The following is a 243,793-nucleotide window of genomic DNA, read 5'->3' as shown; positions in this document are numbered from 1 at the left end:
TGGACATTCTGAACATCAGCCAGTGGCTAGAGAGTGGGGATTCTGAGCTTTGCTCAGTAATGTCATAGATTCCCTGGGTAACATGTGAGGAGTCACTGCTTACTCAATTTCAGATTTTCTAGGACTTACACAGAATGCCATATTCCCTATTCTTTTCAGATCCAAGGAGAAGAATATAGAACTGTTAGAAAATTTATTTCAATATAGTGACTATTTATTAGAGGCATTTATCAGTTATATGAATAAACTCTTATGACATATACATAGAACATTTCAGAGATTCAGCATTTAGGTATAAAGCTAGAATACATACGTATAACTGAATTTAAGACACATTATAATTCATACAAAAAAGGATTATTTCGAAGGCAGAGAATAGGAGATCCCAGAAACAAGAAAGAAGAATAATTAGGGTGGCGCCTGTGGCTCGGTCGGTAAGGCGCCGGCCCCATATACCGAGGGTGGCGGGTTCAAACCCGGCCCCGGCTGAACTGCAACCAAAAAATAGCTACTTGGGAGTCTGAGGCAAGAGAATCGCTTAAGCCAAGGAGTTAGAGGTTGCTGTGAGCTATGTGAGGCCACGGCACTCTAACGAGGGCCATAAAGTGAGACTCTGTCTCTACAAAAAAAAAAAAAGAAGAAGAAGAAGAATTAGTTCCTTAGGAAGGGGATAGAAAGTCTATGCGGACAATATAAAATTTGACTAGAGTACTGAAGTAAACTTTGAAGAAATAGAAAGAAGAATCTTTAGCAAGGAAGAATGGAACAGCAGGGGAATCAATCAATAGGTGAAAGTGGCCAAAATGTGACATGCAAGAGGGAAAAGTGATGAGGGAGACCGCAAAGGTGGGCTGTGGCCCAGCTGCAAGCTTCATCTCCAGGTGCTTGAAATTCGTCCTGAAGACGTCCAAAGATTTTCAGCAGATCCAGCCCACATTTTAGGAAGATAACTATGACAGCATTGGCAAAGGATGGAATGGAACAGAAGAGAAGTGCAAACAGATTGTTTGGGAGACTTGACATCATGGTGAAAGATGGAAAAGGCTTGAACTAAAGAGAGCAACAGTGGAACAGAAAATAGATGTGACAGATAACCATGGTATGGGGAACAAACAGAACAGGTGAGGTGGGGTGGCAGAGTGGCCTGGCGGTGGCTCCGGGGAAGAAAACAGAGGTTTCTGGTTTGGGTGATTGTACATATGCAAATGAGGCAAGCAAAGGGCAGGAAAACAGAAGAAATCAGAAGGAAACACTGGGAAAAATTAATTTGAGCCCCCTATTCCAAAAAAAGTCTGCCTTGAGCTAAGTGAAGAAAAAGAGGAAAAGGCCTCGCTCCATCCCTGAGCTTTTCTCAGAGTGTGGTCTTTGGGTGTCTCAGGACTCTTTCAAGGGGTCAATTTGGTTAATATTTTCTTTCTTTCAAGGGGTGAATTCAGTCAATATTTTCCTAACAATCCTGAGACACTATTTGCTTTTTTGACTGTGTGGTGGAATTCTTGCCTTGATGGTGTGAGAACAGTAAGGGAAATCCTTGCATTCTTCACCACTGGGCAATAACAGAAAGAGAGAAAGGAACAGGGACAGGCAGAGGCTGGTAGGTCAGTGAATTTTACTCTGCAGAGTAGGAAAATCATTGATATGGTTTCAGATTTTACACTGCAACTTGTCTTTAAGAAACTACCACTTGTTGAGTTTTGGAGTAGCATCAGAGGATTGCCCAGTGTCTCCTGTTTTTTCCAAGTCATTATCTGTGTAGTACCTGATTAATCCCCATAATTTAACCAAAACCATATTGAATGCAGAAGCTCATATGAGAATTCAAGTGTCAATTTTTAAGCCAGATATTAAAGTTTGGCAAAAGTGTAAAACAATGTCGCTCTTCCCAGGTATTCTTTTATTTTAGGAAATACACTTATCTTTAATGAATATATATGTTTATGTTAACATGTAACAGATCAATTGAAGGACTGATTGTGTAAAGGGCTCCTGAGTCCAAAACGTTGGAGAAGCCCTGGCTTAACCTTCCTTTTCCCTACTGAGAATGTGGTGTCCAGCACAACTACACCTAGGCAGGGTAACTCCTCAGAGGACTAAGGCAGGAGTTCTCAAACTGTTTTGTCTCACAAACCCTTTTTCCTCTTAAAATTCATATGAGGCGGGGCTTTGGTTTCTGTTTCTGAAAAGTTTTGCCTGGCTCTGGAAAATTATAGCTCCTGATTTATTCTGTACTGGTTAGTTCTGAGAACAAAAGCTGAGAAGGATGCATTTTCCTCTCCAGCACTCAGAGACAAAGCTCAAATTCCTGTCTCACATTAAGGGAACTAGCCCGCCTCCCAAACAAGGGTCTGTTCCAAACACTTACTCACATTTCAGTGAGTCAGAAGGAAACAGACAGATATTCATCTCCCTGAAACCTGGCTGACTTCCTCCAAGACGTCTGTGAGGAGGGTCAAGGTTGTGTGTCAGGGCTGGTGAGTAGCCACCGAAGAGCTCTCAGGTGGTAGCTGGAGTCTTAGTAAGCAGGTGAGTACCAAACACAGGTCAGAAAAAATTCCCTTCAAGCATTTTCCAGGATTAGTAAGTAGAGTTAGTAAGTGACAGATAAGAAAACAGGAAAGTACCCGGGGTTCATTTTGAGTACAAAGGTGTTGAATTTTCAGTCATGACTATTAACAGTAATATCTGATGAACACCAATTCAATACGCTAAACATTTGAGACTTCAGCCCTACCTTGGTGAAGAAAAGCATTTGATTTTTACTGATTAATTAAGTCCTTCCTCCCCTGAGCCACTTTGCTTCCTAGAGGCAACACTCCAGGTATCCCATTCTTCTTACAGTAGGGCTCCTTGGAGATCTAGAATGGTGGTAATAATGATTAGACTAACAACTCCTTAAACTTAATTTATGAAAACATTTGCTTACCTCACAGAAGGATTCATTGGAAGAATTCTGGCTTCAGCAATGAGATGGAAGTTTGTGAGTAAATTTTAGAATGAAAAATCAGATTTAGAGAAGGTGAACATCTCATTTCTTAAGTCTGTAAGTAAAAATCTCAACAATAGTAAGTTCTCATTCCAGACCTGAGACAGAAATCATAGAAGGAAGTGGCCAGGATGTAATACACAGAGGGTGAGAGTCAAGAGTTTGTATGTGGGCTGCCGCCCTTCTCTCTGGTCTTGAAGTCAATCTAAATTCAGTAATTAAATGTGCTCTTTATTATCTTGGAGGAGAGATATGAATGATGATCTCTCTCACACACACTCACACATACACACACTCACATATACACACACTCACATTCACATATATACACACACACATACACATGCACTCACACACATACACACACTCATATACTCAGGCACACACACATACGCGCGCACTCACACATACACACGCGCTCGCACACACTCACATGTACACACACGCACTCACACACACACCCGTGCTCTTGCAGCAGGTAGTCCTTAACTATCCCCTCGGGTAATCATAACTTGAGAGCACATCTTCTCTCCCGATGAGTTACTGTCTAACCTGGTAATTGTGCGCTTATTTTTGTCCCTTTCTCCACCCACTCAGGAGAGCCAGAAAAAGCGCAGCCCCTGGGCCCTGCGGTCCAGCTCCCGACTCCCCTTGCCCGGAGCCCTGGGCTGCAGAGGCTGCGGGGGCGCCGGGGTTCTCCCCGCGACCCGGGGGTGCTCTTGGCGGCGGGCTACAGGCTGTCGGGGGCGAGCAGTGACCCGGCTGGCGCTTGCTCGTCGGAGGTGCCGGGCCGCACCGCCGAGGATCGGACAGGCAGCGGGCAGCGCGGCCCATCCCCACCCTCCGGGTGCGGGGCTGGGCGGTGGCGCGTCCAGGTGGGCCGGGTGTGGCCGCGGAGGTGCGGCCCGGCGGGCGGGGCGGGGCCGGGCGGACCCGGAGTTCGCCTCGGCGGGAGGGGGCGGGCCGGGGCGGGCCCTCGGCGCCCAGGAGCTGCCCGGCAACTTTTCTCCGCTCTCACCCGGACAGGGTAGAGAATCCCTCTGCACAGCTTCTGGAGAGTGTCCAGGTGCCTGTGTCCCTCGGTCAACGGTATCCTCTGCAGTCCTGGAGCAGCTGCGGTCCCCAGGCAGACCCGGAATGGGGCCGGCACAGCCGAGGGGCGCGCCTCTGCCGCTGTGGCTGCTGTTCACGCTCAGTCAAGGTAAGTTCGCCCGGCACCGGCTGCAGCGCGGGACCCGTGCGTGTCCGGGAACCAGGAGGGAGGGACGAGGCGAGACTGGGGCGCTGGCGGCGTGAGTCTCCGCTCGGAGTCCCTGTGGATCCGACCGCAGCCGTCCGGAGTTGGTAGGAGGGAGAGCCCTCCCCGGCTTCGAGTCCCCATCAGCCATGGGCGAGTCTCATCCCGTCGGTTAAACACCCGCCAAAGACCTCAACGAGCGCCTTGGTTTGGGGTTTACACACCCACATACATATAGGGAGGGAATGGGATTCAGGGGTGTCCTGGAGATGGCGAGTCCTGCAGCCCCGCTACAGACCCACGCCGCGCCTGCCAGGGACCCGGGCAACCCGGAATCCGGCGCTGTGCTGCAGCCTGCAGCTCCCCAGCGCGATGCCTGGTGGCTTTGTAGAATACTCCGAGCCCCACATGCTTATTTTTCTACCCAAGTGCGTGAATAATGTCCCCATTTCTTAGTTCAGGTCGAAGATCTAGTGTTTTTTCCCATAGGGTACGTGAACTAAGCCAAGCGTCTCTTAAACACTTGGCAGAGGGGAATTCTTCCTTCCCTTCTGCCTTCCTCTGATTGTTGGAACGTCATCTGCTCGACAAATGTAAACTTAGGCCAGGAAAAGTTCTTTCCACTTTCTGTATCAGAAATGCTTCATAAAGCAGTAAGTGTGGCAGCAGCTCCGACCGCGGGCATTGTGAGCAGGGCCCGCCCTCCGCCTGATTTCTTTGCACTAGTGCGAGTATTGGAGGACTCCCGACTCCCCCTTTATTCAGAGCCTGAACTGCGCTTAAGTTTAATAACTTCGGTTTACTTGCGGGTTAGGGGGAGAGTCACATTTGTATCTCCTAGTTTGATCAGCTATGGAAACAAACAAAAAAAAATCATCTCTGATTATTATTTTTTTAACACAAAGAAAATAAATACTTCCTAAGCCGTTGTTCTTATTCAGCCAGTTGCTATTTTTTTTTCTTTTGCAGTTTTTTGACTGGGGCCAGGCTTGAACCCACCACCTCCAGTATATGGGGTTTGTGCCCTACTCCTTTGAGCCACAGGCACCATCTAGCCAGTTGCTATTCTTTATCGTGGAAGAATCCTAGTCCTTGTCCAGCTTGTGGCATTTTGTCTGGGTCACAGAAAAGAGAGAATTAGTACCACCATCCTCGCCCCCAGCAAAGAATGGACATTTTAGGTTTTCTAACCTGTATGTGATGCTTCCTGGATATCCTCGTTGTTTCCAGGGGCCATCAACCCTAAACAAGGCATTTCAGATAAATCAGGATTGGACATTGAAAATCAGTCCCTGGAACACCACAACTTTCCTAAGAGCTAATAGAAATATAAATCCAAGCTTTTCATCTCTCTGTAATTACCCCGTATTGAAGGAAACTATGGAAACATAACATCATTTTCCTATCATTGAAGTGTTGAGGCTTGTTCTTTAAAGAGCAATGAGAAACACTTTAGTGGAATGTGTTGCTGTAAGGCATGAAGGCAGGTACAGAGATTTAACCAGGAGTTAATAAGGACAGCTCTGAGCAAGCAAAAGGAGATGATTCAATATGACATCTGTAAAAATATTTTGTGTATTTAGTCCCTCCTCCTTCTCCAGTCATTTGAATACTGGAGGAACAGGTTTTCTCTTAATTTAAGATGATCATAGCAAAGCTTTGTCATTGTGATATCAATTGAGATTCCCAAGGAAGCTGCGTCATTTTTTGATGCTATGAATGTCCAAGGTTAACATGAAAAATTGAAATTTCTAGCTCATTAATACGCAAATTTTTTCTGGCCTCACTCTTCCTGTATAAAATTTCTAAACATTCATCATCACTATACACACATACGTACTGTTTATAAATTGTATGCATATGCAATTGTGTAACATAAACGTGTACAAAAAAATAAAATTTAAAAGGTACATCTTGTGTCTTCTGTAGCATACATGCAAGCTACTTAGAAACATCTTACCCTCAAATCTCATTTTAACGCTTAAATACAAATTTGCTTCTCATAGATGCTTAAGGAAAGCACTCAGTTTAGTTCCATATTTATCACTTTTCATTGCTCATTCTTGATTTAAGTGCTTCAAATTGTTGAAATAGTAATTGTTGAATAGGCAGATCGAAGATGGAAAAAAGATCATACGAGGCCTACAATAATCTATAAACTGAATACAAGTCCTTAAGAGAAAGACAAATATAATTTTAAAATGAAGGCCATCACATATATTCTTTCGATGTCAGCAGACACAGGAAGCCCCTCTATCTGCTGGGGTCTGGATCATCTCCTCCCTCACTACCCCTGGGACCCTTCCCAACCCCTCATCCCTCTTTAACATACACCTTCAGATTCTCTCCCTAAACTAACTTCTCTCACTCTGTAAATAGTCTGATTTCTCTCATAATAAAAAGTCTTCCTTTTTACATGTAATTGCCTCCTGAAATATCCTGCCCTTCCGGCTTCTTTTCTCTCTGAGCTTTTTCTGTCTTAATCTCCTTTGCAGGCTCATTCTTGTGGGTGTGTACAGAGCTCCATCCTGGATCTTTCTCTCCATTCTAAAGATTCTCTCTGGGCCCATCCCCTGCCCAAGTTAGCATCTCCAGCCAGACACCTTTCCTGAATTCCAGATTAGTATTTCCACCAGCCACCAAATTTCTCCACCTAGATCCTCTATAAGCACAGATTCAACATTTCTGAAACTGAATTTACACCTGTCCTCCAAAATCTTCTCCTATAACTATTGTTTAATAGCAGCATTGTCATGCAAACGTAAAAGCCAGGAATTGGTTCCCACGTTTTCAACCTCACAGACAGTCTGCAGGTTCTAGAGGTCCTCTCCTAACCCATGCAAATCCTGCCACCTCCTTCAGGCCCTCGTGTGTGTTTGGACAGCTGGACCTTTTGAAGTGGTTTTGCTGTTCTGTTTCTTATCCCTCCAGTCTGTTCTCTTCATGGTCACCAATGTTATCTTTCTAGAACACTTATCTGTATCCAATTGCCTCTTTGTTTCAAATGTGCCTAGCTCCCCATCTCATGAGGGTAAAGTCCAAAATTTCTTGGTGTGTCAAGAAAAGTCCTTTGTTGGTTAGCCATAGCCCACCTATTCAAACTTTTCTCTACCACACCCTGTCTTGCACACAGAACACACTCACACATGCACTACATGTAAGCACACACACACACTCTGTAGCCGTAAGTATGTGTATGCCAATATGTGATATATACTATCCTTTGTTCTGACTACACCTGATCATATCATATTTAGCAATAAAGTATTTTCCAAATATTCTCTTTGGCTTTGCTGCATTGTTGCTTTTTCCCTTTTCCTCTTACATCTTTGCAATTGACCGTTGGAAGAGACAACCCCTAGGAAATTTACAAAGTAGGGCAATTTTTATTTTGCAACAAAAAGGAAAAACATGAGGTAATACTGGATCCTACCCTAAGCCTCCTCTCTCCCCTCATCCTCAGTCCCTCAGCAGGCTTAGGCTGCCCGCCCTTTGATAAGGGAACTCCCTTCCTCCCTGGCTTACCAGCTATAATTGCCCAACCTCACCTAAGCTTTGCTCTCTTATATATAGCTCATGAGCTACTGTTTGACTTAAATTTGTGGATTCGGGGCTCAGGATTCAGTATTTCAAAACAATTACTCATGTATTTCTAATGTAATGTCTGATTTGGAAGTGTTTTGTTTAAATATTATCACTTCAAACCCCCTCTCCTTTCCTAACTAATTAAAATTCCAGTACTGCATATAACACCTTGTTGTGGGATGACTGCCAACCAAGATAGGTAGATTTCAACACCAGAAGACAGTGACTGTGTCAGTTTAAATGAATTCCCTCCAAAGGGGACAGTGGCTGCTCTCTCTGTCTTCATGTGCTAACAGCCCTGGGCATATTAAAGGGAGAAGCCAGTTAATGTAAAGAGATGAGTGTCTAATGATGGAATTTTAGACATTCAGCGAAATAAAGACACATGTTCAGTCGGTGTGTAAAGAATAAAGAATTTCACAAAGAATGGAGAAAATATTTGGGGCATCATAAAAGTATTACTGCTAAAGCCACAAGCTTAACTCTTGACTACCAACACTGCTCAGCTTGGGATATTACTAAAAGATTCAGTATAGTGTAAAAGAGGAAGAATTGTGGAAAGTTGTCTTCCTAATTAGCAAGTCAAGGAAGTGGAGGGTTGTTGTCCCTCCTCCAGTCGTTATGGTGAGCAACGATTTACCAGGAGAACACACAGAAGAATGGCTCTCTAAAGAGAAGAATCCTGCTATCACAAATCATGAAACAATAGGTTCTGTGTATGACATGATTCCTAAATTCCCTTTAGATGATCCATAAGGACTTTGCTGATCCAGTTTTAGTGAATTCTGTAAAACTAATCTTTAATCCTATCTTTATGAGGTACCTACTTCATGTAAGGTGGCGTGCTAAGCCCAATGTTGAATCAGAGACAACTTGAAATATGGTCCAGAGAAGTTGCAGTCTATTTGGAAACAAGCTCAAACAGGGGAGAAGGAATTATCTCAGCTCTCACCAATTTTAGTCCCTGTCTTACGCTCTACCAAAAGTCCTTTTCAAATTACAGCCTTTCTCTGCACAGCCGGAAAATCCAGGGGAGGCTGAAGGGTGATTGGACTGAGCCAGTCTAGTAGAATTACACCCCTAGCCAATGTCTGACTTAGACGTGGGCATGTAACACAAGATTGGCCAATGAGACAGAGGAGGGGGCGGGATCTGCTGGAGGACATCTGGGAAAGTAATTCTCATTTCTAAGAGAAACATTGGTTAAGAAATAACACTGTCAGGTTTAGATATGAAGTTTGGAACAAGTATGGCTATCTTACAACCATGATGTCAGCTAGCTTAAGGATAAAGCCAGTATACTGATGTTTAGCCTCATGGAAAGAAACAGCTGTGAATGTTCTAAATTTGAGCTTCTGAATTATCGAAATTTAAGGCCATAATATCTCTTGGCGACTTAAAAATTTTTCATATAATTTAAAACTTGGTTATAACAGTTTCCATAAGTTTCTATAACATAATAAATGATACGTATTCATAAATAATAAATGGTACAGACTAAATGTTGAATTCAGAGGATAGAGTGATATCACTGTGACACATTGATGTGTCAACCCTCCAGAGAAGTCTTTTCTGAGGGACAAAAAACTGTTACAATTTAGATCTGCCATGAAGAAACTTGGAGATCATGGGAGTCCACTTCTCTCTTTTTAAAATGACTCTAAGTGATACTATGTTAAGATAGGCTAGAGAGCAATATAACAGGACCCAAGTCTCCTAGTTCCCAGGGCAAGTGTTTAGGTTCCAGAATAAAAACCGGCACAATGACAGCAGAAGGTCATTATGCCCAGAACATGGTCCTCAAGTGAGGACCATGAATGCATAGAGCGCAAGTTAAGAGGCAGCTCCAGACCTTCAAGGGTACTAAGCCTGAGGACAATGGGAAGGTTTCAAAAGGCCTCGAGCAGAAGAGTGACATGAAAGAACTTCCCATAAGACGGATCACTCTGCTGACAAAGAGGACCGTGGCTCTGCTGGCAGCCTGGTGGAAGGCACCAAGAGCATTTGGGAAAGAACTGGTTGAGTTTTGTTTTTAGTTGAGTAGCACAGTTGTGAGAGGATGGTGTTAAAAACCCAGACGGTGACTGTAGGGAAAGAGGCCAATGGGTTACTTTCAAAGACATTAAGGAAGAAGAATGGACAGGATTTGGTGACTGATTTCCTGGAGTGGCAGCATGAATGGGAACAGATAAGGCTGATGGTTAGATTTCTGATATGGAAACTCAATTCATGTTATGCCATTTACTGAGATGAGGAGTGCTGAAGGAGGAAGATTGGAGGAAAAAGACCATCAGTTCAGTTCCACAGGTTGAGTTTGAGCCATCCAGGAATACAAGTCTAGTTAGTAGATGGTTAGTTGTATACAGTAGTGTTAGGAACAAGTGGGAGAGCAAGAAGAGGCTAGAGATTTAGGATTCAATTCTCACCTAGAGAATAACTGAAGACATGGAGTTTATAAGGTGAGTCAGGCAAAAACACTTTGGCCACAGCTCAAGGACCAACTTTAGAGTGTCAGGTGATGAGGAGGAGATGTGAAGGGAGACAGTCGGAATAGCTGCAGAAGTAGAAATGACTGCAAAGAAGCACAGTATTGCAGAAATATTTGGGGAATGAAGACTTGGTGAAGAGGGTCAACTCCTTCACAGATGTCAAGCAAGTCTGACGACCTTGGCAGGGGCAGTCTCCACGGGGTGCCAAAAGTAGAAACCAGAACAGGCTGAGCTTAAGAGTAAATGGAAAGTGAGGAAATGTAGACAAGTGTCAGAGAGTTTGGTAGTAATAAGAGGGAGAAGAGTAGAAGGGGAGAGATGGGAGCACTTACCTTTCAACTAACACAGAAACATGGGAGAGGCTTGCATACAAATTATTATAATGGTATCTTTTATTTCTGCTGCTTATGGTACTGCATGGTGCACTTGTCATTTTTTAAAATTGTATTGAGGCCTCTCTATGTGGTGGAGGTTCACGAGAAACAGAGGGAAGGAGAAACAGACAGAAAGGAGAGGGACAAAGTTAGATGGCCAGCACCAGCAAGAGCTCTGCCAAAAGGAGCCCTTGATTAGCCGTGTGGCTGCTTCGATAGACGAGGGCACTTGCTGGTCTATACATCTTTGTTTGTTTCAGAACATACTTACCACACTAAAGTAGTTGTGATTAGAAGCTGTTTTTAGGGCATGTAATATATAACATTCCAATTCTAGCAGTAGAATTAATGTCAGTGCTTTAGTGAGATTTTCTGAAAAACAAATAAGCTCTTTTAGAAATATAAATTTATGTTCCTCCTATTTTAACTCTTTATTTCCATCTCAAATAATAAACAGACCTAAAATTATATTTTTAGAAATCACCAGTTTTGTGTATCACGGAGAATTAGTGTTGGCTTTGAAAGGTTTTATGAATGATTTTGAAGCCTATTGTTCTGTGTAATTCAGTGATGTTTTCAAAGCATTTTCATTTAATCATATAAATTAGAAAAAGAATGTGATATCTAGGCTTAATTTGGTTAAAGCTGTAATTAAAGTGCATATATTCAAGAGTTTCATCCAGCCTATTATGCCTGCCCACTCTTGTACACGTAAATTACATTTACTAACCAGTATAAACTTGACCTGCATATTTTGCTAATGTTTTCAGCTCCATAAAAAATTGGGACTGTTAATAGTTTTCAAATATTTTACTTCCTTTGAGAGACTTGTCTGTTCTGTTGCCCAAATAGTTAATGGAAACTGTGCGATTTTGTGGGTAAAGATTCCTGCCTTATTATTCTATGTTCTGAAAGGGTGACTGCAATTCTTCCTTTTATTAGTTTAAAGTGACTAGAGACAGCTTTTACTACAGAAGCCGCACATAACTCCTGATCATTGAAAGGCTTTCTGTGTAAAAATGAGGTTAATGTTTAAACAGAGCAATGGAAAGAAAAGACTGTTAGACCCTGTATTGTCAGTGTAAAAGATTACTTCATTGTGTTTTGAAAAGCCTGGGCAAAACTATTGCACCAATGGATGCCTTGAACACTGGCAGTTGTCATTCTTCCTGATTCATCTGAAGGTGGCCTTTGTTTGCCTTTGTGCAGGCCTGATCTCATTTCCATGGATACCATGTAGAAATGCAGAGTGAACACAGGCTGGCTTCTGGTCAGTTCATTCAGACAAATCTATTCCAAATTGTTTACCAGTTATCTTCAGGTCCTTTAACCAAAGAGCTTCTTAGATACTTGTTAGAATATGGACCCCAAACTACCTTGGATTTTATAACCTATTTCTAAACCGTGTTATGAATGCTCTTGCATAAAATAGATGTTTCAGAATAATTGACTAAGTTTTCTATGTATTTGTTAACATTACTCCTTGAGGATAAAGAAAAAAAAAAAAGGAAGAAAAATGAGCCTTGGAAATTGGAGTACTTATATGTGATCTTTATTTTTCTTCTGGTATAAAAATGTACTAAATAGCCCTAATGAAAAAAAATCTAGTGCAACATTGAGAGATGATTAAGTAAATAATTTAGGTAAATGTGACAATCAAGAAATCCCTTTATTATTACAGTATTTAATTTTACCCCCCAAGTAATCAGACTTTAATATATCAGCATCCTTTTATTACTATTTTTTGGCTATGGTTCCAGTGAGCTATGTATGACCTTAGATGCCACCTAAGATTGCTGGCCTGTGTTCTCCCTTTCCAAAATACTTGTTGGCCCCCAAAATACTTGTTGGCCCCCTCATTCTTTGCATCATTGAAATCTCAATTTCATTGAGGTTCACCCCCAGGAAGCCCACTGACCCCTAATCCAATTTAGGTGTCACTCCTCACGTGGACCCTTCCATATCAGTTGTCACATCCTATTTCAATAACCTATTTATTCAGCTATGACTCCTTTAGACGGAAAACTCTGAAAAGACAGGCCCGTGTCTTCTTTGCTTGTGCCAAGTATTCTTGGTACCATTTTGTTGAATGAATAATGAACACATGACATATGTTTGACAGCTACTCTCACAGGAGATTGAAGACACGCTTTCTAATTGAAATGCCAAGCTAAAAAATTCCTAGTTTTTCTCCAGTTAGTACATGCACAATCCACTCTAATTGCAATAGAATTTTATAAAATATTCCTTTAGTTAATCATTTCTTTCACTTTTTGACAAAGTTTGTTTGCTTTAAGATGTTTCTCCTTTGTCCTGAAATGTCTAATTAGGATAGTCCTATTGACAAGTAACGAGATTAATGAAAGTATTAGGACAGGGCAGACATCCTTTTTCCCTCAAAACACATTCCTATTCCCCTTTTCTGTTCCCATAAAGCAGCACCATAATTCATCTTCAGCTCGACTCTCTCTCATACTGAAAATAACCTTTATAATCACCCTCTGTCCTACTTACCATTATGTTCCCAGAACCTAGAATATTGTAAGCACTCAGAAAATGATGGGTTAAAATAGAAAGAGAAATAGAATTCGAGTAGAGTTAACTTTAAAATTTATTTTTCTGTGAAATATACAAAAGAGGAATGCATAAAAGGGAAATGTACAGCTTTTCACAGCTTGGATTTGATTTTATTCCATCGATACAGGTAGAAGACATGAGACTCCTTGATCAGAGACAAATTATTTATTATTACTCATGGCACAGCGAGCCACTTGAGCATTAGCATATGCATGTTGGTTCCCTTGGCCCACCAAGTCACAGAGGGGCAACACAGGGGGCCCAGATGAGCACCTGAACACACGGGTTGCATTACAGGAAGGAAACACTGAGGTTGGTGAACCTCATATCTTATAGCAAGCAGTCAGCAGGCCTGCTCTTTGACCCACAGGGGACATTATCTAATTCCTCAAGGTTGCTCATTGCAAACATAACCCTGAGAAATGGCATGGTATAGAACAGTTAGAGTTTTACATCTTTGACATGCATATATCTAAGTGTATAAGATTCCCATGAAGACATGTCCCCCAACACAGTGTAACACGTTATTAAAAAAAAAATGTAGCCACAACTCAGGTTAAAACAAGAAAAAATAATTGCCAGACCCCCGAAGCCTGCTCCACGTTCCTTCCCAATAACAAATCAATCTTTCTATACTTACCTTGTTGGCAATAATTTCCTTCTTTTATTTATACTTTGTTGCTGTCCACTGGGCTACTTGGTGGATGACACAGAGGAAGTACCACAGATGAAATGAATGATTTTAAAAGGGAAGGCTGGTGCTTGCTCAGGCACATCAGCAATTACCCATCTTTATTCACTTTCTTATATATCCAAACTCATCAGCTAAAAATAATCCAAGAATAAAGAAGACAAAAGGTAACAAAACTGTCACAAAGAGTCCTTATCAGTGTTAATGCAGCAAAGTACGTAAACACCTTTCCAAACTAAGAATGTCCTGCTTGGAGATAAACAACAATGGAGATAAACCACAAAGGTGCTGGGTTGTCTGTTCTGTTTGCCCACTTCCCTATATGACTAACTGAAAGTTATTGTGTAAATTGAGGTAGGGAACAAAGTATAACGGCACTCTACCCTGGGCAGATGATCTGTCCCCAGCTGCGACTTGGTGGGGCCCTCTGGCACATTCTTTCCTTTAAGGCATAATTGCCTGCATTTTTGGAACTGGAAATGTTCCTTCTCAGGACCTCGTACCTCAAGGAGCACAAATGAGACTGATTCACCTTACAAGGGTGCAGGGGACTGTGCTCCTTCAATACTTCTGTTAGTTAAGTACTGGTATATATCTGCTAAACTTCAGTCTTTAATTTTGCTAGGGTTTAAATACACACACATGCACACATGAATATACAATACACATCCTTATGTGTCTGACTTTTGTTAACATTGTGTTTATGAGACAAATCTATTTGTAGACGGAGTTCTTTTGTTCTTACTACTGTATAGTATAGTATTACTTGTACATATATTTCTACTGGAATATACCTGGGAGCAGAATTGCTGGGCCATAGGAAACGCAACTATTCATCTTTATTCACTACTGATAGTTTTTCAAATGCCTGTAAGAATTTAGTGCCACCAGCAGCAGAAGTCCTGTTGCTCCAGTTTTTCTCTACATTGGGTAATGCAGGCATTTTAAATTCACCCATCTGGTTCATGTAGGATGGTATCTCCTTATGCCTGTAATTAACATTTCTTTGAGTGCTAATGTACTTTAGCATGTTTTCATACGTTTATTAGCTGATTGGATTTCCTTTTCTATGAAATACCTATTCTGCCCAAACACAGATAAATATATGATTCACAGTGGGGTTTTCTGTTTTTATGTTGATTATTAGTAGTTCTTTATATGTTCTGAACGTGACCCAGTTACAAATGTTGTGTATATATCCTCTAATTTGGAATACTTTCTTCTCTCAGTGTATGCCGTTGAAGTTCTTAATGTTAAATGTAGTTAAATGTATCAAGTGTTTGTGGTTAGTTTTGTTTGATTTTGTTTTTTGTATTATGTTGAGAGAATAGTTTTCTAATTCAAAGTCATAAAGATATTCTCCAATATCATATGAAAACTTAATGGTTTTGTATTTTCAAATAAGCCTATATTTTCCTATAATTAATTGTTGACAATAATGTGAAGCAGGGATCAAACATCTGTTTTGTTTTTTTTTTTTAACTAGGTAGTCAGCTCAGTACCATTTATTGAAAAGATCATCCATTGTGCAATGCCATCTTTGAGATCAATCAAGTGTCATAAGTTTTGATCTAATTTTAGGTTCTCTTGTCTGTGCCGCTCACTGCCTTAATTACAGTAGATTTATAGTGAGTCCTGTTTTCCAATAGAGCTATTTCTCCACCATTTTTTCACATTCAGGAGCATTTTGGCTATTCTTGGTCTCTTGCATTTCCATATAAATTTTAGAATTAGATTATCAATATCTATGAATTTTAAAAATAACGTTAATAGCATTGACTCCATAAATTAATTTGGAGAGAATTGACATCTTTACAATATTATGTATTCCTATCCATGAATCTGGTATGTCTAATTTATTTAGGTCTTCTTTATTTCTCTCAATAATGATTTATAGTTTTTTATGATAACTCACACAACATTTTAGGATTTATTTTTAGGAATGTAATACTTTTGATGTTACTATAAACAATTACTTCTTAAAATCTTCAAAATAAAATTTTGTTGCTGGTGCATTTAAATGCAGTTTTTACATCATGACTTTATATACAGCAGTCTTACTAATCTTATTTATTAGTTCTAAACATTTTTTTCTAATCCTCTTGGATTTTCTATATATATATATTAGTCTATTATCTATGATTTAGCATAATATTGTTTCTTGTTTTCAAAACTTGTTACCTTTTATTACCTTTTCTCACCTTATCAAACCAGGTAGGACCTCCCACACAATAATGAATACTGTATAAAATATTGAATAGCAGGAATAACAGAAGGCATCCTTAGCATGTTCCTAAAACATTCAACATTTCACTATTAGGTTTGATGTTTGCTGTAGGGTATTGATAGGTAGTCTTTTTACCACATAGTTCTCTTTTATCATGTTTGCTTAAAATTGAGAGTTAACTTGTTTGTTTGTTTGTTTTTGAGACAGAGTCTCACTCTTGTCCTGGCTAGAGTGCCATGGTGTCAGCCTAGCTCACAACAAGCTCAAACTTCTGAATTCAAACAATCCTTCTGCCTCAGCTTCCTGAGTAGCTGGGACAAAGATGCCTGCCACTATGCCTGGCCAATTTTTTCTATTTTTAGTAAGGAGGAGGTTTCCCTCTTGTTCAGGCTGACCTTGAACTCCTGACCTCAAAGGATACTCCTGTCTCAGCCTCCAGAGTGGAAATATTACAGGTGTGAACCATGGTGCTGGGCCTGAGTGTTGACTTTTATAAATATTTTTCTGTATCTATTAATAAATGTATCTCCTTTAATCTATTTATGTGACAAATTACATTGATTGATTTCCAAACCTGATGACACCCTTGTATTATTGTTTTAATACCTATAAAATCTATTATGGTACCACATTTTTATTCCTATTTCTTATCATTCCTCCTGGGATTTTATAAAATGTATTTATAAAATGTACTCTGAAAGAAGCAATTTTTGGCTTTGTTTATTATTTATTTGTCATATTTTTATCTTCTATTTCAATAATTTCTGTTCTTATTTTTGTAGTTTTCTTGGAAAATTCTTGGCCAGCATGTCTTCAAATATTTCCTCTGCCTCATTTTTTCTTTTCTTCCTTTCTGGGACTTTAACCACACATACAGTTGATCTTAGTTATTTGCCAATTGGCCTACTAGCTCAGATTTACTTAAAACCCCAAAAGCAATCCTAGTGGAGCGTTTATAGTCCTTGGTGGACATGCACAGAGCACCAAAACATTTGGATCACCCAGTACACACTTTCTCAGCTGAGGTGAAACAAGGTGATGCTCTGCCTTTTTGTTTCAGCTCTACACAATAACCAAGTATCCTTGGCATGATCTATTTAGCCCTAGGTTTTTTGTATTGTTGGCTTTTTGTAGATGGTTTCACTGGTTAAAATGGCCTCCGAGTGTGGTGCTGAAATGTTATTTAGTAGGCATATCCAAAAAAAAAAAAAAAGATATGATTGATTTCCCTTACAGAGAAAATGTGTGTGTTGAACAAGCTTCTATCAGGCATAAGTTACAAAATGTTGGCTAAGTGTTCAGTGTTAATGAAACAATAACGTATATTAAATATGATGTCTTCGAACAGACACACACAAAGAACAGGATAATGTATTGATTGATTGATGAATATGTTATGACCAGAGACTCACAGGAACCTTATTTCCCCAAGGAGCAATGACTAAGCATTCACTAAACCAGTATTTCAAAAACTCAGTAGAACAGGACCATGAAGAGAATGGACTGTGTATTAGAACTTCTTACTGTGTCTTCTACGTTTCTCACTCTCTCTCCTGTATTCCCTCCGTTTGCCTGTCCACACGTCATTTTTTTGTTCTATATTACTATTCACTAATTCTTTTTCAACAATGTCTGTTTTGCTGTTGAAATATTCATTACATTAATTTTGGTGATTGTATTTTTCAGTTTTAAAGTTTTTGCTTGGTTCTTTGCTCAATTTCTTTGCTCTGTCCTTCACAACTTCTGTAAGGTGAGTTGTTTTCTAGTCTTTGTCTACTGATTTCATCATCTGGAGGCCCTGTAAGTGCTTCTGTTGTCTTTGTGCTGGCTTTCATTTGCGCTGTCTTCTCTTCTTTGGTGCCTGCTTATCTTTGCTGGAACTTTTAGTATTAGAAAGAACGTTTGAGAAAATAATTTGCGGCTTGGGATGATATCCTTCTGCAGAGAACATTCCATTTGCTTCTACTGAAGGAATACACTAGGCAATAGTAATTCCCTACCAGTTTCAAATAATTTCAGGGCTTGGTACTTGTAGGTTACCCAGACAATTCATTTGGGGGCTCATTTACTTACAGTTCACACATTGTCACAGGGGCCATTTAGGGGTTTTGAGTATAAACCCTACTCATGGGTGATTTCTCAGATACCCCACTTTTGACAGATCCCAGTTTTCAACTTTTCACTCTCCTTTTTAAGATGGATTAATTTCTCTCTTCCCACTTCACCTCCTACCACGGGGAAAAAAATGATCTGAGTTACTTTTCTAAATTTCATTCTTCTCTTCACCTCCTTAGCAACTTGATGCATTTAGGATGACTTCTTAAATATACTTTTATATTTCTTCCAATTATTTCAGTGATCTTCAGTTGGGAAGTTGACTCAAATAATCAAGTCCTTTATGACCAAAAGAGAAAATCTAGAGTAGCACCTTAAGAGTCTCCTCTTTAAAAAATTTTTTTTATTGTTTACTTTTGCAAAGTTCCCTCATACTGTTTATTGATGTGGTATTTTATCTGACAGAAAAGTAGACTTTTTTTCAAAATGGGTTAAAATGATGTTCCATAGAAATTAGTATTCTAAAACTTTCATTTTATAGTAGAAAGTATTTTTAATTAGTAAGCTAAAGTTACTTGACATATTGTGTAAAGCTGTATATTTGCTTATATTAATTACTCCCCTTTTCTTTACCTGTGAAGTTAATGTGTGCATTGAAATATTAAACATGATTAATAATTTCAATTTATAGGAGTTTTTCTTTATAAAATGCAGATCTTTGAATATCTTTATAGAAAAATTCTCATCTTAGTAAAAAATATTTAGATTCCTTTCTTATAATTTGTATGTGTGAATGTAATCTTTCCCATGATATGCACACTATATATGGAAATGAATGCTATTCTTTTGTCACTTAACATATTTTATATAAACTTTTTCCATATGTATTTCATAGTTGTAATTTTAATGCATCCTGCCATGTCCTGGTTAACTATTGTCCCATTGTTAGGTATTTAGGTTGTTTCCTGTGGGATATTTTACCCCATACTACAAATAATGTGACTGTAAACATCATTGTACAAGGAACCTTTTCTTTTCTTTTTCCTTTTGGGTGATTTCCAGAAGAGGCATTACGGTGTCAAAGATTATGTGAATTTTTTGTAGCTCTTCTTGCATTTTGAACTCTATAGCCATCTGTAATGTGGGAATTTACCAATTTCACCAACATTAGATTTTCTTTTTTTTTTTTTGCATTAATAGTTTGATAGATGTGAAGTAGTGCTTCACCTTTATTTTAATCTTTATTCTTTTTATTTATGAGGGTACATGTTTTCAAATTATAATTTTAAAAATGCCTATCTTTTAAAAAATATTCGTAAATTAGCGTATTCTAGAATTAGCCTATAAGAAACTTTAAGAGATCATCTAGTTCATCATCCTGCCTCTCTTTTATAATAACCAGTTTTGAAGTGACTAAAGCCCAGGACTCCACCCTGCAGTATAGCATCATTTCAGGAGGCCCCTCAGGTCTCCCTTTCAAAATCTCCTTGACAAACTGCCCTTTGTCTTTTGTTTTTCACAGGCTGATGACAATCTATTTTCACTTAAGGAGTGAGAAGCCTCTAGATAAGATTTCCACACTTTCATGGGTCAGAACCCTTTAGGGGGAAAGGGAAGATATACTATTGGCTAGAGCTGGTGACTGCAAGTAACTGCATCTGTAGATTGCTCTTTGGTTAGCTCTTGGGCCATGTAATCAATCGTCTCAAAATCTGGTGACATAAAACCATCCTGATTTATGATCTATCATACTGTCTTGGGTCAGGACTAGGCAGTCAGGCTCAAGGTCTCCTGTGTACTGTCAAAGGATTGGTGTCTCTTCCTGTAATATCCTCAAGCCTCTCCTTCTGGGGAGGCTGGCTTCTTGCTTGGCAACCAGGACTCCCAAGGCAAGTGTCCCAAAAGAGTCTGTGAGAAACTGCACAGCTTTTTCTAACCTTGACTCAGAAATTATGTAACCTCATCTGTCTATCAAGGCAATCACAAAATCTCATCTAGATTCAGGGAGAGAAGACTTAGACTCCTCTTTTTGATTGGGAAGTGTCAAAAAATTTCTAGACAAGGTTTTTAAACCACCATAGTAATTTAATCAGCTTACTGGTGCTCACAAGACAGTTAATTGTTTAAACCAGAGTTTAAACCAGAGTTAAGATATTGGAATAATTGACATTCGGGCCAGATAAGTTTTTATCAGAGTAGTGAGTGTGGGGCTGGGGTGTCTGGTCTGTGCATTGTAGCCTGTTGAGCAGCATTCTTGGCCTCCACCCAGTAGATGTCAGTAGCAACCACCCCACACACCTGTATTGCAACCAAAAATCTATCCTGACTTTATTAAATGCTCCCTGAAGAACACAATTTGTCCAAATTGAGAACCACTGCACTAAACAAACATATAAAGCATATTTACTATTCATGGCATCATGCAGAGAACTCTCACTCTGGAGAATAAGTTAAATGTTATCATTTTTCTAAATGCCTCTAGGTAAACTCACAGGTAAACAATTCCTGACCTTGTTAGGTCATTGGAAAGATCAAATGATATTATAAATGAAAAAACATTTCGCAGATTGTTAAAGCATATGTGGTATAATGTTATTTTTTAAAAATTCACATATTTGGTATTTGTCCATTTTTATCATTGTCCTTATAAGGTTCCTTCTTAAGGGACTTTTACGGGGTGCCTATTATATACCCACAGAGTGTCAGATACTGGAGGAATTGGGGAAGTCTAGGCAGCCCCCTTCCAAAGCTCTTCTTTTTTATTTCAAATATCACCTGTGCAAGAGAATGGTAGCACCTAGATTCTTAGTGAATGTACCGTTTGATACTTACAGACTTTTAAAAGGAAATAGCATGCTCTTTCTGAATGAAATCAAGGCAGAATTTTATTCCACTATGTTCCAAAGGAAGTTGTAAGTGTCATTTTGTGCTGTTGGCTTTTGCACTAACTTTTTTTTTTAGTGCTATATCTGTAAGCCAAACATTATGGAGCTTAAATCTTTACACAGGGTGTGGTCATTTCCAAAGGGCCTCTAACCTTCTAAGTTTAATTGCTTTATTTCTTGAGATGAGGAAGACTTCCTATCTACATTATTATCCTTTCAGCTTAAAGACAATAGTATTGAAAAATGAGATTTCCTGTGGCTATATATGTGTTCAAAAGATCTAATATGACCTATGACCAGCCATTTCCTGTAGCCATGCATATTCCGGGTAATGATTAGCTATATTCAGAGTTAGAAGTCTGTTTGCTTACTTGCAGAGTCAGGGTCTGAGTAACCCCACTTCCTGTGTGTGTGGCTTCATGGAGGGTCTGTAGACAGATAATGCATCTGGGCTTCTGTGGTGTACTTTCTCATGTGCCTCGGCAGAACACAGCAACTTGGCATCCTCCCACCCATTACCCAGCAATTTTCAGGAGCTTAAATAGTAAGTTATTCAAGATATGCTTTTCATGTTAGAGGTGAAAGTAGGATCATAAATTGACATGCCTTATTAAATCTCTTAAGAAGAATGCTATCCTCAGCAGTGCATAGTGATATTAATAGTAAAAACAAATAACGGTATTTGCTAGGTGCCTGTCCTTTGCTGGGTACTGGGTTGAGAGTTTATATGCATCATCTGACCATGCTAAGGTAAACACATACCTATGTTTTACAGATGAGAAAGCAGTGGCTTATATAGAATTAGGAATTTTCTCAAAGTCAAAGTCACAGAACTATTCAAACCTCAGAGGCCAAGCTCTTTGACTCAATAATGTACTGTTGGTTTTGCTCAGCAAGTGGATCTTTTGATTAAAATAAAACTATGCTTTTAGTGCTAGCACACTGCCACCCCATTATCCCAAAACATAGTCAGTCAGGCCTATTTTTTAGGGTTTTCCTATAGTTAGATGAAAAACAAAAGTTAAATGGTCTCTAAAATTATAAATGGAAAATAAACTGTATATTTGCATGTACGTGTCTATCCACCCACATGTGTATATGTTTATTGACCTATCCTTTAATCCTCCTATCTATATATCTCAGTGTTCAGAAGCCTCCATTGAAACATCTTTCTTTGAATTGGTTCAGGACTCTGAGCATTTATTAAAACTGGTCTTTACTGATACCGCATTACATGCATAACTTTTTGTTGGTGAAAGGTGAAACCGTCTATTTATTACATAATTATTATACTATTGAGCCACAACTTTATGGCAATTACTGGGGAAAAAACAGCAATTACAGTGAAAAAAAACAAGCATAGGCCCTGCCTTTAGGATCAAAAGCAGATTTACTATAAAACAAGTGAAACTGAAGTTGCAGAGACCCACATTGTTCAGGTCCCTTCCCATGTGCTCACAGGCTAATATTTTTATTAAATATGTGAAAGTTAAGATCACCCTCTCTTTTCTATCCTAACATAATGTATCTCAACAAGAACATCAGCAGCAAACAAATCAATTTCATCAATTCAGAGTTTCTGGATTAATTACTATACAAGAAAACTTGAAGTATCTTGGAATATTATAATTCCCACATTTACATAACATTACAAATAAGAAGGTGTGAACATGGAAGTAGCTTTTGCTTGCTATAAATAATAGCGACTTTTAAAATGTAATTTACCACTTAGAAAAAATTCAATTTTCTTATTCTCTTTGGAGAATATGATTTTATAAAATTATTGTCATGGAAAGGAGATCAAAAGATGCAAAGCCAAAAACTAGGAAAAAGGGTATTACAGAAGTGTGTCAGTCAGTCAGTAAAATTTCCAGCTGCTACATTACAATGAGAGATGTAAATGGTGAGCATCAAGGGAGTTCAAAGAAGGGTGAATGCAGGCTATGAAGAGAAGAACCCAAACAAAAGTTTGTAGAGAAGTGACTATGAGCAGACACAGAATGGAATAAATAGTGACTTTAGTCGTGTCTATTTTTTCCATACATTGCCTCAAGATATGTAAGGCAAACCTGGTTACTGAGCAAGTTAGGCAACAGGAACTGACTTGCTAACTGCACAAAAGATGCTATTGGAGGGGGGAGGGAGGGGGAAAGTTTCTCCTTTGACATAGAAGGGGTTAAGGAAGAAGTGGAAAAATAGAAAGTGAATTCATGAGGTGTGACTCTTGGGCCAATGTTCTGTCTCCTGTATTTCACGGCCTTCCTCTGAGTCACTGAGAGACAGCAAGTCTGCCAGTTGGGAGCCTACCCTGCAGCATCCTTATGAAGAAAAGAGAATCTAATGAGTTGTTAGGAAGCACTAACTCATAATAAATGGATATAAGAAACAATTGCAGTGCATGTTCGAAGATGTTCATGGGCAGAAAGATTGAATTTTTGAAATGCGAAAGTACCTGGGAATGACCTAACCACATGCCCCAGTGCTCTAGAACTTGATGCAGTTACTTTGCCACGCACGCACACACATACTTTTGGATTTTTTTTTCGCCCAAAATATGAACCTTAAATGATATATCTGGAATTTATATATGTGCGTGCGTGTGTGTGTGTGTGTGTCTATATATATATATATATATATATATATATAGAGAGAGAGAGAGAGAGAGAGAGAGAAACCTAGAATTGGAAATTGAAAACCTAGAATTGGAAACCTAGAATTGGAAATTGATATTTTGGAAACCTAGAATAATAAATTGAAAATGTCTGGTATAATCTGCTTTTGCCATGTTGCTTGGGCAACCATAACGAAATATCACAGACTGGATGGCTCAAACAGCAGAAATATATTGTCTCACAGTTCTAGAGGCTAGAAGTTCAAGATTGAGGTGCTTTCAGGTTTGATTTCTGCTGAGATTCTCCTCCTTGCTTGCAAATGTCCACCTTCTTCCACTGTCCTCACCTGGCCTTTCCTCTGTGTGTGCTCTGAATCTGGCAACATTACTTCTACTTGTAAAGACACCAGTCATAATGGATTAGAGCTCCAGTCTGATGACCTCATTTGACCTTAATTACTTCACTAAAAGTCCTTTCTCTAACTACACTCATTTGGGGGCTTAGGGCTTCAATAGAAGAATTTTTTTTAATTTTTTTTATTAATATTAAATTATAGCTGTGTACATTAATGTGATCATGGGGCACCATACATTGGTTTTATAAACAGTTTGACACATTTTCATCACACTGCTAACATAGCCCTCCTGACATTTTCTTAGTTATTGTGTTAAGACAATTATATTCTACATTTACTAAGTTTCACATGTACCCTTGTAAGATGCACCGCAGGTGTAATCCCACTTATCACCCTCCCTCAACCCATCCTCCACCCTTCCTCTCCCCATTCCCCGTATTCCTAGGTTATAACTGGGTTATAGCTTTCATATGAAAGCCAAAAATTAGTTTCATAGTAGGGCTGAGTACATTGGATACTTTTTCTTCCATTCTTGAGATACTTTACTAAGAAGAATATGTTCCAGCTCCATCCATGTAAACATGAATGAGGTAAAGTCTCCATTTTTCTTTAAGGCTGCATAATATTCCATGGTGTACATATACCACAGTTTATTAATCCATTCGTGGATGGATGGGCAGTTGGGCTTTTTCTGTGACTTAGCAATTGTAAATTGGGCTGCAATAAACATTCTAGTGCAAATATCTTTCTTATAGTGTGATTTTTGGTCTTCTGGGTATATGCCTAGTAGAGGAATTATAGGATTGAATGGCAGGTCTATTTTTAGAGAGAGAGATCTCCAAACATCTTTCCAAAAGGAATGTATTAATTTGCATTCCCACCAGCAGTGCAGAAGTGTTCCCTTTTCTCCACATCCATGCCAACATCTCTGGTCTTGGGATTTTGTGATATGGGCTAATCTTACTGGAGTTAGATGGTATCTCAAAGTAGTTTTGATTTGCATTTCTCTGATTATTAAAGATGATAAGCATTTTTTCATATGTCTGTAGGCCGTGCGCCTGTCTTCTTCAGAGAAGTTTCTCTTCAAGTCCCTTGCCCAGCCTGCGATGGGATCCCTTGTTCTTTTCTTGCTTATACATTTGCGTTCTCTGTGGATTCTGGTTATTAAACCTTTGTTGGAGACATAATCTGCAAATATCTTCTCCCATTCTGAGGGCTGTCTGCTTGCTTTACTTACTGTGTTCTTGGCTGTGCAGAAGCTTTTTAGTTTGATCAAGTCCCAGTAGTGTACTTTTGAGCTGCTTCAATTGCACGGAGGGTCCTTCTCATAAAATAATCGCCCAGACCGATTTCATCAAGGGTTATCCCCGCACTCTCTTCTAGTTTTTTATAGTTTCATGTGTTAAGTTTAAATCTTTAATCCAGTGAGAGTCTATCTTAGTTAATGGTGAAAGGTGTGGGTCCAGTTTCAGTCTTCTACAGGTTACTAGCCAATTCACCCAGCACCATTTGTTAAATAGGGAATCTTTTCCCCACTGAATGTTTTTAATTGGCTTGTCAAAAATCAGATAACGGTAAGTAGCTGGATTCATCTCTTGGTTTTCTATTCTGGTCCAGACATCTACTTCTCTGTTTTTGTGCCAGTACCGTGCTGTTTTGATCACTATCGATTTATAGTATAGTCTGAGGTCTGGTAGCCTGATTCCTCCTGCTTTGTTTTTATTTCTGAGTAATGTCTTGGCTATTCGAGGGGTTTTGATTCCATATAAAACTAAGTATTATTTTTTCAAGGTCTTTAAAGTATGACAGTGGGGCTTTAATAGGGATTGCATTAAAATTGTATATTGCTTTGGGTAGTATGGACATTTTAACAATGTTGATTCTTCCCAGCCATGAGCATGGTATGTTTTTCCATTTGTTAACATTTTCAGCTATTTCTTTTCTTAGAGTTTCATAGTTCTCTTTATAGAGATCTTTCACGTCCTTTGTTAGGTAAACTCCCAAATATTTCATCTTCTTTGGCACTACTGTGAATGGAATAGAGTCCTTGACTATTTTTTCAGCTTGACTATTGTTGGTATATGTAAAGGCTACCGATTTATGAATGTTGATTTTGTAACCTGAGATGCTGCTATATTCCTTGATCACTTCTAAGAGTTTTGTAGTAGAATCCCTGGTGTTTTCCAGATATATAATCATATCATCTGCGAAGAGCGAAAGGTTGATCTCTTCTGACCCTATATGGATACCCTTGATTGCCTTTTCTTCTCTGATTGCAATGGCTAAAACTTCCATCACAATGTTAAAGAGCAGTGGAGACAATGGGCAGCCTTATCTAGTTCCTGATCTGAGTGGAAATGATTTCAATTTAACTCCATTCAATACAATATTGGCTGTGGGTTTGCTGTAAATGGCCTCTATCAGTTTAAGAAATGTCCCTTCTGGGCAGTGCCTGTGGCTCAGTCGGTAGGGTGCCGGCCCCATATACCGAGGGTGGTGGGTTCAAACCCCGCCCCTGCCAAACTGCAACCAAAAAATAGCCGGGCATTGTGGCGGGCGCCTGTAGTCCCAGCTGCTCGGGAGGCTGAGGCAGGAGAATCGCTTAAGCACAGGAGTTGGAGGTTGCTGTGAGCTGTGTGAGGCCACGGCACTCTACCAAGGGCCACAAAGTGAGACTCTGTCTCTACAAAAAAAAAAAAAGAAATGTCCCTTCTATACCAGTTTTCTTAAGTGTTCTGATCATGAAGGGATGCTGGATATTATCAAAAGCTTTTTCTGCATCAATTGAGAGAATCATATGGTCTTTGTTTTTTAATTTGTTTATGTGCTGAATTATACTTATGGATTTATGTATATTGAACCAGCCTTGAGACCCTGGGATAAAACAGACTTGGTAGTGATGTATAATTTGTTTGATATGTTGCTGGATTCTGTTTGTTAGGATCTTGTTGAATATTTTTGCATCTATATTCATTAGTGATATTGGTCTATAATTTTATTTTCTTGTTGGGTCTTTTCCTGGTTTGGGGATCAGGGTGATGTTTGCTTCATAGAACGTGTTGGGTAGTCTTCCTTCTTTTTCTACATTTTGGAACAGGTTGAGTAATATAGGTACTAGGTCCTCTTTAAAGGTTTGGTAGAATTCTGACGTGAAACCATCTGGTCCTGGGCTTTTCTTTTTAGGGAGATCTCGTATGGTTGATGCTATTTCAGAACTTGATATTGGCATGTTCAACATTTCCACTTGATTCTGGCTAAGTCTTGGAAGGTGACGTGCTTCCAAGTATTGGTCAATTTCCTTCAGGTTGTCATATTTCTGAGAATAACATTTCTTGTAATATTCATTAAGGATTTTTTTTTTTTTTGTAGAGACAGAGTCTCACTTTATGGCCCTGGGTAGAGTGCCATGGCATCACACAGCTCACAGCAACCTCCAACTCCTGGGCTTAAGTGATTCTCTTGCCTCAGTCTCCCGAATAGCTGGGACTACAGGCGCCCGCCACAACGCCCGGCTATTTTTTTGGTTGCAATTCAGCCAGGGCCGGGTTTGAACCCGCCACCCTTGGTATATGGGGCCGGCGCCTTACTGACTGAGCCACAGGCGTGCCCTCATTAAGGATTTTTTGAATTTCTGAGGAGTCTGATGTTATTTCATCTTTGTCGTTTCCTACTGATGAAATTCGAGATTTTACTCCTTTTCTCCTGGTTAGGTTAGCCAAAGGTTTATCTATTTTATTGACCCTTCCAAAAAAAACCAACTTTTTGATTTATTGATCTGTTGTATAATTCTTTTGTTTTCAATTTCATTTAATTCTGCTCTAATTTTGGTTATTTCTTTTCTTCTACTCGGTTTGGGTTTGGAATGTTCTTCCTTCTCCAGTTGCTTGAGATGTCCCATTAAGTTGTTAACTTCTTCTCTTTTCATTCTCTTGAGGAAGGCTTGCAGTGCTATAAATTTCTCTCTTGGGACTGCCTTTGCAGTATCTCAGAGGTTCTGATAATTTGTGTCTTCATTGTCATTTTGTTTCAAAAATTTGGCGATTTCCTTCTTAATCTCATCTCTGATCCAGCTATCATTCAGCATAAGGTTATTTTAACTTCCATGTTTTTGTATGAGTATGCAGATTCCTGTTATTACTGAGTTCAACTTTTATTCCATGGTGGCCCGAGAGGATGCAAGGAATAATTTCTATTCCTTTAAATTTACTGAGGTTAGACTTGTGATCCAAGATGTGATTGATTTTGGAGTATGTTCCATGGGCTGATGAGAAGTATGTGTATTCAGTTTTGTTGGGATGAAATGTTCTGTAGATGTCTGCTAAATCCAGATGTTGGATGGTTAAGTTTAAATCTAAAATTTCTTTGCTCAGCTTCTTATTAGAGGATCTATCCAGCACTGCCAAAGGAGTGTTGAAATCTCCAACTATTATGGAGCTGGAGGAAATTAAGTTGCTCATGTCTGTTAGAGTTTCTCTTATAAATTCAGGCACATTCTGGTTGGGTGCATAAATATTCAAAATTGAAATCTCATCATATTGAGTAATACCCTTAACAAATATTTAGTGACCATTCCTATCTTTCTTTACTTTTGTTGGTTTAAAGCCTATTGTGTCGGCAAATAGAATTGCAACACCTGCTTTTTCCTGATTACCATTTGCCTGAAATATAAATCACCACCCTTTCACCCTGAGTCTATATTTATCTTTTAAGGTAAGATGAGACTCTTGTATGCAGCAAATATCTGGCCTGAGTTTTTGTATCCAGTCAGCTAACCTGTGCCTCTTTAGAGGTCTGATAAAATTTTGGGTATCGAGTTTTTCGAAAGTCCAGTGGACAATTTTAATCCTTTCATCATTGTGGAAGTTAGAGTTTGATCAAAAGTTTCTGAGTGAGTTTATTTTTGTGGTAGAGGATTGGGCTGGTCATTATGGAGGATAGGTCTGAGAATATCCTGGAGAACTGGTTTGGTGTTGGCAAATTTCTTCAACATATGAATGTCATGAAAGTATTTAATTTCTCCATCATAATTGAAACTTGGTTTAACTGGATACAGGATCCGGGGTTGAAAGTTATTTTGCTTTAGGAGATTAAATGTCGATGACCATCCTCGTCTGGCTTGAAAGGTTTCAGTAGAGAGATCTGCAGTTATTGTAATATTCTTGCCCTTGTAGGTGATGGTTTTCTTTTGTCTGGCTGCTTTCAGAATTTCCTTCTTCATATTGACACTAGTGAAGTTAATTATGATATGCCTGGGGCATGTCTTATTCGGATTGAGTTGTGCTGGTATTCTGAAACTGTCTGCTTTCTGAATTTCAGAATCTCTTGACATATCTGAAAATTTTTCTTTCATAATTTCATGGAGAAGGGCCTCTGTGCCTTTCAAGGCCACTTCATCACTTTCAGGGATTCCAATGAGGCGGGTATTAGCCTTCTTTGAATTATCCCAGAGCTCTTTGAGAGAATGATCCATTTTTGCTCTCCATTTCTCTTCTTCTTTGAGAGTTTGGGAGCATTCAAATGCCTTGTCTTCAATGTCAGAAATCCTTTCTTCTGCCTGCTCCACTCTGTTACTGAGGGATTATACTGTGTTTTTCAGATCTTTGAGGGCTGTAAATTCTTTCTTCAGTACATCAAAATCTTTGGTGGTTTTGCCTTGAAATTCATTAAATTCTTGAGATAATTTTTGAATTTCTCCTCAAATTTCTAATTCTCACTTTTGAATTGCTCTTCGGATTTCTAATTCCAAATTTTCCTCCATTCTGTTAATCTTGTTTGCAATCCAAATTCTGAATTAAATTTCTGACATCTGGGCCAGCTGTTATGAATGGGATCTTCAGTTACATCTGCCATATCTTTCCTTATGGGGGTTGATCTATTCTGGTTATTCATGTTACCAGATCTTTTCCGCTGATTGTGCCCCATGATTACTTTACATTGTTTGATTTTTCCCCTGGAGCCTTGTCAAGGACCCGTGCAGTGCTACAGCCTGAGATAGTTGGGGATCTATTTGATGTGGTGGGGCTAAGTGGTTCTGTCTTGTTTTCATCTTGTCTCTGTTCACCCCAAGTGAAACAGTTACGCTGGGTTGAAGTATCAGCTGTGGAGAAATACCAGCAATTAAGTCACCCCCCACAGGCAACAATTGGAAAAGGAAAATCAAACCTTCCTACAACCACACACCCACGGCACCACTTGAATAGTCCTCAGGTGATTGGCTCAGTTCAAAAGGTCCAAATCAATTGTCTCAGTTAGCACCTGTCTCAGGTGGGAGAGTTTAAAAGGTCTCTGGCAACTGGAACGCAGGGGTCTGCTGACAACTCGAATATGACTTGCTATGGTGCTCTGTGAAGTCTGGAGGAGCCACCCAGCAAATAGATTATTCTGGAAAGGTTGATGCCTCCTTCCCCACATGTAGCTCTGTCACACCCAGTCACTGCTAGCCCCGCAGGGCTGTGACCCAGTCAGTTGTCTCCAGTGAGCAGATTCTCCAGAGGTTTGTACCTGCCTAAATCACAAGGAAGTCTATATCTGTTCATGCAGGCTGCTGCTCTCTGCCTCTATCCAGCAAGGGGCAGTGAGGCCTGTCAACCTCAGGCGCCTGATGGAGGCTGGGGGGTGTTCACTCAGTTCCAGTCCCGCCCTTGATTGATGTTACTGGCAGAACAGAACAACCCTGTGGGAGTTTGTTTCTGTCCCTGCTAAATTCCTCTGCAGAAGAGGAGTTGATTTGAGTTCCCAGAACCTGTGCCTCAGGCCCTGTCTTTACTCCTGCATGTTTGTATTCACAGCACGGTTAGCTGTCAGCTCTAGCCTCCTGTCCTCCTTTGTCTATAGGCTGATGATCCCCTGAGGGCCGGGTGCATCTTAGGCTCAGTAAAGTGGTCCTCTGGGTCAGCCCCACACTGGGAGTTTCCCAGCTCTGCGCATGCGTTTTCTAGTCCTCACGTTCCACCCAGGCCAGTACCACCTCAGGCAAACGCTTTACTCACGGGACCTGTGTTTCAGTCCCAGATCTTTTCCACAGTGGTTGCCATCTGAGAAGATGCCCGGCCTCCTCTGATTGCTCAGGGAAACAGGGGGAGTGGCTTCGGGATATCCGGGGGTGGCCCTTGTTATTGCTAAAACAGCTGCTGCTCTGCACCTTGGGGCACTACCACTCCAGCATGATTCCCTCTCAGCCGACTGTCATCTCCTCACTCCCATGCTGCAGAATCAGCACTGTCCAGCTGAAGTCCAGGTCCTATCTACACCTCTAGAGAAATCACCCAATAATCTGGACTCCTGGGAGACATGCCTCCAGACCTCAGAGTGAGAGTGGAGGAGAGTGCTGGGAGCTCAGAATTGCAGGTCATAACACCAAGCTCATTGAGACAAAGTGAGCAAATAAACAGATATAAAGGCTACCAGGCACACGAGCCCATAGATGCACAGACGGAGACACATAGACATACAGACAACACCCACGACAACAACAAAAAACAACTACAATAAAAATAGTGATAATTGTAAAATAATTGAAAAAAATAAAAAAGTGGTGTTCATAAAAAAGTTAAGAAAGGAGAAATTAAAAATAGAAAAAAATAGAAATGAAAATTATATCTATAAAAAAATTTAAAAATTAACAATAGCTCCTCCAAGAAAATGGTGAGGAAAAAGCAGAACAAAAAAAAGAGAAAAGGAGAAAAAGGCACCAACCTCAAAAATATTATTCTTGTATATATGTAGAAATATACATCTATATGTATGATGTAGGGATCAACTTTAGAAGGAATATATTTATAATGCAATATACTTTCTGGACACCAGGAGGTGCTGTGAGTGGTTCCCAGGCTTATACCTGATTCACAGTTTATACTGTTACCACGGTAATCACCCTACCTGCCCGATCACCATTTTGGAGTTTCTGTAAAAGTTTGTCACCTAACTATTGTGCAACCTCAGCTGCTCTGTTCCAGACAGCACTCCTATCCAACCTCCCAACTCAGTGCAGGAGTCCACGCTTCACAAATCTTTCCACTCTGCTCCCACATTCTTCTGCAAACTGGTGACTGCAATCAGCTTAGGGGAGGGTGTTGGCTGCTGGTGGCTCGCGTGGCTGCTGAAGGGTCCCGTGGCTACAGCCGGTTCCCGTGGATGAAGCGCTCAGGGACCCTATTCTCAGTTTTATGGTTCAGAGTCTCCCTTTTGAATTGAGACTTTTGAGTCCATCCACCTGCCAGTTGGCTGCGCAGCCTGAACTGCCAGCCCCCTCCAACATTCCCCACTGGGAATGCTGCGGTCTATTTAATCACTCCTGTTGTTCTGGGGGAGGGCATCTGCCATTTTGGATAGTTCAAAATGTCTGTTTCCCGGGCGGGATCCCTTCCCTTCAATTTTCCATAGGGTTGCCCAGCTGCCCGTGGTTTTGAGTGGCTCTCCTTTTGGGTGCCATCCTCAGCTCAGGAATAAATTCTCGTCAATTGTGTTTTGCCAGTAATTGCAAGCTGCTGTCCCCTGTAAGGGAGGGGGCCTGCCAGCCAGCATAGCCAAACAGAAAAAAATCTCTACAACAGAGTCCGTGGTTTTAAATTACCCCTCATATACAGCAATCCGCCAATTCGCTGAGCATCTCCAGCTGTCCGTCCACACCAATAATCCACGTGGGGGAAAGGTCCAGACCCCTCTTCCTCTCACCCGATGACTTGGGAGAGGTGGGCTACACATCTGTCCCATCCGCCATCATGTGACTGATCTTCAATAGAAGAATTTTGATGAGGACACATTTCAGTCCATAAATCCCCCTTAGGATTATCAATATATTAAGGGGGTTATTTCTGGACATAAAGGTAATGTAAAAACAGAGCAATTATCAAATAAATGATTTATGCACACATAGTAAAAAACAAATAGCTGTAAATCATGAAGTAGGATATGATTACCAGATATCAGCTAGAGTCTCTGAGTGCCTCTTAAAATGGAGATAAGCTTCATTCAAATTTCCATTTCATCTTTGTAAGAAGAAGCAATGCCCTCCAAAGATTTCTCTGAACTCCCAGGAGGTACACCTTTTCATTGTCATTCAGCTCCCAAATTCCTGACTGCAGAGATTTTGTTCTCCACTCTGTCAGGTCAGTATTTGATTTTACCCCTTGTACTATCTCATGGATGCCAACAGATGGCATGAGATTTGTGAGTCAGAGACAAATGACTAAATTACTCAGAGCACAACAAGCAGCGTGAGTATGAGCAAGGTACATGGCTCCCCTGTCCTACTGTAGTCTCATGGTGGTTACATGAAAAGGCCCAGATGGAAAAAGAGCAATGCACTTGGTGGACCTGGGTTTTATAGCAGGCAGTCAGAACACCTGCTCTCTGTCCTGGCAGAGATACTATCTCATCCCTCAACATTACTCACTATAAACACAATCCTAAGAAATGGCCAAGATAAACAGTGGTCAGGATCCTCTATTCTTGTCATACCATAGCAGTGGATTGAATGGTGCCCCCCCAAAATATGTCCCTGTCCTACTCCCCAAAACCCATGACTATTACCTTATTTGGAAAGAGGGTCTTTGTAAATCATGTGGAGAAACTATTGGTAGAAACATGGATGTGGGAATTGCTTATGGTAAGGGCTCAGAAGGAAATAAAGAACATGATTGGAGACTAGAGGAAATGTGATCTTCCTTATATAGTGGCAGGGAAGTTGGCTTAATTGTGTCTTGTGCTTGTGTGGAAAGTACACAACTTTTAAATGATAAACTTGTGTATCTAGCTGAGCTGATTTTCAAGCAAAATATTGAAGATGCAGCCTGCATTTTGCTTGCTAAGTGCAGTAAAATATGAGAAGAAAGAACTTGAAGAAGGATCTGTGAAACAAAGGGGAACTAGCACATGATGATCTGGAAAATTCTCAACCTATCCAGATTAATAAACACTGGATATTATGGACTGAATGTATGTGACCCTCCAAAATTCATGTGTTGATATATAATCTCTAGTGTGATGGTATTTGGAGGTGAAGTCTTTGAGATATCATTAGGTCGTGTGCATAGAGCCCTCAGGAAAGGGTTTTGTGTCCTTAAAAGAAGAGGACAGACAGTGAGCTAGGATACAACAAACAGTCAGCAGTCTTGACCCAGAAAAGCATTCTCTCCAGAATCCAACCATGCTGGCACCCTGATCACACATTTCTGCCTCCAGAACTATAAGAAATAAATTTCTGTTGTTTGTAAGCCATCCAATCTATGGTACTTTTTTTTTTTATTATTGTTGGGGATTCATTGAGGGTACAATAAGCCAGGTTACACTGATTGCATTTGTTAGGTAAAGGCCCTCTTGCAATCATGTCTTGCCCCCAGAAGTTGTGGCACACACCAAGGCCCCAGCACAACTGAAACCTAATATTAGAAGATTTGTTGTTAGGAAAGCATGCTCTGAAGCAAAGAGTATGTCTGGACACCCTTTTGCTGAACATTAAGTATGTGATTCTTGGATCCTCTACAGAGGTCAGGAATAGAGATGAGGTTTTACAGGAAATATTTCCCAAGGAGAGATCTTTTGTCTAATGGTATGGACACATGACATACATAAGAGACCTACATCATTTTAAAGAATGTTCTCAGCAGAAATGCTGCCATCTAGGAATTACGGGGACAGAGAACCAGAGCCCAGTGGAGCTACTGCCCATAGGTCTATGATGTTGCCAGGGACCCAGAAAACAAAGGTCTGAACAAGAGAAGATTATCATCAGGCTTGGAATTTAGTGGAATTTTACCAGCTGGATTTCAAATTTGTTTGGGGCTGGAACCCCTTTATTCCTTCCAATTTCTGCCTTTTGAAATGGGAATATCTATCAGACACATGCTCTACCATCATATTTTGGAAGTAGATATCTTGTTTTCTGGGTCCACAGGCAGATGACCTAGAAAATGGAAGGAGAGGAATTTTACCCCAAGAAAGATCATGCCTGGCATGTCACTCATACATGATTGAAATGATGAGGTTTGAGATTTGTGAGCTGCTAATATTTAGATGAAATTTTGGGATCAGAGTTAATGCAATAATGGGTGAAGACTTTTGGAGATGTTGGGATACATTAATGAATGTATTTTGCATGTGACATGGATGTGAAATTTGGAGATCTCGCTGGTAGAGTTTGGTAGTCTTAATCACAGCTCCCCAAAAGATACGTCCATGTTCCAATCACCTGAACCAATGAGTATTACCTTTTTTGGAAAAATGGTCTTTGCAGATGCAATTAAGTTAAGGATCTTGAGATGAGAGAGAATATCGTGGATTACCTGATTAAGACCTAAATGCAAATGTTCATATAAGAGTGAAGCAGAAGGAGATTTGACACACACACGGGGGTGGGAGGGAGGTAATATAACCACAGGGGAAAGATCAGATGAAGGAAACACAGGGTGAGGAATGCCGGCAGTATCTACAAGCTAGATGCCGCAAGATGTGATTGTTCCCTGGAGCCTCCAAAGGGAACACTGCCCTGCCAATATCTTGATTTTGGATTTCTTATATCCAGAAACTGTGAAAAAAATAAATTTCTGTATGTTAAAGTCACCTAGTTTATGTTAAATTGTCAACAGCAGCCATAGGAAATTAACATATCCTTTAAGATGTGCAGAGGGGCAAGAGACCCAGGAAAGAATGTGTCTCCCAGCAGATTAAGTCTGCAGTTGTTCCTTTATTTTGAATAAAAAATTGAGTCCTCTTCTTTAACTTTCTCACAAAATCATTTATATAAAGTCTTTGCATGTGGGTAGTGGGTACAAACAAAACCAATTTGTTTGTATTGGTATAAATTGACTTGTTTCCTATTTCACCAGACTTTGAGTAAAGCTCACTGGTGAAATAGGGAACAAGTCAGTTTATACCAATACAAACAAATTAAGCTACAATATTGCATTAAGTTTTCTACCACACCACTACGTTGCTGGCCGTACTTTCGTACTTCCTCTCTCTCTCTCTCTCTCTCTCTCTCTCTGTTGTTTTTCTACTTCCGTCCAAGCCCTGTTTTCTCTTTAGTGGCCCTGCCTCTTTTTCACTGATGCCCTAGAAGTTTTATCTTCACCTCAGTATATCAAAAATTTTTCTAAGCAAAGATAGTTCTTTTCTAAATGATAAAATATTTTTCCCATTAAACAGTGGCCAATTCTATCAATGTAATATTGCTTAAAAGAAGTTTGAAAGATTCCAAACAGTAATGGTGAATATGTGAGGAAGGAAGGAGGGGAGGCAATGACAAGAGAGAGGAGGCAGGACTAGACCAAGAAAGACAGGAATCAGGAGTATTTTGGAATTAGAGCTAGATAGGGTCAGGGAGGCAGGGCCTCCAAGGCTGATAATATGCTCTGACCCGTCCAGACATCAACATGGAAGAATTTGCAATGTTTGTGGATGCACTCATAATTTCTTTGGGTAAAGACGGATGAGTTTGTTCCTAACGTGTATAAGATGGATTTGATTTTATTCATGATAAGAAATAACAACATGATATCCAAGTTATGTCTTACACTGACTGGGAAGTTTGAAATAACATTAAAGATTAAATTTCTATTTTAAGAAGGGAGAAGTGATCCTCTCAAATTTCAACATTTATTGCTTTCTATTAATCTAATATTTTTCTAATATTAATCTTACTGTTATTTTTAAACAGTATGACTTATATTGAACTGTGAGGTTGTGTCTTTACTTAAGTTAGTTACACATACCTTGTCAGATGATACAGCTCTTGAATAACACGAAGAACATTCTAGAAAACATACAAAATTTTTTTTTTAGAAATTACATTTATTCTTGAGGAAGTCATATCTAAATTTGATGAGGTACTCTTTAAAGCATTTTTAAGCAAATAAAGGGCATTGTTAAAAAAATTCAATTTTAAAATAAATCAAATCATTTTAAGAATGATTCGATAATTTATTGAGCTTCAAAGAATACAAGTAATTCATGTAAAATAAGCAACACCACTTAATTTTTATCTTAAGCAAAATATATAAATTAGTGAAACTTTTATACATAGAAGATGTAGTTAAGTCTCTGTTTTCGGAGATCTATGAAGTCCCAAGAGGGCAAGAAACTTGCTTACACAGTAGTAGAGATCACTTCTCCTTCTTAGAAGTAAAAATAGAAATTTATTCTTTAATGTTATTTCAAACTTCCCAGTCAGTGTAAAACGTAACTTGGATATCATGTTGTTATTTTTTGTCATGAATAAAATCAAATAGACATTGATATTAAATCTCAATCTCCTATTCCCACTACAGCCACTACAGCGTTCTTTTATTTACTCCTGTGCATTCACCATCTGTGAGCAACTTAGAGAAAAGATGGCATCTTATATAGTAGTCTGCCTTTATCTATGGTTTTGCTTTCCAGTTTCAGTTATGCACATCAAACTGTGGTCTGAAAATATTAAATGGAAAATTCCAGAAATAAATAAGTTTTAGATTGCACACAATGAACTCTCCCTTGGCCCCACCCTGGATCTGAATGTCCCTTTGTCCAACAGATCATGCTGTCTACAATCCTTGCCTTTCAGTCACTTAGCGTCTATCAAATGTCAGATCAACTGTGCATATTGTGATGCTTGAGTTCACGTCCCCCTTATTCTACTTAAGAATAGTCCCAAAGTTCACAAACTTTGTGATACTGGCATATTGTTATGATTGTTCTGTTTTATTATTAGTTATTGCTGTTTATCTCTTCCTGTGCTTAACTGATAAATTGAGCTTTATCATAACTATGTACATATAGAAAAAAACAGTATCTACTGTATAGGGTTTGGTAGTATTTGCGATTTCAGGCATCTATTGGGAGACGTAGAATGTATTTCCTGTTGATAAGAGGGGATTAATGTAATTCTTATTCCTGCACTAAGAAGAGCATCTACCACATTATAAGAATTTAATTAAAGTTTGTTGTGTGAATAAAAAAATGAATCAATGGGAAAATGAAATCCATTTAATAAGAGTATGTACATGCATAAATTTATCAATTTTCTATTATGGACAGTTGTGAAAGGAGAAAGGAAAACCTCAGAATCATGGAAGAAACCACAGATCATCATACAGATATGAACTGGTCCGCTTAAAAGACTTATGTTCAATATAGACTTCCATGAAATTGAAGTGGCCATTTGAAGTATTGAAACTGAAGACATTTGTAACCATTAGATTTTTTAGTTTATAGATATAAATGTAGAGAACTAATTATTAGTACACACCAAGCAAAGGAAAGCAGAGTCAGATCCAACTCAGTGGGCCGGAGGCCAGAGTTCTCCTTTATATATTATAAATAATATACACATGATATATTTATGGGTGTGATAAGATTAAACATTGAAAAAAAAGGTTAAAGTAAAATAGCTCATGTTTGTCATCCTACTAGTCTGATGTAAAAGAAATAATTTGCTTTCTTCCTTGTTTTTATTTTTACTTGTTACAACAATATTATAATACACTAAAGGAAAATTTAAAAGTGGCAAATTAATTACTATTTGTAATTAATACTATTGTAAATTTACTATTGTAAATTAATTACTATTTGTAATTAATATTCATATAACTGTATCTATTATATATATTTTAATATTCATATGTATTTTAAATTTTTTCTTCCATCTTGAATATCATTTTGGTATGTTGTTTTCATTAAAGCATTTTCATTCTACCCTATAGTCTTCACAGTTGCTGTTTTTTTAATACAAGGTTAATATTGCTGGGTGCAGTGGCTTACACCTGTAATCCCAGCGGTTGGGAGGTGAGGTGGGTGTATTGCCTGAGCTCACGGGTTCAAGACCAGCCTGAGCCAGAGCCAGACAATGTCTCTAAAAATAGTCAGGTGTTGTGGTGGGCACCTGTAGTCCCAGCTACTTGGGAGGCTGAGGCAAGAGACTTGCTTAAGCCCAGGAGTTTGAGATTGCTGTAAGCTATGATGCCACAGCACTCTACCAAGGGTGACAAAGTAAGACTCTGTCTCAAAAAAAAAAAAGTTAATATTGCATCTAGTTTGTGTGCTATAGTTTTCATACTTACTCCCCTGATACTAAAATTACCTTAATGACTAATTATTAAGAACTAGTTTCTTAAAGATTTCTAGAAATAATTAAAGCCATTTAACATATGTAAGGTATGTTTTCTTAGGCCGCCCAAGACAGAGAGATGACATAAAATACAAAATAATTTTTTTATTTTTTTGAGACAGAGTCTCAAGCTGTCACCCTGGGTAGAGTGCTGTGGCATCATAGCTCACAGCAACCTCCGGCTCTTGGGCTCAAGTGATCCTCCTGCCTCAGTTTTTCTATTTTTAGTAGAGATGGGGTCTCACTTTTGTTCAGGCTGGTCTCGAACTCATGAACTTAAGCTATCCACCCACCTTGGCCTCCCAGAGTGCTAGGATTACAGGTGTGAGCCACTGTGCCCAGCCAATGCAAAATAATTATTAAGAAAATAATATTTCTCTGGCCCAGTCATCTACTTTAAAAACAGGGGGAGGCTAAGTCCCTAAACACTGCCTCATTCCTCAGGAGTAGAGAACATTCCCCTAAATATGGTTCTCCTGGAAACCACTGCTGCCCCTAATAACGTCCCCTGTATCCTGGCCACTGCCTCATCTTCACAGTGGGCGTGAAGTCTCAATGCCCCACTGTTCACTACCTTCTGCTCCAGCCCCTGCCAATGCTTCATGAGAACCAGTCCCTCAGGTGCAGGAGAAAGGCACTCTGCTACCTTAAAGCAATGACACCTGTTCTCATCCTCTAGCAGGGGTCCTCAAACTGTGGCCCGCGGGCCACATGAGGCAGTGTGATTGTATTTGTTCCCGTTTTGTTTTTTACTTCAAAATAAGATGTGTGCAGTGTGCATAGGAATTTGTTCATAGTTTTTTTTTTTTAATTATAGTCCGGCCCTCCAGAAGTCTGAGGGACAGTGAACTGGCCCCCTGTTTAAAAAGTCTGAGGACCCCTGCAAGGAATCCAGGTCTTACAATTTGCATATTTTTGTTCACAATTAATTAATGGAGACATTGTTCCCCCTTGAATGCCAGACTGCATCTGCAGGAGTGGGTCAGCGTGCAGCCTGAGAGTCTCTGTTAAAACCATCTCTCTCTCTCCAAGTCTACCTCTCACTTTTAGCCTGTACTCTCTTCTCTTAGCATGAATTTCTTTCTATTTATCTCCCTGGACCCTTCTGCAAATGAGCCCCTTCTGGGCACAGCCTGTCCTCTGGCCCTTCGATGTACAGACAGATGCTCAAATTCACAGTGCCGGCCTAAATTAGACGCTCCTGTCACTTTTTCTTTTGGAGACAGAGTCTCATTCTGTCTCCCAGGTTGGAGCGCAGTGGCCCAAATGTAGCTCACTATAACTCAAATCCTGGGCTCAAGAGATCCTCCTGTCTCAGCTTCTCAAGTACCTGGGATACTGGAGCATGCAGACAGGCTCTCGCAATATTGCCAGGCTCACTTCAAACTCCTGGCCTCAAACTATCCACCCACTTTGACCTCCCAAAATGCTGAGGTTACAGCGTAAGCCACCACACCCAGCCTCCTGACACTCTTCCTACTACAGGAATTCATCTTTAAGGTCTGACAATAATATGAAAGGCAATAAACTCCCCCTGCCAAATTTTTGTGATTAAGTATGGAATAACCTATTTTGTTTTATACATTCATTTGTTTTTGTTTTCCAAAGATTTTTTGTCCTTTCTAAACTTCATTGCATTTTAAGAAAAAATTACATTAGCTGTATCCAATCTCCAGCCGTGTATTTCTCTGCTGAATTATCTTATAACTTAAAATTGGGCTCCAGAAGAAAGTGGATGAATAAATTCCATATTTGTTCAAATTAATTCTTAAATTATTGTATTAAAAAAAAATCCTATTTCAGAAATAGTCAGGAATTCTGCCAGAGAAGAAGGTCCTATAAAAAATTTTAAAGTGAGTGAAGGAAAAAGGAAATCTGCACTAATTAATTTGTGTTAGCTGTGTGTATGGATATGAAAATGGCAGCAAGCCAGGTTATCATCAAGGATAGAACACTATCCCCTTTTTATTGTGACAATAGAGGAAACTAGTTAACCCTCCAGGAAATAAAATGCTTACATTTGCAGTAAGTTTTGGTGAGATTTACTGGAATACTTCAGCCTGGTTACTGTCAACAAATGTCTCGCGAGGTCACCTTTGATAAAAATGTTGAGTTTGCTATACTGGTATTGTGTTCCCAGGGAAGATTTATGATCTGAGCAATAATGTGTTCCTGGCGGGGCAAAGCTCCAGGCAGGTTGAGGGGCAGTGCAGTCATATAGGACTGGAAGTGCACACCTACTGGTCTAAGACTTTCTGTGCCAGACTTTCACCATTGCCATATTTTTTTTTTAAATTTTTATTTTTGTTATTTTTCTCTAAACTTTTTTTGGGGGGTGTTGGTGGGGAGTCTTACTCTGTCGCCCTGGGTAGAATGCTGTGGTGTTATCATCGTAGCTCACAGCAACCTCAAACTCTTGAGCTCAAATGATCCCCATGCCTCTGCCTCCTAAGTAGCTGAGAACATAGGCACCCATGATGCCCAGCTAGATTTTCTATTTTCAGTAGAGACAGAGTCTCACTCTTACTCAGGCTTGTCTCCCACGCAAGCAATGCACCCGCCTCGGCCTCCAGAGTGCTAACATTGCCTTATTCTTTTCGGTCACACCTCCATGCCGGCTGAATGTGGTGTTCCGCCTGCCTGGAATGAGCTTTCCCTCCTCTTTACATAGCAAATTCCATCCTTTAAGATGTAGATTAATTGCCACCTCTTCGGGGAAGCCTTTGAACTTAGATTTACCCTCTTCTCAACTTTTGACTCAAGGCTTCTTGTACTTCTCTCTATTTTACTACTCAACACATTATGGTACAATTATTTGCTTTTAGTCAAAGTGCCAGAATGAAAGCTCAGAGACAACAAGGGTAGAGTCCATTTTGTTCATCTTCTGTATCCTCAGGATGTAGAATAATGCCTGGAACAAAGGAGCCAGATGAACATTTGTTGAATGATCCACTTCTTAGTATGTATAGACACGTGAGCATGGTTGGGAGGAAGGAAACAAGATAAACCAAACGTATGATCCAGTTATGAGTGCAGACATAGGAAGACATTATAAGCATTGGGATTGCAAGGAAGAAATAGACATTGCATTAGACAGAATACTTACGTTAGAGTCATATAAGCTATTTAGGTATTGTATGTAAGTATGAAATGGTGATAAATCAGTTGCATGTCCACATTTATCAAAAGAGGCAAGTCTTAAGGAAAGAATTTAAGCAGCAGGAAAGAAGAGATGTAGGATCAATGGAAGGAAGGTATGGTGATAAAGAATGACATCTTTTCTGAGGAAAACAAGCAGACCATTTATGGAAGGAAATTCTGGACCATAAAGTTGAGAAGATAAGCCAAAACAGAGGGCTTCGAGTGCAGCCACCAAGAGTGTGAGTTTGAGCAAGAAAGACACTTAACCTTCACAAGCCTTGGTTTCCCTATTTGCAAATTGACAGGAACAGCAAAGTTTTAATGTTTCACAGGTCGTTATGGGGACAAAAGCAAGTCAAGATGTTTCTGGCATTGGCAGGCAGACACAAGCATTAAGAAATAGTAGAGTATGAATTAAGATATGGTTTAAACTATAGAGGAAAAACACTGGAAGAAAATATATCCAAATTAACTGCACTTGCATTACAGTGACAGGACTATGACCTATCTCCCTCCCCCACACACACATGCGTAATTGTCTCTATATTCCAAATCATCCCTGAACAACATATGTTAATTAAAAATGCATTTTATTCAAAAAACGTTAACAGATGCTGATAAAATAAAAATGGACACAGGAAACACGGTCTGATTTCTCCAGAAGCTTACATTTTAACAGGCGGAGACAGACACGAAGCAGTATAAGTACATAAGATAATTTTGGATAATAGTGGCTACAGGAGTGATGCAGTGACAGGGAAGGTGTCCCGTTGGATAGAGGGTCTCCTCTGTATAAGGCAAGCAGAGACCTATTTGAGCAAAGACTTGACATGATGAACAGATGCCAAGACCTGCATGTGAGTTGCGGGAGAATGTCACAGGCAGTGGGACAGGCAGCTGCAAAGGCCGTAAGCAGAATGAGCTGTATGGGTGCAAGGGACAGAGGGAAAGAGACTGTGGCCGGAACAGAGTGAGCAAGGTCAGAAAGATGCACAAGGGCCAGATCATAGATCCCTGAAACCTTGGTAAGGAAATTGGATTTTCCTCTCAGTACAATGGCAAGACTTTGAAGTCTTTTCAACAGAGGGATGAACCAATCCATATTACATTGAATAATATATTCTACATGTGTGTATGTACATGTACAAACTATAGGTGTCTACCAAAGCTGTATAGCTCCATATATGTATATTATGCACACCCACAGGTATAATAAAACATAACTGCTAGGTGATAAAATGAGCTCCATCATGATTTCATGCTTTTACATGATCTGCTGGAAGTTTAATCCACGGGGGGGGAGGGGAGATGACGCCATTGTGTACATAGACACGTGTGTTCTTTCCAAGATTACATATTTTATAAATGCGGGAAGTTTGGTATCATCACCTCAAGTTATTGCTAGTGTGTGAACAGTTTATAACATTTAAATGGCACCGATGGAGTTCTGCATAAGAGGGTAAAGATAAACTATTGATTGGAAACACCAGTATTCTGAATGCTAATTCTGGTTCTCTGCTTAATTTGCTATGTTATTTTCTTTTTATGTTTTATACAAAAATACAAAGGAGCAGTGGTGCATATGAAAAATAGATATTAAAGAGAAAAACTGCAAATGCTGAGCTAGGTAGATTTTGCTACAGGGTATTTTAAAATTACTATTTGTCCTTCTCTTCCTGGCAGCACATATTTCTTAGAAATAATGAGCTGAGCTCTCTTGAGTGAACAAATGCCCAGTAGAGTGATTTTGGCCATTAGAGAGGCACATTAACTACTTCGAGTCTCAAAAGCTTCAGCGTTGCCTTCATTATTCCTCCGAAGCACCCTGATGAATCCCCTCCCAGAAATGTGGAAGCACAATGGGAAAGCCATTTCTTCCGGCCTGTTAGGGCCTGAAACACTAGACTTCTGAAATATTATGCACTTTCAAGGCTGCTCAGAAAGTGGGACATTCCTTGGTGAACGCACATATTAATGAGACTTTGATGTCCATTTTAAAGAGTCCATTCTGTCTTCAGTGTCTACAAAGATAAATACTTACCTTATGCAGCACAAAGCATATTCCCCATCTCCAGAGAGGGCATTAGTATCCACACGACCCTCTTTCCCTGGGACGAAGGCCTGGCAGCTTTAATGCTGTCTGCATCAGAGAAAGAAATATAATCGCCCTTACTCTTTTCCTTTATTCCTTTTCCATCAGAGTCAAGAATTTTCAAAAAAAAAAATCTACCAAGTTGTTATCTTCCTTGGTCTTTATTCTGTGTTTTTCAAATGATTATCATTTCTTGATCATTCAAAAGGAAGCATCAAAAAGTAAAACCACTTTTGACTGTTCCCACTGGAATAAAAAAAGAAAGAACAACTTTCTCTACATTTTCATCCTCAAAAATGATCCCTTCTCAAAGAAAATGGTACAATTTTCAAGGGGCAGTGATTTTCTGGCCTTCTTTGATGTAGTCATCCAAAGTCCCTTTCAACAGATGTTTCCTATGGAGTCCATGTTGAGATTTTCAAGGGGATTCAGAAGAAAGAGATGATACCCTTCAGCCCCTGCCCTTGGGTGGCTTACAGTCTTATTGTATTAGGAAGAACAAATAGAACGCACATTACTTAAGAATATTTAGAGGTAACATAGAGGTTTAAGAGTTCAGGCTTTTGACTAAGCCAGGCTTATGTTCAAATCCTGCCCTCATCCTTACCACTTTCCAGCTGTGAGATATACTGACCTTCTGGAACCTCAAAATTCTCTTCAAAAACCAAGATAATATTAGTAACCATCTTCTAGGCTTGCCATGAGGATGAAGGAGATAATGAATCATGTATATAAAGTATTTATTAACATCTTGGTGCCAGGACTCCAAATACGTATTTAAAAAGCGGTAGCTATATTTCATGGTAAACATAATGAGCATAATCATTAGGTCAAGGAAGTTGCTTGTTAAGCGGCCTTTGAGAATTATATTACATACTTATATTCGCAAATCGTAAATACATATTATGTTTTTTCAATAGGCCTTTTACATTGCTGCTTGGCGTACAATGTTGGTCTTCCAGAAGCAAAAATATTTTCTGGTCCTTCAAGTGAGCAGTTTGGTTACGCAGTGCAACAGTTTATAAATCCAGAAGGCAACTGGTAAGGATATTCTTTTCTTTATAAAAACAAAATAAAAATACAAAATAAATCTCATATTTCACTATAATTTCTTTTTCAAATTGGTATTACTACTAATGGATAGCCTTCAATCTTTCTTTGAGAGTTCACAACTTCAGATTGGTAATTAATGGATTAGTAATTAATGGGATGGTATACAATTTTTAAAACTTGGATGAAAAATATTCGCTAAATACTCCAAAGCAAATTCCTAATACCAGTTTTTACCACTGAGGTGTACGGGTAGGTAGGTAGACACGTAGATGGCAATGATAGATTTGTCTTCATTTTTTATGTAAACTGGTATTTGTTGAGCTTTGTAAATCATCACCTTGCTGATTTCTAGATGGTAGGATTACCATCTGGGCCATTTCTAGATGGTAGAATTGCTTCTTAAATTTTCTCCTTCATTGAGGCTTTGTGTTCTTGCTTCATTCTAAGTTATCCTTCCCTATTCTACAGGGTCAATAATTCACAAGCATCAACGTAAAATTTGCAGTGGTGACTTTTTCTAGTGTATTTAGCACCTTTCATTTTTCTGCCTAAAAATGCCCTCTCTTTTAATGCTGTGTAATCGTTACATTTATAAACCATGGCCATTCTACTCAAGTAAAAACAACCACCTTGATGGACATGGAAATATATATCCCCACAGTTCAGGTTTAAGTTTCCCATAGAGTAATGCAGATAAATTCAGGGAAATGAGATAATTCTGAAAGTTGTATGTAGGGAGAAGAACTGTGGCTCCTCTTCTGTTAGAGTTTATGCTCACCTGTGGACAGGGGTCCTGCTATTGAAAACGTATCTCCTTGTTGTAATAGGAGGTTCCAGACTGTCTCTACTCACCCCAAAAGCAGATCCTGATCTGTGCCCTCTAGATCTCTTTCCGCTGATTAAATGGTCTGTTCTTGGTTTGTAAAAAATGAACTACAATTTTTAACCCTTTTTATGTGCAAGCTTTTGTTTGATGATCTCAACAGTTGAATTCAAAGAAAAATGTAGAATTCTCCTAGACAGCCTAGTGTGTTCTTGGAAGAGGTGAATCATGAGGTGAGTTTTAGGTGGTGGAGGTGAAGGGGCGGGAGATGAGCATTGACCAATGTGCGGAGACTTGAAAGCAATGCATGTCAGAGCCAGCTTGTCCGTCATCTGGAAGAGCAGGGACGGTCTGGTTGAAAACCAAAAGATTATCAATTACTGTAAACATTTGGGACATGGGAGAGAGTTGCATCTTTAATAATTATCAAATTATGCTTTGGTAACCATAGAGCAGAGTTGGCTAGAAAGATGATGTGGTGAATATATTTTGACCTTGACATCTAATAGATGAAGTTGTTAATGACCCCAAATTTTACACATCCAGCCCCAAATTCTTCCCATGAATTTGACATATATATATTATTTATATATCAAATAATTCATTCAACATCTACAGTTTACTGCAACTTAGAGAACATAAGTATCTGATTTTCTGCACCAACAAATGAGACCCAAGATCCTGTGCTCCTCTCATTCTTCCTCCTTCCCAATATCCCATCATAGCCAGTCCTATTGATTCTACCCCGAAAATACCTACTATCCGGCCATTCCTCTCCGTCGCCTGCTGCCACTGTGACTGAAGCCAACACCAGCTCTTGCAGACGCTGTGGCAGGAGCTTTGCCGCCTGTCGCCTGCTTCCCTTCCTGCCCTGCTTTATTCTGCTCTCACACAGACAGTGTGAACTGAGAAAAACTTGGATCACTCCCTAGATTAAAACCTTCTGTGGCTTTCCACTGCAATGAGAATAATTTAAAATTCCTTAAAGGACTCTCCATGATCTGGCCTCAGTGTCAGCCTGCCTCTTCCATATCAATCTATCACACCTTTTCCCTTGTTTTCTATGCGCCAGGGTCTATGTCTTCTGTCTATTCCTTGAACACACAGAACTCATTTCTGCCTCAAAGCTTTTATAAATATCCTTTCCCCCTGCTTGGAAGAGTCTCAAGATTGTCACTTAGCTGGCCGTTTCTCACCTTTCAGTCTCAGCTCAACTGTCTCCCCCCGACAGACCTTTCAGAACCAGCCTACATATAAAGCCTAGTCTTTCCAGCCGTGTATGCAGATTTACTTTCTGTGTAGCACTTGTTACTGTCTGCAAAGACCTTATTTGTTTATATGTTCATTATCTGCCTCTGCCCTGTCTCTGAGTGCAGGGACATTGTTTTATTCCTGCTGTCTTCTCAGCGGTGGTATCTGGCCCCGAGCAGAGGATCAGTCATTATTTGTGTATGACTGAAAGTCCTCCTTCTAAATGATTCATCCCAGGTACTCTACAAGATGAACCGTAATGGACTGACCTAAGAAGTATGAGCTGAACCAGACCTTCCGATGAACTCCAGTGTTCTGCTTCACAAGTGTGACCTCACTGAGGATAACCTCACACTGAGTTCAAGATTATAGTTTTTAAGTAACAGCTTTCCTGGGGCAGAGTAAATCTAAGAGAAAGAGCCACCATCAGTAATAGATGTCATGAAAGATGATAAGACTATCAAGGATTTAAGGGAACTCAACCACTGGCACACTGCAGGTTGGAAGCTGAATTAGAGGAATAGACAGAGTTGACAGGAACTGTCAGGCAGAGGCCTGGGAAGGAGAGAGGCAGGCATACCCTCTTCCTCTCTCTGGAATTCCCTGTAAACATCCAAGAACCTGTTAAAAGACAAGTCTATTGGCAATTTATGGTGAAGTTCTGGTGCTTTTTGGGTGATATCAAGACTGGGGACATCAGACATTTCTTTTTGTTTTTTTTTTTTTTTTTTTTTTTTTTATTGTTGGGGATTCATTGAGGGTACAATAAGCCAGGTTACACTGATGACATCAGACATTTCCAAATCCTCTCTTGGCCTTCCCATGACATTCCTGAAAGATGTATAAACACAGGACAGTGGCTCTTGGGAAATAAGACGCCACTCCGTTATAGGCGGGCTAATGCTTTGAACCCCAGTAGAGAGCTTTCAGCATTAAGTTTCAGCTCAAGGCCTTCCTTCCCCCCAGCTTGTATCTCACTGCCTGCTGGTATGAGCACCCCCCGCACAGAGGAAGAGAAGGGAGAGCCCCTGTCTGACCTAAGGGGCTGAGCCATGTGGAGGGGAAAAGCAGGAAGGAAAGAGAACACAGCTCGCCAGGCAAGCCTGGCTGGTCCTTTCACTGACCTGTATTTCTGAAGTGAATAAGCAGAAGAGGCCAGGCCATGGGCATGCCCTTCCAGTCCACCACAGGCTGGACACTATGTGAAGTGCTGTGTGCAAAACATGGGCATCAACTTTAAGGAGTGTGGAGCAGAGTCAATGCGGAAGATTTATATGCAGAGTAGGCAACCAAGAATAACACGGGAGACCTAACTAAGTGCCAACTTCTCATAGTTAATGGTGTCTGCATTCTTTCCATGTCATAGCTGCAACTTAAAATTAAGAACTCATTTGCTCTTTCTAAGGCCTGGCACCCTAGAGGCACAAGCTGCCCTCATGTCCTCTGTCATTAGCCTAGTCCTTCCAAGGTGCCTTGCCACAGAGGGCAGGGTGCGGCCAGGATCTAGGTGAGTGGGTTATTCCATTGCACTGCCGGAGGGGGCCACAGTTAGGACAGCAGCCTTCACCAGTCTCAGGCTCAAGGAAATTCATATGAAACTTGGAATCCAAAACTGCCTATTTGTTTTGACAGTTGGCACTATGCCCTTCTCCACTTCTAATTTATGACAATCGCACAGACATTATGGAAGAAGCAGATGTGAGGAAGACTGTTTAAACTTTAACTTTCCTTCTGATACTAATCAAGTTAGCTTTGGGCACAGAAAGTGTTATGAATATGAATTCCTTAAACTGCGAGTCTTTCCTCCTTGGCTTCATACGTATAGTACACATGTGCCTGCACACTCACACACAGACACCCCTTATTTTCTTTATTCTCTTACTGATGGTTCTGAAACTGCTATTTTGGCTCCTTTTTCCTCTGCTTACCTTGACTGTTTTTACACTCCATTTGAACCCTAACTCTACCTCACAGCCCTTCCTTCTTTCCTAAGGCTCTAGTCTGAGTTTTCTTAAATCACACTTCATTATTTTTAACAGACAGTTTCGGCACTTCCCTGTGTGCCGTGTCCTTAAGACTGTGCAGGCATATTTTACATTGGGATCTATCAGTTTTAACAAAGTTATCTTAACTCTTTCACTGGTTTTACTTATTATACTTTTATTACACCAGGGACTTCTACTCTGGAAACAGTGGTGATAATGGCTTTGCTAATTCTTGGGACTTTTGTACAGGCTTAAACAAGCTGGATAATTTTAAAAGCAAGATGACCTCCCAAGCAGAGCACCGGGACAGCCCTCTGGCTGTCAGTAACGCTGTGGTCTGTTCTCCCCTCCGTGTAGGCGGAGGGCCATCCCTCCTCAGACTCCGCATTTCACACACAGGATGTTCGAATACAGATGATGCAATCCTTATCACAAACAATCTACAAAGAATTGAGATATGTTTAAAATCATTTCCTGGAGCTTGGGGCAATGTACTCTGTTTCTGTTTGTCTAGTTTGAAGGCCTGTCCCAAGAACAAGCTGAGCTCATTCTCTGACTCAAAAACCATAGAAAACTGCAATATCTGTGTGACAAGGAATGAGGGGGTTTCCGGTTACAGAAATGTATTTTCTTTTTCTAGGGAGGACTCGGGCATTCTTTCTCCTTAAGAAGAGAGGAAAAATAGAATGAACATGTGCCATAGCCAAAAAAAATAAATAAATAAATCTATTTATATATGATCTTATAGTTTTAACTTTTTAACTGAGGAGGATTTGAATAAAGTTCTAAGTGTAGCTGAGCACACTGTGGCTCGTGCCTGTCATCCTAGCACTCTGGGAGACTGAGGCAGGAGGATCACTTGAGTTCTGGAGTTCGAGATCATCCTGAACTAGAAGAAGACCCCATCTCTACTAAAAATAGAAAAATTAGGCAGGCGTTGTGGTGGGTGCCTATAGTCCCAGTTACTCAGGAGGCTGAGGCAGGTGGATCACTTGAGCCCAGGAGTTTGAGGTTGCTGTGATCTATAATGACACCATTGCATTCTACCCAGGGCAACAGAGGGAGACTGTATCTCAAAAAAGAAAAGATTTAAGTGTGTTATAAATATCAGATTGGCCTCCACAGATGTTTCTATAAAATAATTTTAAATAACAAAGTTCAATCCTAAAGCAGACATCAAAGAGTATGTCACATGGTAGTTGGTAATACCTGGTACTTACTGAGTTCTCTTTCTTTGCCAAACACATAATTATCATAATGACTCTAGGAGCTTTGTTAAATTATCACCCCATTTACAAATGAGGGAGCTGAGACTTAGGAAAGCTAAATAATTTACCTAAGATTTAAAGACTTAATAGGTAATAAAGATAGGGTAGTAAATGCAAAATGGAGATAAGATGTTCCCAACTGTACGTAGGTTTATAAATATCCATGGAGGGGAGTGGCAGGATGTAATTGGCATTTATAAATAATATCTACATTTTATTTTAATGTAAACTTTATAAAGTAAAATGAACTTGGAAAGTTTTGAATTAAAAGCACGGTTACAGAATTTATTTACGCTGTCATTCTCCTGTTGGCTTTACCGCCAAGTGTTGCCTGGGCAAGGACGGCAGTTCTCATCTGTCTTTTCATCCTCTCATGGACAGGGATTTCTCATACAAGTCAGGAACCAGGGCACAAGCATTTTCCACCCTTGTCTTCCCCATAAGCTGCTGGGTGACTTTGGGAAAGTCACACAACTTCTCTGGAGTGCAAACAGTGTCATCCCTACTAAAACAGAATGCTATGAGCACCCTCTATGAGAATCAAAGCAAAGCGCTTAAAAAACCAAACTGCTGAGGGCAGCGCCTGTGGCTCAAAGGAGTAGGGCACCGGCCCATATGCTGGAGGTGGCGGGTTCAAACCCAGCCCCAGCCAAAAAAATGCAAAGAAAAAACAACAACAAAAAACTAAACTGCTGTGCATGTGTGAGGTACTCATATTACCCCTTTGAAAAGAAAAGAAATAAGGGTTTTCTAGCTAGGCACTCGCCCCTCCCCCCACCTCTTGCCCTTCAGCCACGTCTCACTGTCACAGATGAGCTTCCAGGCATACTGGATCAGCCCCAGCCATTCCTCTTCTCCTGGGCCAAGAATGCTACACTGATCCCATTTCCCAAATAGCCAGGTCTTTGCCTTTCATTATGGCCTTTACATCTTCCCAAGTATAATCCTTTATGTCTCTTTTCAAAGATAAAAATTCTCTTATGATTAGATTGTCCTGGCATTTAACGTGCTTACTTGGTTTGTTCCTAGGCTTTGCTTGTATTTTAAATTCGTGACATATATATTGCTAATCTTCTTTTATCTGATTGTAGTTATTTTTACTAACTCAAACTTAGTCCAATGTTTGATTCTGTAAAGATGTTAGAACCCCAACTGTAATATATTCTTCCACTTTGAAGTTTAAAAAAATGCATTGTTAATCTTTTTATGCCCTTGCTGTGTAATTAATTACTCAAGGCTAGTAGGGAAGGTGTGCAAAGTGGCATGTCTCCTATCAACAGTGACTTCCCCTTAGCTTGCAGTGGGTGCAGGATAAACAGGAAACCAAGGACCTTCTAGAACACCCACCCCATAGACCACTCTATTGTCAGTTTACCTACATTTGTCAAATGATACTTGATAATTTCTTTTCATTCAGTTAAATAGTATGTATAGCTATTTTTTTCCATCATTTGTGCTATTTACCATACATAAAAATCTATGCTAGAAAGCACATTTTAAATATCCTCTGCTCTAACTTGCTCCTCCCCTCGCCCACTCTGGACACAAGTTAGAGTGTGACTTACAAACGCATGAACACACACACACAGCCATTGTTTGTGACATGCACATGGGATAAAGCTTCTGCCCCAGAATGCCTGGAGCACTTCACTGATCTGTGAAAATCCTCTGTGCCTCACTAGCTAGTTTTATAGTCTTCATCTTCCTTCTGTGATAACGTCTGCACTTCTGGTTCTGGTACAGAGTTCATTTACAAGAAGGGAACTTGCATGCACACATTCCTAGCATCTGGCTGACCGAGACATTGCCATCTATCTAACTCCGTCAAGAGGGACCTGGGGAGTGCTAAGTGGCACTGGTGGCACCTACTTTTTAATGTGTTTATGGCCCATATTGGTGGGAGAACAGAGTGTGTCTTCTCCAGAAGAGTTCTTAGTGAACTTAACATGGTAGATGGCAGAAAGAATGGAGGATTTTGAACGAAAGGTCACAGGTGAAGATTGAGGCTTTGTTGCTGACTCAGAGTCAGTTTCTTTATATGGAAACAGAAACAGTTATAACACGTCGCCTCATGGAGTATGTAAAGGATCAAATGAGATTATGCACACACAAAGTGCTTTATAAACGCAAAGCAGTTTACAATGTTGGTATTCCAAATGTTATCATTGACGGAAACAGCCATCTGGCGAAACAACTGTCGGGCAATGCACCTATTTGAAAGGGCCGAGCTCACAGGCTTTGATTTATGAAATGTGGTGCACTTCACATCATTTCCCACTGTGTTCTTGATGTAGGCCCAAGAATGGGAATTTATATCCTCACAAGGCCTTAATGTACATATTTCAGCTTTTGATTTTGCCTTCAAGAAAACTACACATTGGATAAGTTGAAGGCACAGAATCAGCTTTTACTGAGTCATTTGCTTCCAGTGCCAAAGCTAATTCCCAAGGATTTTATAAGGCAGAACAGGGGGATTCAGATGTTTTAGAAATAATGAGGTTGGTGGACTCTCCATCACAAAACTTGAGGGTTTAGCCACCCCACTGTTGGAAGAGACAAGGTAGCAGCTTAAGACATCTCAGGCAGCATAATGAGGCTTACATACTAAAATTGCCTTTACATATGCCAGAGAGCTCAACTATTAAATTTATAATAGCAATATTTCCCAACTAACATCTAAAAAATGTGAACTTTCTTTCCCTGTCCTCCTCCCTCCCAGGTCACAGCCTTCACGGGTCAATTCTTTCCTTCATAAACTCATTTTACGTTTACCAGCAGGAACCCGGTAACCACTTGGAACTCATCAACTTTGTGTTGTCAATGGCCTGGAACAAGCAACATAAGGAACAGTATTTTTGTTTATAGACTACAGGCTTTGAACATTTTCACATTCATGTATTATATATAGTAGGCTTCTAGTCCTAAGTAAAATATCACCTTGGATGTCCAATGGACACCTCAAACTTAAAATACCTTACACTGAACTCCTGAGCTCCCTTATCTCAAAATCTCTCTCTACTGATGTTACGACTCAACCAGGTTCTTTGCCCCACTGCTCAAGAGGAAGCCAATGCACTGAGATAGCAGGGTTTACAGGAGAAAAAGAGTTTACTATCACGGGCACCATGCAAGGAGATTGGAGGAGATTCTCAGAACTATCTCCCCAGGAATTTTTAAAGGTAGTTTGGCTGATACAGGGCTAGGCAATTGGTTCAGAAAATTGGCTGGGTTCAGAGCAGAACTATAGGGTTGTAGAAATTGTCCTTTTTGCTGAGTTGGTTTCTGAGTGGGAGTCACAATACCAGTTGACTCAGTTCCTTGGTGTAAGCTTCTGGTCTGGGTTCCATTCCACCAGAATGCAGGGCGTGGAAGATATCTCAAAAACTAAACTTAGGTTTCACAAGGGTGATGGTAACTAGAGGAGCAATGAAGGAAGCTAAGAATCTTTACAACCATCAATTATATGACTCCCAAGTAGTAACCAAATATAGGAAAGCAAGCTAGGGAACGGTGGCTGGTTATACACACCTAGGCACACACACACATACACACACACGGTGCCAAAAAATGTATCCACATTTTAAGAAAGGAAAATACTCCATTAAATTTGTAATATTCAAGTCACATTTAACTTCTGCAACTACAAGAGGTGCTCAACATGACTTATATTTATTTATCTTACAGTTCTTTCCTTTCTTAAAAGGTGGATACATTTTTTTGGTACCCTCTGTGTATATGTGTATATACACACGTTTTCATATATACACATAAATATTTATTTATTTACATATAGGTATATATGTCTTTTGCTACCACAGTTCCCACCTGTAGCCCTTTATACATTTTTGTAAAGGGTGGTTTCAATCACAGCATCCTCTTTATCTTATGATGGTGACTTGTTCCTTTTAGTTTCTTCACCTAAGACTTTGGAATCATTCTCGACTTTTATTTATTCACTTATTAATTCATTCAAAGACCAACCCTCAAGAAATTCTACTGGCCCAGCCTTCACAATATCTCTAAAATAAAAGCACTTCTCATCACCTTCATTTCCACCAGCCTTGTGTGAACACACCGTCATCTCTTGCCTGTATGGATTACAATCACCTTCCAAGTGTTTACCTGTCTCACCTTTGTTCTAATACAGTTATTCTCAATAAATTGGCCTTCAATGTTATTTTGAAATATGCCCAGTGACATCACTACTCTATTCAAAGCCCTCCAATGGCTTTCCCATTTCACGCAGAGGGAAAGCTGAGGCCTTCTAATAACATACAAGTCTGTACATGATGTGGCCTCATTACCAGTCTGACCTCATCTTCCACCACTCCCCCCCCCCACACACACACACATTCTGTTCCAGACACTGGGCTTTTGCACTTTCTGTTCCCCAGCCTGAACTACTGTTCCACCAGAATCTTACAGCTCATGCCTTCCTCTCATTCATTTCTGACCTTAAATGTCATCTTCTCAGTGAGACCTTCCCCGTGGAGCCCTTATTCAAACAAATTCAAATAAAAATTGTAACATTCTCCATCTCATCCTCCTGACTCCAGCTTGCTTATTCTTCTCCCGGAACACTGCTCACTACCACCATACATTTTACTTTACTTATTACTTTTATGTCTATATTCTCTTTCTAGAATGTAACTCCAGGAGGCCAGAAATTTTTGACTTGTTTATTTGCTATTCTATCCTCGGGGCCTAGAATCAAGTCTGGCACATAGTAGGTCTGGCCACCATGTACAGACTCACAGGTTGTCTACTGCACAATGCAAGACACACCATCAAGGTCATATGTCAGCCTCTTGAAGCGCAATGAGTGTGTTGAATGGAATAAAACAGAGTGTTTTGCTTACTATTTTACTTACTGTTTTAAGTAAGCCTCTGTCTGAAATCCCTAGTAAAATCCGTCACACTGAAGGAGTGTTTGGAGAGTTTATAGACTCACAGACCAAAGGAAGATATTTATAACAGCCCCTGGATTGTGGGTTTCAAACTACCTGACCTACACCACCATAAATACTGTTTACTAACTAAACAAAGTATTTTGAATTCCGCTGCAGGTGGGCAAATTGGCTATGTTTTGAAAGTCTACATAATCACTATTTTCCCATGAGATAATTGAACGGTAAGTGTTATTTAAAGTCATCTTGGAAGAATTCCCAGTTTCACTGTTGGGAAAGAGAAGTTTATATCTTGGGATTTTGTTCTGTTCTGAGAATCTATACACACGACTGTGCATGCAGCCTTTTTGTCTGGTTGAGATGAAATTAAATCCATTGCCTCCGAGTGGCTTTGCCCTACCTCAACAAGGTGTACCCACCAACATATCCTTTCCCCGCCTTGGTACCATTCTCTTCCCACTGTGTCACGTCCTGCTACAGCTGATTACATAAAATTTTACAGATAAACATGCCAGCCTCCCTCGTCTTCCTGTTTGATTAACTTAAGAATGTCACAACTCCCTTGTAGCGGTATGACTGGTAATGTCATAGGCTTTCCTTATGAGAGTGAGTTGTCAGGAACCAGGATTTCACCCAGACCTCAGGGGATAATTTTGCCAATAAAGGAGGTAGGCCAAGGTTTTTTGGAACCTTCACCCATCGGCTGCTTACTAATGTGGTTCACAATGTGTAAGAATGCGTCATAAATGATGAGGAAATCCTTGTTCTTCAACAGTCACCAAAATGGTCTGGTTTTCCACTGTTTCCTGTTATCTTGTATTGTGCATTCTAGATAGCATGAGGATGTGAGAGATTCACCCGTGCGTATTCCTTCAGAATTTCAAGTGTCTTCACGCCCTCCTTGTTAAGTTGAATGCTACTATGCGGATGCTTGCCTTTCTCTGCCTTCTGTCCGATTAACTTGGGGAGGCTACAGTTCTCACAGTCATAGTGATAAAGTTATCAAATCCTGAATTCTCAGATGAGGCAGAAGGAAGTGAGGGGAGAGTGTCCCAGGAATGCTTAGTCAGTAGGAAATAGCAAACGTCTTTTGCACTTCTCAAGGAGAAAACCTAAGCTACTGGTACAGTTCTACCGCTGGAGGTGCTAAAGAACAAAATGGTGACATTTTGGATCAGAAACACTTATCTTTTGCCTCTCTTTGTGTCTCTCTTGGGCTATGACGAGGATGGAAGGAGATATGCCTACTAGAAGACACCCCACTACCATCACATTTGGCATCATTTGGGCATGCCCAGGTCATATCTGCCATTGCAGACACTACCATCCAGACCCCACAGTGTGGATTTTCTCTCACAGGATGGCCATAGCTGATGTCCAGTCTGCACCCCTCAAAGGTCACACAGCCGCCTACCCCTTCATAGTAACTGTGGCCTGATCCTCAGTGTCTGGTTTCTACTCCATGCTAGTTCTAAAACCCAGTTCATCTGTTCAGATTGTTTTCCCAGCCTGGGCCCTATGGCAGGCCTTGAAGCAGCTAGGAAGGAGAAAAGCCTAGGAGTTAAGAATGTGGGCTTCAGAATCTGTTGCACTTGGCTTTCACTGGCCATGTGAGAATGAATAAGTTGCTCATCACTCTCTATTTTTGTGGTTCCATCTATAAAATGGAGGTAAAATAATCTCAGATTTTTGTAGATTAAATTAGGCCATGTTTAGAGAGTCTTACAGTACCAGATGTGGTAAGATTTGTGGCAATTAGTAGGAATTCCCAGCATGCCAAGGGGCAGAGCCCTACTTCCTGTGATGGTTTCTTGCTGCAAGGTGCTTCATAACTTGTTCTCTACACATACTCGGCAGTAAGCCCTTCTCTGAACCTCCCTCCCCATACACACACACACACACACACACACACACACACACACACTGAATCAGCAACAGATGACAGAACACTGACAATATAATACTTCCCTCTCAACTTGGTTGATGTTTTTCATCTTCTTTTTCTTTTTCTTTTTACTTAGACTCCCCCCCAAAATGTTCCTCCATAAGAACAGAATTTAGAATTTTCTGGTTTCCCTCAACCAAGAAAGTCCTTTTAAATAATAATAGAGAATCTTCCATTTGTTTGTTTGTTCATCTTGTTTTTCACTCATTTGTGCAACAAGTAAATATCCAGTGCTCTCTGGGCATGGAATTCCTAGCCCTAGTGTACCTTTCCTCTCTAGAGGAAGATTTACTCAGTATGCAGGCAGCTACAGGCCAATGTGATTAAACAAACACAAAAAAGTGGGTGAGGGAAAAGTCAGAGACTCTGGAAGTACTCAAGAAAGGCACCTCGCCCAGATTTGGAGGAGCTGTGGTTGGGGGTGGGGGAGCTTCCAGGAGGAAGTGGTATCACACAGGAGACCCAACTAATGAGTAATACTTGGCTTGGCACAGAACAGTTTATGTGAAGATTTGGAAGTAAGAACGACTCTGATTTGGAGGACGAGCACAGTTCAATGTGATTGAAATACAGAATTTTAGGAAAGCATATGAAAAGAGACAAGATTGGAGAAGAAAGCTAAAACTAGATTATTTCTCTTTTATACTTTAAGATGTGTCCAGAACACAAAAATCAGATGCAATCCTGCATAGTTCCATTATGAAAAGAAGAGTAAGGTATCATGGAGAAAATGAAGCCGTCTTTACAGTTTTTCAAGTACAGCGTCTTTATAAGGTTGCTAATTTCTTCTGAGCTATCATGAATTCGAAGAAGATCAGATATACTCAAGCATGCATTCTGAATTCTGGCCCTGATTCCCTCTCACCACAAAGGCAAATATTGGATGCTAACATCCAAAATTTGGATATCTTTTTTTTTGTTTTTTTTTTAATTTTTTTTCTAATTTTTATTTATTTATTTATTTTTTTATTAAATCATAGCTGTGTACATTAGTATGATCATGGGGCACCATACACTTGGTTCATAGACCGTTTGACACATTTTCATCACACTAGTTAACATAGCTTTCCTGGCATTTTCTTAGTTATTTTGCTAAGACCTTTACATTCCACATTTACTAAGATTCACATATACCCTTGTAAGATGCACCGCAGGTGTAATCCCATTAATCCCCCTCCCTCCACGTACCTCCCCCCTCCCTCCCCTCCCTTTCCCCCTTCTCCCTATTCTTAGGTTGTAACTGGGTTATAGCTTTCATGTGAAGGTCCTACATTAGTTTCATAATAAGGGTGAGTACATTGGGTACTTTTTCTTCCATTCTTGAGACACTTTACTAAGAAGAATATGTTCCAGCTCCATCCATGTAAACATGAAAGAGGTAAAGTCTCCATCTTTCTTTAAGGCTGCATAATATTCCATGGTGTACATATACCACAATTTATTAATCCATTCATGGATCGATGTCAAAAGCTTTAACCCATACGCCTGGTATTATTATAATCCTGACTATAGCTGATATTTTAACATGTAAATTATGCTACATTATTGCTCATAAGAAGATAAAAATCTTTAAACTCAAACTTTAATCAAAGTTAACTGAATTAAAGTGTTCTTTAATGATCTATATTAGTTTGAGAATAATTTCATAAAATCAACAAGAGGAAATCTTTTTTTAAATTCTTTTTGAGACAGAATTGTACTCTGTTGCCCAGGCTAAAGTGCCATGGCTTCATCCTAACTCACAGCAATCTCAAACTTCTGGGCTCAAAGGATCCTCTTGCCTCAGCCTCCTGAGTAGCTGGGAAGACAGGCTACAACAGCCGGCTAATTTTTGTTTTTAGTATAGTTGAGGTTCTCTCTCCTGCTTAGGCTGGTCTGAAACTCTTCAAGTCAAGGGATCCTCCTCACCTTGGCCTCCCAGAGTGCTAGGATTACAGGCGTGAGCTACCACATCTACCCATCAAGGGGGAATCTTATTACTGAACTGTAAATTGTCTTTCCAAATATTCCATGTTTTTGCCTTTTCATAATTGTTCATGCTCTCCCATCTGCTAACAATGCTGGCTAAAACCTTCGTCTTTCAATTCCCATTTTGCATCCTTTAACAATTTCCATGTTTGATTCTCTGCAAGTAAACTAAATCATATCTTCCAGTTCATTTGTATTTTTATTTTACTTGTCACGTATTTTGAAGAATTTTACTAGATTTAGTAAATAAGAGTCTGCCCTTAGTCTATACCTACTACAGCACTTAGTACGGGGCACGCACTGTTTAAATGATGATGATAAAATATCTATACAGAGGGCTCATAGAAGAATTTAAGTTTCACAAATAGATAATCTAATCCTTCCCAACTCTGACAAGAAAAAAATATTGAAGACAATTTGGTTCCTTATTAATTGAAGGCTACCCAGTAAGTAACCTGCTGCAGTTTCTAAAAATAAAACTGTTCCATGGGGTCCTGTGCAATCGTCTGTGATCAGAAACGTCAGATGAGGGCTTCTGCGGGAAGACCATGGTCGCTAGTTGGAGAAGTTCTGTAGGAAGTGAAACTAACCAAGGGAAGGATGTGAGCACCAGTCTCTTCCTGTATTCTAGATATGTAGACATTGTTACCCGTGAAGGCACCCCATATTTATTCAGTATTTTTGTTAAATATCCCCTTATAAAGACAACAGACGTAAAGCCACTTAGACAACACATCTGCTCTTTAAATGAGTTGAAATACGTAAATGGTTACGGCGCTCAACAAATGTTGGTTGTGGCTCTTAGTTTTAATATTGTTCCATTCTGTAGAGCTGTGCTGACCAATAAATACCCACTGGCCAGCTGTGCCTGTTCAGCACTTGAAATGTTACTTTTCATAGCGAGATGTGTGCTAAGTCTGTGGACCCCAAATCCCAGACCATTAGGAACTGGGTCACACAGCAGGAGGTGAGTGGTGAGAGGGAAGCTTTATTTGCATTTACAGCAGCTCCCCATGACTGGCATCACCCCTTCCATCTCCTGTCAATTATGGGCATTAAGTTCTCTTAGGAGTATGAACCCTACTGAAAACTGTCTGTGGGAGGCATCTAGATTGTGCACGTTCCTTATGAGAATCTCATGCCCGATGATCTTAGGTGGTTCAAAGGCAGTGAGGCTAGTGCTAGGGAGTGGTTGCCAATACTTATTATCATTAGCAGAGAGCTTTGACTGCACAGAGATGATAATAAATCAATTGCTTGCAGATTCACATCAAAACCACACTCCTCCACCCCACTCCCATTCCATGGAAAAATCGTCTTTCATGAACTTTAGGGACTCATGCTCTAAGTATAAAGTATACACAGGATTTCAAAGACTTAGTAGAGAAAAAAGCATGCCAACTAGCTCATTCATTATTTTATATTGATTGCATGGTAGTTTGCATATACTGAGTTAAATAAAATATATTATTAAAAGTATTCCTCCTCTTGATTTTCTATTTTATTAATGTGGGTGGCTCCTAGTAAACCCAGAATTACATATGTGGTTTACACTGGTGGCTTGTGTTATATTTCCATTGGACAGTGCTGCTTCAGAGGGACCTCCCAGGCAGGGCGGTGGGATTGCCGATGTTGGGCAAGGATCACGATCAGCTAAGAGGAGAGGAAGCAGGTCAAATCACAGCTGAGCAAATATGAACTGTTCACTGTAAAAATCGAAATTGACTGTGTTTCACTGTTTGCAGCCAGTTTTATCTTTAAGAAACTATACCCAACGGTTTATGTCTGATTTAAAAATATCTTATTTCTAGGCTATTGGTTGGCTCACCTTGGAGTGGCTTTCCCAGGAATCGAATGGGAGATGTGTATAAATGTCCTGTTGACCAGTCCACTGCTACGTGTGAAAAACTGAACTTGCAAAGTAAGTCTAAATTAGTAAGTGATTTTTTTTTAACAAATAGCCAAATCTCATTTGTTATATGAGGGGTGTGTGGAACAAATCTGGCCATAGTTAATACTATTTTTCATACTATAGGGATGGCAGCTCTTGTATAGCCAACTGGCAAAACCTAAAACAATCATTGTTCTTTTTTCTTTTTTTTTAAGAAATAGAGTGTATTTTTGTTTATACCTTTAGCTGTAGGAGCCCCAGTTATATCCAAATTTCCAAAACAATCTGGAGATCTGACTTAACAAGATGCATGAGAAACGTGCTGCCTCCTGACCCGCCTGCCCTCAGATCATGGACTGGTTTCCCTCCCGACTGAGGACTGTTTCCCTGATTACACGCAGAGATGGGAGGCAATCCTTATTTCTTTCTCTTCTCAAAGCCAGCTATGAATATGGAGATATCAGCAACCAGGGCTGAGTTTGGAGGTGCTGAGTTTGGAATTATTTGCTGTTTTCATTATCTACCTCCCAGATGACTTCTATTATAATACAAACAATTATGCGCGAGTGATACCTCCATGCAGTATTTCCTGAACCGAGTGAATGTCATTGAGTTTCGTCATCATCACACCAGCACCTGCACCAGCCAGAAGCAGGAGCACTGAGGACTCAGGGAGTCATGGGTTAGGAAAACACAACGTCATGAGAATCAAGAGAAAGAAGAGTTTCAAAAATAGTGTTGAAGACTTGGAAACAAGGGCTGGACTTTTTCTTACACGTCAGTGCATCACTAATGTCTAAAATAATTTCTGGCATAGACAGGGGTCAATAAACACATTCCCCATGAAATGGAAGGAACATCGGTGGAGAGGTTAAAGGGGATGAGGACGGAGTAAGTTTCTTTGGCTTATTTAAGGAAGTTGTGAGTGACTTAGATCAGCCATCTCCAAACAATTTGAACACTCACTGTATGTGTGTGCATGTGTGTATAAAAATATATATACATATGTTAACAAAAGTATACACTGTAACATACGTGCCAGAGTTTTATTACATAGTTCAAAAGTTTTATTTTATAACCCCCAATCCTGGGACACAATTATAAGAAAGACTTTACCTAACAAATGCAATCAGTGTAACCTAATTCTTGGTACCCTCCAAGAATCCCAAACAACAAAAAAATAAATAAAATATACTGGTTATCCAGTATACTAAAAAAATAAAATAAAATAAACCCTAATCATATCACCCTTAACTTTTGAACACTTGTCCCAAATGTATATACGTTTATTATTTTTTAAAGTTATATACAGCGTGTATGCTTGCATATCATCTTCCTATTAACACATTCACATAAAAATAAACTTAGAAGAATAACACCATACACACAGAAGTTCTATTATTTTCTTTCTGCATTCTAGCAGGTTATATTTTATGAAACTTGCTCATCTAGAGTATAAATCTAGTCGTATTAGAGACAGCACATAACAAAGAATGTAGAACCGTGCGAGTAGAGGGAAAGCACAAGGGGTCCATTTCTGGAAATTGAGCAGTGAATAAGAGCCAGGAAACCAGGCCTATGAGATGGAAAGATCAGGGGAAGATTTTCTGGTGAAAAGGAGATGATCCTATTTGCAGGCAGCATGGCAGGAGACAATGTTAATAAGGGAGTCACTATTAGTCACGGATACAGTTGACGGAATTAGTGTCATTGGAACCTGGGAAAATGACTCTTAGAAAGAATGCTTTCTTCTCTAACACATAAAGGAAAGAGAAAAAGTAGGAGTTCTAATAATGATCTTTGCTTATTGATGAAAGGCCAGGTGCCATGGCTTATATCTCTATAATCCCCGCACTTTGGGAGGCTGAGGCAGGAGGATCACTTGTGGCCAGGAGGTTGAGACCAGCCCAAGCAACATATTGAGACCTTGTCTCTACAAAAAGAGAGCGAGAAAGAGAGAAGGTTAAGATTAGCCTGAGTGTGGTTTGTGTTCTGTGCAGTAGATGAGTTGTTTACTGAGAGCCATGGAACCTAGGCTGAAGTGGGAGGCTTGAGAAGAAGAGTGGAATTTTACAACAGTCACATAGGAAATGAAGGAAGGAATCCTACAAAGAATCAATGAAAGTGGCAGTGATGGTTCAGCAGACACTAGAAAACATGAGTGAATAGTGATACGGAGGAGCATTGCCATGTTTAATAACTCCAGAATGGCTACAATAACTGACGTGCTAGTTCAATGGGGGAGAGGAGATGGAGAGATTTACTTATTTTACATGGCTATTCTCCTGGTTTCCTTTAAAATTCACCCACTATTGCTTTAGGTCAGATAATACCTTAAGCATTCTTTAATAACATTTTAAGGATATTTTTACTGATCTGGGAGACATGGAGCGAACATAACTTTGGGAAGAGCAGAGGATGCAGGAGAACAAATGGTGTCTTAGATATATTTTGTTTGGCCAGAACATTGTGAAAAAAATGTACATTTAAATATCTCTAGGTCATGGTCCCCCCAGACTCCCCTTCCCCCCGAGCCCACCCTGTAATGTCTCACGCTCCGTGACCTCTCACGTGAAGATGAGCTGCCAGATCACGGAGGGCGTCTCATCTCCCTGCTGTGCACCATCCACCCCGAGCACCTGTATATGTGAAACTAAATTCAATGCTACGTAAAAACAAGAGTGTACCTGTTTGTTCTTCTTTAACAACTTTTAGTAAATGCCGCAGATTTAATCACTTTTTAAAATCTTTTTTCCTTTTGAAAGCTTCCACAAGCATTCCGAATGTTACTGAGATGAAAACCAACATGAGCCTTGGCTTGACGCTCACAAGGAACGTGGGAACTGGAGGATTTCTCGTGAGTGTTGACTTTTCCAATCGTCATTCCTCTCATGGAAGTATGTAGCCAGTGTCTTCTCACCAGACCTCCCATCATTTTGGATCTTTTGAGGTTTAAATGCTCAGAGCTTGCATTTTGATAAATTATGCAATTTATATCCAATGGATATCCAATGAAGCAAAATAATCTGTTGGACATTTTAGGAGATTCTGCACAATCATTGCCACAGATTGTTTTGGAAAAAGGGGACTAAAGGAACACTGATTCTTTGCCCTTGGAGAGGATGCTGAGTATTTGTTGATAACGGCAGAATCTCAGATCTCATTTCTACTTCCTGTAGGAACATTCAAGATAGGTACTGCTAATTTAGAAAGTAAGTTCCAAAGCTAAAAAGAGTTTTGTTTTTAATCATTTCCTGTAACTGTTGAGTAATCTGGTATTATTTCAGGCAAGGCACAGTCTCTTATTTTATTTCATGCCACTGTTTACTCCCGTTTAGTTTCTAAAATAGTAAGGAAAGACATCACAAATCGGTGAAATAGAATGCCCCATTTAAAGAGTGGCCTGGGGGCAATTAATTGGTTAATAATTTACATTTCCAAGTACACTTTCAAGTGAATTAAAGAGTTGAGATAAAAAAACAGGAAAATGGAAATTTTATAAAATGAGGAAGAATTTCTAAGCTTAGAACTAACAGAAGTAACCACATAAGTAATTATTGAAAAGATCGGACTAAATAAAAATCGAAAGACATTGCATACCAAAAAAAATTTAAAGGCAAACAAAAATTCAATCTTATCAAAATTTCTACTGGCTCATATAGGTATATCCTGGTTGTAAGCCCTATTAAAATTGTCTTAGAAAGCCTACCTTAACTTCACATTAGTTATATCTAGCTCATTGATATGCTAACTTAAAATCCTATTTAATAACTGGATTATTCTAAAACGTAATCAATTCTGAACAATGTAATTTTAACTAATAGATATTAGTATTCAGTGACTTTGCTGCCACTAAGTAAATTAGATATTGCTTAGAATATGTGTTATATCAGTGCGTAAGTGAGTACTGCAAAGGGTGGCCATGGTTTATAATATTCTGAAGCCTTTGTGATAGGATGGCCTTCATCTTTTTCTGTTTGTTTGTTTCGTAAAGTTGAATAAATCAGAAAGAAGAACATACTAAGATTTGTGAATTATAAATTATGCCTCAAATTTTATCTCTCTATACAGATAAAGGAAAATAGAATTGTAGGAGAATTTCAGGGATTAATTTAATAGTCAATGGAGCAAGCAGAGAGAGAGGAGAGGAGGAAAGAAAAAAGTCAAAGTTTCCTTTATATATCTAAAAGGTCAAAATCAGAAGATATTCAAGAATTAGGTGGAAAAGACTGACAATCATCACATTTTTTTGAACCTTCTTAAATTCTGGGCTTTAAGCAGGAATGTAGTTCTGGCATTCACTGTTGGCATATCCTAATTTCAACTTCTGAATGCTCTTTTCCATTGCTTTTAAAACAAAAAAAAAATCTTTTTTTGAATATTTCAGGAGTCATTTTTCTTTTTTTATGAGTTCTTTTTCAAGGTGACAAAAAAAAACCTTAGGAATGGGGGTACAGGAATCAACGACTGATAATCTGCTATTTGGTAAACTAATCAAAAGCATTAATAATGATTTTTCTCCTAATTGGCAAAATGAACTAGTTTTATAAGTGGAAAACTATGCCTTGTTCATGAGGCATGAAATTTGACCCCAGTTGCCTCTCCTTTGAGCTATTAACAATTAAAGTGGGTCAAACAAAGTCCATTTTATTTTTCTAACTGCTTCTAGCAAGACCACACAGCTGTTCAATTATAATGGTTGATCCACAGATTTCCATAAGGTTAAATTTGTAGGTATTTTTTAGGATCTTGACTAAGTTTCTCATTTCCACTTGTTTCCTTTCTCATCTGGCAATTTTAGTATTATTTCCTCTAATTGTCCCCATGTGATTTAATAATAATTTGATCAGTAGCTCGTGGCACACTCAGGGACTCCTGAAAAGGGGGAAATGGGGATCACTTTAATGGAGATATTAAAAACTGCTGTAATCAGTACGTATGATGTGGGTAAGGACACAAGTGCCAGCCAGGAAGTGGAACTGGGAGGTTTTGACACCCTCAAAATAAAGAAATACATTATAGTACAATTAAACATCGACAGTCAATAAACCTCATTGATGTTTGCTTAGCATATAGAGGTATTTTTTGAACTATGAATTTTCACACAAAATTTGTCCCTTCCTGAGTTTCTTTAAAAATTGGGGAATCTGGCAAAACAGAGCCTGTTTCACACGTGAGGGTGGGCAGGAGCCGTGGGGACCTGTACACAGGCACTGCTTCTTCATTCACCAGGGGTCACACCTGACCCCAGACACTTCACGAGCTACCGCTCCACCCATGAGGCCACGGGGTTTACGATTTCTTCTCAGTAGTATGAATGGAAGGAACTGGAGGGACGTGATATTTAATAATAACCACAAAAATGATGCTGGCTAACAATTATACAGCACTTGCTATTTACTTGGCACTGCTGTAAGTGTTTTGTATCTACAGACCCAGTTAATCTTCACAGCAATCTTAAAAGATAGGAGGTACGATCCTTCACATTTGACAGATGGGGCCCAGATGACTGAGAGACAAAAGGGAACTTTGGATTCATTTCTCTTCCTGGGCATTCTCTGCAAAAAAAGCACCATTTACCCCTTTTCTGTAGCTTGGTGGGTGGGTCTTCACTGACACCTGCTGGTGACATGCCCGGGTTTCCTCACCTGGAGGCCTCGGTTAGGCAGCGAGCATCTGCCACCTTCTCCATCACTCCTGCCTGCCCCAGTGGACTCTGACTCAAAGGCATTTTTGACTTGTTAGTTTCAAGAGTTGACAATTACTACTCTCTTGGGAAAGAACAGAAATGATATCTGAGTTCCACGGTGGAGAGGTGGAGGGTTAGTTAGCATTTTTGAGTTCCACAGTGGAGAGGTAGAGGGTTTCCATTTATGGTTTTCTCATTTCTTTGAAGACGTGTGGTCCCCTGTGGGCACAGCAGTGTGGAAATCAGTATTACACAACGGGTGTGTGTTCAGACATCAGTCCTGACTTTCAGCTCTTGGCCAGCTTTTCACCTGCAGTTCAGAGTAAGTTGGGAATGAAGAGATGGGAGAGCATTGCCTTACAGTTAAGGGGAGGAGCAGAATTTATCAACAAGTGCCACCCAACCCCTCCCTAAGTCTCATTTTTATGTGGGTGTAAAGTTTGACTTACCAATGGATATCTGCTTATTTCATCTTTTCCTGTGTAGCCTGCCCCTCCCTCATAGATGTTGTGGTTGTATGTGATGAGTCAAACAGTATTTATCCCTGGGAAGCAGTAAAGAATTTTTTGGAAAAATTTGTACAAGGCCTGGACATAGGCCCCACAAAGACACAGGTATGGATGTCAAAAGTACATAAACTAACCCATAGCTTTTTTTCCTGAAAAAACATGGTTAGACTTACAGTCTTAATTTTTGCATTTGCTAAACTCTTGTTATAAGTGCATCTAATGGTAATTGTGAGTGTTGAATGAAATATGTACTACGTTGGGTTATTCTACCTCAGACTTTGCCCTACACTGGTATTTTGACCTTGGAATTCTGTTTCTGATATGGGAATTGAGGGTATGAGATATAGCATTTTAATTCTTTTTTAGTTACCCATTTCATGGGTTAGTGGGACAAAACTACAAATTCAATATGTATTTTTTTCTTCATGTTCATTTGAACTAACAATTAATTTCTTTTGTTTACTCTTTACTGGTATTAGACTTTGAAATCCTCAGACTTACTTTTCTTTCCTCTCAAGTCTTACATTCTACCCTAAAGAAGAGGGTTCAGGAATATTGTGTTTTTCACCATCTTCCCAGAGTTTAGCCCTCCTAGCAAAAAATAGCAGAGTGAACTCTGAAATCCAGTCTTATTCCTTCCACACTCCTTTCATACTGACCTCGTCTTCAGAGAGCCTCTTTTTTTTGTTAACTGTGGTATATGTACACTATAGAATACTATTTAGCCATAAAAAAGATGGAGATGTTACAACTTTTGTTTTAACCTGGATAGAGCTGGGAACATCTTCTTTACTGGAGCCTCTTAACTACTGATGTATTATTGGCAATTCCTGTTCTGGAAAGCCTGTCTCCTAGTCTTAGAGGATGATTTCAGTGGCTTGAGGACAAGGACATTAACAGAAGAATGTGACTTTCTTGATCTCTAGGATTAAGGAATGTCTCCAAGCATCTTGTTCAGAAATTCTTCTCTCAGGTATCTCAAATAAGATTCTCTCTAATTGCACTTCCTCTGACAGGCAGAAACTCCCTGCCCACCCCACCCCCCTCCACACACACACAGATAGCAACTTTCTGCCAGAGATGCCGAAGCCTGTGACCCGGAAAATCCAGCACATTACACCCACCCAAACATACTCCATTGATTAGGAGCACGTTGGTTTTTCTTACAGTCAACTCTGATTCTTTATTACACAGTTACCCTTAAATGATGAGATCCTCAACTAGAAGTGCTTACATTTGTTTATAAGCATCTATCTATTGGTATTTAGAATGTTTGAATGTTCTATTAAAATGTTAATTTTAATATTTTTATTAAAAACCTAGTTCTAATATTCATCCTTAGTAAAATATTATAGACATGTGCTTAAAAATCTACAATTATTACTCTTGAGAACCAAATCATAAGCTGTAGCACATCAGCTTGTTTGGCAGTTATTACTACTTTTCACCTCTAAAGGAGAATAAATGGTTCCCTAAATTGAATAATAACTATCAATAACAGAGTTGGAAGTGATTCCCTTCAGCTACCAGCCCATGCCTAAATGCACTTTTAATTTTTATCATATTGGTTAAGTAGAAATTATTTATAACTTTATGACAGTCCATTAATAGACTTTTGCTCTTTTAAAGGTGGGGTTAATTCAGTATGCCAATAATCCAAGAGTGGTATTTAACTTGAACACTTTTGCGACCAAAGCTGAAATGGTTATAGCAACATCCCAGACATCCCAATATGGTGGGGACCTCACAAACACATTCAAAGCAATTCAATTCGCAAGGTAAGTTTTGGTGCTAGTAGGCAAATATTTTGATAACACAAAAGTGCAAATAAGTATGGAAAAGGAAGGAAATGACAAAGAAAAACATATACCTGGTGCTCACACTTAAATCAGAAGTAATAAGGAAAAAAAGCCTAAGTCTTCTATGACTTGAGCACTTTGAGAAGGCAGTTGGAAAAGAAAGTCAAAAATCTCTGATTCTAATGTTTTTCTATACGACATGATTTTATACACTACATGATCATAGAGTACATGATTTTTATATGAATTTACATACTACCTGATTATATATCATTTTATATACTCTGTGATCATAGATTACATGATTTTTATATGATTTTACAAATCATGGAAAAAGCAGATTTGGTCAGGATGGGATATGTTTTTTTTAATTTCTTTTCTTTTTAAAATTTCTGATATTTTTGTTCTTTTTTAAAAAGAAGTTTTTATTAAATCTTTTATTATTTATAAGAGAACTGAAACTTTCACGTAGTTTTCACAGTCTTCTCTTGGTTTATATGTATAACTTGCAATTCTTGAAATTTCACACCAGACAATCAGAATTTAGAGAGCTTTTTCTCCTTGTTCTCAAAATGAGAGGGTTTATTCATATATATGCACATGGAGGGGGAGCAGTGTGGTCCTCTGTTTTGTGGTTTGTTTGTTTTTTTTTAATTTTTTATCTTGGGTTTTTGTGCATGCCCTGAAGCCCTTACATGCTCCCTAGAGCATATATTGCATTGCATGATTTTACATGATTTTTATATGATTATACAAAATGAGAAGACCGTAGGTTAAAACAATAGGAAATGGAGACATCAGTCATTATTTGTTAATACTTATCAGGGCTGCTGATAAATTAAGTTCAAGGAGCACTTCATGCAAATTAACAAAGGCCAATAGAATCTTAAACGTGAATGTGAACCGAGCTCGGTGATCTGTAAGAAGTGTGAATTTTACAAATACATAGCACTCTTCTCATTCTTATCTCAGTTTCTCTCTTTCTTTAGCTCCACTGACCTTCATCTTCACCTCTATCTTGACCAGATACCTTTACAAAAATGCTAAACACTCTCCTGTTGTTGAAAAATAAATGAGAACAATGTAGTGCCCGTAGCTCCGTGGTAGGAAGCCGGCCACATGCTCCAGGTGGGTGGGTTCAAACCCAGCCCGGGGCCTGCTAAAACAAACAAACAGAAAAATGAGAACGATAAGCTTGCTTTCCCTCAAACCTACTTTCTGCCTTTTTAATCTTGTGACTTCCTTCTTTCCACCACCATAATTCTTGGAAAGGGTCTCCACACCTTGAAAACTGTTGCTCCGTCACTCAGTGACCATGGCCCGTTTAGCCCCCGGCTCCAATGGTCCTGGTGCAAGCCACACTCTCCTCGGCTCCTCGGAATGTCGGGATGAGCACCCGCTGCTAGTCCCGACCCAGTTGCCATGACAACACAAACTTTTGGAATCCTTGCCAACTTCTTGTCAACAACTTTTGCCTCTTCACTGGCTCCTTTTTCTACCTTTCCTTCACTGAACAGAGCCCTTCCTTTTTTATTACCCTTCTCTTCTAGGAATTGTATCCGTTCTCACGGCGTCAGCAGCAGCTCCACATGTTACCCCATCGCTAGGTTATTAGCCCTGAACGCTCTTTCACAACTCTCACAGGCATCCGGCCAATGCTGCCTTTCCTTGTTGGGAGTGTTGGCTCACAGACCAAATTCACTATGCCCTCAACTGGCCTCACCCTGTGACCTGCCACTCTTCATGATTTGGCCGTTTTGATTCATCCTCCTGCCTGCTTCCCCAGTCGTTCAGACTAAACACTTAATGGTTTTCTTTATTCGTTCCCCTCGTTACATCACACATCTGGTCAGTCACCACATCCTGTCCTTTCTATTTCTGCCTTTCCCCTATATCTGTCCCTTCTTTTTTATTGCATGTGTATTTTAGTTGCTGTTTCTATGATCTAGTGACTACCTCCACATGTCTCAAAAGCATTTCTTCCCAAGAGAAAATATGAGTGGTTTGGTTAATCTTTCCTGTCCCTATTAAGATGTTCTTTTGGGCCAGGCCGCCTCATAAGCTGCTGGCCAGTCAGTAATGAAGTGTCCTCCCTGGTCCAGCAAACTGGACGACAGAGGAGAAATAGAGATAGAAAAAGGCCTTCCTGGAGTTAGAAGCTGCTGAGAGCCCCCACTTTCAGCAGGAAGTGCGGGTGTGGAGTTTTCCCTGGAAGGAGCCTGGGGCCTGACAAGCTTTCTTCTCCCAGCTAACGGCCAGGATCCATGGAGGTGGAACCTTCTAGCTTTCATCATCTTTTAGAACTCTGGTGTGTTCCCCTGTGCCATTGGCTGTCTCCCTCTCACCATGATTTTCCAAGCTAAAAGGATTTAGTCTTCCTGGTGCTAGGAGAACCATTCAACTTTTTACTCACACCTCCCAGAATGTAATTACCTCTATTTCTTTTCTCCCCTTTCATCTCTTTCTTTAAAATGTTGAGTAGACCAAGCAGGCACAGTGGCTCATACCCGTAATCCCAGTATTTTGTGAGAAAGTTGCTTGTGGCCAGGAGTTTAAGACCAGCTTGGGCAATATAGAGAGACACCTGTCTCTACAAAAAAAATTAAAAAAGTAAAAATTAGCAGGGTGTGGCAGCAAGCACCTGTAGTGTCAGCTACTTGGGAGGCTGAGGCAGGAGGATCCCTTCAACCTAAGAGTTGGAGGCTGCAGTGTGCTATTATGATGCCATTGAACTCTAGCCTGGATGACAAAGCAAGACCTTGTCTCTAAAAAAAAAAAACAAAAAACAAAATCATTGAATAGAATCTGACACTATTTCGGTAAATATTGCCATATTTCCATTCACCTTATTTCACCTGCCCTCAATAAATCACTGCAGGTAGTTAAAACTAAATAAGGCACAGTTCTATCCTCAAATGCCTTATAATTATAAGAATATAATTAAGAATAATATAAGAATATAACTAAGAATATATGTTACTCAAAACAGATTTGATGTGAATTCTGTAATTCAAATTTAACTGAATGAAAAATGGGGAACATTGTCTACCATTCTATAGTATAGAATACAAAAATGATTTCAGGAAATAAAATAATATGTTCAGTTTTAAATACATTGAATTTGACATTATCTATCAAAATAAAACACAAAACAGGGTAAATGCCCAATAATGACGAACTAGTTAAATAAACTACGGTGCCTCCAAAAGTGAAATATGATGCAGCCATTGAAAAAACAATAATGAGGACTTTATATGTGCAAATGGAGAGATCACCATCAAAATAAAAAACAACTGTTTAGAATATGACCCCATTTGAGTAAAAGTTTAAGGGGTAAACTATGCCTTTGCCCAGACTACCTCTAAAAACATTCTCTAGAAGGAAACATAAGGAGCTGATGATAGTGGTCACCTGTGTGTCAAATTTTTGTTTATACCTTTCCAAATACTTCAAACTTTTGTACCACATGTGTCTATTACATTTTTTAAAATAAATATTGAAAAAGTAAGTACAGGTCCAATAAGTAAAACTTGTGACAGAAGTATCTTTGCTCCGTTGACTAGTATTGATGAATTCAGCTTTCTTATAGGAAAATAATTCTAAGGAGTCCTGGGGTGACATGCATACACACGCAAGCCATGACGTGTGACTTAAATATGTCACGAGATTGATATGGAGAGGAATTTAAGTCACAACCTTTGTGCCCAAAAAGCCGGTTTTGTACTTCTATTAGATTTCAAACCAGAGGGCCACATGTTAACTTCACCTTATGATAGCGAGTCTTTAATTTTTACCTGCCACAGAGATTTCGCTTACTCGGCAGCTTCTGGTGGACGACCAAGCGCTACCAAAGTAATGGTAGTTGTAACTGATGGCGAATCACATGACGGTTCAATGTTGACAGATGTGATTGATCAATGCAACAAAGACAATATACTGAGGTTTGGCATAGCAGTAAGTGGCTTTTCTTTTTACTTGTTTTATAGCCGTTGGATAAATGTTTCTTTATTACATGTCTTCTCAAAGCTCCACTTTCCCATTGGCTGTAATATTTAACATAAAAGAACGTTTTTACTCTATCTCTACTTTTTGCTGATTTTCAGTTCTTTCAACTAAATGAAAGGTTGCGGAGACATTGCTGGATTTACCTCTCCAGAGGGGCTATAGTGTACCAAAATAGACTAGAATATAGTAAGAGGGAAATTGGAGTACAGTGGTAATGACCTTTTTCCCTTTTCCTTTATTTTCAAGGTTCTTGGCTACTTAAACAGAAATGCCCTTGATACTAAAAATTTAATAAAAGAAATCAAAGCGATTGCTAGCATTCCAACAGAAAGATACTTTTTCAATGTGTCTGATGAAGCAGCTCTACTAGAAAAGGCTGGGACATTAGGAGAACAAATTTTCAGCATTGAAGGTAAAAAAAATCAACTCAAGGATTTTTTCCCCAAAACTTTTTAGAAGAATTGTTTATTTTATTATCATGCGTATTCTATTAATGTTAACTTGTATGACTTGTATAAAAAGAACTCTTATAAAACAGAAAGAAAAATGGACAAATAGTGTGATTAAGTAGCTTATAAATTATAAAACACAAATTACCAATAAACAGAAGAAAGTATTCCCAACTTTAGTAAGTATTTAAAAGGACAAATTAGACCATTATATTTTGCCCTAAAGATGGCAAAGATTAATAATGTTTAAACTTGTGGAGGTTTATAGGGAAGCAAAGAAGCTCAAGGAAGCTGTTGATGAGACAATAATTTTTTTAACTTTTGGGGGGCAACTTAGTAATAGCTATTATACTTGTAAATAGTTTTACTATTTGTTTTCAAAGAGACAAAGCCTCATTCAGTCACCCGCAGTAGAGTGCCATGGCATCATAGCTCATAGCAACCTCAAACTCTTAGGCTCAAGTGTTCCTCTTGCCTCAGCCTCTGGAGTAGCTGGGACTACAGGTGCCACAACACCTGGCTATTTTTTTTTTTTTTTCCAGAAATGAGTTCTTGCTTTTGCTTAGGCTGGTCTCAGACTCCTGAGCTGAATCAAGCAATCCACCTGCCTCAGCCTCCCACAGTGATGGGATTACAGGCATGAGCCACCACACCTGGCCAGTTTTACCTTTTTACAGTATGTTACTTAAGATCTAAAATTCTTGAATTTGTTTACAATAAACATATATAATTTTAAAATTAGAAAAATATAGCCAGGTGGGGTGGTTTACACCTATAATCCTAGCACTCTGGGAGGCCAAGACAGGTAGATTGCCTGAGCTCATGGGTTCGAGACCAGCCTGAGCAAGAGCAAGATCCCATCTCTAAAGATAGCTGGGCGTTGTAGCGGATGCCTGTAGTCCCAGCTACTTGGGAGGCTGAGGCAAGAGAATCGCTTAAGCCCAAGAGTACGAGGTTGTGGTGAGCTGTGATGCTACGGCTACTCTACCGAGGGCAACACAATGAAACTGTCTCTAAAAACAAAAAAAGAAAGAAAGAAATACAGCAAAGACTTTTAGTTTTTTGGTTCAGTTTTTGAGGAAACATTTTATTATCAAACATAAAATAATTTGCTTAGGTGGCCTTGGAAGCTCTAGTTAGTGTAGCTAGAACTATAGGTGCTCAGGAGCTCACCGTATGGAGGACTAGAATGCACTTCATAGCTGGTTTAAACGCCTGTGGCTCAGTGAGTAAGGCGCCAGCCCCATATGCCGAGGGTGGCGGGTTCAAACCCAGCCCTGGACAAACTGCAACAAAAAAATAGCCGGACGTTGTGGCGGGCGCCTGTGGTCCCAGCTACTCGGGAGGCTGAGGCAAGAGAATCGCGTAAGCCCAAGAGTTAGAGGTTGCCGTGAGCTGTGTAACGCCACGGCACTCTACCCGAGGGCGGTATAGTGAGACTCTGTCTCTCCAAAAAAAAAAAAAAAAAAAGTTTCACGTGACCCAAATCCTGGTTCCAGACAGGAAACCCAAGTATCTCTCTGCAATACAGAACATATTTTGTTGAGCACCAGGTCTTGCATACAGCCTTAGAATTATCCAGAAGGTTTTATTTCTTCTTCAATATCCGATGTACTTCTAAGTTGTTTAAATCATCATCACAATGTAATGTGCCCTGATACAATGCAAAATTACTAGGCTGTCCACACTTATAATTCCGTGCATTTGTAGTAGCCTGAGGAAGAACAACTACAATCTCCAAGCTAACTAAACATGATTTGGAGCATTATCTGCTATTACAGGCTTTGGGGGAGCACTGTCCTATTTTATTAAAAATTATCTTGACTCATCTTGAGACAATTCTTACATCGTCTAAACGAGACTGCATCACACAGTACTCTTAGCCTTCAAGCCACACTGCCATTCAGAACAACCACCTAATAAAGTGTCAGTCCAGGAATTTAGCTTCCTTTTTGTGAAGATTAATAAAACATAACCATTTTGACCACTCTACATGGAAAATGAGTTTTAACTGAGTCTTCTGGTGTCAGTGACAGAGGCCAGCATGATGTGTGGAACTGGAACAAATTTCCAGTTAGTAAAATTCCTACTCATTCTTGAATCCTCTTCTTACTAACTAACCCAGTTATATCTCGGCAGAGTTTTCACTACAGAACTGTTGCCTCACTCCTCCAACTGCATCTGAGATATTTGTAAATTTATTAGTAACAATTTCTTTCTTTCTTTCTTTCTTTTTTTTTTTTGGAGACAGAGTCTCACTTTGTCACCGTTGGTAGAGTACTAGGGCATCACTGCTCACGGCAACCTCAAACTCTTGGGCTTGAGTGATTCTCTTGCCTCAGCCTCCCAAGTAGCTAGAACTACAGGTGCCCCCCACAACACCTAGCTGTTTTTAGAGACCGGGTCTCACTCTAGCTCAGGCTGGTCTTGAACTTGTGAGCTCAGGCAATCCACCCACCTCGGCTTCCCTGAGTGCTAGGATTACAGGCTAGTAACAATACTTTAAAAACTAAAAGTTCAGTTAGTTTCTTAGCTAGCAAAGGTAAAGTTCCAGAAAAAAATTATCACCTCAGTTTTCACCTTACCTCATACCCTTTGCGGAGTGTTCTTTGATATCAGGAACTTCATATGTATTCCATAAAATACAGTAATATTTAGTTAAGATTAATGCCGACTTTGAACCCTACCTTGAAAGTATTTAGGATTTTTATAAACTTCTAGACCTTTTCTTAGTAATTTCTCTTTCCGAGAGTCCACTAGCTCTGTATTTTTGGGTGAACATCAGAATATTATACGTACGTGAGTGTGTGTACGTGTGTGGGTGCGTGAGTTGAAAACTTGATTTTAAATTGCTTATAGTAACATCATTTTTGAAACTGATATTTCCCAGGTACTGTTCAAGGAGGGGACAACTTCCAAATGGAAATGTCACAAGTAGGATTCAGCGCAGATTATTCTCCTCAAAACGTATGTATATCAGACAACTTCGAGCCATACCGCCATTTGCATAACACTTCTGGACACATTAGCTTTGTACATGAAGTGGGAAAACACCTATCTAGTGATCTACAGTTCCAGATCCTAGCCACGTCATTTAGTTTCTTTGTGCTAATGATTTATCATCTAAAAATTGAAGATTAATACCTTCCCTTCTCTGTTGCACAGGAATTTTATATGTGGTGGGGGAGGAAATGATAATATACAAGAAAGCCTTTGCGTGCTCCGGGGCACAGGCACTATATTAATTTAAGGTGTTATCCCTGCAGGAATTTCTTTTGCATCATTGACTACTGATAACATTTGTTAAAAACATACACTCTTGTCATCCATGTCATTGCTGAATGCTGAGTGGCTACTATATTATTTTCTAAGAGCAGAGACAGAACATAGTTGAGAAGTAAAGTATTAGGGAAAATGGCACATGGGGCGGGGGTACCCCACTATCTTCTTAGCTCAGAGAAGTGCATTCTTGGTTCTCAGAAACATCCATCTTTCTGGCTTCTGATTCTAATTCAACTGAGGATATGAGGAGGGTATAGAAGGGGTTAAAAAGATATGAGGCCTGGGAAATATTTAGGAAATAACAGAACATCGGGGAGTGTGATCAGCAGGTCAGGGAACAAAGAACAACTTATTTTCTCTAGAATAAAAGGTGCTAACTTTTGGGGTCATCAATCCTTAGAGATGTTCATAAAAGTTACGGATCTTTCCCCCAGAAACAATGTAAATGATTACATATACAGAGTATTTTACACAATATTCCAAGGCGTTTTTATACATGCCCTTTCATAGTCCCCAGATTCAGAGTCTGTGATTTTATTATAATCATTCACATAACTTGAGACACATCATTTCCCTATTTGCTCTTTTTTAATGGCTTATAGTTTTTTGTTTTTTGTTTTTTTTTAGAGACCGAGTTTCACTTTATGGCCCTCGGTAGAGTGCCATGGCATCACACAGCCCACAGCAACCTCCAAATCCTGGGCTTATGCAATTCTCTTGCCTCAGCCTCCCGAGTAGCTGGGACTACAGGCGCCCACCACAACGCCCGGCTATTTTTTTGTTGCAGTTTGGCCGGGGCCGGGTTTGAACCCACCACCCTCGGTATATGGGGCCGGCGCCCTACTCACTGAGCCACAGGTGCCGCCCATGGCTTATAGTTTTTTAATCCAAGATAATAGCTTTGATGTTTTCTAGACTCTAAGATCAAAAAAAAATTTTTTAAAGAATGAAAATATCATAAATTTAAATATATATATTAAAACAAAATCCTCTGCCTTTTCCATGATTTATAGCTTGAAGATTCAGATTGGGTTTTGAGCCCATCCAGAGCAGCCTGCCCTGGCCCTCTCCAGTGCTTACTGTGGTTAGTTCTCTTCAGTCTATCAAAGAAGAGCTACAGGTGCCTCCTATGGCTGCACTGTTACCAAAGAGAGGGGGTATAGGGATAAAGAGGTGATAGAAGAATAGCTGAATAGCTGGGAATAGAGAGAAAGAAAGTTGCAAAGAAGTCAGAAGAGGGCGTCACAAGGCATACCTTGGAAGTCATTAGCACTTCCTGCTCTCAAGGTATCTCATATCCACCTATGAGCTTTCTTTATGAATATGTGGGGCTGGAGACTCACTTCTGACTCCTTCTGTAAGTTTTACCTATGTAACATGTCACACAAAGTCAATTCCAAGATAACAGGACCCAGAGGAAGTCTTGTTCTCCAGCACATCTCATATTAAAACAATTCTGTGATCTATCAACATATATTCATATATATATTGACTTCATCATGCTTTGATATTTTTCTTTTAAATCTAAACAGTTTATTTCAATATTTTGCCTACTCTACATTCATATGCTTTAAACGTGATTTGTTTTAATGGTCTTCATCTTTCAATCATTTTAGGATATTCTGATGCTGGGTGCAGTGGGAGCATTTGGCTGGAGTGGAACAGTTGTCCAGGAGACCTCTCACAGACATCTGATCTTTCCTAAACAAGCCTTTGACCAAATTCTGCAAGATAGAAATCACAGTTCCTATTTAGGTAAAGTAGGGCAGTATTTGGTTCAGCAAACTCAAGTCGCCTTCTCTTAAACCAATGTTTGTTGAATCTCGGAGGCAGTTCAGGAAAACCCTTGCACTGTTACCTAATTATCCTATTTATTATACACATAAATGTCCCTTTGCTGGTCAGGACTTCACCCATAGCTACTTAAGGAAACACTGTTTTATTAACTCATGAATCCCTTCTGATTGCTCAAGTGGTTGTAATGGCTGAAACACGATCATGTTTCTCCAAATGGAAATGGTTTTTAAAAGCCAGTATGATAAGTGGTAGTCTTATATGCTATTTTAGAACTCACAGGTTTCTTGTCCTCATAAGAAGCATACACCGATTTTGAGGGCCTATTATGGGACAGTTCCTGAGCTACCTGGTCTGTCTACATAAATATTCAGTTCCTTCCAGCAGCCCTTTCAGAGCTGTTTTACCTTTGAGAGCTAACAGGTTTAAAAACTTTCCTTAAGTTCTACAACCTGGTAAGTGGTAACACAGAATATGCACCTGGAACTAATTCTAAGGCCTGTTTCCATGGCCTTTTAAATTCATTCTTCATTCATTCAAGAAACTTTTGTTGAATACCAAGTTCATGGTGGCTGATGAGACCAACTCAGAATCTAGGGCTGGCTTTATAGGTAAAGGTCTCACCTGTGCAGGCCAAAGGGCAGGAACAATTCATTTTAGAAAAAGAAAGATGAGCCCTGAGTGCTGCCCTTGATAGCCCTAGGAACTGTGTCTCACGCCTGACATCAAAGGACTTCTGATCCCCTCTGCTAACTTTTTGACACTTTACCTGGCTGACATATTTAGTGGCACTCACATGGTGACTTGACTTCTTTTTTAGGTTACTCTGTGGCTGCAATTTCTACTGGACAAAGCACCCACTTTGTTGCCGGTGCTCCTCGGGCAAATTATACCGGTCAGATAGTGCTATACAGTGTTAACGAGAACGGCAACGTCACAGTTATTCAGGCTCACAGAGGTGACCAGGTAAATCTCATTGTTTGTCGGGTGAAATTCACTTTATGGACAATTGGGACAGGTGGGTAGTTGAATGGGTAGACATGGAAACTCACCTGCCCTGAGTGGTACTCTGGGGTTGGCTCTGTGATCTGAGTTTACTTGTTATATTTCTTAAGTCTTTGCAACAATGCCAAGACCTACCATCCCCCGTTGATAGCTTACCGCAGGTTTAACTAGCTTTTTTTTATTTCAAATTAATATGAGGAAATAAACTTTTAGGTTACATTGTTCCCACTTCCAAGGTAAAGTTCCAGTTGTAGGAGAGCCACTCACCCGGGGGTGGGGGGTGTGCTGAATACCCCCGCAGTATGCACATTAGGTGAGAACCCACCAAATGCCCTCCCCCTTCCCTCCCTCTCCCTCCTCACTCCTCCTCATTACTAGACTATATTTGTGTTTTATCATTCATATGAGTGTGTAAGTGTTTATATGTTGGTTTCATATTAGTATTGAGTACATTGAATACTTTTTTCTCTGTTCTTGAGATACTTTATTAAGAAGAACGTGTTTCAACCTAAATGCCCATCAATCCATGAATGGATTAACAAATTGTGGTATATGTATACGATGGAGTACTAAGAAAAGATGGATGGAGATGAAAGTTTAACTAGCTTTCTAAGGTCACACGGCTTTAATGGATTGAGCTGTCATTAAAACCCAATTCTGCCTGACCTCAAAGCTATGCTGATTATATTCTATGTCATTATTTTTGACTCCTCAGATTAATAACACTATGGGCATTTTTCAGTCATGATGGCAGACACCTAACCACTGCCTTACAGACAAGACCATGCTGGGAGCCAAGGGTCTGGAAAAGAAATAATGAGAAAAAGAGAGTATCGTGACATTATAAGGACTGATTTTCTACCTCTGGGCCTTTCAAAGTGTTCATTTGGCTTTGGCATTTCTAAAGCTAAACCACGATTTTTCTGTCATTTTCTACTGATACGTGACAGTTTGGTGGTCAGACCTTATGATGACTTTCAGTTATGGCCACTACAGCAAAGCCCTGTTGCTAAAGGGAACCCAGCGAAGTAGTATCTATCTCCTAACTAAACAATATTGACCCATGAGCTTGATGCATATTTGAAGTGAGCATCACTGATCCCTGACAACTAACAGAAAGTGATTTCCTTCTTTGAGTCAGAGAAACTAACCACAGATTTCTCTTCTTCGATTAAATCTGATCCTACTGTTATTATGAATTTTCTAGAAGTAAGAAGACCTGAGTCTTTTACTTCCTTGATGACAAATTAGGTACGGTCAAATATTTTCCCTCCTTTATAATATTTTTAAAACGTAAGTTTTTTATTATAAAAATAACAATGAAAGTGTTATGGAAGGAATCTTTTTTTTTTTTTGAGGCAGAGTCTCACTCTATTGGTCAGGCTAGACCAGTGCCATGGCCTCAACCCTGCTCACAGCAACCTCAAACATCTAGCATTAAGTGATCCTCCTGCCTCAGCCTAAGATTATAGGCATGAGCCACTGTGCCCAACTTGGGTTTTTGGGGTTTTTTTTTTTCATTTCTCATTCATTTCTGAGAGTTCACATCGGCCTGCATTGAACATTGTTGAATGGGGTGAATGCTCAAAGTCCCAGCTTCTCTTACTCGACTTTATCTCCGCATCCTCCTCCTGTCCAGATCCACTTATCTGTCCTACATCATGCCATGGAGGCTTAAACCATTCATGCCTTTGCCCTTCTCCTCTCTGAAATCTCCTTGTCTTCTTTAAGATGTGATTTGAATAATAGTTCAGTTTTCAGCCTTCCTGACGCGCCTGCTCTCTGCTGACTCAGCATTTGAGACTTGCTGCCCCTTTTACAACCCGTCTCACCACAGAAGCTCCATTTGCTGTCCTCCCCTCCTGTTTTTCTCCATAGCATCCCTCGCTTCCCTACTAAAGGTTTGTTGTCTTCTAAGTGTGGTCTCTGACACACTGGCATCAGTACCTGGAGTGCTTACTTAAAATGCTGTGTTCTGGATCACATCCTAGGCATTGATTGCATCAGAATTTCCAGAAATGGGTCTCAGGAATCTGTATTTTGAAGACACTTTTCTTGGCAATTCTTGTGCACACTCAGATTTAAGAACCAGATGCTAGATCTGTTGTCCCTTTATGTGCCTGGCACCTTGGAAGAAGTAAATACCTCATTTGTGTGATGAATAAGTGAATAAAAGTTCAGTGTAATATTAGAAGTATATAAATCTTAAGAATCCTATTTTTTTTTTTGAGACAGTCTCACTATGTTGCCCTCGGTAGAGTGCTGTGACATCATAGCTCACAGCAACTTCAAACTCTTGGGCTTAAGCGATTCTCTTGCCTCAGCTCCCATGTACCTGGGACTACAGGCACCCGCCACAACACCCAGCTATTTTTGTTGTTGTTGTTGTAGTTGTCATTGTTGTTTAGCAGGCCCGGGCCAGGTTCAAACCCACCAGCCCCAGGGTATGTGGCCAGCATCCTAACCACCGAGCTATGAGCGCCGAGCCAGAAATCCTATTAATGTGCTTTCTTACTCCAGATTGGCTCGTATTTTGGTAGCGTGCTGTGTTCAGTTGATGTGGATAATGACACCATTACAGATGTGCTCTTAGTGGGTGCGCCAATGTACATGAATGACCTAAAGAAAGAAGAAGGGAGAGTCTACCTGTTCACTGTCATAAAGGTAAAAATACATACATTAAACCAACAATTTAACTTGCTTTAGTATTGATAAAGTTAATCTGCATTTGGAAAGGAAATGTATCATTACTGAATGATAGTTGATTTGTATAAATAGTATAGTTTATATATTATCATTTTGGAGGATATGATCATTAAGTTATCATTATTAAAAATCACATTTAAAAGCGTAACTAAAGTTTAATGTATAGTGTACTGCCATTTTCCATGAGAAGTCCTTTGAATGTATATTTTCTTACATGAGTAAAAGCGTGAGAAATTTATATAATTTTTAAAATATACACATAAACATTTGTGTATTTTTGTAATACCACATGCAAATTTTGCTGTAAAGAGATAACAAGGGGCGGCACCTGTGGCTCAGTGAGTAGGGCGCCAGCCCCATATACCGAGGGTGGTGGGTTCAAACCCAGCCCCAGCCAAACTGCAACAAAAAAATAGCTGGGCATTGTGGCGGGCGCCTGTGGTCCCAGCTGCTTGGGAGGCTGAGGCAAGAGAATCACATAAGCCCAAGAGCTGGAGGTTGCTGTGAGCCATGTGACGCCACGGCACTCTACCGAGGGCAGTAAAGTTAGACTCTGTCTCTACAAAAAAAATAAATAAATAAATAAAAAGAGATAACAAGAACAGGGCAATACTACCTTGCTGTCAATTTACAGTGAAAAAGACAAATTGTACCACCCACTTTGGAAACCTCCATCTGGTCCCAGATGCTTTCTGCATTACTTCATCAAAAATGCATTGTTTATAAATGAGGTGAAGGCTACATTAACGAGTTTGATGTAAGCATTCCTAATTGTATATAAAATCAGCACATTGTACCCCACAAAGGCATCAATGTAGACATGATCTATGTGTTTATGACTTAATAAAAAATAAAAAAATAAATGTGCTGTGGACAGCCTCACTGATTAAAAAAAAAATGCATTGTTTAGTGTAACATTTAAGTATACATCCAACTCTTGAAATCTCCAGTCCTTGCAAATGAAGCTTAGCATATTTTAACATCGAAAAGCAGTTTTTCCAGCTTGCAAACCGAATGCTGTAAATCTATTCACATAAGCAGAGATGGTCAGTGACATCCAGAATGAAAACTGAGTTAAAGTCACAAGTTAACAGAGACAATTAGGTGACACTAGAGGGGAAAGGATGGGGACAGAGAAGCTGATGGCGTAATACAGCAAGTATTATGCTCGGTTGTTGTGATAGTTTGTCCCACCTTATTTATTTAAATTAATGTAAAATAACACAATTTAAAGCAATTATACGTACAAAGGTTTAATTGAGAGTACAATAAAGGAAGGCTATCTTGTTTAAAAACTTATAAAAAGTCCCAGCTTTTTAAATGTTTCTTGCTTGTCACACATGCTGGATTATCAATAACTGTTGAAGATGAAAAGATCTAATACTTTATCAAAAAGTAACAAATTAATTTCTACAAGATTAGGAGAAAAAAATCAACCCTGACCCAGTTTCATGGTTGAGGACTGTTACTTTCTTGTGAAGTCATGAAATAATTTCCAAACTTAATTGCAAAATCTGAAGGGCAAAAAATGTGGGTTTTACAAGAAAATGCCTTTTCTTTGGGGCATAACTATAGTGTTTCTATAATGGGATAGTAACAATTTCATTTTCCACTTACTGTACCATTATAATTATTCCCTATTCAGTAATTTTTAAATTAAGTCTAAATTAAGATATTGTGTCTTATTTTGTTTCGTGTCTACTTAATTTCATTTAAGATATTAGTTTATTTTTACCAGAAAATGTCTAAATCATAAAGTTTATAAACAGGTGAACGTACTAATATTGAGGGGAAATGAAGACAAAGGAAGGTTCAGTTACAGTAAAGAAAATTACCTCCTTTCACCTTGGTTTATGAGCAAGTATCCTATGGCCTTACTTATTGAAATTCTTATTTATAATTCTCATCAGAAATAGAGAATTTTTAATCCTCCATTCAAAACACTATCCACTTTTAATGTATTAAAAATTGAATTTTGAATTCTCAGTTCAAAACACTATCCACTTTTAATGTATTAAAAATTAGTTACCAATTGCTGTGTAACTTGCTTCAAACAAGTTATGGAGTTTGCTTTAACCATCCTTCTTCCCCCTTGCAAGGGCATCTTGAGTCAGCACCAATTTCTTGAAGGCCCAGAGGGCATTGAAAATGCCCGATTTGGTTCAGCGATTGCAGCTCTTTCAGACATCAACATGGATGGTTTGAATGATGTGATTGTTGGTTCACCATTAGAAAATCAGAACTCAGGAGCTGTGTATATTTACAATGGTCATCAGGGCACTGTTCGCACGAAGTATTCCCAGGTAACCCATGAGCCACATCGTCATGTATTTCCATGTGAGTAGCATCATATTAGAGGTAGAGTATCATGTAGAGCATCAAGTCATCTCTCTTATCTCACAACTTCATTCATTCACTCAACAAATGTCTAGTGAGCATCTACTATGTGGCCAATTATAATACTATTCTAGTCTCTGGGTGCTGTAAGAATAGGACAGACTGAATTCTGCTCCTATGGACCTTACATTTTAATATAGGACACAAATGAAAAAAAAGATAAAAATTAATAAGATAAGGTATTCCAGATAGTAATAAAGATAAATAAGGTAAAGTGTTCCAGATACTAATGAAGGCTAAGGAATTTTTTTCAAAGAGAAAGGAAACTAAAATAAGGGGTAAGATTTTAGGGATGGAAGTATCAGGTGGCTAAAAAGCTGACTTTATTTTTTTTAATTTATTTTTGTTGTTGTTGTTCAGTTGTCGTTATTGTTTTAGCTGGCCTGGGCCAGGTTAGAACCCCCCTCCAGCATTGGTGTATGTGTCTGGCAACCTACCCACTGAGCTATGGGTGCCTCCCTGAAAAGCTGACTATAGATGGCCTCCCTCAGTAGGCAAATTTGGAATAAGACTTGAAGGAAAAGAGCTAAAATAGGAATCTGGATCTGAACTTGCATCCACTCTTTCCCAGTTCACTGGTCTTTTCTGTTGTTTGTTATTTTATGTTTAGGAGTCATGCTGTTTCCTCCATGAAATTGTGTCTGCAAGAATGATCCAAGAGATCAGATTAGAGAAAGATTGAGAAAACAGTGGAATTCTGTGAGAATAAGGACAACTTGTAAAATGACCATATAGAGAATATAATAATCCAGTGTAGAGGCTGCCATTTTTCTGGATCAGCTTCAGTGCACTCTAATTTGTATATCAAATTTTTCTCTTTTAGAAAATCTTGGGATCTGATGGAGCCTTTAGGAGCCATCTCCAGTACTTTGGGAGATCCTTGGATGGCTATGGAGATTTAAATGGAGATTCCATCACTGATGTGTCCATTGGTGCATTTGGACAAGTGGTTCAACTCTGGTGAGTCAGTGAGAACCAGACACAAACTAGCTAATCATGGATGACCTACCAAGAAGTAGAATAGATGGCTTCGCTGATACTGTGGGAATGCTACACACAATATGTAAGACTATGGGGAATTTATGTATCATAGTTTCAGAAAGGAAGAAATATGTTTTTCCCGGTAGAGAAAAAAATATACATATTTTTCTCTTCTTGGAGTAAAATTTCTCTTCTTTATATGGTAAAAAGAAACAGTGCATCCAACACACAAAGCCCTTGCTATCTAGGGTATTTCTAAATGTTATCTTCTGTAAACAGGCTTACTTCAGCTTACAGAAAGAAAACCTCATGGGAGTGCACTCAAAATACTAAAAATTCAGTCTCAGCACCTATAGCTCAGCAGCTAGGGCACCAGCCACATGTATTGGAGCTGGTGGGTTCAAACCCAGCCTGGGCCTGCCAAACAACAATGATAACTACAACCAAAAAATAGCTGGGCATTGTGGTGGGCACCTGTAGTCCCAGCTCCTTGGGAGGCTGAGGCAAGAAAATCACTTAAGCCCAAGAGTTTGAGGTTGCTGTGAGCTCTGACACCATGGCACTCTAGCCAGGGTGACCCCTTGAGACTCTGTCTCAAAAAAAATAAATAATAAATACTGAAAATTCAGACTGCACAAGTAAAGTGTAACTTGCTATGTGACTAAAAGTTATATTTTAAAATTACTAGTCCTAAACAAGAAGCCATTATTTAGGCTCAGTTTACTTCTCAGTGACCTCCATAGGAGTTAGAGATCGGAGGGGACAATTACGTATTCAAAAGTCATGTGATTCAAAGTCAAAAATAAGTACGTTGGGGTGGTAAGAGAATAGAAACAGAAAGAAATTGATTACTTGATCAAGAGTCCCCATTCCTTCATTTTTATCTGTTAAAAAATGTGCTTTAAATGTTCAAATATGTCAAGGACAGAAAAACATTATTCACTGATGTTTTGTGATTTATGAGTGTAGTGATACTATTTACAAATGTCATTTGTGCTTTTAAAGAATGAAAAGCATTGATTTTATTGCAGAATGAATAAACCTTTATATGGAGAAAATAAAACTCAAGAATAATATTTAAGACTTTAGAAAAGAAGAAAATATATGCACCTAACCAAATCAGTTAAAATCACTTAAGGGTAGCATACTGATAGTAAGTACAGAGTGTGACATAATATAATAATACGGCTGATTTTTACACAATTGTATCACACCTCTCAGTGAGCGTTGCAGTAGGCTTCACACATCGTAGGCTGTTTGTTTACTAGATTACGACACTCCTTCATATGGTCAGTGACGGCCAAACTTTTCTCTTTGGAGGCAGATTTGATTCTTCAAAAAAGTCAAGATGCACAAAATCAAATCAATATACTAAGATGACCAGTCAAGCTAGGTTAATGACATTTTGTAGTCACCTTTCTGGGCAATCCCTTGAAAACAATTTTACACCATATTTAATTCAATGGCATCTCTACTGGAATAAGCACTCAGTCTCTCAAAGAAAGCATTCACGTAGACATTTTCAATCTTATAACTTTAAGGACATGTTGGATTTGTTGTTAAAAGTTTTATGAATGCTTATTAGGGGGCCTGATATATACACACATTTTTCAATTGACTACCATCCTCCAGATGGTACCTGAAATTTTTTATTTTTTTGAGACAGAGTCTCACTCTGATACCCCGGGTAGAGTGCTATGGCATCATAGCCCACAGCAACCTCAAACTCTTGGGCTTGAGCAAACCTCTGACCTCACCCTCCAGAGTAGCTGGGCCTACAGGTGTCCATCACAACACCTGGCTAATTTTTGTATTTTTTTTTTAGTAGAGATGGGGGTCTTACTCTTGCTCAGAATGATGGCCAATTCTCGACGTCAAGCATTCCATGTGCCTTGGTCTCCCAGAGTGTTTGGATTACGGGTGTGAGCCACAGTGCCCAGCCATGGTACCTGAAATTTTTAAAAAATGTTTTCTATCAGGCTGGGTATGGTGGCTCATGCCTATAATCCTAGCACTTTGGGAAGCCGAAGTGGGTGAATTGCTTGAGCTCAGGAGTTCAAGATAAGCCTGAGCAAGAGCAAGACCCCATCTCTAAAAATAGCGAGAGATTGTGGTAGACACCTAAAGTCCCAGCTACTCGGGAGAATGAGACAAGAGAATCACTTGAGCCCAAGAGTTTGAGGTTGCTGTGAGCTGTGAAGCCATGGTATTCTACTGAGGGTGACAAAGTGAGACTTTGTTTCAAAAAAAAAAAAAAGTTTTCTATGTCTTCTTGCAGTACTTTCCAAAACAGTAAAATTACTAATCACTACTTGCTATTTTGAAAATAGTCGAGGGCATACACAGGGAGGGAGTCGTTATGATGAAGAATACATCCCACTGGCACAAGAATTAGGAGACCATGACTTCTGATGTCTCACTGACTAGCACTCAGTAAAGTTCTAAGTCCCCAAATGTTTTTGTGCCTTGGACTTTTTTATTGATAAGACAGAGGCAATATTTGACTCTTCGGTAAGACAGAGGCAAAATTTGTTCTGTCTATTTCACAGGAGCATTGCAAGAAGCACATGAGGCCGTGTGTCAAATATCTATAGGGCTGAGCCAGGGCCAGAAATCTGGAGCACCCTGTAGCTGCCTCATCCTTTTTCTGGTGGCTGTCCAGTTGCCACCGTTACAGCTGTATGCCACTCCTCAAAGAATCCCACCCAGCCACTAAGGCAGCAGGAAAACAGCCGCAACCACACTCCTCAGCCCTGCCACCTCCACCCTCCCACTTTCTCTCTCCCCTAACTGAGAAGGGTGAAGAGCCCTGCTACCAGCTGGCAAAACAGGACAGAGACCGTGACTTTGCACTTCACTTGCAAAGAGGTTGCAGATGCCTCTCCCACACTCATGCATGTGTTTGTTTAGTAAAAAATATTCTGTGTGGATTGTGCTGGTGATACAGTCACAAACAAAAGACATTATCTCTGCCTGTCATCTTAGAGCTTACAAATACAAAATACTACTAACGTGTTTAGACAAAGAGTAGAGAGAGAAATTCCGCAACACCAGCACTGGGTCATCTATCTAACGGTCATAATATATAGGCACTCAGAAATCATGTCTATGCTTTCATTTCTTTCTTCCAGGTCACAGAGTATTGCTGATGTCGCTGTAGAAGCTTCATTCACACCAGAAAAAATCACTTTGTTCAACAAGAATGCTCAGATAGTCCTCAAACTCTGCTTCAGTGCCAAGTTTAGACCTCCTAAGGAAAACAGTCAAGTGGGTGAGTAGAGCTGACTTAATCTGTGCAGAGACGGTTTGCTTTATATGGCATAACCTATATCGTGGTTAGTAGATCAAGAAAAATAAGGGGCATTAGTTGCCTAAACTTAAATTGCCACACATTTGAGGTGCCCGAGAATAGTTCATCAGTTCTGGAAGGTTTGTTTAGATCTTCCTCCTCATCTCTAGTAGGTGACATTCTGCTGCAGAAAGATGTCATCGTGAAGACGTAATCAAGGGCCCTCTCAACCCTGTCCTTTAAGTTTCTCATACCCACAGTTCCCTTGTTTAAAATCTACAGATTACTCTGGACTTCTGCTAGTTATAAACTAGTAACCAATATTTCACTATGCTGTGATCTAGATAGGGTGTGGTTAGTAAAACATCAAGTACTGTCTTGCTGTTAAGGAATTAGTAAATATGAAGTAATAAAAGAAAAAATGGAAAGCACTACTACATAATGGGTGCCCAGTGTTTTAAACTTTCTAATAATACAGAGTAATAAGAATCTGAGTTGTGTCCCATCAGACAGGGGTGGGTGAGGAAAACAGTGCAGGCAAGGGTCAGCAGGAACTGTCCTCTCTCCCTTGGGCTCATCAAGTCGTCGTTCACGATCTGGCTGAGGTCCTGTGTCCTCTTTGAAGCGATTTCTAACCACTCTGTCTCACGTTCATTGTCCTGCCCCAGTTATCTCAACATTCTTAATATGTATCATGCAATTTAACATTCGATACAAAGACACCTTCTTTCCTTTGCTCCTTTTTCATAACTCCTAATCCCTCTTCCTTTTCCACTCCCACTGCTTCACTTAACTAGCCTAAAAAAAAAAAGAAGAAATAGGCTAATCCTTCCTCTTTCATATTTTGACTCCAAACTTCAGAAATTATAGTTCCTACGGGTATTTCGTGAAATGGCAAATAAATAAGCTAACTTAAAGGCTGAAAATAAAGAAGCAGGTTATTGGCTACAATCATACCATGATATAAATCAAGTAAGAACACACAGCAGAAGTTAGATTCACATCTCGGCACACTTTTCATATTTTCCTACTTTCCACATTCATTTGGAAGTGCTCCTTTCAAGTGTTCACAAATTAACCCAGCTTTGAGTAGCGTATCCAACCGAGTAGCCATGATAGTTAAATCAGAACAGGACCTGTTGCTGTGTAAACACAGGTGGCTAGTCTGCCTGAAAGATTGACTTGGAACGTATCTCAGCTGGCAGGAATGGCTGGCTGGGCAGCTCTCCTGGCCCTGAGCAGAGATGTGCCTCGTGGATCTTTCCGACTATACTTCACTCCCCGTGCCGCTGCACACTCAAAAGTTCTACTTTCAGAGAATTTCTTTCCTCGACCAGCTGCCGAGGGTCTCTGGCATTTTTACTGTCAGGCATCTACCCCCTTTGAATCTTTTTCCTGGATGTGTTCAGATCCCCACAAACAAGCCAAATGAAACGATTGTGAGATCAGCAGTCACTTCATCATGTGTTCCTAGGGTTTTCCTCACCATCCCCTGTCTGATGAGACACAATTCAAACTCGCATTATTCTGCATTATTAGAAAGTTTAAAACACTGGCACGTGTTATTGCGTTTACACATTACTGTGTCTGGCAAAATGTGTGAATAATGTGTAAATAATACGGAAAATCTTCACCACTATGAAAAGTGAATTTATAAAGCATATGGTTTCTATTATTTATTGTATCAGGTGCACATTCCAGTTTAAGATGAATAACAAAAAATTAATGTATTGCCTAGGAGGCGATAGGTCATTTTTACCAAGCTACTTGAAAAAAATGTAAAAGTATTACCATGTGTGGTAACTTTGTCCTGACAATAGTCACCTCCTGACCATTGTTTTTCCTTTGCATCATTTTCACCACTTACTGTTAGTTCATATTTTTTGTTCATTTTTTATGTCCTATTTCATCTATCTTTCTTGGCCTCTATACATGCTCCCTAGTAGATATTTTAAAGGTAAAATGCAGGATTTCTGTTTTAGAAGTATATTCAACCTGTGAAACATTGAATATTATAAAATAAGATAGAGTAACCCCAAAGAAGTTAGTTGAGACTATGAATAGCAGCAGATGTCCCCCCGTAATTTTGGACATGTGGCTAGTGGACTTCAGTTGAAGGTGATGATTCTAATAGTTTGGACATTTGCTACTGACATTCGTTTATACCACATAATTATTCTTCATGGCTTAGTGTTACTATCCCTGTTATATAGACAAGGAAAAAGAGGCTCAAAGAGGTTAAGTAAATTGCGTAAGTCACGGAGCTCATTAACTCCGTCTGGTTCAAATCTAAGTGATTCAGTGTTGCGTGCATTTTCTCATGTAAGCTGCTAGAAAATGCCTGAACATGTTGCCTTAGAGTGTATCGCTTAATTCTCACAATAACAGTTAATCCTTACAATGGCATAGAAAGAGAAAGAACATGGGCTCTTTTTTTTTTAATTCCCAAATTTTATTTCTGAGCATGACCTACCTGTGTGACATTTGCCTCTTTTATTCTAGTTCATAGTAAGATAACAATATCTACTTTCCAGGTTTATTACAAACCTTTCGTAGTATGTGAGAACGTGTTGGATTGCAGGCAGTCAATAACTGTTCTTTTCCTTTTTCTGTATCTCCATGCTATGGAAGATGAAACCGATGTTTGAGTGAGTAATTTGCCCAAGTTCATCCAGTAAGTTTCCTGATGGCAAGTTCCATGTTCTTTCCACTGCCCCAAGCCATGTTTCTCTGAATCATGTTTCTGTGTATTGACAGTCAACTAGACCATATCGGAGCTAGAATTACAAACGCCGTGGTTCACTATCCACCACTGTAAAGACTTCCCATATTTTCTTAAAGTCAGGTACTTAGGCCAAGAAGACACAGTAGAGCAGGGATGCTGTTTCCTCATAAGTTCAACTGTAATAACATTTCTTTATGGTTTTATCGCAGCCATTATGTGTAACATCTCACTTGATGCAGATGGATTTTCATCAAGAGTAACCTCCAGGGGGTTATTTAAAGAAAATAATGAAAGGTGCCTGCAGAAGACCATGGTAGTAAATCAGGCACAGAGCTGCTCTGAGCACATCCTTCAGATACAGGTGAGGCCTCTGGCCGTCATCTCTTTTCACCTCATTTCTTCTTAAAGTCTAATGAAAGGTGAAAGTCTAAAGCGTATGAATTAAAAAGTGCTTGCCCTTCTAAGGAATACCTTCGCTGTCTAATTCCATCAACAGGAGGCATATTTCCCTTCTGCTAATACTGATGATCACATTCTATTATTATGTACGTCAGTAGTGTTAAATTTTATTTGGAATTGCAACTGAAAGGGCTGGAAATTAGATTCTGAAAGAAATCAAAGAAAAAGTTTGACAGAGAGAACTTTCCATTGGCCCTAAATTTTATTTTGACATTTTCCTATCAGGGAAAAGTGTCATGCACTTTTAAGCTACTGAAAAAGATCATCTCAACTGTGGTTTCCACTATTAAAGTTGACATAGATGAAGTCTGGTGGATTATGAGGTAAAAATTATTCACTCTAATCTTATGTCATAATGACTGTCATTCACATGAAGTTTGAAAATCTCCCAAGTAGGAAAAATGCTTTTCAGGAGAAAACCTCCAGCAGGAAATTTATTTTATAAATTACATGGATATTTCCCCTTAGAAACCACATAACAGTATTTAAAATAGCAATTTACTCAGGAAACCACTTTTAAAAAGAGCTATTTAAGTACTTTCCTAAAATATGGTTCTCAGAGTTTAAGATGCAAAAGAATAGCCAAGAAAACTTTTATAGAGTCCATAGGCTGGGTCCCAACACCAGAAATTTAGGTTGGAGGGTTCAAGGAATATGCAGGTTTAAGGGGCACCCAGATATTTCTGATGTAGATGGACGGTACAGAGATGATACTTCAAGAAATGTTAAGAGTTGGAAAAACATAAAAGTTAATGGTTAGATGAATTAAAATCAATTTTTTAATTTTTTGTTCAATTTGAAGGTTGTTTGTAAAGACTTTTTTGTTGTTAAGGTGCCAATTATAGATTCTTTACAGGGCAAAAAAAGATGGTTTCCATTCTCTCCCATCCTGTGCTAAGTGGTGGATCAAATCATACTTATAATCCATATCGGGGGAGTGAAGACAGCCAGCTCTTGGATTGTTGTCACACCCTCTAATTCCTATTGCCAAGATTTAAGAGTCCTTACGTGTTCTGGCCAAATCTCTGGAAGAGAAAATTAACCTAGAAGGGAAGGTGCCCTGGGCTGGCTGTCAGGTAACGGACTTCCTTCCTTGGTTATAGCCTGATTCTGCTCCACACAATCTGATGAATGTGCTAAACTCTGATAAAAACAGCCAAGCCTGTTTTTTTTTTTTAAAACAACAACAACAAAACCCATTTTATTATTTGATATCAAGGCCAGTTAAAATCCATCCTATGTGCTAAGGCTGCAGCCAGTTCAAGAAGCAGCTCCTCTTGGTCAAAGAACTGCCCCGTGGATAGGTCCCCAAAGGGCTCAACACTTTGGACAAAGTCCTACCTGGGGATGGATTAAACAATACTGAAAATACCACTTCTCAGGAAAAGGCAAATTAGGATTTTAAGGTTTATCATGTGTAAAGACATGGTTCTTTCCTGACAAGAACTGAGAAATGGCTTGCAAGATGGCTGAACAACTTCCTCAACCCCGTATTGGCAGTCTTACATTTTCATTAGACAGAAAGCCTCAAAAAGTAGAAGGGCCCATGACTTCTGGAATGCTGCAAATCCCCAGCGCTCTGTCCTGGAGGCAAAGTGGAGGAGCAGTACTTGTAGGTGGAAAGGGCTGGATTTGATGACTTTCGAGTGATACATGCATCCTCTTTTTTTTTTTATTTTTTTATTAATATTAGATCATAGCTGTGTACATTAATGCAATCATGGGACACCATGCACTGGTTTTATAAACATTTCGACACATTTTCATCACACAGGTTAACATAGCCTTCCTGGCATTTTCTTAGTTATTGTGTTAAGGCAATCATATTCTGCATTCACTAAGTTTCACATGTACCCTTGTAAGATGCACCGCAGGTGTAATTATATGGGAAAGGAGTGATGCAGATCCTAACAGCTACGGCCAAAAGTCGGGGTGTTTAATTTAGGATGTGGGGGTCACATTTATCAGATTGTGTGGAGCAGAATCAGGTTATGACCAAGGAAGGAAGTCCATTACCTGACAGCCAGCCCAGGGCACCTTCCCTTCTAAATTAATTTTCTCTTCCAGAGATTTGGCCATAACACGTAAGGACTCTTAAATCTTGGCAATAGGAATTAGAGGGTGTGACAATCCAAGTGCTGGGTACTGACAGATGCGTCTTTTAAGCATTAAAACTGTAAATAATATCCAGCCATTACATTTACTTGCATAGGAATAATGAGATTACTGATGAGCTTAACTAAGAATCCCTGTTTCAGATTTTTTACTGGACTCAAGTTACCTGAAGTTTCTTGCAATAGAGAGGCTAAAAACAATTAGGACAGAAGAGAAGCAAGAATCTTGACATTCAAAACAAGGATATTCTACATAATTGAGGGCTCTGTTCTTAATTATAAACACATTTGTGGTCATTTTATTGTTTTAAAACTACCATGCCCTAATAAATTTGTGTGTGTATGTGTGTTTAGGAGCCCTCTGATGTTGTGAACCCTTTGGATCTGCGTGTGGACATCAGTCTGGAAAACCCTGGCACTAGCCCTGCCCTCGAAGCCTACTCTGAGACGGCCAAAGTCTTTAGTGTAAGCACAGCTTGCCTACCCTTCCTGGATTTAGACTGGCTATTCAAATTTCACAGTCACTGTAGCAGTGTTTGGAAGATACTTAGGACATAGCCTTCAAATTCTTAATTTTGTAAATGCAATACAATTGCATATGTGTTCACTTCACTGGTGTTTTAGTTCCATGAAGGCAGCGATTTTTGTCTTTCTGGTTCACTGCTCTATTTCCAGCCCCTAGAGCAGTGCCTGACCCACTGGAGGTGTTTAATAAATATTTGCTGAAGAAATAAATAAAAACAAAGCAAACATTCTGTGCTCACACCCACTTAAAAAATTAAAATATTATCAGTACCTATGAAGCTCGTGTGTACTCCCCCATCACATCTACTTTCGTCTGTTAATCATGATCTTGAACTTCGTGCTTATCAATGATTTTCTTTATGATGTTGCTCAACGTTGGCTGATTTTATGTTTTATGTAAATGGATTTATAGGATATGTATTCTTCTAAAATTGACTTTTTCGACCCAAGAGCAAATGGATCTCTTTTCCTTCTTTGTAGATTCCTTTCCATAAAGACTGTGGTGATGATGGACTTTGCATCTCTGATCTAATCCTGAATGTCCAACAATTGCCAGCTGCTCAGTAAGTTTTATTTTAAAGCCCAATGTAACATGTAGAAATAAAAGTCACAATAATAAAAGTCTCAATAATAGATTACTTTATTCAAAAAAACGTTTATGGAGTTTCTTCCTACAAAAGAAACATTCATAACTAGTAAAGACTTTTAAAAACTAAATTTCAATTTCCACCATCCACACAGGAATAAAACAATAAGAAATATAAAATTATCTTTATTTGAATGGTTTCTTTCTCTCGAATGCAATAGTAACAAAGAAGAAAACCCAGTGGCATTTACTTATTTATTGTCATTATCACTTGATCGATGGTTTATTATTAAGCAATTTTCTCAGTATTCCCAAGAAATCTGAAGAGTATATACTTTTTAAATGAGTAAAGGTTTTTGAATACTGGCATTTTTAAAAATCCTAATGACTTTCTTTTTTCTCCTTTTTATTTTTAACAGAGAACAACCCTTTATTGTCAGCAACCAAAACAAAAGGTTAACATTCTTAGTAACACTGAAAAACAAAAGGGAAAGTGCATACAACACTGGGATTGTTGTGGAGTTTTCAGAAAACTTATTTTTTGCTTCATCCTCCATGTCGGTATGTGATGACGGCCTGCACTCACACGACCGCTGTGTTTCAGACTAGTTATCTCTCTTCTCCACATCCTCTGTGTCAGGGGTCCTCAAACTACGGCCCGCGGGCCACATGCGGCGGTATGATTGTATTTGTTCCTGTTTGTGTTTTTACTTCAAAATAAGATATGTGCAGTGTGCATAGGAATTTGTTCATAGGTTTGTGTTTTTTTTTAAACTATAGTCTGGCCCTCCAAAGGTCTGAGGGACAGTGAACTGGACCCCTGTTTAAAAAGTTTGAGGACCCCTGCATGTTATCTGAAGGAACACCTTAACTCTCAGCATGATCCCTCCTAACTTTGTGGCTTCTGAATAGTTAAGCCACATGAGAACATCGTCTGGCTCTGTTTCTAGGCCAGCTCTGCTTCACAGTTTGGGTCAGTTTTTCCTTTACTCTGAAACTTGGCAGCAGCAGCCAGATACTCCTATAACTCCTCTCGAGCCTTCTGTGAGATGAGGCTGCCACGATCCACACAGATGCTGTGCACTTGCTCCAAGCCATTTGAGTTCCAAAGCTTCGTTGGAGCTCTGCAACCACAGCTCTGGCTACTGCCAGGATCATGCATTCCAGCACAGCCAGTTAATCATGTTGACTTGATCACTATTCCAGGAACACACTTGACCATGAGGGCTCCCTGGTCCTTCCTCTACTGCCAAGCAATGAAGAGGAAAAAGGAGAGAAGGAAAAGTTGAGATTTTCCAAACGAGTTAATTGATTAAATGATTAAACGGTGGTTTCATTTGGTTCAAAGTTAACATGTTAATACGAACTTAATCGATCTAGAGTCCTAAACCTAGGACTCTGGCATTTACACCTGTGCCGAATGGCAACTACTTTATTTTAAACTTGAAGAAAACTAAAAAAGATACTTTAAATTATTGAAAATATAAATACCAATATATGATTTTGTTTTCTTCGCTCAAAAATGTAAGTTTCAAATATATTGAGAGAGAGGTTTTCCTAAAAAAGCATTTCTGAATATTGGATTAAAGTTCTTCATGTTGCTGAAATATAAAATCTATGATTTCTTTCTGAGAAAAAAATTCTAGTATTTAATCTCTTTTTTTTTTTGACCTGAGTTCATATCCTGGTTATCTTTAGGGTTAGTAATGAAATCAGGATATTAGCCACCAGGACAGTAGACAAATTCAATTCCTAAGGGCTAATGAAAGTATTTCGATGTGAACCACCCTTAGTGCTGCAGTGTTCCTGTACCCCTTTCACCGACCACACACACACACACACACACACACACACACACACACACGTTGTATGCTGTTTGATCATTGTTGTTTCCGTGGTCTCGTTTAGGTGGATGGGACAGAAGTAACCTGCCAGGTTGCTTCCTCTCAGAAGTCTGTCACCTGCGGCGTAGGCTACCCTGCTTTAAAGAGAGGTCAGCAGGTACGACTTGCATGTCATCCTCAAATTCACTCGTGTGAATTTACCAACATAAATCCTCTGTGTTAGAGATCATCATTTGATAGGCATTACCAAATAACTGGCTGCATCCTTAAAGGAAGTTTTCATATCTGCAAGTTTTCTTTAAGTCATTAGTAAAAGTGAGATTTCCTCCATGCAAGGCATGCCAAATGGCACACCCAATATAAAAAGTTATTTTTGTCTGAATATGTTGGTCATCATTGGTCAAAATGCTGCACAGAGTCACAGGGACCTTTTGTTAGCCCCTGGTAACAAGTGTCACATCAGCACCAGTGTACGAGTCTGTGCCTGGATAGCTAATGTATGTCCATTGAAAGTTCAGCTTTCCTAATTCTAAAGCCAAGTATGCTAAAGCAAGGTGGACAAATAAATAATGACATTCTACCAGTTTGACCTTAAAGTGCACATAAAAGCAAGTTTACTTTCACGGGAAATGTTTTTTTCTTCATGTTGGCCCCTGCATATGAAGCATCTTAGATTGATAAATTTTAATTTTGCATATAGGTGACTTTTACTATTAACTTCGACTTCAATCTTCAAAACCTTCACAATCAGGCATCTCTCAGTTTCGAAGCTTTCAGGTAAAACATAATGAAGTCATGAATTGCTGATGGATGGCTCTTGTAATACTTCTTTGTAAGTAATTCCCTAATGTTTACTTCCACAGTGAAAGCCAAGAAGAAAACAAGGCAGATAATTTGGTCAACCTCAAAATTCCTCTTTTGTATGACGCTGAACTTCACTTGACAAGGTAGGTGAAGCGAGGGGAGCCTGTTACCATCGACACTACTCCCGTTTAGGGCCTGTCTGGCTTGTGACTTAAGAAGTTTACTGTGTGCACATTGGTAACTAAATGATTTGAATTAAAATGTTTCCCCCTTGTCAACTAAAACAAGAGTCCACAGACAGATTGGTCCCAAGGAAAACCTTGAGTGACTTCAGTTTTACTGACTGAGAGCAGCACCAGAGAGGCAGAGAAATAACCCTCTTGCTACACGTCATGGTGTTGCCACACGTCTCCCACTGCTCTGCAGGCCCTCAGAGGAGTTGTGAACTTCCCAAGTACCCGAAACAGAACTCTCAAGGGTCCGAACACTTGCTAGCATTTTTTTTTTCACTGCCGAATTCCTACTGTACATGAGATCTCAGGGAGTATCCACGTTCCTGGAAACTGATGCCTCTCACACTGTGCTTTGCACATAGCAGAGCCACAGAAAACACTGGATTTAATCCCAGATTCAATGTCTAGATTATGTCTGATTTCTGCATGGAGAATTTCCTGACAGAACAGATTAGGGTTTTCTTCCAATTGGGAGGAAATGAAGGGTGTTCCAAAGGAGGTCACCCATAAAGAAATGCTTTATTCCTTGACTTCGCCTGGCCAAAGTTACTGAACTAGAGAGCAGTGGTCAAAATGGTACTGGTTGAGACTAGCTATTGTGAACTGTTCAGAAAGACAGGTGTCTTGGGAAGTGGGTAACATATAAGTACCGCAAGTTCTAAGGGCTGATATTATCCTAATTCACACTTAAAAGGGAAGTGAGCTCACGGCACAGCTGTGCAGGTGCATGGGCCACCAGCGATGCTCACCTCCAAAGCTGGTAACCAGAGCTCTCTACCTGGGGAAGCACTAAGGCAACTTCCCTGCACAGATCAATGACCCCTAAAAAACACAACTGCAGTGTTTTCCCAAGGAGAACAGTGAGAGCAGGTTATTCCAACTTCTACCATTTCATCCAAGCCCCTAAAACTCTGGAATTTGTGGATCATCTAGTGTACATTGCTGAGCAAAAACAAAAAGGAAAATATGTCATCATGTCTAGAGCTTGAGACTCGTGAGCAGAGATGAAAAGAATGTTTCTGCATTAAGTGAGTAGAAGCAAAATCAATCCAAGTCATCCGTCTCTGAAAAATTCATCAGTAACTGCAGGCTTCAAAGGATCCTCACTTGCTAAAATAAGTAACTGAAAACAAATGCAACCAAAGAGATAGAAAATGCAACATTATCTGAATTTTTTTCATCCTACTCTCATTGATTCTTTATTCCACTAAACGTTTTTGTCAATACATCCTTTTGATCATTCTGCTTTCCTACCATGAGCAGCTTTAGGAGAGGGGTATGTGTGTGTGTTGAGAGACAGGGTCTGGCTCCATCACTGAGGCTGGAGTGCAGTGGCCCAACTGTAGCTCCCTCCAGCCTCCAACTCCTGGGCTCACACCATCCTCCTGCCTCAGCCTCCTCAGTAGCAGAGACTATAGGCATGCACCACCACACCTGGCTAATTTCGGATGAGGCCTCTCTACGTTGCTCAGGCTGGTCTCAAACTCCTGGCCTCAAAAGATCCTCCTGCTTTGGCCTCTCAAAGGACTGGGACTATAGGCATGAGCTCCCACACCCAGCCTTTTTCAGATATTTGAACATGAAATAAGTATAAGTTTAAAATGGGACTTCAGTTTTACTGATTAACATCTTTAGCTATGTATTTTTGTGATGGTAACTCGGATTCTAATATATGCTGATATTCTTTAAAATAGTCAAAAATTTAACATGGAGAAGTATAAAGAACAAGAGCTAAGATGGCTTCTAGTCCTGCCATCTGAAAAACCCAGACGTCACAGAAAGATGCACAATGAGCGGGAGGCCATCCCTCCCTGGCTTCCCTTGCTCCCTTCCGCGTAGGAGAACAGTGAGCCTGTTTCCAGAATACCTGCCCGACACAGGTTTGCTTTTCTACCAGGATGTAAGCATGTAACACTCCACATACACACATGTGCACAAACACATTTTATTGCCCCAAAGGAACATACAACACTCTTCTGTATCGCTTTTTACATTGTCTTAGAGAAGTTTTCATAACAAGACAGGCAGATCTAACTTACACTAGTCCTGGGTGGATCGTAATCGATACAGCCAAGGCGGTGTTAATGAGCTCTTTGGATACAGCCAAGGCGGTGTTAATGAGCTCTTTGGCTGCTGTGCATTTTTATGTTATGTGTCATAGTATAAGCAATGCTGGAAAAATATTTTTGTAGCAAACATCTTTGCAAACTTTTGAAAAAACGTCCTCTGCATTGATTGAGTGCATCCCTCAGCAACGACTTTGATACTATACAACTGTGGAGTTACAATGTACAAATACGATGGGTGGGAACAGACAGGATTACTTCTTCAGGATCTCTACCCCCACCCAGCATAGCTAACTGCTGTCACAAATATCTTGCTGACCGCTTAAGTAATTAGAAGAACACTTCAGTAACAAATACCAAATAGGTCTCTTTAGAGTTCAAAAGCAGAACATACAAATTTAGAAATTGGCCCTTCTTAGGAGCTCACACAAAGATCATCTGGAAAGCAAAGGAAATAATTCATGCGCAGACAGATAGCCAAGACTTATGTTTCAAAACTAGTCAGTTTTCCCATTTTCCACATAAGGCTGACAAATCACTGTTTCCCTTCATATATAACCTTGACAAACACCACGTCTACTCAGATCTCCTTGTGACTTATTTTCCTTTTGAGAATTTTGAAAAAAATATTTAAGACATAAGAGAGAAAGATAAGGTTTTAGTAAAGAAATTAACAAATTCTATCCCAGAAAATGTGGAGCCCAGTTTGTTTTTAAGAAATAAAATCAAGGGCGGCGCCTGTGGCTCAGTTGTTAAGGCGCCGGCCCCATATACCGAGGGTGGCGGGTTCAAACCCGGCCCCGGCTGAACTGCAACCAAAAAAAAAAAATAGCTGGGCGTTGTGGCGGGCGCCTGTAGTCCCAGCCACTCGGGAGGCTGAGGCAAGAGAATCGCTTAAGCCCAGGAGTTGGAGGCTGCTGTGAGCTGTGTGAGGCCATGGCACTCTACCGAGGGCCATAAAGTGAGACTCTGTCTCTACAAAAAAAAAAAAAAAAAAAAAAGAAATAAAATCAAGGTTAGGTGCCCATAGCACAGTGTCATGGCTCCAGCCACATACACCAAGGGTGGCGAGTTTGAACCCGGCCCAGACCAGCTAAACAATGACAACTCCAACAAAAAAATAGCCAGGCATTGTGGCGGGCGCCTGTAGTTCCAGCTACTCGGAGGCTGTGGCAAGAGAATCACCTAAGATGAAGATGTTGGAGGTTGCTGTGTGCTGTGATGCCACAGCATTCTACTGAGGGTGAGATAGCAAGACTCTGTCTCAAAAAAAAAAAAAAGAAAGAAAATCAACATCCTACAATTAATATAAATTGTCAGGGGGGAAGAAATGAAGAAAACACACCCAGAGCTTCTCAGACTATTCTCACCATTTGACCCTCAATCCTCACCTAAAGAATTCTGCCTCGGAGCCCCAGAAATGAGTGGAGAGGGAGGCCTCCAGTTGCATTGCAGCCTGAGTGATCCTGCAGGGACTCCTCTGACCCAGGAGTCAGCACATAGCTTACAGGCCTTAGTTGGCAATCCCAAGCAGAAGGATCAAGATTAGTCCAAGGCCTTTAGATCTAGTCTAATGAAACTTCTGGGCCTTTCTAGTGGTGGAAACAGATTTGACCACTCCAATTCAGACCTAACCCATTTGAGTTTGTTTGAAACTAGAGAAGGATAGAAGAAAAAATAATAAGCTATGTTGATTGGTTTGATGTAACCACGTCAGATTGTATAAAACAAAATCAACACATTGTACCCCACATATGCATAAATGTATTTATGTTCTATGTGTATTTGACTTAATAAAAAAAGATGAAAAAAAAATAATAATATGGAACATGCATGCCGTGTTTCACAGACATCCAGTAATGAATACTGCAGTAAGCTAATACCCAGAACTCTTCTCCCACTCCAAGTGGAAAACCTCGGCTCATAAATCCATTTATCTGACCAACACAGACCAAGGGTCAACTATATTAACATGGCAGTCAATAAAACAGCAATCTTGAGAAAAGTTCTATCAGTTCTTTTTTTAAACTTTTTTTTATTTTTTATTCTTTATTATTTCAGGTTAATTTGAGGGTATAAAGAATTTGGTTACAGTGTTTGCATTTAATAGGTAAAATCCCTCTTATAATTATGTCCTGCCCTCAAGAAGTGTGCCATACACCCCAACATTGTGCCCAGTTACTCTCAGCTCTCAAGTAATATTTTTGTACTTATTTTAGAAACTGGACAGCAGATAAACCTAAAATATACAGACTCTCAGCAAAAAGTCTATGAAAGAACCGTTTTAGAAGAAATTTAGGTTAATCTTTGAAACAATGTATTGGACAATGAACCCCTAACAGGCATTTGTCTTCATTTAGTGCTTTTGCAACTAAAATTAAACTTTTACTTATTATCTAAGCTATAAGGTACTTAAATAAAAGAGATATTAAGCTTTGAGAACAACAAAAGTACTAAAATATCTGGCTCCACTGACATCATTCTACAGATCCACCAACATAAATTTTTATGAAGTCTCCTCGGATGGGAAGGTTCCTTCCACTGTGCGCAATTTTGAAGATATTGGCCCAAAATTCATCTTCTCCCTTAAGGTTGGTAAACCTGTCATAAGAATGGGCAAATGCAGGAGAAGGGGGGAGGGGAATAAAAAATAAGTCTGGGGAGATAAGAACAAAGTAAAAGGAAATTGAAATACACCAGAGATTCTCCAAGGCTCACCACCTTGAGGAATTGTGAAAACACGGGTTGCTGGGCTTCCTTCTCGGAGTTCCTGATTTAATCCATCTGAGGTGGGTCTGAACATTTGCATTTCCATCAAGTTTCCAGATGCTTCTGCTGTGGGTTCAGGTGCCCTACTTTGAGAACCTCTAGGATAGATCACAGATACGTAAACAGCTGGATTTGTGCATAGTTATGTGTCTTGGATAAGGGATGATACATTTTAAAGCAAATGTTCAACATCAATCAACAGAAAAAAATCATTAATAACAATTTTGCAATATATACAGACATGTGTCTTTTTATATTTTTAATAATTAGAAGTTTTAGAAGTTTTCCATGTAGATCAGTGTAACCTGGCTTATTGTACCCTCAATGAATCCACAACAATAAAAAAAAAAAAAGAAGTTTTCCATGTAGAAATACTATATATTTCTGAAGAATTATTTCTGTGTATTTCATGTTTTGTGTTGTCATGTTAACTTTAATTCTCTAATTGTTAGTGGTATACAATGGATATTTGTATATTGAGCTTGAACCCAAAAAATTTTTTAGAAATTAAAAAAAAAAAAACAGAACCTTACTTTAATGATATGGCTGTGGAAAAGTCTTTGGAATAAGATGATTATGCCAATTTATCCTTGGATACCACTTCTGTTTGAGAAGTTTACTATTTGTATACAAATGTGGGTTTTGTACCAGTCATAATAGATAATATCCAAAAATATTTTTGAATCAAATTCTAAGCAATTATTAATCTAAATATTATCAGTTATAAAAGAGAAATTAATTTGTGAAAAAAATGAACATTTTATAATACATTAAAGTTACAGAACTTTGAAAAGGGAAAAATTCATCCACCACCCTAAGTCAATACCATTTTACTTTTGTATGTTCCTTACTAGTTCATTGCAAGGTCGCAAACCTGCAAATTTGCGGGAAAAAAAAAAAAATCTTTACGGTATGTTGATTTGTGATCCAGATACTGGAATTTATAAAATTTGAATAGTATTTGGCAACTGTGTTCTTTCAATCAATTGGTAGTAGTAATAAGATAACATTCATATAGAGTGTAGTATCAGCCATTGCATCAAGGACTTTACACATGTCACCCCCATTTAATTTCCAAATCAATTAAGAGGTTTGCTCTATTCTTATGCCTTAGCCAATGAACAGAAACCCCACTCGTGAGAAGAGATGCTGTACCGATGCCCTGTATCAGCACATATCTGCTGGATTGCTCATTATCCTTATTTTACAAATAAAAACACAGAAGCATCGAGTGGTCAAATTCCTTGCCCAAGCCACACGGCCAGTCGGTGGCAGAGTGGGACCCTACTCTCTGGCAGCCCAACTCCACAGATGGTGTTTTAACCATGTATGGCACATCTCTCAAGTCCAAATTATTTACCCATCAAAGTTGGAGATGTTGAGTTTTTTCCATTAAGAGATAAGATCGAGAAACCCGAATATGCCTACAAAGTGATGACTCACTTTCATATAGACGCAAACTTACCACTTTCTCGTTGCCCTTAATCAATACAGGGCTTATTGATCACTTTTCCTTGCATCTTATACATCCTATAGCAATACCACATGTTTCATTCCCTATGTAGGTGACCACAGGAAGTGTTCCAGTTAGCATGGCATCTATAATCATCCACATCCCTCAATACACCAAAGGAAAGAATCCACTGATGTACCTGACTGAGGTGCACACAGACCAGGTAAGGGTGCCCAAATTATCCATAAACACATGTACTTTTACAGTGTTTACCCCGTGAAGTTGGGATGATTGTGTCTGACATCTTACAGATGGAAACAGAAGATAATCCCTGTGCATCCAGGGTGACAATTAACCAGCAGTCACTGTTATATTAGAAGATTGTTACAATAAAATAAATATTTGAGTCTAAGGATTTACAGGTGGCAGAAATTATTCCATAAATGCCGTTTCAGCCAGGTGAAGATCTGACTTTGTCAGGCTCTGCTAAGAAAAGACTAGGAAGTGAAAGGTTGAACCTATGTTGGGAGCATAGTAGGTCTATGGTGCAATTTGTAGCTGGTCTTTAAGCAGTCAGCTGGACTTTCTTCTGGTAATTCTCCAGTAATATTCAATCTTGGGTGTTCATTTCAATGACTCAGGTTCACTTTTTCAATAAGAGTGAGAAATGCCCGGATTCAAGCGAGGCAATTAACTCAGAATCTCTAGATCAGTGGTTCTCAACCTTCCTAATGCCGCGGCCCTTTAATACAGTTCCTGTGGGTCGCAACCCACAGGTTGAGAACCTCTGCTCTAGAGCTAAGACTCTGACACAGATGTTTTTCTTTAAAAGCTCCCAAGGTGGCTCTGCCTTGCAGCCTGGGCAGAGAAGCACCACTCTAGTCAAGCTGTTTGGCATCGGCTGACCCTTAGTCCAGCACTTAGCTGGCTCTACGGTCATGTAATTCCTCTTGTGAGCATAGGACACTATGGAAAATCAAAATCTTAAAATGTTTCACAGAAAAGAACCCCAAATCAAATCACTCAGGCTATTGCTATTGCAAATTTGCCTTACATCATATGGACTAATTTTTTTTTCTTTTTTTTGAGATGGTCTCACTCTATCACTGAGGCTTGAGTACAATGGCTGTGCTCATAGCTCACTGCAACTTCCAATTCCTGAACTCAAGTGACCCTCCTGTCTCAGCCTTCCAAGTCGCTGGGAAGACAGGCATGCACTATACCACCTAGCTAATTTTTTTCTATTTTTAGTAGAAATGGGCTCTCAGGGCTCTCACTATTGTTCAGGCTGGTCTCAAACTCCTGAGCTTAAGGGATCCTCCTGCCTTGGCCTCCCAGAGTGCTAGGATTACAGGTGTGAGCCACTGTGCCTGGCCACATAGAGGCTATTCTTATATCAAGTCACATTGGGAGGATTTGACTACTTCACAGTCTACCTGAGTGACTATAAGGAGTGTGGCCAGGTCCGTGCAGTATAAAGAAATCTAACAACCCCTCCCTTGCTTCAACATGTGACAGCAGCGTTTCTTAACGTGTTAAAAGGAACATGGTAAACATTTTTCCTTCTTGAATCTGATTGGGTGTATTTCTTTATAGGCTGGTGACATCAGCTGCAATGCAGATATCAATCCACTGAAAATAGGACAAGCATCCTCTTCGGTCTCCTTCAAGAGTGAAAATTTCCGGCACATAAAAGAATTGGTAAGGACAGAGCAAGGTGTGACTGTTCTCTTCAGCGAATCACTGTTTGACCTGGAATTACAGCACTTCTTTTCTTCAACCAGCCGATATCACAGAGAGTTCTTATTTTGCCTTTGATGGCTTACATGAATCGAGATTTAGAAAATACATGCTCAATTATAAACTATTAGAATTATCAGTTATACAAATTCAAGTTCCAGACTTCATGACGTCAAAAGGATTCGTGTGAAACCACTGTGCATAAGCGCTGTGCACTCTGGAAGCATTGAGAAGAGCTGGGGAGGAACCGGGCAAGCGCTTCAAACGCAAAGCCCCTTAAATCCCCCTTCCACATAATCACGGATATGTTTTAGTTAGCTCATGTGTTACCCTACTCTGTTTTAAAATACTTTATTATCTCTTGCTCCTGAGCTCTGCCTTCTTCTTCGGGAAAGAGACTAGTCTAGAATCTAGCACAGTGCTGGGCACCTGTTAAGCGGTCAAATAAGTAAACATTTAGTAAATAAGCTCTGTCCCAGGGGTCCTCAAACTTTTTAAACAGGGGGCCAATTCACTGTCCCTCAGACAGTTGGAGGTCAGACTATAGTTTAAAAAAAAACTATGAACAAATTCCTATGTACACTGCACATATCTTATTTTGAAGTAAAAAAACAAAATGGGAACAAATACAATCACACCGCCGCGTGTGGCCCGTGGGCCGTAGTTTAAGGACCCCTGCTCTAAACAAACAACAGCTCTGCCCTGTGAACAATACTGAAATTCTCTTGGTTTTCTTTGATTGCAGTTGTGTTATCTTGTGAAGGACAGGGAAAACAGGAAAACAAAATAAAATCATGTTTCTTCAAACGTGCATTAATCCACAAATAGATACATGTAGGTTCTAACATAAATAAACATAAACCATGCTACTTTTTGGCTCTTGACATAGGCCAATATACCACAGCCTTTTAAAAATACATTATTTTTTAGAAGAGTTTTAAGTTCACAGTAGGATTGAGTGGAAGGTACAGAAGTTTCCCATAGACAACCTGGGCACACATACACCCCACCTTCCTTACTGTCAGAATCCTGCCCCAGAATGGTGCATTTGTTACACCTGATGAAACTGCATTGACAGACACATCATATCACCAAAGTCTATAGTTTACATTAGCGCTCACTCCTGGTGTTGTTAAAATCCACTGTTAGAGTATCACAGAGTATTCTTATTGCCCTGAAAATCCTCTGTGCTCTACCTATTCATCCTCCCTGTCCCCAACCCCTGAAACTGCTGATCCTTTAATGTCAACTTATCCATCTAACAAACCCATCTTTATCATTAGGTTTAATAACTAAATTGTAGTACATTTCATGTAGTTCAGTAATTTACTTAACTAGTACATTGTTGATAAGCATGAGTTATTTACTGTTTGGAGGTTTTTTAGGGTTTTTACTTCTGGAAATTGTCATGCAATAAACAGGCTTGGGTGTATTTTGTCCAAACATTTCTGATTATCTCCTGAGTTTCTTTCTACAGACAGGGAATGTCTGTGGCAAAGGGTGTGCACTTTTTACATTTTGAGAAATAGTCCCAAAATCCATCGCAGAAGGGTTTTAATTATAGCTCATGAGATTGCCTGTTTCCCTACATCCTTCCCAGCACTGGGTTTTATCTATCTTTGTAAAATGTTAGCATTTCTTTTTAATACTCATACTAATCCACTCTCTACATTGTCTCCCTCATAAGAATTGTAGAACTGCTTCTTGTAGCAATGTTACCTGCTGGCTGAAAGACCTTCGTATGAAAGGAGAATACTTCGTTAATGTATCTACCAGAATTTGGAACGGGACTTTTGCACTGGTAAGTTTTATTTATTGGATTTATCAATAACAAGGAAACAAAGGACTTCACTGTTAAGAAGTTCTTCCCTGGGCCAGGTGTGGTGGCTCACACCTGTAATCCCAGCACTCTGGGAGGCCGAGGTGGATAGATTGCCTGAGCTCACAGGTTTGAGACCAGCCTGAGCCACAGCAAGACCTCATCTCTAAAAATAGCAGGCGTTGTGGCAGGTGACTGTAGTCCCAGCTACTTGGAAGGCTGAGGTGAGAGAATCGCTGAGCCCAAGAGTTTGAGGTTGTTGGGAGCTATGATGCCATGGCAGTCTACCGAGGGTGACAAAGTGAGACTGTCTCAAAAAAAAAAAAAAAGTTCTTCCCCTTGGACAAAGTTAGTGTTCTGGCTAATGTCATTGATGCCCCAGTAACCCAGAGCAATTTTACCCTGGAGGGCAATACATTTCTATCCCTTTCCAGTGCTCACCAACATGGCTGTGCCTTGGAAACGGTCTGCTTCTGAGACTCCATGCTGACCTGCTCCATCTGTGGGACTGTCATCAATGCCACCTCCACTGTCCTGGGCAGTGAGGGCAGCCTGCCTTCTCTCTCTGCACATCTTCCCATCTCCTCCACACACCCACAGCCAAATGTCTGTCTCTGTCTCCTTCTTTGCACTCTCAGCTAATTGATCTCAAACCATGCTGTGGGCAAACTGAGCATAAGCCCCTGCCTCCCTATATTAGAGCCAGGGAACCACTCTGCTCTGCTGGTTTACCCTTTCTCAGATGAAAAGAGCCCAGTGAGCACACTACTTTGGAAATCACGTCAATTCCCGTGAAACATTTGAAATGCCAAAACAATGTCAGTGTTGTTTTTCCATGTGGCAATTGTGAGTCTGCCATAGGGATATTTGATTTCAGCAGGAATTTTGGTGGCCAGAATTTCAGTCTGGCATGAAAACTATAAGGAAAGACAGGAGTCTTTAAATCTGACGGCTTGGCCGGCTCCAACTGAGGTGGCAAAATAGAAATTTTGAAACCTCTTGGGGGTGTTTTGTAGCTCTCACTGGATTTTAAAAAATCAATACATAAATCATTAGTTCCCAAGGTACTTACAATCAGACTCTACTTTCTATTTTTACTTTTTTACCATTTCATGACCCTTCCAAATAAGTCCCCCTCCCTGCCTCAGAGTTTTGTATGAGATTGGAGAACTGAGTTCCCTCCAAACTTGTCTCTGGAGTCAAAATATAAGCAATATTTTTGGATAAAGACATAGTTTTAAAAAAATAAGTGAAAGGTTAGAAAAAAATGCAGAATGGGGAAACTGTGGGAGGGAGGAGTTGAGTTACCTTTTTGCTTGCTTTCGTTTCATTTTCTTGTTCGTTGCATTGCTTCCAAGCCTTCAGGGTGATGGTTAATCCTAAATATGTGAAGAGTGCTGTTAGTTACACCGCCTTCCCAGCTGCTGCAGCCGGGTGCTCAGGTTGACCGATTGGTTCTTGGCTCCCTGGGTTTGAGGAACAAATGTTTTCATAGCAAGCTCTGCCAACCGGGAAGGACCCCGGACTCTACACATCAAAATGCAATCACCCCAGCTCTGTAAAACGCATTTGGGCTTTCTTGAGTTTGTCTAATGCTACATCATTTTAACTGTGATTTTTTTTTTTTTTCAAGTGCCTTCCAAGTGGTCTTCAGAAGCAGCAGTTTCATTTCTGGGAACAAACTTTGTTAGAAAGTTTTTTTTTTTTTTTTGAGACAGAGTCTCACTATGTCGCCCTTGGTAGAGTGCTGTGGCATCATAGCTCACAGCAACCTCCAACTCTTGGGCTTAAGTGATTCTCTTGCCTCAGCCTCCCAAGTAGTTGGGACTACAGGCGCCCGCCACAACACCCGGCTATTTTTGTCATTGTTGTTGTTGCAGTTGTCATTGCTGTTTTAGCTGGCCTGGCCTGGGCCCTTAGTGTATGTGGCCAGCGCCGTAACCACTGTGCTATGGGCACTGAGCCAGAAAGTGTATTATTAATATTTATAACTTTCCACATGGTTATCATGGTTAAACAGAACCATTTCATGAAATGAACCTGAACCTTTTGTGAAGGGTCAGATGTTCATTCCCACCTTGTTTCCAGTTATTTCAACAGCAGAGGGATGTGTCTCAGACCACCTAGGAGATCTGGTCTGAAATGTGGACCTCCTTTCCTGTATTATGATTCATCAATGCGCTGCCTTGGTTGTCAGCCTTTTTCTGAGGTAGTGAAAGTCAATGTAACACCTCAAGTAATTTCATCACCAGGTAATTGCTCAGTCCTCCAAACAGACGTCAGTGTTGGCTGCCATATGTAAGGAAAAGCCTTGATGAATGCTAGCAGGTGTGAGGTGTACATCACCCCGCCTGTTAACCCTGCAAGACACTGGTACCTGTGAGAAGGCTCTAACCTGGGAATGCTCAGGAAGAAATGCTTTCATCCTTAATCTGCAGGGCTATGACACTGACACTCACTTAACTGCTACTTTTTTTTAAAACTTAAACCATTATCAATACTCTTCGTGTTGCCCCCATAATATTTGTTTAGAAGACTGGTAATCAAGGTTAACTTCTGATGCAGTCTTCTCTCCCGAGAAAATTTAGAATAGCCAGAGACTGAGCCAGTGGAAAGGAAAAAAATTGCTCCCTTTTTGGAAATACATTCTCTTTTTCTGGCTCTTAGATATAGTTTAGCAAATTACCTCATAGAGTATGTTGAATCGTGTGCCCTGGTAACCAGAAAAACTGAGTCCCAGTAGCCAGAGCCTGGCAGCTCTAAAATTTGTTGCATTCTATTTCACAGTATGCATCAGGCCCAATATTTGCATTATAAAGAAAATGAAAACAATGTAATGTACACATTAGTAATGTTTCCACTGAAAAAGACTCTTTTTCTAAACTAGATCTAGATTGAGGAATGGCTATAAATTTATTTTATATTAGGTTACTGATAGTATCAGCATAAAATATATGTTCTTCCTTTCTGCCTGCCCCAATTCAGTGTTATATAACAGAGACACATAAAATTAGGAAATCTGAAGTTATTACTGATGTGATACAACATGGCAAAAAAGTCCAGTGTGTCTGTGCTGATATGCATGTCGAGTACAAGTGTACTTTAAACAGTATTATTTTAAACACATGTACCCTGAAGGAAAATTCCACTGGTCTTTCATTCCTTTGTGACTGATTCAGGCAAGTAAATAAAAATACAAGGTTTGTAATTTTTCTCTCATGTCACAGATTTCATTAAGTTTTTTAACATCTGAGCTATGATCTTTCCCAATTAAAAACGTTCACTTTTAAACCCTTGTGTTTCAACCCAATTTTCAAGTTCAGATCCCGCTGGGAGACATTTTAAACTGCTGATGTCTGTATCCCATCCCAGAGATTTGGTTTGACTTGGGGTGGCAGGGGCCTGGTCATCTGCACATTTTAAAAGTCCCCCTGATCCTTCTGATGTTACATTACACTGGTTTAAACACACAAAACTTCTTGACTCTTCAGAATTGGCATTTGCTGTTGTTACTTTCCACCAGGAAAGAAAAATCCGCCAGGTTTTCCACATTCACTGCTGCTAGAATAAAATATATGATTTATTCTTATGTTCCAGTCAACTTTCCAGACACTACAGCTGACGGCTGCTGCAGAAATCAACACCTATAACCCCCAGATATATGTAATCGAAGACAACATTGTCTCGGTGAGTGCATCACTCCCCACCCTGGGAGCACTAGTTAGAGTTTAGGGTAAACATTCCATTCCTGAAAACTTAGACTAGTCCTTCTTCTCAGCCACGTGTGCATAGAAGCATCTTACTTGACTTCGCTACTGAAACTTTAAGACTCTGCTGGTTATTCTGTTAAACTTTTGGCAAGGGTGCTTGTTACTGAAAAAGTTCAGTGATGCATGCCTCTACCCCTAGCCCCACCCTCCTCCCCTCACCCCCCACACCTTCCCACAGGCAAGCTGGCTTTCCTAGAAATGGGTCCAATGAAAAGGACAACAAAGGGGCTCTGTCTCGTGTCCGGGCTCCTTGGGGTCTCTTCTCCAGGCCTAAGCTCACACCACCAGTTCTTCCTCTCTCCTCGTGTTTAAGCAAAACTGTCTAGATCTTGGACTACAGCTTCTACATCATGCTTATTTAAATCATAAATTGTATTTTAGAATATTTTTAAAGTGCTAAAGCATGCTTAATAAATAAGGGTTTTTTTTAACAGTATCCCTTATAATTAGACACTGACACTGTATGGCATGCTCATTCATTAGGTCTTACATTCTAGAAAACTATAAAAGTTTCTCCTTGATAAAAAGCTTTTGCAGAGAAATGTACTTTCATAGAAAACAAAGACTCTCTGTTCCAAGAGCTGGCAGAAGATGATTTTCCTTTGCACTGACACTCTGGTTAGAATATGCCATATTTAGATACAGCGGGATTTCCATGCCTAGCTAATCTGCTGGCAGAGCCCTGAGCATTTTCCTCCCAGTGCTTGTATTAGAAGTTGGAAGGCAGTTTAGGACTCTGCCCCCAGGACCAGCTTGGCAGTTGGCCTCAGTCCATTGCTGCATCCTACAGCCTTAGTGAAAGAGGCAATGGCCCTGTGAACTCTGGGCTTCCCTCACCCCGGGCCTGAGAGTAGAGCTCATGGCCCTGCTGCCCTGTTCCTGTGTGGGGTAGATGATTCCACACAATAGAGGACAATTCTCTGCCTCTGGGGTTGGGGTCTTGGAGAAAGCCCATACCCTCTCCTCAGAGGATGGGGCCTGGAAAATCAGCATTGGAGCCAAAGGAAAGGGGTACTTCAAATTCAAAGTGCTATGAATGTAGCCGAGGGGAAAAGTATTATAGATTTCTTTTTTTTTAAAGCTCACGTTAGAAAAATGTAGCTTTGAGACAATATGTGAAACGCTACTAAAGTTTTGGTTTTTCAGAAAGCAGTATTAAATACATTAATTGGAAGTTCAAATGAACAATTTTAAGGAACCCATTAGACTTTTGTTTCTTGGTTTTCTCTGACCAATACTAATAAATAACAGAAGCCAATTAGTACTTGTGTCTATGGAAGTATTTTTCGTATCCAACCTTTGGATATATTTTTGAATAAGGTTTTGAATATAAATAATAACATGACACACCCTTATAGGTAGATAAGTGATTGCTACATTTATTTATATCCCTGGACCACTTAAAACTTTAATCCATGAAATGTTACACTCATGGGGTCCCTGAGGCCCAGATAAGAAAGCTGTGGAACAGAGAAAAGTAGGCATGACTTCATCGTCACTTTATTCATCGACTTAAAAATGAGAATACATTTGAGAATACAAATGAGAATAAATACAGTCACTAAGGTCAGCTCTAAGGTCAGCCCAGCCCATAAATGTGATAAAAAGCAGTTCATCTGCCACTGCAATTTAATGTTAAACCAAGTAAATAAATTGGTATTGTTCTCTTCTTTTGCTTCAAAATATAGCTCTTTAAGAATATTTCATGGGGAAAAAAAGAATGTTTTATGAAGAAAATAAATAGGTGAAACTCTTTCCCCAGTTAAAGAAAAGATCTTACATTTTTACTGCTAAAACTCAGGTCAGCCCTTCTCTTGGGGCCATTACAGCATCACAGAGTGTCAGGAAGTAGACAAAAGAATCCTTAAAAGCCTCAAGGACAACTTCACCCCTGAAAAGGTCAACTTGAGCCCTAAGATAGGATGTGCTGCATCCTACAGACTTGGTGAAAGCGGCAGTGGCCCTAAGATACTGCCTCTAGGTAGTATCTATCTTGAATAACATTTAAGTGAAATCCATATTTTGGAAATGCCATACAAAGTTGTTTAATCTTGATACATTTGAGTTAATTAGTTTGTTCTTTCCTAAGGCTGTTGGCTTTCACTCCAGGATCCTTCCACTTGCTGAGAATGCTTGCCAGAAACTGAAGTTCCTATCTCATAAATAATTAAAGAATGATGGAACACAACTGTAGCTACAAAATACTAATATAGTTAAAGGGGAAACTAGAAAAATTTTTTGTTTTTTAACCTGGACGTCACAGGCGCATTTTCTCTAAAAATTGTTCAATATTGGAGGAATGTACAAGGTTTGAGGAGCGCCATCATGCGCCAGTCATGCCACTGTTCTAGAACCATGGACCTTCATTCATAAACTCAGAGAACTAGATGAGACCATTTATCTTTTGTGGTGCTCAAATTAGTAACTCAGTTGTGAACATACATTTACAGATTCCTCTTACGATAATGAAACCCGCTGCAAAAGCAGAAGTACCCACAGGAGTTATAGTAGGAAGTATAATTGCGGGAATCCTTTTGCTGTTAGCTTTGGTTGCGGTTTTATGGAAGGTAAGAGAAGTTTCATACTTTAAAATGCAGGACTTCTGAAGGCCCCTGTCTTGAATTTGCTCCCAAAACAGTAACCTTAGGTTTTATATGGAACCTTCTCTATTATGAGAAAAAAGAAATGTAAATTTGTTTACAGTTTCTCACTCTTGTAAAACAACCAGTAAAGGTTTTGTATCTTCTTTTAACCTTCTTTTCACCCAGAGCCCTGAATATTTGTTCAGCTTCAGAGCGGTAGACTCAGAGAAATTTAACTGTATGTAATTCAGCAGAATTCTCTGGATATCAATTCCTCACTAAAGTGAGGACAGATAGCAAGTTGTAGTCTGTCTACCACGTTCTCCAGGGCTTCAGGGATTCCCAGGAGGTCCCCAGAGGAAGTGGGCAGCAAAGGGGTCAAGGGCAACATACCAAATAAGCGTTGGGTGGTAACAGTCTTACATCCTCACCTTCGCAGCTTGGCTTCTTCAAAAGAAAATATGAAAAAATGACCAAAAATCCGGACGAGATTGACGAGACCACAGAGCTCAACAGCTGAAGCACCCCGCACCCTTGGAGGGGGACTCGGCAGCATGCCAGCCAGGGCGTGTTGTGTGTTGTGAATGGATTTCTTTTTAAATCCCAGTTTTTTACAGTGTAACAGGTAAATGAGCCTGGCATTTTTAAGAGAAACTGCAGGTCAGTTCGGAATGAAAAAATTGTGGGTGGGGAGAAGGGGTATAAAGGGCAAAGACTTATTTTATATGAGGGAAAAACCGTAATCTTTAAACTGGCTGGTCCAGAGTTTACATTCGAATGGACATTGTGTCAGAAACGTGGAATGCTTCCAAGCATGACGAATTTTAAAGAAAAAAACAACTTTCTCAACTTATTTTTTGGGGACAAAAACACTGTCTTAAAATGCTTGTCTGTAAACAGCAACAACAGAAGTGGAAGTACCTGGTATAAAACTGAATAAACTTGGACCTTATTATATAAGTACTTCCCACTTACATATATAATTATCATGAATACTGATGTTAACCAGAGGAGGGAAAATCACAGGTTGTTTTTTAATTGATGCTACTCATCTGAAGTTGCCACAGAGGATACTTCTAAGTGATATTTTTATTTATAAACGAGGTAAAATTTGCTCGGTTCCTTCCAGCCCACAGCTGCCCCTTCCTCCCATCCTGCTTGAAACGTGCCTGAATAACCTGAATAACCGACAGGAGCTGAGAGTACAGCTCCCTACTGAGGAAATCTCCATTGAAGTTGGAGGAGGGGGCAATTCAGAGGCCAAGGCACAAAACTTGACTTGAAACACATACTATAGAACAACATTTATGATAAAATCCCGCCTGCTGGAGGCCTAGATGGTGCTAGTAGAAGGAAATGGAGGTTCCTTTTCCTTTGAGGATATACAACAGTTCCCTTTTAGAACTTGATTATGTGGCAGGCAGGGACTTAGGGAATTTTTGAAAAATGAGTGTAATTGCTTTGGCAATGTCCCTCTTCCTTTACTGAACCACGCTCTCTCCTCCTGGCACCCCCACATTATGGAAGCCCTCGTGAGCCTGCCTTCCTCTCCAGTGGCCCAGAGTTATCCACGTTCCTTTACCCTTCATCCAAGCTTCCACTTCCTCAGGACAGCTCCCCTACACCAGGTATTAGGAGGGAAAAGTTCATCTGTTTAATTCGCAAGCTTGCGGGAATTACTGTATAAACTCTAACTTCAGGGAGCTATTTTTATTTATTGCTAAACACGTAAGAAATATAAGCCTGAGTGAATTTCTAAATATTGGAATTTCAGGAAGTGTAAACAAGGTAAAGTAAAACATCTCAAGATTTCACAGGAGTTACAAACAAGGTGTTGGAAACCACCAAATTAGCAGGCACAGTCTCTGTGCTTGTCTTGTTTCCAGAGCACAAAACTTCCATTAAGGGTGAGTGTCGACTTGGGCAAGCCAGTTTGAAAGGTAGGTCCTGCAGGTATTTGGCCAGAGAGGGATGAGGCCCAGTAATCTTCATTTTAACAAGCACCCCAGTCACTATGATATGCAGGGACCACGCTGAGGAACCACCACCCATTTCTACTTTTTGCACCTTCTTTTCTCTGTTCTTGAGCCCACACAGTCTCTACGAGAGACTTGGAGGGAAAGGGTACGAGAAAGGGCAGTGGGAACGATTCAACCTTTATAAACTTCGGCGTCCTTGTTATAAAATGGGACGACTGAGTTGGAGCTCAGCAGTGACACTGTCAGTTTTAAAAGTCTATGATCTGAATTTCCTGTAATACAATAGAAAATCCTCCAAGAATTTGACTTGGAAAAGATGTCAGAAGAAGACAGATTTCTGCCATGTGCATGTGGTTGGCCTTAACTGCCCTCCTGGTCTGCCCTCTGTTGGCAGCCAACAAGAAAACAGCAACAAAACAATTAGCTGTAAAATGCCAGGGGCTTATAGCAGAAACAGCATGGTATGCCCTAGTTAGGTGTGCCAGAGTCAGTTCTTTTAACAGCTGTGCGAATTCACGTTTTCATTCCAATCAAAATATTTAAAAAGAGCAGGGAAACGAGTGATTAGGTTGACAAAAAATATTTAACCAACCATGTAACTACTATATATACACACATACAAGTTTTCCAATGTGCTATACAAGGAATTACAGCACATTGGTCCTTTCATTTTACTCTGCTCCACCTGGCTTGGAGAAGTACGAAACTAAGGCACATACACACAATAAGCTGGAAAACTCTGGCTAAGCCTTGCCTGCCTTAAGTAATCAGCCTCAATTACACCGTCTCCAGGAAGTGGCTGCATTACCCTCAAGTAAAATATTAGCCGCTCATCTCCAACCACTTACCGCACCAGGAAAGGGTTTCGCAACCTGGACGCTATTTCATTTTGGGCCAGGTGACCCTTCCTTGTGGAGGGCTGTCCTGTGCCTTCCAAGATGTTTAGCAGCACCCTTGGCCTCAGCCTCTCCGAAGCCAGGGAGCATCCACTCCCCGCAGTGGTGACAATCAAAAAATATCTCCAGACATTTGAGAGGAGTATCTCTCAAGCACTTTTAAGCCAAGGTGAGTATTCATCCAAGAGATTAAGGGGGGGAAAACATTCTTTTTAAGAAAAAGTTATGTGTTCTATTCATATTTTTTGCTTTAAAAGTAAGTAGAACATAGGGTGTAAAAGATGTCATGTTAAAATTTCCATTTTATAAATGGTGTACAGACAAAGTCTATAGAATGAGATAAAGACTCTGAATTGCTTCAGGCATGGCTACCACACAAGCATTATAAAATAGTAACATAGGAAAGTAGTTTAATGAGGAAACTGCATTGAGATTTAAAATTGTACATCACTCAGTTCAACAGCAAAATAGTAACTCCTAACTGGACAGAAATTTTTTGTAGCTAGTGCTGTTCTGTAATAGTGAAAGTTATCAATTAACTGTGAAGAATAAGGAAAACTAAAGCAATATAATTTTATGAATACTAAAATTCGTAAGAGAGGTATGAAATAGAATAAAGTTATCTATCCTGATACATAGCATTAGCCCAATACATGAAAATTTCATAAATTAAGACATCATTAAACAGAAGGGCAGGATGCCTTAAACTGAGATCCCAGATCCATCTTTAATATTTCAATTTTCACATAAAACAATTACATATACTACAATTCTAAGATTATGCCTTTGACTATCAAAAAATAATCCTACAATTTCTAGGATTATGCCTGTGGTGTATATTCAGACATACTCATTTTAATCGATTTGAAAGATAAAACATCTAGAGGTGAAAGATAAACAGGGGTAAAATTTGTAATAAATGAAAATATTAACTATTACTTTGAACTTGAAATGCAGCCATTATGTAAATATACTTTCATATGTACCTGATTTATTTTGGTGGATGAAGTCAAAATATAAATGTATATATTGCACAATTATGTTAGAATTGTAAATTTTTTGAAGAAATTATCTTGAATATTTTCCTTCAGAGATAATGCATACATCTTTAAGATGTGATATATTTGCTGTTTTTGATTTTGCACATTTTGAAGGAATGTGTTTTTCCTTCACCAAAACTATAAAAATAAATATATGCATGTTTGTATATCAAGTTGCACAAATCATTTGATTTCCAAGAAACGAAAATCAAATTGGAGTAGGAATTAACATCAACTAATAATCTTTCTCATATCAAAATATGAGAATCAAACAGAAAATGTTTATTTACTTGTAAACCACTCTTTTCACAGCACATTATTGAGAATCATTAAATTTGTTTCGAAAATAAAGCTATTTTCTTTGGGCTTCGGTTTTTACAACTTACACATTTGCTAAATTTACATACTCACTTGCTTCAAAACACATTCAAGACTCAAGAAGACAGAGGCTATAACTAGGCATATGGATTCAGTCTGTTTCATTTCCAGCAGAGACCACAAGGATGTTTTTGCAGGAGGCTTAAATGGCCCGTGGCTTACAGACTTGGTGTAAACCTTCCTCCTCAAAGTGTTGTTGCTGATAGGCAGCTGCATCACCTGAGAGCCGGTTACAGAGCTTGGATGTCAGGTGCCTCCCAGAACTCCTAAATTCAAACTGGAAGTTTAACACGATTCCCAGGTAATTCATATCACATTTAAGTTTGAAAAGCACTGTTCTGAAGCACTACTTACCCTCTGAGACAATATGTATGCTTGGAGTAGTGAGGAAACAACACCAGCCAAACTGCTGCAATATGCAGAACCAGTCATCTGCCTAGTTTTTTTTTTTAGTAGTAATCTTGAGCTTTAAGTATTTTTATTTAAAGATTAGATATGCTGAAATTAATATGCTGAAATTATGGAGTAAGACACACATCAGACTCACAGACTGCCATCACTGTACAGATGACAGATGAATGCACAGGATGGGTGGAAAGCGGCTAAGTGCAGCCATTCACACAAAAATGGCTCCCACTCAGGGGTCAGGTGTCGGGTGCGCTCCCTCCACCTCCCTGCCCGTCTCTACTGTGGTACCACCTTGTTAGGGCCTCTTACTTCCCACAGCACAAGTACCGACAAGTGTGTTGGGTGCACATATGTATATGTCACATAAAAACAAAATGTTGGGGAGCCGGGTGCGGTGGGCAGTGGTGGAAGCCTGTAGTCCCAGCTACTCAGTAGGATGAAGCAAGACGATGGCTGGAGCCCACGCTGGCTTTGAGTTCAAGGCTAGCCTGGGTGACAGGACTCCACTTCTTAAATAACATGTTTGAGATAAGAAGCTTTAGTTGTTTGTTTTCACAGAGCAGGTTAGGAAATGCTGTTAAAGACCTGTATTAAAGCTACCATTTTGTCCCATATAGTTACATGGAAAATAATTTTATATTTATATTTACTCACTTTTTAAACAGTAATCCTTTTATTTATTCTACAGCACCTGCTTAAAAACTACAAACTGCATTTTTTTTAAGTTTTTTTTTTTTTTTTTTTTTTATTGTTGGGGATTCATTGAGGGTACAATAAGCCAGGTTACACTGATTGCAATTGTTAGGTAAAGTCCCTCTTGCAATCATGTCTTGCCCCCATAAAGTGTGACACACACCAAGGCCCCACCCCCCTCCCTTCCTCCCTCTTTCTGCTTTTAGTAGCTATGAAAGATGTGATAGGACTAGGGTGGGGAAGGAAATGGAGGGGAAAAGTTGGGCTGTAAGTGTTACAACTACGTGTATCAAGTTTAATTTAGGAGATACTATTTAACACCAATAGCCCTGGGGAAGGAAGTGGAGGGGAAAAGTTGGGCTGTAAGTGTTACAACTACGTGTATCAAGTTTAATTTAGGAGATACTATTTAACACCAATAGCCCCAAGTATTTGAACGCATACAATAAGCTCACATACTGGTGAGGCAATGACAAAGCAAAAATCCCTGATATCAAGAAGTTTATGGTCTAGTGATGGTGATAAGCTACTAGCTGTAGTAGTACATCAAGTTTCACAATAAAATAGAAAGCAAAAAAAGGGGAGAGGACTCTTAGTTTTAAATGGGTAGTCAGAGAAGGCTCTCAGAGGAGGTTAAGATTGAATTAGAGACTGATGAGGTGAGGAAGCAGACTCGGAACATCTCCGATGGAAAGCGATCTAGAAGGGACAAGTGGGGGCCCTCTGACATCAGAGTAAGCCTGTCCAATACCAGCCACAGCGAAACAGTGAGCCTGGAGCAAGACAGGAGGTGAGGGCAGGCAGGGACCCCACTGTGGAGGACTCTGAGATTCTAGGGTACAATGAGCTATCAGGGGACTCTTGAGTAGTATGAGGAATGATCTTGGTCCACAGGCTAAGGCAAAAGTCAAAGAGAAATGGGTTGGAGCCTTGGACTATAGAAGTGGCAACAGAATAAGGGAGAAGTGGCTGGATTCAAGATATATCTGTGAATCCATTTTCTAATTTTCCAATAGGTTAACCTGGAGATCTGAGACCAATCCTCAAACTACTGCCTCTTGATCACAATTTCTCAAAAAATACTGAAAACATATTGACTGTAAACATACCAAAAGGATGGAAATAGCCACAGAATAGTTCACTCACTGAACATCTGCTATTACTTTCATTCAACGATGATAAAATCCTTTTTTTGTTTGCCACCTGTTCCAATACTTGAAATTTTAATTTCTTACTTCTTAAGTGAATTTATCTACCAATCACATGAAGTCACAACTTCAAAGTGACCTTGAAGTTTTACAGGCAGTCTGCTTAGAGGTTGTTTTTTTTTTGGGTTTTTTTTTTTTTTTTTTTTTTTGGCTATTCTTCTAATTATTTGAGCAGCTAAGTTCTAGAGATAGAAAGGCTGCATTTCACAGTGATCCCAGTTCCTTAATATCTCAACCACATTTAGCTTCTGCCACTCACTTCTAAGAAAGGGAGGGTCACACTGAAGACTATTTTAGTGCAATGCACCAAAATCTTTCAGGGACATTCCATCCTAGTTCCTGCATCCCCAGATTAACTCCTTAATCTCTGTATTGAAAATTAAAAGCATAATAGTCTCAGTTCCAAACTTAGAATAAAGTCTACTTAATGAAGCATGATTCTTTAAAAACATCTTTAAAGATTGTTCTATATTCTTTAAAAACTCAATAAAGATCTTCTAAAGAAGTATTTGGAAAAAAGGAAAATATTTGAGTAGAAAAATCTTGAAATCTACATATATCTCATACTAACATTACATATAATAACATCATCCTAATAAACGTGCATGTATAATCCTAGAAATGTCTGCAGTGGCCCAGTATCCTCACAATAATGTGCTTTCAGATAAAAGGCAACTTACTGACCAACACCCAGACCTCGTTCTCCAGGGAAGCTTGACAGAAGGTAGAGGGTACCACTGAATTGAAAGGGGAAGTGTGAGACCACACAGGTGACCCTAACTCAGTAAGGGAAAAAAGTGGTTATAAAGGTTATAAAAAGTGGTTATAAAGGTTAACCAATAAAAATTGGACCACTGTTTAGCATAAAAATATTTCAGAAAACTTAATGACTTCACTAAGGATAATGCTGCATAATCAACCAAAAAGACAACTATCTGAACATGGTTTAATAAGTAACCATATTAAGTTTCCTTCATTAATTTCTTTAATATCATTCACAAAAATGGTTTTGAATTAAATTTCAAAAATCAGCTACAAACCACCACATTAGTTTTACAATTTTATGCTGATTTGCATATGGATACATTATTGATAAGCAATAACATACAAACAGTTTTATGGTAAGATTATAGATTCTAAAGTACTGGAAATTTCCACATTTCCTATCAGGAAATAATTTAGGCATTATCACTAAATTTAAAAATACAGGAAAATACTGTTTTTAAACTTTTTAAATCATGCGTTTATTTCAAATATATATAAGTTGATAAAATCCATAAGATTGAGACTGTCTGATAATGACCTTTTATACTTTTCCAGTTCTGCCAACATTCCATGATGCATCCCTGATAACAATGGTATCAGTGGACGGAGGCCAGGGCGGGGAGGCACCTTCTAAGACACTTAAAGTCACTGAGAGGGGTCCACACCCAATGTGCGTTGAGTTACGATGAGACATTAGTCGCGGATGAATTTGTCAAAGACACTGTTGTTCACATTTAAATTATCCCATCTCTCCCCTAAAGTCCTTCCTCTTTCTCTAGTTCCTAAAGCCCTCCTTCTACACACTCGTGCACTTCGCTCTCTTTCTTTCTTTTCCTTTTATCCCACTGGTATAACACAAGAGATACTTACGTATGGCTTAGTACATAAGAGATACATATGAACATTTATTAAAGAGACTTCAGTAAATTAGCTTGATTTGTGCAGAACAAAAATAAAAATGATCATCGATCATCAGTGATCAATGATGAAAGTTCACCACATTGAAGACTGAGCACTCTAAAAATATGTGGTTAATCGTTGGATGCCCAAAAGCACTCTTTGTTTCTTTTCCAAGATGATGATGACTCTTCATACATTTCCTAGAAAACAGAATCACAACAGGTAATATAAATAGGTCATTTTTAATAAATGAAAATAAAATACATGTGAATTAAGTCAGATACATTAGCATAACACGGAAACAGAATAGCAAACAAAGCCATGTCTGCTCATTTCTGCTCATTGCATCATGCCACAAGGCCCCTGATTCTGTGACAGCAATGCTTTGAAGACAAAACAGGACAGAGCATGTGGCTCCCTGAATCTCCTGTCTCACTTGCTAACTTCCTTAAAAGAAAAATGACCCTAGTCTTTGCCTTTCCTTGCACATAAGACAATGTCTGATGGAGTGAGTATGCTTCTGTAACTTGTAAACAGAGGTATTCTTACACCCAAGTCTTGATGTGATTCTGCTCTAATTAATATAGCTTCTGAGCAAGCTTAATCAATGTGATTTTCCTCATCCTACACCCCACCACCTGTATATAAGCAAGGCCTCTGCCTATAGTCCTCAGTACGACATCTGAAAAAATTAATGGTAATTCTTTAGCTTACTTTTTTCTTTAGTCAACATCTATTTCAATCTGCACCTCTTTAACAATCCAATCAACAAGCAGAAAAATGAATAGACACCTTTCCTATGCTCTCAAATGGACTCTCAATCCAACTGCAGAAATGACAGACAGGAAGCTTCTAACAAGCCAAGTCGCAACAACAGAGAGGAATTATCACTTCATTCCATTCTGAGCCATAACAGGAGACATTATGGGCAAGGTTATTCAGGGAAAGATGGAAGGTCTTTAAATATTTCTAAATATGCTTTTCTAAAGGCAGGGGGGATATTTCTATTAGCCATGAAATTAAGTGACCATCTGCAGAGAAATTCTCAAATCGATGAGAACCGTACTCTGGTGTGTGCTGCTCTGTGAAGCATAAGCCCTGCTTACCTACCACTCCCTCCTTCGCTGTATCACAGATATCTCAAAGCACAGGCGAGAACTAGACCTACCCTAGAATTTACGATTTGTGGAAAGCAGGAAAGAAGATGTCACTTTCTCTTCCTACTCTCTAGTCAGGTTCCATTTCTGCAGGCAGAGGAATCCGAATTCAACTGTCCTCTGCACTTCCCCCCAAATCTCTACAAACAGAGAAAAGCAAAGGCACAGCTAGCTAGTCCTCAAAGCAGAAAAACAAGAACATGCCCAATTCCTGTGCCTTACCCTTATCTCGTTGGGCTCCACCTCATCCACTTTCGGTCAGCTTAACATCCATTCTTTCCTCCCTAGTAAAGAAAGCTATTCCTGCTCCAGCTTGAAGCTCATCTGGGAATGTTCTTCTCTACCTCTCCCTCTTCCAGAGCCTGTCTCATATTCTATCAAAACTGTAGCAGCCTCGTTCACAGTTAAGCAACCACAGAGCTTTACTGTTGCTTTCAACATTAACTCTATCCCCTGATCCCAAAGTGTTCCCTTATAGCAGGTGGTTTCAGGTTTTATTCAGAAAATATGGTCACAACCATCCAAGGCTGTGATCCAGAGTCCGACTTGCCCATCTCTACTACTGACTGAGGCTGCTGCGAAGGAGGGGAACCTCCCTCTTTAAAAGCCCCGACTCTCTGCTCCAGTCTTCTGACCTCCTAAGCTAGTCATTAAATCCTCAGCTTTGCTATCAGCCACAATGCTGTGGGCAACTGTAGACACTGAAGTATAACTCCGTATGTGCACAGGCACACAACAACGCCACTGTGACTGGGGAGAAGTTCGGGAGCCAGCCTTTCCATCCCTCTGGATGCTCTATTTAACCACAGAGCTACTTCCTCTTACTGACTGGTTTAACTTATGGACTGAAAACAAGCTGGAATTTCCTGTGTATGCTTTTAAATCTGCTTACTATACATCTTCTCAGAGATGGCAATGTCTCACCCTTTTTTTCCCTAAAGAGAAGGATCTCTAGTAAAAAGGCTTTTTTACCTTGAGAAATTTCTATTTCAGCCATTGCCTAAATAGGGAAGCATTATTCCCACTCTGCTAATGAAAGAGCCTCTAACTCAAAGGAATTCTAATCCAAGGGAAAGGGCTTCCTATATGAACTACTGAACAGTCCAGACTAGGGACTCTAACTGCTGCCGCTTACTGAGGCTTAGTCTATGCCAGGTATTCTCCGGAGAATTTATTTTTCATGCTTAACAAACCTGGGAAAGGAGGTATTATATAAAAGCTCTTTTTGACAGATAAAGAAAATAAGATTCTATAATTAGGGAATGAATACAAATATTATATGTACTCTTATCCCACACCCTTTATCTAAGAATTCCTGAGAAGGTCAGGTACACACAGAAAAATGAGATATTTTCTCAACTTGCCTTTTTCCATATGGGCACCTTGGCTTTTAAATAATCAATGGCATAATTCACAGCAGCCAGGGATGCAGCCCTGTGGGCTGAGGACACAGCAATGATGATGCTTGCTTCTGACACTGGGACCAAGCTTTGACAAGAAAAGGAAAAACATTTACTGTCACTTCTGAATCTTCCTGTTAAAGAATCTGCTAGACACACGGGGAGAAAAAAATCTAGTTACACATTCTTAGAACTGTACCATGGTTCTATTTGACTCAAACATTCCGTTAGAAAACAGTAATTCATCCCAGTGGCAGTCAGCAGAGGAGACGCTGAAGCTGATTTTGTAGCCACTTTGTCAGCCTCTATCCACTAAACTTGTTTGATGGGTACCAAGAAGAAAGGGGTCCTTTCACTGAACCAGCAAACATCTGACTCAAACAAGGCACAGTGCCAGGTAAGGCCTCAAGACACAACGATACTCCCTGACAAACATAACGCAGAATTAATACCAAGAAATTAAATTAAATGAATAAATATTAATGGACGATAACATTAACCACTAACAAAACTACTACTTATTAATAACATTATAATTATTAATAACAAAACAATAATAAAATTTGATACATAGAGTCTCACCTGCTGGCTTCTTTATTGAAGCCTAGAACTCTTCCTTTTTTAGTGGTACAAAAAGGAAAACTAGTTTAATGACTTTCCAAGGCATTTACAACAAAAAGAATCTGTAAGAGACTCTCGCGACTGGCCACAAAACACTCTCAGAAGGTCTCAAGGCCTTTAGGACACATTAGCACAGGCCCTATGCCCAGGGCCTGCAAGCCCAGGGACAAGGGCCCTTTGTCACAGTACCAGTGGCAACAAGAGTTCTCCCAGGGTTACAAACCACAGGCAATCACCAAAGGTACGAAACGCCATCACTACCTTCCCCCAAACCTTCCTCTTATGATAATCAAGCTCTTAAGAAAGATTCAAGAGTCAGCATTAGTACAAAGATAGAAAAACAACTGTATTTAGTTTTTAAATTGATAAGGAAAACCATACCCAAGTCTATGGAATACTGCTATGTGTTTGATTGGCCATTTTTGCCTAATTTCACTAAAAATCTTTCTGACTTCATTTTCCGCCATAGGTAGATACGCTTCATATTCTAAGCTGATGACTTTTTTCCCTTCAAAGTTATTTCTTGTAGTTCCTAAAAAAAAGGCAAAGAAAGAAAAAATTAAAGTTTTTCCCTACAATAGAAATAGCACATTAATAGAATAAAAGAGGATTATTCCTAAATAGCATACCAATTTGTCTAAAATTGCCTTGAAATTTTCTAATAAAAAAAAAAACTTACTAGGAAAAGAAAAGATAATTATCACAAAGATGAGACAGAAATAAAATAATATCAATTAAGCAAACTTACTTAAAACACTCATATGACAAACCTTAAAAGGAAGACATTTGTGCTCCGGTGTTATCATCAATCAAGTACATTCATTCTTCCCTCAGTATTTGGAAAGTACAAAATTCTCTCTCCCAAAAATCATGCTTACCCTACTTCTAAAAAATGCTTGTAATTTAATACAGTTTAACTGAAGTTTACTAAAATAAACAAGAACTTTAAAAATTTCCACCTACTACCATAAGTAATCTTGATTTATTGCTCAGTATCTTAAATCCTCTATTAATACTGAGCAAAGGACACACTTGCTAATTTCTACTGTCTTGTGCAATCAACAGATAGATGCTGTGAAAATTACAACTCACCTACAAACACGGATACCGCACCACAGAGTGGGGAAATCACCAACTTTGAGACTTCGTCTACTGAAAGTTTCTCCTCAGTGAATTTTATTATATCTTTAGATTTCTCCTTAACTTCATCCACATCTTTCCTAGAAATAAGATGTCAACAAATCTTAACTCTAGTACTAGAGGAAAAACACTGAACTTACAGGCTGTTTCAATTTATATTTTTTCTATGTTATGTTGACCTAAAAGAAAGAGGCTGAGGCACAAAATTTAAAGAGTTTACCTAAGCCAAAATGAGGGCAGTTACCTGGCACGCTTCCGAGTTGCCTTTGTTATAAGCAGGTTTTTAAAGGGAAAGGCAACAAGGAGGGTGCTGATAGGTAGTACAGTTGTTTGACAGAAATTCCCATTTAGTCCAGAGATAACGGTGATCAGCTATGATGTTTTATGGCTGCTGTTTCATTCCGGTGTCTCTCTGGGACTGATAATTTAAACAGGCTCACATTCCTCAGATAAAGTTTCTTTTCTTCTCTCCCCACACACAATTAGATGTGTTAGGAGGCATGACTTGGTATGAATGATGAAAGCGTAAAATGTTAGCAAAACTCAGTATCTTTATAAATATCTCTATTGAATGGAGTATGATATAAAAAAGGAATTCACCATTAACATGATCACTAAAATGCAATCTATCTCATAGGACAAAGCACTCCAAATTCTATAATCACTACTGGTGTCTCCCATCATGGGACAGTCGAGACACTGCCACCTCCCCTACGTGCCCATCACCTCTTACTGCTATGTTCCCAAGTACCACACCTTGAGCTGCCTTGTCCTTTACCCAAACAGAAAGCAGAAGTCATGGTGACTCTGACTCTAAGGAACCAGATTCCTCTGGTGCCCTGGCACGACCCCCAGGGAGTAAATGCGGAAATAAGGGAATGAACTCTGGGGTATTTATTTACCAGGTCTGTGCAAAGCTCTCTGCCATGCGTTTCTCTTAATTCATCAAGCATTATTACATACTCACTAAGTGCCAGAGACTAAGGCCAGGCACCAGCTACCGACCTAGGAACAAAAGCACAGAGCACTTTCTTCAGGGTACTTGTATTTGAATGAGAGAAATAAAGAATAAGAATAGAAATAAGACATAAAGAATAAGAAATAACGAATAAGAATTACAAATAGGAATAAGTTATGGAAATAAACAAGTACTGAAACAGTGTATGGGGGATGGGGAAGAGACTGTAAGGTCACTCACAAGAGGTAATATTCAAAGCTGAAACCTGAAAGATTAAAAAGGCAGCCATGTAAAGAAAGAAGGGACCCCAGGCAGAATGAGGGAGGGGCAAATTCAGAAGCACTGGGGCAAGTAACAGTGGGATGTGTTCCAAAACTTATCAACAAGGGACAGAACAGGACAGACTGAGACTGGACAAGTGGGTAGGACCTTGTAGGCTATGAGGAGTTTAATTATAAATTCTGTGAGGTTTTATCTGAATTGAAGGATGAGAGAAGGAAGGTTCAGAGAGCTTAAGGACTCATGCAAGGGCTGAAATTCCAACCAAGGAATCTTTTTTTTTTTTTTGGAGACAGAATCTCACTTGGTCACCCAGTAGAGTGCTGTGGCATCTTAGCTCACAGCAACCTCAAACTCTTGGGTTCAAATGATTCTCTTACCTTAGCCTCCCAGGTAGGTGGGACTACAGGCGCCCACCACAGCACCTGGCTATTTGTTAGAGATGAGGTCTCGCTCTTGCTCAGGTTGGTCTTGAACTCATGAGCTCAGGCAATCCACCCACCTCAGCCTCCCAAGTGCTGGGATTACAGGCATGAGCCACCACACCTGGCTTTTTTAGAGCGCCATTGTCACAGCCTAGCTCACTGCAACCTCAAACTCCTGGGCTCAAGTGATCCTACTGACTCAGCCTCATAAGTAGCTGGGACTACAGGTGCCCAATGCAACACCCAGCTAATTTTTCTGTTTTTAGTAGAGACAGGGTCTCCCTCTTGCTCAAGCTGTTCCAAACTCCTGACATCAAGTGATCCTCCTACCTCAACTTCCCAGAGAACTAGGATTACAGACATGAGTCCCATGCCCAACCCTGAATTCCCACAACTTCTGATTTCATTAATACAAGACTCCTAAAACCTAGCTGGCAAGTTCTAAAATTACATAATACCAATCCTGCCAAATGTAAACAACACACAATGGTTTTTTTTCTTTTAAATTTTGGATTAATCTGAAGGTACAGATGATCAGGTTACACTGATTGCATTTTTAGGTACAGTACAGGTTGTACTTGTGCCCTTCTCCCCAGAGGTCTGCCATATACCCTTATGCATCAGTGTTTTTCAACCTTTTTATCTCACAGCACACTTGAATCTATACTTAAACTACTCTGGCACGCTTAACTATGCTGATCAAAAAAAAAAGACTAAAAAAATAAACATATTTACTATGCTTTGAACTTCTTTTTGAAAATAAATTAATGATCTTTAAACATTTTTGAGGCACACCAATTGAAAATCACTGCCTTACATTGTGCCTATTAGGTGAGAGCACACCAATCCTCTTTCCCTCTCCCTCCTCCCTCCCACTTGAGTTTAATTGTGTTTTTCTCTTGCTTGGGCATGTATTTGTTTGTCTACTGGTTTCGTATTTCTTTGTCAATACTGTTAGTATTAAGTACATTGAATACTTGCTTTTCCATCTTGTGATACTTTACTAAGTAGAATGTGTTCCAACTCTATCCAGGTTGATGCAAAAGATATAAAGTCTCCATCTTTTTTGTGATGAATAGTATTCCATGGTAAACATATACCCCAGTTTATTAATCCATTCATGAGTTGATGGGCACTTGGGTTGATTCCACATCTTGAGGACTGTGAATTGAGCTGCGACAAACATTCTAATGTATATGTCCTTATGGTAAAATGACTTTTTTTCTTCTGGTAGATACCTAAGGTACAGGATTGTAGGATCAAATGGAAGGTCTACTTTTAGTTTTTTGAGGATTCTCCATACTTCTTTCCAAAGAGGCTGTATTAGTTTGCAATCCCACCAAGAATATAAAAGTGTTTCCTTTTCCCCACTGTTCATCAGCATGAGCAGTTTGGGGACTGTGTGACGTGAGCTATTCTCACTGGGGTTAGGTGACATCTCAAAGAACACACGATGCTTTTGAGTAATCTTTCTAATCTTCACAAAGAACAGCTGTAATCATCACAAGTACAGATATCCCTTTAATGGCAGCCCATAGTTTTCCAAATAAATTCCAAACTTGGAAAAATAGCATTTTATGACATTCTGAAATCTCAGTGGTGATATTGTGACCACAGATTCCAAATAAAATTGAGATACATATCTAACAAGGAATTCTTCTATTATTTCCAGACAGTGAGTCTGAAAAAGAACCTAAGTGTTAACATGTGGGGCAATCTGCTATACAGATCTATCCTTCACTTTTTGTGGCACTGCCTTCTAGCAGGGTAGGGGAATAAATAAGAAATACACAGGCATCCTTGGCTTGTTCCTTTCTTTAATGGAACTAAGCATTTGCCATTAGCATGGTATTTATTCTTGATTTTGAATAGAAGTCCTACCAAAAAGTCCTCTTTCATTCCTAACTTGCCATGAGTTTTTCTTTTTAATCAAGGAAGACAGTTAATTTCTACATTATTTATCCTTCAGTTGACAACAAATTAAGCCTCATTCAATCCCTTTGTACTTAAGCGTGATCTCTCCGGACTATACTGAAGAACGTTCTTACACATTATCCTACTCAAATATGAACTAAGTTGCTGAGAAAGACAAAAAGACGGCATGGGTCAAAGAGCCACCTGGAACACAGCTATAACAATAAAGCTGTTCCTTTATACTTGAACAATTTTAAGCTTTCTTTCAGACACAGTGATCTTTTGACTATGTATCTGTGAAATGTTTCTATATTTCTCTGTGCCCCAGAGAATATAACTACGATTAGAGAGTACATTTGAGAAAAAGAAAACAGAATCCAATGAGTTCAAATGTTGGCTCTGCCATTTATTAGCTAAGTGATGAAAGGCAAGTTTCTTAGCTCTTCTGAATCTGTTTTCCTGCCTGAATAATATGGATATTAATACTCCACTGTCTGGCACTGTGCCTGACACATAATAAGATCTCAATACACCACGTTAAAGGAACACAATAAACATATGGAACTGACACTAAACTGCTAGCAATAGTGTTGCTGCAGAGATGGTAGGGAGGTATTCGCAAGTCTGTCTGTACCAGTAAAACGGAAGTACTATATAAACAAATTAAGCAACCCACAAACAAGTTAACATCTGTATGGTCGTTCTACTAGAGACTGGTTCAGAAAAATAAATCTCACATACCTAGATGGCTCAAAAGCACTATCCTCCACTGATGGGGGGAATAATGGCAATTTCGTCTCCTGGTTGAAGCAAGAGGAGCTGGTCTCCAAGCTCGACATATTCTTGACGAACAGCAAATATCACCTGATTTCTAACATCGGCCAATCTGAAGGGGTAAAGTAGGAGTAGAAGTATCAAAACTGTGATAGACCTCAAATTCCTTCAGTTGCAATTAAAGATATTACATAAATATGACTAGACAAGGTCAGACAATTGCATGAACTCATTCTAGAAGTTGTGCTTCAGTCACCAGATGGCCTGAGGGAAGGGACTGTAGTGATATTCAGCAATGAAGTGACGTAGCCCTTTTTCTAGGATGAGTAATTGTCTGATCTCATATAAGGCAGGTGATGGTTTATGCCTGTAAAGATACTACATAAATATTACTGTGTAAGGAGGTGGTGGTTCATGCGTATAATCTGCCTTTGGAAGGAACAGGTGGGAAGGTTGCTTGAGGAGTTTGAGATCAGCCTGGGCAACAGAACAAGACCTACAAGATTAGCTGGGGATGGTGGCACAAGCCTGTAGTATTAGCTACTCCAAAGGCTGTGGTGCGAAGACCACTGAGCCCAGGTGTTTGAGCGTACAGTGAGCCGTGATCATACCACTGTACTCCAACCTGGGCAACAGAGTGATACCCTATCTCTTAAATATACATTTTTACTACATCGAGTATCCCCTACAAAATTTACTAATTAAATTGACTCTCATTCTGTGGAGAATTGACTCACATATCCACTGAAGGATATACTTATTTACTGCAAAGAATTAAACGGCTAACAACTCTTTATTGGGTATTGTATGTCTTGGAAGGCAACATTCAAACCAGGTCAAAAGAAAAGAAAAATGTTCTTTTTTTTTTGTTTGTTTGTTTTTTTGTTTTTGGCCGGGGCTGGGTTTGAACCCGCCACCTCCGGCATATGGGACCGGCGCCCTACCCCTTGAGCCACAGGCGCCACCCAAGAAAAATGTTCTAATCAGCACATGACCTCTCCAGAGGCTTTCGGTCCACACGCACAAGCATACCAACTACAGCTAGAAGTTTCGCACAAGACCAGGTATCTCCCTGCAAGTAACAATTCAAAAGTAAAGTAGAACAGAGGCCCCACCATGTTCCACCAGTTATCAGGCTACTGTAAGAGCAACTTAAAAGATAGGAAATCAAGAAGGGGCCAATTTCCTTTTATTTTTTTTAAATTTTTTTTAGACAGAGCCTCAAGCTATCGCCATGGGTAGAGTGCTGTGGCATCACAGCTCACAGCAACCTCAAACTCCTGGGCTTAAGCAATTCTCTTGCCTCAGCCTCCCAAGTAGCTGGGACTACAGGTGTCCACCACAACACCTGGCTATTTTTTGGTTGTAGTTGTCATTGTTGTTTGGCGGGCCCAGGCTGGATTCGAACCCTCCAGCTCTGGTGTATGTGGCTGGTGCCTTAGCCACTTGAGCTGTATGCCACTACAATTTCCTTTTAAACAAATAGTGAGAGTATCTTTTATACAGCACAGGGACTTCCAGGTTAAACAACTATAAAAACTTGTGTGACACTATTAATAGTCCTAAAACACCCCAGAATAAGCTACCTTTTTTTTTTTTTTTTTTTTTTGCAGTTTTTGGGCTGGGCTGGGTTTGAACTCACTACCTCCTGTATATGCGGCTGGCACCCTACTCTTTTGAGCCACAGGTTCCGCCTCAGAATACACTACTTTTATATTTTGTTCCAAAAAGGCTGAGGCAAGAATGGCAGAACTAAATTTATACATTTTTCAAAACCAGGAAAAAAAAAAATCAAACATAGCAAAAATTCAAATTCAACAGCATCTAGGATTTGTTGTAGCCCATTTTTATTTCAATTTTAGAAAATTTTATTTTGAGTTCTCTAAAGAGAGGAGCAGGACAAAAATGTTAAAACACAAATATTTTTTGAGATGGGTCTCGCTATGTTGCCCAAGTTGTTCTCCAATTCCTAGGCTCAAGTGATTCTCCCGCCGCAGCCTCCCGAGAGGCTGGGATTACAAAATCATGCCACCCTGCCTGACTAAAGCACACATTTTTAAATGAATCTGTGACAATTTCATTAAATGTTATAAAAATGGAGATTTCAGTATTTTGTAAATTATAAAAGAAAATATAATTATGTCCCTCTGTGATTATCCAAGCTCACTGTGCTTTTTCAGTAAAATATCTTTAACCTTCCTTATGAAATTGTGCTTTTCTAGGGCAGCGCCTGTGGCTCAGTGAATAGGGCGCTGGCCCCATATACTGAGGGTGGCGGGTTCAAGCCCAGCCCTGGCCACACTGCAACAAAAAAATAGCCAGGAATTTTGGCAGGCGCCTGTAGTCCCAGCTGCTTGGGAGGCTGAGGCAAGAGAATCACTTAAGCCCAAGAGCTGCAGGTTGCTGTGAGCTGTAACGCTACAGCACTCTACTGAGGGTGACAAAGTGAGACTCTGTCTCTTAAAAAAAAAAAAAATTGTGCATTTCTAAATACAAGGGTTTAAAGTTTTAGGAGTAGCTCCAGAAAAATACAACTAATGGCCCTTTGGACATTAACCATGTAAATAAAAACCAGCCCTTTTACAAAATTTAAATATTTTTAAAATATTAAAGTGTTAATCATATGCATTCTACAAAATTTTAACTACCCAGGATGTCGAGTTTCTATCTCTCTCCACAGCTGCAGTGCTTTTATTTCTTGTGGCACAGAAATGGTCTCTGAACGAACTCCTGTTATTTCAGCACTTTTTGCAAAATACAATACTTCAACCTGAAAGGAGAAAAAAAGTTTTTAATAATAACTCATAGCACTTTTCTGACTTCCAGGCTGAGAAGTTTTCTCATTTTCCAAATGTACTACTTTAACCAAAAACAAATTTTGTAAGTTGGAGAAAATTAAACTGCCCATAAACATTTTTCAGTACATCTACAAGTTCAAATTTTTAAAAACTGTTTTCTTTTAAGCACAATTCAGACTAATTCCTGGATGCCTTTCCACTTAAAAAACTTACATATACCATAATCAAAATTAAGCCTGTCTTTACTGCCATAAAATTATACCATCTTTTATAAACATTTAAGCAGAGTGTCTTAGTTAAGAGATGAATCACAAATAAAATAAACCACCAAATCCGCAAGTGACTTGTCTTTCACGGATGTCAAGTGACCTTTGATTCTAGTCTATGTAACACCGGACGCAGCTGCTCAGGACTGAGTTATGCAACATTCAAAACCTGACAAGTGGGTTTAAAGTACAGGACAAATCTGTGCAATCAGCCTGATATCTAAGAGATCCGACTGAGATAACATACCTGTCACTCAGTACAAACTACTGTCTACAATATAATCACAGGTTTGCAAATAATCAAGGGTTTGTAAATCCATAGATGAAGCGCATTTCTTCATAAGAGGTCTTAATTAGGTACATTCCTTTTTAGATTAAAAATATGCTTTCGTCAAAATAAATCTGAGAGACAGGGAGCTAAAAAAAAGGTTTAGGCGCCTTCAGAAACGTGCCGATCCTCAACGCTGCGGCCGGGACACCAGAGTTCACCAAGTGGACTGGACTTTGGTTGGGGTGGCCAGAGCAAAGCCTGGAAGCTGGGAAGGGACCGTGACGGTGGCCTGGCGAGCGTGCGTTAGGAGTCGGGGGAAGATATGACTGACCAGGGTCCGGTCGGAGGAGGGAAGACGTGGAGCACACACCTCACAGACTGCCCGGCTCGCACACGCCCCACCTTTACCTGGCATCTGGGCACCATTCCGCGCGAAGCCCCTGAGCGGAACCACCACCGCAGAGGCCGAAGTTCCGGGCCGACCCAGCGCGCAGGCGCGAGTGACGACACTGCCCCGCCCGCGGCCCCGCAGCGAGCATGCGCACAACAAGCGCCACTGTCACACAGCGCCCCACCTCCCTACGCCGGTGCCGCCTGTTCCCCTGCGGACAGCTCCACAGGAAGGTTAGTTTCACTCAGAGTTGGGTCGTGGTGATGAATGTGGAAATTGGAGAAAAAAGGGACCATGCATTCTCCTCCTCACCCCCTCAGGAGGTTGTGGTTTCGATTCGTGATTTCAATTGCCACCTGCGTTGCAGACTTAGCTAATGATAGCTTGCTCACCCAATTTAGGCTGGTCTTGGCCACTTTTATCTACCCCGCCCTCGAGTACCTGATTAGTGTTCTTCAACAACTTAGAACATCCACCTTAGCAGAAATTCACATTCTTACCAGATTGACAACTTTTTCTGTATACTAGCTGCTCAGTCATTTGTCCTCATCCTACGCTTCCAGTATTCCTGACTTTTCACCGAGAACTCTCGACTTTGGCCTTAAATGCTTGCGTAGTTACATGGATGTGGTAGGCGTCTTTGCCCTTGGTGCTCACTGATAAGAGCCTTAAACCCTAACGGTACCTCCTTGCAGCAAGTGCAATACTACTAGGGATATATGTAACATTTCGTGGGTGAAAAGGAAAAGTGGCTGGGTCACCGAGGAGTGTGCTCCAGAAATTACCGCCAACGAGACACAGCTAAATCGGCTAGAATAGTAAAAGCAAATGACAGAGGAGGGGTAGGAAATGAGGGAATTTCTCTTGCTTGTACCAAACCACAGGATATAAAGCAGCACAGTGAGTTCACAGGAGGACAGGTTGGTAAGTTGGACATGCCCCTTGCAGAGACATGATGAGAAGTGAGGCTGGAGATACCAGGTACCAGCCCTTGGTAGGACAAATTGGCAAGGACTGATTAACACTAACATATATTCTGGTATAGATGCTAAGCGTCAAGGGTAAAAAATTATAGTTACAACTAGACATAAAAACAGGGGAATGATGGCAGTGGCTTCAGATGTGAGATGGTGTAGAAGGCCAGAGATGATGATGAACAATATCTAAACAATACTGAAAACAAAAGCATGACCCAAAATCTTCTGTAGAGCCCAACTGATGTTTGTAAAGGCCAGAGCCTGATACAACTAAATCTACAAAAACTAAAAAAAATAAATAAATGAGAAATACAATGCCATGAACGCTTCTTAAAAATTCTTCTTGTGCAAAATATCCACGCAATCAAGAGAGTTACTGACATCTCAGAATAAATAACTCAGCAATAAAGACATTAATGGTAAAAACAAAAACTAAAATAAATCCTGGCATTAGATTTTAATCCATTCAAACAAAACAAAGACATCAATTGTGGGATTATGGTTATTGAATAAAATATAAATGACATTAGAATATGAAAAAAATAGTAATATTGTTCAAAGTTGGAGCAAGTGGTTACAAAACATTAATTTCTTGATATTTTTCATAATCTTGTTTCTTTACTTTCAGAGACTTTTAGGAGCAATCATTTTTTATGAAATAAAAATTATAATTCTATCAGTTTCACTTTATTTTGTCATTGATAAATTCAGGTAAATTACATGGCTAAAAATATGTATCTAGCTAATATATTGATTGATAATATTTCCTTGTTTCCCTTTGCATTGTCTAGGTTTTAGCAAGATGAGTATTTTTGTGTTTTTATTGGCCACTTGCACTTCTCTGTGAAATTTCTGTTTATGTCTTTTACTCATTACACAGGAGATATTAAACAATTTTTTTTTAATTTGCCCTACCTATAATTTGTGGGTATGCAAGAAAAAGCAGATACCCAGCTTATTCCAAAGACTTTGATTTTATTTTTATTGGAAGTTTATTACTTAAATCAGTTAACAATCAGAATGGAATATAATACATCGTTTTAGGAACAACAAAACAACTTTAAGAACAATATGTACATTTCAATTAAGCTGCAATTTATAATAAAAAACATAGTTGAAGCCATCATTTTCCTGGTTGTTTTTGATTTTGGTTAAAATGCAAAATAAGTTGAGGCAAAAACACTTTTATTTTCAGATTGAAAAGAGATGAGATTCTGTGAGACAAGAAATATAGGCGCATCTGAGACCTTCACAGAAAGCTGGGTGGAAAGATCAGAAAAGCCAGGTTTGATAGCTCATGCCAGTGATCTCAGCACTCTGAGAGAGCATGGTGGGAGCATTGCTTGAGATCAGGAGTAGAGGACCAAACAGAGCTACTTAGCAAGGTAAACCCCCATTTCAAAAAAAAATTTTTAAATTAGCCAAGCTTAAGGGTGTATACCTGTAGGCCTTGCTACTTAGGAGGTTAAAATAGGGGGAATCACTTGAGTCTAAGAGTTTAAGGCTGCAGTGAGCTAGGATTGTGCCCCTGCACTTCAGCTTGGGGCAACAAGAAAGACCCCAACTAAAAAAAAATCAGAAAGATAATGTTGCTTATTGCAGGAAATTATCAAAAATATTCCCTTTTCTGAAAAATATTTTCCCCAGAGATACCTGGTGAAATCAAAGTTAATTGTTACATTTTCTATAGATTGTTTCTCTAGTAAGTAACCTGGGTTTTTTTGGTTTATAACATAATTAAATATTTGCTACCACTCGTTTTGTTTTATCTTGTTACAGTTCAGCCCCTAATTGAACTGAGCTTAAATTTATCTAAAATCCAACATATCCATCCAATTATACAGATTTTTTAAATCTTCCCAAAAAAAATTTTTTTAAGATCTTACCAAAATATATATATATATTTTTAATTAGAGTCTTACTATGTCGCTGTGCTGTGGCATCACAGCTCACAGCAACCTCAAACTCTTGGGCTTAAGTGATTCTCTTGTCTCAGCCTCACAAGTAGGTGGGACTATAGGTGTCAGCCACAATGCCCAGCTATTTTTTGGTTGCAGTTGTCATTGTTGTTTAACAGGCTTGGGCTGGGTTCAAACCTGCCAGCCTCAGTGTATGTGGCCGGCGCCCTAACCACTGAACTACAGGCACCAAGCCTATCTTACCAACATTGTTAACAATATCCTATTTCTATGTCTGTCCAAATACTTTCTGCCGTCATTGTCAGCTACCAAATAATATCTAGTCCTAGATATCCAGTGACTCATTATCAGAAACTTTTCCTAAAATGCTACTTTAGCTTTAGTTACTTTGTTGAAGCAATTTGAGTCTTATAATCATATGTTGTGTTAAAAAATAGGAAATCATTTTTCAAATCTCAGTCCACATAACCCCTTTATTTTAAAGAGCAGCGGAATTTTTGAACAGTGAACATATCTCTGAGGAAATTTTGACTGTGTGGTGTGAGATCTATAAACACTGGACTAATGTCTTTAAGGTATATTTGGTGGTAAACTTCTCACTTTAAAATAGATGATGCAGTCATTACTTTTTGAAAGACTAGTGCTACATAAACCCATCTGTAATTACTCAATTAACAGATCACCCACTATTTCAAGTACCTTTCTACACAAATGACTTGTAAAGACAAGGGTTTAGCATGCTGTTAATAAACAGTCCAACTGAGTGTTTTGCACTTTGTACAAAATATTGTTGACTCAGTTGTGTAATTGAACAATATAATTTTAAAATACCACATCCTTGTTGTCATTTTATTTATTAATTATTTTAACTAAAAACAAAAACCCAGCATAAACTATATATGTATGTATATAGATATGTGTGTAGATATACTGTAGTTTATTCAAAAAATTTTAAATCAAAAGAAGTACACACCCTTGTGGTTTGTTATTGCAATCGCAAATCCTTCACCTTAAAATGAAAGAAGGTAGCTAAGAGTTTTGCAAATATGTTCTTCATGATTTTATAAAACTGATATATACAACCTCTTAATTTCAGATGGCAGAAGAAAGCCAGATCTCAAAATTTTATTTCTGAAAAATCTAAGATATGCACAACAAATAGTTTTGTTGTTGTTTTTTTTTAAGTGAAAAATAGGAGTCCTTAGCCAATGAAAACCAAAACTCTTTTAAGGAGCATAGTGTGGGCTCTAGAAAGCTCCTAAATCTGATTTTTTTTTTTTTTCAGGAGCATTATAAGAAGGAGACCTGAAGAAAACAAAAATCTTAAAAATCTAGCCATAGGGAGTTGATAAAGGAGAAATCTCCATAAAAAAATAGAAATAAAGAAGGAAAGATGTGAGGTGGTTACAGGTGAGGGGAGAGGCTGTGGGCCCAGCCCATGGTGGATAGCCTCAGTGATGTCCTTCTCATCTTAAAGATGCTCAGTCGGGCAGCCAACCCCACTTTTTATGCTTTCCCTTTCTTCTCTTTGGCAGCAGAAATGATCGATGCCTGAGTACAGGGCAAGAGCACATATTGGGTTATTTCTTCTTAAAAGTAGCAAAGTTGCAGAGTAGCAAAAGTAGCAAAATTGAACTGGGGATGAGGATGGACTGAAGCTGGAGTTCATCCCTGGTCTCAAAGAAGGTATGCCCGGCATTATGAAGTCTTATGGACTGCAAGTCTGTGTCCTCCCAAAATAATAAGTGGAAATCCCACCCCCCAACCTGATATTTGAAGGTGGAATTTGATAGGTAATTGGATTGTGAGGGTGGAGGCTTCGTGAATGAGATTAGTGCCTTTATAAGTGGGACCCAGAGAGCAAGGTATATTTAGTGATAAACGTCTAACTTTAAAATAGATGATGCAATCATTGCTTTTTGAAAGACTAGTGCTATAAACCCATCTGTAAATTACTCATATTAACAGATCACCCACTATTTCAGGTACCTTTCTACACAAATGACTTGTAAAGACATAAGCAAGCTCTCATTCTCGGTCAAGTGAAGATACAGCAAGAAGTTGTCAATCTGCATCCCAGAAGAGTCCCCCCAGAAACTCACCATGCTGGCACCTTGCTGTCAGAGTCCTAGCCTCCAGTTCTGTAAGAAATAAATATCTGTTGTTTATAAGATAATGAGTCCACAGTACTCGGCCAGCCCAAACTGACTAAGATGTGCAGCGAACCCAAGCCAACGAACCCTCTGCAAATGGGAAACAGAGGCCAGTGTGGCTAATGGATGATCTTCTCTACCCCTATTCTCACTCTACCCCAGGTCCTTGGGCTACAAATGATTTTTCCTTCTCTGGACTTCAGGGGTCAACACAACTTTCCATAATTGGCCGGACTGTAAATATTTAGACTTTCCAAGCCTTGTGATGTCTGTCACAGCTACTCAACTCTGCCATTGCATCATAAAAGCAGCTACTGGCAAGAAGCAAAGGAGTGAGTGTGACTTTGTTTTAGTCAAATTATTTACCAAAAGAGGAGATGGGCTAATTTGTCCCACAGGCCATATTTGCTGACCCTTGCAGTGTAGCTTATGAAGTAAGAGAAAGAGGAGGCAGGAGGAGTGTGACAGAATTTAGCCATGTTATAATCAGCCTAAGTAGGTTTAGACAAATCTTTCCTTATAACGAATAGAAAAAAATGGAGACCAGCGTAAGGAGGGAAAAACTTACTTAAGCCAAAAATAAATAAATATAACTAATATGAAAAAAATGTAGTATGTAAATGACAGATGCAAAAATAAGTAATACTAGACAGCAAACCCCCTCCCCAAGGGGAAATTACCCAGTGTGCTTCATTTATACTGTAAGAAGAACATTTACAAAACACAAATTTATATAAGAAGACTTCAAGGATAAGATAAAACCACAAAATAGAATTAAAAGGTGGTAAGGAAATATTAGGGACTAACATAATACAACTACAGAAGAAACAGTAAGTAAATAAGAAAGAGGAAAGATGTAAAAAGCAGCAGAGACTCAGTTATTGCTCTAGAGTAGCACTGTCTAGGAGAAATTTTTGCACTGACTGTAATGTTCTAACACAGTAGCCATAAGTGCCCATTGAACGGTCAAGGTCTGATTAATGCAGTCAGGGAGTTGAATTTTAAGTTGTTTTTTCTTTATTTTTAACTAATGTAAATTTAGATAGCCACATACATCTAGTAGCTATTCATTGAACTACAGGACTAAAGGAAACACTGGAGATAATTACAATGAACATAGAAAAGAGGTTAAGCAATTACAGATAGCATAATAAATGTAGGATAGATACAAAGATCACAGAATATAGGCCGGCAGTAGTGGCTCAGGCCTAGCACTCTGGGAGGCCAAGGTAGGTGGATTGCCTAATCTTAGGAGTTCCAGACCAGACGAGCCAGACCTCGTCTCTAAAAAAAAAAGGCAGCCATTGTGGCGGGCATCCGAGCTACTTGGGAGGCTGAGGCAAGAGAATCGCTTAAGCCCAGAAGTTTCAGGTTGCTGTGAGCTGTGATGCTACCGCACTCCACTGAGGGCAACAAAGTGAGATTCTGTCTCAAAAAAGAAAAAAAAAATCACAGAATATAAAGATAATAGGTGTCTCTGAAAAGAAATAAACAAATGGCATATGACATGAATTTTAAGTTGTAATAAATAATAACTTTCTCAAATAAAGAAGGAATTTATACTATGGCTTCAAAGGACACAGTGTATTCCAGTAAATTCTGGAAACACCATATTGAATTAAGTATTTCCTGCTCTTTATTGAATTTTAAGAGTAAAATTTCTTTAGTCATTCAGGAAGAATAAAAAAAAAATCCATGTGGAAGAAAATTGAGCTACTGTGTGATGTCTTCACAGTAACATTTATCATCAGAAGACATAGAAATTGTCTTAGAGCTTCATTTAAGCCTCCTGTTCTTCTCTAGCTCTGCATTCTCTCTCCCACACACCCCTGGGCTTTCTCTCCAGCTCCAGGTTCCTGAGGCCTAATCAGAAGCTCCTGGGTTGAATCCTGCTGCTTTACCACCCTGGACTGTGTCCCTGCTCCCTCCATCTCATTCCTTCAGCTGCGCTTGCTTCTCGTTTTCTTTTGGTTCTCTCTCTCTTCTACCCTCTCTCTTTTTCTGTTTTTGCTTTCTCATCGTGAATAGATCCCATTGAAATACCTTCACTTTTATTTAAATTATCATGTGGCAAGTCTGCCATATTGTCCACAAAACATCACCTTCATATTTTTAATACTGGTCAATTCTCTTAGCAGTTTATATATTGTTTTTTACTCAAGGAAGCAATCATATAAAGTAGAATTCTAAAGAAAGCAAAGCAATCTAATGCTTATTTAAAATTATTCAAGTACAGATTTCCTCATATTTTACTTAGCTTCAGAAGTCCGTGTTAATTTCTGATCACAAAAATTAAATTATACACCTTTTATAATATTGCCTTTTATGCATAATTGAATTAAAGTATTTCAAATCATTCAATTAAAAAACAATAATAAAATATAATTTTGTATAATATTTGAAACAATGATAATATTAAAATCAATTAAGACTAATTAATATAATTATCAAAATCAATTACAAATTAATAAAACATTGCTACCTTCAGAACTGGTTGAGCACATGCTGTTTTTTGCTCTTGCCACTTGGTGGCATCACTTTATTTTTATTTATTTATTTTTATTAAATCATAACTGTATACATTGATATGATCATGGGGCATCATACACTCGCTTCATAGACCATTTGACACATTTTTATCACAGTGGTTAACATAGCCTTTCCGGGTTATCTCAGTTACTGTGCCAAAACCTTTACATTCTACATTTACCAAGTTTTGCAAATACCCCTGTAAGATGCACCACAGGTGTGATCCCACCGATCCCCCTCCCTCTACCCACCCCTCCTTTCCCACTTCCCCCTATTGTTAAGTTGTAAAATTCCAAATGCTATCGTTCAGTAGAATTTGTCTTAAATTACAAATCCTTTGCTGCTAGGTCTTCAGAAATTAATCCCTCGCATACATTGTGATTATGTATAGACCTGACTGATATCAAAGTTGTCTTTGAATTGTGGAATAGTTAGGGCTCAACTCGCATGTTTCTCCATGGGGATATAGAAGCTGTTGTTTCCCAAAAGTTCTTGCTGTCAGATTTCAGAGATGTCCTTAATGCAAAGGCATGGGGGGTAAAAATTATAGTGCTCCCTTCACACACGTTTTTGATTCTAAGTTAGCTAAGTGTACTAACACTGTGTGAATCAAATACTTAGATATGAAAATGGGCTCCAGTCAATAACTGAAGATTGTTAGGGAAAAGATTATAAAATGTTAGGGAAGATAAAAAGATAGCCCCTGAGACTGTCATAGAGCACTAATTAGATACAAAACATAATTACTTAGTGTTTTCACCACCCCCACAGACACGCCCCCGCTGCTTATTAAGACTTTAACCATCAAAGACACTTTCCAGCCATGACCCCACCCTTTATATTCTTTTTCTCTTCTATAAGAAAAGCTAGCATTTTTGGAGATATTTTATATATTTTATATACACATATACATTCTGTGTGCCAAGTACCATGTTTTGTACATCTCAATTTTTATGCTGTTCAAATTTTTTAACGATGCGAGAGAAATATGATCATTCTAATTTTATAGACATAGGAGGCTCAGACACTTACCTACAGTCATTCCTTTAGCAAGGAACAGAGCCAGAGTTTAAGCTCAGGCCTGTGGACCCCAGAGTCCACACGTTGTCCTTCATCCCAGGACACTTCCATGTCTCCCTCGAGAACGTGCACGTGCACTTTCTACATTGTACCATTTCCCTACGGGAATAACTATAGTGGTAGCGACAAATAATATCCCACTCTTAATCGTCCTGACAGTTTTCTGCTAGAGACAATCTATATACTCCTCGATTATTTATAGTTATTTAAAAGTAATGGTGAAAGAGCCTCTCCATATCTTTATTATGGTCCAGTGCCCTGATTAATGTGCACTTTGAAAAGCCCTTTGAAAGTTCTGAGGGTTTACTTGAAACAGTAATTCCAGAAGAAAGCACAGACCAATGCTGTGAGGACTAGATTCAAATCTCCATGGCCATTTTAGGACTACAGAGAAGTAACTTAAGTGATTAGTCCATTCAGTGAGGCTGGTTATCAAATTAATAGAACTTTAAAATCTCAGATTGGAAGGGACCACAAAGGCTATTGGGACCGATAACTAACTGAACTTGAGTACTTGCCGTCACGTGCCTGCTCAGCGGTTGACCACCCTCTTTTTGATTGCTTTGAATGCCAGAGAATTTTATAGCCCAAGAATTTTACCCTCAGTCTTAGACCATGTCTGATCATTCTTTACAGACCGATATATAGTAAAGGTGACCAGCCGCTAAGAAGGTGGAGGTGGACATGGTGACTGACATTCCTGGAGGATTTCCCACTTGGCCAGAACTTTCTCAAGTCTGGGTCAGAATCTATTCCTGGGGCAGGAGGCATCAAGAGAACTTCTGGGAGGGCAAATTAGGGGTTGGGGGGAGATAGAGACACCTTGGGCTTAAACCTATAAAAGTATTTTTACTTGTATTTCAATGAACTTATCTGGTTCAGCTTTTTGAGGTGAAATATAAATGTACTTTAATAAATTCTAATGACAGTTCTTAGAACAGTTGAATCAGATGACAACAAACATCTACTTTTGGAAAAGAAAATCTTATAGTGTAAATCTGTGGAAACCAACATTATGTTGTGTATTAACATTTACTAAATTCTGTATATAAACAAAAATACACAATTAATTTGAAGTTATTGAAAGTGCCTGGGAAAAATAAATGTATGATAGACAAGCAGCAATGCTGTTGTATGAATTTTTTTTTCCCACATCTAAAATATTAACTTCCACAAGGGGGCATCAGTCGATATCTTATTCTCAGAAAAAAATGGAAGCCCAATTTTGAAATAACAGGCTCTTGTTACATTTTATGTTTATGTCATTACACCAAATATTTCTATGTAATTCACATAGTATACTTTGAAAGATTACCCTCATCTTTACTGTCTCCCTCCAAAATAACAGTTTAGGTTACGGAAAGGTACAGTTTCTAGTTGATATTAAAACACAACACAACAAAAGAAAAATCCTTTCTCTCAAGTTTAAATCCAGTATTGTTCAATTTTTTAAATTAATGTTAAAAATGCATTTTAGAAATGTAAATTCATGTTATCATTATTTTTAAAATTTTCTTAAATATTAAATTTTGCAAGATTGCTTTGCTTTAATTGATAAAACAGAAGGGCCTGGACTTCTCCCTTTTTATGAGAACAAATCTAAGAGGAGGAGGAGGCTTCAGCAGCACTTGAGAGTTACTGCTAAATTCATAGGTGTCTCAAATTTGGCAGATTCTCCAAAATATCCTTTGTTGCTCTTTGGAAATGATCAATGAATCTTTTCTAGCTTAATCCTAGCATGAACATTCTAGTCATACATACACACATAAACACATCTATACATAGACATGCACGTATATTATATATGTGTGTGCAAAAACACATATGTACACACACACACACATATCTGTGCTTAAGGCGATTTATATACATTTATATACTTGTCTCCTTCACCCTTCATCTGTCACACTGGGTCCACCCCTCGCTATATACAAAGAGTGAGAGGAGAAGTAGCAGGAAAATCTGCTTCCCATCTGGGATGACAGGATCAAATTGGCTCCTTCTGGAAAATGCAAAGAGAACCTTTCATACTTTTGTATGGTTTTCCATAGTGTTCTCTCTGTGCACAGAAGTGCTTAGCAATAAAAGTCATACTTACTGACACAATATAATTATTGTACTGGGCGCATTTTATTTTATCTTAATAATCCAAGGACATAGTTATTACCAGTACTCCCACTTTATATCTGGTGAAACTAAGTCTCAGAGAAGTTAAATACGTATTAAAGATTGCTTGCTGTGATAGGGCAGGCCTGAATCCAGAGCTGCCTTATTCCAAGACCTTACACTTTAAACAACTATTCTTTATGTTACTCTGAAATCCATCAGTAGCTCCAGTATGCTGCCAAGCCTACCCCTTAGACTCTGGGCCTGCCCTGCATCTAGTGTCCTCAGGGGAAGTTTCACATGATTGAACCTGGGGAATCTGTGGTATTCTTTAATGGATGCCACAAGAGATTGAGAGGGATGAAGGGACAGGATTCCCAAATTTCCTCTGGCTCTCAGAGTGCCATCGGCTCTCTAGGAGCACCAGAACATACATAATCAGGGACAGGCACGTGACCCAAATCGTGTTCCAGAACTTTTGTCTGAACAAGTGGGAAAGCTGGCTCGGGATGGTGTAAGCCCTGGGGACCTCCACAAAACCCTATGACTGTTCCATCTACCCTATCCTCATCCAAGTAAAACAGTGGAGCTGGGGACAACATTTGAGCCAGAAATCAATAGGCCCTAAAGCCAGATCTTCCCACTTGGGCTTTTTAAGGTAGTGAGACAACACACTTCCTCACCATCACAGACATTTGGGGTATGGTTTTATGTCCCTTATAGCTAGAGGTTCCTCACTAATTCAGCCAGCTCAAAGAGAACAGTGCAGCAGAATGTTGGATGGTGCTTTCCCAGACCTGACACCAAGGCTCAGAACAGAGAACATGTGTGAAATTGTGAAGTCTCTGCACTCTGAAGACCAGCTGACTCCCTCAGTGTTGACAAATAGTCAGCAGAACGGAGGCCACCACATGACTAGCCCCCAGTTTCAGTTCTTATAAACTGAGGAGAGGAAAGGGTGAGGCTCAATGGATTCCTTGTCCTTGGGGAAATGATAAGTGTTGAGGGTGAGAAATGATTCGCTCGCTTCCCTTCCTTGTAGAGAAGAGAAGATAACTCCTCCCCCAACCAAGTGATTGGAAGCCTCCCTCCATAAGAAGAGCTCAGAGGCTGGGGACCTGGGAGATTAACAGTCTCAGCAGAATGGATGGATGCCCCAGTTAGATATGTAGTATCTGCTTAAGGCCATAAATGAGTTATCTTGTCCCTGCGTCTATTTGGGGGTGGAGAAAACACCTAAAGAGAGACACAGGAAGGAGAGAGGGGTTGGTCTGCTCTGCCACTGCTTATGGCAAAGAAAATCGAGTTGACTGTAGGCCAAGTGGGTAGTGCAGAAAGTAGTGAGAGTCTAGGCCTCGTGCCCTGTACCTGGTGGTGACCACAGTAATGAGCAGCCATGTGGCAGTGGTGTGCCCTAATGGTAGGAGGAAGAGGTTAAAGCAGATCTGCTCTGGAAACTGTGCTGTGGAAGGGTCCTGCAGGGCCCTGGGAAAGACTCAAGAAAGGTCACAGAGAAGGGAAGGGATATAAATCAAATTTGAGCTTGATTCTTTAAAATAACTGAGTTTCAATGCTTTAAAGTGACTGCAAATTTATGGAATTTATCCTGGATGGTATTAGGTGATAAGAAATGGAGAGTGCATTGGGCATAGTTGAAGGCAGTGATTATTAAAAAAAAAAAAAAGGAAAGAAAGAATCTTCGTACTCACTCCACTGAATTGAAACTGCCCATGACCACAATGGAGTATTGAAAAATTTCTCCCTTGTCATATGAACATTTGAAAATGGCTCAAAAGGTAATAGAAATTTAAGCATTGGGTCAGAAGTGGCCAAATCCAGCACGAGCAGCTCTGTCCACAGCTGTATTGTATTGTTCATCTACCTACAAACCCTATTCCAAAAGGCTTTGCTAAAAGTTTGGGAGCAGGGAAGACAAGGCTCAGGGGAAGGTCAGATTGTGTGTGTGTACAGTGGTTTCCCAGGTTGCACTAAACTAGACACCTAGCTAATATCAATTTAGATTCTTTTGGTGAAATGATATGAGAAGTTGGTCACTTTTCTGTCCTATGTGAAAGCTATGTCTCTTATGCTGTTCTATAAGTTGGGAGGTGTTGTTTTTATATTAAGGTATAATTCTAAGATATTACTCCTATCATCTTTAATAATTCTCCAAGGGTATTTAGAATTATTCTAAAAGATAGTTAAAGGATGAGAGTGGAAACCATGGGTGTTGTTCCCAAATATCTAGGGAACCAGCCAGCAGGGAGCTTGATGTGGGCAGAGAGAACTGCAGAGCACCCTGTCACATGTCGCAGTTGCCACTCAGGTCCTACCTACTGTCGCCATGTGATCATACATACCTGGTTTAGCCAAGACTTCCCATTTTTCAGGAGAAATGAAGAATTTGCATGACTTAGCAATTATGAATTGGGCAGCAATAAACATTCTGGTACAAATATCTTTGTTATGTTGTGATTTTTGGTCTTCTGGGTATATGCCCAGCAGAGGAATTACAGGATTGAATGGCAGATCTATTTTTAGATCTCTAAGTGTTCTCCATATCTCTTTCCAAAAGGAATGTACTAATTTGCATTCCCACCAGCAGTGCAAAAGTGTTCCCTTTTCTCCACATCCACGCCAACATCTCTGGTCTTGAGATTTTGTAATATAGGCTAGTCTCACTGGAGTTAGATGATATCTCAAAGCAGTTTTGATTTGCATTTCTCTGATGATTAAAGATGATGAGCATTTTTTCATATGTCTGAAGGCCGTGCGCCTGTCTTCTTCAGAGCAAGAAGACTCTTTTCAAGTCTCTTGCCCAGCCTGCGATGATATCCCTTGTTCTTTTCTTGCTAATGCGTTTGAGTTCTCTGTGGATTCTGGTTATTAAACCTTTGTCTGAGACATAACCTGCAAATATCTTCTCCCATTCTGTGGGCTGTTTGCTTGCTTTACTTACTGTGTCCTTGGCTGTGCAGAAGCTTTTTAGTTTGATCAAGTCCCAGTAGTGTATTTTTGAAGCTGCTTCAATTGCCTGGGGGGTCCTTCTCATAAAAAACTCGCCCAACCCAATTTCTTCAAGGGTTTTCCCTGCACTCTCTTCTAGTATTTTTACACTCTTATGTCTTAAGTTTAAATCTTTAATCCAGTGAGAGTCTATCTTAGTTAATGGTGAAAGGTGTGGTCCAGTTTGAGTCTTCTATAGGTTGCCAGCCAGTTCACCCAGCACCATTTGTTAAATAGGGAATCTTTTCCCCACTGGATGTTTTTAATTGGCTTGTCAAAGATCAAATAACGGTAAGTAGCTGGATCCATCTCTTGGTTCTCTATTCTGTTCCAGACATCTACTTCTCTGTTTTTGTGCCAATACCAGGCTGTTTTGATCACTATCGATTTGTAGTATAGTCTGAGGTCTGGTAGCTTAATTCCTCCTGCTTTGTTTTTATTTTTGAGTAATGTCTTGGCTATTTGAGGTTTTTTCTGATTCCATATAAAACGAAGTATTATTTTTTCAAGATCTTTAAAGTATGACATGGAACTTTAATAGGGATTGCGTTGAAGTTATATATTGCTTTGGGTAGTATGGACATTTTAACAATGTTGATTCTTCCCAGCCATGAGAATGGTATGTTTTTCTGTTTATTAACATTCTCAGCTATCTCTTTTCTTAGAGTTTCATAGTTCTCTTTATAGAGATCTTTCACATCCTTTGTTAGATAAACTCCCAAATCTTTCATCTTCTTTGACATTACTGTGAAGGGGATAGAGTCCTTAATTGTTTTTTCAGCTTGACTATTGTTGGTATATATAAAGGCTACCGATTTATGAATGTTGATTTTGTAACCTGAGACATTGCTGTATTCCTTGATCACTTCTAAGAGTTTTGTAGTAGAATCCCTAGTGTTTTCCAGATATACAATCATATCATCTGCGAAGAGTGAAAATTTGATCTCTTCTGACCCTATGTGGATACCCTTGATCGCCTTTTCTTCCCCATCAATCCATGAATGGATTAATAAATTGTGGTATATGTACACCATGGAATACTATGCAGCCTTGAAGAAAGATGGAGACTTTACCTCTTTCATGTTTACATGGATGGAGCTGGAACATATTCTTCTCAGTAAAGTGTCTCGAGAATGGAAGAAAAAGTATCCAATGTACTCACCCCTATTGTGAAACTAATTTAGGGCCTTCACATGAAAGCTATAACCCAGTTACAACCTAAGAATAGGGGGAAGGGGGAAAGGGTGGGGAGGGAGGAGGGAAGTGGGTGGAGGGAGGGAGATTGAAAGGATCACACCTGTGGTGCATCTTACAAGGGTATATGTGAGGCTTGGTAAATGTGGAATGTAAATGTTTTAGCAAAGTAACTAAGAAAATGCCAGGAGGGCTATGTCAAGTAATGTGATAAAAATGTGTCAAATGGTCTATGAACCAAGTGTATGGTGCCCCATGATCATATTGATGTACACAGCTATGATTTAATAAGAAAGAAAGAAAGAAAGAAAGAAAGAAAGAAAGAAAGAAAGAAAGAAAGAAAGAAAGAAAGAAAGAAAGAAAGAAAGAAAGAAAGAAAGAAAGAAAGAAAGAAAGAAAGAAAGAAAGAAAGAAAGAAAGAAAGAAAGAAAGAAAGAAAGAGAAAGAGAAAGAAATGAAGAATTTGGTTCTTTTTATTGTAAATTTCATCATTTTTAATTTTTGGCAACTATTCAAAAAACTTTTGAAGCACTGTATGGGCAAACAAAATGCACTGTGAGCTGATGTGACTGGTGTGGAGAGAGCAACCTCTGGAGTAGGTAATGAGAGAATGTGGTCCAAGAAACATCATAAAGGCTCAGGGCCTGTCAACCACTGTTGCCCCTAAAACAAACTCTGGACCAGAGGTATTTCTTAGAAAGGAACGGAGACTTTGCAGGAGGTCTGAGAGGCAGAGGAAGCAAGACAAATTCTGCTAATGCAGATGAACACAGCACTAGGGCCCCTTGGATGCTGTCACAGCCACAGGGAACACATCGGTACAGAGAGACTCATTTCAGGCCTGATTGAGAACAGGTGAAGAGAGTGAGGTCCGGTTTAAGCCAAAACCTGCTTTGTAACATGCAGGTAAAACCAAGATGATTTTTAAAAGGGGAGGGGAGTACCAAGGGATGGAAGAGAATTTCTCAAACCTAGTGGTGTCAGCGATATTTTGGAAGAGGACCAAGTTACAAAGGCAAGTTTCTTGCAAAAAATGTTTGAAGCCAAGAAGAAAAATCTTTATGAGCCCAAAGGCTGAATGTCTTCCTCCCCTAGGATAGTGTCAGTGGGGCTGTCTTGGGTGTAGATGAATTGGAGAGAGACTGGTCCACGTACAGAAATGAGATCGGAGCAGGTTATGAATGGTTCTGAGATGATGCTTCACAGCCAGGAGCTGGCCATAAGGTGGACATTGCGGTAGAACACCTAACCCAGACTGGGCTGAGTGTGTGCATTTCTAAGGCCTGAACTCCTCTAGTGCTGCGTTGCTGCAGTGAGCTCCTCTCTGCCCTCCCTGTTCATGAACTTGATGCTTCAGTCTCTGTTCCACATAGAAGTCAAAGTGATCCCTTTAAAACTTTAATTCTGATTGTATCACTCCTCTGCTAAAAATTCCCCCACAGCTTCTCATCTTACATGGAGTAAATATCAAAGCCCTTAACGTGGACAACAAGGCACTGGTCTGGCCCCAGCTCTGTCTTATCTAATGTCATTTCCTTTAATCCCGAACAACTTACCTATTCCACCCCAGGCAATCTCAGAACACATCAAGCATACTCGGAATTTTTGCAGCTCCTGTTTCCTTGTCCCGAGCAGCGTTTCTCCAGACACCTGCATAGCACACCCACTGAGGTCCACCTCAGTGCACACGATCAGAGCAGCCATCACTGGCCACCAGCACGAGGCCGCAGCCCTCCCACCCAGCTTTCTCCTTTGCCCTAACACATATTTCTCTCATACCACTTATCACCACTTGATAGATTAGAAGGTTGCTTGGTTTTTTATTGTTTGTTTATTTATAATCGGTATTCCCCTCTAGAATGCAAACTTCCTTAGGGTTTTTTCCACAGATATATGCCCAGAGTTTAGAATAGTGACTGTCACATAATAGACACTTGATAAATATTTGTTGAGTGAAGGAAAGAATGAATAAATAAATAAACCAAGGAAATATTCAATAACATCTGAGAAAATTAGCAGTCAGAGACCAGGGAACTGTTAGACAATTCTGAAAGAGATTTGGAACCTTAGGTTGTTTCCAAACTTAAAAAAAATGATTACCCTTGTCTATTCCTCCGCTGTGATGAGTAATGTTAGTGACATGAAGTTGAAAGAATGGATGATTGCTTTCTGGAAAGAAGCAAAGCTGACTCCTTGAAAACTGTTGAAAGATCAGAAAGGAACAGATAGGATTCCAGGCTCGCATGAAGAAATTGGCTCTGAACTGAGCTAGTAAAGGACCCATATGTGGACTTACAACTGAGAGGACATAATGTCTAAAAACTGTTACTAGATTGTGCCAGAATCTGTAATCAAGACTGATGACTTTTCTGGATTTCTTAATTTAAAAAAAAAAAAGTCCATGATTTAGATATATTTCTTCAGAATGCTGCTTGTCATCAAGATCTAGTAGTGACAGCGGTCCTAGTGGGCTCTCTTAATTTACTGAGCATTTTTTCTTCTGTAATACATATGTATAAAACATAATGGAGAGAGAAAGACAAATACGCAAAGTATTTTCTCCCAAAGCTTTTTCTCTCTCTCTCTTTAAGACCACGGGTATGTCTGCCTGTGCACACACAGTATATTTAAAAATGTGTATCTTTATTCTCCCCTTGCTGCTAGAAGTCCATGGGAAGGGTCCAGGTACTCAATCCTTTACCTAACATTCAGCATTTAACACCACATTAATCCAACAGCCCCAATGGAGAAGACCAAAGGACAAAAATGACTTCCCTGTTACTCTATTAAATGTCTATATTTCAGGTGGGCAAGGCCTTACCATTTTTAAGACTTAGTTTTGCTTAATGTTTTGAATTTTAACTTTATTTAGTTTCAAAAGTTTTTCAAGTTCCAGTGTAGAAAACAGAGCTTTGTTTTTAAAATAATTTATTTTAATTCAAGTTTAATAAACTCAAGATGGGAAAATGACTCAAAAACAATAAAATGTGTTTTTCTAAGCAAGCATATTCGGTTATAATACAAAGAAAACATGTGAATAAAACCACAAAGAGTACAATATTGAATTAGACTATTATATGGGCCCCGTTTTCCTTGTAGGATATATAGAATTATGTGTCCAATTCCCATTAAATATAACAAAAGATAATGTCCAAAAGCTCACCACACGCAACAATCAAAAGTGACTTGAGACCAAAGAGTTAGTATGTTCCGTACAGTTGACTGAAACCACATCTACGTTGTCCTGCACCTCAATGGAACTTTCCATGACCTCTTTAAAGGGACAGAACACTCTGTATTTAAACATGTATGATCTATTTCCATTATTCATTCATTTACCCATTTAGAAAATAAAAAGTCTGACTACCAAATTTGAACACCTCTCCAAGGGGAAACAATGACATATCCGTCAAATTTCAGTCAAAGGTTACAATGTAGAAGCTGAGGTGACATGTACGCAAGCAATTCTATTCTGAGATTTGGTGTGATCTTTTGTTGTACTGAACAAGTTCCTGAGGAATTTGAAGAAGGAAGCGCTCACCTCCAGAAAGACAAGAAAAGTTTTCTCAGAGTAGGTGGAATGGAAGCTGAGCATTGAAGACCATATAGCAAGGTTAGAGACAAAGAAGGGAAGCTTTTGTTTGCAGAAGACCGAAAGGAATTCCATGGGGGAAAAAAATAATCTGAGCTAAGTCACAAAAGCAGGAAAGGCCAGGAAGTGTTCTAGAAATAGAAACTAGTCAAGTTTTTCTGAAACATGGGAATTAATTAGCCAAATAAAGAGATATGTGTGAAATGACAGCTTCAGATAAGTTTGTGCAGGTATCTGAATGCCAAGCTGAATTAGTTAGGAATAAGGTCATCTGTACAAAGCAAAAACCCTGATTAAAACATGAAGAAATCTGTTGTTTACTTAACAAGAAATACAGAATTAGGCAGTCTTGGGGTACACCAACAGCTCATCAGAGTTCTCAGGCACCAGGACCTTTCTGCTTCTGTTCTGCTATCCTTGGGGACTTTTACCCTTATTTGTTTCCTCATGGTCATAAGATAGTTGCAGAAGCTCCTGGAATTATATCTACATTCAAGATGGAAAGTAGAGAGAAGAAAATAGCAACAACCACATTTTTTAAAATCGGAAAAGCAAAGGCTTTCTCAGAATCCCCCAGTAATCTTATATTTTATTGTCCAAAAAATGAATCAATGGCTACCTGTAGCTGAAAGAGAGAGGGAGAGAAAAATGTGTTTGCTTTCCAGCTTTCACTGAAAGTGTCAAAGGAGAAACTTGTCAGGAAAGGCTGTTAACCTTAGCTAACCAACCTGCCCAAGCTAGGGGAAACTGGATTTTGTAGACAAAGGGGAGTCATTCATTTTCAGAAAAGAAATCACACAGAGTAAGGCTTTTAACATGATTGATCTGGTGGTGTTTTTGAAGAAAGGATAAGAGAGCTGGGAGACCAGAGGCAAAAAGGAAAATTAAGAACATGTCTCATATTAGGCAGGTTGGATTGGAGGTCCTGTTGAATATATATCCATTGGCATTCCTCAGTGGGCCAAAATTTAAAGATAGGCGTGTGAGTTTGTGCTAATTTTTTTCTCCTGTCTTTGAGTGGGCTGAAATCACACAATAGCCACAACACTGTGCCATAGGTGGGTGACACAGGACCAAAATTGTAGACTACGGACATTTCCACCTGGATATCTCATCTTCATCATCTCTGATTTGTCACTCCAGAAAGCATTTAAGTACTGCTATGACTAAAATGATTTGTGGTCTAAGGTGCATTTTTGTACTCTGGTTTTACATTTTACGTTTATTACATTTTACATTATTAGAAAGAATAGGAAGTATGTTACTATCTATTTCAGAAAAACATGAAATAAGTGTGAATGACCCTTAGGCCAAATGTGAACTGGAACAAGTATTACTCACTCTTTGTGTTATTCGTAATTATAAAGTGTTTATAATTTAGAGATAACATTTTGATTATATACAGTGCAAAATTTTGACATGCTGTTTATACTGAAACAACATAGCAAATTTAATCGTCCATGATGTTGAAAACATGGGTAATTAGCCGGCACTATGGCTCATGCCTGTAATCCAGCACTATAGGAGGCCAAGGCAGGAGGATCAGTTGCTTGAGCTCAGGAGTTCAAGACCAGACTAAGCCGGAGGGAGACCCCTTTTCTACTAAAAATAGACAAAATTAGTTGGGCATCATGGTAGGCACATGTAGTCCCAGTTACTTGGGAGGCCAAGGCAGGAGGATCGCTTGAGCTTGGGAGTCTGAGGTTGCTGTGAGCCAGGCTGATGCCATGGCACTCTATACTGGGGCAACAGAGTGAGACTCTGTCTCAAAAAAAAAAAAAAAGAGAGAGAGAGAGAAAGAGAAAGAGAGAGATTTGTTCCCCATGATTGTGGAGACTGGCAAGTTTACAATCTGTAGGCAGCTGGGAGATAGAGAAAGAAATCTTGTTGCCACCTCAAATCTGAAGACCATGTAGAGACAAAACTCCCTCTTGCTCAGGGGACCTCAATCTTTTTCTCTTAAGACTTTCAACTGATTAAATGGGCTCACTCATACTATGGCCAGTAATCTGCTTTGCTCTAATCTACTAATTTGAATGTTAATCCCATTAAAAAATATCTTCACAGCAACAGACTGGCATTTGATCAAATATCTGGGAACTATGGCCCAGCCAAGGTGACACATAAAATTAACCATCACTTCTCTCTTTAGTAAAATATAAGCCCTTGGAGGGAAAAAGAACCACTCTTTATTTTGTTCACTAATATATCTCAAATGTCTAGAACCAAGCCTAGCATATGGTTGGCAGATATGCAAATTGATTCAATAAATAAGTCATTGAACCTTAAAAAACAAAAGTAAAACCCCACAGGAATATTGTGAGAGTGACTGGAGGTGGGTAGGGCCAGGGCAGAAAGTTCCTTGAAGAATTTGTTTTATACATAGTTTTCAAAGAAGGCTAGGATGTAATTTGGCAGAAGACAGAATGAAGAAACTTCGGGAAATGAGAGTGATGTGTATGTTGGCTCAAAATGAGGAGAAAGCAAACAAAGTGTGCCCTCCAAGATAGTCACATCTTATGTAAATACAGAGGACATTTTTCAGTTATTCGTGAATGCTAAACATTTCCTTATTATCTGATGAAGGTCCAAAGCATCATTTTTCCATTGATAATAGTCAAAAATTGTGGTCTCTCAAACTTTGAACTTTCTCCAAGTGAAATAAAGCGTTTATACAAAGCAGATGCACGTAACATACCCTTCACTGGTGATGTTCTTGTGTGTACCCACAGTAAGATGACAACCAATAGAAGAAGCTGTTCCTGAGATCAAACCAGCACTTACAAGTCAAATGCAATTTGATGACAGTGATACAGATATGAGCCAAACCTAGGCAGTTTTCTGCAAAGACAAGGAGAATTTCTGGTGCAGACCTCCTGCCAAATTTATTCAGGTACACAATTCTCCTAACATCTCACATTGATGAGGTCCTGAGAGAGTCCCAGGCGGCTATTAACTCTACCAAGAACTGGAAACTACAGATTGGCTGAAAAGGGTATTTTTAAAAGTTACTATTTTTTATTGTGGTTAATATAACCAATGTAAAAAAAAAAATCTCTGGTAAGTTCTGTCCATCTAGAAGCCTCTCCACCTACCTATATACCCATCTTTCTCTATTTATCTTGTTCCAGTGTTTTGCACATTGTGATTTTCTATTGGCATTGAAATTCTAATATAAATGCAAGTCACTCTCTGCTCTTGGAGTCAAGGTCAGAATGGACTGCTTGCTGGATTCAGAGTACCAAGAGCCTGCTAATCAAGGGCACAAAAATTCAAACTGTCCTTCACGCTTGAGTGGTTGCAAATCTCTCTTCTCCCTTAACCTTCTCACAGGATAAACTGCCAGAATTGTATATAAACTTTATGGGGGGAAAAAAAATCTACAAAAAGTCAAGCTGTACCAAAAGGCAACATCTCTGAATATTTGTAGTCCTCTTTTGATAGCAACGCACAGTATCAGAGCAGATTATAAGACTACAGCAGAACTTCTTTATGTGATATAACTAGCCATTTATTTATCCATTCATAATGAGGCATTTTTATTTGAACTATCTGTAGAGTTTTCTTTAAAAATCTAAATGTTAGCATATAAGCATATACTTAAACAGTAATTCTAAACTTAGAAACTTATACTTTGGAAGGGGTCATAGTAAATGCCATTTTCCATATTGATTTCCAAAAATGGATTAAAACACACTTTACAGAGCTGATGAGCATCATCTACCAGTGATTAGCATCTGTTTTATCGACAATTGAGGGAAGCAACAATGAGCACTCTAGTGAAAACAGGTATCTGCGTGGCTACCTAGAAAGTTGTAATTCAGTAAAATTACATTATTAGCAGTGTACATCACTAGGTGAGTGTGCAAAGGGCCAGAGTGCCAGCTATCCATTCCTGGTAGCGTAAGCCAAGTTTATTCCAGAATTCCTAGAAACCCTAGAATCCCTAGAAAAAGGTCTGTTAATCCTCTCAGTCATCTAAGCTCTTAAGATAAATGCCTGTCTGGCTTTTGTGATTTATCTCCATCTTTGGAGCATATTATGTTTTCAATCACGTATCACTAGAGTGAGAAAAATGAAGCGCAGGAAAGGAAAATTGTAAAGGAGATAAAGTTTAAATTAGTTATCTGGGCTGGGTATGATGGCTCACTCCTGTAATCCTAGCACTTTGGGAGATGAAAGCAGGTAGATTGCTTGAGCTCAGGAGTTCGAGACCAGCCTGAACAAGAGTGAGATCTTGTCTGTACTAAAAATAGAAAACCTAGCTGGGCATCGTGATGGGTGCCTGTAGTCCCAGCTACTAGGGAGGCTAATGCAAGAGGATAGCCTGAGCCCAAGACACTGAGGTTGCTGTGAGCTATGATGATGCCAAGGCACTCTACCTGGGGCAACAGCATGAGACTCTGTCTCCAAATAAATAAATAATAATAAATAATAGATAAATAAATTAATTATCTGAAAAATAAGTGGGAAGTGGTAAGCTTTTTATTATAGGAACTTACATAAGCTTTTGTTTTCCCTTTTTTTGGAGTGGGGGGCAGAGCTGGGTTTGAACCCACCACCTCTGGCATATGCCCTACTCCTTTGAGTAGGCACCACCCTGTTTTCCCTTCTTTTTAAATCTTAACTTGCTTGATGCCATATAACACCTCTGATGATTCTCTTGCTGAAAATTTGTTCCATACAATGGAAGAATACCATTAATTATCTTTTAGAAAGCATCTACAGACCCACAAACTCTCATAGTACAGTTTGTAGCCAGGTGACCTCCCCACCTAATACCTTTATGAAAAGCAAGAACCTCTTTTGCAGACACTGCTCAGAGGTTCACTGTGAAGGGGTTGAATGTCTTCCAGGCTGACTTGTGTTTGGATTACTATGTGCTTTCATCTGAAGTTGGATTGGGATTGGACATTTCTTCTCCTTGTTAGGCAGTTTTAGAAAGATAAAGATTTTTTCATAGTGGCTGGGAGCAATGATTTTTCTGAAACTCTTTGCCCCCTTAGTCAGATGGTATGCCAGAAAGAATCTACTCTTCTTCCTCTAAACTTATCCTAAATGGCTGAAGAACAAAGAACATTTATGTTGCTGCAGAGAATCTTAATATGATTTACCCTGAATTTGACCTTAAATGGTAAAGGTTATTCTAAAGTCATCTACCCACCAAAACACAAATAATTTGATTCGCATGGTTTAAAAAAAAAAAAAAAAACAGGTAGTAAACTAATCTATACCATACCATTGATCATAGGAAGTTAAAGTTTCAATAGTTCTTATATATCGCTTATTTTAACCTCTTCCTTTTTCAGATGCTAAGACTGAAACCCAAGGGTGATTTCATGTGTCCAGAATTACACAGCAAGAGAGTTGCAGAACTAGAGCTTCACAGGATAGTTGTAAAGATAATCTTTTAATCTATCATTACTTATTGATTATCTACTCCCTGCCTTTCACTGCCACAGATTATATATGTATTTAAGTAGGTATAATTTAGTATTGCATTTTAGTCACTGTTTTAATGATAGCACTTACATTTTGCAACTGAAAAATATTACAAGAATAAAAACCAAACTTTGTGAAATATCCTTTTCATTTTCTTAAAGTATAGATAAGGGCTGCCAACAAATAAGGACTAAAAAGAACAAAGGTCAAAGGCAACCAGCAGCACCCACTAAATTATTGTTAGATAAAAGCAGAACCCAGAGATAAAAACAGCCCCGTGCACTTGTTCCTCGGGGCACCTTCCTGTTTTGTTCCCTTGAAAAAGGGCAGAAATAATATCTATTATAATCCAAGGGTACAAAAATGACTGTTGCAGGCCCAGGAAAATATTTACAAAGTCGTAGATTTTAAAAAATATAGAAAAATTTTTATTCGACATGTTTTATTGATATTTGAAGATCCAAAAAGGTCATCCACTAATCCATAAAAGAGTTTGAAACTTGAATTGTTCCGTCTAGCCTTGCTTCTAAAATATTCTATTTCTTTTGTGAGATAATCCATACAATTCTTTTCTATAGAATCCCTTCTTTTTGTACACTCCATCTGTCAAGTCATCTCAGCAGGAATGAATTCAACAAATGTTGGTTGCCTATCACATCAAGGACCCCTGGGTATTGCTGGGGAAATAGAGATGACTGGGAAAGTCTCTGGCCCCAAGGATTGGGCAATCTAGTTAGGAGAGATTAAGGAGTATAGAAATATTTAGCTAACTATGATTCAAGTCACCTGAAATCCCTTTTAGAACTAGAAGTTTGTAAGTTAATTTTACTTGCTCCATCAAATATAACAATATAGTACTTTAACTATATAAGCCAAATATAAGGCAAAATACAATAAAGTACAAATGAAGTATCATGAGATTGTTCAGACAGTGATAGACAGACATCACAGTCTTCAAATTCCGGCCCTGTGTTTGTTCTCTACATGATTTTGTTGTCATCCAGGTCCTAAATGAATCTAGAAAGTAACATTCTAGGGAATAGAAGCCACTTAATTTTAAAGCACACCAAGAAGAAAATAGCATTTTTATATAATTAAATATTAAATCTTACTGAACGCAGGATAACCTCTTTGAACAGCTGAACACCTTATGAGGCACAGATTTTAATTTCATAGTTGGGGGAAGTTGGTGCATTGAGGGGGCAGTCTGAGGCAGCTAGGCTTTGAAGCCAGACCCAGGTTCAAGCCCAGCTCTCCTTCTGTTACATGTCTGACTTGAGCAAATCTCTTAACATACTAACTTTCTTGGAAGTTTAGTTTCCTTATCCATAACATCCAGATAAGACCCCTTCCGGGGTCATAAAAACAAGTTCATAGTAGATAGACAATAAATAAAACCTACTCTGTTCAAATTAACTTCCACAAAACTCTCAAGATAATATCAAGACAAAAGGTTCTTGTGTATAAAGAAAAATATATGTGTTTTAAAACATCTTTCCAACTTCACTCCACCTATCCCAACCAGAGTAAATGAGTGATGACTAACAGTGAGACCTAAGCATGAAAACCTCCTACCAGGCCTACGTCTCTGGGCCCCCTGAAACACTTGAGGTCATATCAGTACCACCACTGTTATTAAATGGCTTCCTTTCTCTCTTCTTCCATTCTCCTACCACCCACATCTACCTTCTTCCTTTCTCTTCCTTTCCCTTCTTCCCATAGGCCTTCCAGTAGCACACAATTGGGAGTTGTGGACATTTTCCCGTAAGTCACTTGGGGTTAAGAAGTGTGGTGACTTTATCAGGAATCTCAAGCTCTTCTTTCAAGTACACAGTAAATATACCTGTACATCAAGTTGGTCAGTTACTGGACTAGGACTGTCATTGATCTTTATTTATTTCTGATACCCTCCGGCTTTTGGTTACTTTTACTGAGCTGCATCTGCCAGTCTAGCCTGTGGCTCTGTTGAGAATGCTTCTGATGAGCTGGAGGGCACTCCGACCGTGTCAGGGGCTGTATCTTGCATTTCTTTAGTTGTGGTCTTCCCTTTATTAAAGGAAATAAAAATAAAAGATAAGAAATATTACAGTCCTGCTGAATTTAGCTCCCCAGGATTCATGAGTTGTTCAGAGGTTACTTGTACCTTACTCTTATTTGAGAACAATAGGGAGATGGGCTCCATTACTGGCCCCTCACAGGGCATGTGCTGCAATCCTTTAGCACAGACACCCCCACATCCACTTGTACTGGGAAGCATTAGTGTTTGTCTTTCAACTGGCCTTTCATGACAGTTAATGTCATCCTTGTGTTTTTATACGTATTAAAATTTATAAACATAAAGGCTCATGTATAAGGCCCTTTGTTTTCCTATCAGCTGGAACAGAGGATCTGAGTAATTTAGGGAGGCGAGGTTTGTTTAGTTGGAATAAAAAGGGAAATGGTCAAAGATGAAATCATTTAATTCTTTCTCACCGAGTAACTGCAGAATTGCAGATGTCTCTAGACTGCAATAAATTAATTTCAGTCATTCTGTTTATTTGCACACATGTTGCCAAAGTAAAGCCCTAATCTAAAAATTAATGCTTTGAGAATCTGTTGGGTATTCTTCTGGACCTAGTCCAATGATTTTGCACGTGAACACCCAAAATTCTCTATGGTGCAACCTGTGGCCAGTGGAGTGATTGATTGGGCAGCTAACGCACATCAAGGCCCAAATTCACAGCTTAAAGCTAAGACAAAGTTCTGCTACTTAACTCCAGTCACCTTTAAATGTAATTAAGTCTACTGGGCTCTAGTTCTGTGGAACTAGAAAGTAGAAAAGTTGAGTTTTTCAGTGGAAATAACAACTGGTTGTAATCCACAGACAAAAGTAATGAAAGCATTGAAGGAATGAAACTTTTTTTGTTAAAAAGAATCAGATGTGGTGTTATTAGCTTTTTTTAAAAGTATAAAAAACTGTTTCATAATTTGCCAAATAGTGTCCATCTACATAAACTAATAACAGCACCACAGTTTAGTTTTGGGTAAGAATGGAAAGTAACATGCAGTTGGCGAGTAGATATTCTCTTCATCCCAGCATCGTTTACATGCTTGTCTATGCTGATTTACAGGAGGCAACACTGACTGTTCTTGAAACAGTGCCACTAGATAAACTGTTGAGCACTGCTGCAAAGCATGGTCTCTTAAGACCATTCCTGGTATAGAATTGGAAGGAGCAGATTGTGATAGCTCTCCACAAATCCTCTTAGGATAGTACCTATAATAATTTCAGGTAGCGAAGTCCTTTTCCCCTATAGCAATTTTTTATTGTACCAACACACAGCACCGTCAATCCACCCTTCTTCCAAGAGAATAGTAAAAGGAGGTATTAAATACATTCCTTCTAGAATTCAGCCTGCAAATTATCCTCTTAGTAATAAAATTCAGGTATGTGTAAGGAGAAATTTTGTATCAATGGTTCTTTAACAAATCTTCTACTTATGTATCTGTTGGTTCTTTGTATCTATGTATCTATCTGTTCTACAACCAAATTGCTGGAATTTAATAAAATTCCTACATACAGAGAAGCCTGCTTGCATTACCAAGCGAGTAAAGAAAATATTGATGAATATGGATATCATTATGGCCATGATAAAGTTTTAGAATTTAGAAGCGTGAAGTTCCACAGTTAATAAAGTAAAGCAGTAGTAAGGGCAAGGCTTGGTTTCCCTCGAAAGACATTTTACATTCTAGCTCTTTATTTTTCCATTCATTACATGGTTTTGAGTCCTTAGGAAGAAGTGTTAATTTTAGGATGTGTGTGTGTATGTGAGGTCATCTTAATAGTAAAAACTGCAGGAAGAACTGGATTTCACACTGGAGTTAATTGGTGTAAGAGAAAGGTGATGAGTAAGAAATCTAAGAGTTAAGAGAGGCTAAGGAAACAGAAACCACCTGGGGAATTAGCAGACACTCTTCAAAAGGCTTTGCATTTCCACAGACCATAGAATAGGAAAGTTCATGCAACAAGGAGGCTCCTGATGACATCTGAGTCACACTGACTGACATGCCCTTGGTAAATTGCTACTACTGCCTTTGAAGGGGGGGGGAAAATGGCTATTTTGCACTTTGACTAGTTAAAAAAGAAGATCAGCATGTTGCTGGTGGCTGGGAGTGGTGGGGTGGCAGTTCTCATCTGTTCTCATCTATTACAGAACTTGGGTGCAGCTCCCAGAGCAATGACAGCCCCTTCATCTGAATCAGACTTAAAGTCATGCACCGAATACATTCCTTCTAGAATTTAGCATCTCTTCAGATGAATATGATGCTTTCTTTAGTAAATTGGGCATAGACCTTTAGAGCTCCTTTGCAATGAATGTTGGCCACCCCAGGAAGGGGGTATGGCACTGGATGAGGCTACTCTCTTCAGCTGAGTCAAACCCTGAAGGAGGCTGACAGTCCAAGACTATTTTCAACAGCACACCCTACAGCCAGGGTAATAAATCCTTCATTACTGAAAGGGATGTCTGGGTGATGCATCACAGCCCCCATCACACACAGTGTTAAAGTGTGTTTATTCTAGACAAGGCATGTCTGGATTTATCACCTTCCCAAAATTTTAGATGAAATAAAAAAACCTCTGGAGGGCATTCCATGAACTAATCTAATAGCTTAGGAATCAGGTAAATGGATAGCAGTTAAAAGAGTATGGCCATGTTTGGGCCAGGGTCTATTTCTAAAAGCAGAGCTCCATGATCTGTTTCTTTTCGTAAAATAGCAATCCCCTCACAATTATACTTGGGAGCCCCCTGAACCTCTGTCTTAAATTTGTGTCAATGCATTTATAAGAGCTGAAAGAAGATGGACCTTGCCATCTTCTTGGCATGAAGATGGACCCTAGGTCAATCATACAGTGTTACTCATGAAGGAAATAGGGGCAAGACCAGCGTTGGGGAGTATGCTTCCCCCTAAGTGACACGTTTATTCTGAATTCACGACACAGGAGATTCCTGGGGCTTTGGAGGTGAACCTAGAAGTCTGAAGAAAAGAAGAATATGTAGATCATTTGTAAGTAGTTAAGTCACAGACATCCATCCTGGAAGGTGAAGACCACACAGTGATGTGGGAAGCACCTCAGGAAGTCCCCACACCTCTCTCAGTGGCGTTCTCCTGGGTCATTAGTCCAATAAGGAGTGAAGTTACTCACTCATGTGTCCCAAAGGCTCGGTGGTAAAGTGTGATCCTTCCGCCAGTCACCTATGTGCCGGTCCACTATCCTGTACAGTGGTTTGTTCAGGGCTCATTAAGCACTCATTCCATGAAACAGTTCTGAAATTTTCCCAGGACAGCAACCAGATTTCTAGGCTTGGGCAAAGATGCTAAATTATGCACTGAGGTTGGTAGTTGACTTCCACAAGAACCTCAGATAGTAGTATTGGTGGTCAACTAACTACTGTTGTGCAACTGTAAGAAACTCTTATCGCTTGTCCTTGTATAGATGTCTACACATGCTTATGGCTCTTATGAGCTCAGAACTTAGTTTATCCTGAAATAAATAACATCCCCAAGAGAAGTGACAGAAGATTTTACTTCTGAGATTAGCAATGGCAGGGAACAGGGATTTGATATAGTTATCAAATAGTTTTGATGTGAGAAGAGAGTGCAGGGAAAACCCTTGAAGAAATTGGTCTGGGCGAGTATTTTATGGGGAGGACCCCCCAGGCAATTGAAGCAGCTTCAAAAATACACTACTGGCACCTGATCAAACTAAAAAGCTTCTGCACAGCCAAGAACATAGGAAGTAAAGCAAGCAAACAGCCCACAGAATGGGAGAAGATATTTGCAGGTTATGTCTCTGACAAAGGTTTAATAACCAGAATCCACAGAGAACTCAAACGTATAAGCAAGAAAAGAACAAGTGATCCCATCGCAGGCTGGGCAAGGGACTTGAAGAGAAACTTCTCTGAAGAAGACAGGCGCGTGGCCTACAGACATATGAAAAAATGCTTATCATCTTTAATCATCAGAGAAATGCAAATTGAAACTACTTTGAAATATCTAACTCCAGTAAGATTGGCCTATATCACAAAATCCCAAGACCAGCGATGTTGGAGTGGATGTAGAGAAAAAGGAACACTTCTACACTGCTGGTGGGAATGCAAATTAATACATTCCTTTTGGAAAGATGTTTGGAGAACACTTAGAGATCTAAAAATAGATCTGCCATTCAATCCTATAATCCCTCTATTAAGCATATACCCAGAAGACCAAAAATCACATCATAGCAAAGATATTTGTACCAGAATGTTTATTGCAGCCCTATTCATAATTGCTAAGTCATGGAAAAAGCCCAAGTGCCCATCGATCCACAAATGGATTAATAAATTGTGGTATATGTATACCATGGAATACTATGCAGCCTTAAAGAAAGATGGAGACTTTACCTCTTTCATGTTTACATGGATGGAGCTGGGACATATTCTTCTTAGTAAAGTATCTCAAGAATGGAAGAAAAAGTATCCAATGTACTCAGCCCTACTATGAAACTAATTTATGGCTTTCACATGAAAGCTGTAACCCAGTTACAACCTAAGAATAGGGGGAAGGGGGTAAGGGAGGGGAGGGAGGGGGGAGGGGGGCAGAGGGAGGGAGATTGGTGGGATTATACCTGCGGTGCATCTTACAAGGGTACATGTGAAACTTAGTAAATGTGGAATGTAAATGTCTTAGCACAGTAACTAAGAAAATGCCAGGAAGGCTATGTTAACTAGTGTAATGAAAATGTGTCAAATGGTCTATGAAACCAGGGTATGGTGCCCCATGATCTCATTAATGTACACAGCTATGATTTAATAAAAAAATAATAATAATAAAAAAATAAAAAATAAAAAAAAAATAGTTTTGATGTGGACAGTGATCTCTCCCTAGGTTTGGAATATGCCATTAGCCTTCAGGTCCAATGCCTTAATCCAGTGACTCTTGAAGTAAGAGCTTGGAAAGATTTCTCATGGCAACAGTATCTTGGGTGGAGAAAGGCAGAAAGAGAAACTCTTGTGTCTCCCGTATCTCTAAACTGTTGGGCAAAGAGGAAAATGCTCTGAAGTGATTCTGACAAATCTTTGTCTTAAAATTCCTGACTCTCCATCTTCTATACTAGTAGTTCTCAATTTTGTTTTTAATTATTGTTTAAAAAAATTGCAGATGTTCTTTTTATTATCCTGAAATAAAATGTCTGAGTAAGTATAACCTACATATATTTTTTAAAAGATAACAAAATGAAAAATGAGATTTTTTTCTATGTTTATTATGCAAAAGAAATAAAAGTGAAGTAGTATAATAATATATCTTTCATTAGGGAATGCCTAGACAAAAACAATAGAGGACATAATAAACAGACACTTGCATATGTATGTTGGTTCACGAGGCACATGGCAGGTGTCCATACTGACTGATCCAGGCACACCTATCCAAGAAACAAACACCAAGAGAGATTTGTTGCAGCAACATGATTTTCTGAAATTGTGCGAAATGTTTGTACATTAAAAAATATTCTTTGTTCACAGGTACTATGATCTTATATGTAACAACCCCTAAAGCTTCCACAATAAAGCCCTATTAGAACAGATACTCTAATGGAGAAAACATCAAGATGCAAAGTTAACACATAGTTTTTTCCCTATTTCTATATACTAACAATGGACACCTAGAAAAGGAAATTATGAAGATTCCATTTATAATAGCTTTAAAAATAAAATACTTAGGAATAAATTTAATGAAGGAGGTATAAAACTCCTAAAATACAAACTACAAAATATTGTTGAAAGAAATTAAAGAAGAAATAAATGAATGGAAATACATTTCATGTTTATGGATTGGAAGACTTACTGTTAAGACGTCAATATTATCCAATGCAATTTATAGATTCAATGCAATACTTCAATATGAAACTTCCAATGACTTTATTTTCAGAAATAGAAAAAGCTATACTAAAATTCATGTGGAACTGCATTGGACTTTGAATAGCCAAAACACTCTTTGAGAAAGAACAAAGCTGGAAGATTCACACTACAAAGCTACAGTAATTAAAACGGATGATACTAACATAAAAATAGATATATAGACCAATGGAATAGGATAAAGAATCCAGAAATAAAATTTCACGTCTATTTTTGGGGCAAGGGTGCTGAGATGATTTAATGGGGAAAGGGTAGTCTTCTCAACAAATGGCACTAAGAAAACTGGATACCAACATACAAAAGAAATAATAATAAAGTTGGAACCTTACTTAACACCATATACAAAAAGTAACTCAAAATGAATCAAAAATTATAAGATCTAAGACTAGAAAACTCTTTGAAGTTTTATGGACTATGACACCACTATAGACAACAATATTGGACTGGATATGATACCTGTATAGACAACAATAGAAAAAAACAGACCAATTTAGATTACACAAAAAATTCAAACATTTTTTACATCGAAAGACAAAATCAAGAAAGTGCAAAGACAAGTGACAGAGTGGTAGAAAATATTTTCAAACTGTGTATCTGAGAAGAGATTAATATCCAGCATATATAGAGAACTCCAAAACTCAAAAACTTAATTCATAAATGACAAAGGACTTGAGTAGATATTTCTCCAAAGAAGATATACAAATGGCCAATAAGTACTTAAAGAGAAGCTCAATATCACCAATCACTGGGGAAATGCAAATCAAAACTAAAAAGAAAGGAAGGAAGAAAGAGAGGGAAGGAGGGAGAGTGGAAGGAAGGAAGGAAGATAACGTGTTGGCAAAGAGGTAGAGAAATGGGATCCTTGTATGCAGTTGGTAGAATGTAAAATGCTATAGCCTCCGTGGAAAACAGTATGGTAGTTCTTCAAAGAAACTAAAAATAAAATTACCATATGATCCAGTGATTCCACGTCTGGGTATATATCCAAAAGAACTGAAAGCAGGCTTTCAAAGAAATATTTGTACACCCATGTGTATAGCAGCATTTTTCACAATAGATAAAATGTGGAACCAACCCATGTCCATGGACAGATGAATGGATAAACAAAACGTGGTATATACATACAATGAAATGCCATTCCAGACTTGAAAAGGAAGGAAATTCTGACATATGCTACAACATGGACAGGCCTTGAGGACATTATGCTAAGCAAAATATGCCAATCGGAAAAAGACATACAGTGTGCTCAAAATCATACAGACAGCCAGTAGAATGGGGGTTTGCAGGGGCGGAAAGGTGGGAAGCAGGAGGAGCTATGGTTTTCCAGGATAAAATGGGTGTGGAGTATGGTTTTCCAAGATTAAATGTTACAGAGATGGATGCTGATGGTGGTTGTACAACATCGTGAGTCTGCCACATTGAGTATCTCTGAACTGTGTGCATGAAAATAGTTAAGATGGGAGGTGGAGCAAGATGGCAGCCAAGTAACAGCTTCCTTGCATCTGGGCACCGTGAGTCTGGGGAGATAGGACTCCAGGCATCTCTGGCTGGTGGGATCTGCCTATCATCACCCTTGAGAGGATACAGGGAGTCAGCGAGAGACTTCTGGACCCCAAGAGGAGGACTAAAACAGTGGAAAATCAGCAAGTGGTCGCGTGTGTTCAATCCGTCTAAACCCGCCCGCAACTGTAAGTTCAGTAGCAGCGAGACTGCAAACCAGAAAAACCTTACCTGTGAAATGTTTCAGTGTCTTTGGACTTGGCACTCAGCTGAACTGCCTTGGGGAGAGCCTGAGCGGGAGTGCGGAGAACTTTGGCCTTTGTCTAGGGCCCCAGTCCGAGCCGCTGAGCCAGACGGAGCTAATGGTGTTTGGCTCTGGGTCACAGGCAGACATTGTGAGCGATCTGCCTCGGCAAGCTCCGCCCTCAGGGTCGCAGAGCTGGAATTGGGTTGGAGCTGGTAACCCAGCGACCAAGTAGCCTAAGGGCGGGGTCTGAGCCGCCTTGCAGCCCTAACCCTGGGGGGCAGAGGGAGACCAGTTTTGCAACACAGGGTAAGTGGATAGCCACTTCAGCAGTGATTCCAGCGACAAGCACTTCCCTGGGAAAGCTTCTGCTCAACAAGTGAACAAGCGCAAAGTGCCTTTTAAGTGGGCTGAAGAGAGATTTAGGGTGTCTACCTGCTGGGGTTTGAGAAACTAGCAGCCTCCAGTCGTATCAGAACTGTGATTAACATCTCATACCCCAGAAGACCATGTGTTGCCCAGACAATATTCAATAACATATACATACTGCTTTGTTTTTGGTTGTTTTTTTTTTGGTTTGGTTGGTTTTTTTTTTGTTGTTGTTGTTTATTTTGATGTTGTTGATTGTTGTTTTGTTTTTTAAGTTCAACCTTTTCCATACAGATCCTTTTTCTTTCTCAATTTTTCTAGTTTAATTATACTTTCCCATTGCTGCCTATTTCAATAATTAGAACTTCATTTTTGTTAGTGTTTCTACCACTATTATTTGGTTTTTCCAGCCAATTTTATCCCATAAAGTTTTTTGTTTGCTTGTTTTGGTTTGATTTATAGCATTTTTGTCTTTCCTCTCTACTGTGTCTGATCAGGTTAGCAAAGAGCTACTGACCTCAAGGGAACCACCCAACTGGGCACCCCCAGAAAGTGGTTTTTTTTTTTTAAGGTTGTATCAAAGTACCCTACTGTACACCTATATGGCTCTGTCTCCCTCTTTCTGTGCCTCTCTTCTTTTTGTCAATATTCCTTTTACCCACCCCCTCTCCTTTCTCTATTTTTCTATTTTTTTTCTCTTATCACTCAGTCCTCCTTTCTTTCATCCCTTTTTTGCTCTTCAACCTTTTCACCCTTCTGGTCCTGTAACCCTTAGTCCACAGGCATGAGAACTTAAAGAGCAAGGGGATGTGAAAGGAAAATTAGGGCAAGGAAACAGATAAAAGAAATCACTCATGAGGAAGAATCAGCAGAAAACTCCAGGCAACATGAAGAACCAGTCCAGAACAACCCCGCCAAGGGACCATGAGGTAGCTACTGCAGAGGATTCCACCTATACAGAAATGTTAGGAATGACAGAAAGGGAATTTAGAATACACATGTTGAAAACAATGAAAGAAATGATGGAAACAATGAAGGAAACTGCTAATAAAGTGGAAAATAACCAAAAGGAAATTCAAAAACAGAATCAAATAAGAGATGAACAATATGAAGAATATAAAAAGGATATAGCAGAGCTGAAGGAAATGAAACAGTCAATCAGAGAACTTAAGATGCAATGGAAAGTATCAGCAACAGGTTAGACCATGCAGAAGAAAGAACTTCAGAGGTAGAAGACAAAGTTTTTGAGATAACACAGATAGTAAAAGAGGCAGAAAAGAAGAGAGAGAAAGCAGAACGTTCACTGTCAGAACTATGGGACTTTATGAAGCGTTCCAACATATGAGTTATAGGAATTCCAGAAGGGGAAGAAGAATGCCCCAGAGGAATGGAAGCCATACTAGAGAATATTATAAAAGAAAATTTCCCAAATATCACCAAAGATTCTGACACACTGCTTTCAGAGGGCTATCGGACCACAGGTTGCCTCAACCCTAACCGAGCCTCTCCAAGACACATTGTGATGAACCTGTCCAAAGTCAAGACAAAAGAAAAGATTCTGCAACCTGCCAGGAGTAAGCGCCAGTTGACCAACAGGGGCAAATCCATCAGAGTGACTGCAGACTTCTCTAATGAAACTTTCCAAGCAAGAAGACAATGGTCATCTACCTTTAATCTACTTAAACAGAACAATTTCCAGCCCAGAATTCTGTACCCTGCTAAGCTAAGCTTCAAAATTGATGGAGAAATCAAATCATTTACAGATATACAAACATTGAGGAAATTCGCCACAACAAGACCAGCTCTACAGGAAATACTTCAACCTGTTCTGCACACTGACCACCACAATGGATCAGCAGCAAAGTAAGAACTCAGAAATTAAAGGACAGAACCTAACCTCCACACTGATGCAAAAGATAAAACTAAGCAATGGACTCTCACAAAATAAGATGAATAGAATACTACCACACTTATCAATTATCTCAATAAATGTTAATGGCTTGAATTCCCCACTGAAGAGACATAGATTGGTTGACTGGATTAAAAAACACAAGCCATCCATTTGCTGTCTGCAAGAAACACACCTGGCTTCAAAAGACAAATTAAAGCTCCGAATCAAGGGTTGGAAGACAATTTTTCAGGCAAATGGAATTCAGAAGAAAAGAGGAGTTGCAATCTTATTTTCAGATACATGTGGATTTAAAGCAACTAAAGTCAAAAAAGACAAAGATGGTCACTTTATATTGGTCAAGGGAAAAATACAACAAGAAGACATTTCAATTCTAAATATTTATGGACCCAATTTAAATGCTCCCAGATTCTTGAAACAGACCTTACTCAATCTGAGCAATATGATATCTGATAATACCATCATAACAGGGGACCATAACACTCCTCTTACAGAGCTGGACAGATCCTCTAAACAGAAATTAAACAAGGATATAAGAGATTTAAATGAGGCCCTAGAACAACTGTGCTTGATAGACGCATATAGAACACTCCATCCCAAAGATAAAGAATATACATTCTTCTCATCACCGCATGGAACATTCTCCAAAATTGATTATATCCTGGGACACAAAACAAATATCAACAGAATCAAAAGAATTGAAATTTTACCTTGTATCTTCTCAGACCATAAGGCACTAAAGGTGGAACTCAACTCCAACAAAAATGCTCGACCCCACCCAAAGGCATGGAAATTAAACAATCTTCTGTTGAATAACAGATGGGTGCAGGAAGAAATAAAACAGGAAATCATTAACTTCCTTGAGCATAACAACAATGAAGACACAAGCTACCAAAACCTGTGGGATACTGCAAAAGCAGTTTTGAGAGGAAAATTCATCGCTTTAGATGCCTACATTCTAAAAACAGAAAGAGAGCACATTAACAATCTCACAAGAGATCTTATGGAATTGGAAAAATAAGAACAATCTAAGCCTAAACTCAGTAGAAGAAAAGAAATCTCCAAAATCAAATCAGAGATCAATGAAATTGAAAACAAAAGAATCATTCAGAAAATTAATGAAACAAGGAGTTGGTTTTTTGAAAAATAAATAAAATAGATAAACCATTGGCCAGACTGACGAGGAATAGAAAAGTAAAATCTCTAGTAACCTCAATCAGAAATGATAAAGGGGAAATAACAACTGATCCCACAGAGATACAAGAGATCATCTCTGAATACTACCCGGAACTCTATGCCCGGAAATTTGACAATGTGAAAGAAATGGATCAATATTTGGAATCACACCCTCTCCCTAGACTCAGCCAGGAAGAAATAGAGCTCCTGAACAGACCAATTTCAAGCACTGAGATCAAAGAAACAATAAAAAATCTTCCAACCAAAAAATGCCCTGGTCCAGATGGCTTCACTCCAGAATTCTATCAAACCTTCAAGGAAGAGCTTATTCCTATACTGCAGAAATTATTACAAAAAATTGAGGAAGAAGGAATCTTCCCCAACACAGTCTATGAAGCAAACATCACCCTGATACCAACACCAGGAAAAGACCCAAACAAAAAGGAGAATTTCAGACCACTCTCACTCATGAACATAGACGCAAAAATTCTCAACAAAATCCTAGCCAATAGATTACAGCTTATCATCAAAAAAGTCATTCATCATGATCAAGTAGGCTTCATCCCAGGGATGCAAGGCTGGTTTAACATACACAAGTCCATAAACGTTATCCACCATATTAACAGAGGCAAAAATAAAGATCACATGATCCTCTCAATAGATGCAGAAAAAGCATTTGATAAAATCCAGCATCCTTTTCTAATTAGAACACTGAAGAGTATAGGCATAGGTGGCACATTTCTAAAACTGATTGAAGCTATCTATGACAAACCCACAGCCAATATTTTACTGAATGGAGTAAAACTCAAAGCTTTTCCTCTTAGAACTGGAACCAGACAAGGTTGTCCTCTGTCACCTTTACTATTCAACGTAGTGCTGGAAGTTCTAGCCAATACAATTAGGCAAGACAAGGAAATAAAGGGAATCCAAATGGGAGCAGAGGAGGTCAAACTCTCCCTCTTTGCTGACGACATGATCTTAGAGAACCCCAAAGACTCAACCACAAGACTCCTAGAAGTCATCAAAAAATACAGTAATGTTTCAGGATATAAAATCAAAGTCCACAAGTCAGTAGCCTTTGTATACACCAATAACAGTCAAGATGAGAAGCTAATTAAGGACACAACTCCCTTCACCATTGTTTCAAAGAAAATGAAATACCTAGGAATATACCTAACGAAGGAGGGGAATTACCTCTATAAAGAAAACTATGAAATCCTCAGAAAGGAAATAGCAGAGGATATTAACAAATGGAAGAACATACCATGCTCATGGATGGGAAGAATCAACATTGTTAAAATGTCTATACTTCCCAAAGCTATCTACCTATTCAATGCCATTCCTATCAAAATACCAACATCGTACTTTCAAGATTTGGAAAAAATGATTCTGCGTTTTGTATGGAACCGGAAAAAACCCCGTATAGCTAAGGCAGTTCTCTGTAACAAAAATAAAGCTGGGGCATCAGCATACCAGATTTTAGTCTGTACTACAAAGCCATAGTGCTCAAGACAGCATGGTACTGGCACAAAAACAGCTACATAGACACTTGGAATCGAATTGAACACCAAGAAATGAAACTAACATTTTACAACCACCTAATCTTTGATAAACCAAACAAGAACATACCTTGGGGGAAAGACTCCCTATTCAAGAAATGGTGTTGGGAGAACTGGATGTCTACATGTAAAAGACTGAAACTGGACCCACACCTTTCCCCACTCACAAAAATTGATTCAAGATGGATAAAGGACTTAAAGTTAAGGCATGAAACAATAAAAATCCTCCAAGAAAGCATAGGAAAAACACTGGAAGATATTGGCCTGGGGAAAGACTTCATGAAGAAGACTGCCATGGCAATTGCAACAACAATAAAAATAAACAAATCGGACTTCATTAAACTGAAAAGCTTCTGTACAGCTAAGGAGACGATAACCAAAGCAAAGAGACAACCTACACAATGGGAAAGGATATTTGCATATTTTCACTCAGACAAAAGCTTGATAACTAGGATCTATAGAGAACTCAAATTAATCCACATGAAAAAAGCCAACAATCCCTTATATCAATGGGCAAGAGACATGAATAGAACTTTCTCTAATGACAACAGACGAATGGCTAACAAACACATGAAAAAATGTTCATCATCTCTATATATTAGAGAAATGCAAATCAAAACAACCCTGAGATGTCATCTAACCCCAGTGAGAATGGCCCACATCACAAAATCTCAAACCTGCAGATGCTGGCGTGGATGTGGAGAGAAGGGAACACTTTTACACTGCTGGTGGGACTGCAAACTAGTACAACCTTTCTGGAAGGAAGTATGGAGAAACCTCAAAGCACTCAAGCTAGACCTCCCATTTGATCCTGCAATCCCATTACTGGGCATCTACCCAGAAGGAAAGAAATCCTTTTATCATAAGGACACTTGTACTAGACTGTTTATTGCAGCTCAATTTACAATCGCCAAAATGTGGAAACAGCCTAAATGCCCACCAACCCAGGAATGGATTAACAAGCTGTGGTATATGTATACCATGGAATACTATTCAGCCATTAAAAAAAATGGAGACTTTACATCCTTCGTATTAACCTGGATGGACGTGGAAGACATTATTCTTAGTAAAGCATCACAAGAATGAGAAGCATGAATCCTATGTACTCAATTTTGATATGAGGACAATTAATGACAATTATGGTTATGGGGGGGAAACAGAAAGAGGGAAGGAGGGAGGTGGGTGGGGCCTTGGTGTGTGTCACACTTTATGGGGGCAAGACATGATTGCAAGAGGGACTTTACCTAACAATTGCAATCAGTGTAACCTGGCTTATTGTACCCAATGAATCCCCAACAATAAAAAAAAGAAAGAAAATAGTTAAGATGGTGCACTTCTTGTTATGTGTATTTTACCAAAATGAAAAAAAATGTGAAAAATAGATATATTAAGAACTGTATACTAATCTTACAGACAACATTCCACACTTATTTCCTTTTTTTTTTTTTATTGTTGGGGATTCATTGAGGGTACAATAAGCCAGGTTACACTGATTGCAATTGTTAGGTAAACTCCCTCTTGCAATCATGTCTTGTCCCCATAAACACACTTATTTCCTTTAAGTGATAGGCTTTCCTAGTACATTAAACAAGGTTTGCGTTACCAAAACCATTTTTTCCCTCAATTTACAGAGTAGTGACATTCCTGAAAACTTCAGCGTATATTGTATTATATAAAGATACTCAGTATTTTTGCATAAAATCAAGTTTTGTTCTGCACCCAGATGATGATAAACAGGTTTTTCACCTACATAAATGTCTGGCAAAGCAGGGCGTTTCTTCATTGCAGGAGAATGCTTCATGAAGGGGAAGACGCCTAGCACCAGGGCCGCCTACCCAATAAATTCCCGGAGCACCTGGAAATCATTTTGACGAAGAAGAAAAGAAGAAGAAGAAGAAGAAGAAGAAGAAGAAGAAGAAGAAGAAGAAGAAGAAGAAGAGGAAGAGGAAGAGGAAGAAGAAACCCCTCTCTCAAAATGATCCTGGCAGCAGTACTTCTCTGCAGAGAATCCCAGGTCTGCAGCATCAAGTCCAGACTCCAGCTCTGTTAGTTATCTAAGGACACCATTACAGAATATCACAAACTGGCTGCCTCGAGTAACAGTTGTGGAGGCTGGAAATACAAGGTCAGGAGGCCAGCATGATCAGGATCTGATGAAAATCCTCTTCCTAAACTTGCTATATGCCCTTACCAAGTGGAGGGAGAGGAAGAAAATGAACTCACTGGCATCTCTTCTTATAAGCTTCCAAATTCTATCAGACGGCCCCCAGGCTTACAACCTCTTTTAAACCCTAAGTACTCTGTAGAGGCTCTATCTCCAAATATAGTCACCTTGGGGATCAGGGCTTCAACATATGCATTGGTAGGGAGGGGAAACTTTCAGTCCATACTCAAAAGAGACACCCTATCACCTGCCCTTCGTGGGCAGCCCTGCCCAGCAGGCTTTTCATGACCAGGCACACTGTGCGGTCTCCCATCTTTGGTCACACTGTGCTCTGCGTCTGAAATGACTGACCTCTCCTTTAAGGAAGTCTTCCCCTACTTTTCAGGCTGTTAGGGACTCCATCCTTGTGTTTCTCTGCTTGACTCTATCTTTAAACTTAGCAAGCTGCATAATATTCTCTTCTTTTTATGAGTTCCTTGAGGATGCTGTGTCTTATATGTGATTGAATCCGCATCACTGAGACAACACCTGTAACTCAGGGTCCTCGCAATTTCCACGTGGTGGAATTCTGGTTGTTAGCATCATGGAAGCTCATATGCTCACCTCACCCAAGAAGTGAATAAAGGAAAAGGGAAGAAAACAGCTACCAGTCAGTGATAGCACAGGGAAGGTGTGTGCACACAGGAAGAGGGAGAAATTTCAGTTTCATTGAAAACCAAGGAAAGAGATATTCAAGGAATACATGGTGAGCTGGTTTCCAAATTATAGAAATTCAGAAATTAAGACACAGAATATAGAGGGGAGGAGGGAGGCGGATTGGAGTGCTCCCAATTAGTGGCACAATGTAAGGATATATGACCCACGGCCCAGGGTGCAGGACACAGCCACAACAGGGACCTTCTCTAACACATGCAAGCATTGTGACCTAGTCGTTTGTACCCTCATATTCATCTGAAACGTGAAAAAGAGGCACAGAGAATAACATCAGGTTTTTAGAAAGGACAATTACTGGTAACACTCAAAAGAAAGTTTTATCAGAGTGGGATTGAAGAGGAACAAGATAATGGAAGTTTAGGAAGAGACTGATTAGAAGTAAATAGAGACCCTTGCCATGAACCATGAATTCGAGAATTTTACAGATGCCTGAAAGGACGCTGTACATTAACATTTCTCAAAATGAAACCACTTTTATCTTTTTAGATTTCAAAGATAATTTTAATTAGAAAGACTATGTAAGCTATACTCAGAAAATTGAAAGAAAAAGTAAAAATAATTCATAATTTTACAACCCTGTAAATCCTTTACATTTTGGTGAGAATTTTCCAGTCACCTTTCTATATAGTTATAATTTTTTATGAAAATGGAAGATATGTCCTTTTTTAAATTAGTGCATTTAATAGCTTACTGAACTGTTTTTAGGATCTGGTGATTGCAAATGTTTGTATAGTTTCTGAAACATTCAGTGTCTCATTACTTTGTGTGTTGCAGATGACTTAATTAAAGGGTAGAGATCTTTCACTGGTAATAGAAATGGATGCAATTTACCCTGGGAAACTCTGCTTTCCAATGACATGCCTTTGATTAAATAAAGCACATACTTTTCTTTGGCTTCAGTGCTTCTGTGAATAAACAACTCTGCCACTCTCTTGTGCTTTAGGGAGAACGTCCCCTCAGTTCCTCATGTTGCCTCACCTTTATTTTCCTTGAACTCTAAGCTCTGGAAGAAGTACCAGGATGGGTGGTCATGACCTTCTGCCTTGCCTTTCAACTATGAATTAAGATCAGGTGAAAACTCAAGAGCAAAGGACACAGACAAAGGACAAAGTCCCTTGCTGTGGTTTTGGAAGGGCATGGTGAAAGGAGAGTTGGTTGGTCTTGCTGTTTCTTCCCCAGAGGCATGGAAGGTCTCTGAGACACCTCATTATGCCTCTTATTACTTACTTGACTATGTGAGGCAGGTCCCGGCCACTATTCTGAGTGGAATTTGAAGGTAGGGCCACCCCTTTACTATGAACTCTTCAACCTCCCTCCCTTACATGCTAGGGAAAGAAAGAGTCTTACACCAAGAGCTAAAGGAACTCAGGGCTCCTAAAATACAGGACTTAGCAGGTCGATTTTCAAATATCCTTCCTCCCAAATCAAAGATGCTGTGAGTCTCTAAAACAGGAGCTCTGCAGAGATGAGGACTTTTCCATTTTTCCTCAGAAACACTTGTGAGCAAACTTGAAGGTAAATTTTCTGTCCCAGGGTATATGACACAGCTCCTCTGTTCCACATAGTGGTATTGGCAACTCCCTGGTTCTTCTCTCTATAGTTCAGTTCTAGAAGAAAATATTTTCTGAATATGTACTAAACAAGACAAATCCCCTAATCTCCTAATTTACTGCTGCAAAATAAAACAAAAACAAACAAACAGAAAACAATCAGATGTGACATGAATTCACTTGGCAGTCTTAAAGAAATGTTGTTTGTTCTTATATATAAAAAGATTAAGAATAAAAGGAAAAGGATATGCAATCATACATTTACATACCGCAGTGGACACTAGAAGTACTTTCGACTCATCTAGACATTTTCCTATAAGACTTCGTGATAGTGACTGTCATAAACTGGTTCAGGAAGCTATGTAGTGTGGGAGGCTGCAGCAGAGGCCGTATCTCTAGACCACCTGCCTGGTGCTTTCTGTCTCTGATAGTTTGCTTCACACACCAGCATATGTCCATTCCAACAAAGCACATATGTGAATGTCCATAGACAGATTCATATATGTGACTGTGTGTATACATACATATGTGTATGTATTCAGATTCCAGCCACCACCAGCATTAATGCATATGACAGGGAGCCTGGGAATATTTTACTTTCCTACTCCAATGTGCCCACAGCTGCTTATTCTCAACATCTGGGATATTGGAACTCTACACAAAATACAGTGTGTATAATGCCAGGCACACTTAATCCCTCTTTTAAATGGATTACCAAAATTAGTGTGAAGGAAAGAATTCAGTAGACCTAATAAAACCAACCTTTAATATCACAGCTAATATTTTGCAACACAAAAGTCTCTTTCGAAGTAGAATTGTTCTTATGGAAGCCCTGTCACATGAGCTGAAATCATGGCAGCGTCCCACATCCAGACGCAGTGATAAATGGCCATCCCCAGGCAGGCAAAGGTAGCCAGTAAGTTCTCTATGGTATTGGAGTGAAACCAAGTTAATTTAATATCTTACTTGTGGCCTGGTAGAGGGATAATAAATGTGCTAAGTTGGCAGCTGTTTAAAAATTCTAACAATAGAGCATGTAATACACCGTGGAAAAGAGAAGCTAGAAATATGGCAGAAAATCACGAGTAGAGATTCAACTTGGAAATATCAATGTCGATACAATTGGGAATTAGACTTTGAAACAGGGAAATTGTCCAAAATCTGGCCCGAGGGAGAATTTAAAAAAGAACAAGTAACAAAAAATCATAGTAGTGTTCATTTCCAAACAGGATCTGCCACTTCCAAGAGTGGAGATTAAAACTTTACATATTTGCAAATATTATACAAGCCAAAGTGAAGCTGAGAAGGTTGTATTTAAGGGGCACATCAGGTCAAGAAGTCATGTGAGACCACTTAATAACACAACAAAATGAGGTGGTAGCACTTCCCGAAAAGCCAAGAGAATCGCATTAGCCAGATCCCTTAGATAGCCTCAGGTGACTTGAAACCAGTTGCAGCAGAAAGGTTTTTGGACTCCAGGAAGATGGAGTAGGTGGTGGATGACAGGCGTTTTAATGGCCTGCCTATGACAGTAAACCTAGGTGTAATTAAGAGTCAAAACACTAAAATGGATAATTTAATCCCTCAAAGAGAAGGTAAAAATAAAATGTGAATGCCACAACTTTTTAACCATGACCAATAGGTAGAATTCAGTCCAATAATTTTTTAATGGTTTAAACACTACATCTTCCAAATAGCACTGCTCATGAGCAGAAGTATTAGTAATACAGAGGCCTCAAAGAAAACTCAAGATAATTGGGCTTGCCAGGAGCATGAAGGAGTTTGTTTTATTTTAAGTCTCCTCTTTGGCCTTCCTTAGAGCTATTCAGGGCCATTATTTATCTTTCAGATTATTTCCTGTAAGCAGCAACTTTGAGGTCAATCAGATCTAGGCTCAAATCTCAGTTCTATCAAGGTATAAATGAAATTCCCTTATCCTTGATTCCTTCAGCAGTAAAAAGTCACTGATGGTACTCCCTCTGAAGGTTAAGACAAGGACCCACACACAATGCATAAATAACGCTTTGCAGTGTCTACTCATAGCGAGTGTTTATAAGGGAAGCGTGGATTCTATAGCAGATAAGTGAAATTTAGTTCAATCACAGTTCTTCCCTGCTCATGAATTAGAGCAAGGGATTTAACCATGCTAAACCTCTGTTTTCAAATATTTTTGATGCAAAGAATAACAGTACCTACCTTTTAAAAGGGGTGACTGTGAGACACAAATGAGAAAACATATGTAAAGCACTCAGATTAGTACCTGGCATATAACTATACAAAACATATTAGCTATTAAGGATACATATGTTAAGTTCAAGAGGCTTTAAATTCCAACTAGATTAAATACAATCTAATTGATTAGCCATTTGGATTGTGTTTCAGTTGTCTCATCTGCATGTCATAGTTCCTGTCTCAGTGTTAGGAGTGTCTGGGATGTAATGGCCTGTTGTGATTAAGAACATGACCCCTGGTTAGGACGCGCTTGAGTTCAAATCTTAACTGATTCTCACTTGTTGTGAAAATGGGCCTCTGGTTCCCTTTTTATAAAAAGATTATATACTTCATGGGGTTATTGGGAAGATCCAAGAGGCCAATGACAATGATGAGAATGAAAGAACATTCCTGGGGACTCGTGTGCTCCTGCCGCCTGCCACAACATCCCAAGGGCCCAGAGAGCTGGGGGAAGGCTGGGGAAATCACTCTTCTATTGCTCCTGTCTTATGGGTCAGCTTCTTCTGGCTAGTTCCTAAAACTGGGACAAGGTCCAGGGACAAGCTGCAACTGAGGACACAGAGAACAAAACTAAGAACAGAAATCAGGGACAGTTGGGAGATACAGTTGTGGGCAAACTCAGATCCTTGTGGATGGAAGTTGGCTGGACCTGGTGTCATTGGGCAATGACCCTAGGAAGGAACAAACAAGAAACATTGCACAGTCTTAAAGACACAGGGAAAGGGTCAAAATGAAAAGAAAGAGCACAGTGATTTCTATGAGCAGATCTGTGAGCTATGGAGGAGGAGAGGGTCTCTGGAGAAATCTCAAAATACCTGTTTTCACTGTGTTACTGACACTATCCATGAAATGACACTGCTCTTCCTTTATTAACTAGTTGTGTTTTTTTCCTATTTAGAAAGCACTTATTCATTGGAAATAAATTAATCTAAGCACATTTCTTTTTTATCCTCCAAAAAATAAGGTTTTATTATATACTGTCTTAATTAGAAAGTCCACATGAGGGCACAGAATAGAATCTTTTCACATTAAATATTTCTCCCCCACAGAACACTTTGTTTTCTCAGTCCCCTAAGGAGAGAAGAACAGATATAAATTTTGTCAAAAGAAAACCAAATATCTCCCTTAAAAGGGGTTAGAAAACTAGAAGGGAGACAGAGGGTTCTGCAAACAGTGAATGTGCGGTTGGTATTATTAATGATGGATAATAAAGTTAGAGATAATAAAATAAAATTAGGCAGACTGACATTAACCTTAGCCCTGTAAACAAAGATCAAAAATAGAAAACAGTCTATGAAGATACGTATTTGTCCACTTGTCTTCCAATCTATAGACTGCACATAGATCAAAACCAGTGACTTCCTATTCATAAATTACTCCCTGGGAGTTGGTTGGGCAAGTCTGGAAGGTTTTCAACTCCAAGGTCATTTGAGGGCTATTAATGTAAGAGTGAATTAGCTAACTGGTACCCTGAGGAGCTTGTAAGAATTAAGAGAGATGGGATTGACTTCTGTACTTGGAGAATTTGGCCAAGAATAAAAAAAATAGGAAATAGAATAGATCCTCTTGTGATTCAGAAAGTCAAAATGTGGATAAAGATTTACACGCACTTCTCCAGTGATTCTCGGTCCCAGTAAATGGCACATGAGACAGAAGAGCCTTTGTCTTGACTCATGTCTCCGTTCCTCAATAAGTCTTCTCGCCAGTTCCTTAGAGACCATTATTAACGAGGATCGGCAGAGCAATTGCATTCCCACATGTTCAATTTGTCTTTAGAGTATCACTGTGTATCTTTCATACATGCAACGTTAATAACTTTTTTAGTAGAGTGCTTTGTCATTATTACAATAATCTGGTTTGATCTTGTAAAGCTTTGATCTGGCTGAAAGATGCTGTTCTTGGCACAATTTTTGATAAAATTTAGTATTTATTTTATAATGGAACAGAGTAGTTTCTCATTACAGCATCAGCTTATTAATTTGCTTGATGATCAAATGATACAATATCTTATTGCTCTTGCATTCAGTAAGATGAGATTCATATTTTTTTGAAAAATATTGTTTTCTTCTTTATGGAATCATGTATTTTGCAAACATTAACATTGACTTGAAGTAATTATCAGAGATTAATATTTTGAATTCATTTCTGCCTTACCCTAAATCAGCACACACTTGCCAAGCCATACTTGTGTTTCTCCCTGAGAGGGCAGTGATTCTGTCTTTTTACTTATCTTTATATACACAGTTACACAACAAGGTGTTTACACAGTGCAGTGTAAATATGCAGTTCGTATTTGTTGAATGACTAAATGATGTTTATCACTTCTGACACGTCAATAAATGGAAAAGCTCTGCAAAGTCTACACAAAGTATGACTTTAATCACTTATTGTGGATATATGTGCAAGAAATTTACCATAACATTTTTCAGTAAATAAATTTAATCTCTCTATCCATATTTCATAATATAACTTGAATTGTTACACAATGCATTATTAAGCAGTTATTCCCTCTGGAGAACTGGGTGTTAAGGTAATGAAAGGATAAATTCAATAAGGCAACTGCTACCTTAGAGAATTTTGCAGCATTCCCAGGAGGATATTACTAAGATTAGGCCCTCTTAACAGCTACAATTAAAAAATAGAAATAAAAAAAGAGCTCTGGTCCCTGTGTGCTGGAGTCCAACTCATGCCCCAACCCCTCTGTTGCTTTTGCCTTTGTGAAAAATAGAAATGGCATTTGGGACATAAACAGCCTGCACAGCAACATTTTCATTAAACTAGAAATTAATATAACTTTTCCTGAATGATGGATTTCCTAAATAAAGCAAGCCTTTGACATAGGGACACCTTCTTATCTAAAAATCTGCCATAGGACGTATGCTGGTTATCACAAGCTTTGGATCAAGAAAAGTGTGAAAATGTCTGGGTCATTTCAACATCTAATCACTTGCATCCAACACACAAGTGATAGTAAGAACTTTGGACGGGACTTACATTTTTATGTTAAAACATATATGAAGAGATGTATCTGGGAGAGGCTTGAGCATGACAATGAGAAGGGGGAAAAGGACCCTGAGGAACATTCTAGCTCATCCTTCCTCTTGAGTAGTTTCTACCTCCTACAAATTACCCCTTGATAACTAAGACTTGGGCTGAAATTTAGAGACCTGGAGGCTGGAAAACCTGTGGTTTATGCCAGTGCTTTTTTCTCAGGCTCAATTACTCATGATGCAAAGTCTGTATAACATGAAAAAAATTGTCTCTAGCAATATTGATAGTGTTCCTATTAGATAGTTATTGCTACTTGATATCATTCAAGCTAGTCATGGGCAATTTCACTATTTTACTATAATCACTTCAGATGAGACCTTGAATTAGGGTATTTTAGGGGGAGGGTTCGACAAAAACATTTTTAGCTAACGCTTCTCATCCTTTCCTCCTCATCTAGAACAATCTAGTTCAATCTGGACGAAACCTACCATTCCGAATGATTTGTTATAATAGTATTACTTCCCTTGCAAGGTGTGTGGTCTCCAAACCTCCCGATGACTAGTGTCATTTGAGCACATCTCCACTGGGTGGCAGTGTATGTTCAGAACAACCAAACAGTTCAATTCACTACTTCTGAAATGAAATTTGTATTTTCTTTCCTTAAATCCTAACAACAGTCCTTTTTATTAAGGCAATTAACTGGCCATATAATTGATAAAGGGAGAAGAAGGCTTAACCTACTTTTCTGATGTTTATATACGTATTTTAATTAATGATTGCAGCATCCGTATATTTTGTTCACTACTATATTACTAATATTTCAATCTCTTACAAATAGTAGGCATTCAAGATAGTATTAAAAAAAAACCTTATTCCAATTTAAAATCTAAAGAAAAATTCTGATTTCAGAAACACGAATTTTTTTCTTTCTATTTAGCCAAATGTTCAGAGTTTTGGCCTAAAGTACCCCATTCTTGGTAATCTAAATCGTATTAAACTCCATGATCATTTGAGTCTGGCAGAGTTTAGAGACATGTGCAAGATCCTGTTTTTAACACAGTATATAGGTGGCAGCCATTCAAGTTACCATGTCCCATTAAATCATGGATGTAGTTATGCAACCACTTTTGCATATTTCTTACACATTTGTGTTCTAGATTAGATTAAAAATTGAACTAGTGAAGTGAAAACAGCCAGTTGTGATGCTCTTAGGGGTTTTGATCCTGTGTTAATCTCTGTTTTGACTGTATATTTTTATTGAAGATGCTTTCTAAATTAGTTTATGGAGCTAGGGTGAATTTTGGAAAGTACTTTTGGCTATAGAGGAATACCATCTGTATTAAAGTAAACTTGGCATTATTTGTAAGAAAAAATGATTATTAGCACAAACCCCAAACAGAAAAAATCCCAAAATCAGTGTTTGGAGAAAACCAAGAACATACAGGTTTGTTGAAAATATTTATAGCAAGTAGATATTTCAACTAAGTAATTGTCACCTAAAAACTATTATTTCGCAGTAGTAGTTTAAAGGTAAACTTAGTAAATGTAGAATGTAAATGTCTTAACACAATAATTAAGAAAATGCCAGGAAGGCTATGTTAACCAGTGTGATGAAAATGTGTCAAACGGTCTATAAAACCAGTGTATGGTGCTCCATGATCGCATTAATGTACACAGCTATGATTTAATAATAAACAAAATAAATAAATAAAAAAGGTAAATTTGTTTCATAAATATTGTTTGAATAATTCTTAACAATTTTAATAGAAAAATTACATTTCATTAAACACTGAGTAGAAATAAATATGTCATTTTAATGTACATGCTCATATTTTAAAAGTTCATATTCATGTGCAGGTAGATATTTTTACATATTTTATGAAGAAAAATATAAGATTATTTCTTTGCTATTCTTGTAATAGTTATAATCAAATATATTTTCAGAGATAGTTTAAAAAGCTTCTTCCAATTTTGCCTTGTTAAGGGCAAATTAAACCATGGAAAACTAGATAAGCAACATATTTAGTCCCATTCTATTTTTTATTTCTAGAAATACAATCAGCATTGAATACAATGTAAAGAACATTCAATCTTAGTTTTCCTTTGCCATTATTTAAGGAAACCAATGAATGATACATGTAGTACATACCAAAGAAGTGTGACATATAAAATCTGTCAAAAAAGAATTCAATTTATCCATTGGTAATGGAACATATACTGTATTTTTTTTTGTATATTTCTGTTTTAACAAACAATTATGCTTTATTAAAGATATTTAAGATAATTTATGAAAACATGAGTCTTGGTCAGATAATTGTTAAAAAGGATGTTTACATGAACATACTACTAAATCGGGCTAAAACTTAAGTCTCCAAGGGCCTGTCATGAAAGGGGACAGTTTCTTGGGCTTGAATTTGGAAGCTACCTCTCTAGACCTCTCCAAGGCATGTGATAATTAGGCTGTTTGAACTGGAAAAGACTGGATCAAGGACAAATCATGCCTATTGTATTTAGCAGTTCTCTCTGTTCACCTCCCTGCTTGGAGGTAATGAAAACGAGGTGTGGTTAAACAAATATGGAAGGATTGCAATGTTTCACATTCCCCATTCCTGTCTGGGAGCACGTCTCGACTATAATCTGCCGGGTGTTGTTGCCTGGGTAAACAGCGGAAAGCTTCTGCGGAAAGCCTCAACTGGCGGCCCATAAGAAGACTTTGCCAACGCGTGATGTCAAATATTTTTCAGTTGACTTAGAAAGACCGAGATTAAGAATCTCTGTGTACGTCAGCCAATGAGACCTTTAGAACATTCTGAGAATTGTTTTCTTCATTGTAGAACTGGATGACACTTTTAAATCACCATCAATGGAACGGGTCTATAGCCACGGAGTGTCTAATGAGACATCCCAGGAATTCATCCTTTGTGGAGGCCGCTTTTATGTCAGCAGGAGTGTTAGCTTTGGAATGGAAGTAAAGCTGCAATTCCAACCTGCCAGTAATTAGTCTGTTTGTAATCTTTCCCACCTTGTCTAAATGCCAGTTTCAAATGCCAGTGGAGGGATTTTTGAGTAGAAACCTGAAGAGGATAATTCTAATTTTAAAATCTCACCTTTGACCAGGCTAAAGTAGCTAAATGTATTTATCTATTTTTCTGATAACCAAAAGATTCGATGCGTGATGGTGCCTCAGGTCCCTGGGTTTCCCTGCCAGGGCCGCCTTCTCCAGCTCTTTTCATGAGGGCTCCACGGCAGGTGCTCAGATGCCATCTCTGCAGAGAGGCTTTCGCAGCTCCTTGTTATGCACTGAATTGGGTCCTCACCCCACCCCCCAAATCCTTATGTTGAAGTTCTAACCTGCTATGTGAATGTGTTTGGCGACAGGGACTTCAGGGAGATAATCGGGGTTAAATGTGATCAAAACAGTGGAACCGTGATCCTATCAGACTGGTGTCCTTACACAAAGAGAGAAAAGGTCCTCTCTCTCTCTCCCTTTTTCTCTCTCTCCACACACAAGCACAGAGGAAAGGCCAGGTGCAGGTGGCCCTCTACAAGCCAGGAAGAAAGGCCTCCCCTCACCAAAAACCAACTCTAGTGGCACCTTGATCTTGGACTTCTGGCCCCAGAACCATGAGAAAATAAATTTCTGTTGTTTGAGCTACAACCGTGTGGCACTTTCTTCAGATAGCCTGAGTGGACTTAACTCAGACACTCTCCATTTACAGGAGGTCCGTGGCTCCTCTCTAGCGTACCATCGTGCTGATTTCCTTTACCACATGTATCACAATTTATAACGACTGTTTTAATTCATTTATTTGCATTTTTATATTGCGTCTCCTCCTCTAGAATATAAGTTCCGTTATGATCACTTTGGATGTTTTGTACGTTGTCTGTAGGGGGAAAAGAGAAAGCAAAGAAATCAAGAGGCCATGATAGTACAGTTCAGGGAAGAAAACTTGGCCACATAGAGGAACACAGCGGGATTGAGACGTGTTTGGGTGGGAACCAACAGGACTTGCTGATTGATGTGAGCTTGGAAGGGGGGAGGGTGAGGGAAAGAGAAGAATCAATTTGAGCCTTGAAGAAATAGAAAATAACACCATTGAGTCTTCTTCTTCTTTTTTTTTTTTTTTTTGCAGTTTTTGGCCGGAACTGGGTTTGAACCTGCCACCTAGGGCATATGGGGCCGGCGCCTTCTCCTTTGAGCCACAGGTGCTACCTCCATTGAGTCTTCTTATTCTAGGCCAGTGATTTTTAAAATTTGAAATGTACAAAGAAATGATTTGGCAATTTTGTTACAATATGGATTCTGATATAGTAGAATCTTATGATGTTCAATTGATCTATACATCTTTCCTTCTTTTAATGTCATACTGTTTTAATTATTGGAGATTTTATGTAAATTTTAAAATGAAACAGTATGGTTCTTTTAACTTTGTTCTTTTTTTTTCCTAAAATTGTGTCCTAACCTTGCTGAACTTACTTATTAGCTCTAAGTAAGAATTTTCCAAATTAATGGAAGACAACAAACCACAGATTTAAGGACCTCCGAGAAACCCATGGAGGATACATACATCAGAAAACACAACCAGGCACTGGTTTAACTAGTCTTAGTCAAACTGCTATAAACAAAAGAGAACATCTCAAAGGCAGCTGGAACAAAAGGATTCACTACAAACAGTGAAACAAGATAAGAATGGCAGTAGACTTCTCGTCAGTAAAAATGCAAACCAGAAGACAATGAAGCACTACATTTAAAGTGCAATTATGAGGCACATAGTGACATTTTGGTCAAAGACACACCACATAGATTATGGTGATCCCATAAGGTTATCATGCAACTAAAAAGTTTCGGTTGTCTGGTGACATGATCCTAACCCTGTATAGGTCTTGGCTAATGTGTATTTTTGCCTTAGTTCTTAATGTTAAAAAGTAAAATAATTAAAAAATCACAAAAAGCTTACAGAATAAGGATATAAAGAAAAAAATGTTTTTCTACAGCTGTACAATGTGTTTACATTTTAAGATAAATGTTATTACAAAAGAGTTAAAAGATTAGAAAAAAAGGTTATAAATTATTTTCCTAGGCTGATAAGATTCAGAGGTTTTCCCCACACTTTCTTTTAGAGTTTTTATAGTTTCATGTCTTTGATCTAAATATTTTATCCATTGTGAGTTAATTTTTGTAAGTTGCGAGAGGTGCAGGTCCAGTTTCAGTCTTTTAACAGGTGGCTAAATAGTTCTTTCAGCATCATTTATTAAATAGGGATTTTTTCCTCCAATGTATGCTATTGTTTGCTTTATTAAAGATCAGATGGTGGTATGAGACTGGTTTTATCATTGGGTTCTCTGTTCTGCTCAACAGATCTATGTCTCTATTATTGTACCAATACCAGGCTATTTTGATCATTATAGACCTGTAGTATAACCTGAAATCTGATAATATGATGCCTCCAGATTTGTCCTTATTTTGTAGAGTTGTGTTGGCTACTCAGGCTTTTTTCTGGTTCCTTACGAAACATAGAACTATTTTTTTCAAGTTCTTCAAAGTATGACAATGGTATTTTGATGGAGATTGCATTAAATCTATAAATTTCTTAGAGAAGAAAATATATTTTAACAATGTTTATTCTACCCAGCCATGAGCATGGTATGTTATTCCATCTGTTAACATCCTCTGCTATTTTTCTCAATGTTTCATAGTTCTCCTCTGTGGAGACACTTCCCATCCTTTGTTAAGTGTATTCCAATGTGTTTATTTCATTTTCTTTGATGCTACTGTGAAGGATAGTGTCTCTTAGATTTGATTCCAAATTTGGCTGTTGTTGGCATATATGAAGCCTACTGATTTGTGAACATTGATTTCATATCCTGAGGCATTACTGTATTTCTTGATCACTTTCAGGATTCTCATGATTGAGTTCTTGAGCATCCATTGTCAATCACAGCAACAAGAAAAAATAAATAAAGGGCACCTTATCAAGTTAAAAAGTTTCTGTACAGCTAAGGACTCAATCAACAAAGCAAAGAGACAAACTTCAGAGTGGGAGAAGATATTTGTAAGCTATGAATCTGATAAAAGAGATAATGACCAGAATCTACAAAAAACTCAAGAAAATCAACAAAAAAGAGCAAACAATCCCGTTAAATACTGGGCAAGAAACATGAACAGAATCTTTTCTCTTGAGGACAAATGACTAACAAACATATGAAAGAAATGCTCGCCATCTCTAATTGTCAGAGAAATGCAAATCAAAGCCATTTTGAGATATCACCTAACCCAGTAAGAGTGGCCCACATCACAATGTCCCAAAGCCACAGATGCTGGCCAGTGTGGAGACAAGGGAACACTCATGCTCTGTTGGTGGGAGTGAAAATGGGTACAGCCTTTATGTAAAGAAGTACAGAAGAACTAAAAGTAGACCTTCCATTTCATCTTGCAATCCTGTTACTAGGTATCTACCCAAAAGAAAAAAAAGTCATTTTATCATAAGAAAATTTGCATTCAAAAGTTTATAGCAGCTCAATTCATAAGTGCAAAGAAGTGGAAACAACCCAAGTGCCCATCAACCCATGAATGAATTAACAAACTGTGGCATACGTACATTGTGAAACACTCTTTAGCCATAAAAAAATAAATGGAGACTTTGTATATTTTATAACAATCAAGAAGGATTTCGATGGAAACACAAGCATCACATATACTCAATACTAAATTAACACTCGTCAATTAATAACTGCATACTCACATAAGAGAAAAACTCAATCAAATTCAAGAAATGGGGAAAGGGTTCAGAATGGGCTCAAATTCAAGAAAGGAGGCAAGGGTGAGTAACATGGATCAACATATGGCACCCTTCTAGGTGGAGGACATGACTACAACTCAGACTTTACCTTACAAAGGCAAACAATGGAACCTAATTATATGTACCCTCGTATTAATCTGAAAAATCTAAAAAGATCATAAAATTTAAAAGTTACAGTAAGCTAAGTTAATTTATTACTCAAGAAAAGAGATCAACTTCCATTCCTGTAAGCTCCATTCACGGAAAGTACTCAATATGTTTGCATCATTTTTTATCTTTTATACCATATTTTCACTATACTTCTTCTATATTTAGATACGTTTAGATATACAAATACTTACCATTATGTTAAAATTGCCTACAGTGTTCAACGCAGTAGCATTCTGACCAGTAGCATGCTGTATTCAGCACAGTAACATGTTTGTAGCCTAGAAGGCTGCATTATAGCCTATGATATTGCCGGTTTGTGTAAGTACACCCTATGATGTTCCCATGATGAGGAAATTGCCTAACAAAACATTTCTCAGAATCTACCCCCAAATTCCCAACATTAAGCAATGCATGAGAAAAACAAAAATAAAACCAGAATCCCTCTCAAGCCAGAGAAGACACAAATTATATAGTAACAGTATCAGCAATGAAAGAGAAGGCATTGCTATAGATCCTACAGATATTATAAGAATAATTATCTATTATTCTACTACTTTAAGTACAGTCTATGACTTTGTTTACATGTACTACTTTGATGCCTTAGATAAAATAGATAAACTTACTCAAATACCCAAAGCTCTTTCAAGGAAAGACAAATAATCTGAATACCAGTATACCTAGTAAATAAATGAAATTTGTATTTTCAAAAATGTTCTTATTAATGGATCTTATTAAACATTTAAAGAAGAAATAATATGAATTTTCCACAAAATATCCCAAAACATAGAAGAAGGGACCCTTTCCAACATACTTTATGAAGCCAGCATTTCAGACCAATATTCCTCATGTACACAGAAACAAAAATCTTCAACAAATATTAGCAAGCCAAATGTTGCTATATATATCTCATGATAAAGTGGAGTTCTATCCCAGGAACGTATGTTTGGTTCACATTTTAAGAAATCAATCAATATAAGTCACTATGTCCATATACTAATAAGAAAAACCATATGTTCATCTCCATAGATGCAGAAAAACCATATGTTCATCTCCACAGATGCAGAAAAACATTTGACTAAGTTGAATATCTATTAATGATAGAGTATCTGAAAACTAGGAGTATGAGAAAGCTTCCACAACCTGATAAATTGTATCTATAAAATGGATGTAGGTAAAATCATGCCAATCAGGAAAGAATGAATGTTTTCCCTTAAGACAGAAAACAAAGCAAAAAGGTCCACAAAGAAATACATGTTGAAAAGAAAGAAAAAAGTTCTTTATATTAAAATGATCTGATTAACTGCATAGGAAATCACAAAGAATTTATGAAAAAAGTATGTAAAATAAACTTTGTCAGGATTCTTGTTTGTAGGGCACAACCTGTAGCAATGCAACAAAAAGCAAGTATATTTGTAACAGTTCAAAAGTAGGAAAAAAACTTGACAGGTATTTTCCCAAATTTGGTCGCAATCCTAAACACTTCAATTGCATAACCAATAATATGTTTTAAAGCTGGAAATTTTCTAAACTTTTAATAATAAAAAATGATTTCTATCCTTCAAATTTTTGAAAACATTTACTAGAGACAATCAGAAAATCTCAGAATATTTAAGCAGCCCCAGAGTTAAAAAATCACTTTCCAGTCTTATTTTACAAATAAACTCAGTGAATAAGTAATCTATCACAGGTTATCCTGCTAGTTAGTGGTAGATCTTGTGGTAAGGAGTCAATATGACACTTCTCTTATTCACTCAAATTTAGAACCAAATAAGAGACAGACATATGAATCAGGCAGATAAAGTGTTAACTTTTTTAGTGATGAGAATGCTTGGAGAAAACAAATGTTAGGCATGAGACCAAGTTGGAATGCTAATACTTCACTCCTGAGTTTGGAATTGTATTCAGTCGTCAGGCCTCCTCTTCTAGGTGAAAACCCTTATTACCTCATGGCAAAAGATAGACCACAAAACATGCTCTCTGCTAGGGTAGGCTGACCCAAAACCAAAGCAGGTATTGTGTTGAACATGCCTGACTCCTTAGTAGAAATTTATTAATCAGATTACTGCCCTACCATCTAGGGTAGGGACCCCTCTTCACTACTCTATGGCCATCACTTAACATAGTGCCTAGAATGTAATGAGTGCTCCATAAATATACGTTGAATGAATGTATGGGTTGTAGTTATTCCTTACCCAGTAATCTGTATACTACAGTGATCAATCAACATGGGACTTAGCCTTAAGAATTCATGATTTTTGAGAAACCAATATATAACCAAAAAGATAAAATTGTTCAATTATCTAACAGAAGTCAAATGTTGAGTTTACACTTTGATTTATTTACCAGTCATGAAGCATTAGAGGTCTGACAATTAAGTTCATAAACTTGCCATTGTGTGCTCACATTTGCAGCACTGTACCAACAACTTGCTGAGATTTCACACACTTGGTATAGCAGTGTCTTACAGTTGTGTTTGTGTCAATGCATGGTGATGTCTTGCTAAATGCTGTTCAGTATAGTTGCATGCTTTTCAGTGTCATCATAAGAATGTTGGAGCTTGAATTAGAGCAATGAACAGACATTAAATTTCTTGTTAAACTTGGCAAGACGGGAAGTGAAATCAAGGACACATTAGTCCAAGTTTATGAGTATAATCCCATGGAGAAAATGGCAGATTCAAATGGATTAAACATTTCAGGGCAGCTAATAATGAGCAGAACTGAGAGAATTGCAAAAATTCATCAAATTGTGCATCAAAATTGTTGACCAACTATGAGAAGTATAGCAGACCAAGTAAACAAGGATGAAGAAACAGGAAAATCTTAACTGAAAATCTTAGCCAACAACTCATGGCTCTTGCATCACAACAATGAACCAGCTCTTACTGCATTGTCTGTGAGGGCGTTTTTAGCCAGTAAACAAATAACTGTATTGGCACACCCTCTTTACTCACGTGATCTGGCCTCCAATGACTTTATTCTTTATGGGAAGATAAATAAATATTGAAAGGAGGACATTTGATGACATTTAGAACATTAAGGTAATATGATGACAACACTTATGGCCACTACAGTAAAAGAGTTCCAAAATTGTTTTAAAGGGTGAGCGAGGCACTGGTGTCAGTGCATAGCTTCTCAAGGGCAATATTTTGTAGGCGCCCATAATGATATCCAGCAGTAAGATAACGTAGCATTTTTTTCTAGGAAGAGTTCATGAGTTTAATTGTCAAACTTCATATCATTTCTAGCTTAGAAACACTATGTTGGGAAAAAAAGATGATTACTACTTTTTTCCTTTCCAAATAAATGGGCTTGTAAGGGTCGCTGTGTGCTTGGTGTACCTGGTTGCAATCATAAGATGCTATTTGACTTCAGTTTACATTTGTTGTCCAGGGGGCTGTGGTAATTTGCCCCTCTCTCTTTCTCACAAGCAAAAAGCAATAATTTAGATCAAACTGGGTCACATCAAATGTTAATTGTTACAGGTCCACTGCTCCTCTAGAGCAATATACTTTAAGTTAAACTAAAGTTGTATAGCCCTGTTTTGATAGTTCTTTTAAAATGCCAATTTTTAAAAATTAAATAAGCTATCAAGGGAGAGAAACTCTGATTTTAAAAGGCATAATCATATTTTTAGCTATCATAGAAAAACACACGAAACAGAATTATTTATTTGAAGATAAGAGGATTCTGCTTCTGTCATCATTCAAATACCTTCACATCCTTTCTCTATAAAATATGCTGAGATTATCTGAGTCAATATCTCACAATTTTTTCCCAGAAACGCTTTCCTTAAATAGAAAAAAAAATAACTATTTTCAGGTGGGAAGGGTTGGTGGAGGGGGGGAAATGGAGAAAAATACCTTCATTCTTAGGAGAAACAAATACTTTTAATTTTAACTAGTAGTTTTTTTTGTTGGTTTTTTTAGGGACAGAGTCTCACTTTGTCACCCTAGGTAGAGTGCTGTGACGTCACAGCTCACAGCAACCTCCAGCTCTTGGGCTTAAGCGATTCTCTTGCCTCAGCCTCCCGAGTACCTGGGACTACAGGCACTCACCACAACGCCCAGCTATAATTTTAACTAGTAGATTTTTAATATCTCTATAAAATTAGCTTACTTGGCTAAATAGACAAACTCCATTATTTCAGCCAGCTTAAAAAATAGCACTACTTGAGATCTGAAAATCAAATTGCGGTGCTGTGTTTGTTTCCTTGTTTGTTTTAACCACTATAGAAGGTAAAGCTTCAGGGTAGGTAGGGAATTAGAGGAAAGTCCAACTCGCTTTCATAGCAGTGTGGGCTTCAAGGCTGACAGTAGTACAGCTTGTGTCTGAGGCCAACATGTACTGTCAGACCATACACGCAAGTCTCACTGAAGTTGCGTGTAAGAGGATGAGGACATTGGTTGGACCTCTGTCAGTAAGCGGATGTGATCCAGAGACACAGGGGGAGCTGCAGCTATGGTTCATTAGGAAGATGACATCTTTTACAGAATCACTTTTCCCACTCTAATCAAGCTTTCAGGTTGATGTGGCCAAACCTGGAACTTAGGAGTTTAAGAAAATCAAGCTTGTCTCAGATGTAGTGAAATCTCCCATCAGGAGAGATTAAAGTAATTCAGTGAGCAATTTTAAATACCCAAATCATCTTCAAAATGATTCCCTCTGTTAACATGGTATTTCTGAAGGCCCAAACCAAGCCGAAATAAACACAAATATTTTTGTTTAAGCAAGCCACCTTGTTGTTAGTTCAGAACAATAATTCTTCACTCAGTTAGAGGCAGGCATGCTATTTGATTTCCTGACCTTCTTCTACTCTTATTTCAAATGTTTCAGGCATTCCTTTCAAAAAAAATGAGATTTTTCTCCTCTTCAGGAATCATTTTCAGGACTTTTTTTGCTTCATTTTGGAATAAATAGAGATGTGCTATGTGCCTTTACATCAGGTTTGAGGAATAAAATACAAAAACATTGTCTCTAAAATAACTTGTTTTTCATCTGATTTTAAAATATAAGAGAAATAAAGTGTTAAGTGTATCACTTAAGATGTGGACACAAGGTCAGTTTCTACTCCTGAAAGAAAGTTGATAATTTATTTATTAACTTACTTGGGAAACATGTATTGAGCTTTAACTATGTGCAAAGACCTAAGATAAGTTATAGAGCCAAGATCAATGAATCCCCAACAACAACAAAAAGATAATAGCCCTGATCTTCTAATTTAACTTTTATTCTGTAGATAAAAAAGTATAATATTCCACTTTCTTCAGGCAAAAATAATGTGTTTTCCATAATACAGAGGCTATAAATGTGATCAGCATAAATGGCTGCTCATGTGGTTTTAATTACTCATAACATATTAAGACCAGAGTCTATTCCAGAGGCCAAAGGCCAGGATTGTGTGGAACAGGTCATGGCACACAAGGTCATTAGCTTGCTTGGCTAGATAGATAAACTCCATTATTTCAGCCAGCTTAAAAAATAGCACTACTTGAGATCTGAAAATCAAACTGTGGTGCTGTGCCACACAATCCTGTTCCACACAATCCTGGCATATACAGTATTTAGACAAGTCTGATGAAAACATAATGTCTGAATAAAAGTAGCTGCATTTCCAATTCATAGTCAGAAGCTGAAATTGCAGTGAAGGCAAGGTTGATGGAGTCACCTTCCACTTGGTATCCTAACGCTGATTTGTCAACATTGCTATTACCAGTATCCTTCCTGAGGTCTTTAGTTTTATTTGAAATGCTGTTTGTTTCTTGAGTTTACTTTTCTGTTTATCGTGTGAGCTATGACATAGAGCATGGCCATCCAACCTTTTAAATTTCTGGTGTACAACTATGCCTAGAAGATAATACATGATGAGCAAATTCAGTAAATACGATAAGTAAGTAAGTAACCATCTCGCTGTATAAAAGATTTTCCTGGCATGTAGGCTAATTGTTCTTTTCTGATAATTTACATTGACTTTTCTTGTGTCCTGCTTAAAAATGTAGATCCTTTAGATCCTTCAAAGACATACTGATCTAGACTCTAGCTCAATGTGTCATCTTCATATAAAGTCAACAACAAATTCATGAGACCAGTGCAGGCTTAAGGGAGGTGACATATAGTTTTACTGTATTTCTCATCTACATGATAAAGCCATAGGAGATATCTTACAAGCATGACATACACACAAGTTTGTCTGCCACAGTTACACAAGGTTCCAAGTTATACTTTCCTATCCCCACTGAACTTGCATTCTTTGTGTTAGTATTCACTTTCCCCTCTTTCTTCATTGTCAAGTGGAAAACTTAAGGAAGAAAACCCTGGTATCACTAAAATAAGAAAAATAGAATATATTATAGAAAAGACCAAAAAAAAGCCTAAAAGTTACCTAAGTTATAAGATTTGTTGTTGGCAGCAACTGAAACCCCATCTAAAATTTGCTTAGGCATTAAAAGGAAATTATTGGCTCATATATTTTTAAAAGTCCAAGGGAACTGCTGTCTTCAAGTATTGCTTCATGCAGAGACATCACACATCTTCTCTGGCCTTAGTTTCTCTCTTTTCATTTCTTGACTCCACCTTCTTGGACAGCACACACTTCGAAAGAGAAGGATAACTTCAGCAAGTCCATACCTTGCACTCCCTTTGCTTTACATCCAGGCACTAAGAGCCAGAGAAATTTCTCTTGCCCAGAAATTTCAGGAAGAGTCTTATTTCATTGTAACAGCTCCCCTTGAGTCATGTGCAGATCCCAGTGGCCAGGGAGCATGACTCCAATTTTCACAGGCTCATGTCACATGCTTAACCCCTAAACCAGAGGAAACCAAAGTACGTGGGCCGAGAGAAGGGGAGGAATCATTCTTCAGACAAAATTTTGATTTGTTTACCAGCAGAAGGACAAATAGATCCTGGGTAGCAATACAACTGATGCCCGCTGCTACATGATCCCTTCTTCAGGTCTGGTATTGAAACCCTCAAGCCTTTCAGTCCAACTTTTCTAAACATCCAGTCTGGAAGCACTCTGTGCTGAACTCCCAAGTGGAATAAGACTCTTCTTCAGCAATAACTTCTGCACACCCTGTGATGAGGTATCCCAAGAGCTGTCAGCTGTCATAAACTACTGGGTATATTATGCAGTTAGCTTTGCATGTGAGCATTGAGAATTGTACCCAGCCTCATTCTCTCATGGCCAATCTTTCCAGTCCAGACACGGGTGCAACAGTCAGCTCTAATTAGGGTAACCTGGTAGTGCTTTGTCTCAGCAATACAATCTGCTTCTCACTTCTTGGGGATTCTACTCAGCCATTCTGATGCAGTGCAAACCTGGAAGTGTGACAGATCCTTGGCTAATGTAGGATAGAGCCAATAAGTACAACAGAACTACCATAGTTAACCACTTCCCAACATTGACCACTCATTAAGTTGACCTAATTTTCATAGACTGGACAAGCACCACATTACATATCAGTACAGTAGGCCTACTTCCTTCTGTATGTTGACTAGTTTGTTGCAGTCTCTTGGGTGGTCAACCTACAGAAGTTCTACTGTATTCCCCTTTACTGTCACCTGAACCGAAAATTCCAGGGCATATTTGGACAAATTCTCAGTGGATCCTGAAAGAATGGAGCCTCAACTACCCACAACAGTGACCTGCCTCAATCACAACTCTTGGATTGGCTATTCCTCAATTGCTGTTTTAACTTCACAACTGCCTATTCCTGCTCTTTGAAATCCATTGCCCAAAGAAACCTGTTGGGGGTCTAGGGGATCCCAGCCTAGGACAGTGGTCAGCAAGGGAGCCAGCACTGAGGAAATCATGAAATCTGCACCAAACCTAATGCATAAAACCAGAAGCCTGTAAGGGCATACACTATTCCACATGCCTGGTGGCAGCTTCACAACAATGCAGCCCCTGTCCTATTTCCTGGAGTCTTTTATTTGGTACATAACACGTGCAAGGATGCACAGCAGTCGGTAGTCAGCAGTCAAGATTAAGAATGAGAGAAGGGAGATGACAGCTCTCCAGAAAGGCTGAGTAAAGGGTAAACAAGGACATAGGGTAATGGAACATCTGAAGTGGCCAGATAATGGTAAAACCAGAAGAGAGAGTGGGGACAACAAGTCTCATCTCCTCAGACAGACATCTCAGCTTCTCCAGCCTAAGCTACTAGTTGATGGCCTCAGCTGCTTGCACTGCTGAGTTCCCCATGCAGGGATAGTCACACAGACATTCCCCGACTGGGCATCTTATCCTGAGCTAGAAAATCTGTGAGGAATTCAGCCTGTCTGCCTCCCACAGAAACCATATGTGCTCAAGACCTTGCTTCAGCTTATATTTTAGGGTCAGTTTAGCATAGACTAAAAGCTCTTTGAAAGCAAGCTTAATGTCCATAGCACAGTGAAGGTACTCAGGATATATTTATTGATAAAATTTGATTTAAAATTTAAAATGGAACAATAAAAATAACATGTATATTGGGACATGTGTATTGTTGGGCAAATGTACTAGATGGCACAGTTTTGAGGAGACAGGTGTGGCTTCTTAAGTACAAACATGGAAAGTTAGGCCCAATGGCCAAAGTAAAAGAATTTTAAGTCAACCAAACAGTGGAACCTGGAGTGGGTCACATCCTCAATATTATATATTTCTTTAGTCATTACTCAGTCTCAATATCCAATTGCTTATTATTCATTAACAATGATTTTCTAAGTGAATTCAAATTTTTATTTTGGGGGGCAATAAATATTTTATCTCAATTCTCTATGATTTTCCCTCTTGACTTGAAGCTAGTGAATTATAAAAATATTTCTATCTAATATCTCTGTCAAAATAAATATAGAAGCTGATGAACATGTGTAAGGGTTAGCAATATCACAAAGCTTATAGGCTAGCACTTTGACTCTTAAATTGCTCCTAAGTGCTACTTGGCCTCCATCATGGTTATTCTTTTATACACTGATGGGCAAAGGAGAATGAATTAACAGAGGGGAAAGAAGATCAATATGTAACTACTGTAAATCACACACAAAGCCCATTGCATTGCCTGGAAAATAAATTGTGGAAAAGAAGACCTGTTTGAAATGTACCATTGGGTCCTCAATGCAATAATCTTAATGGTGCAGACTACATTAGAAAAATAAATAAAAATTCTTTCCTGCATTAACACAAAGCTATTAATCTTGGCATTGTTTTTATTTTTATAGTGACAAACTTGGCTGGAAGATGAAAGCTGTCTAACCCTTGCATAGAAATAAAAAGAAAGGCCAGCAGACATAAAGTATGATAACTGAGATTAAGGTCCACTGACATCCCAGCAAAAGCATAATATAGGGAATGAGAGAATTAGCATGTGTTGGGGACCTCTGATACAGCAAGATCCTTTACATATTGTGGTAGGCTGAATATCATCCCCCTCCAAGTCCTAATTTCCCTTACTTGTAAATGTTCCCTTATATGGCAAAGAGATCTTTGTAGACAGATCTTGAGAAGGGGACATTATCCTGGATTATCCAGGTGGGCCCTAAGTGCAATCACAAGTGCCCTCATAGTAGAGAGGCAAAGGGAAATTACACAGAAGATGAGAGGAATATATGGCCATGGAAGCAGAGATTGGAGTGATGTGGCCACAAGCCAGGGAATGCTCGCAGCCACCAAGGACTGGAAGAGACGAGGAACCAGTGTCCCTCCGGCCTCCCATAGGAGTGCAGCCCAGTGGTACTGATTTCAGACTTCTGGCCTCCAGAACAGTAAAAGAATAAATTTCTGTTGTATGAAGCCACCAAGTTTATGGTAATTTTTATAGCAACCACAGGAAACTAATATACTTTACATTATCTCATTTAATCCTCATGACAACTTTTTAGGTAGCTACTATTGCTATTTTATAGATGAGGAAACTAAGGGTCAGAATGACAGTCTTATGTCACCTGGCAGATAAGTGATAAAAAAGTGAAGTTCCGTTCAAATCCAAACCTCCTACTTTTCCCCCCACAGCCTATAATCCAGCCTTGTAGACCTATTCAGAAGCCTTTTCCCATCTCTCTGGTCCCATGTCCTGCTGCCTGAGCCACATGTCCTCTCATATTTGACCTCAAGGATATGGGCCACCTCACCGGCTTTCCTAGTCCCCTCCCTGCCCCATGGTCCTCTTCTCCATGCTTCTTTGCTCTGGCCTCACCCCGTAATTTTCCTTTGGCTTGTCTTTCTCCTCACTGGGCTATGAGCTCTTCTGCGTCAGGGACTTGCCTTTATCTTTTCTATCCTGGTTTATTTGACGTCTGGTACACAGTCTGTGCTTGAAACTATTTGTTAAATAAACGAATTGTATCACATTAACTCTAAATAAACACAAGAATTAATGAGCTAACATTAGTGAGGGTGAGGGTCTTTGGGGTCTCAAGTTTGGACAAGATCAGATGCGAGATGAGGAGTTATCACTTTTCTATTTCTTTATGCTGCCTCAGTTCTTTACTTTTCTTTCTTTTTTTTTTTTGTAGGTAAAGAGGTATAGTAACAACATCTACTTTGTAGAGTTAGTGTGATTATTAAATGAGTTGATGTAGGTAGAGGGCTTAGAACAAACACTGGCACAGAAAAACAGCTATATAAATATTCTCTAGTCTGAATTTTAAATCACCTCCTTTTCTGCTCACATGAAAAGCAAATTTTTTAAAAAGTAAACAAATTAATGGTCTCAAAAGTTTTGAAGCTGAAACCAGTTTTTGAAATGTGACTTGGTAGAAAACAGAACAAATCTCAAGAAGACGAAGACAAATTTAACTTTGAAGTGGCAATTTAGCTCAGTATCAATAGTAAGATAAGACCGGAAAGGTCAGTGCCCAGAAAGTCATTCACTCAAACCAAAAAGGAGGAAAAATAGCATTTGAGAAATACTAAGCTACCATTGTCCTTGGAATTTCACTGGAGATTTTTCATAGTGGTGTATCTTATTTCTGAAGTCTAGAGAACCTCATTGACTGTGACTCTTTCTGTTGTGTTATTCATCTTTCAATACTTTGATATTTTCAGATTAGCTCCTGCCAGGAACTCAGTCTACTGCTTTGTTTCTCACTGATGAACAAATTGGTCTAATTTGAACCACGTGGAGAAGGAAGCACAACTCTTGAGAGTGAGACCTAATGTTGTTTTTAATTGGTTCACAAGTTTTTATATAATAAGGGGAAAACAAAGCTTTTTAGGAGACACAGACAAAAGAACAAACACACTAGAAAGCTTTCAGGCTGTTTTTTGTTTTATCTTCATTTGTTTCTGGTCTCACAAAGTAAACACGACATTTTTTTGCAATGAACCCAAACTTCAGGGCACAAAGATGTACGGCTTGAAACCCAGGATACAGAAATCATTGCCTGAACTTAAGTAAACAAAATCCCCATTGTAATTCATGGACATTAGTAACTTGGAATCAAGTGACACCAGTATAGTTTTGGGGCTTTAAAGCTATCCCATAATGTTGTGCTTGGTTGCAGATAAGATGTTAGTTGTGCTACAGAGAAAATACAAGTCTATTTCTTCCTCCAATGGGCTTACTATGCACCAAACTCCCTGTACCAAGAGCTTAAGAATGCCTCTGTATTTTATGTAAGGGTAGTTTTGTTGTTGTTGTTGTTGTTGTTGTTGACTTAAACATACTATGAGTGCAGACTCCGAGCCACATGGTCACATTAAACAAAAAACTAACATAACCTGGTCTATCTTACATCCCACGGGTTGTTGCCACTGTCACTGGCAAAGGGCAGGACTGAGGAACACCCACTGATCCTCTCTCATAAGGAGCCATGTAGAGAGGTAAGATGCTGATGATAAACTGGAAAAAGACCAGCGCTCATGATCCAAACAGGACAGAACAGTAATAACAATCGCAATGGAATGCTGAGTGGATTCAACAGGTATTCTAGAGCGAGAACCAAGAAGATTTACAAACTGATTGGATGAGACCTAATGGACGTTCAGTGGAGAGATGAGTCACAAGTGACTGTGGCTTCCCTTTGAGAAAAATGCGTGGACAGTGATGACATGGACCAACAGAGGCAGAAAACCAGGGACAAGGGGAAGGTAAATACCATGCAGAAGGGGAGACACAGTTTGCTTTGGAAAACTTTGAATTTGAGGTGCTTGAAAGATAGCTGTGTGGAGGCAGATGCCAGAAAACGGGTGAAATTCAGAACTGATGCTGAGGAGAGGAGTCGGGGCTATAGCCGTATATATGTTCTTCCCAGTAATATTAGAACAGTTTTTTTTTTTTAATAGTGCTACACATTAAACAAAGACCTTTTTCACTATTTGCACATTTTACTCATACAACAGCTCTGTAAGAATGAGCAGGACACATTTTATTATTTCATTTACCATAAAAGGAAACCAAAGCTCAGGGAGCTAAATAATTTGCCCCAAGGCCCTATTGAGAGATAATGCCAAAGTCACAACCAGACCTGTAACTTCTGAGATGTATGCTGCTACTTCCTGGACACTGTGCACTGGAGAACTGAAATCCTACATTTATTGCTTGCAAATAGAGACTGGGCCTGTTGCAGAAAGGTGACACATAAAACCATGCAAGGTGACAAGCATCCCTCAGGAACTATCTGTATTAAATGGGCTGCTGGACAGAGAACCAGGAAGGAAAGAGGGATAAAGTGGTTAGAGAAGGAAGAGGACAAGAAGGTAGGAATCAGGGCCTGTTCAAAGACAAGGAGGTAAGTGTCGACAGTATCAAAGATTGTTTCTTCTCTAATTCCCTTCTACCTCCATGCCAGTCCTATCTAGAGCAGGCAGAGGAGGTGAGGTCCTCTCGCATTAGATGCACAAGGACTCCTGTACCTTACATTAAATGCCTCTGCCAATGTGTGTTTCCAACTCCAGCCCCTTGCCCACAACCTCCAGGATTGAACTGGAGGGTTACTTGAATGGATGTTAAGCTTTACCACCCAGTGATAAAGTCATCAGTAAATTTCACAAGTTTCCATGCATAACCTTTAGTCATAGATCTATGTGCAATAACATACTTTTAAATGTAGGTCATACCTGAGAGGCTGTGTCTACACAACAGCAAACATGTTTTGGCAAAGGCAACAGTCTCCATGTGTTTATGGGGAGCAGTATCTGGTGGTGAGAACCAGTTTCCACCCTTTTCTCATCTTTGTTTTCAGTTTTACTTTAAAACATTTGTTTCTGCTATATAGAGGTAAGGTTTTCAGACATAAACCTGGCTGACAAACATTTATTGAATAGTTTCCGTGTGTGTATATGTATGTATATGCAGTCTGGATATAAGTTTGTGTGCAATTTAACATTACAACTATTTTAAATTACACACAAACTTTATGTCCACCCTGTATATAAATCCCTCAAAAATTGTTGTTTTGACAGACTAAACATTCTGGGTCTGTGTTCTCCTGAATTTCTCAACCCCTTCAGAATAAGACACCACCACGTAGCTAGTTCTGCCATGGATATGCGGATGAAAGCCCAAAGCACAGAAAAGCTGGTTCTTCACCTGTCATGTCTTTCTTTTCCTTCCTTGACTATTAAGAAGGCTGTTCTAGAAACCTGGGTGCCAGAAGGATGGAGCTGAGCCTCTACCTAGGTAGAATCTTGAATACATGTATAAATCAGATCTTTACCACTATTTCACATTGGACATATGGTGTGATAAATAATCTTTTTTATTTTTTTCTCAATTAAACCATTGGAATTTTGAAGATGTTTGTTACTGAAGCATAAACCTGACCTATTCTGGAGTTCACATCTAATGGCACACAGCTCAAACAACTCTAATTGGTTCATGCCACATCCTATTTTATCCAGAATAGTCTTGTTTCATGCCTATTATGGATTAATGGATTAATTAACACCTGTTAATTATTTTTATCAATTCTTTCAGAAGTACTCTGGTTTGAACGGTGAATTACATGGTCATCCCCTAGGTGTAAAATAGGCTATGATATATAATATAGGAGGTACATAAATAGGCAAAAGAGAGGGAGAGGAGGATTCTACTAAAAGGATTCGACCACTAACTAGAACTTAAAAACAACTTAGTGTTCTCTAAGGCAGATATGCAAACAGGTGAAGGTTAGATGTGAACTCCAGAGTAGGTCAGGTTTATGTTTTAGTAACTAGGGGTGAAGGGCGTTTCAACAGCACTCAGGTCCAAAGGTAAAAGTGAGCAGGATATTTTGAAAACAGTAGGCAGGTTAAGGTAAATGCGGTAGGGGTGAGACAGTGGGGTGAGGAGAGCAGAGAAGCAGGAGGAAGATTGTTGACTACATTATTAAAGGCTCTGAAGATCCAGTTGTGGGGGTTCACTGAGCCCATATATGGTGGGAGGGGGTTCATTTGGGAGACCTGCACATTACGCTTCACTTCTCTGATTAGCTCATCTTCTCACTGTTGAATTTCTGACCCAAATCTTGGGTAACCCAATTCACGAAATAGATGCAAACATATGTTGCTGAGGTAGAGGAACTTTTGATCAACGTCAAATAGAAATTTTTAAAAAGGATGGCCCAGCAAGAAGGAGATGGCTGTTCAATTGCACCCTATGGTGGTGGATGCTTTAGGGAATTATTTTTATGAATTCAGTGAATGTATACAATGAAATAGGTACTCTATCCTGTATGTGGAAACAGACATCACAGAGCTCTAAAACAGTGCAAAGAAACACAGCAGTTGTGAGTTGCTCGTCCCAGGTTTCCTGGGACAGACATGGTTTGTGCCTATCGACATAGAACCTGCTTTGCCCTCAAAAGAGTCTCAGCTTGGATAATAAATTATATCATCTCCCTTCTTGTGATATCCAGTGTGGAGGTAATTTTACATTCCTTTGTTTTCTTTACTCTCTCAGATTAAATGAAAACTAACTTAAACCTGTATCTGCCGAAAATGTGAAGTCCAACATCAGTCATTGGTGAGGGCTAGTCTCTGATCTTGGCCAATACAAGAACTTCATGGGTTCATGCCCTGGAGCCTCCTCCTCGAGATCTCTATCCAGGCCAGCAAGAACTTTCTATCCAGGCTACGTCCCCTCCCAATGGCTTTTGTGCAGACTCCCCTGGGGCTTCAGAGGTAAAGCCCGATTCTTACCTATCCCCCTACACTCACACCTTCTTCCTGGTTAGTAAGAACATGAATGGCAAATACATGTGGGAAAGACATAAAACACATGTTAATGTACAAGGTCACCCACTGATTAACAAGTGGGACTGGGGAAACCTTTAGGGGCTCTGAGAAACCTTTGATCTGTTCTTACAGATGTCATCACCGGCATGTATTGAAAAACATTATCTCCCCAAAGCGCAGTACACACTGGTCCTATATAAATAGGCCTGTTTTGCATTGTATGCAGTACCTATATGTAGGTTAGTGTCTGTCCACCTGGTGATTTCAACCAGTGTGCCGTGGCATACTGGTGTGCAGGGAAAGGACACCAGTAAAATTTTTGGTGTGCAAAAATTTTTAAGTTTTATTAATTAAATTATTTTCAAAAGAACTTCAAAGCACTGTAAGTATGTTATTTTTTCATTCTTTTTTTGGATCAATGTAATTTAAGTGTGCCACAGAAGTTTAACTGTAGGGTCTGGTGTGCTGTAAGATAAAAAAGGTTGAAAAACACTGGTCCATAGCAAGATGTAACAAGCACATGATCGGTATACACACTGCTATTTCACTCTGTTCATGACACCAATATTTTAGCAGTCCTTCTTATGTTTTCTATAAGGATGTATAGAGATCATTTGAGTGGATGTATGTTAAATCTTTATCATAATGCCTGGCACATTTCCCAATTTTTCCAGATGTAATTAAAACTGGTTTGAACCACCCTCTGCTAAAACATGGAGGGAAGTTCATTATCAGTCATTTGGAAAGCCTCCTCCTCTTCCCTTGAGCAGTACACAAGCCTCAGGAGGTAAAACCCTTATAAAGGGACCTCTAGGCCTCTGCTTCTTATCAAACGAAAGCCAGGGTTATCTCGAACCGTGCCAAGTGGATTCACATGTTCTGAAATTAAATTAAAAGTTCTTAGGGTAAAAACACATTCTCCTCTCCAATGAGTTTTTATCTTCTCGGTTTCTCCGCTAAATTCATGCCACACTGTCCCACGTTTAGTTTATACATACTTAGTTCTTGAGCTGTTTCCTATCTGTCATTCTTCCCAACTTTAGTAAAAGACTCCTTAAAGAGAAATAGTTGCCAAGCCCCATGGGTTGTTGGTCAGGTGATCCCCACATAGGACAACCCACTGAGGGCTAGGCAGAGGCTGAAATCAGGCCTGCACTCTGCTCTCTAGGCCTCAGGCTCTAGTACACAGCTATAGCTGCCAGAGGAAGGAGTGCCTTTTTTCAAATTTGTATAAAGAATCTTCATAGGATACAGTGAGCTTCATAGGCTACAGTCAGTCCCATAGGAAACACCTATTTTAATTCTATTAAATTTCTCATAGCATCTAACAGAGTTCCAAACACAAACTAGTGGGGGTGGGGGGCAAGGATTTTCAGAAAACGTCACAGAAAACAATAACAATCTTAATTTATTGTTCAAAATATTTTCTGAAGAAGAATAAAAATAGGAAAACAATGAAAAGTGGGCATACACTAGGGGACTGAGAACAGAGTTCCATAAAATCAGTGAATTTTTAAAAAATTCATCTCTTTTTTTTATTAAGTCATATCTGTGTACATTAATGTGATCATGGGGCACCATACGCTGGTTTCATAGACCGTTTGACACATTTTCGTCACACTGGTTAACATAGCCTTCCTGGCATTTTCTTAGTTATTGTGCTAAGACATTTACATTCCACATTTACTAAGTTTCACATGTACCCTCGTAAGATGCACCACAGGTGTAATCCCACCAATCCCCCTTCCTCTGCCCACCTCCCCCCTCCCTCCCCTCCCTTTCCTCCTGCCCCCTATTCTTAGGTTGTAACTGGGTTATAGCTTTCATGTGAAAGCCATAAATTAGCTTCATAGTAGGGCTGAGTACCTTGGATACTTTTTCTCCCATTCTTGAGATACTTTACTGTAATTTTAATAATGGAAAAAACATATTCTAATTTCTTAGATCAATAAGGCAAAAATAAGAATGAATCAGTAAATTCAACACTATACTGAATATAAATATAAGAAGCCAGAGGGAAAAGCCAATGGAAGAACAAATCAATAGAATTACTTTCAAAGAGCAGTCCTTGAAACCAGACAGGCTAAGGAAGGTAAGTATGCAAAGCTTTCAAATGGGAATAAATAAAAATAAAAACAAACAAAAAAAATTCATCTCTAAAGCACATAGAGAGAAGGCATTCAGGTTTTTAGGGGAAGCAAATCTTAAATTATTGTGTGATGATATAAAATAGATTTTATGTGTCTCACTAATTATATGCTAAGTATATCTGACCACTGGAATTGTGAATGACTAAGGCAAACAAACGATTTGCCACCTAATGTAGCCTAATGAGAAAAAGCTTTAGGTTTCCTCACGAGCACTGAGTCATCGGCAATATGTGAGTTTGCTCTCTCTTTACGTCAGTGTTCCTAGAAATGAAATATTTTCTCCGTGATTTGGTAGAGGCGTGATGGTCATCCATAAATCTTTTCTCCGCTTCTCTCTCCCTTCTGGCCTCCCCTGCTCAGTGGTTCCAGGGGAGGCCAGAGCCTCCTTCCCCACCTTGCCTGGCATTTCTGTGCAGACATAAAAGGGACTGATACAGATATAACACCATGACACTGAACAGAAAAATAATCTATTACAACTAAGCAGATGTAATAAAAGGCATATATCTTAAAATTTTGACTTTTGAACATGATAAAGTTTAATAGGTGAGTAATTTCCATTTGTCATTCAGTTTCTCCATTCCCAAACTATTCTCTCACAATTTTCCATTTCCCTTATGCCACATGCTCCCCTTATGACCCAGGCTGCTAACAAAACTAAGTCAAATATTTAAATAAAAATCATCCTAAAGGGTCGTCCATATGCAAGCTTTCCTGGGCATTTTTATCTGTATTTAACCAACATTGCCTTTTCATTCTCCTTGTTTTGATACATTTATGGCTATCAAATGATATATATTGTAACTAGCTGAATGGGACTAAGTTTATAGTGGGTAAAACTGTCTTTAAGTACACTCTGCAAATATTTAGACATGTCCAGAGGAAAGTAAAAGTCATTGGAAATAAAAAAGGAGGGCAGGAGAAGGTGGGGAAGGGCAAAATCCTACCTAACAGGAGCAAGGAACACTCTTGGGGTGATGGGCATATGTACAGCCCTGACTCAAGCCATGTAACAAAAACATTTGTATCCTTCAGTCCCCTTTAATATTTTGAAATAAAAAAGAAATGTTCTAAGCCTAAAGATAAATCTTCATGCCACAGTGATTTACTCTTTTCTAATTATGAAGTATTTGAGTTAAGAACAGACTCCGATTAGTAAATGTTTACAAGTAATCTGGATTGCAGTAGTAATAGAAAATACAAAGGAATCAGTTTGTGCAAATTCTATATTGGAGGGAAATATACTTTGCCCTGCAGAAGGCGCTTTCTTTTTCAATGTCAAAGGCACTCAGACTAAAAACAAAGACACATAGTGTCTACAATTAAAGAAGTAAAGAAAGGGATTCAGAGCAAATTCTGCAGCAGATAAAGCATAAAAGTAGATTAACTGACTTAAGTTTATATTCCAAGTTCTTACTGTGCTTTGGAGAGTCTTGCATTTGATTATAAATCTGTGTTTGGAGCTATTTTAACACACATTTTGAGCCTAGTAATATTCAGAGTAGGTTTGAAAAAAAAATCTTAGTAATACTTTAAATGTAACAAAATAATTTTTTCATTCATGCATACATATGTAGTATATGAATAACTAAGAATATATATATAACTAAGAAAATCCTTATGTAAAAGACTTGATGTTTGCAGAGACACTGAGTGTAGTTATGAAGACAAAGATTGTGAAACTATTTTGAAACCGAAACAAATGTCTTAGTTTTTGAAGCATGAAGATCATTATTGAAGAAGACTCTATGTAGATCATTTCAAATGAAGCATGGAAAGGAAAAAAATTTTATTTACTTTGGAGTTCCCAAAGGAGTTTTAAAAACTATATACTGGAGATTATATAAATCAGAATTTGTGAATTATTGTTTGCGTTATTCAAATGCAACAAAAATACTAGGACATATTGTTGGAAGGAAACCAGAGAATAAGAACAGAGAGAAAGTGATTTAAAAAAAAATGGAGCAAAGAAATTAGTCTTCACTCAGCCAGCTCGTAGAGCCTTGGTGCACCAGTGATTGCAGGCCAGATATAGTAGTGCTGTTGCCGGTCACAGTGTCACTCAAACTTGCAAGAGCTCAGTTCCTGAAGACCTAAAACAGATGTATCACAGTTGAGACATATCCTGAACATCTAGTGCTTCCTGGGACAGGAATGTTCTCAGAGCAGTTTTTATTAGCTTCATTTTTTAAGAAACCAATCTTAATGAAGGTGTTGCATTTAGGTGAGCAGATTCCTGGACTGGAGGTCTAATTAGTTGACATGTATGTTATCGGCATTCCAGTGCATACTGCTTTGCATCTTTCCTCTCTGAGAGGATGCAAAGCAGTATGCACTGGAATGCCGATAACATACATGTCAACTAATTAGAGACATGAGACATGACATGAGACATATCAACTAATTAGAGACTTGAGAGAGAGAGAGAGAGACTTAAATTTCAATTCATTTCATCAATTCAATTCATCAGATGACTGAAAGCAAAATGAAGTCCCTTCCACCTGAATATCTACCATGTGCATAAACCACCTACAAATGGAGTCATCAATTGAGTACTTGAAACCAATTGCTATGTCTTGTGGGATTGGAGGTGGTGGCTGTAATGTTCACTGGATGCCTCCTCATGGGGGCCTCAGCTACCAGGGGGTTGGCCAGCAGATCCCCAAGCTATCATCCCCTCCAGGAACTGTCTCATCTAACTGAGGTCACACCTTTTGCTAATAACTTATTGATGCAGGAATATAAAAGTGTGGCCTCCTTGGCCTAACAAGGAAAAACTTTGAGGGAACTTTCTAGCCCTCAAGCTCCTGTGGGGTCGGTCACAGCTGTCCTTAGTCCTGCTTCACAGTTTGTCTTCTCTCTTCCTTACATATTGATTCCAATATCCCTCAGGAAATATTCTACACACTAAACCCAATCTCAGGGTCTCCTTCCAGGAGAACTGCATATGTAATCATATGAGATTCAACTTTAGTAGGTTTGCTTTGTCTTATTGAAGCAAACAATTGAAAAATGTATGTTTTAGGAAAGCGCAGCCCATCTACCCCTATGAAAATACTCAGAATATTCTTAAACTCATTGGTCAATCCCAGCTTCCCAAATCTCTACTTTGTGTTTCTGCTTGAATAATGTAACATGAAAAGTCATTACTGTGAGTGATTTAATTAAAGTCAAAGAGAAAATAGAGATGCCTTTAGAGCTACCATTATACTATTACAATAAAAGTTGTAGTGTTTTAAAATCATATAGAAAGGAGGAATATCTCTGATCTGCGTGAAAACTGTACTGGAGAGTTTTGGATGGTTACCTTACCCCAGTCAGGCTATACACATAAAAATAATAAAGGTGTTAATGAGCATAAATCCAACTGTTCTGTGCATTTGGCCTAATTAAGTGACAAACACAAGTTTGCATATGCAGAGAGAAAGAGAGAGAAATAGAGACAAAGAAAGAAAAAGAAAAAGGCAGCCAGGCAGGTGGGAAGGAGAAAACAGAAATGGCAGGGGGAAAAGAAAAGAAAATTCCAAAAATTCTGATACTCCCAAATTTTTAAAAGAAGTCATAAACCCACATGCCTAAAGAATCAGGGAGCTGATGTGAATGTATGACATGCAGCCAAGTGTGTGTCCTGTGGTTGAGTAGAGATTGGCGGCCCCATCCAGAAGGAGCAGCCACTTTTCTCCTCCAGTCTATTGTTTTCTTGGAATAAAATAGATTTAGTATTGCCAGGTTTTCCAGTTTTTTAGAGAAGCCATAAATTCAGAATTTTTCTAAAGTTTGTTGGTTTACAAAATATTCTGAAATCCAGAGCAAATGCCCGTGCCCCCTAGCTGCTGCTCTAGGGCTGCCAGTTTGCAATAATCCTCTGAGAACACTGATTGTAATAGAATGGCAACCTTTTATTGAAATATTTCTGAATGTACATACAAATCAAATTTTGTCAATATAGTCACATTTTCAATCTCAAGCATTTCATTATTTAATAGAAACCTTAGAGATTTAATTATTTTGCACATTTTTCAAAAGAAAATTTATAGTAAGATTACTTGAAGATGTCTCACAGAGAGCAATCTGAAAGAACTAATTACATTACTAATGTGATGAAGGATAATATAAAATTGGTATCGAGAGTGTGTGCGTGCACATGTGTGCATGCATGGTAAGGCCACCCTGGGGGGACATCCAGAAAACTAAAACACTTGCCTCATAGGAAACATTTTTCTAATTCTCTACTTCTAGATGTAACCTCCCCTCCAAAAAATCATTAACAATAACTCATTGATCTTGAGCTAAAACCAAAACAATCTTTTTTTTTTTTTTAGACAGAGTCTCACTATGTCACCCTCCGTAGAGTGCCGTGATGTCACAGCTCGTAGCAACTTCAAACTCTTGGACTTAAGTGATTCTCTTGCCTCAGTCTCCCAAGTAGCTGGGACTACAGCTGCCTGCCACTATACGCAGATTTTTCCATATTTAGTAGAGACTGGATCTCATTCTTGTTCAGGCTGGTCTTGAACTCCTGAGCTCAAAGGCTCCTACAGCATTGGCCTCCCAGAGTGCTAGGATCATAGGCGCGAGTAGCCTCAACTGGCATTTTGGAAGTAGGTGAAATTTGCTTCCTACTCAAGGGGCAAATAACTATTTGTCCAGTTTATTGTACCTGAAAGTGTGAATCAGATCATGTTTGTTACAAATACATAGGTAACAAATTCATATTTTAAAAAGTATCTGTCACATTTCCAATAGTTCCTATACAATATAATATCTACAAAATGTTTGCATTTTATGTTTCACTTTTTATTTTATTTTTGAGAATTTCCAAGAAATTTGGGCCAGTTAATCTAAAAGTATATGTATCTTTGTTGTTTGTTTTTAACATGTATTTTCCAATGTAAAATACTTTACATATAGTTCACAAGTTTATCTCATTTGAATAAAAAATTTCTCACTTTTACAATTATCTTCTTATTAAAGACTATCTACAATATTTACAAAGGATATATTATCTGAAAGACAATATTTCCTATATGAAATTATAACCTTTTTTACCAAAAAATACCTTATTTATATCTTTTTTTATCAAAAAATACCTTATTTATATCTTTGACATTTAAAAGTCATAAATGTAATTCTTATGCAAAAGTTACATTTATGTTGCTAAAATTTTCAAGAATTTAAGTTTATGCTTCAATTTCCCTGGTCTTGGGATCATGACTATTAATTTTACCTGATTTCTTTTTTTTGTAGAGACAGAGTCTCACTTCACTTCATGGCCCTCGGTAGAGTGCCATGGCATCAAACAGCTCACAGCAACCTCCAATTCCTGGGCTTAAGCGATTCTCTTGCCTCAGCCTCCCGAGTAGCTGGGACTACAAGTGCCCACCACAACGCCGGCTATTTTTTGGTTGCAGTTTAGCTGGGGCCGGGTTTGAACCCGCCACCCTCAGTATATGGGGCCGGCGCCTTACCAACTGAGCCACAGGCACCGCCCTTTTACCTGATTTCTTTCACACAACAAAATTTGCTTAACTAGTGAGATTTGTTTTCAAACATTGCTTTACAAATGGCATTTTAGTAACTAACTGAAGGTATCCATGAGTCCTACATCCCGTGAAGGAGTGTCACCACTCATAACCACTCTTATTCCTTTTCACTATAGTCTCTATCGTAGGAAAAGTACTGCCACAGTCAAAGACAACCATTACAATTCTGTCAAGCACAACCATAAAATTATTTTCATTGCTACTAGCAACGAAATGCTTGGGCGTCACCACAACATTAGGACCTGCATTAAAGGGTCACAGCATTAGGAAGGTTGAGAACCACTGGTCTATATCCTTTCGCACTTCACTAGTAAGCACGTCAGGCATGTAATTAAAGGAAATACACAACAAGATGAAATTCTGCCAGTGTGATCACCAAGGCTGATTTGTGCTTCACTAGACTAGAACTCTGCTGAAGTATTAAAATATGCACACTAGCTTTAAAATAATCTTTTAAAGATCACTTTTGGCCAGGCGCGGTTGCTCACCCCTATAATCCTAGCACTCTGGGAGGCTGAGGCTGGTGGATTGCCTGAGTTCAGGAGTTTGAGACCAGTCTGAGCTGGTAAGACCCTGTCTCTAAAAATAGGCGAGCATTGTGGCAGGTACCTGTAGTCCCAGTCACTCGGTAGGCTGAGGCAAGAGGATCGCTTGAGCCCAGGAGTTTGCAGTTGCTGTGAGCTATGATGCCACAGCACTCTGAGACCCAGAGTAACAAAGTAAGACTCTGTTTCAAAAAGGAAAAGAAATAATAAAGATCACTTTAATTTGCCTGCAGTATCTAAGTGGGACCTCAGTTGCTCTCTGGTGGTCCCTTAATTCCGCCTCCCTGTTGAAGGTGATTTGGGACACCAATTTGCTCCTTATACTGATAAGCTTGTTGGATACAATCTAGGTCACATGTGCCAAGAAGATAGGTCCAAGTGTGCCTAACACCCTAAGATTTTAGGAAGGAGATCATGAGCCTCCAGATGGGTGAATTCATGGATCTTACCACTTCTTTGATAGACTCTGGGACAGTAAGAATTTTCTGAAGGTTTGGTTGAACCTTGAAAAAAAAAAAAATACCTACAACAGCCTGTGTGTCAGAATGTTTCACAAATTTTCCCAAATTTCCATATCTGATATTCTGGTGAACTGAGTGAAACTGCAGCATATTTCTACTGATGCATAGAAAAGCCCTGCTCGCGGAGGTGGCCCCGTCACCAGCGAAGTCACACCTCTCTGTCCGAGCCGGTGAGTGGTTCTCCAGGGAATACCAACCAATGCTCTTAAGAATCGTCAAACTCCACATTGACACAGAGACCTTGTTGTGATCCTCCAAACAGAAGTTTGGGCATAGAATAAGCACATGAGTTTAGGAAAGGGTCGTGTTTAGCTATGTTTAGTTCCAAAATCAATAGAGGATTGGCACCGTTCACTGCCAATGGAGAGAATGTTATACCCACACTTTGAACTGTCTGGCACATTCCCATGTGATGGAACCTGCTCTCACGGGCAGATAGGTTTAGAAGGCAGCACTTAAATCAGCTCTGCTCTAATTCCTAATTTTTCCCTTTCAGTTATTTTTGAGGGGGTAGTTTTGGGGGAGGATAGAATTAGTCTTTGCTTTGTGCACCTTCCTTATATATTAAATAAATTAGCATACCCATTGTTTTGACAGTAAACTTTTAGCTCCTCTGAACTCATAATGGCTAAATTGTAAAATGTTAAACGCTATGGACCATGAAATGTATATACAACACTGGTCACAACATTGTGAGCCCCGCATGCAGTGCCACTTGTTTCCACGGGTGCTCCGTCTACAGACAACTTCTTTCAGATGTGCACAGTTCTCTCACAAGGGAGCCAGCTATTCCATTTCACTGGTTCTTTGCTCATTCTGGATATGCTGTTTTTGAAGACAAAGATGAACTCTGAAACCTTGGAAGCCTCTCCCTGCTGGGATCCACAGTGTCGCTTTCCAACACAACAGTTAGGGATACTAGATAATCAACCATATTCAGAGGGTTCTACTTTTGAGGGAACTGAGCTTGTCTATGCCCTGGAGCTCTCACCCAGGTGACCTTGAGGTTGTCTTGTTATTTCCGGATGCCAGCATGACATGGACACCCTAAAGGAAATTATTATTGGCTGCCACACCCAGAGTTGAAGACAGCAATTATTACAGAAACAAACAGAGCTTCCAGGTAGTACCCTCAGGGTGCTGTGGCTGGAATCTCAGTTACAGTGGCTTATAGAGTTGCTGCTTTAATGTCCATAAAAATAAAATAAAATAAAGACTTCTGGTGAATTTCAATAGTTTTAATTCCACCTCCTTTCTGTGTATCTCTGCAGAGCAATATTAAGTTTTACTTGGAACACTCACATGCTACCGTGCACATCGTACCAACAGGCGTGGTTTGCACTGGATAAAGGTATGGGCATGTGGGGCTTTTGAGACCAAGCTTGAGGGGATCCCCTGGCTTCTGGATCCCCAAAGGTGGTATGGCACAGTGAAAGCCGGAGAAGGCAGTCTGCCTTGAGTTGTTGTTGCTGTTGTGGTTTTGAATACAAATCTTCTCTTGGCTCTTTTTCTGCTCTAAATAACTTTTCATTTATAATTTCAAATAATTATTAGAAAATGTAAATGAGAAATGAAGAATGCTCACAATTTCACATGTCAAGAGAACTGTAATAAATCCTTTCAAGTCTGCTCTTCGGGATCCTTTTTTAATGTCCATGTAATGTCTGATAGAATGCCGTGTTCAGGACACAAAAGAACTAAGCATATTGGTTAAGATGCGGTCTTTCAGAGGCAGGCTGTCTGGGTCAGAGCTTGATCTTATCCTTTGCTGTGTATCTCTGGGTAAATCATTTCACTTCACTATACCACAGTTTCCTCAACCACAGAAGACGAGTAGTAATACCCTGTTTCCCCAAAAATAAGACAGTGTCTTATTTTAAGGTGTGCTCCCAAAGATGCGCTAGGTTTTATTTTCAGGGGACGTCTTATCTTTCCTGTAAGTAGGTCTTATTTTCAGAGGATGTCTTATTTTCGGGGAAACGGGGTAGTTCTTACTGCACAGAATTTCTGTGAGTATCAAATACATGAAAAATGTCACGTACTTAGAACAGCATCAACGCACATGGTATGATGTGCAGGATGTGATAACGCTTGTTTCCACTACTGCTACTGTTGGACATTCAAGTTCACAGTTTTCCTCTTTTGTAAGCAGTGCTGTAAAAAACGTCCTAGTAGTTAAATCTTGAGCATATTCTTCTTTCTTTATAGATTCTTAAAAGTTGAACTGCTGGCTTTAAAGGTATGCACATTTTAAATGCTTTTGGCATATATAATATTACCAAAATACTTTTCAAGAAGTTTGTACTATTTTACATTCTCACCAGTAGTGTACCATCTTGATTTTTTTCATTTTCATTTTTTAAAATTGTGATTTGAACTTTTTTCAGCAGCAAAATAATTGTATTTTATTATGAATTTAATACGTATTTATTTTATTATTTATTCTATTATTATTCATCACTGTACTCCTGACACCCAGAATAATGTCTGAAACAAAGCAGATAATTGATAAAGCAAAAATGAATGGACTTGAATATATGTACATACACATGCCTAGATACATGTGCTTATACATATACATTTGCACATTCGCTCATCGTACATGAATTGTACGTTCCTATTTTCATGACACCTTTGGCAATGGATATGCCAAAACTCTGGAGCACCAGCTGAGCAGCTCCAGCTTCAGGAGAGGGAATAATTCACTCAAGAGGATCCATGAATAGCTACTATTAACATGTTACCTTATATATATATTTAAGTCCCAACACACCACTTTCTTCTTGTATACTTTAGGCAAGTCAAATATTGTCTTAGAATTTTAGTTTTGCTGTCTGTAAAGTGGGGGAAATAATAATAATACTTCACTCCACCACGTTGCAGGGTTGTTTTAAAGTGAGTCCTGGGAAAGTATGAATTGCTTCGAAAAGGTAGAAGAGTATCCCAGAGTGCCTTGTTAAGAGTTGCTAAGTATCTGCTGGGCATCGTTTGACTCAGGACAATGACAGATTTGGATACCTTCTCTTCTCGCCCAGATCGACATCAATGGCCAGGCATTAAGTGTTAAAAATAAAAGGTTGACTCAAGCAAAATTATTCCAAAGGTTAGCAGTTTATATAAAAACTCCAAGATTTTGATTCATTCTATTTTCAACCCTGAACTCAATTTTTGTCAGAAATCGATTGATAAGCTATAGTCAGATATTCATATTGCAGCCTCTTTCTTTTGTGCAGGCTGACCACTTAAATGTCCCTACAATTTCAAAAATGAATGGGAATGGAGCAACTAAAAATGTCTCAATAAGCAATGTATTCTTGCAGGGTGGGGGGGTTACAAAGGAAGTAAGATATTGTCTGAGTTTTTACTATGAACTTTTAAAAATCATGCTCTTGCTTCTCATTCACTATAGAATATTGGGAATGAATTTTCCTCCTTATAGATTTGTAGAAAACATTCTGCTTTAAACTTTAAGAAATACCCAAACGCAGGGACATGAAAGAGTAAGATGAAAATCTGAGCCAATTCCAAACAGATCGCGCTTGCCCGTTCCTTATGTAATTGTAACTTGACTTTTTAGTTATTGAATTTAAGCCCTTTTAGATACTGAATTTAAGCCAGCTCCACAGTGAATTACAATTAAAGTTAACAGATAGGCTTAAAACTGGAAAGCCTGGTAAAGTTTTAAAAGGTACATGCCAAGCATATGAGGCGCTTGTAGCCTTCCCAGTGTGGGAACCTATTTCATCAGGCCTCCAGTCTGTGGCAGGAAAAGTTTTGTTTATGAAAGAAAAGAACAAACAAGATTTTTCTAAAACAGAGTATCTCTGTCCTATTCACATGCATGCTCCTTACTCAGGCAGAGAAAACATGGTACCTTGTCATTTGCTCTTGACCCCTAGGGACCGTCCCAATATTGGTGGGTTGGGCAGTGAGGTTCAGGTCATCCATGGGCAGTCGTCACCATGTCTGCTCACTCTACTGGCAACCTCAGAAGGTGGGATTATGGAAAATGCCTTTTACTCTCCTCCCCCTTGTCTCCCCGTCCCCCACTCAACTTTCTCACCCCTGGGCTCTTGTTAAAAATCTATCTAGAAAGAGAAAAAAATTAACAATACACTGTGTTCTGGGATTATATTTCTTTCAAGTTGGCTGACATCCTAACACCTCAAGCCATGGGCTGTTCAAAATGTATCAACTATGAAAGGTCAGTTCTGGCCAATACCATAATGGGACTCATCCAACAACAATAGACTGTGGTCAAATACCGTCCGGGGAATTGAGAACTTCTGTGTATCTATTCCATCCAGCAGTGTTTGGGGCACTGTGTCATGGAAGGTGCTGCGTTTTCAACAAGAGAGGAAGGCAAAGTCACAGTCATTGGAAAAGTTTAAAAATAACAAACATCTTTTCTCAAATGGAGAAGAGCCCTGGACATTTATAAATAACACTATTCCCCCTTTTGAACCAGATCAGATTTTTAATCAATCTCTTTGGTATTGCAGGTATTTAATCAATCTCTTTTGTTGTTGTTGTGCTGGGTAATTTTTTCTTTTTTGGTTTGTTATAGTTTGGGGGGAGTTCCTTTACATTACTTCCAAAACTATGGTGTTAGAACCTCATGGTTTCATTAGGAATGACAGATAAGGAGGCCAACCCAAGAGTAGAAGCAGATAATAATTATCAATCTATCAATAAGAGAAAAAAATCCATGTGTTTCTGCATTTTAAATGCATATTTTCAGCATTTTAAATTATCAGGAATTCTTCACACCTCCATATGAAATTGAGGTTCTCTTGTACCAGATGTCATTTATGACCCTACTCAGATGTGCTTGGTTCTTCCTGTTCCTGGGCCTCAGCTGCTTGCTTAATGGAGTATCCCAGCACTTGCCATCTTGGTCTCATACATTAATGCTCTGGGTGGTCTCAGGATCCTCAGGGTAAGAACCGGGCTTCAGCACTACCTTAAGCAAAGCTTCTATGTCAGAACCTATAACTGATATGGTCCAGTCAGAACAAACTCATGGTGAGCTTTGGCTTTTCTTATGACTTGCAGACTCAGATGATGAGAGCAAAGAGCAGAATTCTCAACCTGGAAGGTTTGGACTGTGACCAATGAGAGTCAGACCTTCGTTTCCCTGATGGACTGTTGTAGATATTGTTTGTACAAGAAGATGCCTCGTGTAACTGAGGAAGCTGCTGTGTGTGCCTGTGTGTATGTTTAAGCTGCACCCAGCTCAGAAATTTATAATCTAGCATTTGCTTTTTTTCTTCCTCTATTCTTGCTATTGTGACATTACACCTTCCAATAAAGCTAAAGTACTTAATCTTGTTGGTAACTCTAATTTTGGGGAACCCTAGATTAAGACACCCTCCATTAAGTCTGTACTTAAAGATATCTTCTGTAAAGCTGTCTTTTAAATTTCTGCATTATGAAAAATTACATGTTGTTAAAATACATTAAATTCAATTATATTTTTTAAAGCAAACAGTCAAAACACAGTAAGATTGCATCATGAAACTGCTAATATTTTGATGTTCTTGACATACAAAATGACAATATCATATGTCGAAAGCTGGTGATATTTATCATACTAGAAGTAATACAGTTACAGTTGTTAAGAGCCTGGGAGTCACGCTGACTGACTGAGCATCAGTTCTGCCCCTAACTACCTGTTGGACATTGAATAAATTACTAGTTCACTCTAGGTCACAGATAAACCTTATAACATGAGGATACTATCTAAGCTAGTTGTGAGAATTAAATCATACAACTCATGTAAAATAATTATTTAATAAATTTAGCTATTTTATATAAAATAAAGTATTTGTTGTATCTATGGGCAAATCCAGCCATAGATATGGATGTAAGGACCCTTTTCTTTATATCTGCTCTATCTTCCCATGACTTCAGATTAGGCATTGTTGACTCTCAGGCTAGTGGGAATCATTGACATAAAACATTCTTACATGCTACAGATAAATAAAATTATAGAAAAAGAATATTTGTTTAACAATTACTATTATGCATTCATTTCTTAATCACTGATTTTAGAGCTCATAATTGATACCTTCTTACATGCGAAGATTTAGGGTCTCTACTAATTCCCTTAGGTTAATATGGTTTGGGGTTTTTGTAAACCACTTTTAAAAACAGATGATACAAATTATTTGTCTTACAAACAATCATTCTCTAGTTTTTCAGAGCTGCTTTCCTCCACATCTAGGGCAAATGTGTATTCACTTTTCATTTTATCACAAGACTAAAAACAACATTGACCTGAGGTAGGAGAGTTACACCTATGGCCATGGCACATTGAAGAGCTTGTAGCTAAAGATTCTATCTGCCCCCAAGTACCTAATATTCACCCTCTTAGATTCGCCTGTGGCTCAAGGAGTAAGGCACCGGTCCCATATGCCAGAGGTGGCGGGTTGAAACCCAGCCCTGGCCAAAAAAAAAAAGAACATTTTCTAATAATAATCATGGATAATATTCATACAATTCTATATTGTTTTCAAAGTCTCCCTAATTATATGATTGATTTGATCCTTGTAGCACATTTATGACGTTTGCATTATTGCAAACATTTTAGCTTCAAATAACAGAAACCTAAGTCAAACTTTAAGAAAAAGAATACATTTCTGCATCATCATCATCATCATTGACATAGTCTTCATCGTCGGTGTCGGCGTCATCATCATCGTGGTCTTATGAAGCCCCAAAGGACAAGCAATTCCAGAAGGCTGGAATCAGGATGTGGAAAGCCAGGAGGAAGTGAGGGTGGGATTCTCCATCTCTTGCTCTGTCTGTCTCTGTGCTTTGGCTTCACTCTACCCAACATGGGCATCAGACCTCCCCGATGTACTTCTCTCATCAACTGACCGGCCCAGCTGAATTGTAATTACTCAGTCCCAATTACAAATTCTTGGGAGAATGTAGCTCTGATAAACCTTGCATGAAAGGGATCCATTCCTGGCCCAATTATCTTTGGCCAGCAGGGTGGGGCTATGTACTGCAAACATGGCCTCTGTGCCCCCCTGTGGACAAAGGGTAATTCCAGAGCAACTCGGTTGTAGTAAGGTAAGCAGATAAAAATGTGGCCACTACATTTGAGATAAGTAGAAGTGTTTTCTGTTTTATAGATGAGAACAATGAATATCTGGAAGGTTAAATTCTAGGGTGAAGTAGAAAAATCAGAATTAGACCCAAATATTTTGACCATAAATACTGTATTTTTTCCAAATCTACTATATAACCTCTCTGGATACTAATGCAGAGTGAATCATTAACATTTTGCAACTGCTTTGACTGGAGAGGGTAACATAATAATGTAGATAAAATAATCCACTTAAGTTCTTTGAAAGAACCTAGAGTTGGGCCTTGAGGAAAGAGACCATGGTTGATTCTCTAAGTTTACAAATTTTAACAGAGAGGAAGTAGGTAGTGAAACCTAAGGAAGGAGATACACAAAGGGAGGTTATCTATGGGTAATAATAGTAGTTTGGGCTTACTGTAAACATCAAATTCTATGTTTTGGAGATGAAGAGTGTCTACTTCATATCTCTATGGCCTTAACACCTAATTTTCAGTGAGCACATTGCCTGATTCCTTTGAAGAAACACTGATCAATTATAGCTTCTAGGCCAAGCCCTGGCCCCTCCAATGCTCGTTTTCATAGTTGAAACGTAGATGTACCTACCTAACTGCAAACAACAGGATGAAGGGTTCACTACAAAAACACCCAGACATTTTCACTATATAAGGCCAAATATCCTGGTTCTTGAAAATGTTCAGCAGATTATTTCAAATTTTTTTTTTTTACATTTTAGAAAAAAAAATCTTATTAATATATTCTCTCAGGGAGTGTCCTATCTCTCTCTCTCTCTCTTTTTTTTTTTTTTTACAGTTTTTGGCTGGGGCGGGGTTTGAACCCGCCATCTCTGGTATATGGGGCTGGTGCCCTACTCCTTTGAGCCAGAGGTGCCGCCCCACTTACCTCATTTTTTAAAAATAAGGAATATTGTTTGAAATACATGAGCGATAGCCTACAACTTGATATGTAGGATTTTGGTTGTCAGTCCTTTGTAATTTAGTCCAAATAGTATTGCAATAAACTACACCTCACGGGTTTGGATATCCTCATGGAGAATATATTAATTACTATTTGATAATTAACTGGTCATTTAAAATCAGTATATTTTATAAATCTATATTGCTCTTTGAAGGATATAAATACACACGTACAACCTAAATGCATGCATACACACACATATACACATGAGTTAACATACTCTTTTGGACAGTCAGTGCTGGACCAAGACATTAGTTCTACATGCATGACAGCTAATTGTCATCTTAACCATGAGGTTGGGCTGCCCTTAAACAAAGGAAAGGTCAATGTAACCCCAAACTTGGGAAAGAACGCTGAGTGAACCTTCTGTTCTCATTTAGCTGGATTATAATTTCTATACATAGAATAAATGACAGATGATCCCAGATGCACAACTGAATACTTCTGGGGGACAGATTATGAGAGCAAACAGCCTTTTGGAGGCTTTTACCCTAAGACTTATTAAAAGAAGGCAACACTCTGAGCAAAAATAAGTGCTTTGACAGAAAGAGATTTCCTGGTGTATCGAGCATGTCTAAATTCCGCACATAAGCATTAGTGATGAAATAAAAAAGATTGGTACCATTTTGAGAATATAAAACTTTCTATAGACCGAAGAAAGAGACGGTTTTCTAAAAAAAAAATTAAGCCAGCAATGTATAATATAATAATGGCACATTTATTCTTGTTTAATGTATAAATTGAACAGGTAAAAACCCTATGCTTGCCTACCAGCATGCAGTCATTTTCATAATTAAGTTTACTTCCAGTATACCATGACTCTGAGTGGAGACCAACCTTACACAGCTGATATTACTAGCAATCTTATGTACAACTTTTGCTTTGAGATTTTCTCCTAATTATGTAAGATAGATAGCACTAGACACACACACACACACACACCAATGTGAATTACCAGAAGAAACACAATCTAGAAAGAATGTTTTTCATTTAAATTGTTTTGCTTTTCAGACAGCTTGACTTACTTAAAAGCAACAGAAGACCCTTAACTTCATTTCTGTTTCAAAGCACAATCACCACTTAACATCTGTTTTTCTGGGCAGTTGGAACTATCTTGCTGACTGCATGCCTTTGGATAAATGTTCTACGGGCCCATCCAGTAATGTGCAATCTCATTTGAGGCAGGTACTTTCCTGTCACTTTGAAGCAGTTGTGAATGGCCCTTCCTAAATATTTCTAATGCCATTAGGTAGGTGTCATTGGCATTTATGAAACTACTGAACCACTTCCTTTTCTGACAGAGGTCTGCGATGTGAATAAGTTCATCTGGCTGGAAAGGAAGAAGGTGTGTATTACTAGACTGAATGCATCAAAGGCTGGGCCTGGTTTCAACTAAAATTAAGAACAGAAGTGTCTTAAAAAGACACTCCTGAGATGCTTCAGCAGCTCAGGCCTGTCCTGAGGAAGGCTTCTCTCCCTGCTCAAATTCCTCCTTTCTGTCTCCAGGAATGTAGTAAAACCAATGTAATTATGAAAATAATTATGTGAAAGTTGGAATAACAAGAAAAGATTTCATTAAAGGAGATAATGATATGCCCTCATTTGTAAACACAATCTTAATAAATTTTTATTTATTTTTATTGAAACATCCAAAATAGCTCTACATTCTAAATTCTCTCACAAGGACACTTTCTGCCTTTCAATTTGCCTGGTAGTTTCCTTACCTGTGTGATGAAAGAGACTCCCAGAAGCCTTTCGTTAATACTTGGCAGAACTGACATCATGTGTGGGGTAGTTCAAGTCTCTGTGCCTAAGTTTTGTTTGTTCATAAAAGCAGACACTAATTTTTAAAATTCTATTGTGACAGAAATGCTTAACAGAGAATACTAAAACCTCCTAATCCTTCCTCCCAAAGAGAGCCACTCTCTTTTTTATTTTGTCAGCTTTTTTTTTATTATTATTAAATCGTAGCTGTGTACATTTATGCAATCATGGGGCACCATACACTGGTTTTATAGACCGTTTGACACATTTTCATCACACTGGTTAACATAGCCTTCCTGGCATTTTCTTAGTTATTGCATTAAGTCATTTATATTCTACATTTACTAAGTTTCACATGGACCCTTGTAAGATGCACCGCAGGTGTAATCCCACCAATCACCCTCCCTCTGCCCATCCTCCCCCTCCCTCTCCTCCATCTCCTCCCTCTCCCCCTTCCCCATATGCTTAGATTATAAATGGGTTATAGCTTTCATGTGAAAGCCATAAATTAGTTTCATAGTAGGACTGAGTACATTGGATGCTTTTTCTTCCATTCTTGAGATACTTTACTAAGAAGAATATGTTCCAGCTTCATCCATGTAAACATGAAAGAGGTAAAGTCTTCATCTTTCTTTAAGGCTGCATAATATTCCGTGGTGTACATATACCACAATTTATTAATCCATTCATGGATCGATGGGCACTTGGGCTTTTTCCATGACTTAGCAATTATGAATTGGGCTACAATAAACATTCTGGTACAAATACCTTTCTTATAATGTGATTGTTGGAATATACTGGATATATACCTAGTAGAGGAATTATAGCATTGAATGGCAGATCTATTTTTAGATCTCTAAGTGTTCTCCAAACATCTTTCCAAAAGGAATGTATTAATTTGCATTACCACCAGCAGTGTGGAAGTGTTCCCTTTTTTCCACATCCACGCCAACATCTCTGGTCTTGGGATTTTGTGATACGGGCTAATCTTACTGGAGTTAGATGATATCTCAAAGTAGTTTTGATTGGCATTTCTCTGATAATTAAACATGATCACCATTTTTTCATATGTCTGTAGGCCACGCGCCTGTCTTCTTCAGAGAAGTTTCTCTTCAAGTCCCTTGCCCGGCCTGCAATGGGATTACTTGTTCTTTTCTTGCTCATATGTTTGAGTTCTCTGTGGATTCTGGTTATTAAACCTTTGTCGGAGAAATAACCTGCAAATATCTTCTCCTATTCTGAGGGCTGTTTGCTTGCTTTACTTACTGTGTTCTTGGCTGTGCAGAAGCTTTTTAGTGTGATCAGGTCCCAATAGTGTATTTTTGAAGCTGCTTCAATTGCCCAGGAGGGTGAGGGATCCTCCTCATAAAATACTCACCCAGACCAATTTCTTCAAGGGTTTTCCCTGCACTCTCTTCTAGTATTTTTATAGTTTCATGTCTTAAGTTTAAATCTTTAATCCAGTGAGAGTCTATCTTAGTTAATGGTGAAAGGTGTGGGTCCAGTTTCAGTCTTCTACAGGTTGCCAGCCAGTTCAACCAGCACCATTTGTTAAATAGGGAATCTTTTCCCCACTGAATGTTTTTAATTGGTTTGTCAAAGATCAAATTACAGTAAGTAGCTGGATTGATCTTTTGCTTCTCATTCTGTTCCAGACATCTACTTCTCTGTTTTTGTGCCAGTACCATGCTGTTTTGATCACTATTGATTTATAGTATGGTCTGAGGTCAGGTAGCGTGATTCCTCCTGCTTTGTTTTATTTCTGAGTAATGTCTTGGCTGTTCAAGGTTTTTTCTGATTCCATATAAAATGAAGTATTGTTTTGTCAAGATCTTTAAAGTATGACAGTGGAGCTTTAATAGGGATTGCATTAAAATTGTATATTGTGTTGGGTAGTCTGGACATTTTAACAATGTTGATTCTTCCCAGCCATGAGCATGATATGTTTTTCCATTTGTTAACATTTTCAGCTATTTCTTTTCTTACAGTCTCATAGTTCTCCTTATAGAGATCTTTCACGTCCTTTGTTAGATAAACTCCCAAATATTTCATCTTCTTTGGCACTACTGTGAATGGAATAGAGTCCTTAACTGCTTTTTCAGCTTGACTATTGTTGGTATATATAAAGGCTACTGATTTAAGAATGTTTATTTTGTAACCTGAGACGCTGTTGTATTCCTTGATCACTTCTAAGAGTTTAATAGTAGAATCCCCGGTGTTTCCCAGATACACAATCATATCATCTGCGAAGAGCGAAAGTTTGATCTCTTCTGACCATATATGGATAAGCTTGATCACTTTTTCTTCTCTAATTGTGATGGCTAAGACTTCCCTTACAATGTTAAAGAGCAGTGGAGACAATGGGCAGTCTTGTCTGGTTCCTGATCTGAGTGGAAATGATTTCAATTTAACTCCATTCAATATGATATTGGCTGTCAGTTTGTTGTAGATGGCCTCTATCAGTTTAAGAAATGTCCCTTCTATACCAATTTTCTTAAGTGTTCTGATCATGAAGGGATGCTGGTTATTATCAAAAGCTTTTTCTGCATCAATTGAGAGAATCATATGGTCTTGGGTTTTTAATTTGTTTATGTGCTGAATTATACTTACAGATTTATGTATATTGAACCAGCCTTGAGACCCTGGGATAAAACAAAATGGGTCATGATGTATAATTTGTTTGATGTGTTGCTGGATTCTGTTTGTTAGGATCTTGTTGAATATTTTTGCATCTATATTCATTAGTGATATTGGTCTATAATTTTCTTTACTTGTTGGGTCTTTTCCTGGTTTGGGGATCAGGGTGATATTTGCTTCATAGAATGTGTTGGTAGTCTTTCCTTCTTTTTCTAAATTTTGGAACAGGTTGAGTAGTAAATGTACTAATTCCCCTTAAAGGTTTGGTAGAATTCTGACGTGAAGCCATCTGGTCCCAGGCTTTTCTTTTTAGGGAGATTTTGTATGGTTGGTGCTGGTTCAGAACTTGATATGGGCCTGTTCAACATTTCCACTTGATTCTGGCTAAGTCTTGGAAGGTGACATGCTTCCAAGTATTGGTCAATTTTCTTCAGATTTTCATATTTCTGAGAATACAGTTTCTTGTAATATTCATTAAGGATTTTTTGAATTTCTGAGGAGTCTGTTATTATTTCGTCTTTGTCGTTTCTGATTGATGAGATTAGAGATTTTACTTCTTTTTTCCTGGTTGGGTTAGCCAAAGGTTTATCTATTTTATTGACCTTTTCAAAAAACCAACTTCTTGATTTATTGATCTGTTGTGTAATTCTTTCGTTTTCAATTTCATTTAATTCTGCTCTAATATTGGTTATTTATTTTCTTCTACTGGGTTTGGGGTTGGAATGTTCTTCCTTTTTTAGTTGCTTGAGATGTCCCATTAAGTTGTTAACTTCCTCTCTTTCCATTCTCTTGAGGAAGGCTTGCAGTGCTATAAATGTCCCTCTTAGAACTGCCTTTGTGGTATCCCACAGGTTCTGATAATTCGTGTCTTCATTGTCGTTTTGTTCCAAAAATTGGCAATTTCTTTCTTAATCTCATCTCTGACCCAGCTGTCATTCAGCATAAGGTTATTTAACTTCCATGTTTTTTTATGAGTATGCAGATTCCTGTTGTTACTGAGTTCAACTTTTATTCCATGGTGGTCCAAGAAGATGCAAGGAATAATTTCTATTCCTTTAAATTTACTGAGGTTAGACTTGTGACCTAAGATGTGATTGATTTTAGAGTATGTTCCATTGGCTGATGAGAAGTATGTGTATTCAGTTTTGTTGGGATGAAATGTTCTGTAGATGTCTTCTAAATTCAAATGTTGGATGGTTAGGTTTAATCTAAAATTTCTTTGCTCAGCTTCTTATTGGAGGATCTATCGAACACAAAAAAAGGAGTGTTGAAATCTCCGACTATTGTGGAGCTGGAGGAAATCAAGTTGCTCATGTGTATTAGAGTTTCTCTTATAAATTGAGGTGCATTCTGGTTGGGTGCCTAAATATTAATAATTGAAATCTCATCATATTGAGTATTACCCTTAACAAATACGAAGTGACCATTCTCATCCTTCCTTAACTTTTGTTGGTTTAAAGCCTATTGTGTCTGCAAATAGAATTGCAACATCTGCTTTTTTCTGATTACTATTTGCCTGAAATATGGATGACCACTCTTTCACCCTGAGTCTATATTTATCATTTAAGGTAAGATGTGACTCTTGTATGCAGCAAATATCTGGCCTGAGTTTTTGTATCCAGTCAGCTAACCTGTGCCTCTTTAGGGGACCGTTTAAGCCATTCACATTAATGGAGAATATTGATAAGTCTGGTAAAATTTTGGGTATCAAGTTTTTCAAAAGTCCAGTGGACATTTTTAATCCTTTCACCACTGTGGAAGTTGGAGTTTGATCAAAAGTTTCTGAGTGAGTTTACTTTTGTGGTAGAGGATTGGGCTGGTCATTATGGAGGATAGGTCTGAGAATATCCTGAAGAACTGGTTTGGTTATGGCAATTTCTTTGACATATGAATGTCATTGAAGTATTTAATTTCTCCATCATAAATGAAACTCAGTTTAGCTGGATACAGGATCCGGGGTTGAAAGTTATTTTGCTTTAGGAGATTAAAAGTCGATGACCACCCTCTTCTGGCTTGAAAAGTTTCAGCTGAGAGATCTGCAGTCATTCTAATATTCTTCCCTTTGTAAATAATGAATTACTTACGTCTGGCTGCTTTCAGAATTTTCTCCTTCATATTTACTTTAGTGAAGTTAATTATGATAGGCCTGGGGAATGTCTATTAGGATTGAGTCGTCCTGGGGTTCTGAAATTGTCTGCTATCTGAATTTCAGAATCTCTTGGCATGTCTGGAAAATTCTCTTTCATAATTTCATGGAGAAGGGCCTCTGTGCCCAGCGAGGCCACTTCATCACTTTCTGGGATTCCAATGAGGCGGATATTAGCCTTCATTGAATTATCCCAGAGCTCTCTGAGAGAATGATCCATTTTTCGTCCATTTCTCTTCCTCTTTGAGAGTTTGGGAGCACTCAAAGGCTTTGTCTTCAATGTCATAAATCCTTTCTTCTGCTTGCTCCACTCTGTTACTGAGAGATTCTTTTGTATTTTTCAGATCTTTGAGGGCTGCAAATTCTTGCTTCAGAATGTCAAAATCTTTTGTGGTTTTGTCTTTAAATTTGTTAAATTCTTGAGACAACTTTTGAATTTTTCCTTGAATTTCTAATTCAACTTTTGAATTGCTCCTCGAATTTCTAATTCCAAATTTTTCTCCATTCTAGTAATTTTGTTTGCGATCCAAATTCTGAATTCAATTTCTGACATCTTGGCCAGCCATTTATGAATGAGATCTTTCGTTACATCTGCCATATCTTTCCTTGGGGGGTTGATCTATTCTGGTTATTCATGTTACCAGAGTTTTTCCTCTGATTCCACCCCATGATTATTTTACACCATTTGATTTTTCCCTGGAGCTTTGTCGAGGACCTGTACAGTGCTATGGCCTGAGAAACTAGGGACCTGTTTGGTGTGATGTGGCTAAGTGGTTCTGTCTTGTTTTCAGCTGGTCTCTGTTCAACCCTAGTGAAACAGTTACTCTGGGTTGAAGTCTCAGCTATGGAGAAATACCAGCAGTTAAGTCACCCCGCCCCCCACAGGCAACAATTGGAAAAGGAAAATCAAACCTTCCTATAACCACACACCGAGGGCACCACTTGAATAGTCCTTGGGCGATTGGCTCAGTTCAAAAGGTCTAAATCAATTGTCTCGGTCAGCACCTGTTTTAGGTGGGAGAGTTTAAAAGGTCTCTGGCAACTGGATCGTATGGGTCTGGTGTTAACTCAGATATGACTTGCTCCGGTGCTCTGTGAAGTCAGGAGGACCCACCCAGCAAATAGATTAGTCTGGAAAGGTTGATGCCTCCTTCCCCACCTTGCACCTCTGCCACACCCAGTCACTGATATCCCTGCAGGGCTGTGACCCAGTTGCCTCCAGTGAGCAGATACTCTAGGGGTTTGCACCTGCTTGAATCACAAGGAAATCTATATCTGCTCTGCCAGGCCACTGTTCTCTGCCTCTATCCAGCAGGGGGAAGTGAGGCCTGACAACCTTGGGTGCTTGATGGAGGCTGGTGGGTGTTCACTCAGTTCCAGCCCCGCCCCTGATTGATGTTACTGACAGAACAGAACAACTTTGTGGGAATTTGTTTTTGTCCCTGCTAAATTCCCCTGCAGAAGAGAAGCTGTTTTGAGTTCCCAGAACCTGTGCCTCAGGCCCTGTCTTTGCTCTTTCAGGTTTGTATTCTGTTAGCTGTCAGTTCTAGCCTCCTGCCTTCCTTTGTCTATAGGCTGACCATCCCCTGAGGGCCGGGTGTATCTTAGGTTCAGTAAAGCGGTCCTCTTGGGGTTAGCCCTGCCCTGGGAATTTCCCGACTTTGCGTGTGAGTTTTCTAGTCCCTGCGCTCCACCCAGATGGGTACCGCCTCAGGCATACCCTTTACTCATGGGGCCTGCGTTTCCGTCCCAATCTTTTCCATGGTGGTTGCCACCTGAGAAGATGCATGGCCTCTTTCAGTTGCCCAGGGAGACAGGGAGTGTGACTTCGTAATATCCAGGAGTGAGCCCTATTTTTGCCAAAAATGGCTGCTGCTCTGCACCTTGGAGCACCACCACTCTGGCAGCGTTGTTCCCTCTCAGCTGACTGTCCTCTCCTCACTCCCATGTCGCAGAATCAGCACTGACCAGCTGCAGTCTAGGCCCTATAAGAAATCCACACCCCTCAAGAAATCACCAAAGAATCTGGACTCCCGGGGGACAGGCCTCCAGACCTCAGAGTGAGAGTGGAGGTGAGTGCTGGGAGCTCACAATTGCAGGTAGAGAATATATACAGTTTTATACAGTTTTAGCCTGGCAGGAGGATGCCGTGGCACCCTAGTAGGGGAATAAGTCCAGTTTTTAGAGGGTCTCTCCTGTGGAGTGTAGTGGTAGGACCTTTGAACTCTGGTCATTTGTTTGTGGGGCACTCTGAGCCATTCTCATGGGGAAGGGGACTCCATCCACTTGGTGATGGATTTTGTACCTTTTGTTTGTATCCTTGGGGTTGCAGCTTGCCTCAGAGGGGTTGATGTGCGTTCTTCAACCTTCTCACTTGGTGCAACTCTAATCCACCAGGTTACTTGCTAAATTTCTGACCTTTTACTCTCCTTCTGGACAGGAGCCTCTGTGGAAAGCTGGCTTCAGTCAGCCATCTTGTCTCCGCCCCCCAAGAGCCACTCTCAATATACACTGTATATCACTATTTCCCTTGAGCTAATCTCACTGGAGTTAGGTGATATCTCAAGGTAGTTTTGATTTGCATTTCTCTGATGATTAGGAATGATGAGAATTTTTTCCATGTGTCTATTGGCCATTTGTCTGTCTTCTGTTCACACTTCTTGCACACTTATAAATGGGGTTGTTTGCTCTTTTCTTGTTAATTAGTTTGAGTTCTCTGTAGATTCTAGTTATCAGTCCTTTGTTAGATTAGTAGCATGCAAATATCTTCTGCCATTCTGAAGGCTGTTTGCTTTAGTTGTACCCTTAGCTATATAGAAGATTTTTAGCTTAATCATGTCCCATGTATTTATTTTTGATGTTGCAGAAATTGCTAAGGGAGTCTTCTTCATAACTCTTTTTTTGTGACAATCTCACTCTGTTGCCCTGGATATAGTGCAGTGGCATCATATCTCACAGCAACCTCAAACTCTTGGGCTCGAGTTATCCTCTTGCCTCAGCTTCCCAAGTAACTGGGACTACAGACGTTCACCATGACATACAGCTAACTTTGTGTATGTTTCGGAGACACAAGGTCTCACTCTTGCTCAGTGTAGTCTAGAACTCTTGAGCTCAGGCAATCGTCCCACTTTGACTTTTTGGAGTGCTAGGATTACAGGCATGAACCACTGCCTCATGTTGACCACCAAAAAACACCCACTGCTTAAACACCTCTGCATAGAAATGAAGTACCTTCTTTTCACTCATTTATTATCTATTGATTTATTTTCTATTAATTACACAATCCCACCTAGCTTCAAAGGAGAACTAGGAAATGTAGTCCCTAGATACATTGCCATGTTACAGTGACAACTCCACATTATGCAAGGTGAAACACAAGTTTTTGCAGACAACTCCACAAACACCATTCTAATTAGAGGCTATAACTTCGTGTAAAGAAGTAAAGGTCTCAAGAAAATTCAGTAAGTACAAAATGGCTCCTATGCTCAAGCAGTACTCCAAGGTGCAGTAGATGGGATGGTTCATTTCCCAGAAATAGGACCTTCTATATATACATTGTAGAAAACCGTGGTCTGAGTGATCACCTGCCATACTACAGAATCCAGGAGTGCTCTTGTGTTCCACAGCAGGTTTTTTTTTTTTTTTAATTTTTTTTGACATAGAGTTTCATTTAGTCACCCTTGGTAGAGTGCCATGGCATCACAGCTCACAGCAACCTCAAACTCCTGGGCTCAAGCGATTCTCTTGCCTGAGCCTCCCAAGTAGCTGGGACTATGGGTGCCTGCCATAATACTGGGCTATTTTTAGAGATGAACAGCTTTCTCCTGCTCAGGCTGTTCTTGAACCTGTGAACTCAGGCAATCCACGTGCATTGGCTGAAATCCCAGCCGTGAGCAATCACGCCTGGCCCTCTGCATCATTTTATCCACCCAAAGTAGTCCCATCATCTCCGGCAGCAAAGCAGGTTCACTCCATTTCCATCTTAAGCTTTAGTCCTTTTCATCCAGGACTCTTCAGTCTTCCAGCAGATGTCTTACAAGCTTTCCTGATGGAGACAGCTACCATTTGTTGGTCCCAGTGCAAAATAAAAACCTAGAATCCTAGTTCAACAAGCAGGAAAAAGATGCCATTAAAGGTACTAAAATATAAATATTTTTCTTCCAATGATCTCTGTCTTTCAGCTGGTTATGTTTATTTTTATTTTCTATTTAATGTCATCTTAAGTAAAAAAAAAAAAATCAAAATTTTACATTATTAACATAAATTTCACGTTCATGTTGTACAGTGATGATTTTAAATGCAAATACAGTAGAACCTCCATAGTTGACCACCTCCCTACATTAGCCATCTCCTGAAGTTCACCTAATTTTCACAGACTGGACATGCACCACATGTACCTATCAGTGTAGTCAGCCTGGTTCCTTATGTTGACCACCTCTGATGTTGACCAGTTTGTTACAGTCTCTTGGTTGATCAACTTACAGAGGTTCTGCTGTATCAGAATATCAAATTAGTAGGGGAATCTCCAAAATTACCCAGTTTATATTTATTGGCTCATCCCTGTAGGCCCTCTGGGCTGATCTGAAGAGACACATGCAAATCAGACTCAGAAATGTTGGAGGCAGGAAGATAATATTCTCAAAACCATACAACTGGTCAAGGGAGCAGTTCAAGCTACAGGATACTTGCCAGGAGAGAGCAGACATTTTCCACCCTACATCCAGCCATCACTTTCAGGCCAAGGGGAACCATGCCTACCACATGGGGCATGTGGTACACTCTACCTCAGGTTCACCAGCCACCTTGGGGGAAGTCAAGTCAAGCATCTCCTCTTCCCTCTGGTTCAACTCAGGACAGACAGGTGACCCCAAAGAGCTTTAAACCTTTCCATCTGGAATTGTTCTATTTCTGGGCAAGAGAGACCTTGCTGTGTCTCAACCTAATGCACAAGGTTCATCCACACTGGTATAGCTACCACTAGGCCCTGTCCACAATGGCCACCTGCTTCACACCTGACCTTCTTCTATGTCTAGGTCAACCACTCCTCAACCCCCTGCCATGCTCCTTGTCCCATTGGACTTCACATACAAAACATAAATTCAAAGATAAAGTTATTGAAAATTTCAGGACTGCAACTAGCATGTTGCTAGTTGCATGCTAGCAAGTAGAACATGGGGGTTCTTCTGAGCACTGGCCTTGTTCCACTGTGCTGGCCACAAACCCATGAAGCCAGCCTCACCCCTACTTCAGACGAATCAGTCTAGAGGAGCAATGCGTCTTTATTCCAATCAAGATCCAATAAATCCCAGTGCTCCCATGGCCCAGACTTGCCATGCTGTCTCATTCAAAGAAATAGCCCAGTAAGATAACCATGAGTAAAAATAATACTATTCTTTGCTTGCCTTATGCAAAAACTAACAAAGAGAATCTGTTTTATAACTCAAAGCAACAAAATTTAACTCCCAATCTTCTACATTCCAATTCTCTCTCATCGAAGCTTCTCTAGCTTCAACTTTGCAGCAAAATATGATTTCCCTGACAAGGCCATAAGACTTTTTTCTCTCTTCCTTCCCCTCAACCCTCTCTCTCAACTCTTGTTTAAATCAACTCAGCCTATTGTATTCTTTCATTTTTTTTCCTCTTTGCCCATTACAAATATTCCATGCCCTAAAGGGGAGCCCAGAAACTGATGCAAAGGGCAAAAATCTTTCCCTCTAATGACAGTAAGAGCAGGGAAGAGACTATAAATACACTTTTAGCATTGATTTGTGTCCCAATTACACATTAATAGCATCATCCCTCTTATAAATCAAGGCCTACTCATGTTGATGTCATTTATCCCCTAGAATAGCTCTTGTAGCCTCAAAACTATGGTTCTTCCTGGTAGTACACAAGCAAAGAACAGTCAGGTTGGAAGAAAACTTCAGAGCAAAGCTCAGCTCTGGCACCTGCTATCCATGTGAACCTGAATGGGGCTTATCATCTGAGCTGCCTGTTTCCTTTGGGGTAACCCTAGAAGTTTAAGGAGTGAATTATTAGTCCCATGAATTAATAACCTGTTGGCATATTAATCAGTAATATGATTACTGCTGAATGGATCATGCAGGACTGTAAGTTGTTCTGGGTAAGTCAGTGAGTGAGTGGTGAGTGAATGTGAGGACATAGGCGTACCCTACTATAGATGCTATAAACACTATACACTTATACTACACCAAATTTATAAGAAAAGTTTTTCTGTCTTCAATAATAAATTAACCTTAGCCTCCTATAACTGTTTTGCTTTATTTTTAATTTTTAAAAATTTTTGACTCATAATAACACTTAGCTTAAAACATAATCACATTGTAGAGCTGTGCAAAAATGTTTTTATATCTTTATTCTATCAAAATGGATTTTTTTCTATTTAAATTTTTCTTTTTTACTTTTGAAACTTTTTCCCCCTAAAACAGACACACATGTTAGTCTAGGCCTACACAGGGTCAGGGTCATGATTATCACTGTCTTCTACCCCCACATCTTATCCCACTGAATATTCAGGACCTGTCATCTCTTGTGAAAATACCTTCTTCTGGAATACCTCTTGAAGGACCTACCTGAGTCTGTTTTGTACTAAGCTTTCTTTTTCATAAATAGAATGAATGTATTCTAAAATAACAAAAAAAGTACATGGTATAGTAAATACATAAAACAGTAACAGTGGTTTGTTCTCATTCGAGTAATGCATTGTGCTACAATATTAGGACAGGTATTATGTCACTAGGCAATAGGAATGTCTCAGCTCTGTCATAATCTTACAGGATCACAGACCCATTTTTGACTGAAACAGTCTAATGCAGAGCATGACTATATATCAGTCTTCTTTGAATTTAGGTAGAGTGAGCCCATTGCTGAAATTCTGATTATTTTGTAATCTATGAAATAGTATAGGTTATTAACTAGTTAAACTGAGTACCAACTTAAATTGTAGCCACACACTGGTCAACATCTCCAGCTGAGTACCACCCGATATCTTAGTGGTCTGTGAATCAGATGACTAAAGACTACCTACAAAGTTGTAAAAATTAGATAGTGCTTGTGACTGAAAATCTTGAAAGTTTGACTTATATAGTTGCTCGAAGTTTTTATATGAATGGATTATACCATTTATTTATCCATTTTATACTTATTTGTTTCAGTTATTATTAAGAAGACGAGAATCACTTGTGTTTAATTTGAGCTTCAAGGAAGGAAAACAAAATACTTTGTCTTGTGCTGTAACCAGGGATACGGAATCTTATCTAAGGTTTTGATCATGCTCAAAGAAAAAATAAATAAATAAAATTTGAGAACTTCTGCTCATTTTTTTCTGTTTGTTTTTGGTGGAGTTTTTTGTTTTTGTTTTGTTTTGTTGCACTTTAAAATTTTAAATACCCACAGTAGACAACTTTTTAGGTTAGCAGAGCATCTTAAAATTTCTGTGCTATGGGGTGGCGCCTCTGGCTCAAAGGAGTGGGGCACCAGCCCCATGTGCTGGAGGTGGTGGGTTCAAACCCAGCCCCACCCAAAAACTGCAAAAAAAAAAAATTTCTGTGCTATGAAATGACAGTCATCAAACAATAAACAATAGAAAGTCTTTTATACTAAAACATGCTCAATCACCTACCTGGTTAAGAGTTGGGTTCAGAAAACTAAATTACAATGCATAAATGGGAAGTTGGGGGCTGGAGGCCAACCGGTAGATTGGGACCAAAGATGAGAAGATGAAGACCAGGCAAAACCAAAGAAAGGCATAAAACAGCAAAAAATGCAGAAGGGTAGGAAACTGTTCATGAGTGTTAGAGCAGTGATGATTAAGGCTCTGTTTCCTGTGTTGTCTTGTCAGTGTTACCCTGTAAAGACTCCATCACTGTCTCAGTTTGGGCTGTTACAACAAATCACCAAACATTTATTTCTCATGCTTGTGGAGGCTAAAAATGCAAGATCAGGGTGCCAGAATGGTCAGGTTTGGGAAAGGGTCCTATCCCTGGTCATGTCTTCACATGGCCTTTCCTTGGTGACTGTGTATAGAGAAGAAGCAAGCTTTCTCCAATCTCCCTTCACAGTGGCACTGACCCCATGATGAGGGCTCTACCTTTGACCTAATTACCTTCCAAAGGTCCCATCTCCACAAACCATCACATTGGGGAATTAGAGTTTCAACATACGAATTTTATGGAGACATAAACATTCCATCCATAGCAATTGCCCTCAAAGTAAAAGTCTGCTACACACTCAGCCTGTGTCATTGGCACTTCGGGGAGGGAGGTAAGACAATCAGGGCAGTAGTGAAAAAGGAAAAAGGCAAAGTGATGTGCAGAAGGGAGAGAACAGCAGTCACAGAAGGTCAGATTCAGAGCAGAGACAGAGAGTAATGAGAAGGAACAACAACCTCACAAATCTTTAGGGATTTGAGAAACAAGGAATATAGTAAAGGATATTCGTTTCCCAGCTGGCATTGGGGCTAGACCAGGTGACCCCAGTAGTTTGGAAGAATTAGAAACATTCAGGCAGTTGATATTTGAATCACACTGGTGGGGCTCAGCATTCCCAAATGTTCAGAGTTCTGGTTGCCTCTCAAGGCTGATGGTGATAATGATGAAGGTAGCAGAGCCATAGCTGTGCGCTCTGCCCTAAAGCACCTTGGTTGTAAAACCATAAACATGCACACACTTATCTGTGAAGCCGGGACAGATACTCCTGGCTTATTCAAATAAACACATACTTTAATCAATCATTCTGATATGCAAAACTGTAAAAATTATTCATGCAGCTTTATTTTCCAAGGGTTTGTCTGCACAGACATACTTCAGTGTTACATAACAACATTCTGTAGAATTTATCTATGTTGAATTTTTAGGAACTTTTTTTGCAATATGTTCCTTTCCTCAAACTTTTTATCTCTGTGAAACATTTTATTTCTTAACTTGGATCTGCAAATGTTGCTTTAGCACATGATAATGTCTATTGCCATAATGTTCTGCCCAGACTGAATAGTTCAAGGTGTCTGACTTTATCTCTTTTCTCCTGCTTAAGTCTCTAGGTTTGAAATCTGCTCCCACCACCATTTTTATTACATTAAATTACTGTTAATAATAATTGCATTATTCTGTACAGTGCAGCTCAGGTGAAAACCCTATCTTCTTACAATAGATGAAAACAAAATAAAGGCAATGTTACCTCTTCCTTTCTCGATGACATGGAAGTCCTTCCATTTCTATTTGGGTTGCTGACCTTTTTTCTTTCTTTTTTCTTTTTTTTTTTTTTTCAGTTTTTGGCTGGGGCTGGATTTGAACCCACCACCCATAGGGGCCGGTGCCCTACTCCTTTGTACCACAGGCGCCTCTTTTTTCTTCTATTTTTGAAGGGATAACGAGTGAGGAGGCTGAGTTTTTAAAGGGGGATAATGGAATGATATTGAACAAGATGAAAGGGAAACTCCTATGTTAAAAAAAACTTTTGTTCACATAATGTACTAAAAATATTTAAAGACAATATATATGCCTATAGCTTCAAAAGCATGTTAGAAAAGAATGGAAATGTTTGGTATCCCAATGTTTCACTTTGACGTTTAAATTGCTTCCTTTCCCCACCAACAATAGTCACTTGAGATTACTAAATTATGCTTACTGTATCACCAACTCAAGCCATTGACAACTCAAAGCAAAAGAATCAATGAGCAAATGTCTGCTTGTCTCCAGCTGAAACGCCTGTGTGCACACTTACTCACATATGTACTCACACTTATTTGTATCACATCCCCCCCAACCTCCATCCCGCTGCCAAAGGTTTGCTCTATGAGTTAGGTAAGGGGAAATAAGAATAGTCTATGACAAGTTGGAAGTCAGGTTAGTTAACGAATTGTAACCTCTGGCTATTTGTGTTATAAGAACATACAAAAGTAAGAATACTCACCCTCAGTATCTCCTAGATCAGAATTTGTAAAGAACTTTCTGAGCTCTTCTAGTACTGTCAATTACTTTCGTTTCTGTCAATGTCTCCAATTCAGGACAAGACCAGAACTGGCACTGGACAAACTTAAATATAGCAAGAAAAGCTGTTCTCATTACGACCTGGTGGGAAGCAAAGTACTAGACAGTTCGTGGAAAATCATCTTATTGTAAGATTTCCAGGCTAGATTTGCTGGCTTTAAAGAGTATTTGGAGTTTAGAGAAGTGTCTGTCTTCTTAGGTGCTTCCACAGACCTGAGTGCCAAGTGTTTTGATGTCAGTTTATCACTTGCCCAAATCAGACTCTGTCTGGGTTCCAAACTTCCAACCCATACTGGATGACTCAGAGGGCTGGACCTGCGCCATCTCAGTTGTCCTATAATACAAAGGAAAAGCCTGCCACAGGGATGTGCTGAAAGGGTGTTTTCTCGGTCAAGTGGGAGAGAAACAGCCAAGCAGGAAGGATACCAGGGCAACTACATACAGCTGAACTTGAAGGGAATCCTATTAGAAACCAGGTTGCAGACCGGAGAGAAATTCCACAGGGCCCTCAGCAAGGGGGACCTGTAGAAATCGCAGCCTACAACCCCTTATTTGCTATGCAAATTTTCACCTGTCTAAAGCAAAGTTCAGATATTGCAGTTAGGCACCCTTCTCTCCTGTGAAGTCTTCTTATTTCTACTCCATTCCATTTCAGCCCCTTTTCTGGACATTCTTTTCATCTGTTCTCCTCAACCTAGGTAACTTGATGGGTAAATCCCTCCTCCTCCTTAGATTTAAAGCAGCTCTGCCTTCATAGCAAAGAGCCTGAGCAACTTTTATTTATTACGGGATAAAATTAAATTTTTAAAGTTTTATTTTAGTATTCTTGGCATATGGGAGATTTCTGATAAGGCCAACTTCAAAATTAAATAGGTAATGAAACTAAACCAAATGTACTAAAATATTGGGCCAGATTCATTTTTACATTTATCAGATAATTCAATAACCTCACATGCGGCTTCAGTCAAGGTTCTACATGCAAATAAAATGGTTTTTGGAGTCTGGACAGTTTTCAGATTCAGGTCTTCTCTGATCTGTCTTGTTCATTCCTGCTGAGGTGTGCCAGTCACTGAGAACCTTCTTTCATCCTCGTGACTTAAAAAGTATACATGCATCTGTGTCTACAGGGCAGATGATCTTATCTCTCCTTTTCAGCTATTTATAAATTATTTTACTAATGTAGTATCTCTAATTTTAAAAGTTCACATATATCCAAATCTGAAGAATGAGATCCAAGACTAGCTTGCAGGTTATTGTCTAATGTAAGATCTTCCCAAAATACATTTATAATTCAAAACTGCTTCACCTGTACTCTGATCAGCGGGCTATGTACCTACTGGTTCTTTTCTAAGACATGCGATTGAGTCATGCATTCATCCCAGGCACTCCCATGCATGCACGCAGCTCCATTCTTTTCCAAGGAGAAAGTACATGTGCCCACAAGTCACCAAAACAGGCATACCCACCACTCAGGATTTGATTCTTGGCTTTTTCTGGCTCTAAAAGGTAAAGCTTTCCAGGCCATTTGGGGAAGTCAAAGTTGGCTTGTTCATCCATTGAAACATACAAAATATCTGTGACTTATATACACACACACACACACACAACTATCTACACAACTATCTGGATGTGTGCATATATATCTTCCCTTACTGAGAAATCCTTTGATTGTAACTGGTTGTTTTTGAATTTAACAATAATAAAAACATGATTTTTACAAATTTGCATTGTATTTTTTCCTAGGTGAGTTTCCTTGGAAACAGCCTGTGATGAGAACTCTCATGCAAGAATTTACTGAGAAAATGCTATCAGGAGAAGGAGAAAAGGAATGCAAAGTAGAATAGATGATATTATCTTTCCTTTTCTTTCAGCTCTTGGCAAATTATCGTACTATGTAATACCTGTAGCTCTAATTTCAAACGTCAAGAGTAAAGGGCGATGTACACAGCTATGATTTAACAATAAAAAAAATTATTTTACCACAAAAAAATAAAATAAAATAAAATTAAGATATATAATCCATACCATAAAATCTACCATTTTAAAGTAAAAAAGAAAAAAAGAGTAAAGTGCAAAGCGAAGCAAAGATGTCTTTGCATCAGACTAGCTTCAGTCTGATGCCCCAGGGAGCTCTAGAGCACCATAGAATCGGTCCCATCTTGAGGCAAGGGAGCCATATTGTTTCCTCTGTTAGCCTTCTGGGGGAGAGCATAGTCTCCAGGAAAGAGGGTTGCCATGTAGTTGAGAAGGAGGCAGCTGGCCAACAGTCGCAGCATCTAGGAGTTACGTATACCTTTCTTTAAGGTGGATCTCAGCAGGACACCAACCTCACATTGCTCAGTCCCACTTGATTCACACATTAAGTTCCTTCCTTCCAAGTATAGCTTCTCCTACATTTATATCACTTAAAAATCTTGGGAGAACTTCGAAATGAAGGTCAATAGATCAGGTTAATAGATCAGGAGAACTTCGAAATGAAGGTTAATAGATCCGAAGGTTAATAGTCCTGACTGCTACAGGTGACTCCAAGGCTGTAGCTGATTCTCACAACCTGTCCTCCACCACTCAGCACATATTTACTTCCTCCCCTCAACCAGCATCTGTGCTGGTCTGGCTGGTTTTCTTTGTGGGTTCCCATCTTGGTAGAGTCCGAGTCCCCAGTAGCTACAGCTTTGCCAGACTGAGGTTGCTGTGAGTACATTTACACACCTAAAAGTGGACAGAGAAAAACCAAAAGATGCCAAAATGGATTAACTTAATGAACAAAATATTGTCCATGCCCTTATTATATATCCCTGTTGATGACACTGTAAATTATCCTACAATACGCAAATATTTTCTCAACCTGTTGGTCTGTTGGCCTGAGAAGCCCTAAAATGACCATGTAAGAATATTATTGGGATTCTTACTGTGTCTTCTCAGGGAAGAGCACCCTCTCTAGGATTCAAAGCCTCCAGAACAATAAAGCTTGTGGTTGCAGGAATGAGAAACACAAAGTCCCCTGTGGTCAATGGGAATGATACTGAGTAGAGCCATTTCTACTTACACCCTTTGGTTCTTGCACCCATATATTCTACCTAGTAGGTAACAGAACCACTCTGCAGGGTATAAGCCCCAAGTTGATACCTTTGTTGAGAACCTAAAATCCCCCCTACTCAGTCAGGCTAGCTGGTTTCTGGATAGTGTGATATGTGGTAGAATAAGGGCATCCCATGGCCCTTTGATAACCACAGCCCCTCTGCCATAAAGCTGATTCCTTTGACCAAAGCAGTATGATATGAGATCCCATGTTAGCACATCAGAGACTTCGTGAACACTTGGATAGTGTTACTCACTGAGGCACTAAGAATACAAGACAGCTCTCTTCAGTTTATGTTGAGATAAAGAGAGGAGAATGAACACAGCCCTGGGGCAAGACTATGTCATCTTATAGGCCCATTCCATGTCATTCTCATTTCTGATGGGCATTGAAAAAAATGCATTTGTCAGCATAAAGCTTTAGACTGCATAAAGAGGTATGTTATTCTGCTCTTAAAAAGATAAGATATGTCATTAGAAAAGTGTTGAGATGCACAAAAATCAAGAAACATAAAACCTGCACAGGTGGAAAACAAATGAAGCTCTCCCAGCAACACCAAAGAGCCAAGCAAGTTGAAACTTGCACAGAAAGGACACCACCGACTACGTTTCTCAGAAATGAAATAATGGACTATGACATAGTCTATCTCAAAACTTTCATAGTGACTTATGCAGCACATCTGACACAACAGCTACAATTAGTTAAGTTTGTTTTAGTCCACTGTCACCCTGCCAGGAGCATCAGTTTTGCAGAAACCAGACTGGTGAATTAATTGGGAATATGATGAAGATGGCCACCCCTGCATCCCTCAAATGATTAATCTGCCGACCTCATAAAAAGTGATACTGTTTTTTATTTATTCTTTTGGTCAAGATGGAGGCAGTTTCAGAGGCTTCTCTGACTACAATAGCTTTTACTTAAAGGTCAAGGACCTGCTGTGAACATTGTGCTAAGTGTGTTCATTCTGGTTATGTTTTCAAAAACCAGAGGAAACGACAACTGGTTTAGTCACAACAAACATACTGAAGTAGACATAGGCCAAGACTTCATCTTTTTGCTTGAACCTCATACCTCTACTCTAATGGGATGATTGGGGCACTTTAGGTCCCTAGAAATGAGAATCAGCTCAGACTCAAACTCATCAGCCCTTGAAAGGTTAGGGTATGTCCCTCTCCAAAGGATCCAGTCACTCTGGGAAGCCATAGTAGGTCTCTTTGAGCTAAGGACTGAGTATCACTTCATGTGCTCACTGTACTAACAGAGCTGAGCCCTTTCAAATGGACTTCTGGCCACTCCTTCACTAGACAGGATGTGTCTGAGCATTGCCTCACTGTCACATAAACTGGACAGAGAAGTGTAACTTTCCATGGGGACAAC

General features: G+C 39.1%; 2 protein-coding genes and 1 long non-coding RNA gene across 5 annotated transcripts; 2 read left to right on the top strand and 1 right to left on the bottom strand.

Annotated features, from left to right (window-relative positions):
• The first annotated feature begins 3,990 nt into the window (after window positions 1-3,990).
• Window positions 3,991-122,979, top strand: ITGA2 (integrin subunit alpha 2). The gene is made up of 30 exons (XM_053590783.1): window positions 3,991-4,184; window positions 45,306-45,426; window positions 61,397-61,506; window positions 64,242-64,333; window positions 67,373-67,487; window positions 67,652-67,779; window positions 69,304-69,452; window positions 73,277-73,427; window positions 73,725-73,890; window positions 76,818-76,894; window positions 78,826-78,964; window positions 79,824-79,969; window positions 82,529-82,672; window positions 84,814-85,017; window positions 85,935-86,071; window positions 89,224-89,363; window positions 92,316-92,467; window positions 95,034-95,144; window positions 95,685-95,767; window positions 96,210-96,351; window positions 97,699-97,791; window positions 98,335-98,411; window positions 98,498-98,581; window positions 103,226-103,328; window positions 105,072-105,182; window positions 106,556-106,660; window positions 108,387-108,500; window positions 112,116-112,205; window positions 114,739-114,855; window positions 115,310-122,979. Exons 1-30 carry the CDS (start codon window positions 4,121-4,123, stop codon window positions 115,388-115,390), a joined length of 3,546 nt encoding a protein of 1,181 aa, XP_053446758.1. The 5' UTR covers window positions 3,991-4,120; the 3' UTR covers window positions 115,391-122,979.
• A 139-nt stretch (window positions 122,980-123,118) lies between these two features.
• On the bottom strand, window positions 123,119-131,914 carry MOCS2 (molybdenum cofactor synthesis 2). 3 transcript variants are annotated; one of them, XM_053590802.1, is made up of 6 exons: window positions 131,773-131,914; window positions 127,408-127,535; window positions 126,697-126,847; window positions 125,655-125,782; window positions 124,517-124,574; window positions 123,119-123,337 (listed from the first exon to the last, which is right to left on the bottom strand). In XM_053590802.1, exons 1-5 carry the CDS (start codon window positions 131,868-131,870, stop codon window positions 124,558-124,560), a joined length of 522 nt encoding a protein of 173 aa, XP_053446777.1. In that variant the 5' UTR covers window positions 131,871-131,914; the 3' UTR covers window positions 123,119-123,337; window positions 124,517-124,557. The 3 variants fall into 3 exon arrangements, with proteins under 3 accessions (XP_053446777.1, XP_053446769.1, XP_053446784.1); XM_053590794.1 differs by lacking the exon at window positions 124,517-124,574 and having other exon boundaries at window positions 125,659-125,782; XM_053590809.1 differs by lacking the exons at window positions 124,517-124,574; window positions 131,773-131,914 and adding an exon at window positions 130,099-130,286 and having other exon boundaries at window positions 125,659-125,782.
• A 3,649-nt stretch (window positions 131,915-135,563) lies between these two features.
• On the top strand, window positions 135,564-146,363 carry LOC128585673 (uncharacterized). The gene is made up of 3 exons (XR_008380085.1): window positions 135,564-135,764; window positions 140,413-140,912; window positions 144,826-146,363. It is a non-coding gene; the product is annotated as an uncharacterized LOC128585673 (long non-coding RNA).
• Window positions 146,364-243,793: the final 97,430 nt, after the last annotated feature.

This window comes from Nycticebus coucang, chromosome 1 (assembly GCF_027406575.1).
Source record: "Nycticebus coucang isolate mNycCou1 chromosome 1, mNycCou1.pri, whole genome shotgun sequence".
Lineage (NCBI taxonomy): Eukaryota > Metazoa > Chordata > Mammalia > Primates > Lorisidae > Nycticebus > Nycticebus coucang.
Note: the sequence above shows the minus strand (reverse complement) of the source record. Positions and strands in the feature narration are given on the sequence as shown.

Bases quoted from the DNA above. Each gene is read 5' to 3' on its own strand.
- ITGA2 (XM_053590783.1), top strand. From the start codon at position 4,121: ATGGGGCCGGCACAGCCGAGGGGCGCGCCTCTGCCGCTGTGGCTGCTG. The intron at 105,183-106,555 runs GTAAGGGTGCCC...ATTTCTTTATAG, and splicing joins CTGAGGTGCACACAGACCAG to GCTGGTGACATCAGCTGCAA. The intron at 108,501-112,115 runs GTAAGTTTTATT...CTTATGTTCCAG, and splicing joins GGAACGGGACTTTTGCACTG to TCAACTTTCCAGACACTACA.
- MOCS2 (XM_053590794.1), bottom strand. From the start codon at position 131,870: ATGTCGAGCTTGGAGACCAGCTCCTCTTGCTTCAACCAGGAGACGAAA. The intron at 126,848-127,407 runs GTGAGTTGTAAT...CCTTTTTTTTAG, and splicing joins TGCGGTATCCGTGTTTGTAG to GAACTACAAGAAATAACTTT. The intron at 123,338-125,658 runs GCAAGTTGAGAA...TCTGTTTTCTAG, and splicing joins AGGTGCCCATATGGAAAAAG to GAAATGTATGAAGAGTCATC.